This window comes from Ursus maritimus, unplaced genomic scaffold (assembly GCF_017311325.1).
Source record: "Ursus maritimus isolate PB19 unplaced genomic scaffold, ASM1731132v1 scaffold_11, whole genome shotgun sequence".
Taxonomy (NCBI): Eukaryota; Metazoa; Chordata; class Mammalia; order Carnivora; family Ursidae; genus Ursus; species Ursus maritimus.
Window position 1 is genome coordinate 18,383,618 of NW_024423453.1, and position 288,358 is coordinate 18,671,975.

Genomic DNA, 288,358 nt, shown 5'->3' on the forward strand with positions numbered 1-288,358 from the left:
GTACAAATAATGAGTCGGCAGGCACCTCGGCAAAGGTAAAAACAAAAACAAAACAAAACAAAAAAAATGCAGAGGAGCTCTGGATGTTGCCTGCGCGCGACCACCGGCTCCAAGCCCGCAGCAGGGGCGGCGGCGGCGGCGGCGGCTGGAGGAGAAGGGACGGAGCTGAGCGCTCCTGGGTACCGGAGCCCTAGCTCCAACGCGAGCGCTTGGAACGCAATCGCTAGCTGCCAGCGCGCAGACGCCGGAGCCCCGGCCTCAGCGGCCACTTCTGCAGCCCTGTTGGAGGGGCCTTGCAGCCTTGTTATTGAGGCGTGAGGACTCGAGGAAATCCCTCGCCTCCAGCTTTTGGGAAAGGAATATGATAATCTCCCAGTACCCCCATCGCCCCCTCCCCCGTGAGCAATTGTTCTCTCCACACATCTCTACCGACGTTTGCTCTTCCCTCTTCAGTTTCTTCGCCGCGGGTAAGTTCTAAAGTTTCTGAAGACAATTGTTTGCAATGATTCCTCATATACCTTAAATACAGGCAGCCTCTCCCAATCCACATCCACCCGGGCGAAAACGCTCAGACTCTCTGGATTCAAAAAAACAAAGTGAAGGGGGAAAACGTAGGAGGTTTGAGAAACTTTCCTGGGAATTCATCAACGCACAGGAGTGTCCCGCGGAATGCCTTGCCGCTTTTCGTCAGGGCATCTCTCTCATACTACAAGTCCAAATGGCTACCTGGAGCCTTTCTCTGACGCGATTTGCTTCTGCTGGGCTGGAGGTTCTTTGAAATAGCAGAGCTCTCAGAGCCACAGGCTGCACTTTTTGCTGGGGCTACTTAATCCCTGCTATTATTCTTTTTGCTTCACTTTTCCTTCTCTTTATCACACCATTCCAGGGAGCCAGGACCATGGACTTGGCAGCACACAGGGCGCCTGGACGCCCTTGGCTCCAGCTACCCTCTCTATCAGTATTTCAGCTCCTCCGAGTCTTTTGGCTGCTATCACAGCTCCCCGGGCCGGCCCGGGTCAGCGGGGCCGAGCAGCGCCAGGTGTTCCAAGTGCTGGAAGAGCAACCACCCGGCACGCTGGTGGGCATCATCCAGACGCGCCCAGGCTTCACCTACCGGCTCAGCGAAAGCCACGCCCTGTTTGCCATAAACAGCAGCACCGGGGCCCTCTACACCACCGCCACCATCGACCGCGAGAGCTTGCCCAGCGACGTGATCAACCTGGTGGTCCTTTCCAGCTCTCCCACCTACCCCACCGAAGTGCGAGTGCTGGTGCGGGACCTCAATGACAACGCCCCCGTCTTCCCCGATCCCTCCATCGTAGTCACTTTCAAGGAGGACAGTAGCAGCGGGCGCCAAGTCATCTTGGATACAGCCACCGACTCGGATATCGGCTCCAATGGTGTAGACCATCGCTCTTACCGCATCATCCAGGGCAACGAGGCAGGTCGCTTCCGCCTGGACATCACCTTGAACCCGAGCGGCGAAGGTGCGTTTCTGCATCTGGTGTCCAAGGGCGGGCTGGACCGCGAGGTCACACCACAGTACCAGCTATTGGTGGAAGTGGAGGACAAGGGTGAGCCGAAGCGGCGGGGCTACCTTCAGGTAAACGTGACTGTGCAAGACATAAATGACAACCCTCCGGTTTTTGGCAGTTCCCACTACCAGGCGGGGGTGCCTGAGGACGCGGCGGTGGGCTCTAGCGTCCTCCAGGTGGCGGCGGCTATCGGCTGCAGGACGAGGGAACTCCCTTCCAAATGGACCCCGAAACGGGGCTTATCACGGTGCGGGAGCCCCTGGACTTCGAGGCCAGGCGCCAGTACTCGCTTACCGTGCAGGCTATGGACCGAGGCGTGCCTTCCCTCACTGGGCGTGCCGAGGCGCTCATTCAGCTGCTAGATGTCAACGACAATGACCCCGTGGTGAAATTCCGCTACTTCCCTGCCACCTCGCGCTACGCCTCTGTAGATGAGAACGCTCAAGTGGGCACTGTGGTGGCTCTGCTCACCGTGACGGACGCAGACTCGCCCGCGGCCAACGGGAATATTTCTGTGCAGATTCTAGGGGGCAATGAGCAGCGCCACTTTGAGGTGCAGAGCAGCAAAGTGCCGAACCTGAGCCTCATCAAAGTGGCCAGCGCCCTAGACCGCGAGCGCATCCCTTCTTACAACCTCACAGTTTCGGTCTCTGATAACTACGGGGCGCCCCCTGGCGCAGCAGTCCAGGCGCGTTCTTCTGTGGCGAGCCTGGTGATTTTCGTAAATGACATCAATGACCACCCTCCTGTCTTTGCACAGCAAGTGTACAGAGTGAACCTGAGCGAGGAGGCACCCCCGGGAAGCTATGTGAGTGGAGTGTCTGCCACTGATGGCGACTCTGGTCTCAACGCTAATCTGCGTTACAGCATCGTCTCTGGCAACGGACTAGGTTGGTTCCATATCAGTGAACATAGCGGCCTGGTGACCACTGGGGTTGCTGGGGGCTTGGACCGTGAACTGGCTTCCCAGATTGTACTGAATATCAGTGCTCGGGACCAGGGGGTTCACCCCAAGTTTTCCTATGCCCAGCTTGTAGTAACTCTCCTGGATGTGAATGATGAGAAGCCAGTATTTAACCAGCCAGAAGGGTATGATGTGTCTGTGGTTGAGAATGCCCCAACAGGGACGGAACTCCTGGTGCTCAGGGCAACTGACAGAGACCTGGGTGACAATGGGACGGTGCGCTTCTCCCTGCAAGAGGCTGAGACTGACCAGAGATCCTTCCGGCTGGATCCTGTGTCTGGGAAGTTGAGTACTATTGCCTCCTTGGACAGAGAGGAGCAAGCTTTCTATTCCCTATTGGTTCTGGCCACAGATCTGGGCTCCCCTCCCCAGTCATCAATGGTTCGAATAAATGTGAGTCTCCTGGATGTGAATGACAACAGTCCTGTGTTTTACCCAATCCAATACTTTGCTCATATTCAGGAGAATGAGCCTGGAGGAAGTTACATTACTACAGTATCTGCCACTGACCCAGACTTGGGTCTCAATGGAACTATCAAATATAGTATATCAGCTGGGGACAGGTCTCGGTTTCAAGTCAATGCTCAAAGTGGGGTTATTTCTACCAGAATGGCCCTAGACAGAGAAGAAAAAACAGCTTACCAGTTGCAAATAGTGGCTACTGATGGTGGCAATTTACAGTCTCCCAACCAGGCAATAGTAACCATCACTGTATTGGACACTCAAGACAACCCACCTGTATTCAGCCAGGCTGCCTACAGCTTCGTGGTCTTTGAGAATGTGGCTCTGGGATATCATGTGGGTAGTGTGTCTGCATCCACCATGGATCTCAATTCCAACATCAGTTATCTCATTACTACTGGGGATCAGAAAGGTATGTTTGCTATCAACCAGGTCACTGGGCACCTTACCACAGCGAGTGTGATTGACAGAGAAGAGCAATCCTTTTATCAGCTGAAAGTAGTGGCCAGTGGGGGCACAGTGACTGGAGACACTATGGTTAACATAACGGTTAAGGATTTGAATGACAACTCTCCCCATTTCCTTCAGGCAGTAGAGAGCGTAAACGTGGTGGAAAATTGGCAGGCAGGTCACAGCATTTTCCAAGCCAAAGCTGTGGACCCTGATGAAGGTGTCAATGGCATGGTACTCTATAGCCTGAAGCAAAACCCCAAGAACCTGTTTACTATCAATGAAAAGAATGGTAATATTAGTCTGCTAGGGCCCCTGGATGTTCATGCTGGTTCCTACCAAATAGAGATCTTGGCATCTGATATGGGTGTTCCACAGCTCTCCTCTAGCTTCATCTTGACTGTGTATGTTCATGATGTAAATGACAACCCACCAGTGTTTGATCAACTTTCTTATGAGGTCACCCTTTCTGAGTCAGAACCTGTGAATTCTCGATTCTTTAAAGTACAAGCTTTTGATAAGGATTCAGGAGCAAATGGTGAAATTGCATACAGCATTGCTGAAGGAAATACAGGGGATGCTTTTGGCATTTTCCCAGATGGTCAATTGTATATAAAAAGTGAACTGGACCGTGAACTTCAAGACAGATATGTTTTACTGGTCATTGCTTCTGACAGAGCAGTGGAACCCCTTAGTGCTACTGTGAATGTTACTGTAATTTTAGAAGATGTAAATGATAACAGACCTCTTTTTAATAGTACCAATTACACATTTTATTTTGAAGAGGAGCAGAGAGCTGGGTCATTTGTGGGCAAAGTAAATGCTATAGATAAAGACTTTGGGCCAAATGGAGAAGTAAGGTATTCTTTTGAAATGGCGCAGTCAGATTTTGAGTTGCATGCTATTAGTGGGGAAATTACAAACACTCGTCAGTTTGACAGGGAGTCTCTTATGAGGCAGAGGGGGACTGCAGTGTTTAGCTTTACAGTCATTGCAACAGATCAGGGGCTCCCTCAGCCTCTCAAGGATCAGGCCACAGTACATGTTTACATGAAGGATATAAATGATAATGCTCCCAAATTTTTAAAAGACTTTTACCAAGCCACAATATCAGAGTCAGCAGCCAACCTGACACAAGTTTTAAGAGTATCTGCCTCAGATGTCGATGAAGGTAATAATGGACTCATTCATTATTCTGTAATGAAAGGAAATGAAGAAAGACAGTTTGCTATAGACAGTACCTCTGGTCAGGTGACACTAATTGGCAAATTAGACTATGAAGCAACACCTGCCTATTCCCTTGTAATTCAAGCAGTGGATTCAGGTGCAGTCTCCCTCAACTCAACCTGTACCTTAAATATTGATATTTTAGATGAAAATGACAATACCCCTTCTTTCCCTAAATCAACACTATTTGTTGATGTTTTGGAAAACATGAGAATTGGTGAACTCGTGTCCTCTGTTACTGCAACTGATTCAGATTCAGGTGACAATGCTGATTTACATTATAGTATTACTGGAACTAACAACCATGGAACTTTTAGCATTAGCCCAAACACTGGGAGTATTTTTCTTGCCAAAAAATTGGACTTTGAGACGCAGTCTTTGTACAAACTAAATATAACAGCAAAAGACCAAGGAAGGCCTCCTCGTTCATCTACAATGTCGGTGGTTATACATGTGAGGGACTTTAATGACAATCCTCCTAGCTTTCCTCCTGGGGATATTTTCAAGTCTATTGTTGAGAACATTCCCATTGGAACGTCTGTCATTTCAGTGACTGCACATGACCCTGATGCAGACATTAACGGGCAACTATCCTATACAATCATTCAACAGATGCCCAGGGGCAACCACTTTGGCATAGATGAAGTCAAAGGCACTATATTTACGAGTGCTGAAATAGATCGGGAATTCGCCAATCTCTTTGAGTTAACGGTAAAAGCCAATGATCAAGCGGTGCCTATAGAAACGAGACGCTATGCTTTGAAAAACGTGACCATTTTGGTCACAGACCTCAATGACAACGTTCCAATGTTTATATCACAAAATGCCCTTGCTGCAGACCCCTCAGCTGTGATTGGTTCTGTTCTGACAACGATAATGGCTGCAGACCCAGATGAAGGGGCTAACGGAGAAGTGGAGTATGAGATCATCAATGGGGACACAGACACCTTCATTGTGGATCGTTACAGTGGAGACTTGAGAGTGGCTTCCGCACTGGTGCCTTCACAGCTGATCTATAACCTCATAGTTTCAGCAACAGACCTTGGCCCTGAAAGGAGGAAATCAACCACTGAATTGACCATCATTCTTCAGGGCCTTGATGGACCTGTTTTTACTCAACCCAAATATATAACTATTTTGAAGGAGGGTGAACCCATTGGTACCAACGTAATATCCATAGAAGCAGCTAGCCCTAGAGGATCTGAAGCCCCTGTGGAGTATTACATTGTTTCAGTTCGTTGTGAAGAAAAAACAGTTGGACGCCTCTTTACTATTGGACGACAAACTGGCATAATTCAGACTGCAGCCATTCTGGACCGGGAGCAAGGAGCATGTCTTTACCTGGTGGATGTTTATGCCATAGAAAAATCAACTGCTTTTCCCAGAACACAGAGAGCAGAGGTAATGATTTTGTAGTCATTTATGAATTATTTGTTGATGTGCTTTTTAGAAACATTGTTCTCTCATATTTACTTTCTATAATTATTTACCTTCATTGCTTATTGTTAATATTACTGACAGGAGCATATAAACTGTTCTGTCACAAAAAGAACAAGAATCACATAAAATTTAGCTTTAACCCTGGTCAAAACCAAGCAATGAACAGTCTATATGCTTCACCTCATAGCAATCATATGTATAAAGCCAGGGAGAAATCAAACCATTTCAGAAGTGAAAAAAAAAAATCCGTTTATCTAAGCTGAATCAGTGTACTAACTAGACACTTCTCAGTAAGGAAGTCTGCTAGAGAATGGGCAATTTCAGACGTGAATTTCTATGCCAAAATGAAGAACTTTGGTAGAAATCAGCATTAGAGCATAGCTTTCTGGGAGGAGTGGCAAGACAGTACAGACTGGCAGTTTACATCAGGACAGTATTAACTTTCACATCCTCAGCAGTCTTGGCAGTTTCTTTATAGACAGTGACTAATTTTAATGTGCTGAGCCAAGTTTGGAGAGATTCCTGATTTCATCTGCTTTCACATTTGAGGCACTATCTTCTGATTTAGGGTAATCCTTTCTCTTCCCTCTTGAATGAAAGCATGCAATGTGCTGTGAATTATCAGAGATTAGAGGGTGCTCTTTGATACAAATCTGTGTTCAGGGCTATGGTATAGACCCTATGTTATTCTGTCTGCTGATGGGTAAGAAATTAGGGTTTCTAGCTTATGCCTAAAGAATTCCAAGCTTGGCCTTCCCTGGGGTGTATTTTAGGCTACTACCTCTGTGTATTATTGATTTGTATTTTCATTAAACTACTTCCAATGTTGTTTTGATACTCAACTAGAAATCACATAGCTGTACTCTGGAAAGTTCTTGTTCTCTGTTTTCTAAGTTCCTTCTCTCCCTCCCCCACCCCTCAAAGACATTTTAGTGTCACTCAGCCAAAAATACAAAATATCAAATGTGGTTTGTGATACTTGGCAGTATCCCAGACACAATATACTAGTGAAATTGAGGCTTACGTATTTGTTTTCTTGCTTTCCTTTTTTTGGGGGGGGAGGGGGCGTGGAGGGTGAGGAGGTTTTCTTCATTTAAAATGTTCATTTATTATTATTATCTTTTTTAATCCCTTGTGACTTTTTTTTTCATAATAGCTAGCTGTAGCTATTCTGCAGGTAAAGCAGCGTATTCTTGGCCTAGAGGATATTAGAGATATAATTAGAGATATAATTCTTAATAGAGATATAATTCTTAGAGATATAATTCTAACTGGAATTCCATTTTATCTATATACATAGCCCTGAAGGGACTTCTAACCCAAATGTCCTCTTTTACCTAATTAGCTTTTTAAAGATCTTAACATGGGTCTTATATGTTGAGCTATTTGGTTTAACTTAGGCCACGATTTACATGTAATTTTATATTGATTTCCGGTTATTCCTCATGTTAACTGACCCCCTATTTCTACCTTCCTTCTCTGGGATTATTTATTAGATAAAGAGATTTAATTAGATAGAAAACTGAAATATTTATTAAAGATAGACGATTAAGTCTTTCTAGATAGATGAATTTGTCAAACAGTAAACCAAATAATGTTATTGGTTGTTGTTGCTGTTTGGTTCAGTGCATTACATTTTATTAGAACAACATGGAGAATGAGAATAAATACCCATTGGTATCATTAGATTTATTTTGTCTTGCTACTTATTCATTAAATATGGAAAGATCAGCTTGGCTTAAATTTATTAAATAGTGCTGTCTCTGCAATAGGCATGAAGGTTAAAAAGTAATAATTGTAAGTAGTTTTGCTGGTAATAGGGGATAGTATGTCCGTTACTTTAAAAATATCAAATAACACCAATAATAAAAGTTGTTCATATTTACTGTACCCTATTTATCTAAAAATCTGGGGAAATTCATTATGATGATTTTTTATAAGCAAAAAAAAAAAAAAAAAAAGAAAGAAAAAAAACTGTCAGTGTATTTTCTGTGAACTGAAGTGCTGAAATTGTAAACCAAGTTTGAGTTTCCAAGCTCCAACCACTCCTATAATTAAAAGCAAATGTGTTTCTCCAAAGAATATTGAAAGCAGTAGTTGGGAGCTAGAATTTCATGTTATTATTGGTTGTATCTTTCAAGTATATACAATGAAGTTCTTTTTTCCTTCTGCTCAAACAATTAATTTACTGTGATTGTGCAAAAATAGGTTATGTTACCTCTGGTTGTCAGAGGTGATTTTTCAGTTGTTTGTTTTCAAGTGCAAAATTTGCTCCAATACATTTTTTTTTTTTTTTAATTATTCATGTGCACCGATAGAGCTCTGGGTTGCTTACTCAGGTTTCTGGCTAGAGTCATAGCTGATCACATTCCATGGTCAAGGAGAGGGTCAGTGGGTAAAAGAGAAATGATTTAATCTGCATTCTTTTTCAAACTCTGACACTTATGGAGAGGGCTGTGGCTCTGATATTGCTCATTCCAGAGATCTGGCCAGTTGTGCACCTTCACCTACCCTACTTATCATACCTAAACCTTCAGCATGAATAGGAGTTTTTCAAGGATGACTTTTGAGTTGCAGACACAAGGTCTATTACAGTTTTGTGTCTTAATATTCTTGGATAAATCTTGATTATGTTAGAACAGCTCATAAAAAGTTTGTACTATTTTTCTAGGTTCAAGAAAAAAATAGGGATGTAGTACTTCAGTGGACATTTCTTTTTTAATATGCGTTGTATAGAAACATGCAGCTTAGGGACTTGGTTGTACCTCAACAAAACCAGAGGTTTTGTTTCACTGATCTGAATTCTCTCAGAGTCTGGTATATACCCGAGGTATAGTAGGTGCTCAGTACGTGTTTGGTAAATGAGATGGTAGAAGAGTTAAGACAAGAATATGCTTTCTCTTGCCTCAGGAATAACTCAACAGAGAGAAGCTGGGGGAATGGAGGAAATTAGTAAACTTGATCTTGATTATGAATTGAACTAAGGACATAAAGACATGCCAATTATCTCTGTTGCACAAGTGAATTGAGAATTGCCAGAAAACTCAAAGAGGAAAGAGAAACTTAGGTGGGTGGTCTCACATGGAACTTAGGGTTTAAATGGAAGGGCGTACTGTACATGTGTCCAGCTCACAGTTCTCAAATTGTGGCTCTTAGTACCCCTGTGGGCTCTTAGAAATTGTTAAGGGCTTCAAAGAGCTTTGGTTTGGGTGTGTCTTATCTATCAAAATTTATCATTTTGAACATTAAAAATGGAGAAAAATTTATATATTTATTAATTTGTTTAAAAATCATATTAAACACGTTTTTACTTTATTAAAAAACTTTATTTCCCAAACTTAAAAAATAATGAAAAGAGAGATAGTATTTTATATTTTCATAAATCCTTTTAATATTTGGCTTAAGAGTACACAGCTGAATTCTCAAACCTTCTCATTCATTCCATTGCAGTAAATTATTTCAGTTAAAGTATATGAAAAGAATCCATCCTCACTCAGATCTATGAAACTGGATAAGGAAGGCATATTTTGGTATTCTTTTCAGATAATTGTTGATTTTCTTTTGCTACTACACCAGAACTCCACAGTGGGACTTTCTTAAAATTTACTTGCAATGTGGAATTTGAAATCCAATCAGTGAACTTTTTATACTTTGTTACGTAAAAATACAAATACATTGATCTATTTTGCATTTTGAATGGATTTTTTTTTTTTTTTACCTATTCATGACTTAGAAATATCAGGAATTGATCATTTGGAAAATATTGTAATAATTGCTAAGCATCTTACCAAAAAGCTCTTTAAATATATATGGACTCTCAACTTCATGGCAATGGTTAGAAGTTTTCAAAATTTGAATTTTTACTTGAAATCTCAAATTTTATTATCAGTAACATATATTATTCTTTTCCTTCAAGTGTCAGGTCCCCTCTATTCATTTACTAACAAACAAGTATCTGCCATATACTCAAGTCTAAAAAAATATAGTTTCCCTGTCAGTTGTGCTTTCAAAAAAAATGTATTCCATAAGTAAAGCAGCTAGTTTAGCTTGTAGTTCATTCATATGCATGCTTTTCTTTGAGACAGCTATAGTCTTTTGGCACAGATTAGTGGTTTATGTACATTCTACTGTTTGCCACACAAAATATTGAAAAAATGTTGAGATTTAAAGGCCTAGATTTAATAAATTTAATAATTTTGCTATTTCTTCAAAAGATCTTCTTCAGTTTTTAAGCGCAGCTGGCATTTTATATTTACTGTGAGTGCCTAGTGGTGAAGAATACAATTACTGCTAGAATGCTTTAGAGCAACTGCTGTAGTTTCTGCGAAGGTGCCAACAGTCTTACCCATCGTTGCTTTTGCACCTCTAGTGTGCATGTCAATACAGAGAAAAAGGCAAGCAATGTTATGCATTATAATGAAGACAGTTTTGACTTCCTAGGCCTCTTTAATGGGTCTCTGGTATGCTTCGAGCCCCATGTTGCCCTGAGGAGAACCATTGGTTTAGGTAATGAGATTTTTACATTTCAGTTTAAAAAAGCCACTAGAAATAGTCTATTAGAAGTGTATTTGGGATATTAGGTGCACAGACTCTGACATTAACAGAAAGGAATTTTAGTAATTGGGTAATAAATTGATTTGTTTTCACAGTGAACACCATCAAGATTTCTAAGGGAAGGGATGGGACATTTGTAAGATTAGTGCTGAGTACCAGTTTAGAAATGATAGTCTTCTAGAAGGTTTAGAATCAGAGTTAGTGAACCTTAGATTAAATGTCTGTATATCCTGTGTATCATCCCTCACAGGCAAAAAATAAGCAACAGAACTGGGTAAATAATAATAGTAATAATAATTACAATAACATTTATCGACTATTGCTATATTCAGTCATTAAGTGCTAAGTGCTTTGAGATTTTACCATTTGAGTCTCATAACACTGTTAATATCATTTCCACTTCATAGCTGTAGAAACAGTCTCAGAAAAGTTAAATGATTTCCTTAAATTCAGATAGATAGAAAGGAAAATCACATCCAGACTTGCATAAATCCATTATTTATACTCAATCCTACTATTCTAGAAAGCTTGGCCAATCTGTGGTTTCAGTTAAGAGAAGGGCCCTTTACTCTGTAGATATGGGTATAAAGGCATGTTTTTAATAATCTTGTTTTGGGGCCCTTATTTATTGTTAAAAAAAATCTTTGAAAGGTAGTATTATATATTGTCTGAACTAAGGGAAATATGGTTTTTACTTGCCTCAATCATGGCCATCAGCAGATGCTGTACATTTTTATGGGTCAGTTAATGGTGGTAGCAGTCCCAAATTGGGACATGTGGAAGTGTTTCTGGAGCAGGGAGGAAGGGTCAGAATACAAGAGAGGGGAACTGGAGACAAATGAATAGCACAGATATTGGTAATGCCTCTTCTAATCCATAGTACCATACAATTTAGAAGTAGTTGCTGTAATTTATGAGGGTGGAGAATCCATTTAGATTAACAGATGATAAATCTTACTCTCCTAGGGAATATAATGAAGTTGGAGTGGATGGCATATGAAGATTATATTAAAGGAGGGAAACATTTTATTGCTTTTTCTTCTTTTGATCTCCAGAGTGTTCTTTTTAAAAAGCAACTTGTGATTATTTTCTGATTTTATTTTTTTTCTTATTGCTATGCTTCTAAATTTATTAACAAAATATTGTGAATAAATTTTCAAGACATATACAAATGTGTATTACAAACAGCAATATTGTTGGCCAATTAAGCTCATGCTCCATATTTATATATGGCTTCAGGGTGCTTGATTTGGTCTTTCCGTTTTGGTAATAGATTTCCATGGACATAATTATTCTTCTGATTAATTTTTTCTTTCTTTTTTTCCCTTGCCTTTATTAAAACACTAATCATTTTAATTCCTTATTGTTGCAATAGACTTTGAGGCAACTGCTCTAGGATTATTTTGGAAAAGTATATATGTTCTTAGCATTTTGTGGAATCAATTCTTCATTGTATTGTTTACAGCTTGCACTTTGTCATCATTACAATGAAAAACTGCCTAGGAACCTCATTAGTTGTGAGGGACTGTTGAATCCTGTGAAGGATTCCACAGGCCTGAAGGTGGGTCTTCTATTCTAAAGCTCAGCTCTTTATAATACCCATGAAAGTAGGTAGTATTCAGAATTAGTAGCATGTGACTAGAGATAGGAAAAGAATAACTGGCAAATAATTTGGGCCAAGATGAATTTAAAAGTAATTTTTAAAGTATCTTAGATATAAAATGTGGTAAATATTTTCTAATTTTTTCAGGCTTTAAGCAGTCTGTGACAACAGTGGCCAATTTTAGTAGATTAAATAAGGAGGAGAGCATATAAGGAATGGAGAGAAGTAAAAACAATTCTATTAGACTAGTATTTTTTATAAAATACACATGTAATATATTATGTATTAGCATATATAATATCATATATTAGCATGTATGCAACCATTATACAAAGGATGTTGGTTTTTTCCTGGTGTTAAGATCTGAGACAAAATGGGACAATAAAGTCAGGGAGAAGAAACATAATCTAATTGGCAAATAATTTATGTGTGGTAATCAAGAATTGACTATAGGTCTACAGTCTTTTTCAGTTTCCAAACATATATCCATATTTAAGAAACAATCAGTGAGTAAAAACCAAATTTTAAGGAACATTAAGAAACATTGAGGAAATGTTGACAGACATTGACAAACCCTGTTGGACAAGTGACAGTTGGGAACCATGGGGTTGTTACTGATTATTTGTTTCAGATTATTTGGTATTTTTCTGAAATATTTTGTACTTGCAGATTCACAATACTCTTAGAAGTATATATGCAACATCTCATTATTCAATAAATGACAATACTGAGGCTAGTGGAGATTAAGTTTATGGAGCTGGTTTGTAGTGAAATCAGGATTTGAATCCAGCAATCTGACTCCACAGTATGTACTTTTAATCCCCACACAGCACTGACTAACACTATGTATTGTAAGAATGGTCGATACTTTCTATAGTCTCATAGGCATACAATTTTTACTGTGTAAAAAGTTGTTTTCATATTTTGATATTTCTTCATACTGGTGACTGAAGAAGTACAGAGTAAATTTAAATTTAGGTAATGACCTAGTAGTAGGATTACTTCAGCTCTCTATTAATCTTTATTTAGGTTAGGCTTGAATGGATGGACCTACCTACAATTTGTAAATTCTTCATTTTGATTTCTTAAATTTGAGGTGGGAATATTTTTCCATTCTTCTAGCTACTGCCTCATTTATTTTCTTCCAAAGTTGCATATACCTGCTTTCTTTCTTCTCATTATCTCTTAAATTCATCTCATCAGGCTTAACTTCTGCCTCTCCAATGAAAATTGCTCTTACCAAGGCCATGATAGCCACATTTCTACATCCAATGATCAGTTCTCAGTGCTCATTGTATACATACTTCTAAGTCATCATACTGTGGATTTTTTATCCTATTTCTCAGACCAGTTCCTTCACAGCCTCCTTTACCAGTTTCTCTCCATTTCCTTAAATTCTAAATGTTGTAATGTCTATGGAATCAATTCTTGAAAACTCTTCTCTTTTTAATGCACACTTATTTTCTTGAGGATCTCAATCAATCTTATGATTTTAAACATATATACATTGATGCCTTCAAAATTTTGTTTCCACCCTATGTATTTCTCCTAAATCCCATGTTTATATAACCAACCACTTACTCATTATGTTTAATTTGTTTCTTAATAGATATTTTAAATTAACATTTCCAAATCTGAGCTTCTGTTATCTTCCCCAATAAAAATCGGATTCACCCCTAGCCATCTTCTCAATTGATGGATATTCCAATCTTTAATTGTTCAAGTCAAAAAACTTGGGACTCATCTTTGACTCCTCACCACCCTACATACAAGCTGTTTAGCTAATCTTGGATATCTTAAAAATATATCCAGAAACTAGATCATTTCTCATCACTTCTACCATTACTATCTTGATCTAACACACTGTCATCCTTTCTTTAGATTATTGAAGACATTTTCTTATTGATTTCCAACATCCTTTCCTACTATTCTCTTCCCTTGCTTGTCTGCTTTACCCACACTTGTGTCTTGCTAGTCTTGCTATTCCCAGAACTTGCTAGGAACACACCTGCCTTGGAGCCTTTCCTCCTGGCCCTTCCTTCTGCATAGAACACTCTTTCCTCTAGATATCCAGTTGGATAATTTTCTCCCACTTGGATAATTTCCTTCCTTCAAGTACTTGCTCATATCTCACATACTAATTGAGAATTAATCTTCCTTAACTAACATCACTGTAGCCACCTTCTCATCCTGCCTGATCTCTATTTCGCTGCTGTAATTTTTCATATTCCTCTCCCATAGGATTTATCACTCTCCTGAACCAGCGTCTTCTTATCTCCCAAATGTTAAATGTTGGAATACTCCTGGAATCAGTTCTTGAAATTCTTCCCTTTCTAATCTACACTATTCTGTTGAGAAGCTCAATCAATCTCATTAATTTCAAGTATCTATCTATCATCTATCTATATCTATCTAATCATCTATCATCTACTATTACATGTATAAGTGTGTGTGTGTGATATAATTTTACTGATCTATAATTTTGATTATGTTTTACCTGTCTTTCTCCCACTAGATCACCGTATGTGACCAGCTCTTGTCAGTTACTTTTCTGACTTTTTTTCCTCCTAGTTCTTAATGAGTTTGCTTAGCAACCACAGGGGGGGTCCAGGCCCCAGCCTCAGGTGCTCCTGCCTCTGAGTCTTTGTGCTAGCTGCGCCCTCTGCCTGGACTGCTTGCTTCATGCTTCTCTAACATCTTTTCTCAAAGTCACCTTGCCAAGCTCTCCTTCCCTCAGCCTTCCTTTTTCCCTTTCCTTCTTTTGTTTCTCCTTAGACTCTATCATCACCCTACATAACACATATGTTACTTCTTTATTTTGTTTATGATATGTCTTCTCTCTAAAATATATATCCCATGAGGGGAAAGATTTTCATCTGTTTATTACTGCTGTATTCCCAGTACCTACAATAGGGCTGGCTCAATTCAGATACTCGGTAAATCTTTGATAAACTAAGGAATTACTGTTGAACACATTGCAAATATACTGCTTAAATGCTAGGAACTCAGTCAGAGATGAATGCTGAAGTAAAGGAGTCATTTTTCATATCTCAAGCCAAGCTATAGAACTTTTTCTGAAATTAGTGAAGCTAGCTAATTGGCAAGGACTGATTTTCTTGGATAAAATGACAGTGGCTGCATGACTTGACTGGCTGAGAGCCTTGTAACCCAATATTCAGAAATTGTTAGGGTCTGAAGTACAGTGAGATCACTAAAGCTTATTGTAGATAGTTTTGTGAAGTGGAACATTTTTGAAGATATATCACAATGTAGTTACACTATTACCATGTCTTCTCATTTTCTTGGAATTCATCTAATTTTGCTTCAGAGGGCAAATCTTAACTTACAAGGGAGAAAAAAAAAAGTACTCAGTGAAGTTCGTAAGTTTCCTACTCTTTTCTCCAAAGTACAGAAATGCACAGAACTATTAATATTAAAAAAACACTTTCCATTACTAAAGTGTTTTGGAGTGCTATCCTTCTTTTCCCCTGATTTCCCTAACAAGTCTGTAAGGAGGTAAGCCAGGTGTTCTTCTCTTCATTTTAAGAAAAAGGCACAGAGAATTTCATGATTTGTGTGTGGTCATAAATCTAGACTACGTCTGGGTTTTTCTGACTTTGGTCAACATGCTTGACATTAAACCACATTGTCCAGTCTGTGGTTAAATTAATGCTATTTACCCATCCACCATTTTATTGTTATTGACAGAATTCAATAATTGTTATAGTCCCGTAAGTGAAGTAATTTATTAATCCAGAATCTTTGTTGAGAAGCCGAGTTGCTTATGAAACATTAAAATATCAAAATAAACATTTCATTCTGAAGCCTTGTCTTTGATTTAGATGGGGAATGTTCATCTCTCCATTTTTCAGGGATGGTAGTGAAATATCAGCTACCATGAAATTGTATGTTTATTTGTGAACTTCTTTTGAATTTTTTTTTTAATCAACTACCTAATGGAGTTTTCTTAACTGAAGTCAAATTGTCTTCATCAAATGAAGGTTAAACTATTTTTTCTTCAAAACAACTTTAATTTTTATGAGACATATAAATCCCGGTAACTCCTTAAGTGAGAGTTTTCAAATTAATAGTTAAAACATTTCCCTGAAAAGAAAAAAATGTCTTGTTACTTACTGAAAATTTCAAAACAAGCATATACCCAGAGACAATGGGCTTCCCTCTTGCTTGGTGCAGTGTTCTATAGTATATAACTCTTTGTTCTTTGGTCAAAATAATTTTATATTTTGCTTAAATTCATGTATACATCCACTTCATTCTACAATGGATTTGAAGCAGGTTGCAATAAAAGAAAAAAATAATTTAATGAATCTCTAGGAAGTAAAAATAAGTGGTCGCTAAAATATAATTTTGGAATATAGAAGATTAGTATATAGATGTATAACTTAGGTAGTCAGCCGAGTTTATGTTTAGCTTTCTACAGGCCAAATCAAACAGAGAAGTGAGATCAGGTATATAAGTCATAGTGTTTTAAGACTAAACAAACACATGTGTAAGAGTGTTAACAAAAAATATATAGATTTTTCTAAAACTAGGGGCCGAAGAGGAATTTGTCTCACAGATGCTCAAAAAGAGATCTTTCTTTTTAAGAGATGATTTTTTAAATGGTACCCTCACTAGTACAATGACAGATTTTCGACATCTTTTTATTGGGATCTCTTTTACTGTGGGTTTATGGCCAATTGTAAAAGTGTGATTCTGACAAATTATTTACTTATGGATCAGAAGAGATTCCCCATTGGTAAAGTGCTTATGTTTGGCTTTATTTCATGTGGTGAGTTAATATTTTATAGCTGCACAAAGAACATTCCTGTTGGGATTTTCACATTAACATATCTGCAGCACATCACGGGGGAAAACCTGACTTATGAGGGTTTTCAGTACAATTTTAGCTTAATTTATGAGAAGACTGGTATTTTTAAAGGCAAAATTGGTTAATTTAAGGCAATGGTTTAAAACACTTGGCACAAATCTAGCAATCTGTTTCTTAGATTGTGTCTGTTTCTCAGAAACAGATTCACAGTTACTAAATGTTACTTGAATTGATCGTATTGCTTTATTGTAGCATTTTTCCTCAGCAATAACCACATGTTCTTTAATTGCTACAAAAAGTTAATTCATCCTCTATGTTTTAAGATCATACATTAAATTCTCCACTAAGAAGATTAAAATACTAATTCATGTGTATGGCTAAGTGGGACAGAACTGCTCATATTGCAACGCTAACTGAATATTTTATTACTTTGCATAATAAAATAGGGAAAGTTTGTTTATCCATTGAGGTTGTAATTGGTTACAAGTAAGTAATGAATCCTTAGTATTTGAAGTCCAGTGCCTGGCAGATTTAGACCACCACTTGACCTCTGACTTTCTGGAAAATGAAGGAAGTGGGAGTAAAAATTTTCTTTATAGGACACGATGGTTTGGGATGGGAGGGACAACACAAGCCTGCCAAAAATTTGGGTCAAACTGAACACAGATGGCTGTAGCTGATAGAGGTGTCTATTATTGTGTTTTCTTCTCAGCACTTTTCTTTGTGTCAGTGTGTTTATACTGAGATGAAGAATATTTTGTTGCTCAGCAACCAAGAGAAAATACATTCAGAGAATCCATTTTTGTTAAAAAAAAAAAAAAAGGTTGTTGTAGATATTAGATAGTGGAGGATGGGGCAGCATTTCCAAGAGATTCTCCAGGAGGAAAGTGTTTGTTTCACATGTCTAAAATTAAATAAATCACATTGTAGATTTTACTTCTTAGCTTGTCTCTACCTTCTACGTCAAAGACTATTTGAAAACAATGGCCTAAGTAAATGCATTATATTAGTCAATAGTATAAGTTAAAATGCACAGGGTAAATATTTGAAGTAAAACTACAATTTAAATTTCATTTTCATAACTTTATTTTTTTTCTATTTTTCTTTTCAAGCTTTGATTAAGGGATTTAATGTTCACTTTCTGAAGGAATTTTATGTTATTCTTAATAATTGAGTGCTGTTGTGCATGCATAGTTAAACATTAAAATAAACATAAATTTGGGAGTCAAAATAATTTTGTTCAGGTCTTGGCTTTACCCTTTCCTGCTGTGTGACCTTGAAGCAGAGGCTAAACTTCTCTGAGCCAGAGGCTTCATCTGTTAAAGGCAGGGAATTCTAACCACTTATTAAGTGTTGTGACAAAAATGTCCGGTATACATAGCAGTGCAGATTTTCCTAAAAGACTGTTTGGTTTGCTTTTATTGATGCTACATTCAGTTACTCCTTGTGTGGTCCAGAAGGCAATGATTAAAAAAAAAAAAAAAAAAGTAAACAGCTACTGGTATGTAAATAGCTACTGTTTATGCAGGAATTGGGATGACATTTCTAATGATACCGTGCAGAAAGGAAAGAAAACCAAGCTTATAGGTTCTATTTCCTACTTTCAGGAAAATTATTAAAGAAGCACATTAAAAATTACCTCTGTGGTAATTTTCTTCATGATAATAGATTAAAAATAATTTTTAAGTGATGGTGATTACTGAAGTGAAAGACATAACTAAGGAAAGAAAGCTTATTAACTAAGACAGGGGAGTGATACAGTTTTCAAAATAGCAAGTTTGCACATGATTTAACTAAATTGCAGGATTCTTTTAAAAATTTAAATATAATACAAAGCCAGATAAGCATTATCCAACCTATACACTATGTTCTGATAAAAGCATCAAATATTAAAGTCATTTTCTCAATTTTGGAGCAACTCAAAGCTCTGTGAAATAGATTTCACAAAAGAAGGCACTGATGCCTTGTTACCTGTTTCACAAATCTGCTTTGAGAAATAAAATAAATAAACGTACACAGGATAGTCCCCCCAGATAAGTATTAGGTCACTTTTTTTCATTTACGTAGATGGTAATTTTGTCTTTGAGTAGCCAAGATATCAAGGATATAACATTGGGAACTGCATAAATGACACCTCATCTTTTCATTCCGGCCTTTAAATGAGAACAAATTTGAGAGCTTTCTTGTAGGTTTTCTCAGTAGAGAATTCAACCTACTTAGGATTTCCAGTTTTCTTCTGAGATGGAAGGTGGACATAGAAACAGAAGCGATATTAATCTTTTTCCTGGTCATTTGTCCAGACGTATATGTCCACCTTGCTAAATCTTGTTTCTGCACATTGTCGCTTAGGCACTAACCAGGGACTTCTAAATTAGGACCTTGTTTTTATTTTTTTAAAGTTTTTATTTAAATTCCAGTTAGTTAACATACAGTATAATCTCAGTTTCAGGTGTAGAATGTAGTGACTCAACACTTTTATATATCACCTGGTGCTCATCACAAATGCACTGCTCAATCCCCATTCCCTGTTTCACCCATCCCCCTGCCCACCTCCCCAGAGGTAACCATCAGTCTGTTCTCTGTATTTAAGAGTCTGTTTCTTGGTTAGGACCTTGTTCTTATTTTTTATTGTAAACAATTTATTTTCCTTTGTATTGCCTTCCCATTCTTAACTTTCATTCCAGTGTTCAAAATGCCAGACATCCTGTTCATTACCAGAGATTCAAATTTGTGCTTTCCAGATATATGCTTTCAAGAGACAACACTATAATAGGAAGACAAATATCACATAAACCATTATCAGAAAATGTAGACAACTGCTATGATGAAAAAAATAGTACAGTTAATTGCAGTAACTAGTTCCATGCAATCAAGATTATTTATCCTACTTAACCTTTCAGTTCTTGTACTTCGTAAGGGGTTATCTGCCTATTTTAAGCTATTTGAAGTAAAATTATTTTCATGCTCCATATGCCGAGAAAACATCTGTGAAACAATACCCACCTTTATTATTTTCCCATTAAAAAATATTTGATATATCACTAGGTAACTAAATGGAGTTTGAGTTAAAATATGCCCATCATTGGGCTCATCCCAGAGTTCCTGTAGTGTACCTGATCTCAGGCTGCTTCTCAGTCCTAATGTGTGTTCCCTTCCTCATAGTTTGGACAGAGGTCCATGCTGTTACCATCTCTGCCCTTAAGAGCTACTTTTGCCCTAAGATGCCTCTGCACATGTTTACATTTGATGACCTACTTGCTCAGGAATTATATTCAATCATCTGTCTTCAACATTATTACCATCTCTGGTAATGGTTATTAACAATAACAGCATGGTTATTAACTAATAATTATTGAACAATAATAGCAACTACCCCAAAACAATGTGAATTATTTATTAAGAACAGATGGTTATTCTTGCTTTTTAATTCAAATCTCAAAATAATTCTGTGAAATAGATGTTGTTATTATCATTTTGCAGATGAAAAAAGTCAGGTTTAGGAAGGACAAATTTGCTCACATTGGGCCATACAATTAGAAAGCAGAGAGCAGGGATTGGAACTGAGACATTAACTCCAAAACTCATCCCTGCCAATAGCACAATTAAGTTGTTGACAAAGATATCAGGTTGGGAACTTAAAAAAAAAAGTCATTAATATTTTCACTGTACATGGAATATTATTTGCAAATTACATATATATATATATTAGCATGGATGCTTTTTAAGATATCACTTTAAGTCCCTTTGGAATGAGTCATAAGTCTAAAAAATGTAGATACAGGATTTTAAGCAAATAAATCTGGAAAATATTTTTAAAAATATCACTGGTATCACTGACTCATACAAAATACGGGAATATATAAAAATATTATTTCCTTCAACATAGTTTTTCAAGAGCTTTTATTGTTTCTATTTGGAAATATGCAACTGAAGCAAAATTTAAACTTCTAAAAATCTTTAATTTTCAGATGGTGATGTCTTTTAGTTTGATTAGTTCTCAGAAGTTAATGCATATCAGAATCCCTTATGTGGATAATTATTTGAAATGCAGATTATTTTTCAGAAGATTCAAGAAAGATCCTTGGAACCTGTCTTTTTTTTTTTTCTTTTAAGTCTTGCAAGTGATTCTGATGCAAATGGTCACAGACCTCATTGTAAGACACCATTATTCTTTACTAGGTTAGGTTTTATAGAAGCAATTAATCACACTTTTGCAAATTTAGAAAACTCTTCTCTGAAGCCATAGCAGTGATAGTATAGTAGTAGGATCAACACACGGAGCATTAAAGTATAAATACATTTTCTAATTTGGTACCTACTGAAACATAGTGTGGCAAGATATGGCAAGTAAGTATAACAGCTAGTGAAATAATGTAAGTTGAAATAAAAATGTACACTGCCCTATTTATTAATTAATTAAGCTCATGTAAATTTGTTACGGTTACATGACTTTCAGTATTCCCTGTCTTCTCAGAATTACTTTTAACAAGATAGCTTTTATCTATCATCTATCTATCTATCTATCTATCTATCTATCTATCATCTTTCTCTATCATCTATATATTTTTCTATTTGTTGTACATTTAGAAAGAAGATGAGAACAATAGACTTTTTGTTAGAATATGTCAAATTTTAAGTGATTAAAACTACTTAAGAAAAACAATATTGCAGAGAGATACATAGGGAAAAGAACAATATGGAAGAACTATGTAGTATTTAAGTGTTCATAGAGCCATTCCTAGGGGAGTATATTTAAAAGGGACTAAAATAAAGATCCTTTGCTGAGAACAGAATGTATAAGGTGTATTGAAAAGTACACCAGGTGGCCTAAGATAGTATATATATAGGAATTTATGCTAATATTAGAAATTTAGATTTAACAATAAATGATATATTATGAACTTTACTGATTTATTTGAGGAAGACCTATTAGTTTTCATATTATCATTCAATAATTGTTCAATTACTATTAGTGTGGAGTCTCAAAGTGTTTCTTATTTCTGAAGTTTTCTGAAAAGTGAAATCATGGGAGCCATAAAAAAGTCCACTTATGAGAAAATTGATTAATCATTAAGAGAACTGTTAAAGAAATTTAGGATCCATCATGTACTCAATTAAATCCATCATGCCCTCATTATCTTTTAAAAATTCTGACATATATTGTAATGAGTTTTAATTTTATGTATAGTCTCCCTTATCTAAAAGCATTTATATTTACAAATAAGAGTATTTTCACCTACAGCAATCAAGATACAATCAGTAGCTATACATGTAACATTCTATATGTAACAGAGTAAGAGAACATTTGAAAAAAAAATTGTAATTTCACTTAATTGAAGCATGTGCCCAGCCATCTGGAACACTTCTGCATAATATAGAGACATTTGGCATTTTAAAGAAAGGATTTTGAATTAAACCAGAAATCTTTTGTGTCTTCCAAAGACATTGATTTATTGAGACTATGTGTGGCTTTCCCTCATACACAAAAGATTAATGATTTCCTAAATGTCCTTTCATTCTTTCATTTTATAAAATGAATATGTACAGTTAAGCAAAATGACATCTTTGAGGTTCTATGAGCAAAGATGACAGGAAATATTCCAAAGTATTTTGTTTGAAAAATTCATCATACGATAACAAAATATAATTTTTCCCAAAATAAAAAATAATCTTGGCATTATTGAATGATGGTTGAATGAATGAATGAGTAAACAGATGACTATCTTAATATTACACATGAGTGATTTAAATGAAGCACCACCAAGGAAACCCTGAAAACTCACTTGAACATGAATAAATTTAATCAATTAGCTCTTGATTGACTGATCAGAACTGTGTTTCACTGAATGACATTTATATATTCTGAATAAAAAAAAAAGTATAAAAAGAAATGCCTAATTATGTGTGCATAAAGCGTGTCTTATGGTGTCTAAAATTGTTAATAAGTAAGTCTGTCCTATGAAAGGGATTCATTAAGTTTACCAATAATTATAATTGTAGTGATTTGAGAGTTTGTAGTTACTTGATTTACCATTTTAAAACAAAGCTATGTGAGAATTGCTGAGTTATCTCTTTCATTATATGTTTGCATGGGGAGCACATTGACTTAGTAGAAAAATTAATGACTAAATTATTTTTAAAGTAAATAATTAAAATATACTTTTATATTTTACTGGTTCTTACCTAAAGTAAATGCATTCTAAGGGTAGACTTCTAATCAAAATAATATTAAGACAATTTATTAGATTGTTATATGATATATTTTATTTAGTTTTATAGTGTGCTTTGGATTCTAATGTAAATATATCTAAATTTAAAAAGTAAACTAAAATAGCATTTTTAATATTGAGAGCATGAGGTATGTTATATACATTTAAAAGAGTATTTTGGTTACCATATGACTTTTTATTTAATGTGCAAACGGTTTCTTCTAGTTTTTTTTTTATTAAAAAATTTGGATTTTTGTGCCCTTCCTTTTTAAGGCTCCTTTGTATTTCAGACTGCTAAGTCTGTGTCCATTAGATCATTATTACTGAGTGATGGCCATATTATCTTCTTCGGATTTTTACTTTGTATATTAGGCAATACATTTCAATTTGTATTATAATAATCTCATTACACTTGCAAAAATATTTATTTTCTTAAGAAATTTAATTAGGCTGCTACTACAGAGAGCAAGGTCAGTGGCCAAGACTTGTTAGTCAAACTTTTTCATAATTGTTTCATATATATATAGTTTAATAACTATACTGTTATGTTTCATAACATATATGTACACATATACATATACATCCACTAATCTGAAAGATATTGGTGAATTCTTTGTGCATAGTTCATATTCTAAACCAAATAATCATGTGTTTGCCATTGTATTTTATTTTAATTTAGGCTTCTGAATTAGATGTTTTTTTAAAACTTTTTTCTCTTATTTTCTTATTTACTATGAATATACTCTTAAATATTAAAAAAATCCTAAAACAGTGTATTTGTTACAATTTAACATGATCATGGTTAGCACAAATATTTTGTAGCTGTCATCAATCACATATAATTTTATTCTTTATAATAAAAACAATTGGGTGAAGAGAGAAACAAAATGTTATATTACTCCATAGCTAAGAATACTAAAATGAAATCTAAAATGCCACAGTGCAAAACTTTGTTCATTCATTTCACAGCTCTTTTTATTCCTTGGTTATTGTATTAAATCAGAGTTTTTAAACAGAGAATGTTTCACCTATGTACAATTCTTCTGAGTAAATATCTAAAGCAAATGAATCAACGTTGTGTAATCTTGAAACTGTACATTGGGTTATAATGAACTATACTAACATTAATTTTATGAGTGTTAGTTACTAGATAGTAAATGTTCTGTTGCATTTTTACATAATTTCCTGTAGAAGCTACATAAGCTTTTTAAGGAATCAATCATTTTGCAGATGAGCACTTTGAAAAACACCTCTGGTTCTTATATAAGGGCTCTTTATTTTCCCGTAAAAGGTAAGGTATGTTTTAAAGAATCTGAAATGACTCTTCTGCGTACTGATAGCTTACTCTCCTTCAGTCAGGGCAAACATTTTCAGAAACAAATCAGTATTTTATTCTAGGTATGTTGCACTGTATCTTCACTGGTTTAAAAACAATGATGAATGAAGCAACTTCAGTTCACGGGGTTGGTTGGTTGCTTTTCAGCTTCCTGGGCTGGAATCTGCAGCCTCAGGACCAGACTCTGCCCACTGTTCCACTGTGTAACCATCCGCTGACTCTTCTAATGGACCCCCCCCCCCAAGTCAATCAAGAACTTTTATCTAATTTAGAATTCCATTTGGTTAGAAAATGATGAAACTTTAATTTTGTTTCTTAAACTAGTTAATAGCAGTTCTTAATGATTTTATTTATCTCAGACTTTTGAACATAGTTTTAAAAATCTGTGTTTGCATACAGACTAGTATGTGAAGAACTTCACTGCTTAGAAAATTAAATTAAAAAAATAAATATTGGCCCTGCTCTGACAAAAAATTTGAGAAGCCACGGTATAGAAAAAAAGGAATGCAGCAACAACTTTGTGAAAGCAGACAGAGTAAATTAGTTAGCCACATTATTAGGTATGTTAATCTGAAAGGCCTTCCAGAAGAGAAGTTTGATCTTGGACTTACATGAATTGCTGCAAGCAAGTGGGGAGGGAGAAAACACCAGACATTTTCCAAAGGCAAACTCAGCCCAGGATTGTGTAAAATGAGGATCAAGAACAGTTATTGAGGGGGCACCTGGGTAGCGCAGTCGTTAAGCATCTGCCTTCGGCTCAGGGCGTGATCCCAGCATTTTGGGATCGATCCCCGCATAGGGCTCCTCCGCTGGGAGCCTGCTTCTTTCTCTCCCACTCCCCCTGCTTGTGTTCCCTCTCTCACTGGCTGTCTCTCTGTCGAATAAGTAAATAAAATCTTAAAAAACAAAACAAAACAAAACAAAACCACAGTTATTGAGCTGGTCACAGGACGTTCTGTTGTAATAAATGAACTGATATAGATTTGGGTTCTGTTGGGAGTAGTAGGAGTGAGCAGGAGAAGTACATTAGGACAGAGAGATTCTCTTGACATTTAAGCAATTTATATTTTTAAAGTTGCCAGAGACCTCTTACCACTCAATTACTGCAATGAAAAAAGTTCCTCATGTCTCACATTTGGGTCTTTAATTCTTTTTGAACTTATTTTTGTGTGTGGTGTAAGAAAGTGATTATTTTTTTTTTGCATGTAGCTGTTCAGTTTTCCTAACACCATGTATTGAAAAGACTGTCTTATCCCCATTAAATATCCTTGCTTCTTCTGTCACAGATTAAGGGACCATATATGAGTGCATTTATTTCTGGGTTCTCATTCTTGTTCCATGGATCTGTGTTTGTTTTTATGCCAGTACCATACTATTTTGATTAGTATAGCTTTGTAGTTCATTTTGAAATCTGGGTTTGTGATGCCTTTAGCTTTGTTCTTCTTTTTCAAGATTGCTTTGGCTATTTGAGGTCTTTTGTAGTTCCATACAAATTTTAGGATTATTTGCTCTAGTTCTGTGAGAAATACTATGGGCATTTTGATAGGGATTGCATTAAATCTGTAGATTGCTTTGGGTAATATGGTCATTTTAACAATATTAACTCTTCAAATACGTGAGTATATCTTTCCATTTGAATTAACTTATATGTGGAATCTAAAAAAAAAAAAACAAAACAAGCAAAAACAGAGTCTCAAATACAGAAAATAAACTGATGGTTGCTGGAGTGGGGATGTGGGTGAAATAGGTGAAGGGGATTAAGAGGTATGAACTTCCAGTTACAAAATAGTCAAAAAGATGAAAAGAACAGCATTAGGAATATAAGTAATAATACTGTAATAATGTATGGTGACAGATTGTGACTATGCTTTTAGTGGTGAGCACTGAGTAACGTATAGAATTGTTGAATCAATATGTTCTACACCTGAAACTAATATAACATTGTATGTCAATTATAATCCAGTAAAAAAAAAAAAGTTCCTGATGAATATTGAACAGCGCTGTAAATTTTACCAGAACACATCCAAGAGACATTGAGTATGGATTTTGAATAAAACACCTTTAGTGTTTATAGTGGTGCCTGGCACAGGGCAATGATCAATAAAAGTTGAAGAAATGAATTCATTAAAGTGAATTTTATGAATAACACGGTTTAGCTTTTTTGGTGCTATTGTAGCTATTGCCTTCAGATTATTTTCTCTTTTACATTTAGGAGGTACATTTGTAATTTGGTCATATTTAAATTGCTAATAGAAACAAAGATCATCCTCTAATCAAAGTCCTGGAGTTGCTGAGACTTTCTCGTACGCATTACAGGTGATCAAAAAGCTTGTGAACTTGGTGAACTAAGTGAATGTCCAGATGTCTCCTGGAGGAAATAGTGAATGGAGCAGGTCATTGTCCTGCTTACACAATGTATTCTTTACATTGGCGTAAGCAGTGAAAAAAAAAAAAAAAACAAACCCAACTCTGTAAAAGAAGAATATTGGGCAGTGAGGGTGCTAACTTTGCCTTTTCTGTGTTTTGGACTTGGAGATTCTAAGTTTGAAGTGATATCCATACAAGTCGGGTTTCTTCTGCTATTAACCTTCTGCTTAAGGCCAAAGAGGAATATCCAAGGACTCCTTAAGAGCCATTGAGAAACAAAGGGAAAAGGGATAATAATAATATATGTTATTTTCCCTTTAGTAAGTTATATTCCTTGAATTTTTTTCTGGGATTTATGTTCATGTTGTTATTATAACTATTTAAATATAGCAAATCTTAGAGGTTGCCTTTGATACCACAAAAAATGATACGTAAATTATGTGTTGTTTTTCCTTCACTTTTTTATTAGTAGAAGAAAGTATAATACAAAAGAAAATCTTATCTTTCAAGCCTGTAGCTAGTGTGTAGATTTTTTAGTAGCACTTAATGATTTTTCCTTCTCCTAAGTATTGTCTGGCATGCATTATTAATGAACTTTGATTTGCATTTGCATATTGGAATTTCTTGTTGGCTTATAATTAGAGTACACTCAGAGTTTCCAAAGGTTGTAGTTTACATATATATATATATATATATATATATATTATATTTATATTTTATAGTTTATAGTGTATGCATAAAAATATAACATATAGTCCTTTAAATGTTAATAGGCAGATTTTCCCAGCTGCCCAGCCAGAGAGCACAATATTCATTATCACAGTTAAGCTGAGCTGCCTTATCTGTATGAGATCAATCTTTTGGAGAAAGCAATGAAAGTTTTCTTATTTAATTTGCTTTCAACTCGGCTTTTTAAAAAAATTTTAAGTAATGCTCTTAGTAGGTCATTAGACTGAGAGTTATTCACTTTGTTAGCCCAAACACTAAAACTTTGTGTCTTTTAACTCTGATTAGTGACACTTTAATAAAGTCATTTGAAGTTCAGTGGAGTGAATTTTCCAACTTTTCTGATGTTTCTATGGTCACGGAAAAGCAACCTGTATTGAAGCTTGTGTACAATCTTTTAAATGCAAATCTTGGAAAACTGTGTGTAATTTTGTGTATCTGACTTCAACGCCGACTGCAAAATGTGAGGGATTAGAGTAAAAGCAGTAGCAGTGTTCCTTCTTTTTTTGTTTTTTAAGTTGGGGTACAGTAAGTGGTGGGAAATAGAAAAGTTGTCACTTGGCTTAACTTAAGTCTCTGAGGAGAAAAAATTTGTGGGTATAACTTTTATGGCTGTACTTTTTTTTTTTTGATAAATTGATAGCACAAAACCTCATTTTCTTCCATATGATTAGATAAGGGCAATGCAAAGCTATTGAATAAAAATTTTCTTAGAGATAGATCCTTCAGTTATTTTTTTCAAAAAAGTAAAGGAAAAGTATGTCCAATTGGCTATAATTAAATCATGCACGGTGAACTCACTTTGGAGGAATTAATGCATTTTGCATTGGATTGAGGACTTGAGTGAACATTTACAACACGTGAGAATGGAAAGGATGAAAAATTATGGTTGTCTTTTAGTTCACAAGAAGCCAAGGAGGCAGGTCATTGACTTGATTTTCATGGGAAGACCGACTCTAGCCTGCTCGCATATTCAGGGGCCGAACAACCTGGTATTGACAGCCGCAGTTTGGGAGGGGAACATGCAGGAGCATTGTGCCATGGTTTGTTGAGAAAAAACAAGGGAAGATTTAAAACAAAGCTGTGAATGGAAACAGTAGTCCTTGTGTCTTGAAGCTGACTGACTTTTCTCTGTAGTGCTTCATGAAAGTGTTACCCTTTCTCTAAATAAGGTCTATACTGTGCTAAGAGAAATGTTTAAGTTATAATTCAGTGACTCTCAAGAGTGAAAGCATTTACATACACTCTTGAAGGAAATAAGGTGGGAGCAATTAATTGCAAATGTCCTAAGAAAGCATAAGCCTGAGATGTAGGCTCAGTGCTAGTCAAAAAAATATACAAATGTACTAAGAGATTCATTTTTCTAAACCAAACAAATTAGTAGCCTTGCATATTTTTTTTTGATATTTCTAAATCTTGATGATAAAATTGGGATATTTGTGTTATATATTCAATTGTATAGGAAATATAGCTTAGCATTTAATTATTGCCTTAGTGAATTTTTTTCTTTTATGTAAAATTAATTAATCCATGGATATTTTCTATGAATTAATTTTATTGAAACAACAGAAATATTATGTAGGCAGAATCTAATACCAGCAATTTCCACTTATTCACTAAGGATTAATAAATGCTTGTGTTTAACAAGTGAGAACATCTATGAATTATGACAAGGTAATGGAGAAACTGGTGGCTAACAGTGAATATAGAGCTTTTTTGCATTTTTAATGAGTAATAAAGCATATTGTGCAATGTTGAAAATGAATATTGATTTGTAATGAAGTGGTCTTCTGAAAAGTAATAAAAGAACAAAGGCTTTCTTTGAATTGGTATTTTGGGAGAATAACTGATAAAATTGCTTTATTTTGGTTTCTATAGCTTTAATTAACAAACATCAATCATAAATATATATTACCAATTATATATGCAATACATAGCTTATACTATATACATACATAATACACATTTTTTGTAATATATCTTTCTCGCTCTATATTTCAATCATATGACTTACTTTTTATGTAGAGATAAAGACACATAGGTAGAAAGACCAGCCCATTAATGGTACTAATTAAAAATTATGAAATAAAAATAAAAGAAGAAAGATAAGCAAATACAGTACAATAACATTTACAAATATTTTTAGAAGTAAAAGTAACTGTCAGTTATACTTCCAGTGGAAAAATAGTCAGTTTTCTATAACTACCTCTCTTTTACCAGTAACTCTTCAGTTTGTTGATTTAAAGAGATGACTGCTAACATTTAACCAAAAACATTCATTTTGGAAAAGAAAAGTTAACGTGTAAGTTTGGATATAGTTGATATATAATTTGAACATTATGTATAAAATCTATAACATTATTAGATCATAAATAACTACTAATAAATTACAGTTTGTAAGAATTCTCACTTTGTTATATTGTGGTTTGATCCATTGTTCACCAGATTAAAATAATAATCAAATTTTTAAAAAAAATTAACATATCTTACTTAAAATGTTCAGACTATTTTAATACATAGTTCCTAACGTTTTGAAAAGAGCCAGGACTTTATTTATATTCATTGGACCTGAGGGATACATGGCAGAAAATGAATTGACTTTTGCATTTGGATATATAACCAATTCACTTAGTCATTTTAAATTGGGTATACCAGTTGCTAAGAGTTAGCAATTTTATCATAATAACCATAGTGATGCATAATAACCTTTGCATCTTCTACTTGGGAGTTCTAGAGTTGAGAAGAGTAAACACAACAATATTAAAAGAGCTGAAAGATAATAAATTTTGGAGTCAGGGAGCTTGGGGTTCAAATTTCATATCACTTAGCCCCTGAACTAACTCTATGACATTGAGAAAGTTCTTAAAAATTTCTGACCCTCAGTTTTTTGATCCTAAAATAATTATGTTAATACATACCTTAATTAGTTACTGTGCATCCTAATTAGTGAATACAGCAGCACAGCTAATATAGTAGTTTCTATATTGTAAGCAATATGCTTAAGGAAATAATTGTTTATCACATAAATTGGACATATCCTTTGATATTATAAGATGGTCCAATAAAAAAAACTTCAAAGGTCAGAGAACATCGCAACAAAATATCAAAGTGCTCACACCTGTAATAGAATGGAGCCCTATTTCTGGATGTACACTTTGGAAAGGGGAGGGATCCTTTCTGCCCTCATCTGTGGTGCTCATCATTATATCCCCCGCATTGAGTCAAATGTCTGACAGCTAAAGTGTAATCAATAATCATTTATTGAAGAAGTGAATAAAACACCACAGGATTAGAGTGGGAAAAAATTAATTAATGTAAAAACTATATTCTTAACCTAGATTGCACACTGGAGGGGCTATTTTCTTTACCTGCATGAATACATAAAGTAATAATCCTGAAGAACATATATAAGTAATCCAAGCAAATATAAGAACTTGGAACCATATAGTGTTGGCTGTATGGATAATCTCAGCAAAAATGATTTGATAATGTTACATTTTACTCGTGATTAAAACAAGGCACTTCTTTCCCTAAGATAGTGTGCTAAGTTTATTATAAAATTGAGGATAGCTTATATTAAGATTATCACATCTGAGAGATGATGCTAAAGAATATGAAGAATCCGGGAATTCTATATAGATAATTCTTGGAAAATTATAGTTGTTTTCCAAAACTCCAACCAAATTCAGGAAGAAAATTAAAAACTAAAGTGAATTATCATATAGGAAATTATCTATGTGCTAAGAATATGATATATAGTTTTGGTTGCTACAGTTGAGAGTGATACTGAAAAGAGGACATAAATTATCCAGAGAGGTTTAGAAGAGTATAATGAATATAGAAAAATTAGGGCTCCCAAGTCCAGGGAAGAAAATAAAAAAGGCATTTTTGTTGAAATTTATAAAATGATATAAAGTATTGCTGAAGCTGGCATTTGTTCGGAATTTCCCAGTACATAAAAGATAATGGCTAACATTTGTAGCTTGAAAGAGATGTATTTAGGAGAAGTAACATAGTATCCAGCATTCTATTATATATACTATATTAACACATATGTTATGGATTGAATTACACCAATATCACAAGAGATGAAGTGGGTTGAAAGTTTAAGAGAGGTTTAAATTAGCTTGTGAATGGTTTTCACACCCTTCCACAAATGGCCCTTTGCTTCCATAGTCTGAGATGGAATATTGGGACTAATGCACTGATGTCTTTGCATTCCAGGTTAAAGGTCTTACCTCGAGAGATTTACCGGGACTTAAACAGGCGTATCACACATATAGATTTAATATAATAACTACTTTTAAACTTCTGAATAAACCAGTAATTCATTTTGAGAATATAATAGTGAATTCATTTATAATATTGTCATTTTGCTTGACATTCATATGTCACAAACTAGTTTCAAATTATATAAAGATGCACGAAATCTCACTTGAAATAAAAAACAGATAACTGTGATGAACTTATAAAGGTGAAAGACAATAAAAACTGATTAAAATCTGGTTTAATACAATTCAGAGAGCTTTCATAGGCCCCTAACCTCAGTGAGAAATTTCAAACATGCATATTGAATTTACAATTACTGACTGTATTAATTTTATTTTGTAACTATCATCAGGTTTTCATGTGTGAATCCATTACTTCCAATTAAATTTGGATTCAGTAAATTTCTATCCACTAAAGCTTGGTTATTTGGTACTTCATAAAAATGCACATTTCACATAAAGAGTGAATAATTTATATTATGATTTCTCTTGGGTAGGACAGCTTCTTGAAGGAAGACAAAGGAACAGTAAATTTTGATTCCAGCAATTCATGCACTTTAGAGGCGGTTGAATGTGGAAGTAACTTGGTTGTGTTTATCTTTGGTCACAGTCACCGTTTTCTTTCTTTCTCCCCAACAAGAAGAGAGACTTGCAGCTTTTTCTCTACTTGGGCCATGTAAATGCAAAGAAATTGAGAAAACCATAGATTTGGGGACTGGCCCTATATTTGCTGTAATTTTATCATTATTTTTTTACAAGTACAAAAGTCAAACCTTATCCTACTTTATTTAGATGATCTTCCAAAGTCCTGTTCCTTAATGCTGATTATTTTTTTAATCAGTTTCAATGACTTAGTCTCTTGTATGCAACAGAAAGCATCCAGTTTGGTCTTTGTAAGGAGTGAAAGACTAGGAAGGAAGTATGTGTTGTATAGCCAGAGTTTCGAGTTAGTAGTTTTTGCTTTTGTTTACTGTGTTTCTCATTCAGCCCAAATGTCCCTATCTATAACAGCTTTGGAGAAGCACCTTTGTCCCCAGGGCTGGCCTCCAGGAAGGCTTGGATCCTTGCGAGTTTGGAGAAATGGGTACTGGCTGTCATCCATAGGAAAACAGAACAAGTTTACAGAGCTCCTGCTGATTTCCTTGAAAGTTCTCGCCCCTCCTGCACTGCAGTAAGCCATTGAATGTTACTAGGGACAGACACTAGGCAGAAAGATTTCGGAGGTATTTATTCATCTTTTCCAGTCAAGCAGTCCATTACATTTGAAGAAGAGTGCCTGATACTTTAAGGCAGGATGGTTCATCATATTCCCTGTTCTGGCAATTTGTCCTGAAAAGACTCTTAAATTATTATTTTTACTATCAGATTGGAGGTACAGGGATGGTGACTGAGGTTTCTCAGTAGAAGAATGCTGTCTTCAGGCATCACTCAGCAGCCAAGCAGAGCCAACACATATGCAGACTTGCATAGTGTCATATGATGTCCTTGACTGGTCAGATTGGAGTAAGGCTTGTTTTTTGATTTTTTTTAGTTCTGTTTTATTTCATCTTTGTGTAATGAGCTTACATTCAAAGGCAATGAATCATATGAATTTCTAATTTTAGGATTAAAATATTTATGAACATAAGCTTGGTGCCACCAATTTGGAATTAAAATGTAAGGACAAAACACAAGAGACACTTCCTTCAAAGTGTTTCACAAATTTCATTTTCATGTTGATCTTGGTCAATGCACTTTTTTTTTTTTTACATTTAGTTTTACAATTTTAGTTCCAGCAGTATTAGTCACAAATAAATGAGCAAAAGAGAATTTCACATTTTTGAGAAACTGTGAATAACATGATACATTTTCTTTTGTTTTCCTCTGCTGTGTTGTTAAGAAACTAGTTTTATGTGGTCATATTATTTGTATCAGCTTGTCTGAAATACTGTGAATCTTTACATTTCTCATTCTGTTTTCTAAAATCAGAGTAACTTCAATTTTGTGGTATATGCAAGAAATCTTGTTTATACCACAGCTTTTTGTCTTCTTGTCCTGATGTATAGAACTGAACTACATACAAAATTAGGAAGTAAGTGCAGCATGAGTTAAGGGACAGAATTTTGTTACAATTTTTCAAAATTTGTCAGTGAACGTTAGAAATATTTGTACAAACAGAGCAATTGAAAAAAAAAAAAAAGAAATATTTGTACAAGTCTCCTCCTGGTCATGACCTGTGACCAAGTTTTTGTATGCGCAATTCTTCCGACTGTGAGATATTCTTCTTTCTGAGAAAGATGAATTCTTTAGAATTTATTCAGAATTCCCCTACTTCGTACAGAATTCTGAAGTCTTCCTAAAATTCAGGATGAACTAGTGTTTAAGGGATCCCCCACTGTAGGCATAGGTCTTGGTGCAGCAATTCAAATCACTTCAGAAAGATAGATACTCCCTACTGAAGCATTTTATACTGGAATTTCAATAGACAGTAGATACACTAAGCTTTTAGCTTTATTATAATGTAACTCTTATTTTCTCTAACAAACACTTTTTTATAAAGGAATTTAGGTTGTTGCAAAACATTGTTACTTGAATTTTTATGATTTGAATAACATAAAATAGATATTGTGAGGATTCATACATTGAAGTGCTGTGCTTAAATACAGTATAATTCTAAGTGATTATATGCAGGGCGATTAAAATATTCTGGAAGCTTTTTGATCACCTAATGCAGTGATTTCCAAACTAGAGTTGAAGAGCCGAAGGGCCAGGAGAAACTTTTACCAGTACTTCTCTCCCTTTTCAATTATTTCAAGCAGAGCAGTTCCAAGTTTAACTATTTTAAATGTTTTGTTCCACCTAATATTTACTTTTAATATAACAATTAATTTTTCAAGACTAAAAAAATATTGAGCAGAATAGGTAATTACTAAGTGTTTTATTTGAAAATTTACGAGCATGCAGGTCGCCAACAGATTTGGGAAATGTATCTCTTATGCTTGGCTGTTCCTCTTAGATAAAGGGTTATTTTTCAATTGTTATCTTTTGAAGCCTATTTGTCAGTATTTCCAAGTATACTGTACATTTTAGAGTAAGGATATTTTTTATAGTGGGACTTGGGGTCCGTGATATCAAAGAGTGGTTCTTCAGGTCGCCTTCCCATCTGGGTAACTGATGATAGGGACATTTCCCTCGGTGAGTGCTGCCAGTCTTGTCCTTTGCAATTTCAACACGTATAGGTTGTCCTTTAATGAAATGAAATGGAGGCTTTCCTATGATTCTCTAACACATGGCAATCTTGTCATTAGAGGGCAAAAAAGCAGCCTCAACTGTATAGGCCACATGACTATTTTGGATGCAGTGGTAATATTAGAAAAATGTTGCATTTCCATATTGCTCTGTCTCCAGCAGAGTACTTTGGACACAATAGGCCCTTGATGAATGTGTTTCTAATTCATAATTATCCCTCTTCTGTATGGTAATGTTAAAATACGATTCCACCCTAACTTGAAGATGTTTTCAAACCCTTCTGAAATTCTAGAAAGATACAAAAGGTGCATTCTTAACAACTAATAAAGATTTTAAATGACCCAAACCAGATTTTATTTTTTCAAGAAATGTTCAGTTCCATAGGAAGTTTGGCATTCAGTTAGCATGACTTCTTTATTCAAGCAGTTTTACAATAATTTGAAAATGAAAACCAGCCAGCATTTAGTGATGATAGTCTACACAAGTTTCACCAAAACATTACTTCATCACAAACAAAGAAACTATTCATTGCCTGTTAGGCATCATCTCAACATCTGTCCTCTATTGACTTGTTGATTTTATATTGTTTAAGAATATGATGTAAATTAAAATTTTCATCGTTTTCTTTTTACTTTAAAATTGTATTTTGCTCCCCTGGAATTGGCCCAAAAGTGAGATAAATATGTTTTAAAGTAAACACTTTTCATAATATGTTTACTATTCTTTTTCAATCTATTAGTTGGACTAAGACTTGACATTATCTTTATTTTATTTTTTTTTTTTAAAGATTTTATTTATTTATGTGACAGAGAGACAGCCAGCGAGAGAGGGAACACAGCAGGGGTAGTGGGAGAGGAAGAAGCAGGCTCATAGCGGAAGAGCCTGATGTGGGACTCGATCCCAGATCGCCAGGATCACGCCCTAAGCCGAAGGCAGACGCTTTAACGACTGCGCTACCCAGGCGCCCCTTGACATTATCTTTAAAAACATAAATGACTATTTGTCTTTAGAATAAAATAGTGCTGTAACAAAGCTTATGGTCACAAAGATTTGGAAGGATCATGGGTCTAGGCCAAGTCTCAGTGATGGTATTCTGTCATAAAACAAGTCTGCTATTTTCGTAGTATGGATTACATACAGACAACTTTATTTTTAAATGAACATTTGGTACAATTTACTCTTTAAAGTAAATTATTTAATGGCTGAAAAATTCCAAATGAACACTAAGTAGGAATCGCTTTGGTTGACTGCTGTGGCATTTGAGAATTTGCAAAGTCATCATTATAGAATCGACCCAAAGTTCTCAGAAATGTTCTATAATCAACCATCCTTTCTCCAGACTAGATTTTAATCATCAGAGGAAGATAGATATCTATGCTGTTACTAAACAAATATTTCCAAAGTGAGTGTAATTCATAAGGTAAAAAGTAAATATTGGAAATATGCTACATTAAAAAAAATAGAAGTTTATGTCTATGCTTTAAAACAAAGATCAGAAATTACATTGCATTTTACAGTATTTTTTAAAAATCCTATGAACCACTAAAGTGGTTTTGAAAGATTTTGCCCCATTTTTTCATAGATTACATATGGAAAAAATAAATTAACATTTTCTCAAATCATTTGTTGCTAAAATTAATTATTTTATTTATAAGGGAGTTTTTATTTAATAAACAGGTCTATTTGTAACCTTCAACATATATTTTATTTGCTTTGGATATAGTTTCTGATCCAAATGCAGAAAGCAAAGCAAAGATACTTTGGGGTTACGCGTAGATAGAGTCAACTTTCAAAATTCTACACATAGACTCTTTTTATTATGGTTACCTATAAGTGAATTTTTGATTATGTCTTTGCTGGTGAAATGGTGAACAAATTATCTCTCCCTTTTCTTATCCATGGTATATTGTCTCCTAAGTAAGAAAAGAGAGTCTTGGGCCAATTTAAACAGGGGTGAAATTCACCATTCTTAGTCCCAAGAAGCCAATTCAGGAAGAGAAATTAAACTACAGTTGAGAGGGTCGTAGGCTGTAGCTGGGAAATGAATATCAAGCCTCAATTCTAACAGAGAAATAGAAATCAAAGAATGAAGGATAGATTGGGAGATGGGAGAGTACTGAACTAACCATGCAGAGTTTCATGAAAGGAACTGATTGGTACAATTGGGTAGGAGGAAAAATATACCTAAACGTTAGTTAAGTTGATCAGAGTCTTGGATCAAACATGGTATCCTAAAAGAACTATTCAAAGCAATATTCTCAGAATTTTTTCTGAGACTTTCTGAATTTTTTGGATTCAGAAATGTTGGAGAAAATCATAATAGCTTAGCTTCAACTGTACGTTTATATCATGGCAGCCTTTCCCATGATCCACATGTTTTTTCATTCAGATATGCATATAAAAAACTTTAGTATAGTCTCTACTTGTTAATAATTTTGATACTTCACTTTTCTCAAAAATTTCTTGCATGTCATCAAATATTTATATTTTTAGCCCATTTAGTTTTAGAGGACTTTCATATGTTATATTGATACTGATAAGAAAGTTAAAGACCTTTTTAAAAATCTTTATTTTCAAGCAAATGATGATAAATACATTTATTAATTTTCTCTAATCCTAAAACATACTTCTCTACAGTAAAATTAAATAGCCTCTAAGATATCTATTAGAATTAGTTAGTTATAACAGACTATTTAAAGGGTACTCTTAGTAAATCAATAACCTCCACATATATTAATATAACAGATATAACAAAAATAAATTCTTTTATCCATCTCATTACAGAATGTATTCCAGATCTGGTTCTAAATGCATTTAGGTAAATGGAAAGGAAAAATGACCCTATAGTGACATAATGGAAAAAATATCAGAGATGTGCTTTGAATCTCAGCACTTTTTACAGCTTTATGCTCTTGGTCAAGTTCCTTTACTTTTGTGAGGTTCAATTTTCTTATCTGTGAAATGGGAAAAACACCTGTATTTAGGGTTTTATAAATATCAAAGAATGTAATTTATGTATTGCACACACAACAATGCCTTTTATGTTGTTACAGGTAAAATATTTTACATCTTTATCTCATTTGTTTCTGGTGATGTGAAGATGGTGGTTCAGTCTTTTTGTTCTGTTCTCCATTAATCCATAGACTCAACTGAACTGGGATGGGTGGCACTTTGTGGGAGAGAGAAAAATATGTGATAATAGTGGTAATGATGATGAAAGTGATTTCCAGGATATTATGTTTTTTTCTTTTTCTTTTCTATTCTTTTCTTTTCTTTTCTTTTCTTTTCTTTTTTTCCCTGTGCTTTTCCTTTTCTTTTTCCTTTTCTCTTCTCTTCTCTTCTCTTTTTTCTCTTCTTTTCTTTTTCTCCCTTCCCTTCCTATCCCTTCCCTTCTGTTTTCTGTTTTCTTTTCTTTCTTTTCATTTTTAACAGGTCATCTTGCTGCAGGGCCATTGCCAATGTGCCCAACACGGATATATAGAAGCACAAATAGTCCTTCCTCTCCCTCTTCCTAATATATTTGTGTTAGAAGATTTTCTCTATCACAGCTGCATCCCTTGATTGACATAATAATATCCTGTGAGTAGCAGCCCTGCTGTTTGGATCATGTTTTGTTTTCTGTCAGCAGTGTATCACAAGTATTTTCCTCAGTGGGCTAAACAGACCCCGAGTGGGAGGCCGATAAAAGCAGCCTCGTCTTCGTGCATCACTTTGAATGATTTCAAAGAGAAAAGAAGCAGCTGTGACAGTGTTCACACGAGCCACTCAGGGTGGTCTTATCTTTGTAGTCTAACAATAATAGTACACCCTGGCTTGCATTCCTCAGCTTGAACAGAGCAAAGTCGCCTAAGAGTCATACATTTTTATTCCTTGACATGTCTTAAAATTGGATCTGTGATAAAGGGAATGACATCTTTGCCTCCCTGGGTAATTTGTCTTCAAAGTAAATGTGGAGAAGCGCTGTTTATGGATTTATTGCATGTCTGAATCAATATTTATTTTATACAGATACTTGAACTACTATGTAGCAGATTGGTTTATATATGCAATCTGGAGGGTTTTTTTTTTTATTTGATTAAGGGACTATGAAAAGAAGTCTTCTATGTATGCAGGAGATTATTATAGTAATAATATTCTGCCCTAAAATTGTAGATCTAAGTATTTGCTATTTTATAAGTCATGAGCCGTGTTTACATATTTGGAAATTTCCTACGAAAGAATTATTTGCAAAGGTGACTATATAATACAAGTGAAAAGACCGGATAATATAAGTAAGATTTAGTTGAGTTGGAGAATGTTTTTTATACAATGCACATACAAATGAAAGTCTTCACCAATAGATGATGGGGCATTGCATGAAATCTCCAATAGTTTTGTGTTCAACATTCACGAACCTAAAGCAATGGAAATTAAATTCCCTGAGGGTGTCACTATGTCTGTAAATTTCTTCTATTTTATAATCTTACCATCCCCCCATCTCCCATTGCCTGCTATCATACAAAGCACATGGCAGTAATGATGAATGAATAAAATAAAAAATAAACACCCCATATGATGTACTATATAAAATGCAGTATAAAGCAATATTCAAGTAGACAGAATAATTGATCATCATTGTGCTTAAGTGTAAAAGTCTGTGTTTCTGAGCATCTGTAAATAAAAAGAAGCATTAACACTTCTCAGGTGTCACAAGTGATCATAGACTAAAATGCTTAATTTGTTCCTAGTGGATAAATGTCGGCATATGAGATTCTTGATTCCAGTTTCTATGATGAATTTAGGCTGGTATATAATCTCTTGATCTATAATAAACATTGTTACTTGCTCACTTAAATTAGTACAGATTCATACAGAGCAAAAAAGACCTATGAAACAAGATCAAGGATATATTTATATTTTAATCCAGATAATTACAGACATTTAAGTAATAATAACAAAAGAAATCAATCAAATGGAATTTTAATAGAAACGATATTAGTAAATATGCCCACTAGTATTAACTAAACATAATATGTTTAGTATCCCAGCTATATTCACTAATATTAGCTTTTCACACAAAGACACAGGAAATTTCATTTTACTGCTCAGTCTTGTGGTTTTTACTCCTTTCACCAAAGAGAAACAAAATATTTTCTCTCCTCATTGCAGCTAAGATTTAAAGTGTAACAACTAAAGCATAAATTGTTGAACACTGCTGGCATGTGCTCTATGGATATGTTTGAATCAAGGGCTTTTATAAAGGGCTCAGACCTTCTTCCTAGGGGGCTGTCATTTGCCATAGACACTCTTTTTCATTATGGGGGAATAGCCTCTGAGAATCTCTCAACATTGTTTGTCAAATCCTATAGACTAATGAACTGGGCCACATATCCCTTCCCCTTCACTTATGAAAGGAATAGCTAACTAATTCATAGAGCTGGAAGATTATATCCTTTTGCCCTTTGGTATTAGTTTCTTTTGTAGTTATTTAATCTTTAAATACATAAATCCAACTGGAGTTCTTTTAAGTAAGCCAGCAAAAGAGGGGAAAACACTATTATTATGAATGTGTAGTTAGAAAAAATGTAAATGGAATTTCAGTGGACTGATACTGGCCTCTTTTTCTTTGGGAGAATTATGTTTAATTTTAAGCCTCTATTTTTGAAATAATTTGGACTTACGAACAAATTTCCTGTTATGTTGTGAGGTTAAGTGATTTTCTATTACCATTTATGTCCACATTTTCTGTCTATTGTGAGGATTTGGTGTGTGGTAGTGGCTTTAGAAGCCAAAAATTATATCTGTTAGAAGAAAGAATGCAACTTGGAAGTAGAAAACACAGCCCTTTACATTGCAGCTTCTTTAGAACCCACATTCTAGGTATTATAAATTACAAACCTATTTGCTGGGTGAAGCATGACTGAGTATTTTGCCATGGTTTATTTAGAAGGTAGTTAATTGTGCATGAGTCATAATCACCATTGTTGATTTGCCAATATTAAATTTATGATCAGACTTAGTAGCTAAATATTCAATAAATAATAGAAGCAGCAGCACAAACATCTGTGTAGTATTTACCAGGTTTTGCCCCAGGACATTGACACATAGTTGCTTATTTAATGCCCCCAAAGTCTTCTGAGGTAGGTACTGCTACTCTCTCCATTTTCCCAATGAGAAAATTGTCATTGAATGATAGAGACAATTCACCCAAGATCATCATGGCCAAATGAAAAAAATCTTCTCACTGTAGCAAATTAGGTTATTTGTTAAATATCCTTGATTTGGGGAATATTACTGTCTTCCTAAAAAGTGAGTTAACTGTATTAGAATGCTAAACTGGCAGTGCATGCTGACCATGACCACACGTCCCTCAAATACGCTGCACTCGTACATCTTCGTTAAAGGGAATATTTTTAGACAATACACTGCTTATATATTCAAATGCAAACCTTTTATTTCAGGGTGGCTTGCAAACTGCTACTCAGTAAATTGACTAATGATTAGTAGTGTAAGATTTATCAGTCTTGAAAATGTAATTATTTATTAGATCATTATTTGTAATTCTATTATTGCCTAATTTTCCTTTTAAACCAAAAACATGTACCTTCTTGTTGGTATGAGTATAGTAACCCAAAAGAAAATAGAAGCTTCAAAGTGGAGAAAAATAGTGGAGAGCAGCCATGAGAAGAAAATCATACTTGCATATAAGTTGATACTGAAGCAATAGTTCAATACCGGCATTTAAGGTATGAATGCCCTTATGTTTTGCCTGCTGTGTGTGTGTGTGTGTGTGTGTGTGTGTGTGTGTGTGTGTTTTGCTTTTATTTTTTATTTTATTTTTATTTATTTAGGTTTTGTTTTGTTTTGTTTTTTGCCTGTTTCTCTTTCTTTAATTATAGGCTCTGGCCTGAATCTCTGGGTAGAAATAATTCCAAAGTTTACACTCCCTAACCTTACTCTAAAAACACTACTTACTGACTTTCCACTGGTGTCCGTCACCCTCATTTCCTAGATGGGTGGTCCTCGGGATGCAGTTACCTAAGTTCAAGTCCTAAACTCCTCTCTTTTCTCCCTCCAGTCATTGCCTTTTCCTCAGTTTCTCCACTCCAACTCAGCTCATCTTTTACTCTTCTCTGCTAACCCTTTGATATTCGGAAGCACTCGTGTTCCTTCACAATGCTTCTCCCTCACACATTAACGGCACTAACACTTTCGTCACCCTGGGAATTATTCCCTCCCTCCGCTTTCCAAAATGGGTGAGAGTCTGGAGTCATCATGTCTGGATTCACATCCTGCGTTCAGAGTTTACTGGCTTTGTGACCTTAGCAAGTCAGTTTAACTTCATTAAGCTTCCATTTCTTCTTCATGGATAACAACATTCCCCCCTCAGGCTTGTAGGAAGGATAAAATTATATAACGAATACAAAGTTCTTAGCAGTGAGCCTGGTGCTAGATTGCATATTAGCTATTATTGTTGTTGTTCCCACAGTACAACCCCACTGTTAAGTCATTATTTCTTACATAATTAACTAATTCAGGAACTATTAAATCAAGCCTGTTATGTCCAAGGACCTGAGTAAACAGGTATTGTCCTCAAGAAGCTCATAGTCTGAGAGGGGAGGCTTGACCAGATGAGGGATAATTGTAATGTGCCCGATACTATTTGCATTGAACTGCAGTATATACGCACTTAAGTGTAGGTGTCCACCCGAATATTCTTATAAAAGTTAACATACCTTCAGGGAGGAGGATGGATTACAGACACAATACGGGAGGCATAACCATCTTTACTTCATTAAATTTTTAATTTACTAAAGTAAAAATTATAAGCATGTAAAATATGGTTTTGCTTCATTCTGGAATAAATATTTATGGATATGAGTACACTAGTGTGTATTGTTTCAAGTACTCTTCATTAAATTCAGTGTCAAATTGCTAGTTATTTTATGGCTAAATATTGCTCTTTTTCCCTATAGGGCAAAGTTCAATTTAATTAGCTGCAATGAATATGTATTAGATTTTAATTCTCTCAGAAATGTACTGTGATATGTGCTAGAGGGAATTCAAATAGAATAAAAAAGTGTCTGTTCTTTGGGATTTTTGGTCAATTATTAGGTAAGCATATCAAGCAGTTACATATATGAAGCAGTTTAGTATAACATGTACAAGAAAAAAAATAACAAGGTGCAGTGGGAATAAAGGGAATGTGATCCGTCAGATTGCAGCAATCTGAAAGGAATCGTGAGGAGATGACATTTGACAGAGAAAACAAAAGATGATGCATTTTCGATACTGATGGAGTGGGGGTCCACATGCCCATGAGAGGTTTGGGAAATTCAGTCATTCTATTTGTTTTAAATCTGGGTTGGTGTGCAGGCAATAATGCTGAGAGATGAGCTAATAAATATTTGTTTAAAACTTGCTACCTTGAACAGAGACCGTGTTTGATAATAAGCAGATATGAATTTGCCCCACTAGGGAGGACTGGCAAATAAACAATTTATTTTAAAGTTGTGATATTTGCAAACTTTGGGATATTATAAGCCACAAAAGCCACATAGGGAAGGAGTCACTCGCTTGTCAGAACACGGTCTGACAAGGATGGCGTGTCTGACCTGAGTTTTCCGATATAGAAGAGGGAACTATAAAGTAGGGTAGATGTTATAGGAAGCAAGCAAAGTGATCATTTTCTCCCCTGTAATCGTTGCTGATGCCACCCCCCTTGTCTGTCCTACATCAGTCATGAGCTGCATTCATTTATCCTCATGTGCAAGTCCCAGACGCTTGGTTATGGGCTTCAGTTTCCCATGAAACACAGTGGGAGAAAAGGACTAGTGGTTCAAATCAGACTTCAACTGCCTGGGTGGAATGTTGCCTTGGTCATTTGGGGTTTTGTATTCTTTTTATTTTTTAAGGATTTTATTTATTTAGTATTTGTTTTAGGGTTAGAGAGAGAGAGAGAAAGAGAAAGAGAGAAAGAGCAAGTTGGGGGGTTGGGAGCAGAGGGAGAGGGACAAGCAGACTCCGTGCTGAGCACAGAACCCGAAGCAGGGCTCGATCCCAGGACCCTGAGATCATGACCTGAACTGAAATCAAGAGTGGGACAATTAACCGACTGAGCCACCCAGGTGCCCCTGGAGTTTTATATTCAATTTTATTCCCAAATAATCGTGGGTAAACTTTGGATCAGATCTTCTCACTGAAAGACCTTTGCAGTTTTCTGATATCCAGTTGCTACTAATTCCTCTCTCTCACCGGATGCTCTTGGCTGTTGTACCACTCTGGATTCATGACCTGCTGATAATACCATACAGTTTTATTTCCCTTTTTATTCCATGACATTGTCCCCTCTATTATCAGGGGGTACTGATTAATAATAGTGTGCATGTGTGTGTGCATGTGTGTGTACCCACACATACACAATTTTTCCCTTTCTCAACTTCCTGGGGAAATGTAGACTGTATATTTCCTTTCAAGAAACCACGAGTCTGTAAACACCCTGAGGGCGAGCATTATGCTCTTTTCAGCATAGTATTCTGAGAATTTAGGCAGGCATCTGGTATACATTGAAAAATATTAGTTGAAAGAATAAATAGAAATACCATTATGACAAGAAAAAGGGCTATATTGTGAAGTTTGGTAGTATGGTTTTTAGAGGCGAAATGATTTCTCTTTTTTGATAAGAAGTTAAAGAGGATAAAATTGCTCAAAATTTGGAAATGAAGAGTCTGTTAAAGGAAACAAGGAAAACTTTAGTTAAGGAGCTTCCAAGGAGATAAACAGATTTACGTTTTGACTTTTATTACATGGTTGAATACAATATGAATTTATTAGTAAAATATTCAGAATTACTAGTAATAGAAGATAATTTACCAAACTGTATATTCTTTGAGCAGAGAACTTTGTCGAGTGAAAGAAGAATAAATAGAGGAAAACTTCTATTAAATATATAACATTCAGAGGCTATGTGAGTGGCCCCAGGTATTATGATCAAGTCAAAGGGGAAGATAATATTTTTTCTAGCTTGGCATTAATTGGAAGGTTTATATAAAGTTTGTGAACTTCTTAGAGCTCATTAGAAAAAAAAAATTTTCCAGTTACGCAAAAAGAAATTTCTTCTTTGTTTAAAAGTAAATACATAAGACAAATTATCAAGTAAAATTTCATGGCACTTTAAGTGCTCTATAAAACAAACTGTGTATGTACATATATAGGCCTTTAGATATATCGGAATAAATGTATGCTTTCCAAGAAGTGTAGGTTACATGTAATAGTGATGTTCTCAGCTGCAGTAAAGCAGGATATTCATGAAATTTGGTGCTTATATATATATATGATTTCCTAGTTCAATAAAATAAAAAAGAAGCACATATGTAAGTGCTTTTGTAATATTCATATTCAACTGTAATTTCTTCTGTTTGTACTTGGTTTAGAGTGATGTGCCAGGAGTGGGACCCTAAAATTATACTTCAGCTTTAGGGTCATCATATTCCTTTATGTAGTTAAATTGAAACTCGCTTCTTCTTTGGTTACTTCCCTGAAGGTTTTCATTTATATTCTTTTTCTCCTTTTCCCTCTCTCCTCTTCTTTCTTAACCTTCTACTTGCTGCAGATTAAATGGAGGTTTTCTCAAAGACCTTTCCTTGGACTTCCTGTCTTCTCTCTCTCTCCAGTGTCTCCTTAGCAATCTCGTTATGTCAACTGTCACATTTATGGTGACCGCTTTTTACCTCTTTCTCTTTACTTTAAGAGCATCATATTCTGACTATTTGCTGGAAATTTCTACCTGGAAATTTAGCCCCCAACCCTTATCAATTTCACCGTGTCCACTGAGAAAAACAGTTATTAAAAAGGTATTTCAATAAATTACAACGAGTATGTGACAGAAAAACTGGGCACTTTAAAAATTTTTTTATTTTATTTTATTTAAATTCAATTAATTAACATACAGTGTTATTACATTACATACAGTATTATTAATTTCGGAGGTAGAGTTCAGCGATTCATCGGTTGTATATAACACCAACTGCTCATTCCATCACGTGCCCTCCTTAATGCCCACCACCAGTTACCCCATCCCCTCACCTTTCCCTCCAGCAACCCTCAGTTTGTTTCCCAGAGTTAAGAGTCTCTTATGGTTTGTCTCCCTCTCCGATTTCAAAAACTTGAGCACTATAAGAATGTATTGGAAGGGACCCGAAACTAGACTGGATCACTCAAGGAGTCCCATAGAAGTGATATTTAAACTGCAGCTTGAAGGATCACGTGAAATTAATTAGGCAAAGTTCAGCGGTCAGGAGGCAGTGTTCCAAGCAGAAAGAATAGCATGCCTAAATGCCCTGAGGTGGGAAAGGGTACGACTCTGAGAAACTGAAAAATGAGAAGTCTACTAAGCTGGCAGAGTGAGTGCTGAAAAGAAAGAAGTGAGAGGTGAGCAGGAAGAGTGAGGCTGGGTAGGAGGGTGAAGAGCTCCAGAAGCGAGGTTAAAAGTTTAATATTCCTCAGACCAAAAGGAGAAGCCACTGAAGGGTTTTCATTAAAGTATTGATTTGCTCATATTTGTGTTTCATAAAATGTCTTCTAGCTGAATGGAACCAGACTAGTTAGAGGCTGGGGACATTACATCTTAGTAGTTCAGTGTAGAGCACACGGAGCGCTAGATTGGGAGGTGACAGTGAGGTGGGAGGTACAGGCACTGATTGAGATGTGTCGATGAGGTGGTAGTGAGTGGTTCTTGGGACGAACTGGATGTACCTGTGGAGGATGATGAAAGTGGCAGCATGGTAGCTTTCTGCCTTGAACAGCTACGTGGCTGGTGAGTTGAGGAGGGACCATAACAGGAAGGTGATGCATGTAGTTCCTTATATGAGGTCATTCTGTGACACCCAGTGGAAATATCAGGCAGGTAGATATTTGCATCTGGAGCTGGCTAGGTTAAAATTTAGATCTGGAGTTTAGTATTCATGAAAGTAACATGAGAGCAGATGTGTTATCCAAAGGAGACTAGGCTCTCTTTTGATAGTAAACATTATCACTACAAGCTCAAAACTTCACCTTTATGCTTTGACTCCTTGTTCCTCTTTCTTGCTCCGATGTGTAAGGCAATTGTTCAGTCTTATCAGTTTGGGTCCCTATTTTCTTTCTCATTCATACTGCCATTTCTATTTCCAATAGTCCAGTTAGTTTCCTGTTATTTTTCATCAGAACTATTACATATTTGAGTGTAGCAAGAGTGGTTGGCAGAAGATTAACAGACTATTACAGCAAACTAGGAGAGTTATGGCTATCATTTGAACAAGGATATTAGCTGTGGGAAAGATGAAAATGGATGGATTTAAGAAATATAGGATATGGAAAGAAGGGATGGAAAATAATTATTTGACTAAAACTAGTAGTTATGGGACATTAGAAACGCCTCAGCATATGTGTATACTAGAACTTTTTTCCCCTTCATTTTTAACTTAACAAATATGCATCAAGCGATATCAGTGTATTTTATCATACTGCTCTACAAAGCCTTATTGAGCAATAACAATTCTTCCAGGTAAAATTGATTTGAAGTAAATTTTAGTAGAGCTAGGACTAAGTATTTGCCAGACAATTTTTCTAAATACTTCTTATATATAAAACCATTTAATATCTATAAAAATTATATGAAACACATCTAACAAATAAGGAAATTGAAGAACAGAAATGTTACAGTGTATCTATCCTGAGATCATACAATTTGTAACTATCAAAAATAGATTTGAGCCTAGATGTCTATTTCCAGAGAAGGTACAGTTATCTGCAAAAATAGAGCATTGCATATGTTTTAAGCACTTATTAATGTGTGAAGAACAATGGGGCTTATGAGAAATGCATGACTTAATATTTAAATGCACATAGATATTTAAAATATCTATTAAATATCCATTAAAATACATATAATATTTAAAAACTCATAGGAACAGAAAGCAGAAAAGTGGTTGCCAGGGGAACCACTGATAATGGGGGAAATAAGAAGAGGTCGGTAAAGCAGTACAAACTCTCAGCTGTTAAGATGAATAAGGTCTAAGGATCTAATGTAAAACATGGTGACTATAGTTGATAGCACTGTATTGTGTAACTGAAATTTGCTAAGAGAGTAGAACTTAAATGTTCTCACAAAAAAAAGGAAGAAAGGAAGGAAGGAAGGAAGGAAAGAAAGAAAGAGAGAAAGAAAGAAAGAAAGAAAGAAAGAAAGAAAGAAAGAAAGAAAGAAAGAAAGAAAGAAAGAAAGAGAAAGAAAGAAAAATAAATATGTGAGGTGATCGATCTGTTAATTAACTAGATGGGGAGACTCCTTTCACAATGTATACATATATCAAATCACCATGATGTACACTTTAAGCATATCTTACAATTTTATGTTAATTATACCTCAAAAAAGCTGAAATAAACATACATACATACATAAATCAATACATACTTATAGCTTAATTATCAGGTTAGGGGATAAAAGAACACACTCTAATTAGTTTTAAAACCACATATCATAGAAAGTTAAGAAGTTATTTAGTTGTTCAAAGTGAGTTGAGTTCAGTGAGAGATGGTTGAAATGAAAAAGGTTTTCTGTAAGGGAAATTCAAGGGTGACCCTTATCATTTATACTCAGACATCTACAAACATTCATCTTTCCTTAAGTAGTACGTAAGGAAATTACTGCAAACTAGAATGTACAAAAATCGGGTTTGGTGATTTGCCAACAAATCTACCATAGTTTTAAATCAGAGAAAAGGGTTCATGTCTGTGTGTGTGTGTGTGTGTGTGTGTGTGTGTGTGTGTGTAAATTTCACCCTGTCTCAAGTAAGTAGATACTATGAACAAAAGAAAAAAAGGCAATTTCCTACCTGATGGTGTGGGACTCTCTAAATCTGCCAGTCCAGTTTTTTTTTTCTCTTCTGTTTTAGGTTTTATAGGACTTTCTAAATAGTCAATTTAGTATTTGTTACCAGTTTGGAAATTATTTTTCTGAAGCCAGGATGAAGTGTTAAGTATTTATAGACAGAAACTTTGGCAAAGAATATAGAGAATCTTGAAATGGCCTTTCACTGTGGCAGAAGAGCTCGTACAGATTCAAGTGCAAATCCAGATTTGTAGAGAGTAAGTGCGGGTTTGTGGAAATAAAGTGTATGATTGAGAAAGCCGGTTTTTCCAGTATGACTTAGTGATTATTAAATAGCTGTGTGTTTTATATGAATTGCTTGGAGGGAAGCTCCATAGCATTTAGTAGTAAACAATTTATGCAGTTAAAATATGAAAAAGACAAAGAAAAGCAAACTAAAAAGACGTCTTAGAGTAGAATGGGAATTGAGCCAATAAGCCTGACTGGTAGAGTCTTTGGAGGGAAGCCAGGAAGTCTGTGATATTTCTCTAGTTAGGATATATATATGTGGTATTGGATAAAAAATGTTAACTCTTTCCATTGAATTTGAGACTTTCCTGATTCTGAAACTCAAAACTGAATGCAAATTAAGTTTTTTTTAAGAATATGATTAAAAAAATACCACTGCATCCATGACATTTGGCAATGCCTTAGACCTCTCTAAAATGTCAAGATAGGAAAATATCCAAAAACTTTTTTTTTTTTTGAGAAAAAGAGAAAGCTGGATTCCAGCCAAATGCCTGCTGAGGAATTCTTATGAGAATTTCTGGAAACTGTACTTTTTAAGGTAATCATGTTCTCCATGCTTGCATAGCCCCAAATGTTACTTGAGTGAATTTAAAGTCTCATCAATTTGTGCCTTGTTGTTGTACATCCTTTAGACTTCAGTGGTCAGGTTTCACTTTGGCGAGGTGACAAAAAAAATATATTGTGTTTGGCACTACACAACCTAAGAAACTTTAAGAATAAATATGCCAAGAAGGAGTTATGTTTAGTAGTTTGAATTATATTTTTTATGTATGATATGTATGTCCCCTTCTGTTAGGCAAATCTATATCAGCCTTTTGCTTTCTTATTAAAATAAATAGACATCAGATACCTGAAATACATATGAAATGGTTGGACAGCAGAAGTGAGATGTGATTTCAGGTAAATAATGTAAAATCATTAGAGCTCTCATCTGAACTTGAAAGTTTTAAATCTTATCAACATACCTTTCAAGACAGGGAACAACCATCTATAATCAGAAATGGCCAAGAAGAAAAATGCCTAACTTTTCTGTAACAATTTGGGAGATTACTATCACTTGTATTAATTAATTAATTCTGTTACTTAATATAGATGGTACAGATGTGCGCATAGCATTGAGTTTTTTCAAATTCCGGTAAATTATATATAACATAAAATTTACCACTTTAACCACTTTTAAATGCGCAGGTCTTTCGCCACCATTCATTTCCAGAACTTATTCATCTTCCCAAACTGAAACTCTGTGTCCATAAAATACAAACACTCCTTTCCCCCAACCTCTAGCTCCTGACAGCTACCATTCTGATTCTGTCTCTATGAATTTGATTACTCTAGAAGACTCGTACAAATAGAATCATACAATATTTGTCTTTAGTGACTGGATTATCTCACTTCATATAATGTCTTTAAGGTTCATGTGTATTGTAGCATGTGTCAGAATTTCCTTTCTTTTTAAGGCTGAATAATACTTCATTTGTGTGTACATACTACATTTTGTTTATCTATTCGTTTGTCCAATGGGTATTTGAGCTGCTTCCATCTTGTACTACTGTGTGCATTGCTTTATATTATATGATCCTATAAAAGGGGGGATGGGAAGGAAGGAGTGAAGAAGGTGAACAATGTATCTCTTTTGGGAGGATCAACTGTGGGGAAAGATGGATAGTTGGACAAATATATAAATTGGATAATTTTGCAGAGCAAAAGGTTTTATGAGTAAAACTAAACATAGCAATGTGATGGAGAATGATGGAGGTATATGGAGAATACCCTCTACATAGGGTCATTTAGGGAACGCCTTTCTGAGAATGAGGCATCTTAAATGACGGCTGTTCAACTAGTCCACTCCATCAGGGTGAGGACCATGTTTTCCTCGTTGGCTGGTATATCTTCAGTGCCTAGTCCAGAGCTTGGCACTTGACAGCATTCACTATTTACCGAATGTAAGAAGAGTGAAGTGGAATGATGGTAAACGGGTCTTCACCACGTAAAGGAGCTGCCTCCACCTCCCATTGTTCTTTCTCCCATATCTCATCTGCCTTGGATGGTCCTTTTCTACACCTCTCTAAGCAGCCCAGGGAGAGTGATTGGTCAGGATTTGACAGAAGACAAATAAATTATTAAGAAAAAAAAAAGAATGATGACTTAATGAAAGTGATATCAATAGTAATGAAACTGATATCAAAATAGAGTATGATGATGCTTTATAAGCGTAAGTCACTTTAAAAATATTTTAATAGGCATCATTTTATTTCATCTTTATTTTTATTTTTTTTAAAGATTTACTTATTTAATCTAGGGAGAGAGAGAGAGATACATGAGCTGGGGGGAGGGGCAGAGAGAGAGAGAGAGGGGAAGCAGACTCTCCGCTGATCAGGGAGCCCCACCTGGGTCTCCCTCTCAGGGCACTGAGATCATGATCTGAGCCAAAACCAAGAGTCAGACGCTCAACAGACTGAGCCACCCAGGTGCCCCTTATTTCATCTTTAGAACTACCAGAAACAGTGTGACAGGTATTATGTGACAGGTGACCTTTTATGAGTTGAAATACTTAGATTATGCAAACTAGTGAATGGAGGGCTGGCTTTAAAAAAGGGGGAGAGAACTTCTCAAACAGTCATTATCTTACATATATGACACAATGATTCATGATTAATCGTGTTATTGAGGTTGAGTTTGGAATTTTTACAAGAATGCAAATCACACTCATTTACATAATACTAGTAGACCGATTTCAAAGTGTTTTGATATATGCTTGTATCCTTACAGTGGTCCAATGAGAAAGACAACATTATATTAATGTCTATAGACATAGAAAGAGACGTTGAGACAAGTTGTCTTGATCCATTTCGTATATATCAAGTGGAAAATCCGTGCTTTCATTCTAGGAATCTATGTTCTTATGGATTTCTTTAGCTAGTCAGAATGTTTCTTAAAAAATTCTAAACCTAATACCTTTCTTTTTAAAAATAATATATATTGCTTTTTCCTTTCTACAAAATATTAGCTTTTTATTGGAACAAATTTAGAAAATACACAAAAGAACAAAACAAGAATGATCACCACTAATAATCTGGTATAAATAATTGAACTTCTTTCTTCCTAAAAATATTATATTTGAAATGTGTTACTCAATTTGTGTAGAAGCTTAAGGATGATTGGATTTAAATCTATTATTTAAATTTATTTTAGTGAGGGGCACCTGGGTGGCTCAGTAGGTTAAGCCTCTGCTTTAGGCTCAGGTTCCCGGAATTAGCCCCCTGTTGGGTTCCTGCTCAGCGGGGTGTCTGCTTCTCCCTGGTCCTCTGCCCCGCCCACCCCTCTGCTCAAGTTCTCTCTCTTTCTCTCTCACTTGCTTTTTCTCTCTCTCAAATAAATAAATAAAATCTTAAAACATAAATTTATTTTAGTGAAATAATAATGAATCGTGTAAATCAGAATTGCCATGAAGGTAGTTTCACATATATGAAGCAAATCAACATAAGAATATTTCCCTATACTTTCCTTTTTATCTTGATTTTATCTTAATTGCTCTAACAAAGACATGTTTTTGTTTTGCTTTTTTTTTTTCTAAAAAAGAGGTGTAGAGATGAGAGTAAGTGTTACAGGTACAAAAAAGTTTGACATATATCATGGCGTGCCTAAAAAAAGTTCCTTCTACTAAATGAAGCTTTATTTCTGTAACTAGAATCTGTAAGTATATGTGTTGAATATTTGTGTTCTGTTGCTTCCAAAGGCACTTCAGCAGCATACAATTCAATAATACCAGTATTAGTGTCAGCTCTCTGTTAATGAGCACTGTGTGCCATGTGCTGTGTGCCATCCAGCATTCCATGTGCTTTACGCGCTTTATCTCATTTAATCATCACAACTACTGTAGGAGCAAGGTACTTTTATTGTGTCAAGGTTGCTAATGAAGAAACAGGGATACATGCAGGTTAAATAATTTTCTAATGTCATACAGGTGAAAATGACAATTTTCAGGATTTAAATCCACCAGTAGGACTATAGTACCCATGCCTTCCTTTAGAAATTAATTGAGGGCAAGAAACAGCCCTTGTTTAATATCTAACTTGAAACAGCATCTAGATGAAGATAATAAATCTATTGGAAAATAATGGAGACTGTATCCATTCAGTTTTAAATTATTTCTACTTTAAATAAATTAGGTTAAATGGCATGATTGTTAAAGGGTGAAATGTTAGGAAAAACTTCGGTTCTAGTTGTAGACCTCTACAAACCCTGAACTTGGGGTTACCATTTTAACTCTCTGGCTTCAGATTCTTTATTCACAGAAACCAGATGAGATGATCTCTAAATTCCTTGCCAGCTCTGAAATTCTGATGTCCCTTCTGTCTTATCGCTTGATGGTTTTTGAGCCATATAGAGGAGTGATGGCTTCAGTTTTCTCCACGTTTCTCTTTCATCCTTACTTGTAAAAGTGAAACTGAGTGTAATGGAAAAAATGTAAACCCTTAGTCGCATTTGGTTATCATTGAAGTTCTTGCGGCGTTCCAGAAGTTTGGTGACAAACTCCTGTTTTAAAACGATGAAACATCAGTGTAAATCTGTGGCTTGACAATATTCCATAACAGATTACTGAAAATAGTCTTTGGAAAAGCTCACAAAAGGAGGTGCTATTTATAAGGAGCTATCTTGGCTTCAGTACAAATAAGTTATATGAAATAAGCATCGCTTTCTTATTCTTTAGATTTACTGATTTCAAAAGGCCTCTTCACTTATTTTTAAGAGCTCTCAAGATATAATTCATGTACCATAAAGGGTACAATTCATTGGTTTTTAATATATTTACAGAACTGTCCAGATTGATCTTTATTTTCTCTTTGCTTGTCCAGAGCATCTATCCTAAGAAAGCGTGCAGTGCTGGCATTCTATCAACATTTGCTGAATGAACCGCTTAATGACTATAAGGGTATATATAGTAGAAAGAGGCAGATAATCCTAGCTAAACCCAGATGAAATCACTTGTAGACACACAAGGAATGATTATGTATTCAGATATAGATTCCCAGAAGCATGCAAATAAGTGATTAAAAGAACAGACTTATTTGTAATATTAGTACCTAGAAAAACAACGCAGGCTTGTTAGCATGAGATTAGTTGTCAAGTCTGACATTTGTCCCTTATATATCTCGAGTAATTTTATGTAGGACCTAAATTCACAGACACATCTTGGCAGCTTCAGAGCAAAATGAATTAACACTTTGGAGTTGTTCTTGTTGTTTTAATAGATTATCACTTGAAAAAGGCAGTATCATGACATTCAGTGGCAACATTAGGAATTTTCCTGTGGGCCTTAGAGATTTAGCAACTCATAAAACCAATGAAAAGAAAGTTTGATCATTATTTTATGTTCCTTCTTGGTGATTCTAAATTGAAGGTACAGCAAAAATGTTTTCCGTGGCAACCTCTTTTGTCTAAGATTCAGTGGCCTAACACATTTAGCAAAGCAGCTGAATTATTGTTCACATATATGCTCTGTTGAGGTAATCATTACTACAGAGAAAACCAAAAACTCGAAGATTTTATTGAGTTTCCTGTCTCACCTGTAGTTGCAGTGGACCTTGCCTGCATGTTCAGGTCACTGAATGACCATTCTACGTACCTGCTCAGGTCTTGGCAACCTACGTGGCTGCCCTAATGAGTTGGCTTCCCGGATGTTTGGGCCTGGAAATGTGTAGTTAAAAACCCCTGCACTCAGAGGAAGTAAGCTTTTTTAGATCTCTGGTCTGGGTTCAATAGTTTTCATTATCCAGTAGCTATCTTTTGTAACTTGGCTCAAAAGGTTTGCTTGACTTTAATGCCGTCCATAAAAGCATTATAAGGAACTACTAAATTACTACTTTTAACGGATTAAAAAATTTTATAAAAAAAGTTTTAATGTGTGATAATTGTCTAAGCTTTTCATTTTAATGAGTAATTACTTATAGTCACTTGCACTACAATTATACAAAACCTATTTTTATGATTGTATTATATTTGCCCAACATCATGCAAAACTTTATTCATTTTGCATTTTGGAGCCCTATTATATATTTTGCATATATGAAGAAGCTGAGGCTTGGAAAAGGTGACAAGTGTTTGGGTAAACGGCATCAAGACTAGATAGAATCCAGATAATGTACAAGCACCCGTGCCTAATCTCACACTGCTGTGGAGAACTGATTTTCAGCAAAACAATGTCTTTCCTATCCAATTATTGTATTAGTTTGAATTCTATGGGGTATGCATTTAATTTTCAAATTTTATTGGTTTCCCATTTGTATAAGAACTATTCATTTATGACATTTTTACTAAGCTTATATTTTTACATATTTAAGTATGTATTGTTTCCACTCCAGATTATGCTTCTCTTCCCTACCCTGATGTTTTAAATTTTGGGTTTTTAGAGGTCACTTGCTTTTCCAGAGCACTGGACATGAAAAAATAAAAAATTACTCAAATCATGAATAAATTGAGTAAAAAATACTGGTGAGTCCTCACAAACCAGAGCAAACTTAGGACATATTAGTTGATTTTAATATTACCTTAGCAAAAAAAAAAAAGGTGTTTTAAAAAAATGCTTATGAAAAGTAGAGAAAACCTTGTTCACTTATTTACACAATTATTCTCTCTAGGAGGCAAGGGGGTGTAAATTATATGTTGTTGGTTCTTTTAATAAACAGTTTCCTCAAGCAGAAAACCTAAAAGAGTATTGCAAGAATACACTGGGTTAGAACTGCTTCTTGGTACCTGCAGAACATGATAACTCCTATATCAAACACAATTTTCTTTCTTCTCTTCTCTTCTCTTCTCTTCTCTTCTCTTCTCTTCTCTTCTCTTCTCTTTTCTTCTCTCCTCTTTTTCTTTCCTTCTTTCTTCCAAGACTTATTTATTTATTTGAGAAAGAGAGAGGGAGAGAAGGAAAGTGAGATCAGGGAGAGGGCCAGAGGGAGAGGGAGAGAGAATCCTCAAGCAGACTCCACCCTGAGTATGGAGCCCAAAGCTGAGCTCCATCCCAGGACCCTGAAATCATGACCTGAGCCAAAATCAAGAGTCAGGTGCTTAACTAACTGAGCCACCCAGACACCCCAAACATGATTTTAAAAAATTCATAGAAATGAGAATGACTGTTATCAGATAAAAAGTATGCCAGCTCTATCCCACACTAATAGACCACTACTGGTTGCATATATTTTATCAAACTGAACATATAGAGGAATGAATTTAGGAATATAGTCTTTTAAAACCTAAATTGCCTGTAGTAAACTATAATTGTAAGATCCCAATATAAAGGATAACTTCAAGAATGTCATTAAAAGTAAGGTGTTTGAGGTAAAAAAATGTGGTTGGTTTTGTTTATTATTATATATCTACCACTTAGAACAGTACATAGTAGGCCCTAAAGAAATATTTATTGTCATTCTTGCTCACCAAAATGCACAATGGAATTTCTCAAATAGATAGATCATGTTGTCTAAATTTAACAACATTCAAAATACTACCCAATAAATTAAGAGAAAAATTCCATGCTCAAATCGCCATTATAATGTAACTTAAATTACTGTTTCAATTGCTATTATGAAAAATTTAAATGTAGGAAGTGAACTGAACTGAAAGATTAAGTTTTTCGAAAGGAAACTTACATCCTCTGTTGTAACACGCTTATGAAAACTGCTTGATTTGCAACTTCATTGCTTGTATTGAGAGTTCATTCTGTACAAAAAAAAGCATCTTCTTGTGAAAAGAAATGTATCTACATAATGGTCAACAAAAAAACTTGATTAAATGACGTATAAAAAAATGGTTGTAGGCTCATTCCAGTTTCTTTGAGTTTGCAGTTATTTGGAAGCTTAATGCTTGTGTCTTAGTTCTGACAAAGAATACACTTCTTGAAAATTGAGAACAAATCTTCTTTTATTTACATGATTAAAAACATGCTAAAAAGAATAAAAAATATTAAAATGCTAAACTAACTTTTGAAAAGTGAAAGTAATAGATTGTAGAACTCGTAAAGGAATGTCCATATTTTCTAGTAAAGAAGTTATATGTATTTAATCTTTCTTTTCAAATTTTGAACTTATTTCATGTATTTTAAAGAACTAAATTTCTAACTTGTACTTCCCATGTTTTTATGGAATTTAATTCTTAGGGAAATTAAGTGAGTGAAACTAATTATTAAAAAGACATAAATTAAAAGAGATAAACTTTGGCTGTTTTGAACACTATTAAGACAATCATGTGACAATGTTAACCTGCAAAAGCCAGTCATTTTTGTCACAATAGTCCATATTGAGTTTTTTTTTTTTTTTCAGAAAATACTTCTGAAAAGGCAGCCTGTACAATGTAATGTACAAATGTTTGTGGTAGTTTAAGGGAAATTTTATGTGAAAATTTGTCTAATCCTTTTTCAAATATAATGCATAGAGTATTTAAAAATATTGTCAGTAAAAACATGTTGACAATGCTTAATCACTCTTTAATGTTTGTAAAAAGTTAATAATGACTATTAAAACTGAGGCCTATTCTCTTATTAGAAACTATTCTCTGATTAACTGAACAAATAATCACAGGCTCTAATATATAAATACAATCACTAGAGGAAAGGGATAGATTTCCTGTAACTTTTATTAACATACGCAGACTGTGAGAATTCTATTAGTCTAGACAAAAGAACTGCAGTATTTCTTTTGCCTTCCTTATTTTGGCAGATCTGAAGTGCTTGCAATTCTGTACTACCAGGATTTCATGAATCCCCTACTCAGTTTAATTTTTGCATACTTACCAGGTGTTTTAAAAATGCGACTGGTTTCTTTTTTCTTTCTTTCTTTCTTTTTTTTTAAATGATTTATTTATTTATTTATTTGGGTGGGGGAGAGATTGCAGGAGTGGGAAGGGCAGAGAGGGAGGGAGAGAGAATCTCAAGCAGACTCCATGCTGAGCGCAGGGCCTGGTGCAGGCTCCATCCCAGGACCCTGACCCAAAGGGAAATCAAGAGTCTGAAGTGCAGCCAACTGTGCCACCCAGGTGCCCCTCTTTTTTCTTTCTTTCTTTTTTTAATGTTTCAAGTTTTTATTTAAATTCAAAGCTGTAGTCATCAAGATAGTATGGTGCTGGTACAAAACCAGACACATAGATCAATGGAACAGAATAGACAACCCAGAAATGGACTCACAACTATATGGTCAACTAATTTTTGACATATATATATTTTATATATATATATATATATAGGTTCCAGTGAAGAGAATATACTTTGGTTCGAAAAATAAAATCAAAACATCTCTTGATACCATACTACTCCAAGTTGTATTGTCATGAATTGAGGAGTGAGACTGGAGTATCAAAATAATCAAACCATATTTCATGGAGATGGTTAGTTGTAGTTAGTACATATTCATAATTGACTTGTTTTTTTATGACTATTCAGTCTTATCTATATCTTGCATAAGTATACAGACATTTCCTTGTATTTTGCATGATTTTGTTTTCTATTGGGAGAATACATTTCTGTAGCAATTTAAAGATTTCTTGAAGGTGAATATTTTTTAAAGTTTACTGAGTTTCTTTTGATATTGCTATTTTGCTAAAAATCTTTGGTAACTTGGCTTTGACAATGAAAAATAGAAGACAGCCTTCTGTACTAAAACATTTTTTAAATTTAATGTGTCATTTATTTCTTTATTCTTGAAATTTAATAAATTTTCCTTCTGTTAATTAGTTATTATTTTCTTGGTCATCAGGAGATCATTCTTAGATTTTCATTATTATTTTTTATTATGATATGTTAGTCACCACATCATTAGTTTTTGATGTAGTGTTCCATGATTCATTGTTTGCATATTATTGTAATAGTTGATGGCTCATCCCTCCTCTTAATTTTGCATTGTAAAACACCATTTTCTGGGTTAACTGTCTGCCTTCAGCTCAGGTCATGATCTGACATTGGGCTCTTTGCTCAGCGGGGAGCCTGCTTCTCCCTCTCCCTCTGCCACACTCCCTGCTTGTGTTCTCTTTCTCTGTCAAATAAATAAATAAAATCTTAAAAAAAAAAACCACCTTTCTCTTCATTTGTGTGTATGTAACAACAAAATATGCTTCTGCAATGAGCATATTGGCTTATTTTTTTTACATTTCACATTTTTTAAAGTTTTTATTTAAATTCCTATTAGTTAACATACAGTGTTATATTGGTTTCAGGTGTACAATGTAGTGATTCAACACTTACATAACATTACCCAGTGCTCATCATGACAAGTGCATTCCTGAATCCCCATCACCTATTTAATCCATCCTCCCAGACCCTCCCCTCTTGTAACTACCAGTTTGTTCTCTATAATTAAGAGTCTTTTTCTTGATTTCTCTCTCTCTCTCTTCTGTATGATTTTTTGTTTTGTTTCTTAAATTCCACATTTGAGTGAAATCATGCCTTGCTCTGACTGACTTATTTTGCTTAGGATTATACTCTCTAGCTCCATCCATGTCATTGCAAATGATAAGATTTCATTCTTTTTATAGCTGAGTAATATTTCATTGAATGTGTGTGTGTGTGTGTATTTATATGGAGAGAGAGAGAGAAGATATATAGAGAGAAGATACATATAGATAGAGAAGATCTGATATATGCCTCTCTCTCTATATATATATGATAGAGAAGATGTGAGATATACATATCTATCCATTGATCAATCAATGAACACTTGGGCTGCTTCCATATCTTGGCTATTGTAAATAATGCTGCTGTAAACGCAGAGGTGCTTGTATCCCTTTGAATAGTGTTTTTGTATTCTTTGGGTAAATACCCAGTACCATAATTGCCAGATCATAGGGTACTTCTATTTTTAACTTTTTGAGGGATCTCATACTCTTTTCCACAGTGACTACACCAGTTTGCTTTCCCACCAACAGTGCACAAAGGGTTCCTTTTTCTCCACATCTTGCCAACACTTGTTGTTTCTTGTGTTGCTGATTTCGGCCATTCTGATAGATGCAAGGTGATATCTCACTGTAGTTTTGATTTGCATTTCCCTGATGGTGAGTAATGCTGAAATTATTTTCAAGTGTTTGTTGGTCATATGTATGTCTTCTTTGGAGAAATGTCTGTTCGTGTCTTCTGTACATTTTTTAATTGTGTTGATTTTTGGGTGTTGAATATGTAAGTTCTTTATATATTTTAGATACTAACCCCTTATTGGATATGTCATTTGTAAAAATCTTCTCCCATTCAGTAGGTTGCCTTTTAGTTTTGTTGATTGTTTCCTTCATTGTGCAGAGGTGTTTTTTTTTTTTTTTTTTTTGATGTGCCAGTAGTTTATTTTTGCTTTTGTTTCCCTTGCCTCAGGGAATCTATCTAGAAAAAAGTTGCTACTGCTGATGTCAAAGAAGTTACTGCTTATGTTCTCTTCTAAGATTTTTATGGTTTCAGGAGTCTTTAATCTATTTTGAATTTATTTTTGTGCATGGTGTGAGAAAGTGGTTCAGTTTCTTTCTTTTGCCTGTTGCTGTCCGGTTTTCCCAACACCATTTGTTGAAAAGACTGTCTTTTTCCCATTGGATATTCTTAATAGCTTTGTCGAAAATAATTGACTATATAGTTGTGTATTTATTTCTTAGTTTTCTATTCTGTTCTATTGATCTATGTGTCTATTTTTGTGCCAGTACCATACTGTTTTGATTACTATAGCATTGTAATATAACTTGAAGTTCAGAATTGTGATGCCTCCAGCTTTGCTTTTCTTTTTCAAGATTGCTTGTCTGTTTAGGTCTTTTGTGGTTCATACAAATTTTAGGATTGTTTGTCCTAGTTCTGTCAAAAATGCTGTTGGCATTTTGGTAAGGATTGTATTAAATATATAGATTGCTTTGGGTAGTATAGACATTTTAACAATATTTGTTCTTGCAATCCATGAGTATGGAATGCCTTTCCATTTCTTTGTGTCATCTTGAATTTCTTTCATCAGTGTTTTACAGTTTTCAGAGTACAGATCTTTCACCTCTTTGATTATGTTTATTGATAAGTATCTTATTATTTTGGGTGCAATTGTAAATTGTATTGTTTTCTTAATTTCTCTTTTTGCTGCTTCATTATGGGTATATAGAAATGCAACAGATTTCTGTATCTTGATTTTGTTCCTGCGACTTGAATGAATTCATTTATCAGTTCTAGCAGTTTTCTTGTGGAGTCTTTCGGGTTTTCTATATATAGCATCATATCATCTGCAAATTGTGGAAGTTTTACTTCTTGGATCCTTTTTATTTCTTTTTGATGTCTGATAGTTGTGGCTAGGACTTCCAGTACTATGTTGAATTAAAATGAAGAGAGTGCACATCCTTGCCTTATTTCTGTTTTAAGGGAAAAGCTCTCAGTTTTTCCCCATTAAGGATGATGTCAGCTGTGGGTTTTTCATATATAGCCTGTATTATGTTGAAGTATGTGCTCTCTAAACCTGTTCTGTTGAGTGTGTTTCTGCGTCTATTGAAATGATCATATGGTTCTTATCCTTTTTCTTATTGATGTGATCTATAACGTTGACTGATTTGCAAATATTGAATCACCATTGCAGCCCAGGAGTAAATCCCACTTGATCATGGTGAGTGATTTTTTTAATGTATTGTTGGATTTGGTTGAGGATTTTTGCATCTACATTCTGAGGGATACTGGCCTGTAGTTCTCTTTATTTTGTGGAGTCTTTATCTGGTTTTTGTATTGATGAGCTAATGCTAATTCAAATAAACTCAAATTTTTATAGTTTTGAGGTAAAAAAAATAACCCATACAACTCTAAAATGTGTGTGTTTTTTTTTTTTTTAGATTTTATTTATTCATTTGAGAGAGAGAGAGAGAGTATGAGCAGGGGGAGAGGCAAAGGGAGACGGGGAAGCAGGCTCCTTGGTGAGCAGGGAGCCAGATGTGGGGCTCAATCCAAGGACCTGAAGATCCCAGGACCTGAAGATCATGACCTGAGCCAAAACCAGACGCCCAACCGTCTGAGCCACCCAGGCATCCCTCTAAAATGGGATTTTAATATATAGTTAAAGAAATTTGTTTAAAATCTGTAAGGAAGTATAACAAATATACTAAGATACTAAAATAAAATAGATTGGCTGTAAGTCAAAACTTTATGTCATTTATGTCAAATATTAGAAATTTCTTCCACAGTGAAGACTAATGTGCAAAGGTGAAATTGAGCAAAGGTATTATTTTGACATTGCAGTATCTGTTTAAAAAAAGAGTGTTTTTTAAAATTTAAATTCAATTAGCCGACATACAGTACATCATTAGTTTTTGATGTAGTGTTTAATGATTCACTAGTTGTGTATAACACCCAATGCTTTTCACATCGCATGACCGCTTTAATGTCCATTAAAAAAAAGAGTGTAGCCAAGTCTAATGCGTGTATACTAGAAACCCATTAAAGATGGAGTGAGTATATTCATGGTGGCTGCATTCTCTTATTGTAGTTCTGCCATTATTCTCTTATAAGGTTCCCATTTTTTCATAATTTCCTACTCTTAAGAAAGGCACTCTGACTGACTCAACCCAGTCATAATTTGCTCCTCTTGGATCAAGTAGTCCTGCTTTCCTCCCCCAATCTCTGGTTTGGGTGGGGGGAGACTTGAAGGTCACATCTTGTTTTGAATTGTCCTTTTAAAAGATAGGGGTATGGCTTGTGAAGTGAGAATGAGAAGTTATACAGGTTAAGAAATTTTATTAATACATTCATAGCAATAAAACTTATCACACATTATAAGGTGTATCACAGATATTGGTATATATAATCTTTTATCTTTTTTGCCTTTTAAATAAAATAGTAATCAGTTATTTACAAGTGAAGATTAAGTAAAATATTCAATTAATGAATCCATTATTTTGACTTGTGTATTTGTTAACTGTTGACACAATAATGTTGCATAATAACGAGCCACAAAATCTTGAAGGCCTACAGGAATACACACCTTTCTTGTGCACCTGCGGGTCGGCTACAGTTGAGCTGATCTAGGCTGGGCTCAACTGGAAGGCTCTGCTTCAGACTCTACAAGTCTCTCAGCTAAGACTTGTCAACTCAATGCCTGTTGTTTTCCTTCTGATACTAGTGGACTAGCAGGGACATATTGTTCTAGAGACCATGACAGGTACAAGAGAGCAAGAGAGTTGGTCATTGTGGATGAGTCCAAAGTCAAGAGGTAGGGAGAGAAAGCCCACCTTTAGTGGGAGGAACTGTGAAGTTGCTTATAGATAGGGGTGAAGAATCAGAGTCAATGACTCAGGCTGCCACAACTTGTAACTTTAATATAAATCAAACTACTTCTCTGTTTTTCAGCAGTGTGAATAGAAGTCTTATGTATTTTATAAAATCCCATATCTATTGGGCAAAAACAAAAGTGAAAAGTGAAGAAATAAAAGGGTGGAATACTTTTATTTGTTTTATACTATGCTTTCCTTTTGATATATGTCTACCACATTCAGATTAACATCTATTGAAAAGCATACTACAGGATGTTTTTGCAGGGTGTTTGTTTTGAAGACTAGTATAAAAATTTCCACAAGTTTCATCTCCAACCACACATATTTTAACTTGATCTTTTATTCTGCATTTACTTTTGGGCGTCCTTAAGAATCTGTTAAAATTCTGAAATTATGCAGTATTGATTTCAGGAAAAGTTGAAGTGGTTACACATGATTGCCTCTGCCTTAAAAGAAATCCTTATTTGGTTCTAATTTGAACAATATTGAAAGCACAACAAAACTAGCTTTCTATTATGTCACCACACATTTAGCGAGTTATGGAAAGCATTTTGTTTCAAGAATGGAGTTAACTATGTCTTGTCCGCACTTCTAGCCATTCTTGTCATTTCTGGCTACTCTCCAAGCCTGACTGTTATACAGATTTCTTTCCTAGTTAGAAATGCATTGAAATCCCGGGAACATATGCTGCTGACTGCTAGACGAGTTTTAGTGATGAGAGATTAATGTAATTGCTTTTGTTTGAGAAATATAATTGGTCACAGTTACATATATGTAGCTTATATGAGAAATATGTTTTGTTTTAAAACTCATTATGTTTATTTTTACTTTGCTTTTAAAATTAAACTAAAAAGAATCTGAAATTGCATACTTCTTTCTTTCCTCATTTTCCAGAACATTTGGAATAGAAACAGTACAAATTTGTGTGAAATAAATGCACAGGTATCTAAATATACACGTAATTTAAAGTTAAGGTATAAAGTTTAAAATGACAAAATATTTGCTAGCCTAAAATTCCAAAAAGAGGAGTAGCATAATTCCCAAATTAAGTGTCATTTCCTCAAATATTATCATTATATCATGTTTGTTTTATTAAATTGTTTTCTGTAAACAATATAGTAAACTAGTATTTAGTATATATTAGCATGTTAGTTCTCATCTTCTAGTAAAATGCAATAATTTTCCAGTTTTTTTGTTATTCTAAAAAAAAAAAAAAAACACTGTACCTAAATACACGGATTTACTTTCTGATCATCTCTGAAACTTCAGTAGAGTTTGAGCCTGCAACAGACCTGTGTCCTCTAGAGTTTCTGGTTCACTTACATGTACGGTGGTGGTGGCTTTGTTGGTTTTCCTTAATAGGTCCCACCCAGCCCCTGCCCGTCTTTCATAGCATGGGATCATAGGTCTTTTCTCCAAAGTCTGATTTCTCCCTTTTCTTTGAAGAGTTCAGTTTCAGAAGTTCAGAAATACCATCAGGATGAGAGAGTATACTATTTATACAGCTACCACATACTCTTTTGAATTAGGTCGGTTATACATTATAAATAAGAAACTACCTAAAAACATTGTTCACAGAATATGATTAGACCTTGCATACCTACATAGCCCAAACATTACATTCCTGACATTTAGGACTTTTAAATGTAAACTGTTCTGTGCTAGGGCCTTCTCATAACTAAAATATGAGTCAGTTGCAAACCATAATAGAGTTTGGCTCTGCAACATGATGAAGTGTTCTGGATGTAGTGAAACGCTTCGCCCAGACTCATGGCAGCAGAATTCCCAGCGGTCACCCAAAATAGGGAAAGAAATGAAGAACAAAATTAAAGGAACTATGCAAACCCTGGCACCAACCTTTCATGGCAATACAGCTTTTTATTGTTGTTAAGAAATGAAAGTACTTAAAAGTTTAAACCCATAAATGATTGTACAAGTGCATGTTGAATTTTCTCTTTCCTAATGACTAAATTTAGCTCTCAACTTGAAATTTTGAAAACGAGTATATGTATGTCCTATCAAATGCAATTATGTGGTTAGTTTGATAAGAAAACGAACATAGAATGTCAAACTTCCTGCTGAAATTTAATTAGAACTTCTGCTATATAATCTTAGTATATATAGGCTTTGACATAAATTTACTAAATAAAACCTTGTTATTGGGAGCCTGTATAGCATGCAAAATGTGTCAATCTCATTGAATTAAATAAATCCTGTAGTAGTTGGCTTCAATTGGAGAGTGAACATGTGAAACTATTGCCAAACATTTAAAATATAAATTTGATTATTTACTTGAGCCAAGGTTTGATGTTTTATCCTGATGTTTTTCTTTAATGAATATTGTGTTTGAGTCTCAAATTTCATATCAAGTCCCAGAATGTTCCTTTTTACACACCACCCTGATGCGGTGATAGCAAGCTGTCCCCCAGCACCGAGCCTCTGACTGCACTGAGGGCAGACTGCTACTCCGCACACGGTCTCCTCTCAGGCAGGAAAGGTGGAGTTTTCCTTTTCAGGGTCAAAGGAAGTGACAGGCCAGGGGGGTTGGTTGTACTGATCATAGTGGGGATTTCAGCTTGGTTAATTTGCTTTCAACTTCAAGTCCTCACTTGAGCCTGCATACAGAAAATTAAGCGGTAGGTCTCAGCATCTTGTTTCACTCTGATGAATAAAAGTTGTTTTCAGTATAAGATTAGACTTTCTCCCCCGGTGAATTTCAGTAGCACCTACACAGTTTAAACCAGGGCATCATTTAGTAGAGTGCTATTTGAGTGACATCATAACGACCTATTAAGGATAATGCACATTTGAATGAGCTTAGTTATTCCTTCAGGTTGACTCACGATATGTGTGGTGTTTAGCGTAGCTGTTTCTGAAGTAGCGATGGGCGTTGATTAAATCTTACATTCCAGTCTCCCAAGTGGGAGATTTTCTGAACAAAACATACATGTTTGTCTGAAGCTCTTTTAAGTTATCATTCTGAGTATGAAGTTCCTGAATTATCATCCAATAAGATTTCATATCATAAAATTTACACATGGTGGGGCGCCTGGGTGGCAGCGGTTAAGCGTCTGCCTTCGGCTCAGGGCGGGATCCCAGCGTTACCGGATCGAGCCCCACATCAGGCTCCTCTGCTATGAGCCTGCTTCTTCCTCTCCCACTCCCCCTGCTTGTGTTCCCTCTCTCTCTGGCTGTCTCTATCTCTGTCGAATAAATAAATAAAATATTTAAGAAAATAAAAAATAAAAAATAAAATTTACGCATGGTGTCATGAGAGGCAAACAAGAGCTAGGAAATCAAAAGGATTTGGATTGGTTCTAAATATCATTGTGATATAAGGCAACTTTGATCAATGCACTCTTATATACTAGTAACATACTTACTGTATTAAATTTGCTGATATTATGATTCTAATAAAAAAATGTAAAAATAACCTGGGTTTGCTTTTTAAAACAGAAATATCTCTAGGGTAAAAGTTATATGCTAGGCATGGATAAGTTTTAAGAATGGAAAAATGAGCAAGACAATTCTTGCTCTCAAAATCTCAGCATTTACAAGGCACTAATCTGAGCAATATAATGATCTTTGGTAACATGAAGAGATTCTCAAAGACCAATTTCTGTAATAGACACATTTATTAAAGAAATCAGAGTAACACAGTACTGTTATTGAAATAAATATTTTTTTGGCAGAACTGTTAGTTAAAAGGTGTGCTGAAATGCAATCTTTATGGCAATGTCTTTGGAAGCCATATGTGTGAACGCTAAGCATGATTTTTGGGGTAATACTCTGTCATAGTTTATGTGGTCTGGGTAATAATTATACTTGAGTAAGTTAATTTTGGGATGTCAGTTCCACAAAAATAAAAAGACAATAATATAAGTATTTTTGCCACTAAAAAACAACTAATCAAGTACTATGGGCCTTGATGCATCTTTTACTGTTTTAGAGTTTTGTGTACTTTGTGTCTATCTCATCAACTATTTAGATTTTAGTCATTTCTGGAAATGAATATTTATGACTGGATCTTTTAAGAAAAGGACTCAAATTCTTTGTAGACATTTAAAAAATAGTAACCTTTATTGATATTTACAGAGAATTTATCTAGTTTCCTTACTTGTAATATATACCCACCACCTTCCTGCTCAATGATTAATAATTTTCAGTTGGCATTGATAAAACAAAGCTTCCCTTATTGTAGATTATTTTCCCTTATTGTAAATATGAAGAAACCTAAAAATGAAGAAAATGTAGATAAACAGTATTTGTAAACAATGAAGTCTTAATTTCTTCAAAGTAATTTTCTTATTGATATCAAATGCATATTTTGTTTGAAGGCTCATTGTCGTCATGCACAAGTTAGAGGCTTTGATCTAAGATCTTCAGCTTGCACTCTGGCTCCGGCTCTTTCTACACATAGGTCTCTGGAAAAATCACTATGCTTGAGTTAGGAGGCTGACCATTGTTTTTCTTAGGTAAATCACTTGACATTTCAATGACTTAATTTTGATTCTCTGCAAAATAGAGAAGATGGACTTGATGATATTTAATACTCCTCCTAAAATTTTAATACATCTACTTGCAAATAAATGGATGGATTTCTGGACTGTTAGTGTACTATAAACTCTACAGTTTCCCAAAAGGAAAAAAAATAGATTTTTTCCTTCTTATTTATTAAGAACCATTTTATGTAGTTCGTAGAAAGGTTTTGAATTAAAAAATATGTTTTAGACATGTGTTCATCCTTATTCACTAAGAACCACTTTATTTAGCTTGCAGAGAGGTTATGAATTTAAGAATAGGTTTTTAAGTGTGGTTGATCTACTGACCACAGTGAAATTACTGATTTATTAATTGGGGAATCAGTTCATAATGGACCTTGATATTTTAGTCAATTCCTTAACCTTGACTGTAACATATTATCTTTGTAATATCAATTTAAATCAGTGAAATGCCATGTTTTATAGATATAGCTACGTGTATGTAACGATTTGATAATTGATATTGCTAATTAATGATTACTTATTGATTATGCAGTTGTATGCTGATTTATTCACTTAAAAATTAAATATAAAGCCCCAAGATATAATATTATTCTTGATTCACTGCAAATTCACTGTAAATTCACTATTTACACAGTTTGTTAATATTAATTTTTTTGTTGTTTTTAAATATCTATTTAACTGTTCAGCAGGCTGAATATCAAGGACTCTTCCTTCAGCAAAAAAAAGTTTGGTGACAATACTTAAAGCCATATTTTTTATTTAACTTTTACCTTTATCAAACTACCAAAAGACAGCCTGTTTTTAAATTCATTGGTCATTAACCCCCTTAATCTCAGTCATGTTTTTGTTTCTAAATATAATCATTCATTTACCAGGGTTTCACTGTCTAGGGATCAGGTGTCTCAGCCAAGAAAGTCATTATTCTGAAGGTCTTTAAATGGTGACAGAGGTGGTGGCAGTGGACAATACCTATATCTCAACCATTAGCTGCAGCTGATGTTTTGTTATGAATAAGTCAACCACGAAGTTACCACCTGCCCTTGTAATTGTAGCAGGTGAAACCACATATGTTACTGAAGCCCCAACTATCTTAGCACAAAGGTCAACATTTGTTAGGCAGGCATAAAATATGCAAGTGCCTTATCTTCATGGTGTAATGTTTCTTTAATCTTTAAGGGTAAATTTTCAAACTTTCAGAATAGATACCTTGAAAATGCCCCCTGTACTTAAATTATGGAATTCTGTTTTGTTTTTATTTTAAATATAGTCACTTGTAGAGGAAATTCAAAATGTGATTTTATTTATTTTATTTTAATTTTGCAAAATGATTATTTTATTTTATTTTGGCAAGATGAATATTTAAATGCAATTATTTTATTTCAGGTCTAAATAACTGTAAAGATAAACATACGACACCAAAGTGGTAATGTTAGCACTAAAAGTTTAGCTGTGCAATAGTTTTCGGTTTGTCTTTTTAGAGAATGGAATGTATTTTCAACATAAACTTTTTTTTAGCTTAGGAACACTATTGTAGACTCTTTTAAAATCTTGGAATTTTAAAATAAACTACTAATAGCCATTGTCTGTATTATGAAAGTGGTCTTGTTTGTACGGAAAGAAGTCTTTAAAAATTATAAAGTCTTAATTCTTGTTTCCAGATATCTTTTCTAAACTTTTAATGGTTGATTCCTGTGTTTTATATGATAACATTTCAAAACAATTCTTATCAAATCTTAGTCCAAAGAAGGCATTGTAATGGAGTAAGACTTTTAGGTTAGTGGCAGATCCAAGAATGAGCCACACATGTTAGGGTCTGGAGTCATCAGGAGGGTGGTAATTGGCACGGGCAAGATGTAAGGCAGTCCAAAGAATTATCCATGGTGTGGAAGATAAACTTTTTGGAAACAAGATGTCGACAAAATTTCTATTATCAAACTCCTCTCTTTCCTGTAAGGGATGTGATCTGTCTTATTTTCCTCTGTACTTTTAGTGACTAACATATGCCTGTTTTTTGATAGATTCTAAAATATTGAATGAATAAATACTGGAATTAGTGACAACCTCATCACAAACAGGGTCCATAGTTCTGAAATTCTTGGTAGGTAGAAACATGGCACAGGGTATCAGGAGAAGTGAAGGGATTGCAGGAGACACCTACCTGTGCTAAGGAGTTCATATCTCCTTTTCTACGTAATTCATTACTCCAGGCTATTGGGAGAACTGAGAAAACCCATGCTAAAAACGTTTTAGGGATATCTGAGGAACCGTGGAATAGAAAAGAGATACTGGACAATTAAGAGAAATATACAGATTTCTGCCCCCTAGGAAAGGAATAGGAAGTTCTTAACTTTTTAATTGGTAAGCCGACACTGATTTTAGGAAAAAGGATAGCTGACTTATTGAATGAATAACATGGGGTATCCAAAAAAATAACCTTTGCTGATATCAGATGCAATGATGAAATGTTCTAAATCTGTTTTTATAATTGGTTGACTATAAATACATTCAGAAATGTTTAGTTTTGAACTCATTAATATTAAACTAAATTTATTCCTTCTAATAAAATAGGAAAGCTCAGGGGCACCTGGGTGGCTCAGTTGGGTAAGCGTCTGCCTTCAGCTCAGGTCATGATCCCAGGGTCCTGGGATGGGGCCCTGCCCTGGGCTTCTTGCTCAGTGGGAAGTCAGTTCCTCCTCTCCTTCTGCCTCTCCCCTAGCTCATGCTCTCTTTCGGTCTCTCTCTCAAATAAATAAATAACATCTTAAAATAAAATAAAATAAAATAAAATAAAATAAAATAAAATAAAATAAAATAAAATAGGAAAACTCTTTCTCTTTCTAAAATGATGGAGTTGGCCAAGATCTCATAGAGCATACATGATCAAAGACTTCTAGAGCTGTATCTAGGGATCAATAGAACAGTCTATTTTTTCTTAAATTCTGACAGAGAGAGATTTATTGGCTGACCCAAGATTATATGGCTAGTTAGTTCATATGTAAGTGATTCAGATTCCAGATAGAAATAATATGCACATTTGGTTGTGACATATTTTTCAAATATGATTCATTGTGTTTGTTGAGCATACATTCTTACACATGAGAGAGACAGATTTGCATGGCAGTAGAGGAAACTTACTTTCTAGCTCTGTGTCATTGGCAAATTACCTAACCTCCTTTTTTTATAATAATTTTTTATTATATTATGTTAGTAACCATACAGTACATCCCTAGTTTTTGATGTAAAGTTCCATGATTCATTATTTGAGTATAACACCCAGTGCACCATGCAATATGTGCCCTCCATAATTACCTAACCTCTTTACCTTTGTTAACTAGTTCTCTAATGGGAACATAGTAGTATTTTCCTCTTAGGGCTCTTTTGAGGACTTTTTAAAGTGTGTGTGTATGTATGTGTATGTATGTACACACACACATATAACCTAAAACTATGTCTAGCACATATATTAGCTATTTTGTTATAACTATTAAAATATAGAAGGGGCTTGTTCAATTCATGCACTTAACCACTTATAATGAGGTACCTTTCTGGAATACCCAGCATATTTCTAGTGCATGGTACTGTTTCCTGATGCACCTTTGATGTCATATTTAATTGGTGCCAATATGGATTACCCTTATTCTCAGTGTTCTTTCTTAAACACACACACATGCACACACACTCATATACACTTTGACAAACACACACACTCATATATGCACATTCTCTCACAAATACACTTATAAGGTATCTTTCTCTCTCTCACACACAGACAAGCATACACAAGGTTGGCATATTGGTTTCTAATTAGACCAAATCATAAAATTACAGATGAAAGACAATTTAGAATTGAAAAAAAATCTATTAAGCTAAAATGTCAAAGTTGAGTTATGAGGTATTTCCATCAGTTATCTTTTATTCTTCATTTATTTTTTTACTGCATTTTAAAGACTGTGAACACCTATATGAAAACTCAGACATATACAATATGAAGATAATTATTAATTTCTAAAGAACATTAGTGATTATATTTTTAGATGACCATTGGGTCATTGATTCTTAAAACCATATTTTTCAGGCTTTTGAAATACATATATGTGTATGTATGTCAAAGGTCTTCCTACATGAAAACTTCATATATATTCAGTATGTTTCAGAGATGAACAGTAAATTATAATTTTGACTTTTGGTTGTAGGACCTGGAATTCTGATTTATTAAATCATTTTCTCAAAGTCTCTCCCTAGCTCTAAGGAACTCCTAGGTCTGTGCTCACAACTTTAAAACCAAGATTAACTTTTTATCAAACACTTCCCTCTGGGCTAATCATTTTGATGGCATCATCTAGTCTTCATAAAATGCTCTAAGACACATAGTATTATCTCAATTTTAAGATGGGGAGACTAAGGCCAAGATAAATGAAATGCTCAAGTTTACCCAGCTAATAAGTCGGGGATCCAGAACCTGAATTTCAGTTTTTCTACTTTGAAATAACCCACGTTATTTGCAACCGTATAAGGAGGCAGTTGGACATTGGCTGCAGTCGTAGATACTGTGGACCTTTCCTTAAGACAAGTAGCATAGAGAATGATGTGAGCCCAAACTAGAGCTGGCACATTACCAACTGCTTGAGACTGTCTGTATAGACTAAGTTGAGCCATTTGCTGTGATCAAACCTCTCCTATTAAAAGATGGCATTAGAGGTATCATAATTCTTTAGTACTTAAGTTTATATGTAGTTTTCTGGGCTTTTCTTTCTATCATTTGCTCATCCATTTATTAGTCTAGCTCTGCTATCTTTCCCACTCATTCCCTGTCAGAGAATAAGGACAGTCCTACCTGTTGCTTCCCCCTCTACCCCATCTCCTCCTTCTCTCGGAAAAGAAGAAATCTGAATCCTTTTGCTCTCTTCTCCTCTCTTTCCTCATATTCGTTTGCATTGCTCTTAGATCTGATGGAGTTTTTTACAGTTTAACTATAAAATATGACATTTCATCCCATGAGAAAAATGTCTTGGTTATATCCTAGCTAAATGGCTGGATGGATTTTTCTCCATGACTTAATTTTGTGACCCAACTGGGGAAACTTGCAGTTTTATTAGCAGCTGTCTTCCTTTTTCTTATCAGATATACAGCTTTTAGCACCTAGCTCAAAAGAGAAAACACATGGTTTAAAGTTCTTATTTAGACTTCACAAACCCTTCCTTCTAAACAATTTTTCTTAGGCAGGGAAACAAACAAATAACTCTGACTAGGATCTTTCAAACAAAGCTGTTAATATTTGCAATCTATTTAAACGGTACTTTTGAAAGGAAGGATTGTTTAGCTCTAGTCACATTAAGAAGTGCTGATAGGAAGGGAAATAGAAAGAAAAGAAGATGCATGTATTTTCCCCCATGGGTTGGGAGTTGATTTTAAAGGGGAAAATGATGAGAGTTTCTTAAAATGAAATGTGAACTTCTTTATTTCTCCCAGACATTGCTAATATGTAAACATTTCAGGAAGAAATTCTACACCAAATCATTTGTGTATTGGGTGACATTTAATGGTTGAATGGTAGACAGTCCTAAGTCTGGGCAGTTCTTCAGTGGTGCACAAATCTGAGGATTAAATCAACAGTTGATCAGTGGGCCTTTTCTTGTATAAACTCTAAGCTGACACTTTAAAATGTTACTATCAACAAGTCAAATGATTTTACTAGTTTTTTATTTTTTATAAAGATTTCATGGCTTTCTTTAGGATATTTTCTGTTATTTGGATGTTATATAAAGGTTCTGATTCTTTTTGGAAGGCCTAGCTAGCCCGTGGGCTCCTGGTACACATTTTAACTGGTCCCTTGCAGGCATGTTGGGCATTCATGTGTTGTTTCTTTCTCTCTTTGTAGGTTGAAATAACACTTCAGGATATCAATGACAATCCACCAGTATTTCCAACAGACATGCTGGATCTTACTGTGGAGGAGAATATTGGAGATGGCTCTAAGATTATGCAACTGACAGCGATGGATGCTGATGAGGTAACTCAAAGCCTGAATTTGTTTTGAAACCTAATATTCCAGTGATGAATCAAATTTCTACTATAAGTTGACCACTTTTAGTATCCAATAATTAAGGTTAAGCATTGTATGCTCTTTTCCAAAGAATGCTAGTTGTTGAAATGTGGTATAGGCTAAGATGGAGACTAACAAGAGGTAATTTTCCTTTGATCAGCAATTCACTATTCTAGTCAATTTGACTTGGAGGTTTCTAGCGTTTGTACAAGAATGTATGTCAAGTGGAGTTTTCTATAACTGTGAGATGTTTATCCACAAGTACCTGGAATTTGGCTGCTTTCTGAGTCGTGAGAAGGACCTGGTACACTCCTTTCTAAGGAGATTGAAGTGAAGTCTTTGTTCTTAGCAATTCCAAATCAGAAGGATGAGAGAAAATTGGAAGTGTTACTTTGGTGAGTTGTAACCAGATATTTGAGGAAGCTAGAATTCAGGATCTAGTCCAATTTATACTTATGTAACAAAACCTTAAGGACAATTAACAGGTTTAGAATCTATTATCTAGAAAGATGCAAACATAATTTTTCTTTCTACAAGTACTCCCATTTTAAAGAGATAATTATAGTAAAACTAATTTGTTTGCATTATTTATGATTATTTACATAAGTGCACAAAAATAGTGACTGAATATATAAGGTTTTTTAAGAACTTTGCTGAATCCTTAGAAGCAAGGTCCCAAGCGAATTTTTCTAAGGGGTTCACCCTTAGTTCCTTAAAACTGTTTGATCACATGTCAATCTACACATATCTCTCTCAAATATGACATTCCAGTCAAGCCTTGGTAATATAACCAATATTTCCAATTGTTTCCTGTTAAAGGAGAATGGATTCTCATTGAATTTGTGCAAACAAATAACTACATTGCCAGAAAAAATAATTTCTGAATTCTGGAGGGATTAGGTAGAGAGAAAAAGCAAATGCTTTATCTTTGTTTACAGAGGTATACTTTATCAATCTTCTATAGGTCATAGCAAAAAAAAAAAAAAAAAAGAAAAAAGTAGAAAAAAGGCTTCTTACATCTGTTAAAACAAAACATTAAAAGCCAGCAATGTTTTAAACAAAAGTCATACAGAATTATAATCATCCCCCTTAGTTCATTTAGTCCTATGTAATTAATACTTGTTCTACTTGAATCCAGTTTTTTCATTAGCTCTGGAAATTCTTACTCCATTCAGTTTCGTTCTGTTTTTATTTTAAAGTTATCAGAAACCTGCCTTTTGGAGTACTTTCCATGAGTCTTCTTGAAGATGAAGCACTTTTGCCAAAGTATAAGAATGACACAACTGTCTATAAATGACAAAAGACTCAAAAATATCCATTATTAAAACTCTGATGAGAGTTCACTACAATTCACAAGGAAATGTGTAAAATGTTACATATCATTTTAAGATAATAACTGGGATTATGATTGAAATCATTGTGCCAAGACATTAGATTTCCAGGAATTTTACATTATTTCTTGGACACTTATAATTTATACCTATGCAACATAAAAATGCCTTGGTATTATTTCTTATTTGACAATGTTTCCCACATAATTTAACATATCAAATAAACTTAATTACTCTTAATGACTTAATATCTTCTTATAAGGAGAGAGACAAAATCTTTTAAGATAGTTCAGGGACCCTCTCAAAAATCCCAAAGTTAATTGAAGTCAAAAAAATCTTCATAGAATTTGATTTTTAGGAAGGTTGTCAGAAAATATAAAAAAGCTTTAAGATCATAGGTCACCATGGGTGTTTAAGACCATAGGTCACTATGGAACAGTTCAGTTACCTATTTAACCAAAGTGACAATTAAAGACTTCATAGGCAAGTATATAAGTCCTCATGGTTCTGAGCAAAACTTAATTCTTTTAATATTGAGAGTCCTAGGCATCAGTAATCAAAGACTTAATAAAAACAACACAGGAAATTATTTTGATGAAACACAGAATTCTTTTTTTTAAGTATATTACTTTGAAAGGTAAGGAAATCCTTTTATAATTTCCAACAAGAGAAGATCAATGGACCAAGAAAATTTTGTCCTTTTAACAAACAGAAAATCGAATTCCGATTTTGCACCAGGTTACTTTTGATATTAGAACTCATTTGCTTAATTAAATTCATTCTGATCTTAGCCAGGGTTGATCACACATAAATTCCTTTCCCTCATTATTTTTGGTGGGTTTAATTACATACATTAGAATTTTTCACCCTTAAAAGCCTTTGATTTCTAACAAAAACTAAGAAGTAAGCAATTATGAACTGTCTTTTATGTTAGCATTCTGTGGATTGGCAGACTTATAAAAACTTTTTTATAATTTCTAGAAACATGTACTTTCCTTTAGAAAATTTCTCAGCATTAAACTGTTTACTAATGGACCTATCTTTAGTTTCTCCGTAAAAGGAAGCTAAAAGTGGATAAACTTATGTTCAATAACATGTTTCAGTATTTTATTTTATTTGGAAATGATCTGGATATTCAATAGATATAACTAGACTCATCACTTAATTTAACCTAGCAAAACTTTAAGGTTTCAGGTTACCAAAAAGATTTGGGGAAACTAAAAAGTTTACCTAAAACTTTTTATACTACTTATATCTATTTTATTTACTTGTTGTTAACAATTATATTTAGATTACTTATGAAAATTTCATCATGACAAGTTATTTTTATTGCTGACAAATTTTATAACAGAGATAACGTAAGCTTATTTGATTAATAAATCCAGGTAAAATAAAAGTTGTATGACTGCATTATACTCAATGTTGAAAACTCTAAGGACATGTGTATTTTAATTAAAACAACAAACTTGAATTAGCTTTAATATTGAAAATTTTCCCAGATTACATGAACCCAAAAGCATTTGGGTTAGTTTGCATTATATATTTGAGAATTTTTATGAATATTAAATTTATATAAGCTCATATTTGTTTAAGCCAATTAAATATAGCTCTTTCACAGATTAATTTTAGTAATACCATCTGGAGGTAGAGGTATAGAATTATCTACCTCCAGATGGTATTATTAAAATTAATTTTAATATATGTTATATACTATACACACACACACACACACACACTCACATAAACATAGAGAAAGAGAGACATTGGGACACCTGGGTGGCTCAGTTGGTTTAGCGACTGACTCTTGGTTTTGGCTCAGGTCATGACCTCACGGTTGTGAGATCAAGCCCTGTGTCAGGCTCCATGCTCAGTGTGGAGTCTGCTTGAAATTCTTTCCCCCTTGCTCTCCCCTGTACCCCCTGTCTCCCCCGCCTTGCTCTCTAAAATACATATACATAAAAATCTTAAAAAGAAGAGAGACATTATAGCTTCTATATACTTAAGATTTCCCATTAGCTCAAATTCTTAATGACCTTCTTCCCCTGCCTTTTTTTTTTTCTGATAAGGATTACCTCCCCAAAGTTTATACATTAACACTTACATCTCAAAAGCACAGTGAAGAGTGCAAATTATAAGCTTTTTAAGATAAATAGGAGATTTATCAATCTTTGGGGTTGGTAAAAAAGAGTAAGTGAATTTTCAACTGCCTCTAGAGCTGGATTTTTAGTTTTGCAAAGATTTGTAAGATAAGGACAGTTGCTCTCAATTCCTCAAAGAATTGGGTTGCAACTTAAATGACATCATAGGTTGATTCACCCATAAATCCTTTTACAAGGGCTTTAGAAGGTTTTTCTTTCCTTCTGGATTCATAGTTTTATTTTAGCTTAAGGGAGAAAACCTTAAAAAAATTATTTTTGGCTCTGCAATTTAGCCAATTTCTGACCACAGAGCTACTTTATAGTTTTAGCTGGGACAAATAGTAAATATTTCTGGCAGTATTGAATAACACTTTGGACTGAAGAGGTGTCCCCAAAGAGGATGCATAAGATATTTTGTTTTCCTCCTTCTACTGGGCACAACAGACAGAGATCTGGGAGAGCTGACTCTGGCAAGAATTCTCACTCTTAGTTGGCTTCCACCAATTTTTCAGGATCCCATCTGTAGCTCTGGTATTTACCAGAATTTGGCTAGGTTTTTCATTATTTTTAACTTTAGTTTTCCCTTGGCTGTTCAAGAGAATAACAGCAGTTTACCAGAAAATCCCTCAGAGTCCCATCAACTTTGGGAGATCCCCATTAGCAATGGGCCCTCCTTCAAGAGTAGATGTGTGGTGTCTGTAAGGTCATTAACTTGGCAGACTTTTTGCTTGGCCATATAAAGGGAATTCAGACAGAGGATTACTAGAATGAGTACTCAAATAGAGGATAGAGGGAAGCAGTAAGAATTGCATCAGCCTTATGTTTTTTTGTTTGTTTGTTTTTAAGTACCCTTTATACCTTGAATTTTTCATTAGCCTTTTGCAACAAATCTTTTAATGAAGTTATTTTGGAATTTTGAAGACTTTCAGAGGTTTTTGAATGCCAATTAAAATAGGTATTCCATTCTGTTTCTTTGATTTGGCAGTCCTTGCTTTTAAATGCACTTCTTAAATGATCTTACCTAATTGGAACGTTCCTCATAATGGCCACTGTAATTCTAGGTTATAATTATGTTGAGGGCTGGCAGCAGTTTGGTAGGACCCTAGCCACAAATGGGGTTTAACCCACATTTTCTGTCCAGCCATATCTAGCTGCTAATTGGGTGTGACTCACTTATCTGCCTAGCCATATTTTGGGGCTCCCAACCTGACACATACCAAACCAAGTTCTCAGGACACAAAACAAGCTTAGGAAGATTTTACTATTTTTGTAAATATTTATTTCTTCCAGGACCATAATTCTTAGTCATAAAATAACCAGGTGTGTAGGAAGGTAGCAGAAATTCTTTAGATTTTAAACATCCCATTTTTATTATAATTACTTTTCTCAGCTAAGCCTTTGGGTCTCTCAGAACCAAACTAATGCCTAAAAGGGATGTGCCTCTGGGTTGGTGATTGTACAGTGTTTCACAGCGTACCTCAGTCCATGGAAATTTGCTTGAGATTGGCAGGTGACCTAGTGTCAATTTCACTCATTCCATGACCAACTTTTTCTATTACAAGGGTCTTTGATTTAGGTGGTAAGCATCACAATAGCTTTTAAGTGCTTGACCAATGCCCATCAATTTTTGCAGCTTTTTGGCCTCTGAGATCCCTGTTAGCAATAGTCTTTATCTACATAAAACAAGACAAACATGTGCCTCTTAACATGCCAGCAGCAACCAGAAGATGTTATTGCAGACTGGCCAAGAGAAGGCTGTGTGTACCACCAGCATTTCTCAGTGTAGATTTAAAACAACAGATTCTAGCAAATGGGGACTGTGGACTGGAACTGGGGAAAGGACTAAACCAGCAAATTCCAGTAAGTGGGCACTACAGATTGTAGGTGGGGAAAGGGATTCCAGTCTACTGGGGGATTGCAGACTAAACCAAGAGCTAAGGACTGAGGCTTTGGATGGAAGCATCTGCCTAGCTTAAGCTGACTCACTAAGTCTTGGAATGGAAAGCCAATTAGGTTGGGAGCTCAACACAAAGAAAGCAGTGCTCAAAACCAAGAGTAATTTCCCCACCTTCCTCAGAAATAGCTAGAAAGACAGTGAACTCAAAGGAGTTCCCAGGGTCTTGCACCTGTATTTCTTGTCCCTGAAGCTATTTGAAGTCTTGCCACTGCCATCAAATCTGTAAACAACACAAATTCAACAGAGTAAATTTACAAATTGGCTTTATTCAACAATTAATGAATCAGGCAGCACCCCATCTAGCAATAGAAAGGAGCTCTGCCAATCTGTAGAAAAGAAAAGGTTTTTAAAGGCTAAAAGGGGGCAGGAAAATGAAATTATTATTTAGGTATTTTTAAGCTATTATTTAGGTATTATTAGGTATTATTTAGGTATTTTTAAGGTAAGGTCACCTTCCTCAGGGGAACAGAAAGGGTCTATTGAGTGATTATCTCACTAGTACTGACCAAGTAATTCCATTATATATATAATGGAATATTACTCAGCCATAAAAAATGAAGTCTTGCCATTTGTAATGACATGCATAGAGCTAGAGAGTATTATGCTAAGCAAAATAACTCAGTCAGAGAAAGACAAGTACTATATGACTTCACTCATATGTGGAATTTAAGAAATAAAACAAATAATCATAGGGGAAAGAAAGAGAAAGGAAAACCAAGAAATAACTCTTAACTATAGAGAACAAACTGATGGTTACCAGAGGGGAGGGGGTAAACGGGATGGGTGAAATAGGTGATGAAGATTAAGGAGGGCACTTGTGATGAGCACTGAGTGTTGTATAGAACTGTTGAATCACTAAATTCATTTTTTAAATTTAAAAGCGTAAGTAACCATGCAGGTGTTATCACTTAGACATCCTAGTATAGAAAACTACTGAAATGTAAGGTCATGATATCTAGGATATGCAAGAAGTGCATTTGGGGTGAGACAAGGTGTGGAGTTAAAGGGACAGGGAAGTGTTAGGTCCTACAGAGGAAATAGACTGGGGAAATGGAGGGAGGGTTGTTTGAAATTCAGGGGGAGGTAGGGATACTGACAATTTGTGCAAGTGTGACTGCCTGAAGGTATAAAAAGCACCAAATACCTTGTGATCAGATCTGTTGGTGGGGGGAGGGAAAGGCAGGAGAAGATGGGAAGGAGAAAGTAGGTTTACCTACAACTTTAAAAGAAAGGAAGACATTTTTGTAAAACTGCTTTTGAACTATTATTTTTTAAAGATTAAGCCCATGAGGTTACTGTCCTTCTGACATTTTCTCTTGAAAATGAATACATTTTTTTCTTAAAAATTTTAGTAGCTTTTAAATGATCACTATTTCAACTCATGACATGAAGAATCAACATTTCTTTGGCCCTATGCCCAGTGGAATGGATACCTTAGCTTTCTATGGCATTCAGAATCATTAGCTCTTTCCTTTTTTGAGTAGCTTGCAATGAAGTAATATCAATCCTTTTAGATAAACCGTCATCCTATTTACTACTCTATCCTCAGCTTTTTACCTCTTAGTTGATTTTTTTTTTTTAAGAGAGAGAAGTGGGAGAGGGGCAGAAGGAGAGGGAGAGAATCTCAAGCAAGCTCTATGCCCAGGCCAGAACAAATGTGGGGCTTGATCTCACAACCCTGAGACCATGACCTGAGCTGAAATCAAGAGGCAAATTCTTAATGGACTGAACCACCAAATGTTTTCTCTCTTACCAAGTCATGGCTGTTTTCTTTCCTCATCTAGTTTGAATAAGACTCAATATTGAATGCAAGGGTTTTCTTTTACTTTGTAGTCAGCATTATATTTTTCCACAACTATCCAGTGGACTGGTTTTAAAAGATTAATATAATTATTAAAACACTAATAAATATGTAGGTCATTAGCAAATTATTCATCAATACATTCTTTAGTATTTATACATTTCTCCTTAATTACTAAATCAAACATAAAAATATTAGCATGTTAGAGAAATTCTAGTAAGGCACTGGAGAATAATGCCTGGGTAAAGGAATCAGTTTTAGGAAGCAACATGTACATGTTGAACTTAATTTAAATATCATTTGAAACATATGTTGGATCAAGATACGCATCTTTCAGAAGCACATGACTTTGTCAGTCTCTTGTTTCCTTTTATAAACAGAATTATTATGCTTGTAATGGGCCAGGATACTCAAGCTTTGTTTCATGGTACCATACTTGTTTTTGAAAATACTACTTAAGGTTATAAAATGCATTTGCAATTTATAGTTATTTACTTTTAGAATTCCTTCCACGTGCTTTTGTCTCTGTGGTTCCTCAGGAGAGTGGAATATTTTTAACCAGCATTATTTCCACTGCAGCTGAAATACGATATTTGTTTCTCCTGGTATTGCTGATACTGCATATTTTGGATATTAAATAAATAGACTTTTCAAAAGACCTAATTAAATCATTACTCTTGGCCAGACATTTTCAGACATTCACTAGAACTATTAATTCACTGCATCAGCTGATTTTAAATATGAAAAGAATGTTTTATCAACATAATTTGATGCCTTTGCTTCTGTTCAGAAGAATTATCATAACTTTAGGAGAATTAATCATGACAGTTATTTTGTAGACAGGACATCTCTAAATTTCAAACCATTTGTGTAATAGCTTTAAATATGTTTTTGTTTTTTTGCCTTCCCCTAATTTCCAAATACTTGCCATTTTAATAGGTCAAAATTGAATGTAGCTGTTTTCATATCTGGACTGTTTTACTAGAATAATGGTACTCTTAGTTAAACAGAATAAATAGTACAGAATGTGGTCAGATTAGAAGTCTAAAATTCTTATTGAATGTTTTTGTTAAACTATACCATTACAATAAATATGTTAGCTACCCCATGTACACCTGAATATACAAGATACATGTGGTATTGTGTTAAACTCAGCTATTCCATTACTAAATTAAAAGGTGCTTTGAGGCATTCACTTTACTAAATTTTAAGGTTGGCTTAGAGAATGCAGTACAAAAATATAGCAAATGCCACTACACATATATTTTGAAAGAGTATTTCTGCCTTTGACTGTTAGAAATCATACCCTTATGTGTTTGACCATGAAGGATAAAACATATCTAATCTATGAAGGAAAAGTATGGAAACTGTGGGTGCCAAATGTCTTGGCATGCCAGCCGTATAGTCCTATACATCCTAAATTTATGTTCTTCCCAGTATCTTTCTTGACAGTTCTTAGCCTGGTTATTTTGATAAATAAATTTCTAGAGGTTAATAATTGTAAAAATTATACTTATTTTGTGTAAGTATATTTAAGTCAAAAGGTAATTTTTTGAAGTCAACAATTCCAACACTAATTATACCTCAGTGTCAAAACGCAACAATTACATACGATAGGAAATCAGAAAACATATTTTTCCTGGGATATATAGCAACTCAGCTGTATTTTGATTTCAAGTATTCATATACAGGCATCTCTCATCAAATGCACTTAACCCATTACATAAAAACAGGAGTAAAAATAACAGCTAACATTGTCATATACTTTCTGAAGGATCATTCTAGGTTTTTTACATGTATGAACTCATTTAATCTCTACAACAGCCCTATGTGGTAGATAATGTTATAGTCCTGATTGCCTGATAAAGAAACATCAGCTCATAGAGGCTAAATGTAAGGCCCAAGGACACACAATTAACAAGTGGTGGAGCAGAGATTCAACCCCAAAAGCACCAGATATCAACGAGTGCAGTGTATAACATTTAACTCAAAATTTTAATTATAATATACATAATTAAGAAATATCCAAATCAAACTGCTTGTAATTTTAACATTGGACTGTCAGGTTTATAATATATTTAATGTATAATATATTTTAAAATACTACATTATCAAATATATTTTAAAATAAAAAATATGTAATGTATTTTAAAATACTATGAGGTTAGCATTCCTCATGATCAAATCCAGATGGGTTCTTTACTTTTAATTCTTCTAAATTTCTTTTTTTTTTTTGACTTTGCTAAGATCTACTCTTTCTTGAAACTTTAACCTCAATTAGTGCCCATGAAGTGATATGCTTAGACAGCATTGGGCACTTAGTAAACGCTTAAAGAATGTTCTGTTTTTCTCAACCTTTCTGTGTCCTCTGCCAACTTTCTAGTTTAGACTTCAAAATTTTGAGGGCCACAGCTCAAAGATCTAAGAAAACAAGAAATCACCGCTGCTTTCATTTAACAGAACATGGACTTGGAACGTACAAAGAATACAGATTGTAGAAAGTTTCACCTTGAGGAACCGAAGCCCTAGCCTCCTGGGGCCAAACTCTACTCACTCTACCTTCTCTGGCCTCTCCCTACTCCAGTTCCTCTCCTACGTTATCAAGATCCTTGAGAGACTGCTTCTAATTAAAACAAGATTAGTATTTTCTCGGCCATAAAATTCAAGGCAGTCTGTGTTGCATTTGAGATTCTCAAAATATACCCATAACCTAACATTTTAGATTGACCTTTTTCTTCTAGTCTTCATTTAAACTGTCCACTCTAACAAACTGTTTAACAGTGAGTAAGCCAGACATACCATTCTCTTTCCCTCTGCATTTTGCTTAATCTCAAATGTTTCCTTAGTCTTTGCTTTAAAAAAAAAAAAAAATTCTACAAACCCCAATTCGGCTCCATATACACTCTCCTTTATTATCTTCCCTAAAGAAATCAACTCAAAACAATCCATTTCTCTCCTTAGTTCTTACAGTGCTTGTTGCAAGCCTCCTCCATTTAGCACTTGCCTCATTTAATGACCTTGTCCTGCTGAATCAGAAGGACCATGAGCTCAGAGTCAGGCAGACTTGGGTTTGAAATCATACTTGCAGTGTGACTATGTGTAAGTTAACCAGCATCTCGGAACCCAGTGTCTTCATTTGTGAGATGGCACTCATGAAGTTGCGAAGTGAAGTGAGAGGAGGCATACATAGTGCTGTCACAGTGCCTGGCACAGAGCCACCCGTTAGCTGGTTATGTGGTTGATAGTAGTAGTGTCATTTGTATTTTCTGTAGCAACAGCTTGACTCCTTTCTATGTGTATATTTTATGAGTTAAAAAAATATATAGCTAATACTGACAGCTGAGATTTTCCATGTTATTTAATGGATGAGTGGTGAAAGACGATGTAATATACTACTTTGGTTTGTTATCTTTTGAAATCTTTTAATATCTTACAAAGTAAAGCCCAAAGCCTCATTTTGTCAAATACATACTCAACATAAGGAATGGTGCCCTTAACTCTTCTACTTCTAACAATTCAGATACGGGTCTTTTTCTCAGGGTGCAAATGCTCTGGTCACGTACACTATCATTAGTGGAGCTGATGACAGTTTCCGCATTGACCCTGAATCTGGAGATCTGATAGCGACCAAGCGGTTGGACAGGGAACGCCGTTCCAAATATTCTTTGCTGGTTCGGGCAGATGATGGTCTTCAGTCCTCAGATATGAGAATTAATATCACTGTCAGTGATGTGAATGACCACACACCCAAGTTCTCCAGACCTGTGTACTCTTTTGACATTCCAGAAGACACAACCCCAGGTAGGTGGCACACTCTTAAGTATGTTTTGCAAAGATCACTTTTGACTACAATTATGGACCATGTTTTGTCTGCTCTTAATTAGTGACTAGAGTTTACCATATGCTACTAGGTATAAAAATATATGTGCTAGGTATTTTAGTCTGTTAATTAACCATCGTTGATACGGTTCCCAAACGAATTGCTAGACTTTTGAGAGCAAATGAGGTTAGCAATTCATCTGATTACCAATTACAAATATTTCTGTTTCTGAAAGTATTTGTGATGAGTTGTTAATTTTTCTGGCAACAACAGTTTTGATACTGTTTTTCCACTTTTTACTCTGTGATATTTTACAGCCCATTTAAAATTGTATGTGTTAATATCATTGCTAAATGCTGACTTCTAAAAAACTGGTCATATAACATGCTGTACTTTGCTACCTCTGCATCCATTCTCAATCAATGTACTTCAGAAATGCATTTGCAAGACAGGACTGCATCTTTATTTTTAACATATTTTAATTGGTTACGAAAATTAAAATAAATGGATATTTTTAAATGTCTAATATGATTATAGTGCTATGTAGACAAAGCAGAAAGAAAAGCTCATGAAAATCTGTAAATACTAGCTCTAACACTTAGAACCTGTGTGGCCTGGGACAAGTTAATTCATTACTCTTAGCTTCAATTTTACCTTCTGTAAAATGGAAACAATAATTCCTGTTAGAATTAGGATAAAGGTTAATTTAGAGAATATATCATTATTTAGAGACTACATCATATATACCGTAGCTAACATGGGGCTTAGGAATTAGCATGCACTCAATAAGTGTTAGTAGAATCTCAATCCTGAATTGTCAGCTTGCCTCTTCGAGCATATTATGTTGTGATTGTTGAGTGTGAGTACTAACGATCCATATTTCTGGTGTGTGTATGCTTCATTTCCATTATTGGAAATTCTTATCTAAAATTGAAATTTTATTCCGAATTACATTTGGAATGATTTTGCGTAATAAGGCATATGTTACGGAAACTCATTTGACAAAGAAATTAAATATTTATAGACTACTTCTCACTGCAGCTTTCCCCTTCACTCCGCACCATGAGTTGTGCAAGTCCTTCATGAAATTATCATCACATTTATTTCTGCCTTAATTTTAACAATGACCACATGAGCTATCGAGTGATATCCCCTGAGCATAAGTCTGTGTTATTGCTGGGGACCCCTAGTTCCTGATACTAGCAATGGGCCCCAATATATTTTCACTGCAATCACCAATATGTTCGTGAATTAGTAGTGCCAGGCAGAAAAATAGTGTCAGAAGTATTATTTCTCCACAAAATTTACACTGCAACATAAAATTTACTGAGTATTTAATATGTTATATGTTTTGCTAATATTTGGGAAGGTTGGTATCAGTGTTAATATAGAAATCTGCAGAATGTCATGTTCACTATATTTTCATAGTGATTCTCTAGTTAAAATATTTTACCGTACAAATAAAATTTTTTGGTGTCTGTATATATTCTCTTAGTAATATCCTTATCCCATTAATTTTAGACTATTAATTTATTTTTTGATAGGTTCTTTGGTAGCAGCTATTTTAGCCACAGATGATGACTCTGGTGTGAATGGAGAAATAACATATATTGTGAATGAAGATGATGAAGATGGCATATTTTTCCTGAATCCAGTTACTGGAGTCTTTAATTTGACTCGAGTATTAGATTATGAAGCACAGCAATATTATATCCTCACTGTTCGAGCTGAAGATGGTGGGGGACAATTTACCACCATTAGGGTTTACTTTAATGTACTAGATGTAAATGATAACCCACCTATTTTTAGCTTAAGTTCATATAGCACATCTCTAATGGAGAATCTACCTCTAGGATCTACTGTTCTTGTGTTTAATGTTACCGACGCAGACGATGGTATGTACTTTATTTTATACACTTAAAAATTTATTAAAAATGTCCTCAGATTTATATTATATTTATTTACTGTGTTCAGTTGTCACATAGAGGGACAGATTTATGATTTAACTATAGACGATTGAAATTAAGTGCTTTATCAGTTAAATTCTTATTTATAATAGTTACATAGCATGCACTGTTATCATTTTATAAACTTTATCTTCCTTTTTTACAGTACCACAGCTTAATAATGTAGAGGTCATAAAACAGCTTTTTTCCTAGTCTTTTGTCAGATTAATAAAAATATTTGTTTGCATATATTATTTTAACATAAAAAGGTTAAAATTTGGAAGCAAAAGGAAAACCAACATCTTAAAAAATACTTAAGAATGCATAATTAATTTTATATTGCTGACTGAAAAGTTTTAATAATATCCTAGCAAGCTTTCATGCTTTGATTCAAAGGACAGTCTCAGATCTCTTTAATTTATGCTATATAATCAAGTTGAGATTTTTCCTTAAATCTACCCTTCACGTGTGTTTGATTTCATTTATTGCAAAAGCGTTTGACAAACTTTCTTTTAAAATATATCTCTCAAAAAATGAAATGAAATAAAATATAACTCTCCTGGCCTTTCTTCTAAGATGTGTTTGTAAATACACATAACGGATAATACAGCGCTAGAGATAACATTGTGCAGATTATCAGTCTTTAACTGAGCTGTTTGGAAAGTTAATACCTTGTTTCCCCTTTTATTGGATGAGTTGAATGTCCTATCGCTTGAGAAAACAAGGGACAGAACTTCAAAGAGGAAATAGGTTTCTAGCCTGAGGATATGCCTAGTGACATAAGCATATCAACCTTAATTTAGAATTTCCTGATTCTTACTGACTTGGATGAATGATTGAAGTAATTTTGGAATACCATCCTATCGCAACATTCTCTTCTATACTTAGTTTCCTTTCAGGATTGTCTACAAGTGTCCCTGAGAAAGATAGGAGAGGCAAAAAGCACAGCATTTTATGTATGTTTCAATTCAGAAAATTGGAAATACTTTCTTTAGAACTCATTAAGTGCATTTTGAAGTTTTCCCCTTTTAGTTGATACTGGTCACAGGAATATATCAAAAATAGCAGTATCTGTAATACTAGTACTACTATTGTTGCTAATAATATTAATAAGAATAATCAAAATTAGTGGCATATTTAGTATATAACCAGTCTTGGCCTAAGAACATTGCTCACCGTTTCATGTACGTCAGCCCAGCTCAGCTCAATTAGACTCTGTATACAATAGAGCTTAATCTCTATTTTGGGAACTGATTTCTCTATTATAACCTTAATTAGTTTATCTGCTCCCTGGATATGAATATCTTATTTGTCCTTGTGACTGGTCCTGAGTTATGTGTAGTGAAGAATTTTCTGCCATGTTTCTTTGTGATTTATTTATTATGCATTAGAGAGAGACCATTGTTTCATAGGATTGCGTGCTCCTCTGGACTAAATTTTATTTATCCTCATACCTTCAATTATTGGGAACTGAAATATAGCAAATAAGAAACTTTCTTTGTGAAAACCTGCTGGAATATTCCACACACAGATACGCACAGACACACATTAACCATTGACTTCTACTTACTTTTCATGCATTTTTTTTCTTTAATTGTGTTTGTGTTGGGTAAAAAGTGTCAAGCTACATTTTCCCATTGTTTTAGTTTTGAATACTTTTATCAGTGTAATTTCCTGTACCTTGACGTAAAATATAGAACATGGTTCCTATTCTTTCTGAATTTCAAGGGTAATGATAAGACTGTACAAGGGTAACCTTGTTTGTTTAAAATTGCCAACTCGGTCACACTGAATATTTCTCAAAGTATTTCACAAACAGTATTATTTAGACATCTATAAAAAATAACAAATTCATCTTAATCTCTGATCAAAAGGTTCCTGCTGAGGGAATATTATCATCTGAAAAAATTTTATATAAAAATAAAGTTACTATTTTCTATTCCCTATATCTGGATTCTTTCAGAGTTCAACATAAAATTTGAGGTTCAGAATCTTTTAATAAGAATAGGTCAAATATCTTAACTATTTTCACAAGACAAATAGTGTATGTATTAATCTCAAGGCTTCCCTGTATACAGTGTAAAAAGTATTATACTGAGGCAGACTATTATAAACTGAACTTCATGGAAATATACTGGCTTTGATAATTATTATTATGTTATTATTCTAGAAACAAATTTGTATGCTCTTCAAAATATTGGGAGTCATAGAGTGTTCTGAGAATAATGCAATGGTAATGATGCTGAATAATAAGTTCACCTGTCCATGCTTAGTACAATTGCAGGTCATTCAAATGAAAGGAGTTTCATATTCCAATGACTTGATGACCTTGTTGGAACTGCTTCATAAAGATGAATGCTGTCTGAAGCAGTTCCTTGTGTTACAGCTGTGTGATAAGTTGACAAATGCTAGCTCATCATAGTATAATTTGACAACGTTTACAGACTATGAATAAATACACACATTTCATAACAGAACTGTACACCTATAGTTATGTGCTATATTTCCTGGAACCAAATTATTCCTGAGACTGAAATTAAAAAAAACCAAAAAACCCAACACAACCACACACACACAATAAAACTGCCAGAAGGAACCATGTGACTAAACCACTTTCAGAACATTGAATACAATGGTTAGAAATATGAACAGTTTTAAATTTAAAGACCTGGTGGGCTATAAAACACCACTCAACTGAAATCCCAATGCTTATGGGTAGATTACAGAATTTTAAAATGATGTATGTACTGTTTCTTGCTTTTGAGTTTCTATCTATCCACATCTCTTTCCCAAGTGTAGAGCACATGCCCAAAGTTACTTAGATTTGTCAGAAATGAGAAGTCCTTTTCTTTACAGTAAAGTAAATACAGGCGGCTTTTGTGGCGGGTAATTGCAACAGTAAGGATTCACGAAGTTCCTGAGATGAGAGTTGTTTCTTCGATGGTGTGGCAGTATTTTGTGCAATAGTTGTTATATTCATATGTATATTTTCTCGAAGATGATTGTTATCATGAGTTCATTGTAATGGTATCTAATATCTATATCTGTCATTTTGAATTTCAATATAAAATCAAATTTTCCTTTTTTCATAAGTCTTGTTAAGGTTTAATACTTATTGCTTATCCCACCCACCTACCCCACCAAACTTTTCCCTTAAAAAAGAGGCTGCTCTGCTGTTTACAAGGAGACTATAAAGTCTTGGTATCATGTTCTCTTTTTGCCTCTGAAATTTAGTTGTTTACTCAGGAAGTAGCAAACACTGTGGACAGAGGGTGTTCAGATCCTTGCTTTAATTGCTTGCATTCCAATTGATTTATGTAGAAATGCTAGGTCATCACTTCGTAAGCATGTGTAATTTTGTCAGTTTTTCTAATTTCTTTTGATCTTGGGCATGAAAGATTTTATATGCTTTCACAGAACTAAATTTTATATCTCTGCTTGCTGGTATTATTTTATCCAGATGTTTTCATAACTTTTTCTCAGTAATAATTGGATCTGAGTTTATGCCTCAAAGAATAGGAATCTAATATTTACTGATGGATTTAGCCATAAAAAAATGCAGAAAATTTCCTTAGTAATGTGACTTAAAAACATATAAAAATATAGATTTAAATTAAGTTTCTTTCTAGGAATATATATATATATATGTAATATATATATATTTGTAATATATAAACAAATATAATATATATATGTAATATATATATCCCTATATGTCATCTATATAAAATTTCCATTAGTTGCACCAATTGATGAAACTTTTCCTTTCATCAGTTGATGGAACTTTTTCTTCCCTCATTCCTGTGGAATTTTAAGTCAAAGGTTGAAGTAGGCTGTTGACCTTGTTCAATCCAGATCTTAAAATCCTCTTTATCTCCTGCTGGTAAATTGGCCCGTGGCCTCCATTAGCTTTATGTATTCATATTTTTCCTGATCTTCAGAGTCCTAATTATTCTGAACTTTACCCTGCTTTGTTCACTTGTGAATAATTTTAAATAAACTATAAAGGTGAAAAGCCACAACTCATCATGAGGGGGAAAATCCGACCTTTTCAAAGATCTACTCAATCCTCGTTTATCTTAGAAATTTTTGTGAATAAACCAGTGTCTGAAACTTATTTTCATGAATATCCCTTCTCTGTATCAACATATAGACAAAAGATATTAGATAGGAACCATAAAATCACAGGAAAATAGTAATTTTAGCTTTTTTTTAAAAAAGAGCCGGCAAGCCTTACCTAGTAGAAAAGAAAATCCCATTACTCTACTCAAACTTGCCTTTGTAAGGAACCTGACAAGTTTCAAGAAAAGGTAAAAGCTAACTCAAGTAGTTATATAATCCTGAGAAAGAGTATTTTGCAAGGAAAAAAGAGAAAAAGAGTGATTAAATTGTTGTAGAAGACTCTTGGCACAGAGTGGACATCATTTCTGATTTAGTAAACCTAAGTAATTTACTTAAAAAGATTTTTTTTAAAGATTTTATTTCTAAGTAATCTTTATACCCAGTGTTGGGCTCAAACTCACAACCTCGAGATCAAGAGTCACATGCTCTACTGAGTCAGCCAGGCATCCCTGGTGCCTGAATAGTTTAAATTAACTTCAGAAATACAGGAGCTATTTGTAAGCAATTAATGTAACTCAACAGATTTTCCCTAGCATAAAATCTCAGAGTATAAAATCTTTATTAAGAATGAATTATCTAGAGGCACAATATATTTCTTAGCAACACTTATAATATTCTACAGTGTCCCAACATCTTTATTGTAAGACATAAAAATGTACATGGCATTATGCACAAGTGAAGAAAACACCATTTTGGGGCAAGAAATCACTTTTCTTTCTGTTTTCACCAGTTATGTGGTATTGACTTTTAATTATTTACTAAAATCGATTGGCCAATCTACTCTCCACTCATTTTTTTTAGAATATTCTCTGCAATCATTTTTTGAAATGAGAGATTATGTATTATTTTTTTACAATTAAAAAGTGACACATGTTCCTAGGAAAAATAGATAAAATAGTATCTAAATATAGCCAAATAAAAGTGTGAGTATTTATATTTGCAGCCTTTTATGTATAATTTTACTGCTAACGTTTTCTTCAAAGAATACTTTTAAAACACATTAAATGTACATAATAAAATTTGAGAGAGAATTATTTTCACAAAGGCCATTAGCCAGATGCTTAATAAGAATTAAAAAGTATTTATTGGTTCTGACAAGGAATGTAAAAGTAGACTTAAAACACCCATGACTAATGCCATACATCAGAAAATTTTATTACCCTTCTCTGAAAATTGGTGTCAGCCTCAATAAATTACTGAAGTTCTAAATGTTTGGCTAACAGTATAGAGTGTGGCACTGTTAATGTTGAACTCTCAGGAGCTGTGTGACAGAAATAAGGAAATGTACAGAAAAATATCTGCTCCCTGGAATATTTTTCTCCTCTTTATGTTTGTAATTTCACATTTCAACATCGTAGTAAATAGCAAGCAGTATATAGATCATTTGTTCGCCAATTGTAAACATCTTTTCACATCCAAAGTTAACAGGCAAGGAATTATGTGTATGTAAAAAATTAACTGCAGCTAAATCATCCGTAAGGCGTGTTTGGGGCATCATATATCAAATATGCAAAGTTTTATGTCAGATATTTTGGTGCAACTTAGTCTGTAGTCAGCATACATTCAAGAAAATATAACTTTCTTCCCTTCCATTTCAGGCATCAACTCCCAGTTGGCTTATAGCATTGCTTCAGGTGATAGCCTCGGTCAGTTTACAGTGGACAAGAATGGTGTACTGAAAGTCCTTAAAAGTTTGGATCGGGAAAGTCAGTCCTTCTACAACCTGGTTGTTCAGGTGCATGACCTGCCAATGCTTCCGGCCTCCAGGTTCACAAGCACTGCCCACGTCTCCATTATTTTGTTGGATGTAAATGATAACCCACCAACATTTCTTTCCCCTAAGTTGACATACATTCCAGAAAACACACCTATTGATACTATTGTTTTCAAAGCTCAAGCAACGGACCCAGACAGTGGCCCAAACAGCTATATTGAGTACACCTTGCTGAACCCTTTGGGAAACAAGTTCAGTATTGGGACCATTGATGGTGAAGTGAGGCTCACCGGAGAACTGGATAGAGAAGAGGTTTCTAATTACACTCTGACAGTGGTGGCTACAGACAAAGGTCAACCAGCTCTCTCTTCATCTACAGAGGTCGTAGTTATGGTACTTGACATCAATGACAACAACCCTGTTTTTGTGCAGGCCTTGTATAAAGTGGAGATTAACGAGAACACACTTACTGGAACAGATATAATACAAGTATATGCAGCAGATGGAGACGAAGGTACAAATGGACAGGTTCGCTATGGCATTGTTGATGGTAATGCCAATCAGGAATTTCGGATCGACTCTGTCACAGGTGCCATCACTGTGGCTAAGCCTTTGGATAGAGAAAAAACTCCTACTTACTCTTTAACTGTTCAGGCCGCAGATCGGGGCAGTACCCCAAGAACTGACACCTCCACTGTCAGCATTGTTCTACTGGATATTAATGATTTTGTTCCCATGTTTGAGCTGTCTCCATATTCTGTAAATGTCCCTGAGAATTTAGGGACACTGCCCAGGACAATTCTTCAGGTCAGTATATTTAAATTAAACAGATATTGTGTTCACTGTAAGACATCTAATTTAAAAGTCCACCCTCTCCTACACCCACCTCTTCATCATTCTCTACATAAATGCTTAACTGCAGATATAGCAAACCCTGAAAAAGAAAGGTTTATGGAAATTATACCTAAGTACCTATTGATCTCTTCAGAGATTGAAATGTTGTATTTCAGTTATGTTCTTCTGTGTGTACTCATGTTGCACACATTTACATATTTGTGTATTTTGAATTTCGTTTCAGTAAAACAGTAATATTTAAACATAGTGAGAAAATAAAATGATATAAAAGTTTGAAAACTTTGTTACATTGTTCTCATTTCCCTTTTTACAAATCCAACTACCTAGATGAAACTGCTGTCAAAAATTTTTGCGAAACCTTCCAAAAATACTATCCTTTGATTTATACATATTTTTACACAAATAGTACATGCTTACCATGTACCATTTTTATTTTTTACTTGAAACCTAGAAATATGTCTCTGGAACCTTTTAATATTGGTACATGAGTCTACCTCATTATTTTTAATGGTACATTTTACTTTGCGGTAGACATTGTATTAGTTTTACTCACATTCCTGGCATGTCTTGTTTTCTCCTATAGGTGGTGGCAAGAGATGATGATCAAGGTTCTAACAGCAAACTCTCATACGTTCTCCTTGGTGGTAATGAAGACAATGCTTTTACTCTCTCAGCTAGTGGAGAACTTCGAGTAATACAGAGTTTGGACCGCGAGACAAAGGAGCATTTTGTCTTGATGATCACAGCTACAGATTCAGGTAAATCTTGTCTGGTTGTGAAGAATCTCTTCACAATATAAATAAATGAAAGTATATCTGTCTACCATGAAATTAAATATTTGTTGAAATGTGCTAATCCTTAGAACTCTGATTATATCTACATGATTTATAGCACATATATCACTTTATGAAATTTGTGTATAAATATGTAAGTGCTAAGGGCTTGAGTACAGAGCTCTATTCCTATAAGACAAAATGCGTCCTTGCCCAGCAAGCCACGTGAGTACCTTTGAGCATGACCTGATAACTCTACCACTTGAACTACGAGGTGTTTCGAGTATTTTAGGCTTTGAAAACATTCAGATGAGAAGTTCTAACTGGTCGTGGAGATAATAGAGTGGGTCCAGAGTTTTACTTCATTAGTACTCTAGGTTTTATAAGCAGCTGTAATAGACATTTGATGAAGCCCCACAGAGCTCCAAAAAAGAGTAACAGTGAGAGCCCAGCATTCTCATTGAGTTAGCAGTGTAATGGACTATGATAGAAATAATGAAAAACAATATACGTTAGCTAGCTTTTCGTGTCTGGAAGTAGTAATTATGTAAAATTGTATAGCAGGTAGTATAAAATATAATCTATTAAAAAAAGATATACCATTATTTTGTTTTGCATATATTGACTCTATAAATACTGAAACTTCTAATTCAAAATTGAAATAATTAAAAATTTCTCAAAGAAACTTTAGGACATGAAGAAAGTATGGATTGCTTAATTATTTGTTGAATAAATGATTGAATAAATTAATTTATTCATTGATTGATTTAATTGATTTCTAGGAGTATTAATGAATTATGAAACATCGTCCTATATTCATTTATAATAATAGTCACAACTTGGGGCACTTGAGTGGCACAATCGGTTAAACGTCCAACTCTTGGTTTCCATGAGATCAAGCCTGATGTCAGGCTCCACGCTCAGTGTGGAGTCTGTTTGGGTTTCTCTCTCCCTCTCTCTTTGCCCTCCCCCTCAAATAAATACATAAATCTTTAAAAAACATAGTCACAACTTACTATTTAAGTATTAAAGAATTTGATAATGTTGACATAGTTTTTAAAAATTTGTTGAAACTGTTTTAAGCCAAGGCACATTTGTTGGAACCTTAAATGCTTAAAGTTATGTATGTGTATGTGTGTGTTTATATATATATATATATTCATGAATATGATATATATTTATATCGATATGTAGATGTGTGGATACTGATACAAAAGAACAATTGTGAGTTTACAAATGAGCTGTTTTTACTGTTGTTGAAATGTTTTTGATGAACATAATTTATTAATATTTTTGTTATATATGACCAGTTCTGGAGTATACAATATATTGTCTCCGCTTATGAAAGAGCAGGACATTTTGATGTAATGATCGATTTATGTTCAGTATTCAAATGATAGTGCTGCTGATTATTGAGGAGTCTCTTGTATATTATTTGCTATTTACTTTTTGGAGTGTAATTATCTGAGACCTACAGAGAAAACAATATTCTCTGTATTTTTTTTAATATGTGTGAATGACCATGTTAGGTTTAATGCAAACTATAAAATTCCGAGGAATGATAAACAGACTGTGGTGTGGTAACCACATAAAGCTTAAGCCAAGTTGATCTGAAACATGTTTTCTTATGTGTGTAGTCAGTATTGTGCTCATGGTTAGTAGGCACAAAATGTAAGCATCCCCATGTAAAAAAATGCAGCCACTACCACATTGCTCACATCAATCCAGTATTTCAAGAGCTGCCTGGAAAGAAGAGAGGATAAAACTGAGTAGAAGCTGGTAGTCAGATATTTAGAACTAAGGTTTTGTTACTAAAACATTCCAGTCTTAGCTTCCCTCTCCAGTTAGTACTGAAAACGTGTGGTCAGTTCTAGGCATGCATGAAAACCTATCTTTTGTGGAGGTGAAGTGGGGGAGGAGAAACCAGGACAGGAAATCTAGTTGGCTAAGGCATCAGTCACTATAAAACTTGCTGCTCAGAAGGTGTCACATGGAGGTCATCCCCGGGTGGGAAGCAGGATGTGATTGTAAGAGTTAGGGGTGCAGTGCAGGGTGACTTGGGATGGGCAGGCACAGCCTACAAGTTCTCCATCAGAGGATTTGTGCTTTGGAACATTCTAAGTCAAAAGGCATGGCAGAGAAGGAATGTGACCATGTAGACAAGAATGCCTGTTTTCAACCACATAATTCTGAGAATTTAAATTATTTTTGTGTGTCTATGCGGTCAAGGGGTGAAAGATATTGTGAAGAGAAAGGGAATGTTGTGTTTTTTGTTTGTTTGTTTTTGATATTTGGCCATATGTGTTGTGCAGTATACCAGGTTTTACAGACATTAACCCATTTCTACACATCACTTTTCTTTATCATCTCAGAGACTTAATGTTATTTTTACTTTACTTAGAGTAAATCCAAACTCAGAGGGGTTAAATACTTGTTCAAGTGATGCCTGGGTGGCTCAGTCAGTTAAGCATCTGCCTTCGGCTCAGGTCATGATCCCAGAGTCCTGGGATGGAGCCCTGCATTGGGCTTCTTGCTCAGCAGGGAGCCTGCCTCTCCCTCGGCCTGCCATTTCCCCAGCTTGTGCTCACTCTTCACTAAAATGACAATATGGAGGAGACATTCCATGAGGAAAAGATAAAAAGAAAACTTGAAATGATAAAGCAAAAAGTGTTTTCTTCTAATAGACATGAGCGAATGAGCCTGTTAGGAGGAAATTTCATGAGGAGGAGATAAAATAGAACATTGTTCTAAATGTTGCAGACTGTGCAGGAACCAAGTCCTGGTTCCAGGGAACCAGACCGTGTGAGTTTCTGGAGCCACGAGCCTTGAGCCCGAGGAAAATTAGGGACCTAGGATTCTTAATGCAAGGACAAATAATAGAAGTATAACTCTAATTTCTATGACTGATTATTGCCATTAAATGAGAAATGTGAAGACCAGGTGTGTGTTGATTCTGCCCAATACTGAGATAAGAGAGTTATGAGTTATGGAAATTCAGATTATCAGTAAAATTAAGGTATTTGGAAGCTTGTCATTCAGACCCTTAAATACGGTGTTAGGGAGCATGGTGGGAGGCACAAATGAGATTCAGCGTTTTGGCAGCCTTGGAAATTAGAGAATGGATTGAACTTTGTCCCAAAGCACAGCTTTTTATGGGAATGTTTTTTTATTTTTATTTTTTGAGTTGCCCTGAAATGGCCTGATGTGTCCGAGGCTAATGGAGAAGTATTCAGTTAGGTGTCTGAAGATCAATATAGATCATGTAGAAGGGGCTTAATTATTTTAAAGTCATTGAAACTAGACTTTATGTTCAATTCCTTTGCCTACCCCGGGTATCACAATAAACCACTTTTACGGGAGAATGTGAGTTGGAGATACCAGGCTGCAGTATCCGCCATTTAATCCAGCATTCCAACAATGAAGTTTCTGACATAGGATTTAAAATACAGATTCACTGCTTTGATTTAAAAGTGAAATTGGTAGGTGACGTGAGAAAATTCGGAAAAACAGGGCAGCTCTTAGATCCCAGATGCCATGGTATTCTCAAATTTGCAGCTTTCTAAGGACCAGGAACATATCAAAGTATTCTAAATAAGAAAAAAAGTTTGACGGTTTTATTCTAGGTCACAAATCACTTTTCCTTTGCTTTTTAAAAATTCTTACCTGATGGCAGACCAAAGGTGGGTCAACTCCAGCAATACGGCGATAATTGAAGAAGCAGGGTTTATTTATTCATTTTTATTTTATCTTATTTTTTTATCAGCAAACTGTTAGGTCTTTGAGTATTTTTTTGGAGAAAATATTAGCCACTCTTATTATATTTTTACTTACTGACAGCACAGCTATCAAGTAGCACATCTGGAAATTCTCTAACTGGTCCTGTCTGCTACTTAAAATGAGCTACAGCCACACCATCACATGTATGCGGGGCTGAAGGTTACGTTGTTAAATAACAAAACCAGAACAGAGTATAATAATTCTACCTCATTTTTTCCCTAGAGGATCAAATTATTAAATGGTAGTTTAATGGGTAGAGTTGAGACTATAACTCAGTTAAAAATAATACTTTATTTAACTATAATTAAACATGCAAATATACCCCTTCATTCTGTATTCCTTACTGTTATTTTTTTCCAGAAATATGTACTGTACCAAGTACAAACTTTTTTTTTTAAAGATTCTATTTGTTTGAGAGAGAGAGAGTATGAGTAGAGGGGAGAGGCTGAGGCAGAGAGAGACGCAGACTCCCCGCTGAGCAGGGAGCCTGGTGTGTGGGGCTCAATCCCAGGACCCCAAAATCATGACCTGAACTGAAGGCAGACGCCTAACCGACTGAGCCACCCAGATGCCCCGCAAGTACAAACTCTTTGAAGCTGAAGCGTCAACTTGGCGCAGTAATGGAAGTCCTGCACAGAGCCCATCGCTATGTGGTTCCTTGTAAGAGGGCAACTGACTCTAGAGCAGTTCGTTACCTTCACATAGTTTGGCATTCTAGTCCCAAGTAGCCTTCCTTACAAGAGTTTTCCTTATCATTGTCTCATATGTGCAATAAATAAAATGATTTTAATATAGCAAGTTGCACAGAATTGTCAGGGAACCCAGAGCAATACACTTAAAACATTAATTCAGAGAATTAATTTGCAAAATGAAAGTATATCCTGAGGTAAATACCTAGCTGTGTAGTTAAGCTGAGGTTCAAATCTCACCTCTGCCATTTCCTAGCTACATAAACTTGGGTAAGTTACCCTCATGTTCATATTGATAAAATGAGTATACTGATTTCTACACAAAAAGCTTTCTGGCAGAAATAAATAAGAGATCGACTTACTTTAGCTTTTAATATTAGTCATCATGTTTGCTGGACAGCTTAAGCAGTAAGGCCAAATAAAGCTTTTTGCCTCTAACCACCTCGCTTCCCTCCATAAATTGCTCTATGTCCACAATTTCCCAATTGTTGTTATCATTCTTTGTTCCTCTTTCTCTGTACCCCACATTGAACAAGTCCATTCACAAGCAGACTCTGCCTTAAAAAAATGTCCTAAATTTATCCACTTTCTTCATTTCTACTACCACCACTTTGGTCTAAACCAGGGAGAGAGTAACTCCCTAACGGCCTAACTTTCCTCCCCAAAGTACATTCTTCAGCAAGCAGCTCATGAACTTTGGAACTATAAATTAAATCATCATGCCCCATCGCTTGCTTAAAAACCCTTCAGTGGTTTCTAAGAATGAAGCCTGAATTTCTCACCGTTGACACATGGCATTAAATGACCCGGCCTCTGTCCACCTATCTGACCTCATCCCTTCCCACCCACTGCCTCCTTCACCAGGCGCCTGCCCTCGTGCAGTGGGCAGGCTCAGCCGTGGTCACCTCCCAGCTCTGCATTCAGTGTCATCGTGTCGATGGGTTGAAATCATCCAGTGTGGAAGTATTTGCCACACAGAAATCAGCAAATGCCACCAATCCAGTGACTTGCTTCTGGAAAGTAGTTGTCAAACTTTTATTGCAAATTGCTAATGCTGGTTAATCTGGCCTCTTTTAATTTAAAAACACCAACCTTGTACTGCCTTTCCCCTGTGCACATGTACTTCTCTTTATCTGGAGTGTTTTACTGTAGAGCTGACTTTTTTTTTTTTTAAGGACAAACACATTCATGTCTTGGTCATTTTGTTGTTATATCTAGGTGAGTTGTCAACCTCTCGGAAACGATTTATCTGACCACCAGTCTAATGTAATCCCCTCTCTCCAGTGTCACTCTCTATCACTTTACCTTGTTGTGATTTTGTCTTAGCACTAATTATTGTCTGAAACTATATACTTATAAATAATACATGAGTGTGTGCATTTTGTTTACCCCATCAGTAACTATCATTTTTCCAGTAGAATGGAAATTTCCTAAGTCTTGTTAAGAAATGAATTACGGAACAGAACCCGTGATATAACAGGTGCTTAATAAAATTTGTTGAATGAAAAACTGATTTAATGAGTGAAAAATGATCATTAGTAACCAATTAACCACCATTCTGTTATTTTAATATGCAACTGTTATTTCGTATTTATTTACCATACTTTTAGTTTATTGTTGTATATTTATCACTTGCAGATTTTTCAAAGGACCTATCATAAGGAAAAGTGCCAATCTTTTGAAATTCATGGCTGAAATTCCAGAAGTTTTTGCTACATTGGTTGTGGTCATTCAAATTGACCTCTTCTTTGAAAAACAGCACAAGTGTTTAAGGCTCTGGAGTGTTTAGTGTGCTGTGATGAATTGCGGTCATATGTAAGGACCCACTGAAGCATTTTATGGCTTTAATTCAGTTTCAAATACTTAAAATACTGTTTCAGCTATGTTCTCATGACTTTCCCCTGAACCTTCTGGATCTTATTCAATTCTGTTATCTGTTAGATGTTTCTAGGTAGGACTTGTCCTACTCTGTGCTGTGCCACCTACCTTTTCTTAATTTGATTCACTACTTAAAAATCTGCCGAAGATGGAACCAGGTACCTTTGCAGTGTTACCATTTGGCAGTTTTTCTGTATGTGGCCTTCCCCAAACAAAAAAGGGTGAGCCTTCCTTATCTCTCAAATACCCAAAGCACCTTTTTAGCTATAAAAACTATATCATACGTATGGTATTTAGCTTCACATGGCTTAATAATAACAGCCTATGACTCTTCACATAAATGTAATATGAAAAGAGTCACTTGTTTTGAGTTTTGTTATGGAAATTTTGGTGTTTAGATAAACCATCCCAATAGATATACATCTATACAAGTAATTTTTCAGGTCTCTTTGATATATATATTTTTTAAATTAGATGATCTTCTGCCCTCACCAGTATATTTAGAATCTGTGAATCATTAATATCTGCGAATGCTTTTTCAGGGAACTGCATTAGTATGTGAGAAAGCAGCAAAACATGGTGATATGACAATAGGGGGATGTTAGTTATAATTCAGTGTGTAATATGGAAGGATTTTGAAAAAGAACTGTATATGAAAAACTTCCAAATTAGAGAAACCTGACTTAAACTGATAATTTTATAGCCAGAAGACTTCTTGGAAATGAGCCAGTCCATTTTCTTTATATTTGAGATAAGAAAATTGAGGCCTGGAAAAATAGGCAGTTTGCCAGAGCTTGAAGACCAAGAGTGACAGAGTCAAGAAAAATATCTAGGATTTCTGCCTTTCAACTGAGTTCTTGCTCACATATACTGTATTTTTGAAGCAGGATCTGCTGACTCTCTGAATAACATAGATTTCCAAAAATGCAATTTTTGGAAAGCTTCTCTTCTTATATGCTGTTCATTGTAACCTTCTAATGAGCAAAACGTTTAACTGTTATTTTTTCCAAATAAATTAATGTTTCAAAATATGTTTAAGTGAAGTCAAATTAATTAGAATCAGTAATTTCAATATTGATCTTTTCAAAATAGGCTTAAATTTAGCCATTGTTCAAGTTAAATTGCTAAGTGGGAGAAGATATAAAAAAATTCATTAGGCTTTCCAGGTAGAAGATGGTAATATTACCAATTATCCCTGCCGTTGTCATTTTGCATTTATTAAAATCAAACCATGAAGTTGATTTAATAGACCTTATAAGTGAATTCTGAGTATAGTCAATGAGACACTTCTGCTTTTATGGACTACATTAATGTGTAACAAATACCTCAGTGTTGTTTTGTCAGAAAATATTTGTGCAGCAGTCTCTTCCAGCTCTTCTAGGTACTGGAGATACAATGGTGAAAAGTGAAAATTTCTGTTCTCAAAGATAAACAAAAAACAAAATATAATACACAGACCAGGAGTGATATGAGATGTTATGAAGTTAAATAGAGCAGGTTAAGTGGTAAGAGAGGGAGGAACTGGAGGTACTATTTTTGATCGTATAGTCAGGAAAGTGAAATGGAAGATCTAGGTTGCTTGCAGTTGCTTGCAGATGAAACAGCCTTAAGGCAGAGATCGAGCTGACCATACCCAAAGAACAGCAGAAGGTCCTGGATGGCTGGACTAGAGTGAAAAAGAGAAAGTCTTGGAGGATGAGGAAAGTAGAAGCTAGATCACATAAATGTTTTAGGGCGGGGTAAAGAACTTTAATTTTATTCAAAGAGCGAAGTGAAGCCTTGTTAAGATTTTGGATAGGGAGTGACTGGGGGCTTTGGAAAGATCTGGTGCTGTGGAGAAGAGATCTGGCTTTGTGATAGTGGTGAAGAACAAGAGCAGAAGTAGAGATGGTGTTTAAAAGACCATGACAGCAATCCCTGAAAGAGATAACAGTGTTTGAAATTAGGTGACAGTGTGGAGGTGGGCTGAAGGAATGAACTATCCTATCCATTTTAAAGATTGAGCCAGTGGGACTTGATAATGAGATTGGAGGTGCAGGAAGTTTGGAAAAGAGATGAGTCAAACAGGAGTCCTAGAATATTTGCCTTGGAAATTTGGAGATGGGGAGAGAGAAGAATTTTAAGATAAATTATCAAGAATTATTTTTTGGATATGTTATATTTTCAATATGAGATAAACAGTGGAGATGTCGGGTAGATAGATTTAGAAGTTTAGTTCTCAGGGAAGACATTGGTGTAGAGACACCGTGGAAAGTCACAAACTTTAGGTGCTATCCATTCTGTGCTTTCTGAGTGCTTGTATGGGCCAGAATTTGTACTATATTGTCTCATTTAATCTCATTACAACCCTGTAAAATAGATACTTTTATTCCAGTTTTATGAATTAAAAGAAAAACAAAAACCCTGAGTATCAAAGAAGGTAAGCAACTTGGCTTAAGCATGCAGCTGTTTTTCAGTGAAAACAGGATTCAAAACTGGTAAACCTGGGCAGGGAGAACGTTTCTTGACCATTACTCACTGCTTGCTACATATTAGCTTGTCTACTTGTGATATGTTTTGTATAGACCATGTTCATAAAAATTTCTTCTCTTTGGATTAAATGTTATTTTTACACTTAAAAAAATTGGTTTATAAAAAAAACAACTTGTGGTTTTCAGCCATTAAAACAGCTTGCAAAATAAGAATATTCGTAAATTTGAAATCAAAGTATTGATATTCTCATCAAATCAAGAAATGTGTATCTATAGGTTTTATAAAGTGCAAAACAAGTGTAATATATTTTACTAAGAATATACAATATGTATGATATAAACGGACATATACATACAATGAGTCAGTTGGGCTGTGTGCGCGCATGTTTGCATTTAATTTGGGGGTGGGAAATTAATCAGTACACAAATTAAATACATTATTCTTTATCTGTTCTTAGTCTAATATATAAAAGGGATATAGAGATACTCTGGATGTAGATTTGGCCAAAAAGCTTAGTTATGAAGCGTCTATGTGTCAGCATAACTAATAGGTCTGAGGGGAAAAGTTCAGTTATTAGCATTTCTAATTAAGGGCATTTATCATCTGACTGAAAGAAGGACTAAACTTCATTCTTATGCAGGGATAGAAAATTACTTTTTAATGGAGGGGAAACATGATGCTTTTGCAAAAGTTGATTCTAAAAGCTAAAAGGGCTAGTCACCATGCTTTATTTTCTTGGTGAAGATATGATGACATTTGAATTCATGCTATCTGTCACGTTGTTTAGTTGAGACAGTCATTGCATTGCAAATGGCTCTATAATCAAAAGAGAGGTCAGAAATGTGGAATATGACATATTACATCTGAAGATAGTTGTTTTTTAAATGTTCCAGAAAGATGGCATTTTGTCAACATTATTTGTGGGAAAATGTTGGAGAAGAGGTTGTCTTGTCTGTTATGATGAACATTTTTAATAATGAAAATTGCTGTAAAACTTTCCATAAGGCACCAGTGATTCCATAAATCAGATAGAGCCAGAATTATCTTCAATTACTAAAAATTAATTGCATTTAACTTGCTTCTATATTTAGTCTAAGGCAGTTTTGGTTATTTCCATTTGAGTTGTTGAACGAAAATCTTTCCAGAAACATTTTACTGATCTAGTAAGCTTTTATTCAATAATTCATGAATCAAGCAGTATCCAATCTAATAGAAAGAACCTTCACAGATCTGTATAAGACATGAGATTCATATAGACCAGGTGAGCAGGAGCAAGGACATTATACTGGCATTTGCTGACTGATTAAAGCAAGGTCACTTTCCCTATACAGAGCATAAGGAAGACTTGGAGTCAGCTGAGGTAATTTGTTCTGAAGAGGCAAGTGCTGGTTGGTTGACCTAGGCCTCTGTTTCTGGGAGAACCCCCAAACACAGAAACTTAGTTAAGTTCTGGGTTGCTGATGGGAGGCTTAGCATGAATGACTCCATTTTGGGCCAAATAAGGTTACTGTAACAAAATACTTGTCCTAGATGAGAATTTATTTCCAAAGTTGATAACTGATGATTATTTTACTTCCTCTTATTTCTAGTAAGATTTTGTACCATATCTGTTAGTGACATAAGTATTATTATAAATTATTTATTTACATACTTTTCTTTAAATCAGCTACTCTTTAATAGGAAAAAATCTTCCTATGTAGAATTTCATTTATATATTCATGAGATACAATACAAAAACAGATGATTTAACCTCTGAAATTCTGTTAAATAAGAGCTAGAATTGTCATTCTGTTGCATAGAATTAAAATTTAATAAAATAATTTCAGTCTACACTTCATTTACTCAAATAAGCTATAAATATAAGTAGACAAAGGAACCAATGTTGAAATGGAAATAAACTGTTTTGTAAAGGAAAATGTTTATGTTACTTAAAAGATAAATGCTAAATATCATAAAAATTAACTTGATCTTATTGTTAGGTTTTTTTTCTCTTCAAAAGTCCTTTAATTTTATCTTGTTAAAACATAACCGTTTTGTAGCCTATTTTGATAGTTATTTCATAAATATGTAATTCAATATTTTCACTAAGTAGGAAGGAGGAAGGTTGTGTTTAGCATTTGAAGACAGCCTTTGGTGTTTCAGAATTTCAACAGGTGTTGAGGATTGGTTTTTTTTTTTGAGAATTTTTAAAAATATCCTTTAAAGAGTAATTCCTCAAGACAGATGTTTTGTGCAGAATAAAATATTTTATTAACATTATATATTACTTTAAAAATTTTTTAAATTGTGGCTATATATATATATATAACATAATTACCATCTTAATTGTTTTTAAGTGTACAGTTCGACAGCATTAAGTACATTCACATGGTTGTACAACTTTTCCATATCATTTTCATAATATTATTAAATGGTCGCTTTAGTTTTACTTATCATCTCTATTTAGTATAAGAATTTATCAAGGAACTACAGTGTTTTTGATAAAGATTCCTGCAGAGATAATTTAAAAATCAGGTGTTATCTATGCATACATATACCTACATGATAATGTATTTGTAGAACTAATTAGCAGTAATAAATTATACTATAAAATGTAATTTCTACAATATTAAACTTCCAGTCATATTTACATGCTCCATACTTATTTGCTTTATACATTTGCTGAATTCAAATTTAAATCTAACCATAGAAGTTCCAATGTTAATATAGAATGGCTGAGATTCAGTACGTTTTCAGTGGATGGCTTACGAACTGTGAGAAAACCATGTTTACTTCATGGGAAAGAAAAAAAGAAGCTAATACTTTACTACACCAAATACACACCCAGTCAGAGGACCCATTCACCAAATGTTTGATGTCAAGAATGAAATCGGCTTTGTTGCAAAGCACCAGATTTCAGTTAGGCAAAAATTTTATTTCTGTGGAATAGTTTTTCATGTTTCACAAAAGTATGTTTAATTTATAAGGGCTAACATAAAAAATGTAATCTGCCTGCAGTTTGAACTTTAATTACTCATTTAGATTCATTTGTTACACTTACTAAAGATGTATTTTCTGATAGAGCAGTTGCCTGAAACTTTTTTCTTTTTAAAAATCTTATTATAAATTATCTTGAACTTTATCTTAATATATATGAGCTTATTAAGCCACCAGTGTTAAAGGCTTACTACTTACTTAACTTACTTAATAATTTCCCAAATTAAAAAATATGGAATATGACTCAGACAAAGCATTGGAACAACCCACAGTAGCATGGATTATCAGAAGATTAAGCTGTGAACATTCTTTCTCCGTGTTTGTGATTTATTTTCACACAGTTTTAAAAATGCTTTTCAGGATCATGTGCATTGTTTGCCATTTGCTCTAAAAATTCCAGGTTTCTATCAATTTATCCATGTTTATTTTACATTTGTATGTAAATATACATACATATATACATATTGATACAGATGAATATGTATATACACAATATATAAAATTTTACAAAATGAAATTTGAAGTTCCCTATATCTTCTGACTTAAAATTATATTTCAAATGTCCACTGCACCTCCTAGCCTCTACAGTTGTAAATTTCTGAGACCTAATTTTTTATTTCATTTGTAACTTCAAACCTTTTCCTTGGCCCCCCATCAGCTACCAGGAGTCTGTGTCATTACATCCTGCCTCTTCTTTTTGATTGCATCCGTTTTTCATAAATCAATCCCAGATGAAATTGAAAAATCTTGCCCTATTACGCCACTGCCTATATAATTCATCATTATCAGATCTTTTCAAACTAAACATTGGCCCCTGGTATTCTGAGTCTTCTCCTGGGACTCAGGATTAATTGGGACCCTCTGTTTATAAGTAGTAGACTATCTCCAAAACTTTGACCTTTGTCTGCAGTCTTGTTCTCTGACCCCAGCCTTAGGCTAAGGCCTATATTCCCACATGTATATTTCTAGAAATATTCAGCTCTTTGAACTTTCAGCCAGTCACTAGACCAGATTTTCATATAAAGAATCAAAGGAAATGACTACAGAATGAGGACAAGTCCTAATGGTATGCATTATGGGTTTATATAAAGATGAATTAAATAAAATTATTCCTGCTCTCAATTATCTTATAACTTAATAGGGGATAAGGCAGAAGTATATTGATAGTAATGATAATACAGAGTAAAACATCTGTAATAAGAATGGCATAGTTTTATCTGGACCAATAAACTAAAAAAAAGATTTTTTTAAGAGTTCAAGATTGGCTTTCTCTTTCTACTATGACTGAACGCAAATAAATTGCTTAAATTCTTTGAGTCTCAAATTTTTCATAAAAAAATTAAACAATACCTACTTCATGGAATCTGTACATTAAATGCGTAATAGAAGATCTATACACACACACACACACCATGTATACCATATATATCTGATTTCAAATAAGAGTTCAACAATATGTATATACAAATATATGTATGTATACATTTATATTTCCATTTACAGATAAAAGTATGGGCTAAGTTTACACAGAATAATTGATATATCAGTTTTTGACATACTAATGTTGAGGCTTTTTTGGCAACTTGCAAGAGGAGACAACAGGTAGTCAGTTGCATGTATCAGCCTGGAGTCAACATAAAGTTCTGGACTAAAGATAAAGTAATAGTAAACATTGTGCAGCACTTCACAAGGGATATAACAAAAAGATGTTAGGAAACAGGAACATAAGGGCCCTAGACCACATCCTCACACAATTAAGAAGTAGAGTGTAAAAACTAGCAAATGCAGAAAAGCAACAATGAAAACATGACTTCATCATTCAATTAGCAGATAAGAGGATGTGCTAAGATTTGTGTGGGCCAATGACTAGGAAACTTGCGTCTTTCATCTGAGATGAGTGATGTAGAAATGAGATTTATTTGCAGTCAGAGGGGATTCCATGTTTCTCTCCTGATTTCATCTTCCTNNNTGAAGTTGAGAGGCAATGACTTCCAGAGCTCACACTATCAGTAGACAAGGATGAGGTGGGATCTAGGTGTATGGTGGTAGGCCCCATTCCCAAGAACAAAAATAAAATATATTGGAGGCAGAATTCAAGTTTAGAGTTAGTTAAATCTCAGTAAAAGACTTAGAAATTTAGCACAATTTGTTTGTAAGGTTTCCTTGTAAAATTGAAAAAAGTAGATAAGACTGCATTCACATCCTTTGGGGCAACAAGAAAGGGAGACCATGAGAAATTGTGGTTCACACTATCAATTCATGAAGAAAATAGGAAGAGAAACCTAAGTACTTATAAAGTGGGTTGTGGCAGCGACTAAGGGGAGAAAAGGAGAATCTGGGGATCATTCTTTGCTTGAGAAGAGTCCCCATGTTGATATGATCTCTATTGTTTCTATTTAGAGAAATTTAAATTTGAAAAATGATGTTGTAAATGCATTTAAAGGCAGATGATTTGACTTTTAGTTGTGGGATAACCCACAGAATCTAACCAAATGTAACCACCTATGTGCCTACTTTCAAGCCAGGACCATCTGTTGTTACTGGTGTGCTTTTAAAATCTTTTGGAAAATTAGACCTTCTCTGGTATGAAGACAGTGAGATTGAACTTGCTGAATATTTTCCTGCATAAACAATGTTTTTCTCTTTTTGCTTACTAATTCAGAAAACACATCAGCAACAATATTTATGTAGTTTATAGACAAAGGAAGAAATCACATGTTCCTAACCAAATGAGTTAGTCATCATTTTATGTGGTTTTCCATATGTGTGTCATCAGACACTTTAGAATACCAAAGATAAAACCTTTGGTTGGCAGTTACTGGGTTATTTCTTAACAAGTTTAAGTACTTATTGTTGATTAGAGAGCAATGTGCCTACCAGAAATATGTAGGTCTTCTTTAAACTCTCACTGTAAATTATCAAATTTTTTATTTTTAAATTTCTAATCAACATGTTCTCCACAAAACTATGAAAGTTTTGAGAGCTAAGTGTCTCATATTGTTATACTACAAAGGAATCATCAAAAGGAAAGGATGACTCAAATGTTTTCCTAAATAATATTATTATAGAACTGACTCAGAAGTTTTGTTGGGGAACTGAAATCCTGAGAATTATGATATTGAAATCTGTAAGATTTAAAAATGAAGCTTCTATAAGTCAGTTTTCCATTTTCCTTGTTTCTAAAGCAAGTACAAGAACAAGGAGTAATGGAGAATGCATTTTAACCATGTGCCAGTCACTATGCTAAGCATGTTACATTTCCCTCAATACTTCTTTGGGGTAGATTCTATGCTTATTATTCCCATTTTACAGATAAGGAGACTGAAATTTGGTGAGTGGAGTTCCATGTCAGTAAAAGATGTGAAAGAGCTCTCCATCTCCTCCTATCCTTTGCTTCTAGGACCTTGATTTAATTATTCCCTCTCTCAGTTCATCATAGTATACACACTTGCCTTCCCATGACAACCTCTTTTGCCCACATAAAAGCACAGATATCCTCCGGTTATGTTTTTTCAATGTAAGCAGTGGAAGAGATCTTAACATGATGCAGATATTCAACTTCCATTTCACCAAATTATATATAATTAAACACACATGAGATTTAGGACAAACATTGGTCATCATTAATACCCCTGAAGATATTTAGTTAGCTTTAACATGACCCTTGTGAGAAATTCAAAATCTCTGACAAGATTGTTGTCTCCAAATGCCCCACAAACATCAACTGGCAAATAACTAAGGTCCCTCACAGATGGGCGTTTTCCTCCAACTCATGTCTTGTGTTGTTGTCTGGACCCAGATTGTCCAAAGTCCCAGCACATCTCACTGAGTGGCACCAGTCCAGCTACTAGCAACATCTTCCAGCTTTTTGCCAGTGGCAAACATCATCACATCCAAGTCACATGGTTTAAATCCCAGCTTCCTCACTATATCTATGGCCTTGAAAAAGTCACTTAACTTAATCATCAGCTTATTTAAACATAAAATGGAGATAGCAGAAGTACTAACTGATGAAGTTTAGACAAGATAATTTATGGAAACTTCTTCAACCAGCACTTGCACACCTAAGGACTCAATAAACATTTGGTATAATCATTATTAATGTGTTGAGTGAGATTTTTAAGGTCTTATTTTGATGTGCTTCTCCAGTGTTTATAATACCTCCAAATCTATTTTGTGTGTGAAATATTTGTGACATCATTTTACCATTATCTACACTAAGTGATTGGTGAAAAGGCAATTATGCTATTTTAGTAAGTTTGTAGTTAATTATACATATAAGGAATAGTGAGGACTTATTTTCTTTCCTTTAATATAAAACCAAACACCTAAATGGTAAGACTTACAATGCCTGGCTGAATTAGTTGGCTAAGTGTCTGACTCTTGAGTTTTGGCTCGGGTCATGATCTTGGGGTCCTGAGATCAAGCCCCACTGTTGGGCTCTGTGCTCCGCAGGAAGCCTGCTTAAGATTCTCTCTCTTCCTCTCCCTCTGCTCCTCCCTCACCACATGTGCACTCTCTATCCCACTCTGTCTTAAAAAAATATAATAAAATGAAATAAAAGATAAGACTTTGGCAGTCATGAATTTAAAAATATGTTAATGTAAATGGAATGCTTAATATAAAATAACTTACTGAGAAAGACATACAGCCTAAATTTAATTGCATAGGATTCTGGGAGTGATTGTGCTTCATTACAGTGCCCAGCTCAACTGGTCATGCACATCTAACACAGAGTCTGAGCTTCCTTGTACAGAGCACAAAAATAACAGATCACCAAACCCACTGGGTTCCATAATTTTTTAGTCTGCTGATTTTGGTTCCTGTACATTTGAGCATAAAAGCTGCTTGGTATCAGGCCATCAGTAATTACAATCTAAGAACATAGAAAAAGTTTAAATAGTAGTAAAGGAAATATCAGCAAATCACAAGATGGCCAGAAAAAATAATACAGAAGGTTGTGAATCACAACACTATTCTGTAAGAGTAAAATTTCACACCATAGACATTTTACAGAGAAATGAATGAGTGAATGAATGGATGGCTTTTTAAAAAAAAAAAAAGTGTTGAGTGCTAGGAATTAGTAGAATTTTAACTTCATATAAGGAGAAATAATTTTATGGAGAAAATGTTTTAATATCTTAAACAGAAAAGGGGAGTATTCAGGGCTTTATTTTTTTTTTAGATAAACACAGTTAAACGGATCTCTATTGCTTCTATTTAGAGAAATTAAAATTTGAAAAATGATTTTGCAAATGCCTCCAAAGGCAGTTGATTTGACTTTTAGTTGTGGGACAACCCACAGAATCTAACCAAATTCTGCATTTGATCTTCACCACAAAGAGTCTGTTAACTTTGCGTAGTACAGACGATGTACGCCAAGGTTTTACTAAATGTTGGCTTTTCATTATATGCTGATAACAGAACTGGAACAAGAAATAAAAAGGAATTGTTTCACATTTATATGAAATAGTAGATAAATATAATGAAAGTAATTCTAAATCAGCTTATTGTCATAATGTTATTTCTAGCAAATGGAAGGTTGCAGTTTTGAGACATAACTTGAAGCTTTATCTTTTTTCTTTACAGTCAAATATTAGTACAGAAGAGGGGATTTAAAGAGTTAGAAACCCAAATTTTTGATATTAACATTGATAGTCATGACTAGGAATTTAGTTTTCTTGCCTTGTCAGTTGGCCATCTATTCAATGCCCATGGGTATTCTCCAAATCTACTGAGTTATTTTAATGGAATTTCAGAGAAACCAGCAGTGCCTCTTTTGCGGTGTTTAAATGATATTGTTGTGTTCCACATTGCCGAATCAGGACCTTTAAAATAGAATGAGAGGTTGACATACTGTTTTTGTGCAGGATCCCCAGAAAAGATTTGAAATACTAGTTCATAAATGAAAATACTTTTCTTCCTTTTTTAAATCATCTTAATCATTTTTTATTCCAACATATAGTTCATCATTAGTTTTTGATACTTTCCTTGTAACAAAATTAAAAATCACTCCACTTGTAACATTTAGAAATTTCACTTTGAGATGTTTTCTAAAGTCTTATCAGTAGTGTTATCTACAACCAATTATTGTTAAATTTGCTATTATCTTCGTTATTTATAAACATTAAAAATTTGATTTTCTTTTCCTTCTAGGATCCCCTGCCCTGACTGGAACTGGAACAATCAATGTCATAGTAGATGACATCAATGACAATGTCCCCACTTTTGCCAGTAAAATGTATTTCACCACAATTCCTGAAGATGCACCAACTGGAACAGACGTTTTATTGGTAAATGCCTCAGATGCCGATGCTTCAACAAATGCGGTCATCAGGTCAGTACATTTCCCTTTGTAAAATTTGTTGTCTTTCTCATCAAACATTAGTCTTTGGACTAAATGAATATAATGCTTAATTTTGCTAGAAAGTCTGTGATATTAACACATAGCCCTATTGTGGCTACCTACTGTTAAATAACCAACTATGCCTAAAATAAGGATTTAAGTAATAATAATTTTATTTATTATTATAAAATTTTAGTTAATTTTATTTATATTTTTATCATATCTCATGTTTCTGTAGTTCATTTAATTTGTTCGTAGGACATTGTTCACAGGGAGAGTCTGCTTCATGATGGACTGGTATCACTTAGTGGTATTTACCTGGCTCCTGGATGGTCTGGAGGGTTCAAGATGTCTTCACTCAATGTCTGGTGCCTTGGACAGGTTGGCTCAGCTAGGCCCCTGTCTCTGATCTTGTGGTCTCAGGGCTTCTCAGTCTGATTCTTTAGCAGGTAGCTAAGATGGGCTACATGGTAGCTCTGGGCTCCAAGAACTTCCGATGTCAGCTGCCAGTGCTCTTAAGGAAAAGGCCTGGAAGTGGCATAGTCTCACTCCCATAATGCTTTATTTGTTGAAGCAGCCATGAACTGCCCAGATTCACTGGGAGGAGAGAGGCACGTCACCTCTTGATGGGAGAAGTATCAAAGAACTTTGGCCATTTTTAACCCAACCACTAGTCCTGATAAGAATATTTATATTTTCAAAGTTTAAAAAGTTGATTTTACTCTACTTACATCTATTCAAAATGGAGAAAACAATATGGTACCTTGTTCAGAGAGCACATGAAAGCAGTTGGGTTGTAACAGTTGGTGGATCTAGCTGGGTCACATTCTTCCAGGCCCATTCTAAACTTTAAGAAATGAACATTTCCAAATTTTCCAGAGAAAAGTCTTGAAGACATAAATATTTCTTACCCACACATTACCCCCACCTTCTGTAGGCTGATAGTAGGTAAATGAGAGTGGGTCAGATGACTATGACAATAATGGTCAGAAGAGAGAATTTGAGCGTTCAGAGGAGTTATCAGTCAAGGGTGGCCCATGCGTGTTGCTATTGTGATGATTTGGTTAGAGATTTATTTTGTTTGTTATTAATTTTCTATTTTCAAAATCACTTTGGGAAATTGGCATTAGTTTCTTCCTGCTGGTAGGGATGACCGAGTTATGTAGAAGGCCTCAAGGTATTTTTCATTTAATAAACATGCACTGAGTTGTTTGTATGAGTAACAAGGGAGCATTTCCCCTTTCTTCGAGCCTGCAATCTTTTTGAGGTAGATAAACCATTTAATATGACATTAATAAGATTACTTCATATGGTGAATACAGCCTTGAAAAGAAAACAGGCTTATATAACAGAGAGTGACAAGGGACTTTTAGGTATGGTTATTGTGGGTGACCTCTCTAAGGAGGTGGCATTTAGGCTGGAGGAACTGGACTGTGGGATGGAAGTAAGCATGGTGTGTTTAGGAGGGTTTGTGAGAGTGGACCAAAGTGAGAAAGGGGCCAGAGAGGTAGACAGGGGCAAGATCCTGTAGGCCATCTGAGGGCTCCTAGGTCATGGTAAGAAATTGAGATTTTTATTTTATTTATTTATTTATTTATTTTTATTTAGAAATTGAGATTTAAAATTTTATTTTTATGTGAGAAACTATTGGAGTATTTCAAACAGCGACCAATATAAACTGATCTGTTTGGATTGGATTGGAAGAGGCGGGTCTGTAGAAAGAAGCCATTGGGAGAAAAACTAGTGAGACCATTTAGGTACTAATTAATATGGTGACTCAAACAAAAGATGGAGTGTCCATGTACTAAGGTGGAGAAATGAAAACTAAGTGAATAGATTTGGAAAAATATTTGAGATTGTAAGTAGGAATAAGACAAAGAGAAATCAGAGTCATCTACTTTTTGGCTTGAACACGTGGGCAAACGGTACCATTGTAGGTAGTGTTGGAGGAAAAACAGGCATGAGAGAAACCAGGAGTTCTTATCTGAATACAACTTGAGATGAGTACTACTCATTCCCATAGAGATGTCAGTTGGGACACTGAAGATACAAGTGTGAAGCTTAGGTTAGGGCCAGAGCTGAAGACACAGATTTGGGAGTCATCAATACTTAGAGCATATTTAAAACCAAGAAAATGAATATGAATGCTTAAGGAGAGAGTATAGAGCAACAAAAGAAGGGCAGGAACTGGTTATTTGGAATTCTCTCAATGCTTGAAAGGCAGGTTTAGAAGGAAGAGTCACCTAGTAGCTTAGCAGGTCTGGCCAGAGTTACAGGAGGGAATCCGGAAGAAGATGGACACTGACACGCACTGTAGGAGGGAAGGCTATGCACGAACTTCTTTCAGAAGCCTGGGACCTACTTCCAGGAAAAGAGGTGAATTTCAAAACGTCTATACAGTCAAATCATTAAGGATGGGGAAAACTTCTGCCCAAGGTCATACCTATATGCCTCTTGGGCCCCTGTGCTTAGCACCACCTGGAAAGAGGCAGGTACAACTTACCTTCTCTGTGGCCTGAGGCTCAAAATACCACCTCCTTTGCTTGTCCTATGCCAAAGCATAGAAATCATGGAATCCATACCCTAAGCACGAAGTCTTAGCTTAGTGTTAAGAGCACAGCCTTGGGAATGAAGCTGACTCTACTATTAATTGTGGGGCAGCTTATTTAACATTCCTGGGGGTCAATTTTCTTATCAATAAAATAGGTATACTAAATAATAAAACTGACTTGGTAGAATTATTGTGAAGACAAATAAAACACTCAAGTGAACTGCTTAGAATAGTGCCTAGAACAAAAAATACTCAATGTCCATCAACACATACTGTCCTCACCCTTGCAAAGCACTTTTCCCTTTGCTTGTCATCTGTTAGTGCTCAGTAAGTTTCTGACAATCTTGGAAGAGATGTCCTATCCGTTGTAGTGTTGTAGTCTAATAAATCTTTATCTGCCATGCCAAGGAGTCTTACTCTAAATATAATACGTAGACTATCACCATTCAGTGGCAGAACAGTATCCTTGTCCGAGATGTTTCAGTTGCTGGAACAATCAATTGTGAAGCCCCATGCTTACAAAATCAATACAAATACTAGAATAAAATGCTATGAAGATATACTGTCTTCTTTTAGAGTATGTCAGAGTTGCACTGCTAAATGTGACCTGTGTTTGTGAGCAATGGTGATCAATGTAAAGTTGGTCTAGAAAATCCTGTCCGTATTTCCAGAACGTTTTACACATTTGTGCTAATAGCTTTGAAATGATTGTTTTGATTTGATAGTATGCATTTTGGTTGTTTAGTTGACTGGTTGAATTTTCTTCTTCCTTTAGTATCAGAGAATTAACGTTCTACATCTACATTCACTGAGATCTATAAAATACGTCTGCAAAAGCCTTTAAATGACTGCAGTTGAGTGTCATATAGTGAGATAATATAGAAATTGAAGCTATTTTTATCTTGCAAAAATAATTAAATTCACCTATCTTAGGACAATTATTACAGCTTAGATTTAAAATACTTTCATAGATAAAGTAAGTAGTTATGCCAGCCTAAACCTTATTTACTCTGGCCTGATATCTTTTTAATGGAATATTATACACTTTTATATTAGGTGTTAATCATGCCTTCCTAATCATGGAGTTGAGAGAAACCCATTCTCCTGGTCAACTAGCTATTTTATATTAATTTTATATTGCTTATTTAAATATTATGTATGTAAGTCATTTACCCAGCTACTGATGGGCTTTCTAATAGCACAACCGTTATTTGTCATATAATTTGTTAATTTTCCCTTATGGTCTACCATAATCTTGTACACAACAGTCACCCCAAAAATATTTATTTATATTTTTCTTTCTCCTCATTTGATCAAGCTACACATTTTTATGGATGGTGCGCTTACTTTGAGTTATATACTTTATTTCACTCCCAGTATTTTCCCCTCTGGTAAACTAGTCTGCATTAATTCCTACTCTTTATCTACTTTATATATTATTTATCTACTTTATATATGTCCCAGACAGACACCCATTCCAGCAGTTAGCTTTTAAGGATATGTATCCCTTTTTCTCTCAACTAGACCAAATCTCCATTTAAACCTCACTTCTAAGTTCCGTGTCACGGCACTGGAGAAACACAAAACTGTACTGGCAGGGTCAACATTCAAAGGCAGATCCCTTACTCTGTGTTCTTAATCCCATCCCGTTTAGTTTCCTCCAAATCTTTAATTTAACCGTTTTGCATTTGTCTCTTGGATCTTCAAATCACCCCTGTCCCCTGGATCATGTATTGATCCCTATGGAAATGCTCGGACTATCTGATATCGGATGCTGGTTCCTTTATTTACCTACCATGACTTAGAAAAGTCATGTTTGTGTCTATAAGGCTCTGTATATCCATCAGTAAAAGTGGAGATAGGAATTGTTACTTTACAATTTGTGAAAGTTAAATATATATTGATCACCTACTATGTGCCAAGTAATACATATGTAATCAGTTAAGACATGTAAATGTCTCTAAAACAATTATCAGGACACAAAAGTCATTAAATTAATGTTAGTTTTTTTCTTTTTCTTTTTCTTATATCTGTTTTATTCCTACTATATTCTTCCTTACATGATGTCTGCAACATAGTAGTGACTGACAAATGTATTGAATGAATGAGTCCAATTCTTACAGCTGTTGTTTTTACTCACTTTTTTTTTACACCACATTTTTGAGAAAGTGGGACTTCCTTACAGTTTTCTCCAGCTATTTATTCCTGAAAATCTTTCAATCGGATTTTCTCCTCTATTGTTTTATTTAAAAAGTAATCTATCCAAAGATTCTCCTGAAATTTATCAAGTCCAGTGATTTTTCTGAGTTTTTATTTTCCTTTACCTTTTGCACTATTTGCACTACAGGTCATTCTTTTTTTTTGGCATTTTTTTCCTCCTCAATGTCTACGTAAATGTTATCTTTTATTTCTCACTCTGCATCTCTGACCACACTTTCTAATTTACCTTCTGATTTCCTCTATCCAAAATAATTGGGATATTCCCCAAATATTTTTCTCAGTCTTTTTTCCCCTTTCTTTGTGTGTGAGAGCAAGAGAGCAAGAGTGAGGGAATGACAGAGAAAGAGAGAGAGAGAGAGAAAATAATTCATTTTTATAGCTGCAACCACCCAGAAAACTGTGCAGAAAACTCTAAATCTGTGCTATCCATTCTGACTCTATCCCTGAGTCCCCTGCCTACATTTATAACTCCGTAGTGGACATCCCTACCTGGAGGTTCTGTTGGCATCAGAAGCACAGCATATCAGAAACTCCTAACTTTTCCTGTTTCTCCTCTTTGCATTCTGCATTCTTTTAATGGTGTTACCTTGTTTTCTTCATCACCATTTGCTAGCCAAGGGTCATCCTCTCCCTCTATACTCAGTCAATGGACAAGTTCTCATGTTTCTTCTTACTAATGCGTCTGGCACCCATTCTTTTCTGTGCAATCTTCCTGCCAAGATTCTAGTTCAGTCCACAATTACATCATGCCTGGACTATTATAATAAAAATTAACTTTCTTCCCTGACTCTGTTTTCTAATCCCTCCAAACGATATACCACACCGTACTGTATAATTTTGGAACCCTCACTATGTCCCAGGCCCTTTAAGTCCTGAAGACTTGAGCCCTCTAGCTACCACAGGGAGAACAGTTCAGTATAGGAGATAATTTTGTAATCTTGTAATTATAGTACTCTGTGACAAGTATAGTTTAAGCACAGAATGGGTGGAAAGAACAGCATACTCAATGCTATCTGAAGAAATCAGTAGAAGCTTCAAGTAATTAATGATTTTTGGAAAGACTAGGAAGTAGCTTATCAACAAATAAGGCATGAAAGACCTTCTAGGCAAAGACGGTAATAGGCTCAAGGGCAAGGAGCTCTGCAGAAGCATAGTGTCAGGGAAGTAAAGCTGTTCCGTACGGTTGGTGTGGGTGAGGAACAGGCCTTGTATACCGGGTGAAAAATTCACACTCTTGTCTGTAGCTAACGGGAGAAACAACTGAAGTGTTTAAACTGGGCAATAACACGACTAGTTTACATTTTATGATGATTTATGTCTCAGTGTTGTAGGAAGTGATCTGGGTGAAGCAAAGCCTGGGTCAGTGAATGAAAGAGCAATGGCAGTAATATGAACCAGCTTGGGCATTCAGTGGCTCAGTTCTAACAATACTCCCTTCCTCAAAATCTTTCAACTTCCAGTTTGCCCATGGCATAATGCCCAGTCTCCATATTCCAGTCACTCCATAAACGGCCCCAGCTTATTCTGCCCAAATCTTCAACGTATAGCCCAACCTACAGGCTCACTGGATCGCTTTCTGCTCCTGGGAAAAGGATCTGTGTTTCCCAAGCCTTATGGCCTTGTTCAAGTTCTTCTGCATCCTAGATCAAGGTTCTGCAAACTGCAGTCTGCAGGCTAGATTCGGCCCAGTGCCTGAATTTGTAAATAAAGTCGTATTGGAATAGAGCCGTGCCCATTCGTGTACTTTTGTCCACGGCTGTTTTTATGCTGCAATGGCAAGTTGAGTATTGTAGCAGAGCTCTTCTGGCCTCCAAAGCCATATGTACTAACACTGGCCTTTTACAGAAAAAAATCTGCTGACTCCTGACCTGGAACACCTTTCTCCCTTTTCACCACTATTGTAAGATGGGTAGCCTCTTTAAAATCCAGCTTCAATTTAGCCTTCCTCCAGGAAGGCTTTCTTTTGATCATTCCACTCAAAAGTGGTCTCTTTGGCTTTTGAATACCTAGAGCAGTGCTTCTGGACAGTTTCATAACACTCAAATATACTGCCTGGTTTTGTACTTACTTTCCTCTCTTTCTTCCATTTAGGATGTAAGCTTAAGGGCAGGATTTTTACTTTCTAATCAATGTGACTGTTAGTCCACCTATCCGTTTAACTAAATATGTAGGTGGATTATAATAGATTATAAATGATAGATTATTAAATTGTAACTACATACGTATATATGCTGTTATGTGTGTAATCCTAGACTTTTAATTCTCATCATGTACCAATTACAATTCCAAATGCATTTCATATGAAATTACATTTAATACTCAAGACTATCAAGTGAAAGGAATGCATATGTGATCCACACTTTACAGATAGAAAGAAAAGGCTTAGAAGGGTTAAATAATTTGATGAATTGAAGTGTTATGAGTGAGGTAAATATTCACGCCCAAGTGAACTGTGTTTCAAAGTACAGTCTGTTAACTATTACTAAATTATCATATTCTAGTAACATACAGCACAGTGTTTTATGATCCTAGTAGAGCTCAGGAAGAGGCAAAAAAAGGTTAAAAAAATCAAATTGGGGTATTTTAGCTTTACAAGTGCAAAAACGATTGATTTAGATTTTTAGATAGCAGTGATGTCAGTTCACGCCAATAATTTGAAACAGTCATTTCTTATTCTTGAATCAGCAAATAAGTAACACATTTGTTGATTTGCATTGAACCAAATCAATGTAAACCAATGCTACATTGACATCCCTTAAACAAAAAAAGGTCCCCTTTGGCTTTAGCAAGCAGTACAGCATTTCTTGTCTCCACTAGATCCCCTCAGGCTGAGTTTTACCTTCTCTATGTCGAGGTCTAATGGAGCAAGTCTGGGTTGAAGTCATAAAGACAGAAGTTCCAACTCTAGATTTACCATTCTTAGATGTTATGCTTTGTTAGTGCAACTACATGAGTCTCTCTTAGATTCAGATTCCTCATCTATAAAAAATCCAAAACAAAACCAAAGTGTCAGGATTGTTTTGAAGTAAAATGAGAGCAAATATGAAATGCCTTGTAGGGTGCTCAGTGCACAGTAAGAGCACAGGAAGGAGCTGCAAATCCCCAAAGACCAGTGTAGGTGTTTAGATGCTACAAAGGTAACACAAAACCCAATCTAATAGACTTTATACCCTTAGAAGAAATTAATGTGGACCAGATAAGCAGGAAAGATCTCCATGAAGGGGTGAGAACCAAACCAAGACCTGGGCATATTGTCTTGGCTGTCTGTCCATTGTGTCCCTTCTCTCTCTCTCTCTCTCTCTCTCTCTCTCTCTGTGTTTTAACTTACAAGTATAAATTGCACTAAACTGGTATTATAGATATTATGTGAATTACAGAACACTTCATATTTAAAATCGACTTTTCGCATACTTCAGAATCAGGTGAAGTCTAGAAAAAATCACATATTAACAGGATGATTTATTCTTTAATGTTCAAAAATAGTAAAGATGTTAATTACTTTTAAACAGTCATATGCTCCATAGCATGTATAATAGCATAAAATAAAGAATAAGAATTTACAGTACAAGATTTCTTTATGGATTATTTCATTAAACCTGGACCAGAACTCACATCATTTGCCTTTCAGCACATTGCTCTTCCTTTATACACCACTGTCTTGTCATATACAAAACTCCAAATCTAAATTTTCATACATTTTTCATCACTTTAATTTTATTTTAATTTGTGAATTATTGAGGGAATATTTAATTGACCCCTGATCTTTGCTGTCAAAAAGCTGTAAAAAAGTTTACAGTGCTGTGAATTACTCTTTTTTCCCTGTTAAGTTATTTGGTCATTTCTATATCCACTGATGTAGGGAAACAGGGTTTCCTGGAATAACATCACAGAATTCTCATAATTCAGGTTCTTACAGAATTTATTGAAGAGGTGAAACAATTTGATTATCTCATGAGTCCTGAATTGCTAACTTTAAGAATTCAGTTATAAACCTTGTATATTTTTATTTTGATAAAGGTACTAGCTATCTAGTGTGTAAGGACAGTAATTATATTGTTTAAAGAGTTACTTCTGGTCCAGGAAATGCTATTCTCATTTACTCCTGATCCTGGCATGTGGGTGTGCCAAAAAGTGTTAAAAATCTGAGTGATATCAAGTACTTTCCAAATACTGAAGTCATTTCTCAGCCAAAACTCCCTCTCTACTCTTTTTTTCTATTTTGCTATCATTTTATTGGACTTCTATTTTGTAAAAACATCAGCTCCCCAACAGTTCATTATTTCTCTAAAAAAGGATGAAAATGCTGAAATGTTTGTTTTAAACTGTGAGCTTAATGGGAGGAATGTATACTCTATTTGCTGCAATGTAGGCCTTTTTCTCCTGTCTCTATTAGATTCTTGCTGTTGCTATGTTTTCATGGGCTCCAACCAAACTCTAGAAACATGCCATTTATTCCAACAAGGGCATTTCTTTGTTGGTACAAAGCAGAAAATTTTAAAGACATCCATTTCCTTGCCACTCTCCAACCTTAAAAACAGTGGACCCCAGCCAGTTTCTGAACCTTCAAGCTTAGCTACTTCTTCACTAGCTGATCTCCAAGGAATACACAGATAGCTTCCTCTTCATGAAGAAGAGAAAAGCTATTCTCAGTGGAAACTCCTGCCCATTAACCAATCTGGTTAGCATCAGAATATCCATGAAAATGTCATACCTCTCCTGACAACAAGAAAGAAAAGCATAGCCATATGAGGAATGACAAATGAGAGAATTAGTAAGTAGGAATGTCTTTGTATAAATAATCCGTTCTTTAGTTGTTCTGGGTAGTCAATGGATGTCAAATGCAGTGTTTTGTCTCTAAAAATAAGATCTTCAACTGATCTCGGGTTTATTATGTTACACAGCAGAAAAATAAGTTTTAAATTCATTTAACAGATGTTCATGTGTGATCCTGGCCACTAACCACAATATTAGAGCAAGGCCCTGATTTATGCTTTCAGGTTCACTTATTTATAATACAGTCGACTTTTGGGTTTATTTTGGGGCCTTGCATGATCCAAGAAATCCACAGCACTTGTAAGGATCTGCTTGAGCTCACTGGACATTTCACAGTAAAGATTGTCAATATGATGCTCGCATAAAATTTGAAATATTTATTTTCTAGCCACATTCTTTAATTGTTGTGTGATCATACTTCTAGTGATTTTTCTTACCTTTCTGTCTCAGTTTTTAAATTTTAGTGAATAGATGCTACAACATGATAACCAGAAAAAATATGCCTCTCTGTTCAGTTATAGGATCATTGGTGGAAACTCTCAGTTCACCATCAACCCATCCACAGGACAAATCATCACAAGTGCATTGCTAGACAGGGAAACAAAAGAGAATTATACTTTAGTTGTGGTCTCCAGTGATGCGGGGTCCCCAGAGCCTCTTTCCAGTTCTACCAGCGTGCTCGTCACTGTGACTGATGTCAATGACAATCCACCAAGATTTCAACATCATCCATATGTCACACACATCCCGTCTCCTACTCCTCCAGGTAATGAAGCCAACTCTGAGGTCTCATGGATAAATGCAAACTATACAGTAGGCATTTTCTATAAATATATTTCTGTTACTTTTATTTGAATACTTCTGATATAGCTTAGGTTTGCAAATCCTCTAAAATTCAACTTGTTTTGACTAATAAGATTGAAGGAACGTTGAATCTCACAAATTAATTATTTTTTCCTAAACCAATTGTGCTTAAGATCTTATGATTGCTACATCTTTCCTGGTACTATTTCTCAATATTGCTTGAATATTTTCAAATGATTAAATAGTCATCTTGTAGTCAAGAAGAGTTCCGCCCTGAGATATATTTTGCTTATAAATTCTCTGAAAGGAGGGACGTTGTTTCTTTCTTTCTTTCTTTCTTTCTTTCTTTCTTTCTTTCTTTCTTTCTTTTTCTTTCTTTGGCCATATGCTAACACCTGAAACATCTGGGAGGTAATAAGCATTCAACTATATTTGTTGGTAGAAAAAAATATTTTACTTCAATCCTTCATAGATAGGTTTTCAAAATTTTTGATGAATGAATATTTCTAATGAATTTTTGTTATTAATATTTTATTCCAGTTTTGATGGATGAAGGTTTTCTGTTAGTAAGTTTATGAAGATGTTAATGACCACTTTCATATGATAATATGCATTTCTCTTTCTTCATTTAAGTTTAGTTCGGTTTTGTTTGCTTGTTTGTAAAGAACGGCAAGCTCTCTTAAGAACTGCACAAATAATCTGCCATTTGTAATCTTTGAGATGCATTTCCAAACAGGAAAATATACAAATATAGGCCAAAATTAATTTGATCTGCCTTGCTTTAAAATATTTTTAATTAGAAGAAAAAGTAAATGGATCCAGAATTTCTCCTCTCAGTGATCTTTGATCTTATATTCACTTGAGAATGTCAAACTGATACCAATTCAAAGTATGAAATGAATAAACTTTTGTGCCAATTTTTTATCAAAAGGAAATGTCAATATCAAAGTCATAAATCCCTGATGAAGGCCTTTAGCTGAAATGATGCCGGCAGGCATGATTCTAATTACATCCAATGTGTGGTGATGCAATATAGCATCCCCTATAAAGAGTGGGTATGTAATGCTTAAGCATCTTTTCCTCATTAGACGTATTATAATTAATCAGAATTACTGGCCTTAATAAAAGACTTTTCACTTTTGTCAAAAACTTTACTCTAGGGCTATGAGTGCAGGTTTGGAAAGGTTTCTGAATGAGTATATCAAAAACATGTCCTTATGGCAGTTTTTCTGCATATTTCTGCTACAATCTGTTCCACTGGCATTTGTCCCAAGCACTAACTTTTGGAATCCAAATTGAGTCCATTCTTCCTCAGTTCTTATTACGTACTACTTTATAATTGTTCTAATTGATTTATGGATATATATTTTTTATCTCTGTGTGATAATAGCTCACAGATAAAAGAATGCTGCTAAGAAACAGTGGGTATAAAGAATCAAAATAATTTTTTAAAACAAATTAAAAATTCTGTTGACATGATTACCTAGATGGCAATTCAAAGATGTTTTCAGACATAACAGAGCAATTATCTTTTTTCATTGGGTAGAAACAGAGCTCTTAGCAGAGCTCCTGTAGTATCATGTTTGTTGGAAGTTGTGTTATGCACAGATTTTCCTCCTAGGAACTATTATTCTGAATGATTAGTCATTGCTCTTCCCTGTGCTTCTCTCAAAGGCATACTGAAAAATATTAAATCCAGTAGACCATATGGGTTTTAGTTAGAAAATGGCAGGTCAGTCCCTGAAGACTACCATTAAGTAGATTTGACTTGGGAACTTCAGAGATAATATAGGAGTTACTGTTTTCCTCCAGTAATCATGAGAAAGTAAAGTGATATTAGGGAGCAATATAATATTTTGTATACATTAATCTACTAGCAAATGTTTTATTTGGGTTTCGTGTGATGGTAACTGCACACTCCCTCTTTCATAGGTTCCTTCGTCTTCGCGGTTACAGTCACAGATGCTGATATTGGACCCAATTCTGAACTGCATTATTCTCTTTCGGGTAGAAATTCTGAAAAATTTCACATTGATCCACTGAGAGGAGCCATTATGGCAGCTGGACCACTAAATGGGGCTTCGGAAGTGACATTTTCTGTGCATGTAAAAGACGGTGGCTCATTTCCAAAGACAGATTCTACGACAGTGACTGTTAGATTTGTGAACAAGGCAGATTTCCCTAAAGTCAGAGCCAAAGAACAGACTTTCATGTTTCCTGAAAACCAGCCAGTCGGCACTCTTGTCACCACCATTACGGGGTCCTCCTTGAGAGGAGAACCTTTGTCCTATTATATTGCAAGTGGGAACCTTGGCAGTACATTTCAAATTGATCAATTAACAGGACAGGTGTCCATTAGTCAACCTCTGGATTTTGAAAAGATACAAAAATATGTCATATGGATAGAGGCCAGGGATGGAGGCTTCCCTCCTTTATCTTCTTATGAGAAACTTGACTTAACAGTCTTAGATGTCAATGATAATTCCCCGGTTTTTAAGGAAGATCCATTTGTATCTGAAATATTGGAAAATCTCTCTCCTCGCAAAATACTTACTGTTTCAGCAATGGATAAGGACAGTGGACCCAATGGACAGTTAGATTATGAAATTGTTAATGGCAACAAAGAACATAGTTTCGCTATTAATCATGCCACTGGTGAAATTAGAAGCATTCGGCCGTTAGACAGGGAAAAAATATCGCAGTATGTGCTTACCATAAAGTCCTCAGACAAAGGCTCCCCTTCTCAGAGTACCTCAGTAAAAGTCATCATTAACATCTTGGATGAAAATGATAATGCCCCTAGGTTTTCTCAGATATTCAGTGCCTATGTTCCTGAAAATTCCCCTTTAGGATATACAGTTACACGTGTCACAACTTCCGATGAAGACATTGGTATAAATGCAGTTAGTAGGTATTCTATAACAGACACAAGTCTTCCATTTACAATTAATCCCAGCACAGGGGATATTGTAATTAGTAGACCTTTAAATAGAGAAGATACAGACCGTTACAGAATCCGAGTTTCTGCACATGATTCTGGGTGGACCGTAAGTACAGATGTCACAATATTTGTGACGGACATCAACGACAACGCTCCAAGATTTAGCAGACCATCCTATTACTTAGATTGCCCTGAACTTCCTGAAATTGGCTCCAAAGTGACTCAGGTATCCGCAACAGATCCTGATGAGGGATCAAATGGACAAGTGTTCTATTTTATAAAATCTCAGTCAGAGTATTTCAGGATTAATGCCACCACAGGAGAGATTTTCAATAAACAGGTCTTAAAATACCAGAACGTCAGCGGCTTCAGTAATGTGAACATCAACAGACATAGTTTTATAGTGACATCTTCAGATCGAGGTAATCCTTCATTACTTAGTGAGACAACAGTTACCATCAACACAGTGGATAGTAATGACAATGCACCACAATTTCTTAAAACTAAATATTTTACTCCGGTCACCAAAAATGTTAAAGTTGGTACGAAGTTAATCAAAGTTACTGCAGTAGATGATAGAGATTTTGGACTGAATTCTGAAGTGGAATATTTGATTTCTAATGAAAATCATTTTGGAAAATTTAAGTTGGACAATAGTACGGGGTGGATCTCAGTGGCCTCTTCGCTGGTATCTGACTTGAATCAGAACTTTTTGATCACTGTCACTGCAAGAGATAAAGGAAACCCTCCACTTTCATCCCAAGCCACTGTTCAAATAATTGTCACTGAGGAAAACTACCATACACCTGAATTCTCCCAAAATCACATGAGTGCAACCATCCCGGAAAGCCATAGTATCGGGGCCATTGTCAGAACTGTTTCTGCAAGAGACAGAGATGCAGCTATGAATGGCTTGATTAGCTACAGTATTTCTTCAGGAAATGAAGAAGGCATTTTTGCAATCAATTCCTCCACAGGTGTATTAACACTAGCCAAAGCTCTTGATTATGAGTTATGCCAGAAACATGAAATGACTATTAGCGCGACAGATGGAGGATGGGTTGCAAGAACTGGTTACTGCAGTGTGACTGTAAGTGTGATTGATGTGAACGACAATTCTCCAGTATTCTTCCCTGATGAATATTTTCCTACTGTTTTGGAAAACGCCCCAAGTGGAACAACAGTCATCCACCTCAATGCAACAGATGCTGACTCTGGAACCAATGCTGTGATTGCATACACCGTACAGTCCTCTGACAGTGACCTCTTTGTCATTGACCCTAACACAGGAGTCATCACCACTCAAGGCTTCTTGGATTTTGAAACCAAGCAGAGCTACCATCTTACCGTGAAAGCCTTCAATGTCCCTGATGAAGAAAGGTGCAGTTTTGCCACTGTTAACATACAATTAAAAGGGACGAATGAATATGTGCCTCGCTTTGTTTCCAAACTTTACTATTTTGAAATCTCAGAAGCAGCTCCTAAAGGTACTATTGTTGGAGAAGTGTTTGCCAGTGACCGTGATTTGGGAATGGATGGGGAGGTCCATTATTTGATTTTTGGTGACAGTCGAAAGAAGGGTTTCCAGATCAATAAGAAGACTGGACAAATTTATGTTTCCGGACTTCTTGATAGGGAAAAAGAAGAAAAGGTATCTTTGAAGGTATTGGCCAAGAATTTTGGCAGCATCAGGGGTGCGGATATCGATGAGGTCACTGTAAATGTCACTGTGCTTGATGCCAATGACCCACCCATTTTTAGTTTAAATATCTACAGCGTTCAGATCAGTGAGGGGGTCCCTACTGGAACTCATGTGACATTTGTCAGTGCCTTTGACTCAGACTCTGTCCCCAGCTGGAGCAGGTTTTCTTACTTCATTGGATCAGGGAATGAAAATGGTGCCTTTTCCATTAATCCACAGACAGGGCAGATCACTGTCACTGCAGAATTAGATAGAGAAACCCTACCCATCTATAATCTCACGGTTTTGGCTGTTGATTCAGGGACCCCCTCAGCTACAGGAAGTGCCTCCCTGTTAGTCACCCTTGAAGATATAAACGATAATGGACCTATGTTGACCATCAGTGAAGGTGAAGTTACGGAAAACAAACGCCCAGGAACTCTGGTGATGACCCTTCAGTCCACTGATCCCGATCTCCCTCCAAATCAAGGCCCCTTTACCTATTACTTGCTGAGCACAGGTCCTGCCACCAATTATTTTAGTCTGAACACTGCTGGAGTTCTGAGCACGACCAGAGAGATTGACAGAGAACAGATCGCAGACTTCTACCTGTCTGTGATTACTAGAGATTCTGGTGTTCCTCAAATGTCTTCCACAGGAACCGTTCATATCACAGTGATAGACCAAAATGATAATCCTTCCCAGTCTCGGACCGTGGAGATATTTGTTAATTATTATGGCAATTTGTTTCCTGGTGGGATTTTAGGTTCTGTGAAGCCACAGGATCCGGATGTGTTAGACACCTTCCACTGCTCCCTTACTTCGGGAGTTACAAGCCTGTTCAGTATTCCAAGGGGTACTTGTGATCTAAATTCACAGCCGAGGTCAACGGATGGCACATTTGATCTCACTGTCCTTAGCAATGATGGAGTTCACAGCACAGTCACGAGCAATATCCGAGTTTTCTTTGCTGCATTTTCTAATGCTACAGTGGATAACAGCATCCTACTGCGTCTCGGTGTTCCAACGGTAAAGGACTTCTTGACTAACCACTATCTTCATTTTCTACGCATCGCCAGCTCCCAACTGACAGGCCTGGGGACTGCTGTGCAACTTTATGGTGCATATGAGGAGAACAATAAAACGTTTCTTTTAGCAGCTGTGAAGCGGAACAATAATCAGTATGTGAATCCCAGTGGTGTAGCCACCTTCTTTGAAAGCATCAAAGAGATCCTTCTCCGGCAGAGTGGAGTGAAGGTAGAATCCGTGGATCATGACTCATGCATTCATGGCCCATGTCAGAATGGAGGGAGCTGTATTAGAAGGCTGGCCGTGAGCTCTGTGTTAAGGAGCCACGAGAGTCTTCCAGTCATCATTGTGGCAAATGAACCTCTGCAGCCTTTCTTATGCAAGTGTCTGCCAGGTTATGCTGGTAGCTGGTGCGAAATAGATATAGACGAATGCCTTCCATCACCTTGCCACAATGGTGGGACCTGTCACAATTTAGTAGGAGGATTTTCCTGCAGCTGCCCAGATGGCTTCACTGGCAGGGCCTGTGAGAGAGACGTCAATGAGTGCCTGCTGGGTCCGTGCAAGAATGGCGCTGTCTGCCAAAATGTTCCAGGAAGCTTCAACTGTGTTTGCAAAACTGGATACACAGGTATGATGATGTTTGGCTCTTTCTCTAAGACTTTAGCCATGTCGAGTATAATGGAAAACAATGATTTTGTCATTTTTAAATGATTTTCCAGAAAATGGGCATAATCACAGCAAATGCTTTAAGCACTTACTATTGGCAGAAACTGTTATAAGCACTTTGTCTATATTTATTTTATTTACTCCTCATAGAAACCTACGAAGTTGGGATAATTATTTTCCAGTTTGTACAGAAAGGAAGCTGAAGCAGAGAGAAGGTGTCAGCTTTCTGAGGTGACCCAGATTTGTCAGAGTCAGGTGGTAAGCCTACACAGTTATTTCCAGAGTTTGAGCTCTTAGTCAATCTGCTAAGTGTCTTGTACAAGGGCAAAAAGTGTATAATATCTTCAAATGAGAATGTTCTAAAATTTAAAGGACATAACTTTATTTCAAGCATAAGACCCAGACCATTTTACGTCCTAAATAACTGTTAACAATTATTGCTGTTTGATTCTTCTATCCTCAACGTTTTTATGATCTTTTAAAATCATCGTCATCATTATTATTAAAATTTGATCAGCATTGTCACAATAGAGCAAAAGCAGTGTTTTAAGATTGAAATTAAAATGCCTTGCTATTTCTACTACCAGGTAGAAAGCATAATAGCTGACTTCTCTGGTAAGCCACAACAAAACTGAAGCATAATTTACCTTGGCATTTTAGAAGCATAATAAAATATAGAGCAGCAAATATGCTTCACTAGTCTTTGGCATCTTAGGAAGATGTGATGTACAAATTGCATACATCTCTATCGGTTTCTATATCTATCTAGCTATCTATCTACCCTTCTATCTAACATCTATCTATTAGCCAATCAGTTGTTGGTACACCTTCAAATGTGTGTAAATATTATGCTGTCAATAAGTTTGAGGAGAGAGGAAGTCTGCTGTCATTTGCACACTTTACAGTGTTAGGCCATATATATCACATTGGATTGCTCTGCGGTGTTTACAACCACAATTTAAAGTACCAGTAAGAGAGGTAAAACCAGGATGCTTTTTTTAATTTGGTAAATATTTCACAGAATAATACTTCAAAAGAAGTTTTTATAAGAAAATACATTTAGCAGGATGCCTGGGTGGCCCAATCAGTTAAGCGCCTGCCTTTGGCTCAGGTCATGATCCCAGGGTCCTGAGATCAAGTCCTGCATAGGGCTCCTTGCTCAGCAGGGAGTCTGCTTCTCCCTCTGCCTGCTGCTCTCCCTGCTTGTACTCTCTCTCTCACTCTCTCTGACAAATATATAAATGAAATCTTTAAAAAAAAAAGAAAATATATTTAGCTAATATATTTTTTAAAAGATCTATTTATGTATTTAATAGAGAGCACACGTGCACAGTGGGAGGAGGGGCACAAGGAGAACATCTTCAAGCAGACTCCTCACTGAGCATGGAGCCGGACTGGGGACTGGGGCTTGATCAGATGACCCATGCGACCCATGACATCATGACCCAAGCTGAAACCAAGAGTTGGGCACTTAATCGACTGAGCCACCCAGGCGCCCCTAGCTATTATATTTTTTAAAATATGCCCATCATGTCTACTTATGGTTTCATATTTGAAGAATCAAATTGTTTGATGGTGATATAAAGCAAGTTTGAATAAGTCAAACAGAACATACAAGCTTTGCCTACTAATAAAATAATATCCTTGAAATATAAATGAAGAAAAGGGGCAACAATAAGAGTAATGAAAAGAATCAAAGGATTTTATAGTATTTGATTTAGCTATAGCTTTTGGGAAGTCATTTAACCTTGCTGACCTTCAACTTCCCCATCTGCAAAATGAAAATAATCATACTTATTTATCTTTTAGGTTTGTTGTAATGAATAAGGATAATGCTTGTAAAACACCTATGAGAGTGTCCAGCAGTCAATAGGTAGCAATGCAAATTAGTAGTGTTAGTAGTAGTGGTATGTAGTGATAATAATAGAGGTGTAGCACAGAATTTCTACAAAAACAAGAAGCCCTAGTGGCACAAGGTGTGAATCTTACCCCAGTTGTCTTCTTAGCATCATGAATAATAGGGCTGTATCCATGTTATCAGTTCAGAATTTTTAGAAAATTTTCCTTAGTCTTTCCCACTCCAACCCCGAAAATTATTTTCTTTCCTGAGAACTCAACAATAAAGATTATTTCTTTGTCATTTTAGTATAATTCACTCATTCACACTTAGATTTTAAATGAGTTTATACTTAGTCCTAGAATGAAAAATGTGTGAAGGCATTTGGTAGTAGATAGGGAACAGGGGAAGTACCATGGGTATGACCGAAGGCTGCATATGCTGATTTCAGCATAAATGTTTCATGATCGGGCATAGAACTATTTTTTTAACACAACCTCTCTCTAATTTGTTTCTTTCTTTGATTCATTACATGTAAATGTACATTGCATACTTTTCTAAATGTAGTAGTTGAAACTTTCAGGAATTCCCCTCTTTTCATCATGAAATATGCGTAACATTAATCAAGTTGCTATTTAAAGCACCGCTTAAAGTTCCTTACATTATCAACATTATTATTCATTTAGTCATTCATTTAGCTCTTGGCAAAACTCAATGAAACTGTATTATTATTATTATTATTATTATTATTATTATTATTATTATTATTATTTTAAAGGCAAAATACTGGGTCTCAGATGGGTTAAAAGAGATTAAATAACTTGCCTCCAGCATGGCACACACGGTGGTCTAAATGAGTTTTCACTATAAGCTTGACTCCAGAGCCTCTTTTTATATGCATGGGATTCTTCATCGCACGTTGGTTTGTATTTGCTGTGGAGTATTATGGCAAGTCCATGATCTCTTTCAAGAACTTTTGTCCATTATTCTACTGGATCTGCACAAAAAGTATGTGAGATAGTGTATTGGTATGAGATTGGTCAAGAACTGAAATTACTTCCGGACTTCCAGGTAGAAAGGTACTTAATACTAAGAAAAAGCTGGCAAAATCTTTAAACTGATGAAGAATGAAGGTCAGGAAAATTCACCAATATCCTCAGCAATAAGAACTCTGTAGGTATTGGAAGAAACCACTGCCAATCCTCTTGTCTACCTGCAGTGCTGCAATGAGTGAGCCCCAGAACAGTTCCTGCTTTGCTTTCACTCTTCAGATATCATTCAACTCTCACCCACTGGCAGAATCTAAGCCTGAGCCCTGCTGGAAAGGAGTCTAGAAAAGGCAGTTTTGTGACCTCCAGCCCCTGCAATACAGAAGGGTAGGAATGATGCTGAGCGTCAAGAGATAATAACTGGCACAGCAAGAATGTAGAAAATTCAGCTTACATTCTGGTGACTCTAGAGGGAGAGCTGCCAAAGACTAGATAGTAACCTCTTTCTGTTAGGAAAGTTACTTGAAGTTACAAAAGTAATTTGAAATTACTATGGTAATTCTACATACTGCCCCTCTTCCGAGCTCATTGGGAGTCTTCATTTACATAGCTGAAGATAATCCAGCTGATCAAGAATGATGTAAACAAATATAAAGCTGAATGATTAATACGAATCTTCTATTTTTTGAATTCATGTAATTCATAGTTTTAAATTCTATGTACATAGTCCATCCAGTAAAACTAGCAGATAATTCAAGCTTGATAGTGTTATTTCTTCATTTTGTTTTACAGGAAACAGTATAACAAAAAGCATAGTGACAGATTCTTAATCCATACGGAATGTATTGTTTTAATGTCTGTATCTGTTTAATGTTCTTTGCAAAGGTAATCCCTGAAGAATCATTTGAGTTAGTCCTTCCAGGTAGTCTTTACCACATACCTGCTAACCTGACTGAGGAAGATGGTACTGTAAACTTATCAAAACATCTTAAAGGAGCTAATCAGAGCTAATAAGCCATAAAACAAAATTCTTACTTAAGCATATGTGTACCTCATAGAATGAATTTTTAAAAATATTCAGTCTAGTTAGCTTTACTTTTATTAATGCTAATTAAGTACTAATGTTTTGGTAAAGTTTTACCCAAAGCCTGTGTATATTCAAATGTTTTTTGGACATCAGAACTATTTTTTTTTAGAGTTTATTTATTTATTTGACAGTGAGAGAGAGACAGCCAGCAAGAGAGGGAACACAAGCAGGGGGAGTGGGAGAGGAAGAAGCAGGCACCCAGCGGAGCAGGGAGCCCAATGCGGGGCTCCATCCCAGGACTCTGGGATCACGCCCTGAGCCGAAGGCAGATGCTTAACGACTGAGCCACCCAGGCGCCCTGTCAGAACTATTTCTGATCACCTACACTCTATTTACTTTTTTGAACTTTTACCTGCATCTTTTCAATGATTTTTAAAGTCTGTGGTACTACAAATTGGAACTGTGAGATTTTCTTAACTTTATGTTTAAAATAATCCTTAGATATTACCCCATCACACACATACACCACCACCACCACCATTGTATAGTTCACATAAAGTTAGAAATTGCTCTAAAGATTGGATGAATGAGTGGCTTATGCACAGATAAAAACCAAGAGACTTTATCCTAAGAATCCCACAGGGAGTGATTGTTAGCTGAACAGAGATTTTAGTGTGAACATCCTTTAAGGGTATAAATACAAAAATGAATATTATGGAACAACTATAATAAAAATATATGAAGGGATATAGTTATTACCACATTGCCACCAGTATATTCCTGATATATGAATTTATCATATATATATTTTTAAATTTTATTTTCAGGTTGGTAACCATAGGATCACATAATACATATGAAATAAGGATATTTTTAAATGAATGAGTGATTTAGAAAGAATGAATTTGTTTGTATAACTTGTGTTTCTGATCTCTTCTTATTATTACTGGAAAAATAACCAAAAGGAAATTTAAAAAAAAAATAGCGAGAATATCACATTCAGTAATAATCCCTTTATGTTTTATTGTCAAAAACTGTTCTACAATTTAATTTTTATATCACTAAGTGGAGCTTTGATTCACTATAATACAGCCTATTAGAAAGAATGAATCAATTTAATATAGTATAGGGCATGTGAAAAATTATTTTCTAGATTTTCACAAGGTATAATAATACAAAAATTACATCATTGCCAATATACCTCAGTAAATCAAAAGAAAATATCTTCCATATTATTCATGCCTCAGAAGTTCAGGGGATCATGGAGGAAATTCGCAGCTTAATAACTACAAATCCAGTATTTCTTTTCCTATACAAATGACATTTCTTGCACTTAATAGAACACTAATTAGAAAGCACAATTACAGTCAGTAACCACTTAGCATTTGTCTCCCTGCTGCAGGTATCCAGTGTTCGGAGCACAATCCTGCATTAAGTCTCTCAGGGGAACGGATGGTGTTGTAAGATGCAGCATGTAGCCAGAGCTTATTTTCCAATCTGGGTCTCTCCTAACAGAATTAGTTCATAGCCCCTTTAACCTTTCCCATCCACTTTCACACATCTGGATGCATTTTAGGTGTGGTATTTGGAGTCATGCCAGGGTTTATTACCATATGGAGAAGTTTTCCTATGGTCTCAAGTAAGTCCTGATATTTCAGGGGAGGATGAGATTCGTCCATTCATCACTTTTATGACACTTGACAGTATAAATAGGAATTTTTTTTCAGACATATAAAGTTATATACAGGTTGTGCATAGTAATTTTACTGAGAAACTTGGCAGACATTTGCTTTCGTGAAGATGGGAGTCATAACTGAGTCATTCTTTTAAAATCACAAGTTCTATGTGATGTCAATGATCACGTGATCAGAACACCATAGAATATAAACAAAATGTAGTGAATAGATCAGAAATGAAATTTTCTGTGAGATACAAAAGAGTGGCTCATTTCTTGTTTTGATTACTTTACTTTAAAATCTGATTTGCAACTTATAAGAGTATTAGTAAGAGGCTTCCAGAAGCTTAAATGCTTCTTATTTCTGCAGAAAACAAACATATCTGTGAGCTTATCTTGGATATTATCATTATACATCATCGTCTGTAGTATCATTGAAATTGTACTTATACATGTTTTAAAATACAAAAGGAAAACAGTTCTTTTTCCTTTTATTTTTCTTACTAGCATCTCTTAAAAATGATATTTTTGCTTTCTTTTGATGTAAAAAAAACATAAGACTATTCAATCAGGATGTTTAAATGAGCCATCTTCATTGTTCTTTGCACAATAATAGGAAATATTTACATAGTGTGAAAAAAGCGACTTTCTGCTAAAATATTAAAAAAAGCTTATAAGCATAAATATTCAGAATAAATAACATATATTATTAAATCATATTTATTAATAATATAATCAATTTAGATATAAAATGGACTTCGAAAGTTTCACATACTCTATGTTAAATGCTAGAGATACAAAAATAGCAATTGTTGTAATCTAATATATTACATATAATCTAAGAAATCATCATATTCTCATAGGTGTCTGAATTTAACAGGTGAGAATAAATTTAGCTCTGCTCCACATGATCGACATTAAAATGTTCTATTGGAATAAATGAAATTTGAATATACAGCCTTGTTGAAAAGACCACAGGTGATCACAACAGATTCAGTTTATGAGATCCGCACACCTTCTGCCCCAAACATGAAGATATATGCTAAATTTCTTTTGTAAGTTTAAAACTATACTCTTGGAAAGTCTGTAGATACGCTGGCCTCCCACGATGCACACATTTTCTTCTTCAGTAATTCCCATTCTCCAAGTTCTAAGAGCTTATACTTCTCAAAGCATACTTCCTTCTATCTATGATAAATAACTTATATCAACACAATTAATTGATGAATGTCAAAGCAATGAGACCAGTTTATTCTTGTAAACATATCTTAAAAGAACAAGGCTTTTTGTGATAAGAGATATGGTTACATTTCTTTGTGCAAGCCCTATCGTATACTTACAAGCTTCAAGGCTCTGACAAATATTGTTAATTGACTTGCAGTATTAATTAAGTTAATGATCCAAAATTTGGCTTCACGGTGCTCCAACACAGCAGATTTTTTTGTACTAGAAGCACGTTAGAGTAATTCAAGCTGCTTCATTCTCCAATAAGCATTAAGCCATTAACATGAGATTTAAGTAGATAGATGTGTAGGGAAAAATACAAAATTTGCTGCTGACTTCTAACTGGATAATAGAGCATGAACTTTCCAAACCTGAGAAATTTGCATTTCAAGGCTTTCCTTTAATTCTATGTAAAATTATGACATCTTTCCTTCACATAAAATAGTCTTTTTAATAATATTTAAATTGCAACACCGAGTTTTCAAACCATGTCTTCAAATCTAGTATGGCAACCTCTTTGAAATTCACTAATTGTAAAAGAAAAAAACTCATCAAATGGAGTACTCAAACTAAATTTTTGAGTGGTAAATAATTTATATACTCTAACACCAACATATTAATAAGACTATTTTTTTCAAACTCAACAATAAATTGATTTATTTAACTCCTAGCAGAGTCATTTTTTATATTTTTAATATTCATCTACTAGAGAAAAGTAAGAAAATAAAGCTCTGGTTTAAATTAAAATGCAAAATGAAAGCTTGATTTTTTTCTCATACTAATGTCTATATTGTTGTATACTCAAAAAATCAGATTCCATTGAGAATTTATTTTAACTTTCAAAAGAAATTTATTCTCAAACTAATATTTTCTTAGTTTGTAGCTTCTTCCGCCATTTCCATAGTTGTATGTAATAATACGTAAGTGAGTCTTACTTAATTTGGGGTTTCTTTCCGTCCTTAATTTTGGACTAACTGAAATAGCCTATAGTTTATATTTACATTAAACTCAGATGTCTATGTTAAATTCTAATTTTGCAAGGGTAAGATAACAAATTTATCTAAATTACAAAAACCCCACCTAATTTTCTTCTGTTGTTATTGTTTAAACCAAAATTTTAAAAGGCAGTCTTTTCTTACAGGATTCAAAAGAAGGTATAATTGAGGTTTATGGTATCAAAGACTTGTGTTTTATACATTTATATATTTTTTCTTGGAGAGGACATATGTCCAAATATTTGAGTAATTGTTCATGGCTCCCTAAATTGGTTACCCTCTGTTCCCCTTTTCCAATCTTCCAGAAGTAAAGTTGTAATTTTGTAACCCACTAACTTGTTTTCATAGTATTAGACTAACCACACTTACAAAATGTATTCATCTATGTACAGCTGACTCTTGAACAACATCGGTTTGACAGTACTACAGATGTATTTTCTCTTCCTTATGACTTTCTTAATAGCATTTTATTGTCTCTAGCTTACTTTATTGTAAGAAGACAGTATTTAATACATATAGCATACAAAATATGTGTCAATCAACTATTTATGCTATTGGCAAGGCTTCCGGTCAAAGCATGCTATTAGTAGTTAACTCTTGGGGGAGTCAAAAGTTATATGTGGATTTTCAACTACAGGAGTTGGTTTCTTTAAAAGCCCTCTGTTGTTCAAGGACAACTGTACTCAAAACAGGCTACTTTTAATGTAATTCTAGAAGAAATTTTCAAAAAAAGAAAAATGAAAACTTACCTAATCCAATAGCACATGTGAAATTTCTTATAGTGGAAAAATGCAAGGAGTGGTTGTGACTTTTGTGGTAGCAAATAAGTAATTAAAAGTACAGCCAATAGGTCTTATTTATTCTCTATTGGGCAATAATAATACTAAGGAAAAAAATCCATTTCTCTAGAATGATGTGTCAGAAATCGAATTGGAGGGGCGCCTGGGTGGCTCAGTGGTTAAGGGTCTGCCTTCGGCTCAGGGCGTGATCCCGGCGTTATGGGATTGAGCCCCACATCAGGCTCCTCTGCTATGAGCCTGCTTCTTCCTCTCCCACTCCCCCTGCTTGTGTTCTCTCTCTCGCTGGCTGTCTCTATCTCTGTCAAATAAATAAATAAACAAAATCTTAAAAAAAAAAAAAAAAAAGAAATCCAATCGGAAAGCACCATAGGCGAGTGTTCTATGACATTTCACCTCTCTGGTGTGATACTGTACGGGCTTATAATAAGGTTGCTCTGCCTGTTTCTCCAATATAACTCAGTGCTACAATACTAAAAACCTAATTTCTGTGCCTCTAGATTGGTTACTTGTTTATTTTCATTATTTTCCCGTAGAATGGAAAGGTATTCTAAAAATGTTACCATTTTGCCTTGTAAGGAGGTTCCCAATTTTATTTATAAAGAAAAAAATGTTGTTTATGACCTTGTGATGTAGAGAATCGTGTTTAGTTAGCTGTGTCATGAGGTCTGACTCACGCTTATAATTTTAAACTAGAACAATTGTGGCTGCATAATCAAACCACAAAAACAGAACTAAATTAAACAAAACTTTGTGTTTTAAGCATAGTAATCATGATGAAATGGATTATCTATGCTCGACATTAAGTCTAGTTGTGCATATAAAACTTGCATGTGTTCGTAAGATATTTAATAAAAACATTAGTGTAATCATGCTATGAAGTAGAAAATAGCTTTACAGAAACAAACTCTATTTAATTAAACAATGAAACCCCCATATCAATGAATGGAAATTAAGACAGAACTCTATGTCTCATTGTTTCTGGGAATTAGAAAACTAGAAACTATTCTAACAAATAAATTATTGCAATAATTTAAAAGTATGGAAAAGTGACATTAGAGCACATTTGTATTTACATAAAAAAATTACTACCATCACCACAACAAAAACAAATAAGACTGGCCATATACTCTACATTGGCTTACCTAGAGGTTAACTATTCAATCACAGCTTTGCAAACCTTGGATATGGGAGCAGACCTACATTGGTCTGTGCCATAGTTTTATAATTTCTTAGGCAAAATATTAGCCTTCAAGAGACTCTTCTCATTCATCTATGGAATGTAAATGTTTCCTATTGCTTGGATTCATCTCCCGCACTAAAATGGAAAGGCCATGTTCTGACATTTACCTGGTTTTTTTTGAGTGCCATATCCCCCCCCTTCCAGCCTTCCTGGCCAGTAATAGGCACTCGGTCGATATTAGTTGATTCAACTTAATAAGATGATCTATGAGAAGTCCTTATAAACTAAAAAATATGCTGGTTGGGTATTAATGCTTTAGAAAAAAGACAAGGTATACATAACCTGTAGTCAAGAACAAATCTTAAGTATTTGAAATATATGATGTGTTTCCTGATTTCTTATTCTGTTTCACAACAGATATGTGTCAGTAAAGGGGTATTTCTTGAGAGTGAAAGTATTTTAGTTTGACAGGCTAAATGAGACTGATTCTTACCTTTAAAAAATCTGAGTCAAGGAAATCTCTACAGTGAGAATTTTACTGTAAAATTTCAAATTTCATTATAAAATTGGAAAAGGAAGCAACCGGAGAAAAGAAAGAGAAAATAAATTCAGTGAAAACATTTAAATATGTTCACCATTTGTGATTTTCCTGAAAACAGTGGTTCCTTCCAAGATGATTATGTAAATTATTTCCTATTTTAATACACATCTTTAATTGAATAACTAAGTAAGATTTTGAACTGAGAGGTATTCCAGTTTTCTCATGTCAAATAAAATATTCTTATATTTCTTTTCTCCAAGATATGATCTCTCAGAATAGATTTTTACATATGGTTATGAAGTAATGGTATTAATATATTTATGCATAAGATTTTTTTTTAACCAGTTTGATACTTTTCAGGGAAAACGTGTGAATCTTCAGTCAATTACTGTGAATGTAACCCCTGCTTTAACGGTGGTTCCTGCCAAAGTGGTGTGGAGTCATACTATTGTCATTGTCCATTTGGTGAGTATAGCTTAGTTGTCGATATAAAATGTCAATCTGTTTTGGCACACAGTTTGGCAATGTTATTTTATTGTGGTCATGAGTGATTAAGAAAATATTAGTTGTTGTACACAGAAGGTTTTAGCAAAATAAAAATGCAAAGATTTAATAATTTTTTAAAAAGTTAATTATGGAAATGCCAGTGAATATATTTCTTCAGTTATTACTAGAAAAGTAATCAACTCAGGGGCGCCTGGGTGGCTCAGTCGTTAAGCGTCTGCCTTCGGCTCAGGGCGTGATCCCAGCGTTCTGGGATCGAGCCCCACATCAGGCTCCTCCGCTATGAGCCTGCTTCTTCCTCTCCCACTCCCCCTGCTTGTGTTCCCTCTCTCGCTGGCTGTCTCTCTCTGTCAAATAAATAAATAAAATCTTAAAAAAAAAAAAAGGAAAAAAAAAAGAAAAGTAATCAACTCAAGATAATTGAATTTGATGTTGTCTCCTCAGGACATCTCCCCTCAAATATTTACGGATGACTTCTTTTTAGCTTGGAACCTATCAAAGAAAAAAATCTTTTAAGCACTATCTGACATCACTTTCTATTTAAAATCTTTAAGGATAATTAGCCAAAGTGTTTTCTGTTTTGTTTCGCTGCTTTTCTTTTTTACATTAGTTCAACCACTTCTAATAGAAGGATTTAGTAACTAGATATGCAGTTTTCACGATAGGCTTTTTGTAGTTACTACCAAATAACTAATCACAATTCAGACTAACATGTTCTTCTGAGAAAGAAAGTCATTAGAATTTTTCTGTACACATTTGTATTTATTCACCATAATGGAATGGACTAAAAGATTCCTTTCAGATCTCACTCAAATGTTACCCAGCACTGGGACAGCCAAGGACTATGAGAACAGCTCTGGAGAGAGTTTTATTTTAACTTGGATTGTTTCATCAGTTTGTGATTACTACACTTATTTGAAGGATACTTTACCCCACGATATAGTATTTATCTCCAGATGTCCTACAGTAATTAGAGACCCTATCTCTCTCCATAAACAAGAGAGGAGAAAGATATTTTTCTAGTCTTTCCTTAAGCAATCACTGAGCTCCATGGACTCTGAAAAGAGACATCAATGTGTAGTTGTGAATAGAACTTAAGAAGAATCTGAGGTTTCTAGTAATAGTAAAATGTAGTGTTAAGTCATTTTCAAATAACTCCACAGCTCTATCCCGTTTTATTTTCATAAAGCACAACGTCGGTAGAATGATGAAGAAAAACAGAATATAACTATCTAATTGTGAGCAATGCATTTTAGCAATGGCACTGAGGCCCAGAAATTGAGGGCTTTGTCTAAAGTCAAAAAATGAAAACAAAACAAAACTACCCCAAGATGATACAGTGACTAGAACACAATTTTATTTTCAGTCCAGTATGACATTTACAATATCCCTGCTTTTTAAAATTTCTCTGAGATTCTTACCAACAAGGCCTCCGAAGCAGTGAAAAGCAGATTAAGGTCAAAAGAAGCACAACTTCAGATCTCCCAAAATTTCTTTCAGTAATCTCTTATAATCCTAAAGGGTGCTGCTTTCGACAGATAACCGCAAGCAGGTTTCATGGTTTAACTTGTGTTTGGAATGAAAGATAAGGGGATTGGAATGGAAAGTGGAAAAAATGATTTTCAAGTGATTGAAGAAAGGTTTTTACATTTTTAGAGATGCCTTTACGTTGCAGTTGCAAATATGAGGATTTAAGATAATTGATACAAATAGAAACAGATCGTGGCTGCAGTGCAGCTGATACAACAATCATTGCCTATTGGGCAAAAGTGTTTCGGGGGTCCAAATGGACGTTGCCCTCACCCTACCAGAGAATCCCAGGGGACTAGCTCAGCAATATAAATTAGAGACAGATCGCATGCAGCTGGCGGTGCAAATTTCTCCCTTCATTTCCCTTAGTGGCAAAAAACAAAAAGCAAAAAGCCCATGATTTAAACTTTGACATTGTCAGTTGGCAACAGAAGATTTATAAAAGAAAAGAAAACAGAAAACCTTGAAACAATAATACATGACTTGAGACCAGAGAGATAGAATTAAAAGGACAAAGTATTTTCCTTTTCAAATTGAATGTGGGTGAAACATGCAAATACAAATGACAGACGGAATGCCTCAAACAAATAGCTGGAGGTAGTTACACATGCATCCTATAAAACAACATCTTAACTATAATTTTGAAGTTGGAAAAAAAATTTGCACTGTTTACTTTCTCATCAGTGAAAGATTTGTTGTTTGGATTTTTAAAATTTTTTTAGATTTTTATTGTTTTAGATTGTATTTTAAAAAAACATAAAGTGCTTAAGATTTTATAAAGGGAGCCTGTATAATGATAATTTCATATGTATGGATATATAGGTGTAACTACCCACACACAGAATATTCCTTATTTTAATAATTTCTCTTGATCTTTATGTAGTTTTATTTCATAGCATTTCATCTGAAGGGCCGTTTTAAAATTTTCCTTAAATTTTATTTTATTTCAAAACAAAAATCTACCTTTCTTTAGAAATAATAACAGGGGCGCCTGGGTGGCACAGCGGTTAAGCGTCTGCCTTCGGCTCAGGGCGTGATCCTGGCGTTCTGGGATCGAGCCCCACATCAGGCTCTTCTGCTATGAGCCTGCTTCTTCCTCTCCAACTCCCCATGGTTGTGTTCCCTCTCTCGCTGGCTGTCTCTATCTCTGTCAAATAAATAAATAAAATCTTTAAAAAAAAAAAAAAAGAAATAATAACAAACTCTTTAAGAAGAAAAATATTCTATAAACAAATATTTTCATGCTTGAAAGTATCTGAATTGATTTGTATAAAAATATAGGACATCTTTCCAGCATGTGTATGCTTTCTAGATATATTTATATTCAATTTTTTTCAAAAGATTTCATTTATTTATTTGAGAGAGAGAGAGAGCAGGGGCAGGGGCAGGGGCAGAGGGAGAAGCAGACTCCCCTCTGAGCAGGGAGCCCAATGTAGGGCTCCATCCCAGGACCCTGATATCATGACCTGAGCGGAAGGCAGATGCTTAACTGACTGAGGCACCCTACATTCAATTTTTTAAAAAGATTTATTTATTTATGAAAGAAAGAGAGAGAGAGAGAGAGAGAGAATGAGGCAGGGAGGGGAGAAGGAAAGGGAGAGAGAAACTTCAGCACATTCCACACTCAGCACAGAGCCCGATGCGGAGCTCTGTCTCGCGACCCTGAGATCTACCAGAGCTGGAACCAAGAATGGAATGCTAACCTACTGGGCCTCCCAGATGGCCCTATAGTTAAGTTTTAAGCCCATATTCATATTTTTATTAAAACTTAGTAAGGAGAACACATAGTACAAATTGTTTTCCTCAATAATCTATTTCATTTGTGTAGTTTATCTTTGCTTTTTCTTTAATTTTGGTTACTCTTTCTGTATATAAAAGTAAGGTATATATAATATAGTAAATGTATATTTAATATAAATAAACTTTTAAAATTTGTTGTATATATGTTACATATATAATATAAATTAGAAATATAATACTATATGATATATATCATATAGTTATGATACGTATAAATAAATGTATGACCTATGATATACACAATATATATAATTTCTATAATCTCTTTGCTTTTTAACTTCAGTTAATGTTTAAAAATAAATAATATGCATATTTCCTACACATATGATCTCATCCTTGACAGAGCAGGAAAAGATAAACAACACAAGCTTTTATAGCAGCTTCTAGGCCATTTTAATTTAAAGAACATTTGGATATAAGATGTGGTGCAGTCAAAACAACTAGACAATCAGTAGATCTGGCCTCAAATTTTGGCTCTGTCTCCCAGGGTTCTGTGACCTCGGGCAAGTTTTAAATATCTGTAAAATGATGGCATTAGTTTCTTCTAGCTGAACAATTCCCTGACTCTAAATTTAACGCATTTACGGGAGATGTACAGCCAAAATTAAGGAATGGAACTTTTGCAAGTTAATAAGAATCATGATGTATTGGCATGGGTTAATTTTCCAATCATTTGCTACAGTCGACTAATATTTGTGGGAAAAGAATTTTGGCGTAGCATTGTAACATCAATAAAACTCATTTTTCAAGTTGAAAAAGAACCAGCACAAACAAGTGGGAATGCTGGATTTCAGAAAAAAGCAGAAAGCTATTTTAAAGTAGCCTGTTATAAATCATACCCAAAGAAGGTATAAAACAAGAAAGAGATAAAAACTTAAGGCAGTTATTCCTTCCCTAACAGCAGTGATTCCCTTCCCTGATCTTGTGGCTCTTGAAAATACCACGAGGACAGGGACTAATATTTTTGAAGGTCAAAACAAAATTTACCATCCTCAACTGAATTGAAATTGTTTTTGACAATTATATATTATAAAGGAAATAGCTCTGTTGAAAATTACAGCATATTGAAACTTTTAAAAGGTTGACAAACTAATTTTGAAAGGTTTCCAGGAAAGAAATCTCTTCAGACATACTCCATTCCACTAATTCTAATTTTTACAAATGGGACCTACTTAGATATGTTTCCTAGTTGGCTAAAGAAAAACAAATACAGCAGTTTTTACCTCTTGTATGCTTTAAAGATCATTAATTTGTTCTATTTCAATTTAATTTAGACAGTTTTCTTTGGAGAATAATGCAAAAAAGGTTGTTAAAAGCACAATTCATAATTGTAATTTTAAAATATCTTAAAGTCATTTTCTAACACTTCACTGGAATTTCACATGTCAATTTGTTAATTCTCCCATCTACAGGTGTCTTTGGAAAACACTGTGAGTTGAATAGCTACGGATTTGAGGAGTTATCATACATGGAATTTCCCAGCTTGGACCCCAATAACAACTACATCTATGTCAAATTTGCAACTATTAAAAGTCATGCTTTACTGCTTTACAACTATGACAACCAGACAGGGGACCGGGCTGAGTTTTTGGCCCTTGAAATTGCTGAAGAAAGACTAAGATTCTCTTATAACCTGGGCAGTGGTACATATAAACTCACCACCATGAAGAAGGTGTCAGATGGACATTTCCACACCGTGATCGCCCGGAGAGCAGGAATGGTAAGACATTTCATTCTACGGTAAAACTTGTTTATTGCTGTAATCCAGTCAATCAGGCCTTCAAGTGAAAGCATGAATTGAGGTGCAAATTTGACCAGTTTTGTCATGAACTACAGCAGCCAAGAGGTAATGTCTATTCTTTTGCTCATGACAACTATTTCTCACAAAAAAAAACTTCTCTCAAAAACAAGAGGTAGCAAAATAAAGAAAACATCCTAGTACATAAACATTTCGTTTTATACATTTCCTATATATGTTTAAGGCCACGTCAGAACTGTATTTAAAATGGCTACTTTTCTAAGTATCCTGCCTCTCACTGAAGAAACAATTTAAAAACAGATGAAAAAACTTTTCTACAAATAAATTGTTGACAAAAGATGATACGAACACATATCCCAATACAGTAGTTAGTAACACTTATTGTACCAGAACTTCAACATACTGTCATCTGTGAGCTCCATGACATGGTATGACAATGAAATTTTGTTTGTTGACTATCTAAGATACTCTCAGAATTATACACTCAATAATATTAAAGATTTCTATATTATATTCCATTTAATTATATGGCTCTCATATTACAATAAGATGGTGCATATTTACTTAGTATTTATGCTCATTAAACAAGTATTAAACAAGTTTTTCTTTATAAAGGAAAATGCATGATGTATTTTCCCTATTAGTGCTTGAAAACATTTGATATAGAGCAATAGAACGGAAAGGCTTATTTATTTATGTATTCATTTATTTACCTTCCCAACTGTCTCTTCATGGATTCCCCCCGTTTTCAACAACAATCAAACGTTTTTGAAAAAGTAAATGCTAACAAAAACCATTTAAAAATATTTTTGGATTTAACATCAAACTTTTAAAATTATAACTCTTTAAAATTTACATAACAGCTTACAAAAGAAATAGAATTAAAAAGCATGAAGTCATGTAATAACATAAAAATTAGCCAAAAGAACAAAATAAATGCTCTGACATCATTTTTAAAGAAGAACTTGAGATCTAAATGATTACAGTTTTATCTCTTAGCTCTGTGGCAATCCTGGAAAATATAAAAAATATAATGAGTTATATAGTTTTGAAACTGATCAAATGAATCATATATTTGTCTGATGATACAAATAATTTTAACGCTAAAGTTTGGGAACACTATATTGTTGGACCACATATAAGCCACTTGCAGAAAGAACCTAGAAAATGTTTTTTACCATGATTTTGTTATTTTTTCTGTGATCCATAGTTTTTAAAAGAAGTTTTTGTGCCCTTTATAATTACAAATTTCATAAAAGCATAAGACAGAGCAATCTTATTATATTAATTTTTTTCTGACAAATATAGATAACAAGTGGTCTTTATCAAAGGACTAAATTCTCCATTTGTTTTTAGGAATACTTTGAATCCATGTGTTTTAGGGCTTTTTTAATGACATCAGATACAATGGCTTTTCTGTCCTTGACTCTAATATAAAATAGGAAAGAAGATTTAAACAATTTTTTAAATACAGAAATATTTTCATATACGGGAAAAATAATAGTGATGGGTCTAAAGATGCCCAGATGATTTTATCATCATCATGAAGGTTAGATGCTTGGATATGCATCCACGGATACCCCCACATCCACTGTGTTGCATTCAAGGTTCTAACAGGTTATTAGATGTAGTCTATTGAAATATACGTGAAGAAACAATATAAGTATTAGTGAAAATTTATGAATCATTTTCATTATATGTTGTCTTCCATTTTCTTATGAATTTGATGTTAATATTCTGGAACCATAACTTTTTTCTGAGATATTTAATTTATAAAATAATTACTTAACAAAATTACCCATAACAATCTGAAAATGAAATACAAACAAGAATAAAATTTAGTAATAACAATTGCAATTTAGAGCTTTGATATATGAAAAATAATTTATTTAAAAAATCTACTTGAAAAGTACTCATTTGAAGCCTTGATTTGATAGTAATTCCAGGTGCCTTCGTTTATCGAAGAGGGGCTGAGCAGAAAATAAAAATTTGGTTTATAAATGGGAATAATATCCCCACATTTTGATATTAATGCAAAGATTAATATAAATCATATCTAAAATTTTATATATTTGATATTAAATAGGTGCTTGATAAATGTTAGTCATCCTGAGTTTCCAAAAACACTGCCCCATACAGCCTTTTGAGGTTAAAAAAAAATCTTTTACTTAATCTCAATAAAGTTTTAATTATGAGTAGTGCCTAAAAAAGTCACACTGACTTCTTTGAATCCTAATAGGGGTATAACACACAAAACTTGGAAATAATAAGTTTTTAGGTTAGTAATAAGTTAGTATGCTCATTTCTGCCTGAGATTTTTAAAACCAGCCTAATACCAAACTAATATGCTCAGAGAAAGACCTCTAGGAGAATACAGATTTTGCAAATTCCAACATTCCTGGTTAGCAGTTTACCCCAGCATTATCGAACCTGACAGAATTAGAACAAACACGTGGAGTCCGCTATCTATATTGTATATCGGGGCTCCATGAGCGATAATGATTTCTTAACCATGACAGGACCCTAATGCCGCTAGCAGGTAGCACCTCACCCCAATTCTCCAAGCATATGTGAGATAACCATATTGCTAAGATGTTGTCAACAGACTTTAACGTAGAATAAATGATTTTATCTGATGACCTCCCAGGTCCCGTTAAATTTCATGAAGATTTAATTCTATCGCACTAGCATTTGGGAGCAAGAGGGAGGGCAACGAAAGAGGTATGGCGTGTATGCCAAAGAGGATAGAGAAAAAACGCTTTCAGTTCATTTGTAGTATGTGGCTATAGTCCTCAAGTTTTAAAGAATCCCAAATGTGGAAAAAAATACCTTGGTCATTAGTTCTTCAGTCAGAGGAAAAAAATGTCTTCTTCTTTTAAAGAACATCCAAAATAAGGCCCCTACTGGATTTTGAAACTGCCATTTTCTGCAGTTCAAAGGGATTTTGTTAGAAACTGGCAAAATCATTAACTTCTCAGCTTTGAATCATTGAATAGACAGGATAGAAACATCTCAATTTACAGCAGTACTGGTAGAAAAATTCAACGCTAAGAGAAAGCGCATTTAACTCTGAAGATTAAGTTGCACAAGCTGCTATTCAAATAAAACTTCCCCTCTGGCGTTCTTTCTTTGTGCTCTATCACGAAGCTTTTAGAAAATAAGAAAAATATATTAACTATTAAGATTGACTGAAATACGATGCCATTATGTAAGGTGGGTTTTCTCCCCCTAGTTGAGACATTCGTAAGTATCTATGTGATATTCTGTAGTTTGCGATAACTTTGAGGGTCTCCAGAATGGAGGGACACTTTGTATAGTATACGGAGCGAGAGGGGTTAACATTTTGTTTAGAAATAAATTAAAGGGATTGTGCTTAAGTCAAGTCATCAGCATAAGCGACACAAATTACATCACAAAAACCTAATATTGCTTTTGAGATCAAATGTCACTCAATTATTATAGAACACTGGAAAAAATTGACTTTTGAAAGAGTTAACTAAGTGGGGCATGCAATTTTTGACATAGAATTGGGAGTGTAAATGTTTCCTAAAAGTGTTAGTATTTGTTATAATTTCCTTGAAAAGGTGGCCAGAAAAAGATTTACATGGCTCATGAGAATTTTTTGGATGGGGTTTATAATTAGTTCTAATAATTAACTGATAGAAATATTTTTGAATATTTTAGCCAGTGGTATTTGATGCACAACAATTATAAATTGACCTCATTCTTTGTTTTTGAAATGTGAGATATTTAAGACATACTTTTACAAATCTCCATCCAAATATAAATTTTTACGGACAATCTCTGAAAATAATATCCACTGTTGGTAAACACTGGATGTTAAGGAAATGAATCATTTCCCCATGTAATAATTCAGGAAGGCAAAAAACCTGATGCTTTTGCATATAAGACAGGTGTAATGTTAGTCAACTTGCTTACCTCCCTGTGCTGTTTCTCAAAAACATTCTTATAAATTAATATTTGCAAAGTATTTATATTTTTATTATATAATGAACAAATTAGTCCCATTCTGTGGCATTCAAGTAAATTTAAGTAGAACTCTTTACTTCTGGATCTGGGGTCAGGCATTCGCCCATGATTTACTGGTCATGTTCTGAAATACCACATTGTGAATACCTTATAATTTCACCAACTAAAATTTGTGAAGTTTTGTCGGTTGCAGGATTTTACTGCAGTTTGGGGAATGCAGGAGGGACAACACAGTAGAATCGCAGAGCACAGAATAACAAGAATACACAACCTTGGTCTTAAACTGGACCACAGACATCTCTAGTGGCCAATGCTCAATAGAAAGAACCCTGATTTCTGTCATATTCCTGAACCTTGTGACCATGATTTGATGACTCCATTTATTGATCAAATAGAGTATTCAACATTCATACGTTCTAGTAAACAGAAGAGTTTTGTCTCAGGTGGTATGCATCCCTTGGAATGCAAAAATGGTTACTGTTAGTAGTAATTTAATTACTATTGGGGAGTTTCTACTGTATTGCAATAGATAACAATGCATTCTGATAATATATAAATATACTGTAATACACTATTTATAAATAAAGATTCTTATCATAAGTGGAGGAGCATCTAACTGACTTGTTTACTGTCTCAAACTTTAGTACAAGTATAACAATTTTCATAGATTGCTGTAATAGTATTTATGCTGTACTTTGAAAATATTTTTGTAAATATGATGAAAATATTACTGGAATAAGACTTCTGAAAATCAGAAATCTATGTCTTTTCATTTGTTAGAATAGCTGGGTAATACCTTAAACATGTCCTAAGATTGTAACCCCAGGAAGCTGTCCCATATGTCCCATAAGCTTCCTGTATGATATTGTAAGAGACATTAATGCATTTATAGTTTCTCATTTATAAAACAAAGGGGCTGGAGAAGATTTTTCAGAGTACCCTCCCACCTCTTATATGTAATGATTTCACAATTTTAGACATGTGAAGGAAGTATGTACCCAAAATTTGATACTGTAATTGTAACTAATTGTTATCACAATTGCAAAATCATGTCCATGTAGAAACAAATGCTGGGTAGTGTTGGCTGAAAAGGACAATGGGGATGGCAGAATCCAAGTTGAATGTTTCCTTCTGCTTTATAGGCAGCTTCCTTAACTGTGGACTCTTGTACTGAGAACCAAGAACCAGGGTATTGCACTGTCAGTAATGTGGCAGTTTCAGATGACTGGTGAGTAAAACTATTAGTTTGATCTTTATTATTAACTGACATGAAAAAGGAAATTATACAGGGGTGCCTGGATGACTCAGTCAGTTGAGCATCTACTCTTGATCTCAGCTCTGGTCTTGATCTTGGGGTCATGAGTTCAAGCCCTGCGTTAGGCTCCACACTGGGCGTGGAGTCTACTTAAAAAAAAAAAAAAAGAAAAAAGAAAATTGTATGTTTAAAGATAATTGTATTATGCTAAGTGTTATAAAATTTTACAATAGTTTGTCCTCTCCAAAGGAATTTTCATGCTGTAAAATAAAAATTTAATAATTTGTATACAGAATATGTAAAAATGGCGTGAAATGAAGTGGTAGAGACGAGGATAAAGCTAGAGGAAGGAAAGACTAACGTAACTATACTCTTTGAGATGATTCATGAAATCACGGCATGTGACCTGGGTCCTGCAAGGTTAGTCTAAGGACCCCACTTGTTTTAAATACCTTCCCTGAAAGTTGTACGTGACAATTATCCACAGATATTTTTCAACGGTACCTCAAGCTGAAACACAGCATTATGCAGTCTAAAACATAAGTGATTTTAAAAGAAATAACAGAGAGGGGAGCCTGGGTGGCTCAGTCGTTAAGCGTCTGCCTTCGGCTCAGGGCGTGATCCCAGCGTTCTGGGATCAAGCCCCACATCAGGCTCCTCCGCTGGGAGCGTGCTTCTTCCTCTCCCACTCTCCCTGCCTGTGCTCCCTCTCTCGCTGGCTGTCTCTCTCTGTCAAATAAATAAATAAAATTAAAAAAAAATAACAGAGAAAAATAAATATCGACACATCATCCATGGCATTAATTAAATTATTGGCATCATTATCATCTTGTAGTGAAGAAAAGCTATAAACTAACATTAATATTAGAATTTTCACTATTTCTCCTGCGCTGTATCTTCTTTCTAATAACATGCTTCCTCTTGCTAATTCAACATTGTTTTATACATCCCATTTGACTAACTGAAAATGTCATTTCCATAAGTTTTATTATTTTTCATACCTTGAAAAACCTAATAATCCTGGAGAAATCTGTTAGAGGATATGCACCAATAGGTAATATTTTCCATTCAAATTTACCACGCTATAACACATGCCAGAAAAAGTTATGTTCATTCCTTTTAAAACTAAACATTCTACTGAAATCTATCATGTTGGAACTAATATACTTATCTTTGCTCTCTTATGTAGGACTCTTGACGTTCAGCCAAATCGAGTCACAGTTGGAGGTATCAGATCTCTAGAACCGATCCTTCAGAGGAGAGGACATGTGGAAAGCCATGATTTTGTCGGGTGTATAATGGAATTTGCAATCAACGGAAGGCCTCTGGAACCCAGCCAGGCTTTGGCAGCACAAGGCATCCTAGATCAGTATGGCAATTTTATTTCATACTATTTTAAAGAAAAAATGCACAAAATTTACATAATTGAGCATCCAAAGATGAGATTATTATGCCAAAGCCCTAAAAGCATCAAATGTTTTACATTGTTTTCAATTTTAAATATTTATTTATAGTTGCTAAATTTTGTTTGGCATAAAATGTGATATTTAGTTAGAAAGTTAACTCTTGTTTTCTGGAGTCTAAGAAAAAATATATGTGTGCACGTATGCTTGTATATGCTTCATGTTACCTTAAGTAGGTTGTTGGGAAGATTATAATGACTTAAGTAGAGTAAATCTCACAGAAAAGAACCTGGCACATAATAATATATAAATGTTAGAGACAATGTAGGCCAAAAATGATTTGATATTAAAAAGTTTTAGATTCAAACATGTATATTTTCAAAAACTGGATACATCTTTAACAGGCAATAATTTGATTAATTGTAAAACATTTTATTTATTGGGACCCTCAGTGTTCCTCAAACATACTAGGTACACTTTCACTTCAAGACTTTCTTACTTGCTGTTTCTTCTGCTTGGAATGATCTTCTACCAAATATGCTTTGCTCTTTCAGTTGGTTTAGGTCTTTACGCGGGTGGGTCCTTCTTTCACTGATGAATCTGGAGGATCCAGCAACACCGCCCCCCCTCCAAAAAACCTCCCAATACTCTTTGTCTATCTTAATTTTCCCATAGAACTTTCTTCATTCTAACATACTACACATTTACCTAATTTTTGTTTTGTTTTTTGACTGTCTCCTCCACAAGGAAAAATAAATACTCCATGACATATGGATTTTTTCATCCTCTTCCATGCTTAGAATAGGATGCTTATAATTGACATACAGTAAGCATTCAATTAGCATCAGGTGAATGAGTTGTCTGGGAAGGAGATGTGTAAGCAAATAAATATGTGGCCTTAGTAACATTAACTTAAGATGTCCTACTCAGGCAAGAACTCATTCAAAGAAGAAATTATCACCTCTTTTTATGTATTGTGTAAGATGTCAGTTTACTTAATTTCGTCCTTTAGCAAGGAGGCAGAACATGTGCTACAGGACAGCTCCTAGCTTGATTAGAGGCTCGAAATGTAGTTGTAACTTGAGTGTCGAAGAAGTGAGTGCATGAAACTAAGCAAGTTAATAAAAGTTTATATCTAATTTTAACAAATCCCCTCACACACGTCATTATGTGCCTTATGAGTCTTTATTATTATTTCCTTTCAGATGTCCTAGACTAGAAGGTGCTTGTACTCACAGCCCCTGCCAACATGGCGGCACGTGTACGGACTACTGGTCATGGCAGCAGTGTCATTGCAAAGAAGGACTAACTGGGAAATACTGTGAAAAATGTACGCAAGCTGTTTTATCTTCCACTGGAAATTATAATAATCATGAAAAGTATAAATATATGCACTTAAATATGTAACTGTATTCAACGAATTGTTTTCATTCTAAATGCTGAAAATATTAAATGGCGGGAATTGGTAAAAATATAGTTACATTTTCTACTTATTTGGTGTTTTAACTTGAAAAAGAGTGAGATTCTTTTAGAATTATTTACTGAATTTTTAATTTCCATTTTATGAATTTATTAATTTAGTCAATCTAATTTATAGGAATGTTAGACAATTTACAAGGTCAAGGGCTATGCCAGGTTTTGGCTTAATATTATCTGCCCTTAGGGGATATTTCTCCAGTAAATATTTTGCATGTGGTAGAAAAGTATAAATACTAAATGACTGAACATTGAGTTCAAACACCATACCATGTCAGTATAATCTATTATAATTAAGGGTAATACTTGCATTTTATTTTATTGTTTTTTTTTTTTTTAAGATTGTATTCGTTTATTTTGAAACAGACAGAATGGAGAGGTAGAAGGAGAGAGAGACTTTCAAGCAGACTCCCCACTGAGCACAGAGCTCATCTCAGGGCTCTATTTCATGACACTGAGGTCATGACTTGAGCCAAAATCAAGGGGCAGATACTTCGGTGCCTGGGTGGTTCAGTTGGTTAAGCATCTGCCTTCAGCTCAGGTTATGATCCTAGAGTCCCAGGATCACGTCCCAAGATCCTTCTCTCATTCTCTCAAATAAAAAAAAAATTAAAAAAGAGTCAGATGCTTAACTGCCTGAACCACCAGAAGGTCCACTACTTGCATTTTAAATTACAATTATTGGATTTGGTTTTGAGTCTTTTTAAATCTTTTTATTAGTTATTTGCTTTTAAATACTAATACTATTTTTAATAAGACATTAGTGGTGTTCAATCCATCTTTAGAACATGGCATTCTCTAATTTTAAGCTGTGTATCCCACTAACTAACTCTAACAGGGTTTCTTTCATAAAATTTGCTTCATTTCTAAATATACAGTTACTATACTTTATTTAAATATGCGACTACTACTTAAGTCATCGCAGTTATCTGACCACTTCTTAAGAAGTCTTGATTCTATTAAAGTATGAGAATGAATGGAAATTCATGATCACATTAAGGATATAGTGTAGTCGAAAAGATCTTACTAGCAGGAAGTATAATTACATTTAATTTTTAGGATAAAATCAAAACATTAAAAAGTATGCTGTCACCTAGTGTTTTTTATAGTAGTGAGTATTTATTAAGTAGGAACCCAACTATATCTGGAATATGAAATGAGTTGTTGGCTTGAGAAATACCTGAGGTCCTCTTTTTAAATTGAGATATAATTCACATACTATAAAATTTACCTTTATAAAGTATACTATTCAATGCTATAACCCTTTTGAGTTCATTTGCTTTATGTCCTTTCTTTCGCTATACTCACTGTTACTCTAACAAACTTCTAAAGTTCAACAGTGTGAACATTTTATCACATTATGATAAATTATAATTATACATGACAATTACATATAAAGATAAATTCTATGTGATCACATGATTATTACTACTAATAAAGTTGCTGCAAATATAAATATTTGATTGTGCACTTCTTTGTCCAAATTTGTAATGTGCTAGAGGCTTAAGATTATAAATCATTTAACTATGAAAATGTATACTCATTTATGAATTTTGGAAACACAGTAAAACTTATTATAAACACATTTTTCAACTCCATATTTTTAACAGGTGGTATCTCTATAGGTATTCATGATTTATAGCATATATCGAATATGTTAATGAATATTTCCCAACTGATTAATGCTTCTGAATTGGATTTAAGCATTTGAGATTAATTTACACAATAATTCACAGGTGGAAATAATTTTTTTCAAGAGGACAATTGGTGACCATTGATTCTAAAATTTTTTATAATTTTTGTCACCTCTAAAAACTATTTAGCCAAATGGACGCATTCATTTTTCTCTTTCGTCATTGGCTTTCAGCTCTTACTCCTGACACGGCCTTATCATTGGAAGGCAAAGGGCGCTTGGATTACCACATGAGTCAGAACGAGAAGCGGGAATATTTGTTAAGACAGAGCATACGAGGTGCCATGTTGGAGCCTTTTGGTGTGAACAGTCTGGAAATAAAATTCAGAACAAGAAGCGAGAATGGCATTTTAATCCATATCCAAGAAAGCAGCAATTACACTACTGTGAAGGTAAGATAAAAGCTAATGGTGACTTCATTTGATTAGACCGCCTGCTGTGTCATGGTTTAAATCACTTCGCCCATAATTTCTGTCCTTTTCTTTACAACCCATTAGAGTTCCGACTAATGCTGGGCACTATTCCAATATCATCTATCTTAACTATTCCCCAGGCATTGGCCAGAGTAACAAAGATCTGAATGGTTTGGTTTCTAAACACTTTTGTCTTGGTTTCGAGTAAAGACCACTGCTAGGTAGGCCAGCATAGAAAGAATTTGTTGCAATCTATTTTGTCAAATAAAAATTTATATTGCTTTCATTTCTCTACTTTTAAACAAAGTAAAACAAAAAGATAACATGTCTTTGAAATTTAGAAAATTTTTAAAAAGTCTCCAAAAATTATTCCAGATACTAATATGTTTATATTAATTAGTGGGACTAGAATAAGGAAAACATTTTTAAATTATCCGGCTTTATTGTGGAGCATAGAGCCAGTTCACTAATTTCACAAGGTAAAGGTGAACCCTGTGAAATTAAGTATCTTTGGAATTATTGTAAGTTAAATCACAGCTGAGTTCTCCAAATAATTTCTAAATAAATTGTTTTTAAAGTTATTTTTAAACATTCCATTTCATGAGAACAATGTATTGATTTATCGTTAGGCTTTTACGTAAGATTTTCACTATAAATGAGATGCTAAACTGGTGAATAATTTCCTTAGATACGCATTTTCCTTCAGCTCAGCTTTCTTAATTTCTAAGACTATCAATCTGCTTTCTTTCCCACAAATAAGACTTCATCTTTTAAATCATCAGTTTCTTTAGTTTAGTTATCTTGACTGATTTCTAGATATCATTTTGATATTATAATTCTATTCACAATTTTTATATGAATTTTGGTAAATTCTGAAGAACATAAACCCAAATTTTTCACCTATAAATTAATTTAGCATTTTAATAAAACATTTAGCCTATAAATTAATATTTTGAAAATCACTAAAAGCTTTTTTTTTTTTTTTTTAAAGATTTTATTTATTTATGTGACAGAGAGACAGCCAGCGAGAGAGGGAACACAGCAGGGGGAGTGGGAGAGGAAGAAGCAGGCTCCCAGCAGAGGAGCCCGATGTGGGACTCGATCCCGGCACGCCGGGATCACGCCCTGAGCCGAAGGCAGACGCTTTAACGACTGCGCTACCCAGGCGCCCCTGAAAATCACTAAAAGCTTAGTTCGTGAAGACAAAAGACAATATACATAGCAAATTACTAGGTTTAATTCACCTGAAATACTAATAATAACAGATGTTCACCTCTAAACTTCAGCCTCTTTATTCTTAAAGTTTCTCTTCATCTAAGTCAGCTCTGATTGTTACAGTGCGTGCACGTATCTTTACTAAGTAGTACAAAAATCTTTCTAAAATTCTCACAATCCTCATAGTTCGTCGTTGTCAGCTGTGGTTGATGTTTACTCCTCTCCCGCCCAGGGGACATTTGACAATGTCCGGAAGCAATTTTTTTTCTTGATGAAATGTTTTATTAAAATGCTAAAAACCTTTTTTTCTCCTTTTCCCATCTGGAGGCATTTTTCATTGTCGCCGTGGGGAGCGGGTGCCACCATCATCTAGAGGGTAGAGGTCAGGCGTGTCACTAAACAGCCTCCGTGGCACAACACAGCACCCACAACCAAGAATGGTCTAGTCCAAATGTCAAGAGTAATGAGGTTGAGAAGCTGCTCTAATCCAATACAAAGAACATCTTCAGGTTATAACTTTACCTCCATTATTGAAACAAAGAGCCCAGTTCAGAATCAATAAGGCTACTGCAAAACAAAGCACATACGTCATTGTATTATGTTATTATCTGGTGTTTATAATTTGCACTGGCAGCGTATCAGAACCAAAGAAAGAAGTGAAGTACAGAAAGAAGTAAACCTTCAGTCTACGAGAAACACTTTTTTGTGTGCGTCGAGAGGCTTTGACACTGAGGTCTGTGCCTTATCTGTTAAGCTGCTTCCAAGTCCTCGTGCCATTTAAATGACATATGAAATATTTCTGTACATTATCTCTTTAAGCCAAGAGACAAAATACAATGTGGTTGATGAAATCAGAGACAGAACTTTTTTTTTTCCTTAAGGAAGAAGCTGAATGTCAGGATCCATTTTTGTCACCATAAAATCTTGCATTTCCAACAGGACAGCAGCATGCAACTTCTCCAGATTTTCTTACATTGGTAGCAAGCGCTTAGAGATTTTTTTTTCCTGAAGGAGAAGTAAATACTAATGAATAAAAATAATGACTAATGCAGACCAAAATGCACATTTCTTTTGTATGAATATTTTGAAAAGCTGCTTTTCAGAGATTAAGGGGCTTGGCAGGTAAAATAAGTAGATTAAAAAACAGTGAATAAGGAGAACAAAAGAGACAAGAAGAGAATGGCTGTTGTAAGTAAGCAGGCAAGTTATTTGGATGATGGGAATACGATCTACTTACACAGGCTAGGAAGCTAGTCAGGAGGGACTGTTACTTTCCATTTAGCTTATCGGTGACTAAGGCCCCTGGTTTTCTTCTTTCTTTCTTTTGGCTCACTTTCTGACAGTTTCTTTCTCACTTTTTTTTCTTTCTCTTTCTCTTTCTTTCTCTTTCTCTTCCTCCTTCTCTTTCTCTTTTTCTCTTTTCCTTCCTTCCTTCCTTCCTTCCTTCCTTCCTTCCTTCCTTCCTTCCTTCTTTCCTTCCTTCCTTCCTTCCCTCCTTCTTTGCATCAATCTGTCTCTCCCTTCTCCCTCCCTCTCTCTCACTCACAAAGGCACCTAGATGATATTTTTGAGAATAAAACAGAGAGTTGGGTAAATGGGATTTCAAATGGTTTGAGGAGAGAGGATCAAGAGTGGGTAGCAATAGCAATGTGAGAAGAGAGGAGAATACATAGAACAAATAGAATCCATTCAGATAAAAAAGAAGTTAGGCAGAGAGAATTTTAAATAGAAAACCAGAAGGAAGCATACTTGTGTATAATTGTGTTGATGGTATATTTAAAGTGTTTCACAAATCTCCCTTCTTTTACTGCAGACTGTGCATCTCCATATTTGGAGTTTTGTGATCATGTCAGATGATGTACTTTATTTTTGTTCCAAATCAATTCTATTGTTTTGGCATATAGTTTTTATTTTTGTTTTTGAGCGAGGCCCAGTGTAGTGTACAGAGTTGGGATGAGGGACTCAGAGCTCTAGATTAAAAAGTAAGTAAATAAGTAAGTAAGTAAATAAATTAATCAATAAATCTGTGGGTAAATAAAACCAAGCAAAAATTAGCATAAAAATGAGCACGATATTTTCAGAGTTAGGAAGGATATAAGAGCCGGGTAGAGTATCATTGGGGAGAAGCAAAACATTACAAATGTTACAATGCGAACTTGTGTTCTCATTCACCGGACTCCATGATGTATTCTAAAGACTGTCTTATCAGAGTTGACGAATAAAAGGATGCCATGGTTTGGTCTGGTAGGAGGGAAGCGCAGAGCTGAGAGAAGGCTCTTCTTAAGGCTTCTTTCCAAAAGGACTCTGGCTCTCACCAAAGAGGGGTTGCTGTTTTTACTGTGTGTTTCATGAGACATTGCCCATTTGATGAAGTGTTATTGTCATTTAACCACAATTTTCTTTTCTTTTCCCATCTGAGTTTGGTACTGAAATATATTATTATCTAGGGAGACCGCTTTAATAAAATATTACAATATGAATAACGTATGTAAATGTGCTAGGCATACTTTCCACAAAGCAAAAATGAACTGATTTTTAGTTCTACCAGATGTGTTTGCTGCATGTAGAAATAGCATTTGATCCGAGTGACAAAATAACTGATCCTTCCTTTCATCCCTGTCATTTGATACACGGTGCCACTTCATCCCCCAGCCCAGGCACCAGCTATGTCTGGCAGCATGATGGGACTATGTTCTCTGAACCAAATGTTCATCTTGCCTCATAAATTATTTCATTTTCTAAAGTACTTGGAACACTGGAAACTTGGTAGCTGGAAACGAGTAGGAGCATCCCGTTACCCAATGTTCTACTGGGCAAAGTCAAAGAAACCAAATATCCCTTAGATAAATTATAAAAGGCAGCCAAAGTGAAGACTTGCCCAGACACCTCATTATTAAGAACTCACTCGTTATTCATCATAGTTTTCATCTCAATAAATGATATAAACAATAGGCATGCTTTCTTCTAAAATTCCAGTGCGTTAGAGATGACAGATCAAAGAATTTCTTTCTGTCTCTTTTCCCAACTATGCTTCATTTTTACCTAAGCATTGATGTTTCTTTTTGCAAGTAGTTTTAACCTTTTTTGATCACTCTGGACCATTTGCTAAACCGACAGATTTTTTTTACACTTGCCATTGTGATTAAATTATGAGTAAATACATAAAGGTGTACTTTACTTAAAATGGGCTTTTACTCCATTATTATCTCAATTGTGTTCTGGAAAATAATTTTATGCATCTTGAAAAATTAGGTATGAATATAATAGCACCTTGAAACAATCGAACGTGAAGGTATATGTTACCTAACTTTGTAGAAGCACTGTGGGTAAGTATACTCTGATACAGCCAGACTGTTCAGCTCGTTTCCTGGCTTTAAATTAATCAATATTTTAAGGTGTCATTTCATTTTTATACTATTTTTATTCAAGCACATCATAGTTTAAGTGTACATTATGTTTAATACATTTTACAGATTAAAAATGGCAAAGTCCATTTTACATCAGATGCAGGAATCGCTGGGAAAGTGGAGAGAAATATTCCTGAAGTGTATGTTGCAGATGGCCACTGGCATACTTTTCTAATTGGAAAAAATGGAACAGCCACAGTACTGTCCATCGACAGAATATATAACAGAGATATCATCCACCCTACCCAGGATTTTGGTGGCCTCGATGTGCTCACTATATCTCTTGGAGGAATTCCGCCTAATCAAGCTCACCGAGATTCTCAAACAGGTAAATCCTAGTGTTGAGCAAAGGAAAGGTAAAATTGTTCCTATAACAGTAGTTGGACTTCTGATAATATCCATTATGCATATTCTAAGACTATCATAACTATCTTTAGAAAGCCTTTAATCAATTATTGGCCATCATTTACTTTAGCCATATGCACTTGTTCTACTAAGTTCATAATCCAGCCAATGGCACTTCCCTTGTCCACCGAACATTTGTTTATTCATTAATTTACTTACTCATTCATTTGCTCACTCACATGACAGATATTTACTGAGCCCCGTACTTGGCACTAGGAGTACAATGGTGAACTAAATAAATAGCTACTCTCCTCATATGACACATGGCCAAGTAAGGAAGACAAACATCAATGAAATCAGTATACAAGTAAATATATTATTTTAGAATATGGTAAATGATGTGAAGAAGGAATATGGAATTCTACAAGATTTCCAAAAAAGGAGAAAGGAAACTTCCCTGGGAAATTGACATTGGTACTTTAATCTCAACTATAAAAATGAAGATGGGAGAGTATGAAAGCTTAATTTATATTGATAGAAGCCTTAACAAAAAGTAGATTAAGTCAAGATCACAGAACCTGGCCTATTGGCATATTGGAGACTGATATCACAGGTAAAGGAGGAAGTTGGAGAAAGAAGCAGGGCCTTCTAGACCGTGTTGCATTTTTGGTCTTACTCTCAGGACAATGGGAAGTCACTAAAAAATTTCTCTTAGGAGTGTCAAGATTAGATAGGCAGTGATATTAAATATCCTTCAGGTTACGACATGGCAAATGCATTGGAGGAGGATAGCAGTGCACGTGCATAAATTAGCTGAGGTGATATTGCTGTGATCTAGGCTAGGTATTGTGTGAGTTTGAGCTATGTGGTGGCAGAGGAGTTAGTAAGAAGTGGATGGGCAAGAAATACTTTAGGAATTAAAATAAACCAAACTGTTGATGGTTTTGGTGAAATTCAGGAAGGTTTCTGACTTATCAACTAGAAGAAGGGCAATGCCACCGGAAGAGGAAACTGTAGAGCAGTGCCGAAAGAAGCGTGTCTATGGGAAATATCAAGATGGTGGTTTGGGACTTTGGGGCTTGGAACACGTTTGCAAAAGACTTTTGGATAGGTGGACTATAATCAGGAGTGGACACCAGCTGGAAATACATGCTAGGAGTTAGCCGAGTCAAGCAGGTAGCTGAAGTACTGAGCATGGATGTGATAACCTAATGGGAGGGTGTGGAGTAGAAAGAAAGCCTAGAGCCTTAGCTTAAGCAACTCCAGGAGTCAGTGGTTGTTTAGAGGAAAATGAAACCTAAAAGAGACAAAGTCATAGAAAGAAGGTCTGGAGAGTAGGAACAAAAGCAGATGTTACAGAAGCTCATGGAAAAAGAGCGTATCAGGGATGGAAATATCACTACAGTGGAAGGATACCAGGAAAATTGAAAAATGCAGGGGAGAGTAATAGACTGAAGGTGCAAAAGTAAAAGTCCAGGTCATAACTTGTTCTTGTATACTTAGTTTATTTTAGAATATGGATGATAATTCATTTGGATGTTGTAAGAAACAAACCAATGTAAATCATACTCTTTTGTTAGTGTCAAAATAGATTCTTGGGCTCTATTTTGGACAGGAGCATTAGCAATATTAGCACATTGAAGTCCCACAAAGAGCTTCTCAACTTTTAAGAAAATCATTATTAGCCTCTAAGGAGCCACTTTAGATGTTTTTTTCTAACTTCTGCCATTCCCATCTCATGAAGTGTTCATGCCATAGTTACACTCGATATCTGCCCTCTAGAGGACTGCAAAGCTATTGTAATAGCTTTTTCTTTTGCTCTCCAGGAGCCTATGCTCAGCTCCTTGGGAGCAGTATTGCCTCCATGGAGAATGAGTGATCTAATGAATAAAGCTATTAGCCAATTTGTTGTTGTTGTTCTTTTTGTTGTTGTTATTCTTTATAAGTATTTTTTAATACGCTTTATTTCTATATATGCAATTCTTGGTATGTAGACTATGAAAATAAGACAAATAGATAATTAATAAATAAAAAGATGGAGAAAAAGAAAATCCAGGCTGAGTCATTCATAAATCTTCAGAAAGAGCAATATCTGAGCAATTCTCTCCATACTTTTGTCATGGAAATCTTACACATCTTAAGTTATGTTGTAAGACGCACAGAGTTACGGTCCTCGAACTGGGTGATGGCTGAGACTGGGGTTTCTAAGCTCTCATGACGGGATGGGGAGGCTTCTTTTTATCAGAGTCCCCCAGTGCAGGGTTTTAAGCCTTGGTTTCCTCTAAAATGCCTCGCTGCTCCTTCCGCCCCTGCAGGTTTTGACGGCTGCATTGCTTCTATGCTGTACGGTGGCGAAAGTCTTCCTTTCAGCGGGAAGCATAGCTTGGCCTCCATCTCTAAGACAGATCCCTCCGTGAAGATCGGCTGTCGTGGCCCGAACATTTGTGCCAGCAACCCCTGCTGGGGCGACTTACTGTGCATCAATCAGTGGTACGCCTACAAGTGCGTTCCTCCCGGAGACTGTGCCTCCCACCCGTGCCAGCATGGGGGCAGCTGCGAGCCAGGCCTGCACTCCGGCTTCACCTGTAGCTGCCCGGAGTCCCACACGGGGAGGACCTGTGAGACGGTGGTGGCCTGCCTCGGGGTGCTGTGTCCTCAGGGGAGAGTGTGCAAAGCCGGAAGTCCTGGAGGGCACGTCTGTGTTCTGAGTCAGGGTCCCGAGGAGATCTCCCTGCCCCTGTGGGCCGTGCCCGCTATCGTGGGCAGCTGCGCAACGGTCCTGGCTCTCCTGGTGCTCAGCCTGATTCTGTGTAACCAGTGCAGGGGGAAGAAGACCAAAAACCCCAAAGAGGAGAAGAAACCGAAGGAGAAGAAGAAGAAGGGAAGTGAGAACGTTGCTTTTGATGACCCAGACAATATCCCCCCCTACGGGGATGATATGACTGTGAGGAAGCAGCCTGAGGGGAACCCGAAGCCAGACATCATTGAGCGGGAAAACCCCTACCTCATCTACGATGAGACGGACATTCCCCACAGCTCAGAAACCATCCCCAGCGCCCCCTTGGCTTCTCCAGAGCAAGAGATAGAGCATTACGACATCGACAACGCCAGCAGCATCGCCCCTTCGGACGCAGACATCATCCAACACTACAAGCAGTTCCGCAGCCACACGCCTAAATTTTCCATCCAGAGGCACAGTCCCCTGGGCTTTGCCAGGCAATCGCCCATGCCCTTGGGAGCGAGCAGCTTGACGTACCAGCCTTCGTACAGTCAGGGTCTGAGAACCAGCTCCCTGAGCCACTCCGCTTGCCCAACGCCCAACCCCCTGTCTCGCCACAGCCCAGCCCCGTTCTCCAAGTCCTCTACTTTCTACAGGAACAGCCCGGCCAGGGAATTGCATCTGCCCGTAAGAGATGGAAATACTTTGGAAATGCACGGCGATGCCTGCCAACCTGGTATGTTCAACTATGCCACGAGGCTGGGAAGGAGAAGTAAGAGTCCTCAGGCCATGGCCTCTCATGGTTCTAGACCAGGAAGTCGCTTAAAGCAGCCAATTGGGCAGATTGCTCTGGAAACTTCTCCTCCGGTAGGACTGTCAATTGAAGAGGTGGAGAGGCTCAACACCCCTCGCCCCAGAAACCCAAGTATCTGCAGTGCAGATCATGGAAGGTCTTCTTCAGAAGAGGACTGCAGAAGGCCATTGTCCAGAACGAGGAACCCAGCGGATGGCATCCCAGCTCCAGAATCTTCTTCTGATAGTGACTCACATGAGTCTTTCACTTGCTCAGAGATGGAATATGACAGGGAAAAGCCAATGGTGTATACTTCCAGGATGCCCAAATTATCTCAAGTCAATGAATCTGATGCAGATGACGAAGATAATTACGGAGCCAGACTGAAGCCTAGAAGATACCATGGCCGCAGGGCTGAGGGAGGACCTGTGGGCACACAGGCGACAGCACCAGGGGTTGCTGACAACACACTGCCCTTGAAGCTCGGGCAGCAAGCAGGGAATTTCAACTGGGACAACCTTTTGAACTGGGGCCCTGGCTTTGGCCATTATGTAGATGTTTTTAAAGATTTGGCATCTCTCCCAGAAAAAGCAGCAGCAAACGAAGAAAGCAAGAATGGGACAACGAAGCCGGTCCCCAAAGATGGGGAAGCAGAGCAGTATGTGTGAACTTTACGTACTGGCATCATAAAAATCAAAAAGCAAGGGACACTCGAACCGTTGTAAGATTGCCGACTTAGGTGGGTTCCGTTTGCAAAACAGGCCAGTGTGGACTGGTGTTGGAGGGAAACTAAAAAATAATAACCACGATGCTGCTGAAACAGACTCAACGCAAGTCTTTAATTTAAATATGCTTGGTTGAATTTATTTTCCTGCATGCATCGTATTTTGTAACTAGTTATGTGGGCATGCAGCGTTTGGAAGATTTTTTCTTATTTACCAATGTTTGATTTGTGATTTTTTAAAATTAATACCGTTGCCATTGCAGAAATGAATTTGTGCTTTCACAGTGGGGTATGTGTATCGTTTCCATTGTATTATCATTGTTATGTTTTGCATCGCAAGATCCTTGAGGTTTAAGCAATCCTTGTAAAGTGTAGAAAGAACCCTCCTATCCTTGAACGAAAGACTAAGTATTAACACTTTTCAGAATTATAGATTCCATATTTGATGTTGCTCAGAAATGTCTGATATTTGAGTTAAGTTTTACATGACAGTGGGTACTAAAGTCATTTTGTTCAGCACTTTAGAACTTTCTTACAAAATTGTGTTAAAACTTCTGAATCGTTTTTCTCTTTTTTCTTTCTTTCTTTTTTTTTTTTTTTGTAAACGTTCCGGTCTTCTGACCTTCATCAGGCTTCCACTAGGACCAAAATGACTGCGTATTATCCTAGCACACTGCTCCTTTCCTACTGTGGAATGACGCTCTCAGCAGCACTTCTCAGAGACACTTTTAGAAGTTATTTATTGAAAAATGTTCTATGCTTTTAAAATTTTAAAGAATTGACCTAAAGAAAGCCTATGATTGGACTTACTTTTCAATCATTTAAGATCTATCCCAAGTACCCAGTTTTTATAATTTATATAAAGTCAAATTTCAACTCTTCTTTCTTTCTGCCATTTGATAGATCATTTTTTAATACAGTGTAAAAACTTTTTTTTACACCTAAGCTGTGTTTTTGATACTGATATTTTCCTATGCTGAAAGTTTTCTTACTTTCAGGGAAGGTAAGAAAATACTTTTTTTACATTTGTTACTTATGTAACGTTCATATTTTTCACATTTTGATATTTGTAACATACTGTATGCTTTCTACTTGTAAATGCCAACAATAGAATTAAAATATTTATTTAAAATACTTTGCATTCATCATGTGGTGTGAAATTTTCTTCTTTCTATACTCTCTTATGCCCAACTTGAATAATCTCTACTTGTCAATAGGCAAGGTGAACTGTGAATGGGCGACATCATTTTCATCTAAAAAACCTAAGTGTGGATAATTGCCAGAACAGATATTTTAAGGTCACTTTCATACATTCCTACCTGTCAGAGTTCTTGAAATTCCCTGGGGTGTAATGAGTCTAGACGAGATTGCATCTTGTGGATTAACTTTGTTACGAACCTGGTTTAAGCCTTCAGGCAATAAATGTTTGGAAGTTCCCAGCAGAGTATGTTCAGTGAAGGCCAGCTTTAGACCAGGCTTATAGTTATAGGAACAGCAATGAATTAAACCTAATTATGGAAAAATGTCTGGGTCTCATTTTCTCCAAGGACCCAGCCCAAAATGTTCTAAGTCGATGGTGGGTAAGAAGAATGACAATGAAGTCTCTGCTACACATACCTGCCTTTAATTTATTGATCACTCTGCTGCATAAATTCTAAACACATTTTGCATGCTATCCTAGCCAAGACAAACCTCTATTTTCAAGTAGTCACCCAAGAGTGAAACAATTCAGAAGAGACTAGTCCAGAACAAGATTCATTTGTGTATGAAAAATCACATCTGAAATAATACAATTTCTGCAAATCACTTCGCAATCTCAGAACTTTTTGTAATTAAATATCTGCCCCGTAACTAATATTTATTCAGAATATTATCCTCTAACATTGGCTGTGCCATATTGAATAGGGAGTTTAACAATATGGAGAAGTTTGAGTACATAAAATATGTAAATGTTTTTAGTAAATATAGTATTTTTAAATTAATACCAACAGATTGAGATTCATGCCAGAATTATTTTGTCATTTAATAATGATGAGATTTTTGTTTGTTTGTTTCAGAATAGGAAATAAAATGTGGGTTTAATCTAAATTGTAACTTTCCTACAGTGCTGTTTGGAGACTGAGTGTAAGACACTAATCTAATTTTCTTTTTTTTTTTTTTTTTTTGTCACCTGTGATGAGCCAACATGTTTTAGTATTTCCCTATGAATTTTTGTGTTATGAATTTATGTGCCAAATATGGGAACATGCTGATTGCTTTGCATAACTCAAAACAGGATACTTTTTTTTCCCTCAAAATCTCTGAAACAGCTCAAGATGTCTTCAAGGATATAAATTCTGTAATTGAGAACAGAGCTAAAAGTAAAAATGATAACCATGATTATAGCTAAGGGTTAAGAGGGCCGAACCTGATGCCAAGATTCTGTATTCTAATTCTCTAAGAATTCTTTGTGAGATAGAGAATTACTATCCCCTTGATTAATCAATCCCAGTTTAGGAATACGATAGGAGTTTTATAAGGAAATTTCTAGTCTTTGGTTCTTCTTGGAAATCTTTTCCATTGAAATAAGAACAATACTTGTAGCAAAACAAATTGGAAATGTGTGGAATGCAAGTCTCACTTCAAATGAAGGTTAACATTTAATTTACTGAAACAGAGAAGTGACAGAGTATGCACTATGGTGGAAGTGGGGGAGGGATTATAGGCAAATTGACAAGGTAATACTCTCCAAAATTAATGGTGAGTAGTGACCTGCATGTTCACATTTAAAATCATGACCTCGGAATTGTAATTCAGCCCCTGCTAGGGTTTATTGGATTGCCTGGAATACAGTCACTCTGGGGCTTTCTTTCAGGTGCACAGTGAAGATGCCTCAGTGAGCACGTTGTCAGGAGCAGCATGTGACCACGCCCACACGAGATGCGTCCCTTTAGAGTAGCAGCATGGCCCAGGTTTCTGATCACTTAGTTCTTGCTGTTGCTGTTGTCTTCAAGGTTGTTTCTGGAAATTTCTAAATTGGCTGATATGGTCAATAGTTTATTCAGACACACTAAAATCATCATAAGGAAATGAAGATCAAAATGAGAAATGGAGACAACTTCTCTCTTCCCTGCTACTATCACAATGTTTACCAACACTGAGGTCGAGGCGAAATATAACTGGCCTAGACTATTAAGAGTTATGCCCCTTATAAATATTTTATTTACAGTGGAAGACAAAATATATCACCATGTGACTTTATTACTTCCAAACATTCCATCTAAGAACAAAGCACTATTTTAATGAAAATCCATTTTTATTTACTTGGATTCAGCATTATGGTAAAATTAATCTATAAAAGGTGAAAATGGCTTTAAAATTTTGAATCGATAACCAACAATGCACTTTTTTCCTAGTTTATTTTATGTCATATATTTAATTTTAAAAGGACTGGCATTTCAAGAGGACTAAATTTGCCTTTCCCTAGGAAAAATAAGACAAGAGATGAAATATATTTTAGCATACATTTATTAGAGCTTTCAGTGTGAAATAAAATATTAAAGTCTATAATTAATCTAGTAAATATTCCTTAAAGACTCTTTGAGTGAAATGTCACAATGTTAATAATGTATATCGCTACTATTACTGAGCCAAGCCAGTAGTTTTAACAGTTTATCAGCCCAAAAGTTATAAGCCAAAGATATAATGACTTCAACATTTCCATTTATTGTTAATGAGGGAAAAGGCATTAAGTTCTAATAAATGTTGGTGTGAACAATGAATACCAATAATCCAATCCTAACATCATTTATGTATCTCTGACAATCGTTGCAAATAAATATATTCTGGACTAAAGACCATGAAGTACAATATTCTCCTTCAACAGAGAAATAAACTGAGATATAAAGGTCAGTGTCCTGGGTAAATCCATGTAATCACAAACAATAATTAGTGACTTTACATGCCAGGCCCTCTTCTAAATCATGGGATAAAATAGTGAAGAAAACAGACAAAGCCCCTCCCTTGATGGAACTTACATAGTAGTAAAGAAAAGAGACAATCAATACAGAAATGCAGTAGTAATTATCCAGTGTGATATCTAGTGGAAGCAAGTGCTAGAAAGCGAACTAAAGCAGGGGAAGGACTAGATATTGATTTGGGAATGTGTAGCTTATTTTATTTTATTTTATTTTATTTTATTTTATTTTATTTTATTTTTTTAATTTACTCAGTTGATTTTTTTATTATGTTCAGTTAGCCAGCATATAGTACATCATTAGTTTTTGATGTAGTGTTCAATGATTCATTCATTGAGTATAATACCCAGTGCTCATCACAGCATGTGCCCTCCTTAATACCATCAGCCTGTTACCCCACCCCCTACCCCCCTCCCTTCTGTATGTGTATGCTATTTTAGGTGGGTTGGTCAAGGAATACCTTTCTGGAAAGGTGACATTTGAGCAGGAAGCTGAATGAGGCAGAAGAGCAAGCCATGGACTCTCATGGATAATGCTGCTGTAGGCTGGGCAGTGGCATGAGGAAGCCCAGAGTAGAGGAACATTCTATGTTAGAGGAACAACCAGGGAGTGAAAGGCCAAATCTTTGTCTACACATCAGCAAAGACTGCACCACAAGAATCTTAGGGATGAATGGTAAAAAGTAAGAATAATAATTCAGAACAGGCCCAGAAAGAATTATTGTGGAAGCAAATCTTCATGTATGTGTATTACCTGGTGAAATAAAAGCATCTTTAAATGCAAGGGAAATCCTGAGAATGAGGCTATGCACTCACTCTGAACTGGTGTCTAAGATCCAGAAGACAAAAGGAGAGATGTGGATAATGGAGATAAATGTCTATGCTAACACTGATTGATTCATGCTATCCTGGATGACCGATCCAAACCCTAGGCACATTCACAGGAAGCATGTTAGGATGTATGGGAATAGGACAGCCTGTTTCCTCATTGCTGAGATAGTAACATGGCCAAAGTATCAGATATCTACTGATTAGAAAGTTGCAGAAATTTTTATTTTAAAATTCAACTTCTATTTTTCTGAAGTGGATCATTTGCAAGAAAAATTTTTCAAACAGAATGAGATTTATATTGGCGGAATGAGTGATGGTGAACAAAATATCTCTAAGACACAATGATAAATCTATGTCTGAATTCAAGGTAACTAAGGCTTGTCCAAATGTCTCTTACTGAGTCTATATTAAGTGCAGTTAAGCTCCATCTTTGCAATGCTAATAAACCTTTTTTAAATCCAAGTGAAGTGTGGTGAAGTAGGATTAAGATTTAAAGACATACTTTTGGCATTTACCATAAAAACTCTGGGAGGAAGTCTTTTTATGTACTCTACAGTGTGCATATGTCAGACTCATAATTATGTTAGGATTCATGTAGGCAGTTCTGACAAATGTGACATCAAGTAAGTAACCTAAGGACTCTTGGCGCTTACTAATGCAATACGCTGAGTGAATGACAGACTCTTCAAATCCTCATGTAATGTGTGATATATTCAAGGTAGATAGACTGAAAACATTTGTGAAAGAGTCTCCAAAACTAAGATAAATAATTAAAAAAAAAAAAAGACCCACGGAATGCTTAAAAATGCACTGCATAAAGGCAGATAATTTCCAGGTGACCCATCTCAATGCTTCCAATGTTATTAGTTTATGAATCGATTTACCAAACTCCCAAATCAGGTTGCAAACTATAAAGCATAGTCACCATGGTATTCTGGCAGAAAGTTAGGATCTTAATCTGTGTACCATTTTAGCCCAAATAAAATAACCAGTGATGTACTAAGTTCTTTGGCAATGTCACCGAGTTCCCTATTTCAAATTGAAACCATATTGTGTATGGTACAGACGTTGATCAAAATAAGATTCCATTTTGCTAGAGCAGTCTGCTCACTCAGATCATCCTTTTCTTACTCTACTCACACAGTCTAAAGCCAGAGAGCTGCCAGAAACAGAGTTACTGATACTGGACTTTGAAGTCTAAAGTAATACATGTAGGGAACTAGCTCTTCAGAAAAGCAATATGAGTAAGACAATGAGGGCAGCATAACTTACCCCAGAAATGGGTTAATTCCTTTACAGCCGTGAGTTTAAAGGAAAGAAAGTTATCGTGTATTAAATCCGGGGTAATTCTAGTCAGAAAGTCAGATGATGAGAGGGACTCTTCATGGGAAACCGATAAATTTGGGAAATGGCTTTGGATAGAAAAGGAAATGGAAAAAAAGAGGCTGCCCTCTTTTGCTTTGGCAGAACTGTCATCAAGAAACCTGAGCCCCGAATCCTGGGTGGCTGCGTCGGTGGCTTGAGCGTCCGACTCTTGGTTTCGGCTCAGGTCGTGATCTCAGGGGTGTGAGATGGAGCCCCGCTTCCGGCTCTGTGCTGGGCGTGGGGTCCGCTTGAGATTCCCTCTCTCTCCCTCTCCCTGTGCCCCTCGCCCCGTGCACATGCTCTCTCTCTCTGTCTCACTCTCTCCCCCTCCCTAAAATAAATAAATAAATAAATAAATAAATAAATAAATAAATAAATAGACAAATAAATCTTTAAAAAAAAGAAACTTGACTTGCCAATCATCTNACAATAGAAAACCGTTAATGTCTTAAAAGTATTTCTGCTAATCCGCACAAAAAGCTGATGACAGCAGATGCTGCACACAGTAATACACGGATCTGGAGAGTGAATCCAAATCAGGTTTTTTTCTTTTAAGTTTTTAGACAGTGAGTGTATAGTAGTGTTCTCTGATAGAGGACGGTTTGGGCTGTCAGTATTAAAAGATAGAAAATAAGTACATTTGCATTTGAAATCTTCTTAATTTATACAACTTCAGATCAAGAACAGAATGAGTCCAACAGATTTTCAAGTAGCAAAGTCAATTATCTACAATTTATAGGCAGCTTTCTGTCCAAATTAAGGCACAATCCCTGGCCACTCTGCATTTAATGCACTTATAAACAGATATTTACAAACTAAAAGCGTGACTATTCCCTATAAATTAGCCTGTAAGTGAGTCTTGGTAATGTATAGTTTTTAATTTGTCCAGCACTGTGTGTCAGGCACTGGGAAATAAGATGATTTTGTCTTCAAGAAACTTGTGAACGTTGGTTACTAAACTCTCCCTTTTCCAAAATTTGCATAGCTCTCTTTTCAGAGAATAAATTCAGTATTTCCAAAAAATTTCTTTTGAAAAAAAGATTGTATTTATTTATTTAAGAGAGACAGAGAGAGAGCATGAGCTGAGAGAGGGAGAAGCAGGCTCCCCGCTGAACAGGGATGCTGATGCCAGGCTCAGTCCTAGGACCCTGAGATCATGACCTGAGCCAAGGGCAGATGCTTAACTGACTGAGCGACCCAGGTGCCCTAAAATTTCTGTTTGTATTAGTGTGTGTTCCACGTGCAGTCTTCTGGACATTCACTAAACTCAATAACTTCCTGAACCTTGAAAGGGGACTGCATTTTCAAGAGTAACAAACCAATAGGTTTAGTGACTTTTAAAGAAAATTTTAGGCAAGTTACTAATATTTTTTAGTAGTTCTTACACTATTTAGGTTAGACTTAGTTAATATCCCTGGTTTTGAAAGTGATTGCCCTGAGTTATCATCAACTTTGTTCTATTATACGCCACTTGTTTTGAAACTAGTTCATTTGTTTTCAGGATTATACTTTTTCACAAAATTTGGTGTCATCCCCAGTAAAAAGTATGTAAGGTGATCCAGAACCAGCATGTTTTGCTGAGTTTGTGGTAAATGGGACTGAATATTAAAAATTAAAATCATTATAAAAAATCAGTACACAAACAAGATCAGTTTAAAAAGGAAATAAAAGCAGTAGTCCTAACAACTTAGGTATGGTGTCTTACGAGTACCACGCTTTGCTATCACATACAGAAACATATTTATACATACCTAGAGGATTGTGACCTTTTTCAAAATTGAGACTTCTTGAGTATTTTTGACAATTCAATACTGTTGAGATTTGAGGAAATATTCTACTCTTCTCGAAGTAAGGGTTTAAAAGGAATGACTTTGGGGTGCCTGGGTGGCTCAGTCGTTAAGCATCTGCCTTTGGCACAGGGTGTGATCTCGGGGTTCTGGGATCGAGCCCCACATCCGGCTTCTCCACTGGGAGCCTGCTTCTTCCTCTCCCACTCCCCCTGCTTGTGTTCCCTCTCTCGCTGGCTGTCTCTCTTTCTGTCAAATAAATAAATAAAATCTTTTAAAAAATAATAAATAAATAAAAGGCATGACTTTGCGTCAGTGTGCTGAGTGTTTTCTTAGTTCTAAGAGGATGTGATGAGACTGTGAAGTCCCCGATCGGATGGTTGACCATTGCAACAGCGACTGAGAGAGTGAACAGCTAGGGGCAGTCTCACACAGAGGGAGGCAAAGGAACAAAGTCCTCACTACCCACAGAATCCTGTGTCAGAGCCAAAAAGGGCCAGGGTGTGTGCACTGTTGTGAGGGAACGGATGGGGGGCTTGAAAGGGGGAAAGAGAAGTTATACTCAATGTTGACAAGACCATTTAATCTCATCTATAGCTTTGATCTCTCAAAGTAACATTTTTTTTTTAATCTTAGAAGATACATAGAAGGATCTGAGGACACAGATTTATGGCATTAGGCTTACAAAAAACATGACAAGCAGAGAGTTCATGAATCAGTTATTTCTGTGTATGTTTTTTGAAGAATGAGCAGTGGGAACCGTCACTGCAAGCATCTCTCTTCCACACTCACTGCGTGTTCACTGAGCGTTGGACTTACGTAAGTTACAGCACCACCAAACCTTACCATCTTAATAAAGACATATTATCTGACACTTGATTCCTATTGCAAAATTTCTAAGATGCATGAAATTAAAATATCCCTATGAAATTATATTTAATGGTTAATTTGCTTTGTAATTTAGTTTGCTCAATAGTTGAGATAAATCTCTTCCCAGTAATTGCAATAGATGCACGAATGTGAACATAGTTAGATAAGTTAACATTGTCCCACAGTTTACCTTATGATGTTTCTCTGCTCTCCAATCGTAAGCCGTTACTCTTCAATCTGTCAAATTACTGTCATTATCATCATCATTCGTGACCCTGTCTTTTACAGTCAGCATCATTTCAGATGCTTTGGTTTAAAATGGTGAACTAATGTCTTCCTGCTTCAAACCAGGCTGGCTTGTCAGCTCTTCTTATTTCTCTGAAGTCCACGGCCAAGCCAGTGTTTGATGCTTGCCCTCGCTGCTGGCAGCCCACGCGTTTCATCCCAGCTTATGACAGCTGCCTAGGCCTTGCTGTCATCCATTCTCTACACAATTGTAATGCAGTGAAATCGTGTCATGCTAAACAAATTTTCATTTTTCATAATTGTGCTACATAATTGAATCGTCATGGACTACCAAAGTATCTCCCCTCCACTTTGATTTTAAGACTCCAATGAATCTCCTTCCTTTAGCATCAGGACCCTATTAGAATCAGGGTAGATAGTGACAAAATTTTGGTGAATAGTGATCACTACTCTACCTGCTTTTATTTTGTTTTCTTTGTTTCTGTTTTTGTTCTTCGTGTATTATATGTTGGTTCGTGCTGGTCATACTGGTAAGAGGGCGCCACAAGACGACATCCAAGTCCTAGGGACAACTTGATTTATAGGTGGGATAGACTTCTGTCAAAATTAAAAAATATATATTTGGCAGTAAGATTTAGTCCTTTGAAATTAGCTATTATTCTCCCCAAATTTAGCTATAAATGCTGAGGATCAAAGGGATAAATGACTCCTAATTGCCACAGGCTGATAAGGGCCAGAGCTAGGATTTGAGCTAGGTATGAACTGGATTTCAAATTTTACTCTTTTTCTCCTCCTATCTTATATGTGTATACTCCCTTTCAGATTTCAAAGAATCTTCCAATGAGTTTTCTAATTTGAACATTATATCACACCTGTGGCGTTGATCAAGAATGATTGTCACATTTTACTAAGAGGAAAATGGAGAGAAAGAGACTTGCTCAAAGTCCCAGTTAATAACTGGTGGAGTTAATGCTTCTCTAAATAGACTTATTAACCCCATTTGGAGTGTTTTCTTCCAGTTTATGATGATAAAATGTGGAAAGGGTGAAATACCAGAGTGCCATTTTTGGCATTAAATTTTAGTCATTTTAGAAACGTTGAGCCAGGAATTGTTGTGCTAAAACTAATGATGTAAGGGGGCGCCTGGGGGGCGCAGTCCTTAAGCATCTGCCTTCGGCTCAGGGCATGATCCCAGCGTTATGGGATCAAGCCCCACATCAGGCTCTTCCGCTGGGAGCCTGTTTCTTCCTCTCCCACTCCCTCTGCTTGTGTTCCCTCTCTCGCTGGCTGTCTCTGTCAAATAAATAAATAAAATCTTTAAAAAACAAAAGAAAACTAATGATGTTAGAATTTGAATCTGACAATGGTGAATGTTACTGGAAATCAGGAACCCATATTAAAGAAGTTGTAAAGAAAATATGACATCAAAAAGCTAAAAATAAAGAACAATGTATGGAGAAGCCCATCAAAAAAATTGGGGTGTCTGGGTGGCTCAGTCTGTTGAACATCTGACTCTTGGTTTCCACTCAGGTCATGATCTCAGAGTTGTGAAATCGAGTCCCCGCTTGGGCTCTGTGCTCAGCTGGGAGCCTACTGGAGCTTCTCGCCCTCTCTCTCTGCCCCTCCCCCCATTCACACTCTCTCTTTCTTAAATAAATAAATCTTAAAAAAAAAAAAGCCTTGCTAAGCAACTTATGTACATTATTTAATTAGTTGATTTCATTTGTCTCACAACTACCATAATTTTATTCTCTGATTTGCATATGAGTAAATGGAGGGTTAAGGCTTTGTTCAAAGTCATGTAACTGATGAAGAGTAAAACTGAAATTTATACCCAGGTTCCTCTGAGTTAAAAGTCAACTTTACTACTAAGTATGCCAACACCTCTCACATTAGTCGAGGTTTTCTCCTGGTTAGCACGCTTTCACTTTTGCCCACCGTTCTTAACATGGTGTGCCTTTGCCACGCTTTCCCACGGCATGGCTTACATAGCTGGCTCTTTCCCCTTATGTCTTTTTGCCTGAGATGCCGATCCTGAACCACCGAGCTTCCGCCATTACTTCTTTGCTGTTCCTCCACGAGTATGAGGATGGTAGTTACACCTACTTAGAAGGTGATGTGAAGATTAAATGGATTAGTGCATGTAAAGCGCTTACAACATAAAGTGCTCACACGGAACTGTCGATGGTGAGGATGAAGCAGATCATTCTTCTCCGGAATTTTGGGGCAGCGTCCGTAAGGATTCTAATCCCGAGGCTGGTTGTTTCTATCGTCAGACGGGTGGAATCTGATCCAACCTCTAGTCAAATGAGTAGAAAAGACAACTAACTAATCTTTTAATATTCTTAGTATAAAAGTAGAAGCTTTTTAATCCACGAAACGGGCAAACAAATTTGAGAGACCTTTCTGATATCATTATGAGCCTCCAAAGACAAGGTTCTAGGTGGACAATCTAAAGGGTCTGTAACCTAGGATACTGAATGGGCAACTGTGCTATATCGCGGTCAGTACTCGTAATTAGACTTGAGGTAATGAGTGCAAATTTTTAAATATCTCTCGTCAAAAGTATAGTCTCTTCAGAAAGCCCTTGCGGACGCCTTGTTTCACCTTCCTAAATCTACGGCTTCTCTTATATTGAAATGAATTGGTTTTTCCTTGCAGGTGGCAGCCCGAGAAGCTGCAGTAGAGGCCTAAACGAGAAGCCAGTTCAGTTATCACAATGCTTTCTAGAGCAGCCAGTCTCAAGTACCAGAGCTATAAATCAGCACATGGTCTCCGGGTGGGTCACTGCTCTTGTAAAGAATGGCACGTATGAGATTACTGCTCATCAATTATTATTGCGAAATAATAGAACTCTGAAAAAGCTTCCGGTGAAATAAGTCAGACAGAACGACAAATACTGCATGATCTCATTTACATGTGGAACTGAGAAAAAAAAAAAAGAAAGAAATGGAAACAGAGAATAGTGGTGTTTGCCAGAGGCAAGGGCAGGGGGTGGGGGAAATGAGGGAAGGGGGTCAAAACTTACAGACTTCCCGTTATAAGGTAAAGGAGTCTGGGGGATGGAAGGTGCAGCCTGGTGGCTATAGTTATAGGTACTGTGTAGATTTCAAAGTTGCTAAGAAAGTAGCTCTTAAAAGTTCTGGACACAAGAAAAAAAATGTGTAAATATGTGAAGTGATGGATATTAACTAAACTCACTGTGGTGATCATTTCACAATATGCACATGTACCAAACAGTTGTACCACTTAAACAAGGCGATGTTACATGTCAGTTAGAGCTGGATAAAATTGGGACAAAAAGAAATACCATAATGACTACTAAAACAAAAGCCAGGGTGCCTGGGTGGCCCAACTGGTTGCGTCTGGCTCATGCTTTTGGTTCAGGTCACGCTCCTGTGGGTCCTGACATCAAGCCCTGCATCAGGCTCTGCGCTCGGCGAGGAGTCTGCTTGAGATTCTCCCTGTTCCTCTGCTCCCCTCACCAACTTGTATGCCTCTCTCTCTCTCAAATAAATAATTAACTTTTAAAAATAAACTCTACAGATGAATCTTCTCTGAAATATCAAGTCTCAAATGGTTTATAAGACATTTTCTAAACAGTAAAAAATACATACAATAATGAATTACTCATACATTTATAATGCCTTGTCTTTTCCTTGAGGTATTTTATGAAAACATGGTCATCACTAAAAAATTTAGCCTTTAACTTAACCTTTAAAACTTAAGAACGCTGATTTTTTAATAAGCATTGCTGTAGGAATACATTATAAAAACAAGGTAGTGGCACTCTGAAGACCGAAAAGGCTTCCTGAAGTTCTTTACACTAATTAGGTAAATAACAACGCCTTAGAAAAGTTCGTTTTAATTTTCTAAAATGGTTTTCCTCTTACAATATTCCAGATTTTACAAATAAGTTCTAAGGAATAGAAACGTGCTGAAGAAAGACAAGGAACAGTTTCAAGCAAGTCACAAAAAAGAAAAATTAGTAAGAGTTACACATTTTTCATACTTAAAAGTACCTATTTTGATTTAGTTGCCACTTACGCAATGCTGGATGATACTGTGAAGCCCACGTTAGAAACTCCTCTTCAGAAGCCACACCATCCAGGGTTACCGGGATCGAACTCTACAATAGCGTTAGCTGACTTCCGTTTTTACATTTTTTTTCCTGTTTCTGTGAGTTCTATGAATTACATTGTGCAGTCTCCTTCCTTTTAAGGAAGAAAGGATATTCCAGTGAAAATACTGTGGCCTAGAAACAAAGAAACAAACAAAACTTTATTTATTAGAGAGCATACTCATTGAGGGAACTGTGTCATTATAAAATCCTGGGTGTCCTTAGGACCAATGTCTACAAATTTAAAATGTCACCGTATATTAACATCAGTGGCAGTTGGGTTTCTAACTACAAAGCAGCACTTATCGTCTATGACTTTTAGAATGCTACCACAGTGTTGAACTGGAATGCTCGTCTCTCTCTCCCCTACTTGATTACAGGCATACTCGTGTGTTACTTTGTTCTCATGTCCTCCTGGCTACAGGTTAGTCCACTGATGTTTCTCAGCAGTTTCAACGACACCTAAAAAGCCCACCGATGGTGAAGAAAGAAGGAAAACACTTGGCTCAAATGATATTTGAAACACAATATACAAAACATATCAACAAAAAATGCCAGAATTCTCCCACTGAAGCTTCTGTCTTGGGTGTGTGTAACGGCACAGGAGGATTGAGGAGGCTGGGGGTGTGTGAGGTGTGTTCCCTGCACACTGCCCACTGAACCCCTGTTGCACCCAACACAGCCTCTTGAGGTCTGGGGGCAAACTCTCAACTTGAACTTTGGTCTCATCTCATATCTTTTAAAAATTATATTGACACCATATCAAATTGTTCAAGTTTTCTGAATGACAGTGTCTTCAATTCTCGTAATGATTGAGAGATTTCATTAAATAGAATGTGGGAAACTACATATGCAGACTGTAAAGCCAAACGCAAATATGTTCAGGATTGTCGCACAGGTGCGTTATTTCAGCCCTCCGTCCTTTCATGGGTGCGTTCTTTCTTCTCAATATTTCTGAAGCCTAGATAAATCACTTCTTAATGGAAAAGAGAAAAATGTAAGAAATTGCATTAGAATTTGCTTTAAAATAATGAACCATATTATTTGTTTTCAGTTTTTGGTGTTAAGAATAGAGGCTAATACAAAAATGTACAATATGATTTTAGTGAATTCTACCTTTCAAGTTATATAATACATGGTCCTGAAATGCCGGGAGAAGATATTCTGAGATGTAGTTACTGTATTTTTTTTTCTTTCTGTTTTTGACTAGAGAATATAATTAAGGCCTAGTATCCTCAGGCAAGAAATAAAGCTGGTGGAGATAGGATATAACATGGAGAACAAGTAGTAAAATGATTTTGTTGTATATGATGCAACATCAGTGAAAACATGAATAAATTTTACTCTTCTTGTGAGTTTAAAGAGTCAGAAAACATCTCTCAGGCATTGGGAGTTAGCTTCTGCGGTCATGTTCTGACTTAAGCAACAACCAGTTGCCAACTCCACTTCTTTGGCTTGCAGCTAGTCTTGATTGCTTTGGGTGATGAATAGGTGAGCTCTATGGATGACTTCATAGTTGGAGCAATATCTTTCTGCTCTAACATTGCTGTGGTATTTAGTAAACTGTGAGCTGCTCTTAAACTATTGCCAATGATTCTAAAGGAGCCCGCTCCTAGGATGAAAATATGGGTTTAATATAAAGATTTCTTATCACTATCTCTTTGTGTGCAATGATGGGCAGCCATATTATTAAACTTATTTCCAAAACTTTTCATCTCATTGATACATGATATATAGATTTATTTATATATTTATCAATGCATTTCTCCATGTTACTGATGAAACATTCAGAATAGAATGTGAACTAATTCTCTCTACAATTTTTTGATATGGCCATATAAGTCTTAGATCAGACCTAAAAGCAGAACAATCTACTAAAAATACCCATCCTTTCATGAAAGATATTTAAGTGATAATATCAGATTGTTCTTCCCTTTAGCCAGATTAAGAAATATGTAAATATGTGGCAGCATATTTTATAATCAGTTGTAATAGTTCCTCATTTTTCTGTCGTGTCTTCTCAAAGTCTTTCTGCAAGTCTTAAGAACTTGGTTTCAGGACTGTTTCATACATTTATATATCAGTCTTATAAATTGATTTTAGAAAAATAATTCTGGAATTGATTAGATTATCAACAAAGTTTTTGCTGCATCTTCTTGCAGGGATTACTCCTGTAGGAAAATTTTGTTTCTCATCTTACTGACATCAGGCTTGGCCATGTAAATTCCGTTTGCCAATGAAAGGTGAATGTGTAATATATGACATTTCTGAGCACATGTACAAGCAGCTTATGTGAGATAGAGGATGCCCTTTCCACCTGGATATCGGGATGGTGAGCATAAGGAGAAGAGCTGCAATGAACATTGACATGAGTGAGAAATAAACCTTTTTGGTTGTGAGCCATTGAAATACTGGGCAATTTGTTACTGTAGCGTAACCTATTGAAAGCTGACGAAGACAGAGAAGCTCATGAAACAAAGGCTTGAATAATTATGAACTTCAAGTTTAATAGCGTGAAATATTCTTGGAAGTAAATTGCCGTGAAGATATTAATCGTTGTAGAAATCGCAGAAAATCCTTTAAACTCTTATTACTTGTATCGGATTATTTCATTAAAATATTTTGGCACATAGTAATGTAAATATTTTAAGATAGAAAGTCATAATTCTGCTTCTATCTCCCAGTAGATGAGAGCAAGTTAGAACGAATTTGTCTGTGTTTTTCAGAGGTACACTTAGCCATCTGTTGATTGAATTATTAATACTCCCTCTGAATTCATGCGTTGTTGTTACTTTTCCTTTGGTAACAATTAAGAGGCACCAGTTTGTAGATTCTCCTTCTCCTTGTAATACAAGTTTAATTTATTCTCTATCATTAAAAACTGTATTACAGAGGAACATATTAAAATATTCAACAGAGGGTAATTAGCTGCCTATGTTGTATATGCAGTAATAATGCTTGAAACTCCTAAATTTAGTAAGTAAACTCAAGCTGAAGCAAGACAAACTGCTTGTCTGAGGTTAACAGTTAATTCAGACAAACCAAGCGACTTAAGGTTCCCTGTAGACGTTTCTGCTTTCTCCTGATTCTCATATTGCTCAGTTTTTTAATCAATAACAGAATCAAAATTACAGAATTTTCTTTCGCTGAGATATAAATTTCCCCAGTGACTCTCACCAAAGGGCGGAACAATCAGCAATGATCCAGAAAATCTGAGAGCAGATATTCTGGTTTCAATAAAATAAAATTTAAATTTGCTAATTAATTTTGTTATTTAAAAGGTCAGGGATGCCAGCTTTTTCTGCCCACAGGTCCTGTCCCTGTGCTTTAATAAAACCACTTTTTTTTTGCACCAAATAAAATAAAATAAAAGGCCAGGGACATCAAGGCATCAAAAAAGGCTTGGAACAAAACTTCTCCAAAAGAGTGACTTCAGAATATTTTGATTAACTCGTCTCTGCCTACTTTTTAAAAAAATTGGGGGGCTGGGACACCTGAGTAGCACAATCGGTTAAGCCTCTGACTCTTGGTTTTGGCTCAGGTCATGAGATCGAGCACCAGGTGGGCTCCATGCTCAGCGCAGAGTCTCCATAAGACTCTCTCTTTCTCTCCCTCTGCCCCTCCCGCTTGAGTCCTTTCTCACTCTCTCTCAAATAAATAAATCTAAAAACTTGGGGGAAAAGATAAAATTCAATGCTGATGTCAGTTAATCTTTCTTTCCCCCTCGTTTAGTGGCAAATGAATCTCCTATTTTATTTCCAAGGCATGGATATAATTTGAGTTAGCCAGAGTCGTATAGCTTAACTAGATAACTTTAAAATGAATGGTTATGCATTTTCTACAATCTTTGCAGGTTTTGGATTCAAGTATCTTCAACTAAACTAGACTTCTGGTAGAGAGATGTAGTATTTTCTTCTTCTGAACAATTTAGAAAGTTCCAAGGGTTTCTAAGGAAAAAGAAAATAAAGGTGAAGGAAACCTGACATTCTGCACAACACTGATGGAGCATAGAAAAAAATTCAAAACAGAACTGAAAATCCATTAAATGTTTTGTAGTCCAGGGATAACCACGGCTAATCTTGAATGCTCAGCAAAAGTTTATTCATTATAACTTTTGTGGGGATGAGTATTTTTTCTTTAATAATAAGAGTTCTCTATGGTCCTGTGACTCTCATGAAGCTACTCAAAGAAAACGCTAGTTCACTGTCCTTTATCATTTCCCTCCTTAGGTAGAAAAGCCTAGATTTGAGTTGTTTGTTATTTTATTTTGTGTTGTGGTTTTATAGTCATTTTCCCTTATCAAAAAAATCAATATGAAATATCCACGATCTCTTTAATAGAAAATAATCTAAAAAGATTACAGTATCTTATTTTTAAATGGGGACTTTCTGTAAAAATATTATTTTTGTAAGACTAAACCAAGCAAAGAGAGGTTCTGGAGTTTTATAATAATTTTATGATGGTGTCCATAAATAATCGTGAAGAAAATGAGTCCTAACTTTTAGTTCGTTAATTAGAAATAGTACAGTGTAACTTAAATAAATATAAAATATTTTCAAACTAGATAAAAACAAACAACATTTTTTCATAAAATTTTAAGTTGATATAAAAGCATTCTTTTCAAAAGAAGAAATATGATGTGATTGTGAAAGAAAAAAAAATTCTACACTTTTAAATCTGGTATAATACTTATCAAGTAAAATGATACGGCTTGACCAGTCAAACATCATTCAAAAATGTATTTAAATGTTAAAATTGTTTCTTTGCACCAAATATAATTCACCTTTTAAAAATAATCAAGTGAAACTTTAACATCACTGTTCAAAAAACAAGGGCAAATGAAAGTTACATGTCAAGAGATTTAATAATAAATATTCAAGATCTAAAAGCTTGGCTCCCCCTAATGTACTGCATAGAAAGGAATGGCATATGCATTTCCATATGGGCGTTCGTACTTGGATATATTAAAATACGGTTTGTAAATGAGACAAGTTCAAATTCATCACCTTCCGGTAGTGATAGCATGTGCTAGCAAATTTTCCACAAAGAATGTTGGATGGAAAATGAATAAAGAAGGCCAATATGTTGTCTGATGGAACTAATTGAGCAACAGGAAGTTATTTATCAGATATTATAAGATTATAGGAGTAGGTGTAAGAGAAGGCCCATGGCACAAGTTGGTCAGTTGGTCTTAAAACCAATTGGGATCAGTTTGGAGCACATCTGAAAAACATGAAGTAATTCCTTCGTGTACTATTTTCCCTTGTCAGAGCTGTATCTGATAGAATAATGACCTCTCCAATCCTCTGAGAGCTCAGCAGTTGCTGATATCATGGTTAGTAGTATGGGTGGGTGGCTTGTGTTTGCAGTAATCAGGATCTAAATTAGCACTTTTGGAGAAAGATGGATGACTCATCTCCCATTGCTTTCATTTTCCTTTCTATAGAGAACATTCTGTATGGAAACAAAGTGAGGAGAGTGAAAGCTGAGAAAGCTTCCAGCGAATCCTATACCCCGGGTACATACATAGTAGTAGTTCCTTGCTTATACTTTTCTAATCAATCCTGTGTGAAACAAGAAAAACCACACTGTTGAACCAGTTCCAAGTCAGTATATTTACCTTCTAACATTCTCATCCAATCATGCATTTATTTAACAAATATTTATTCAGTGCCTTGTTTATTCAGGAGACAAAGATGAAGAAGAGATGGAAACTCTCCTTGATACAGCTTGGAGTGTAGAGAAACTGCAAATCTCTGAGTCAGGGAGGTTTTGTGTTTGTTAGAAGATGAAAGAAGGCAACATGCCTATATTCATTTCCTATTACTGCCATTACAAATGACCACACAGGTAGGGGCTCAATACACCATAAGCTTATTAGCATACATCTTTGGAGGTCAGTTTCGCTGGGCTAAGATCAAGGTGTCAGCTGGCCTGAATTACTTCTAGACTGTCTAGGGGAGAACTCATTTCCTTGCCTTTGCCAGCATTGGAGGCCTCTTGTCGTCCTTGGCTTGTGGCCCCTTCTTCCACCCTCAAAGCCAGCATCATAGCATCTTCTCCACTCACTGAGATCTGCTTCTGTCCTTACATCTCTCTCCAACTCTGATCCTTGTGCCTCCCTCTTCTAGAAGTATATGTGATTATATTGGGCCCAATGGGATAATCCAGGGTAACCACCCATCTCAAGATCCTTAATTTTATCACATTTTCAAAGTTCCATTTACATGTCTGCTGATAGATTCACAAGTTCCTGGGATCAGGCTGGATGTTTGGTGACCATTTTTCAGCTGATGATCTGAGATTGAGGAGTGAACGGTGGCACAAGCAGAGGTTGACAGTGAGGCAGAGATCAGTTCTTCTCAGTTGTTTAGGGTTCTTTATAAAGTGTGGATTTATTATTAACACCATGAAAAATTCTTGAATTTTTCTTTTCTTTTTATTTTTTTATTAGTTTCAGAGATAGAGTTTACTAACTCATCAGTTGTATATAACATCCAGTGCTTATATAACATCATGTGCCTTCCTTAATGCCCGTCACCCAGTTACCCCTTCCCACCACCCTCTCCTTTCCAGCAACTCTCAGTTTGTTTCCTAGGGTTAAGAGTCTCTTACGGTTTGTCTCCCTCTGTGATTTTGTCTTATTTTATTTTTCTTTCTCTTCTCCTATGTTCATCTGTTTTGTTTCTTAAATTCCACACACGAGTGAAATCATATGACATTTGTCTTTCTCTGACTGCTTATTTCATTTAGCATAATATCCTCTAGTTCTATCCAGGTCATTGCAAAAGGCAAGATTTCATTCTTTCTTTCTTGATAAAAACTCTTACAGTGTAGGTATAGCGGGGACATAACTTACTAGCATAAAAGCTATTTACAAAAAACCCACAGAGAATATCATCCTCAATGGGGAAAAACTGAGAGCTTTTCCCCTAAGGTCAGGAACAAGACAGGGATGTCCAGTCTCACCACTGCTGTTCAACATAGTACTAGAAGTCCCAGCCTCAGCAATCAGACAGCAACAAGAAATAAAAGGCATCCAAATCAGCAAAGAAGAAGTCAAACGCTCACTCTTCACAGATGACATGACACTCTATGTTGAAAACCCAAAAGACGCCACCCCCAAAATTGCCAGAACTCATACAGGAATTCAGCAAAGTGGCAGGATATAAAATCAATGCACAGAAGTCAGTTGCATTTCTATACACTAACAATGAGACAGAAGAAAGTGAAATGAAGGAGTCGATCCCATTTACAAATTGCACCAAAACCCATAAGATACCTAGGAATAAACCAAAGCAAAGAAGTAAAAGATCTGTACTATGAAAACTATAGAACACTTATGAAAGAGATTGAAGAAGACACAAAGAAATTGAGAAACATTCCATGCTCATATTGTTAAAATGTCCATGCTACCCAAAGCAATCTCCACATTCAAAGAATGCCTATCAAAATACCATCCCCAATTTTCACACAGCTGGAACAAACAATTCTAACATTTGTATGGACCCAGGAAAGACCCTGATTAGCTAAAGGACTGTTGAAATAGAAAATCAGAGCTGTTAGAATCACAATCCTGGACTTCAAGCTGTATTACAAAGCTGTAGTCATCAAGACAATATGCTACTGGCACAAAAACAGACACATAGATCAATGGAACAGAATAGAGAGCCCAGAAAAGGACCCTCAACTCTATGGTCAACTGTTTTTTTTTTTTTTTTAGATTTATTTATTTATTTGAGAGAGAGATTGAGAAAAGGCAGGGGGGAGTGGCAGAGGGAGAGGGAGAGAGAGAAACTTCAAGCAGACCTGGGGCTGAGCTGGGACCCCAAAATCGGACTCTCACAATCCATGAGATCATGACCTGCATGGAAACAAAGAGTCTGAGGCTTAACTGACTGAGCCTCCCACATGGCCCCAATTTTTCTTTTTTTGTAAGCAAGAAATTTGCATGACCTAATTTATGTCACTTCTGGGAACAATAGATTGGAGTGGAGCAATTGTAAGAAGAATAAAGGCTTACTTGGTTTCTATATTATCATATATTCATTTGGAAAATAAAATCAGTTAACAATTAGGCTGGTGTTTGTGAGATAAAATGCTTTATTTTACTAACTTAGTTCACCATAAAAAGGAGCATAGACTTTTAGCCTCTGAACTGGAAAAGTTATTAACTGTGAAATTTGGGAAATGAGGGCCCTTCCACACATTAGATTTTGCTTGAGTCAAGAGTTCAACGATAAACTCTCAGAAAATGCGTGGGTTGCTGCACACGGTTAATTGAAAAAATGCGTTCGGGCTTTAGGACGCTAAAACGATGACTCTCAGAGCCATCGTCCCAGGGGTCCGCCCTACTTGAAATTACCTCTTTAACTGGAACATGATTGTTCTGACTCCGTTACTCAGTTGATGCTTAGAAAATTTTGAAATGCCCTCTTAACTCTTCTTCGCTTAGTTTTGTGATGAAATATACTCATATCACAGGCTGACACCCCCAAATACCTAGGTAATGCGGTTTCTTTGTGTGATGTATTTGGGAAACACTTCGCTTAAAATTCATGCATCCTAGGAATCCTCGACACGGCTCTCGAGGATTTTTCCAACCAGATGCTTAGCCACAGCACTGCCAGGCGGTAGAACGATCTGGAGCTGCGGGCCATGTTCTGCACAGCTGTAACAATGCTGTCACCTCGTGGTTCCGCCACCAGGTGATTTCTCCCAGGAAAGGTTACGTTGACTTCCAGGGCATGGGGTCAGCTCTGATCCATGTCAGCTAGTCTGAACCATGTGAAGGCTGATTGTTGACCTCTTCTTAGAAGAAAATCAAACTCAGTAGTTTGGAAAGTTTTACACACTGAAGCTGAGAAAGCTAAAGACGAGACAAGGCAGGTGGGGCCGTAAAACTTGACCGTGGCCTTCACGCTTCTGGAGTGCCACACATCGCCCTCTCCATAGCCTTACCAAGTCCAGTTAACACTCTGAGGAGCATGGCAGTGACGTGTCTTTGCCCTTCTTGATGGACCCGAAGCAGCGTAAACTTAGTTACTTAATGTGTGTGACCTGGTTCCTGTGCCCATTCAGTCCCCAGTAAATGTGCACCCTCTTATTACATCTCCGTCAGTAACTGCATGCGTCGGAAATGCCACCTAGAAATAATTAAAATTATAAAAGAAAGGCATGAACAGAAGCAATTGCAGTTGTGTTGGGATAATTTTGCTTTATTCACCTTTTTAAAAAATCAGGACAATTAATAAAGAGGTCAGCTGGGAGACGTTTTTTGATACTTGTACAATTTCACAAATGTTAAGCCCATTAATACAATTTCTTTTTACCTCTCAACAAACTTTAAGGGGCTTTTGCAGAAAGACGGAGCTTAAGAATAATACAGCTTCTCTTAGTAACCGGCCTTGGCCTAGTGATTAAATAGTCTGGCTCCAAACCACCCAGCTCATTGTTTTTTTTACCCACAGTGTGAAAGAAAAATCATCTTTGTGCCAACCCCACATCATATAAAACCCTAACAATGTGTTGAGTGTGACTTAAGAGCCCATAATGCATTTTTCATGAAGGTAAGGAAAATCCATTAAGGAGATTAATTTGTGTTTGGAGAGCCTACCTCTCTATAGCCAAAAATATTTGTTCTGTTAACTGTGGTTTGCTGATATACTATGATAGTATTGAGGCCCACCGATGGCATTGTTATTTGTACCATTATATCTTCTGCAGATGGATCGCTTATGAATTATTAAAAAGTTATTTCTCAAAGGGAACTATTTATTGATTTGGTGCTAAACTTTCTTCTTTCTTTTTGGTAATTATTATAGTTAGAGGTTTAAAAAAAAAAGGCTGTTTTAAGCCTAATAATTTCTTCAGGAATGTTCATGTTGTGAAAAGCTGTACTTTTTACCCAGGTGATATTCATTTGCTGCTCCTCTGCTAGAACTTTCTAGGAAAAAAAAATGATATAGCTAAAATACATTGTTTAATTGATAGCAATATCCTAGATTTAACCATTTTGATAATCTTGTGGAAGAAAGATAATTAACTGACTTGAGTTGAATTCTATAGCTAAGTTTTTTGAAATAATAAAGCGAACCTTTTACGTTTTAAATAATGGAAGTCATACGAACTCATTACAGTGAGGTATGGCTTGAAGGAAGGGAGCAGATATCCTTGCACTACCTCACAGCTCAATTATTTATTCGTATCAGCAGTGACTCTCAACTTTGCTCCTTGGAATCACCTGGAACACTTAAAACACTCCATTCCTGGTCCTACCCTCCGGGCTTCTGATCTGACCACTCTGGCCTTGAGCCTGAAGATCAGTTGTTGTCCAAGTTCTCCAGGTGATTCTGATAGGCAGCCAAAGTTGAGAACCATTAAGCTAGAGGAAGAATAAAACATCTAAAAATGGAATGCCCTTGCTAGACATGGGCAGGAGGACTAGCAGGAAGCAAATTCTATTTTTTTCCTCCAAATATTTCCATCAACCAGCCCGGTTTCATATTTTCCACTTACGGCTCTTCTAACTATGAGGTATTGCTGCTGAATATCGTTGTTAACCAGAAATATAAAGCATCTAAGACTCGAGGTTCTCATCTTTGTGGCTGCTTTCGTCTGCGTGGGTAGCTGTGGCATATGTTCGTGTAAGGTGATTACTGCACAAGGACAGACCCCTGGTGACGGAATCTGACCTGTGCTCCCCACTTCTGGTATACCAGCATGCAGGACTTTGCTTGCCAGTGGAAGGATGACCTTTTCCTAATTTGTACAAAGTGCTGCACAGGATGGCGGTAGACCTGGAAGGAATGGAAGACTCATGTTTTTCATGAGATTATTGGGTTTGCGGATAGAAGGTGCCCTGTTCCACACTATAGGCTGTGATCTCAGAAGGAAAGGTGGAGCCTTGAAGCAGATAGCAATCCAGCCTGGCCTGGGCTACCCATGTAGACATCAGACCCATGCAGCAGCCATACTCGAGTGGACTCCAGAGGCCAGGAGGATGGACAAGAACTGTACAACAATGGCAAGAAAAGAAAGGAGCTCAAAAAACCGAGTTTTCTGAGACAGCACTAGCTGGGACCTGAGCTTAGTATATAGGTACTCTGTAATAATTTTCCTTTTCTATATGAGTAATACACTTCATGTTTAAGAGATAGGTGTTTGAGATGGCTACTTTTGCTTTGGATAAACTCATACAGAAGAAAAGTGATCCTACAGGGTCTTGACAGGAAGGATTGATTTAGGTAGGTAGAAAACTGTAGGATTTATGGAAACACACACACACACACACACACTCCACCCAAATACACACCACATGTGCACAAACTCCCAGAACAAGCACACATTTGTTTTATTAGAATTCCTGGATGCTCCAACCCAGCTATGTTTGGAACATAGAAAAATGAGAGAGAATGATGGCCAAATAATAAAAAACATAGGGTCTACAGTTAGATGAAATAAAATTTTAATTCTGTATGACCTCAAGGAATTCACCTAACTTCTTCCTCTCTAGTTTCCTCAATTAAGCAAAGAGGATGATAATGGTAAGGGGACACCCTGTGCATTGCTGTTGTGGGTTTAACGAGACAATCCATATAGAGAGCAGAGCTTAGAGCTTGATACATTTTAAGTACTTAGTAAGAATTAGTTTTTGTACTTTTTATTAATCAGTTATCAATTTAAGCTTAATGAAGAATAAACACTTTAATTCTTTGACAACATATTGCAAAATGCTTCACAATTGTCCTCATAACAAAGTAGTCTTCTCCACCGATGAAGTTCTTCCTTTTAAAATTTGCGGTTAAATAAAATCCTAAGCTTGGAGAGGGACAGGTTTTTAAAATATTGGCAGGGGGCCTGGAATTTTTAAAAATAATAATTCTTATCACCCCTTCAATCATCTGAACCATTCCAATCACTGCCAAAACATTTCTTTGTTACCATAGAGACCCATAGAGATATTCGTATGTTAAATAACAAACATTGCTCAACAAGAATAGAACTGAAGATGAGACACTCCTGCTTAAATTTCTGAATTAGATTAGTTTTGCCAGAAAATGGGCACACAGAAGATTTGAACATACGGAAGATTCTTCACGTTTTACTATAAAGCGAATTTTGGTCCTTGAAATACAGTATAATCTGTACATTGAATAAGTAAGGCTCACCAGGTATAATTAGAAGTTCTGTTTTCTTCTCTAATGATTGCCCCTGCATAGCCATTCTCTTTGGGTTAATTCTTGCCCACCTTTTTGAATACGACTGAGAGATTTTTCTGGATGTTCTCGGATAATAAAATACGTTTTGTGACCTAAATCTCCCTATCAGTCTCAAGGCATAGTATACTTCTTTCTCTGTTAGTATGTTCACACTACAAAATTGTCAAAATTCTGCTCTCCTTTCAAAGGAAAATCTCCTGGGGTCTACTAGCTTTGGGTATGCGTTTGTGGTATGTATGTTTGAGGGAGGGGGTATCTAAGATGCACAATAATTTTTTTCTGAGATTTTTATTTATTTGAGAGAGAGAGTGAAAGAGCACAAGCAGGGGGAAGGGCTGAGGGAGAGGGAGAAACAGGCTCCCCACTGAGCAGGGAGGACACAGGGCTCGAAACCAGGACCCCAGGATCATTCCTGAGCCAAAGGCAAATGCTTAACTGACTGAGCCACCCAGGTGCCCCTAAGATGAACAATAATCTTACTCTAAAGAAATCATCCGTATTCTCATTGCTCCTGCCCTCTCTATTTTATCCTCTGTTATAGTCTTAAAAAGTGAAGGCGTTAAGAGCCAAGAGCCCTACAGGAGTTTGCTCCCTTCCTATGCGTGTCCTGCACAGGTGTTCTTGAACCTCCTATTAGATTTTGGGAGCAAGTTGGTGTTTAATGCTGAAGGGACTTAGTTGAAATACTTTTTTCTCTTTAATACTCCTCTGTATAAGCTGCTCTGTTCTGCGGCATGTTCTTAGCCAGGACAGGGGCCAGGTATTTTACGGCAGTTTTTTCTAGGTTTTGAACTCCTGGAGTATTTAGGAAAGCCATACTAACTTTTGCGTGTGTGTTTTCTAATTAACCAAGTGTCATTTAATACAATGGAGCCATTCTTCACTCTGTGATGTTACCGACAATGTGAGATGTTACCAGGAACGTTAATACAGCTTCCCCAAGTCCCTGAGCGCTGCAGGTATTTTAAATCTTCCACTGTCTCCTCCCTCCCCCACCTCTTTCTCCTTCATTAACAAAAGTAACAGAAACAGCAACTAGCAACTTAAGACTTTCTGTGTGTCAGACAAAGTTTCAAGTACACATAGTTTCCCTTGAAATCTGGCTAAGCATAATAGTCAGCAACACTAAGTATCCCATTATAATGAATTTCCAGAAAGTAAAACCCCGAAGCAAGCATTGTAAATTTCAGCCTGTATTTCAGCAAACTGATTCCTCTAAAACCATCCTATCAACACTAGTATTTATCAACTCCTATTTTTCTGCAGAAATTCTGGGCCAGTCTTGCAAAGTGGCCATGAATAATTCTTACTGTTTCGCGAAAAGTGGAAAGGCATTATGTTCTTGTAAGAATCTGGGAAATGTTTTTGTTCAACTGAAAATATTCTATCCTTTCTTCACAAACTGCCGCAGCAACACCTCCCACCTGTCAGAGTTATATATACACCAACAAGAGGGTTTAATCATTTTCCCAAGCTTGTGTGGCGGCCTCAGGCCCCTCCCCATCCCGTGTACAATGTGGAAGGAAGTACATATGCATGAGGAAGAGACTCATTAACTCTATGGCAAGTCTGTAGTTCAAAGTATCTATTTTGTGGAGGGTCAAAAAAGGTTATGTAACTCTCATTTTAATCAACATTTCCAAGATGTTAAAGCAGCCTTGTTTTCTTTTTAGAAGGACAGGGGGAAAAAAGTAGAGATAATTCCTCTAATAGTATCCAATACACTTACAGACAGACATTTGGGAATAAAAAATGTTATGTGCAGATTTTCAAGGGCTTAAAGCTTTTCAAATAAATGTATGCACCATTAGCATTCACTCAGCTATAAAGGCTATAAAGGCTTTGATCTTCCTTTAAAAGAAGCAAGAGAAAAAAAGAAGGGAGTAAAAGAAAGAAGTGAGAAAGCGAAGCTGTCAGCAATTTGAATGCTGCCAATTATTACACCACTTATAAAGAGCTAATTAAACACGATTGCTTCCAAGAAGAATCATTTTTACTCTTTTTGTGTTCTCTTTTTATTTGTACTGTAAAGAAACTTGATTATTGATAAGACCCACGTTGCAAGCTGAATTGGAATGTCTTTCTACAATAATGGTACCATTCCTTTAGTTTCTTCGAGTCCAGTCTATATGGCATTTCTGGTTTAGGAATTCTATTCTCATGACTTCAGCCTGAAGTTCAGTTTCAACAGTTTGCAAATAACATGTAAGATTACTGAATTTGTATGTCTAGTTCTCTCCCTGTATTCATACCAGGACATAACTGTATTCTATTTATTAATATTTCCAGCAATTAGTAATTACTGTCCAAACGTACATTCAAAACCTAGGAACCATTCTTAATACATCTCTTCCTCTGCCTCACCTCCTCATCTTCAATCAGTTCTCAAGGCTTGATTTGAACTACCTCCTAAATTCTCTACGATGGTTTCTTTCTTTCCTGTGTCTGTCAACTTCCATCTCATTCCTTTTCTGGGGCATTGTTGAAATTTGCTCTCAATTGCTGTTTGTCTCCTCGTTTTTGAAAGCACTCCTCAATAAATCTTTTCTCACTGGGACCTAAATACTCTTACATTTAAAACACTTTAAATGAATATATAAAATAAAATAATAAATAACTTACCCTAATAACATGAAGACATTTTTTGTATAGTACATTTGGGAACTAAACTATTTTTTAAGATCACGATTAGATCTATAATTTACCTCAAATTGATTTTTGTATATGGTGTGAGGTAATGGTCACGATTCTTCTGCACAGATTTCCAATAGCTCCAGTGCCATTTATTGAAAAGACCAACTTTTCCCAAATGTTATGTTGTGTCAAATTTATTTCACATCCTGTCCTTGTACCTATGCGTATGTGGCGGGGCTCTCTCTTTATATGTTGTTGAATTATTTGTCTATTCTTATAGTACAATGTCATAGTTACCATAACTTTATCATATATTTTAAGATCAATTAGAATGGGCCCTTTCAATTTTCTAAAAATTGTTTTCTTCATTATTCTTAATGCTTTACTATATACCATTTTAAATCAAATTACCAAGTATGATGCTAGTAAAATACTGTGACACCCTTTATCATAATAAGGAAGTTCCCGTGCATAATTTGTTTTATAATTTTTTTATCATGAACAGTTATGAATTTATCAAATGCTTTTACTGTATCTTCTGTTGATCACATGATTTTCTCTTCTGTTATGTAAATGTCATGAATTTCCCAATTGGTGTTTTTTTTTCAAATATTAAACTAAACTTGCATTTCTAAAATAAACCCAGAATAGGGGTGCCTGAGTGGCTCAGTGGGTTGTGTCTGACGTTCAGCTCAGGTCCTGATCTCAGGATGGTGGTATCCAGCCCCATGTCAGGCTCCCTGCTCAGTGGGGAATCTGCTTGTCCCTCTCCCTCTGCCCTACCCCCTGTTCATGCTTTCTTTCTTTCATATAAGTAAATATTTTAAAAAATAAATAAAAATAAAATAAAATCAATCCAGAAGAGTAAAACAACAGTATCCTTTAAAATTATTTACTAGATTTGATTTAATATATTAGTCTAAAATGTTTGCATCTAATTAATGAATAAGTTGCTGTGTAAATGTTATTTTAAAAAATAATATATTTCAGATTTTGGTATCAAAGCCTGGCTTCATAAAAATGGTGAGTGTTCTCTCCTTTGTTATCTTCTGGAAGAATTTGTGAAAAAATGGCATTATTTATTTTTTAAGATTTTAGTAGGAATTGCTGGGAAAGTAATCAAAGTGCAGGGTCTCTTTTGTAAAAAGAGGATTTTTTTAAATCATTTTTTGTTAATTATTTACATTTAAATAAAATAATAAAAAAGATGTTAGTTGAAAAAAGTTTTTAATGACACCTACAAATACTTTTATTTCAATGGAAGTGCTCATATTCTCATTTTATACTTTGTCAATATTGGTTACTTTCGTTTTTGGAATTATACAGTTTCATCTAAATTTGCAAATTAACTTGCATAAGATTAGCCACAATATTGCTATGCACTGTATAATGCATATATACAAAATATAATAATTACTATGATAAAATATTATTTTATCGTCTCGGTGATTTGTAATGTTCCCTCCCATTCATTACTGAGAGCATTATTTGTGCCTTTCTCTTTTATTCTTTTAGTAGTTTCTTAAGAGTTTAACACTTGTAAAGCATTTTCATAAAAACAATTTTGCCTTTGTTGATTATTTATTATGTGTTGTTTTCTCTTTACTAACTTCTGTTCTTATTTTCTTTATCTTTTTTTCTTTTACTTTTTTGGATTTAAGTTGTTGTTTGTTTCTAACTTCTAATTGATTTTGTGGTTTCTTCTTTCCTAATATTTGCATTGAAGGCAGTAATTCTCTTTTAACATGCAAGAGTGTTGATATGTAGCATTATGTGCTATTATTATTTGTTCTTGAATAATTTCCACTCTTAATTATAATTTCTTCTCTGACTTCTAAGTTATTCAGAAATTTATTGTTTTATTTAAGAAAATACAGTATTTTGTAGTTACTTTTGGCTAATGGTTTCTTGCTTTATTTTATTGTTGTCAGATTAAATCTTCTGTATAATTTCAACTTTGAAATGTACTTAAACAAGCTTTACACCTGGCATATGGTCATTGGTTTGTTTATATTTTATGTGTTCTTGAAAGTAATGTGCATATTGCAATTTAGGAGATTAAGTTTCTTTATATATCCATTAGTTCAAATTTGCAATCATGTTGTTCAAATATAGTGTGCTCTTCATACTTATATTTTCCTACTTGTTCCACTTAATACTGCTGGAAATATCTCAAAATTTCCTGCTACTGTGAAAATTTGTTTTTCTTTTAGTTTTGTCAGATTTTACTCTACATGGTTTGAAGTCATGATTTTAGGTGCATACAAATTTAGATCTTTTATGTTTCTATTGAATCATTTTTCAATATGAAGCATCTCTCTTATTTCTTGCAATGAATTTTACCTATAAGTCTGTTGTATGATTTATATTAATGTATCTATCCTTGTTGCCTTAAGTGTTTTCAAGGTATGTATTTTTCCATTCTTTAATTTTCAGCCTTGATAGTATGTTATTTTATGTATGCAGTATAAAAACATTTAACATAGTTGGATTTTGTATTTTATCCAACCCAACCATCTTCTTCCTTTAATGGCAACATTTCTTTTATTTATATGTAATAATTGACTAAACTGAGTTCAAGTTGCCCAGTTTATAACACTGTAAAAGTATGTTAAATAAAAATTTTTAATTTGTTATTAAATGCTTTAAAATAAGCAAAATTAAAGAAATTAGATATTAGGGTAATTAAGGATGGAGGAACTTGGTATTTTAAGAAACAACAACAACGAACTATCAGGGAAGGTGTCTCTGTTAAGGTTCCATGTGAGCAAAGACCTGACAAAAAATTAAAAAAGTAAGCCTTGCGGTACTTGGTGAACAACATTCCAAGCAATGGAAATAACAAACACAAAGGTCTTGGACATGTGGTTGAAGGGTTAGAACAACAGGCAGGGTTTAGAAAGTCTGGGTCATGGGGTGAGGGGAGAGGGTGGTGGGATATCAGCTTGTTGTTGGCCAAAGGAAAGAGACCATGGTCAAATCTGCGTTCATGGTGAATGAGTTTAGAGGACATGGGAGGACTTGGGGGCAGTAGGAGTGACATGATCCTACTTACTCCATACAATTTTCACGCTAATTGCCACTGAGAGCTGGGAAAATTCATCGTAAGAGGCAAGAATGGAAGAAAAACTTTAATCAGGAATTATTGCAATAATCCATGGAGAGGTGATGCTAGCCTGAACTAACGTATTACTGGAGGAGGGCATGGGAAGTGACTGTTTTCCAGTAGATTTTCTGCTTTAAATTTAAATGCCCAAACCTAACTCCTCATGTGGCTCCCAGTGTCTCCTCCTTAAATACACCTTCAGTGGTCTTTCCCATCTCAGGAAATGACAACTCCATTCTTCCAATTATTTAGTTCAAATATCTTGAAATCATCCTTGACTGCTCACTTTCTCCAACACCTCGTGACCCACATCTCAGGGACTCCTATTATTTACCTTGAAAACACTCTCTTCCATCTAACTCTTCCACTGCCTTCTGCATCTAATCTGCCATCATGTTGTTGCCTACATTATTATAAAGTAAAATCTTAATTAGTCTCCCTTCTACCATTCTTCTCCCTTAAATATTCTCTCGGTAGAATGGGCCAATAAAGGGAGAACCTGTGTAGATACATCAGATTTTATAGTCTTTTCCTCAAAACCCTACATCAGCTTCCCACCTCACTGGAAAGGGAAGCCAAAGTCCTGCTGATGGGCTCCAAGGCTCACATGAGCTGCTCATTTCATGTACTGGGTTTCCCCTTTCTCTCACTTTCAATGCTCAGGGCTCTTTCTGTATCTTGAATGTTCTAGATACACACCACCTTAGTCCTTGGTACCTCTTTTCCTCTACTTGAAATATTCTGTCCAAAGAATTCCACATGACTGGAGCAGCTGGGTGGCTCAGTCGCTTGTCAGCTCAAGTCATGATCTCAGGGTCCAGGGATTGAGCCCTGCATCAGGCTCTGCACTCAGTGAGGAGTCTGCTGAAGATTCTCTCTCTCCTCTCTCCCTCTGCCTCTCCCCCTGATCTCTCTCTCTCTCTAAAATAATAAATTAAATAAAACTTTATTTAAAAAAGAAAATAGAAAAGAAAAAAAGAAATCCACATGACTGGGTCTCTCACATCCTACAGGTCCTTACTCAGAGTAATCTCCATGCAGTCTTCCCTGACAACCCAAACTAAAATTCCAAAGCCCTACACACACACACACACACACACACACACACTGCTTTTATTTTTAGCATTTAACACTATCATTACTATATATAGTATGCATTTTGCTTATTCATGTCAGTTATTGTCTGACTTGTGTTAGAATCTAGATTCCATCAGGCCAAGAGGTTTTTTTTGTTGTTGTTGTTGTTTTGTTTTGTTTTTGTAACTGCTGTCCCTCCAGCATCTAGAACAACATCTGGCATATAATAGATGTTCAACAAATATCTATTAAATAACAAGTTAATGATAATGGGTCCAACTTCATAGAATAGATCCTGACAATTGTTGATATAATTCAACCTCTTATTAAAATAAATGTCCTGGGGCGCCTGGGTGGCTCAGTCAGTTAAGCATCTGCCTTTGGCTCCGGTCGTGATCTCAGGGTCCTGGGATCAAGCCCCGCATTGGGCTCCCTGCTCAGTGGAGAGCCTGCTTCTCCCTCTCCATCTGCCCATTTCCTCTCTCCCTGTGTTCTCTCTCTCGCACTCTGTCTCTCTCAAAATAAATAAATAAAATCTTTAAAAAGTAAAAAATAAAAAAATAAATAAATGTCCTATTTTTCAGTTCAGGAAAGAGAAGTAAGAAATTTATATATATATATATATACACACACACAGACACACACATATATATGTAACTATACAACAGAAAATAATTCAAGTAAGCCAATATTTTTTGAATACTTACATGCCCCAAGTTTTTTTGCTGGGAGGTGGCAGATATGAAAATTAATTAGTTATGCTTCTACACACAAGTGGTTCAGAGTTTGTATTTATAAGATACTATTTTGTGAACATTTCATGCAGACTATGAATAAGGCTATTTCAGTACTTAACATGATACCGTTTTATATTCTCAACAGTGTCATATGCTATGGTAAGCATAAGGTTGAGGTGCTCCTACATCATCCTCTAATTTGGTGAATTTGAGCATATTATTTACATCCTTAGACCTCATTTATCTCATCTGAGTAATAAAACAGAATGATTGAGCATATTCAATGCATTGCTACCTAGAAACTACTTAGTACAGGGGTTGTGCAATATAAACTTGTACCTTAAGTTACATAAATTTTAGCTTACATCTATTTTTAATTATTTAGTTTTATTATTAATGGTCTGGCAAACTAAGCAGTTTCTGAGGACAACTATAATGCAAAAGTCTAACGAGAAGATGGTATTACTGACAACACACAAATGTTACAGTTTTGGCAATGATGTATGGAAACATGTCCACTGCTGGTGGGAATGTTACTTGCTACAATACTTCAGGAAAAGATAGGCCTCGGACATCAAGAGGCTTAAAACTGGGAGATGTACATATAGGTGTCTGAGGAAGTCGAATGGAGAATTTGTTCAGAAAAAAATTCAAAATAAAGTTAGTAACATAAACTGAGACTCACCTGAGGAAGACATGAGTCTAAAAGCCATGGTCCTGATCTGCTAGGTAATAGTTATCCAATTTTTTTAAAGGTTTGTTCTCTTAAGCCTTCATGATTTGTATTGGAAAAGAGGGACATGAAGAAATGGAGAACCTACTAAGAAACCATGGCAACCGCCCAAGTGTTTAGTGGGATGGCATTGAACTAGTGGTAATGAAAATGTTTACAAGTGAAAAATTTGAGAAATATTACAAAAGAAGAGCTAACAATAATTCAAGATTTCACACATATTTTTAGTTTTTAAATTTCAGTTACTGAGCTTAAACCATGAAGCATCTTTAACATTTTCTTCTTTCCTGCTATTTGAGTCCTTTTAAACTAAAACTGATTAGAGAGATCAATGTCTTTTTATTTATTTTTATTTTTTTAAATTTTTTTTATTATATTATGTTAGTCACCATACAGTACATCCCCGGTTTCTGATGTAAAGTTCGATGATTCATTAGTTGCATATAACACCCAGTGCACCATGCAATACGTGCCCTCCTCACTACCCAACACCAGTCTATCCCATTCCCCCACACCCCTCCCCTCTGAAGCCCTCAGTTTGTTTCTCAGAGTCCATAGTCTCTCATGCTTCATTCCCCCTTCTGATTACCCCCCCTTTCTTTATCCCTTTCTTCCCCTACGGATCTTCCTAGTTCTTATGTTCCATAGATGAGAGAAATCATATGATAATTGTCTTTCTCTGCTTGACTTATTTCACTTAGCATTATCTCCTCCAGTGCCATCCATGTTGCAGCAAATGTTGAGAACTCGTTCTTTCTGATAGCTGAGTAATATTCCATTGTGTATATGGACCACAACTTCTTAATCCAGTCAACTGTAGAAGGGCATCTCGGTTCCTTCCATGATTTAGCTATTGTGGACAATGCTGCTATGAACATTGGGGTGCATATGGCCTTTCTCTTCACTACGAGAGAGATCAATGTCTTTTTAATTAAAAGCGTATCATCAAAAGCCTAATGACAACAAAAACCCTGTAGACCATTTTGAAAATTTCACTAATTTTAATGTAAACATTAAAAATAAAAAGTAAAATAAAATCATAAAAATAAAATAGTGTTATATGGAGTAGTCAGCTGAATTAAAGCCATTAATTTGATTTTGAGAAACTAAATTGAATTATTGAGTTCACTAATTTAATCCAGAAATGGCTTTTCCTGTCACAAAGAAATTATTCTCCTTTTTGAATAGCATAAATATTTCCTATAAATTTGCATCCCTTAATATTATGTGCGTGTAAAAATGTTTATAATGTTCAAAATATTTTAAAATTTTACATTTAATTGATGTTTACTGCCAGTATCAAGTAATTAAATATAAAATGAACTTTTGTTTGGGATACTGGTGATTACTTATTACAAATGGAAAAATTTAACAGAAGCTTATTCTTATAAGTCTTTTCACTCCAATTTTTCAGTTTAATCAAACACAGATGGTTTGCACAAGAGTAAAATGTTTATCTTTTTTTCTTCGGTGTTTATTAGAATCTAAACCAATTGCTTATCGTTGAGAGTCTTCCTTTGAAGTATGCATTTGAATAATAAACTATTATAACATAATGGGGACAGATGGATGTTTACACCTAAACTGAATGATATATAATTTTCATGGTCATCATTTTTCCTTTTCAAAAGTCTATTTTGGCTTTTTTCCAATTTCTATCCACTTCATTAGTCCTCCATGAATTGTCCAACATGACAGTTACTTGATTTAACCAATTCAAAGGCATCCTACTGAGTAAGTAATCAAGGCCTGCTGATTCAACATTATACTGTGGGAAATAACTGTTTCAAACTGTATTATCTCTCAGTATATGATAAAGAACACTTGCATTTTTAAAGTTGAATAAAACCTGACACTTCTTCAACTGAAGCTTCCAACTAGGTAAAATTGTATCAACTTATGATGAAAAATAGTAAACCCTAACAATTTGCTTAGGAGACAAATACACACCCTGTGTTTATTTTATCTTTTAAAATTTTATGCACCTTGAATTTTTTTTTTTCAGGAAAAAGCATTCTAGATAATTTATCAAACTACTGTTGAACCCTGAACTAATATCAGTATCTAACAATTATCTTCAAAATGAAATTAGGGGTTTTTTTTTATTATTATTTTTTGTGTTTTGTTTTTGTCTTCTTTTGTTTGCTCTAGGTTCTGGGCGTTGTTTCACAGTTCTACACAGTTCTAGCAAGATGTTAAAATTGAGATATTTCCAAAGCAACAACTGTATGTGTCTTATCCTTTTTCTTTGAAACCAGATGATGGAAATGATCTACATATGAATGTACTATCTTTCTACTCAAACCACATTAAAAAAAAAAAACAATTATAGAATGTCATGACAATATCCTTTTCTTTTGTATCCATTGGTATCCAGTACATGATCTATAATTCCAACCTCGAGTTCATTGCATGGTCCTCTTGCCTCCTAAACTGTCATTCAAGTCATTGTCCACAGCCTTCATTACCTTCATCAGCAGAAAAGAAATTTACAAGTGTCACTGAAGGAGCAATGATCCTTCCTTTTAGGATCTACTTCAATCAGGACACTGCCCTTCCAGTAAGAAGTGATATTATACTAAGCATGATTTTTTTTAAAGATTTTATTTATTTATTTACTTGACAGAGAGAGAGACAGCCAGCAAGAGAGGGAACACAAGCAGGGGGAGTGAGAGAGGAAGAAGCAGGCTCTCAGCAGAGGACCGATCCCAGAATGCCAGGTTCACGCCCTGAGCCGAAGGCAGATGCGTAATGACTAAGCCACCCAGGCGCCCCTGTACTAAGCATTATTTTAAGCCTATTTCCGCACTCTCATAGGCTCAGAAAATAGAGAAAGACCAAAGAGACAGCACCACCAAGAACAATCAGGAATAATATTTCTAGATAGTAACCAAAATATGCCTGGCGTGTTTTGAGTACAGAGGTGTAATGGAATGCAATTAGCATTAAAATATTAACACAATAAATAACTATTTCTGGACTATATAAGACTAACTTTGTCTTGTCTCATATAATTTCAACAGAATATGACAAAGAAAATAAGAGAATTAGGAATAAATGTGGACAGGAAAAAATGTTTATACCCATAAATATCTTGGGAATTAACCAGTTCCTTTAGAATGGATGTACAGCAAATGTATTTAAATATTTGTAGAAAATAGATTTATCATTCTAGAAAGTATTTTGTCACTCTCATTATATCGTGCCCTTATAAAAGCATAATTTTAAATATTTTTTTCATTATTGCTAATATAGATACATGAATGGAGCATGAAACAGCAATGGTAATCAAACTCCTGCAGTCAGAAAAGAGCCATAATAGGACTTACTGGAGGATTTTCACCTGAAGTTTGGTATTATTCGATCTGGCTTAGGTTTGGATTCTCTGAGGATTGTTTCCTCTTATCTATCTGCAATTGAATGGAAATATTCTTAGCATTAGTCAAAATTTTAGGAGGAAATGCACCTTTCCCATCATAGATTATATTGAAGCTACTGCATAACTGGTGTGTACCAGATTTCCCTCATTTTATTTTTTCTCTGGCTATAGCATACATAAATAGAGCATGTTAGGCATATGGTCATCTTATCAGTACATATCAGTAAAGGGAATGTGCATATTTGTGAAATTATTACTTGAAAACATGAATTTAAATACTTGTCTGGAAATCTGCAACCTTGAAGGGGAGGGAGTTGAAACAAACAACCCTCTTTTAATACTACATGAAAATTACGTTAAAATATCATACTGTGAGATATAAAAAAACCTTGAAACATAAAAAGAGGAAATGGTAATTGACAGAATAATCTACAGAATGTTGAACTCAAAGACCTTGGATCTGGGAATGACTCAATCTGTTATCAAAAGAAAATTAGTTGACTACTAAGTTCTAAAAATAAGCGAGACACCAACGGATCAACAACTTATAATTTTATCTTAAAATTATCGAACATTTTATCCTTCTTTTTATGATCATTTTCAACCATTAATTCATTCTTTCATTTGTTAGGGGATAACATTAAAATCAGTTTTTCATCCATAGTAAATTTCTTGAAGGGACATTTTCAAATATAGACATAAAAAAACAATAATGTAAAGAGTCTTTACATTTGTATAATGTAGAAATTCTACTTCTGGCACTTATGGACTAAGTTTTCCACCAAATACTACTAGAAAATCTATCATATCATCCAAAGGTCAGTTTATTCTAAGAATGCAGAACTGATTTAAATTACAGAAGTCTAGGTAAAACATTGCATTAATAAAATAAAGATGAAAAATCATGGGACTTTCCCAGTAGATGAAAGGAATGTATTTGATCCAATTCAACATTCCTTTATTATTATATAAATAGAGAAATAAAGCTTTTGGTAAACTAGAAACCAAAGAGAACTTTACTAATATTATAAAGAAAAATTACATCAAAAATCATACTCAGTGGCAAAATACTGAAATTTGTCTTAATGAAAAATGGAAATGAGGTAAGAATGCACTCTCATCTTTCTTATTCAACAGTATGCAGGAATTCCTAGCTGGTGCTAAAATACAAAACTAAGAAGTGGAGGTTTAGGGACTGGTTAAAAAAGAAATCAAATTGCCATTATTTATAGATATGGTTAGGGACATTAGAATCTAAACAGCCTACAAATAGAATAATATAAATCAATGTGGTTAATACTATTTTTGGATAAAATGCCAATATACAGAGAATGTTTTCATATCCCAACAAACAGTATTTGAAAATAAAATTTTAAAGATGGTACTATATATTGAAACATTGTAAGCATAGTAACTAGGAATAAATATAATGAAATGTGTGCAATATATCTACATAAAAACTAATTAAATATTATTGAGAGAAATTTAAAACAACAAAAATTAAGGGAAAAGCATACCACATTCATGGGACAGGAAGACTCACTATTTTAAAAACCTCAGCATTTCAGAAAATTTTGTGTGGAATCTATGCAATCCCCTTAAAATCTCTACAAGTTCTTATATGAGTTCACAAATTAATTCTAAATTGCATATAAAAATTCAAAGAGTTAAAATTAGAAAAAACTATTTTTAAGATCTGCAAAATGCTGGGGTGCCTGGGTGGCACAGCGGTTAAGCTTCTGCCTTCGGCTCAGGGCGTAATCCCAGGGTTATGGGATCGAGTCCCACATCAGGCTCCTCCGCTAGGAGCCTGCTTCTTCCTCTCCCACTCCCCCTGTTTGTGTTCCCTCTCAAAAAAAAAAAAAAATCTGCAAAATGCAAAACATTATGGAGTATCATAACTTCTTAAAAAGCCATATGAATTATGATAGTGCAACATTGGTATGATGAGAGATTAATAGACCAATGGATCAGAATAGAGTTAAGAAATTGACCCATTCATATTTAGATCCTTGATTTTTGACAGAAGTAGTACTGAAAACCCATGGGAAGGATTCTTTTCATTAATTCCCAGAATAATGGATATAGACAAGAAAAATAAATAAAATTTGGTCACATACTTCATACTATACTCAAAATCATTTGCATTGTGTTATAGAAATAAATGCAGATGGCATAATGCTTACCCCCTAAAAATTAATAAAGGAGAATATTTTTATGAGCTCTGAGTAAGGAAAGATTTCTTAAACTGAATACAAAATGCACTAATGTTAAAGGAAAGATTGATAAAATGGATTACATTAAAGATAAAAAATTCTGCATATCAAAAGCATCAGAAAAATAAAAATTTAAAATTGCAGCACATACAACAACAATCTCATATAATCTACAAAGAAATGAAAAAAGAAGTGAAAAAATCCACTGCAAAATAGAGATGGGATCTGAATAGACTTTCACCAAATTTATCCACCTGAACAATTAATAGAGAAAAAAGATGTTTGACTTCGTTAATAATTAGAGAAATGCCACTTAGAACCAAAATGAGGTAGTATTACATACCTAGAATAATAGATAAAACTAGGAAGACAGCTGTAATCAAATTTTGTCATCATTACTGGTGGCGTGTAAATTGGTAGAACCACTTGGGAAGGTATTTGGCTGCATCTATTCCATTTGGAGATGACACATATATTATATATAATTATATATTATAGCAGGGAGTATTTCTCCTATGCATTATTATATATATGTGTGTGTATATATATATATTACATAATTACATATTATATGTATATGTAGTTACAAGTATATGTCCATATATGTATGTGTATGTATATGTAATTACACATATAATATGTAATATATATACATTATAACCCATAGGAGAAATATTACTTCTTTACTCCCAAAGAAATGAATGTATATGTGTATATAAGATGCATAAAAATATGAAGAGTAAAATTATACATTGAGAACATATTAAGACCTTATGAGGAAAAAGAAAAGAAAGGAAAATATGCTCCATGGGAAATGAGTTTAGGGACGTGAGTTTAGATTTTTCAGCTCTGTACACAAGTAAAGTCCCAACCCAAACTTTCATAAGAAGAGCACAATTTCAAAGTAGAATTAGTTATATCTACCGGAAGTGTCGGAAGTATAAAATTGTAAACTCTACCTCTCAGCACATTCCTATTTAATCACTTCATGTGCCTAAGCATTTTATATGTAACAGTGAGAAAATAATTAGGTATATGTTCAAATACACTTCATCTTTGAGCATGCCACATACTTTTTTTTATTAGTATCTGTTAAAAAAAATCAAACAAAGGAACAGACAAAAAACATATTGCTTTGTGGGTGGTCAAAAGAGGAATATTTTATCCTTTACGGGTCAGCATGTAACATTGTTTTCCTTAAATATAAATATGTTAAAATGTAAAGAAACTTTCAAAACGTTGGAAAGGGAAAATTGAGAAAAAGTTTTTTTGAGACTTTTTTCGTCGTCAACTTCAAGTTCACAGTGCTGACAAGATCCTTCCTCCTGTTGGTCCCAAGTGTTGATTTGAAATGATACAGGGTTACCATTCAAATGGAAAGGTCTGAGACTCTAGCAATTGGCTTCCTTGCAAAATGAAGATAATATGTGCCCACATTTAAATGAACAGTGAAATAGTAGAGCATCGTAAGGTACCAAAGAAACAAAACAAATTTTGTCTCTCATTTAAAGTTACCCTAACAACACTGAGTTTCCCCCCCACATTTGTGCATGGCTATTTATGCATGGCTTTAAGAAAGAAACAACACTTTTTTTTTTTTTAAGATTTATTTATTTATTTGAGAGAGAGAGAGAGAGAGAGAGCAGGTAGGGGGAGGGGCAGAGGGAAAGAATCTTCAAGATTCCCCACAGAGTGCAGAGCCTGATGCGGGGCTCAACCGCACCACCCATGAGATCATGACCTGAGCTGAAAGCAAGAGCCAGATGGTTAACCACACTGAGCCACCCAGATGCCCTGAATGAAACAACATTTTGAATTAGCGTGTTTTTTCTTTTATGAAAACTCTAAGTATACGTGCTATTACAAACTGAATGGATGAGTATTACTCTACAATAAATATAAAATAAATAATATACTTCAAGCTTGAGGTTTTCTTTCTCTGTTTTTTATCTAAAATTGTACTAACATTCTCCAAGTATATAAAAGAGATCTAATTAGCTCTGAATAAGTGAAGTTTATTCAGCTAGAAGTTGTGATTATCAGATGGAAATAGTCTTTGCTAGTGTTAAAATCTCAATTTTTAAAAAATCCTAAAACTGACAGCAGTACAACTGGAATAAGAATATGACCTCAAATATAATAATTTATTAACATGCTTGGTACAATTTTTAATGTTTGGCAACTTTGGTGAAGTTCTCTTCAGAGGGAGACAATTGAAATGAATTTATTTTCATAAATTTCTCAATTGATTTCTTCATCTTTTTTGCTTGTTTCTACCGAAAGCAATAATGTACAAATTTATTTCAGAACTCATTTCATAGTAGAAAACATTAACATATTCCTTAAAAGGTTTTTACTTATCTTGGGGGAAAAAAAGATATAATATCTAAAACTTGGTTTTTAAAATTTAACTTACTAGATTCTAAGGAATTTAAATAAAGACTATAGCTAATTAATATATTCATCTTCTCTTCAACAAGTTTAAAATATTTTCTATGCATCTGGCATTGGGTTGAGTATTAAAAATTTAGTTCCCTGATGTCAAGATGTTAGCATATTTGCTATGGTCTGAATATTTGTGTTTCCCCAAAATTCATGTTGAAATCCTAACCCCCACAGGCAATGATATTGGGGGGGGGGACTTTGGGAAGCTTTACCTTCATGAATGGGATCAGTGCTCTCATGAAAAAGACCCCGCAAAGTTCCCTAGCCTCTTTTGCAACGTGAGGATACAAGTTGGGGCCCTTACCTGACAACACTAAGACCCTGATCATGGATTTCCAGAACTGTGAGAAATAAATTTCTGTTGTTCATAGGCCATCCAGTCTGTGGTATTTTGTTACAACAGCTCAAGTGGGCTAGAACAATGATGAATGGAGAGGTTTATTCACCTGCCTAACATAAGGTAAGCAAAAATAATGTACTAATTCAATGTGGCAGAAAAGGTGATAAGAATTTGCATGTGTGGGAGAACGGGTCTTCTAGAAGGAGGTGAGATTTCGACCGATCCTTAAAAAAGAATGTATTTCTGAGCAAAAAATAAATAAGATAAAATGATAATGAGCTATTCCAAGCAGAAATTAAATTTGGAGTGGAGACATCATGAATTAGGAAGGGTAATCCATTTCTGCTCACATTTAATTGGTTAAAATTATTTCACCGACACTTCTGGAATCCAAGGTCTGCAAAATACACCCCATGCTGTGCAACTCTTTGTAACAAAATGATACACAGTTTTGAAAAGATTATGGAAATTGTTGGACAGAAACAAAATAAAATAGTTCATTTTTCCATTTGTCTATTGCTGTGTAACGTACCTCCCCAAAACATAGTGGCTTAAACTAGAATTTATAATAATTTCTCATGGCACTGAGTTTTGACTAGGAACAGATGGTTGATTCTTACTTGGGGTCTGTCACAGTTATAGTCAATTAGTGACGGGGGACAAAATTATCTGAAGGCTCAACTGGGCTGAATATCCAAGATGTATCACTCAGAACTGGCAGCTAATTCTGACTGCTATTTGGGAACTCAGACCTATGTACTATGGTGCCTGCATGTGGCATTTCCATGTGGCTTTGGCTTCTCACAGCATGGCAACTAGAATCTAAAAGCAAGTCTTTCAAAGGATAAGAAGTATATACTGACAGTGTCTTAAGGACCGAGACAAAAATTTAGCACAGTCCTCACTTCTGCCTTATTCTGTTGGTTAAAGCCGTGATCAAGACCTCCCATAGTTAAGGAAAAGAGAAGCAGACCCCACTTATTGGTGGGAGACGTTTCAAAGAATGCTTGGCCATCTCTAACCGACCACAGTTCTCCCTTTAGTCATATATTATTTATATTCTGGCCCCCTTCCCCTAAAAATGCATTCTCTCCTTTTCTAGGCCATTACATTTCATCCCAGTACAGCATAGCTCAGTTTGGGATCTTATCACTGAGGTGGATCCAGGTGTTACGATGCTCCTAAGATATGTCTCGAATGGGAGTCCTCTCACACTAAAATTATGTGAACTGAATTGATAAGTTTCCACACCCCTTCTCCTCTCCTTTCAAAAAACCCCATGACATAATAGTAAGACAGAGACAGGATAACCATAATAGACATTCCTATTCAAAAGGGAGGACATTCTTAGGCAGATAGCAGTCACTATTTCATAGAAACTCTGAATCAGCCCAGAAGGTGTCACAGTTCCTTGATTAGGGCCGAGTCCAGCTTTTGGCGAAAATTTTTTCTGGCTCTTAGCTCCATTCCATGAGCTCTTAGTTCTGTCCTCTGAATTACCATTCTTGGCTCATGTTCACAGCCACATAGCCCTCTCTGTCTGCTTGGAAGAGTAGGAGGCCATTAAGGTCCTTTTTCATTTTGTACCATCTCTGTCCTCATCAGTCCAAGCTATTGTTTCTCCTGATGGTATGATCCTCTTTAAAATGTCCCAGGTTTTCAATGACTATCATTAGGCCACTTGATAAGATAGATCCTTCTCTATCTTGCAAAAGAGCCTGTGTGAGGGTTCTATGAGACAATGTTTTTCAGATCCAGAAGCACTCTGTCTTAGAAGAGAAGATCAATGAGGGAATCCTTTTAGCTTTGGCCTGGCTGAAATGCTACGTGTTGCACCACCATGAATTTTTCTGAGTTCTTAGCGAAACATCTTTCTTCTTCATGCTGGATTTGATATTTATCCTGAAGTCAGTTCTTACTTTGAGATTTTTTTTTTTTGGAAGGGAATATAAGTGAGAAACAGACTGACTTTTCAACTCAGTAAGTTCTTACTTCTGTATATTTACTGTATATTATGTTCTAAAGCTGAGTAGTTCCTTCTTTAGTTTATGTCTGTCTTCCATATTTTCTCATAGCCATCTAAAAGAAATAAGTTGTCACCTTCTACCTTCTGCTTGGAAATCTCCAGAGCCAGATCCATAAGTTAGTTAGGTACCCTTTCTATTTTCCACATTATTGCCAATTTTTCTGCCACTAAATAATAAGTATATCATTTTCTCTAACCACCAACTACAAAGTCCTCTCTGTTCCCCCAGAACTCACCAATAATCTCACTGAGACCCTTCTATATTTTATTAAGTCTCCTCTAGGCCCATTCTGGTTTGCTTGCCACCTGATCAAAAGTCAGTGATATTGCCCAAAAACAAAAGTCCAGGACCAGATGGCTCACAGGTGAATTCTACCAAACACTTAAAGAAGACTTAATACCTATTCTCAAACTATTCCAAAAAATATAAGAGGTCAGGATCACTCTGATACAAAAACCAGATAAAGACACAACAAGAAAAGAGAACTACAGGCCAATCTCTCTCATGAATATAGATGCAAAAATCCTCAACAAAATATTAGCAAAGCGAATCCAACAATACATTAAAAAAATCATATACCACAATCAAGTGGAATTCATTCCTGGGATGCAAGAGTGCTTTAATATTTGGAAAACAATCAATGTGATACATCACATCAACAAGAGAAAGTATACAAACCATATGATCATTTTAATAGATGCAGAAAAAGCATTTGACAAAGTACAACATCCATTCGTGATTAAAACCCCCTGCAAAGTAGGTCTAAAGGGAACATATCTCAACATAATAAAGACCTTAGATGAAAAACCCACAGCCAACATCATACTCAATGGGGAGAAAATGAGAGCTCTTCCCCCAAGATCAAGAACAAGACAAGGATGTCCACTCTCACCACTTTCATTCAACATGCTACTGGAAGTCCTAGCCACAGCAGTCAGACAACAGAAATAAATAAAAGGCATCTGAATTGGTAAGGAAGAAGTAAAACTCTATTTGCAGTTAACATGATATGATACTATATGTAGAAAACTCCACCAAAAAACTACTAGAAATGATAAATGAATTCAATTAAGTTGTAGGATACAAAATCAATGTACAGAAATCTATTGTGTTTATATACACTAATAATGAAGCAGCAGAAAGAGAAATTAAGAAAACAATACAACTTATAATTGCACCAAAAACAATAAAATATCCAGGAATAAACTTAACCAAAGAGGTAAGAGGCCTGTACTCTGAAAACTATGAAACACTGATGAAAGAACTTCAAGATGACACAAAGAAATGGAAAGATATTCCATGCTCATAGATGGAAAGAACAAATATTGTTAAAATGTCTATATTACCCAAAGCAATCTACCCATTTAATGGAATCCCTATCAAAATACCAGCAGCATTTTTCACAGAACTAGAACAAACAACCCTAAAATTTGTATGGAACCATAAAAGACCTCAAATAGCAGAAGTAATCTTGAAAAAGAAAAATGAAACTGGGGATATCACAATTCTAGGTTTCAAGTTATTTACAAAGTGTAGTAATTAAAACACTATGGTAGTGGCATAAAAATACACACATAGATCAATAGAATAGAAAGAAAACCTAGTAATAAACCCACAATTATATGGTCAATTAATCTTTGACAAGGAATGACTATCCAGTGGGAAAAAGACAGTCTCTTCAGCAAATGGTGTTGAGAAAACCGGACAGCAACATGCAAAAGAATGAAACTTTCTTTCACCATACACAAAAATAAATTCAAAACAGATTAAAGACCTAAATGTGAGACCTGAAACTATAAAAATCCTTGAAGAAAGCACAGGAAGTAATCTCTTTGATATTAGTAGTAGCAACATTTTCCTAGATATTTCTCCTGAGACAAGGGAAATAAAATAAAAAATAAACTATTGAGACTACATAAAAATGAAAAACTTCTGCACAGTGAAGGAAACAATCAACAAAACTAAAAGGCAACCTATGGAATGGGAAAAGATATTTACAAATGACATATCTGATAAAGGGCTAGTACACAAAATATACAAAGAACTGATAAGCTTAATACCCCCCAAACAAATAATCTAATTAAAAATGGGGCAGAAGACATGAACAGACATTTCTCCAAAGAAGAAATACAAATGGCCAAGAGACACATGAAAAGATGCTCAGCATCACTGATCATCAGGGAAATATAAATCAAAACCACAGTGAGATATCACATCACACCTATCAAAATGGCTCAAATAAAAAATACAAGAAACAATAAATGTTGGTGAGGATGTGGAGGAAAAGGAACCCTCTTGCACTGTTAGTGGAAATGCAAATTGGTGCAGCCATTGTGGAAACCAGTATGGAAGTTTCTCAAAAAACTAGAAATAGAATTGCCCTACAATCCAGGAATCACACTACTGAGTATTTACTCCTAAAATACAAAAACACTCATTCAGAGGGATATATATACCCCTATATTTATTATAGTTATTGCAGCATTATTTACAATAATCAAATTATGGACTCAGACTGTGTCCATCAATAGATGAATGAATAAAGAAGATGTGACATATAGATAGATAGATGATGATAGATAGATAGATAGATAGATAGATAGATAGATAGATAGAGATAGATAGATATATCTGGAATATATATCTGGAATGGAATATTATTCAGCCATAAAAAGAATGAAATCTTGCCATTTGCAACAACATGGATGGAGCTAGAGAGTATAATCCTGAGCGAAATAAATCAGTAAGAGAAATACAAATACCATTTGATCTCACTCCTATGTGGAATTTCAGAAACAAAACCAATGTGCAAAGGAAAAAAAGAGCGGGAGACAAACCAAGGAATAGACTTTCAACTATAAAGAACAAACTGATTATTACCAGAGAGAAAGTGGGGGGTGAGCAACAGGGGAAGTAGGGGATGGGGATAAAAGAGTACACTTATAACAGAAAAAAAAAAATCAGTGCTAGTTTTAGATTTCAAATTCTGTCTTTTGTTGCATAACAAATTATCTGAAAAGTTAGAGGCTAAAAACAATAACAATTTAATTTAATCTCATGATTTTGTATGTCAGAAATTTCAGCAGGGATCATCTGACCAAATCTTCTGCTCCATGTGGTAGTGATTGAAGCCACTCAATAGTATCCAGCTGGTGGGTGGGCTAGTCTAGAAGGACCAGAGCCACTTCACTCATATTTCTGATGCCTTATCAAAGATGGCGGGGAAGGTAGGCCCAGTTTGAACTGTGAGCCATAATATGCATGGCTTCCAAGTGTGGTCTCAGGATAGTAATACTTATATGGTGGATATAGTATGGTGGATGAAGAAGACTCCTGGAGAGAAAATTCTCAGAGGAAGACATGGAAGCTGCCCGTCTGTGAAGGCACAAGCCCGAACACTGGCACTGTGTTACGTCATCATTTTGCATTGGTGAAAGTAGTCACAGAGACTATCCATATTAAAGGTAGGTGTATTGGTGGGAGGATTTGTAAAGGAGTTAGCACCCCTATTTAATCAATCATATGCATATTGCATTTAGGAGTATATAATGAGGAGCAGATGAGACTAGAACAATCGTGGAAATCAGGATTAAAGCAATTTTGAATGTCATGAAAAAGAGCTTGAATTTTAATTGTAAGAGCAAAGGGGAAGTATCAGAGATAGCTTATTGTCAGAGAATTATAAATGGTGATATAATTAAGAAATGTGTTGATGAAGGGGTGCCTGGGTGGCACAGTCCATTAAGCATCCCACTCTTGGTTTTGGTTCAGGTTGTTATCTCAGGGTCATGAGATGGAGCCCACAGTAGGGTTCTGCACTCAGTATAGAGTCTGCTTACAACTCTCTCTCCCTCTCCCTCTGCCCCTCCTCACTGCTCTCTCTAATTAATTAATTAAAGTTTTTAAAAAAGAAATCTGTTAATGGAAGAAAAGAGAAATGGGGCAGAGTCTTGATGGAAAGGTAAATTTGAATGAAGTTTGGAAGGCTTTGTTTCTGTTTTTAATGGCACTGGAGAGTCCCACGTGATTTTAGGCTTTAGGGACGGAGCCAAAATGGGAGGAGAGATTGACATATGAAGGGATAATGATGCGTTAAAGTCCTATGATGAAACCACAGGAAATGGAATCAGGAGTACAGGGTGTGGGATTAGTTTTGCAAAGAAGTTAGCTTGCTCTTTTCCTGGAGTCTAAAATAAGATGGTAATCCTATGAATGCTGCTTTATATGGCAAAAAATGATCTCAGCAGATGAGATTAAATTAGAATTTTGAGATGAAGAGACTACCCTGGATTATCCAGATGGGCTCTAAACGCACTCACAGGCATCTTTGTAAGAGGGAGACTCCACACAGAGAAGCAGGCGATGTGAAGATAGAACAGAGAGATGCTTGAAGATGGTGGCCTTGGAGACTGGAATGATGAAGCCACAAGTCAAGGAATTCTGGAAGCCACCAGAAGCAGAAAAGACAAGGAAGGGATTCTTTCCTAGAGCTTCCGGAGGGAGTGGAGCTTTGCCAACACCTTCATTTGGCCTTCTGGCCAACAGAATTGTGAGAGGTTAAAAGTTTGTCATTTTAAGACACATGTACGGTAATTTGTTACATCAGTCACAAGAAACTGATTCAGAATGGGTTAGAATTATACAACTATACTTTGGCATTTCAGTCTATGAAATCCCTTAGATAGAGTCCTGCACAGATATTCCTTTAAAAATATCAGAGGAGAGCCTTAGAGTTTGGTTAGGAATGAGACAATAGCACTCAGTAAAAAGCCAAGCTCTGGAGTCAGAAAGTCCTGGGTTCAGATCCTGACTTTGCCATTTATTCACTTACTGATTCTAAACAAATTAACCTCTCTAAATCTTAGTTTTCTCAGTTATAAAATGGGAATGAAAATAATACCTATTTTACAGTGTTACTGGCAAGATAAAAAAATACAATGTATATATAGCAGCAAGCATAGTGGCAAACATGTTATTAAAAATAACTGAGTGTGTATGTGTGTGAGGGGGGGAGTAGCACATATAGCCTGGAAATCGTGCGCAGAACATCATGGTTGATTTTGGGCTTCAGAGTCAAATTCTCTGTGTTCAATTCCTGTTTTTTTTTGGTTTGTTTTTCTGGTTTTACTACTTTCTGGATTGGTAACCTTGGACGTGTTATTTAACTTCTCTGTGCCTCAGTTTTATTCTTTGAGAAATGGTGATAATTATAGAATCTCTTTAACGGAATTGTTTTGTTGATAAGGCAATGTATAATTGTAATCCATTTATAAAGCACCTGGAGCTTTGTAACAACTCTATCTGCACTTGATAATTTACTGCAGTTTAAAGAAGATGTGAAGGTTGCTTAATTTTTACAAAGATTCTCTTTCTTCATTCCAGAATTTTCCATTTTAATTCGAACAAACCACCATCTATATGTTAATTTTATTTGTTCTGTCTCATATGCCACTTTATAGATACAGTCCAAGCCTGGGAATAGAAGGAGTCTTACCATGTGTAAAAGCCAAGTAAAGCAATTGATAAAGTCAGTGTGGAATGTTAATTCATTATTTGACCATTTTGTACACTGTGAAATGGTCTTCATCAAAATTTAAGTTGCTTTTACAGTTTCTGTGAGCTGAGAGGTAAGGAGCCTATGTGAGGGTTAGGAATTTGTGGTTAATTCTTCTGAAACCCATAGGATTAAATATAAAATTACTCTCATCACTGAGAAAAAAATGTTCCCATTTTAACTTCACTCAAATTCATTATGATTGAATGACCAGGAAATCTTTAAAAAATATGTGGCTTTTCTTTTATTTTTTTAAATACCAATCCATAAAGATATTGTATTTGAAATGAAATCAATAAATGAATATACTGTGATAATTTTATCACAACTATTATCACATAATTAAAAATATGTATGTTTCATCTGATACATATATATTTCTTCTTAATGAAAACAATGAAACTTCAGATATTGAAAGAGAGCTATGAATTTATGAAAAACACTACATCTGCAAAATTTCAACCTTCAGTTTTCATATTTCCCTGCTCACTCTTTTAGAGCACCTTGTTACTCCATTCCTCTGGAGGAAGGAAATGTAAGTAGTAAAAAACTCAGAAAAAATGATCTACATCAAACAGTAAATGTAAACTCATTTCAGGAAGAGAACAGGGAGTGGGGAAAAATAATATTAAAAATAGGGAAGAAAGAAGAGCAAGAGTTAGGTTTAAAATATTAATATTAGCATAGATACAAATACATGAATAAAACAAAGAGGGCAAAATAATCCATAAAGACTGTTCATTATAAACAGTGCTGTTTATTAATAGCTTATTAATAGAGGTGGTTGAGGGAAAGCACAGCTCAGTCTCCTAAGCTCCTGGAGACGTTGTCTGTGAAGCAAAGTGGCTGCCAGAGCCATACAGGAAGCTGGACTAGTATGGGTGGGTTGGGCACTAACACAAAGGAGTTGTTTTGGCTAACATCACTGCCTTTTCAAATATCTCGGTAAGAGGAAGGACTAAATAAAAGACTTGTGAGCTTCAAGGATCTGGTGACGAAAGGTAAGGAGTAAAAGGGTCAGAAATACATGCTCTTTATTCCTCAGTCTTTAAGTTATATTAAACTATGATTTGTTAAATAAATGTGAAAATGCATAAAGCAAAATAAGCTTTGGTGTTCATTGTGAAGGGTAGCAAATTACTTAGGCTTGGTTCTTCAAAGGGGAGGAGACAAATGGAACAGTGCATAGTACACACCAAAAGCTAAATCTTCAATTTGTCCACTTCTTTGTTTAGAAGACCAAAAAAGCCCAGAGGGGAGCTTAGTTCCAACACTCCACTCTGCGAAATGCAAAACGCTACAAGCATTTTTAAGGACAAGATTGTGTGAAAATCCCCGCCTCTCATTGAAAACAGAAATAGGTTAATATCACCAGCTTTGAAAACTATGACTTTTCCCCCTGATTTCCCATCTACTTCCAAAGCAGTGTTTTAATGCATCATCTTTTCCAAGCAAAGGAAAGCCTCAGAAGTATGTATGTGTGTGATGAGAAGAGATTAACATGTGTGGCGGCTTATCAAAAGGATAAATACCGCTTAGTGCTTTTCTCTTTTTTGCCTTATTAATCTTCCTCGATGAGATGGTTATTTTGCTTTTATAGTTAAAAATTAATGCCAAATTTAGTACTTTGGGGATAAAAGAAACAGAAATTCAATTTTGAGGAATTTACATTTCATCGATATAAGGGTTTTACATTGTGAGTAGCAATCGATAATTTTTCAGAGCATAAATTTTCTTTATACACTCAGACTGATACTCTCCATTCATTCAATGAAATTCATAAGCTATAGTAAGACAATTCACAAGGACCTTCTAGGTGCATGCACTCAGCTATGCTTGAGAGTTATAATAGGGCATGTTAAGTGTCTTGGTCTCGCGGATCCTATATTCTCATGGGGTAGAGAAACAATAAACGAGTAAATATGTCAATTAAATTAACAGAAATTGCAATTATTGTTATGAAGGAAACAAAGAATGTTGTGATAGAAAGATTGAAGTGGGGTTGCTGCTTAAGTTATGTAATTAAGGAGGGCCCCTCTGAGGAAGTGTGTTTCTACTGGGACTTGAAGGAAAGCCAGATGGAAAAGAGCTCAGGTGAGAGCTCCCAGGAGATGTGACAGATAGACACAAGATCCCCAAGAGAAGGTTTTGTTTGACAAGCTCATGATAAGCAGAATTCTAAGAAGACCTTTGTGAGATTCTCATCCTCTATTTATCCAATGGGGCACTCATCTGGGCTGGGAAGAGATTTTTCAGACATAATGGAAGTTCAAAATCCTTTAATCTTCAAATACAGAAATAATCTGGGTGGGCTTGAAGCAATCGGGTGAGCCCATGAAAAGCAGAGTTTTCCCTGGCTGGTGGCAGAAGTCAGAGGGATGAGCTCTTGCTGGCTTTGAGCAAGAAAGCACAAAGGGAAATTCTGCAGTCCTGGTGAAGAGGGAGGACTCTAGAAGCTGAGAGTGGCCTGCGGTCTAGAGCAAGTAAGAAAACAGAAACCTGGTCCACCAGCACGAGGGAATGAATTCTGCCAACCGCCAGGGAGCTAGAAGCGGCAGCATTCACCTCAGATGAGGATCGCAGCCCTGGTGGCCGCTCGGTTTCCTGCGAGGGGCATCCAGCTCCATTGTACGGGACTCCCGATCAACGGAAACTATGAGATGATAAATATGTGCTGCTTAGTGCCACTAAGTTGGTGGTAATTTGTTACCTCGGCAACAGAGGAATTATTATGACGCTCTAGATCCCAACAGGAGGCTGCTGTGACTGGAGCTTCCTGGGAGAGGCGGTATTGCCTCAAGTGATATTGGCAGGGTGGGTGGTGACTAGCAAACAAATCACATAAGCAGATTTAATGTAATGGGTATGCACCTGGCAGACTGCTTAATAATGTTGAACGCGATACGGATTATAATCCATTTTTGTCATCCCAAACAATCAGGCCCTGTGATGGTAATTTCCAGTATCAAATATGGAAGATACAAAGGTGGTGAGTGCATGGTCACTGGTCACTAAGATGGAAGATTTATAATCAAGGACAGCAGAATGCGAACACAGGAAATTGTTTTAATTGGTAGAAAAAGCTATTGATGTGTGTTTAGAGCTGTGGGGAGAGACTTCAGGAAAGTGCCCTGGAAGACCAATATGAAGGCTGGGCCTTGAAAAGTGAGTTGCAGTGGCTCAGGCAGACATTATATTCTTCCTGATGGAAATGCTATAGGAAGTATACCACGCTATCTTTGGAATAGCCTTGACAGGAAAGAGAAAAGGGAAGGGGAGGGGAGGGGTTGCGAGGGCAGGGGAGGGAAAGAAAAAGAAAAGAAAGGAAAAGAAAAGAGACTTAAATATGGTCAAGACTCTAGAGGTAACTAGCCATGTGCAGGAAATACAGGGGATGGAAAAACATTAAATAATACCAGGGGGACACATTCAGCCCAATGCAGAATGTAGAAAATATCCAGAGCAAATGCTGCAGATTACAAATAAAAATAAAATTACTGTGAAAATAGATTTTAGAGATATACCAAGCAAATGCAAAATAGACTTTACTGAGACACTGATGCAAAAATATTACCATATGAAGGTATTTTTTAGATAATTGTGGAAAAATAAAAACAGAAGAGCTGTAAGATGATATTGAGGGACCATTTTGATTTTGGTGGATAAGTTAATCTTAAAAATATCATATCTATTAAAGATACTTATTGATATATTTCTGATTAAAATGATATGACACCACATCTATTCATTTATTTACTGTATAATTAGAAAGTAAAAGGGAAACAGTGACGAGACAGATTTTTGGGACTTTTTAATGAGCTTTCTAAAGACATGACAAGATGTTGAAAAAAGGTCTTTCACAGATAGGTTATTGATAGAGAGTTTTAGGAAATTTAAAGTGCCTATAACATGGGACTTTTTGGGAAAAGTATATCACTTCTATTTCCCTGTAATGACTTTCTCCTCTGGTGAATGAATTTGCTCTTATAAAAATCAAAAACAATCTTAGCTCAATTGTAAACACTCATCTGCTCTCCATAGCACCTGGCTTCTGTTTCTCTCTTAGACCCTGAAGCTGGGCTTTGGTAAAATTTTTACCCTCCTTCATTTCCCGATCTAACTTATCCTCCTCATAGAGCTAGCTGCTGCTATGACTTTCAGCATTACCGGGGTTTTAGTTTACAAGAGTGAATCTAAAAGAATTCTATTCCCTCCAAAATCTGCCCTGCTCTGCCTCCTTCTTTTCTACCTGCCTGGCAAGAAAACTCAGAGTACCTAAATAATTCTGTTTTGCTTTTTTAGTGCCACATTTACTGTCAGAATTTGCCGATGTTAATTCCCGTGCTTCTCACATACCTTAAATCTGTTGTATCGTGACTGTCAACAATTTCTTTGAGATATCTGATTATTTATTGCAAGAAATGCCAAACTCGTCCCTCTCCTACTTTCCCCAATTTTAATTTATGTTACTCAAATCTTACAGATCAATCTTTTTTAAAAGTGAACCTCGTGGTTATCCGTTCACAATGCCATAACAGCTACCCAATTTTATTGATTTAAGCACAAACCCACTAACCTTGACCTTCAAGAAGCTCCTAATTATTTTCCTGTTACCTTCTTTCCTAATTATGTTCGTGTAAAGACTACGCAAGCGTTTACTTACACTTGGGGTAATAGTAATAGCAACGGTGGCCGTACACTCACTACATTCCCCTCTATTTACGTTCTCGGGTTCAAACAGCCCAACTATAGTATTTCAAATATACCTGTCACTTTTGAATCAACTTTCAATCCATCAGTTTTCATTTACTTGTTTGATTATTTGGGTTGACGTTCGGGTAAGTTCCTGATTGTATCCTCTCCTTTCTTTACACCTTCCAACTTCTCCCAACAGCCCCCGAGGCATCTTCTCTAAAGTCTTAAAGGTCTGGATCACTGTTTTAAAACTACTCATTTTAACGTTATGGCCCTCCCTTTACTACTGGTTTTCACTAGTAAAACCATATGCTCCTTCAGGTTAAAGATCATCTCTCAATTTTTTGTATTATCTTAACATAACGGAGAATAGTATGTTGCACATCATAGGGAGTTAATAAATACTACTCAGTAATATTTCATAAATATTAAAATATGTATCATTTGTCATATTTCATCCCATTTTATAGCAATTTTGTAGCTAGAAATTGATATGTAAAAAGGCAAAGCACAACTGCAGAAATTACTCCTTTGATCAAAATCTATAATTCCTTTGCATTGGGATGCATTTTACTATCTGGGAAAGCACCTTCTACAGATGGGAAGATTTTATGGAGGGCTTTTTCTTCTGGATTACTTACAACAATCTTAAATAAACCCAGGTCCAGGATCTAGTATAGAAGATATTTGAGGGAAATATATCAAGACAAGTTCTTGTTTATTTTTATTTTTTCTTTCATACATGTTAGATAATTTTCTGTCCATGAAAAAGATCTCCTTATTCATAGCTTCATGGTAACTTGGTTATATACACTAGGTCTGCAAAAAATTCTCGATATTGCCTTGGGTGGTTGCCAAAGGCTTTCAAGAATAGAAATGTTGATTTATAGTTTACACTTTTCTTTACATGGCATGCAGCTACCAGAAAAAAAATTACCATTTTATATTATATTATTTTTATAATGAAAAATAGAGTTGAATAACAAAGAGTAATTAAATATCAGAAATACATGAAGGAAATGTGGGGAAAACTGAGTTACATTTTAGAGAAGATTTTCTTCTCTTTTTTTTTTTTTTTTAAATTTTATTTATTTATTCGACAGAAAGAGAGACAGCCAGCGAGAGAGGGAACACAAGCAGGGGGAGTGGGAGAGGAAGAAGCAGGCTCATAGCAGAGGAGCCTGATGTGGGGCTCGATCCCAGAACGCCGGGATCACGCCCTGAGCCGAAGGCAGACGCTTAACCGCTGTGCCACCCAGGCGCCCCTAGAGAAGATTTTCTTATTTAATATTTTCTAGCAGTTAATGTCTCATAAAAAATTTTTCTCAGAATTTATTATTCTCAAACTTAAATCTGCCAGCATATGTCTGAAGATTGGTTATCATATGCTATTAGCCATAGTACAAAAAAATTAAAATATGTAAAAAGTATTTTTTAGTTCTTACGGAATACAAATTTAAATGTTTAAATGTAAAAAGCGTAATTTCTGTTTTTCATTAAAAAATTATATTTTATATACTTTAGTGACCATTCTAAGGGAAAACATTTAACCCTTTGTTAAAAAGATTTTTGTGTGTGTGTGTGAATTTTTGTAGTCAAAAAGCCTCCAATAGTTAATGAATATTAGAGTTATTATTCTTTTTGTAACTTTATGGCTTTGATATCTGCAGATTAATTCTTATTTCTATGTATTATATGTAAATTAACACCAGGTAATTTTTATGACCCAAAGCATTTTATAGTTAATCTTTGTTCCTCAGTTTTCTCCTCTATAACATATGAGTAATATTACCTACCCATTATCAGTGTGAGGAATAAACAAATTAATACATGTAAAATCCTCAATATGATTCTTGGGACATAAACTTTCAATAAATTTTAACTGTTATATATTCTAATATGAATGATAGAAAAAATGTATCTTTAAACATGTGCAGTGACATTTTGATTGTCTGTCTTTCCTGCTGGACAAAAAATACTGAGAGAGAAGTGCCATGTCTGTTTAATTCATCTCCGAATCTCCTGGCCTAGCAAAGGTCCTGGCACAGAGAACTCCTAATGGCCATTCACTGAGTCATTAGTGATTTAAAGACCAAATTGGTTAGAGTGTGACAAGATTGAACCACTTAGTAAGGAGCTGCCTCTTACTTGCTGTGAATCCAAGCCAGTATTATATATTGTTTGATATGCAATTGGTCTTATATTTTATTTAAATTATTTTAAATTGGGGGTTAATAATTTAAGAATAGTTTTCTATGCTTTGATTTAGACATATTAAGACCATAAAGAACCCAAAATGCCAAACCTGCACTTCACTGCAATTTTTTCTGATGCAATTTGATGAAAACCTAGAAAACATTTAAATAGTTACATTCAATGAGTATTTTATATTTTTGGTGAATATTTGTATTTTCATTATAATATATATATGAAACAACAATAAAATATTATTTATGCTGTTATTTCAAATATGCATTAGGATATATAAAGGAGAAGAATCTGAATAAGCTTATGTCTAAAACTTTATAGTCATTTTTCATTCCCCACATTTAAAATCTTTTTCTTAGGCTTATGGTATTTCCAAGTATCTAACTTTTTATAAGATTATAACTTAAGACAATTTTTTAATCTTTTATTTCCCAAATGTATGCTTCATTTATCCTTTGTGATTAATAATTGATCTTTCAATGTTTGTTCTTTTTGTTAACATTAGAAATACATTGTTAAACAAAATACTGTCTTTTAAAGGGCAATCCTTCATATTGTTATGCCTCCAAAATTAATGCACGTCTCATAAGCAAAATATTTACGTATGCTATATAAAACCAAGAACTTTCATTTTCAGTATCATCTGCATTATAGAAGCCTTGTATACAGCATGACGCAGTATATGTATGTTTGCAAAGTGAAGGTCTGCCAACTATTTAGGTCACAGTGTCCAGGGTTATCTGATGGTGTAATGGAAAAACCCCGTCACAGCACATAACATCAGTGCTAGTTTCAAGTTGCTGTGAGAACTCAACTTTTGAATCTCTTGATTTATGTAGGCTTCAGCATCTCAGCTTAACACAGATAGAACTTTGTTACATTTAGACTTACATGCATGCGATCTGTTAATGGGAGTATGTGTGTGTGAATACATACGTGTGTGCTCACATATATAGGAGGCCTAAAATACACATGCACAGCCATGAAAATCCATGTGTGGATTATCACCAGCAATTGCAATTGCGGGGAAGATAGTTTTATAAGAGAACTTGGATCCTAAGGTAGGTATTCAAGCTAAAATAACATGAGTCAAAGAGAAGAATAGCCTCATATGCTGTTTTTACATATGGAATAGATTAATTTTAGTAAGTTGGCAACAAATGCATTCTTGCAATCAACTGTCAATCTACTAAATTTTTATCAGCTTCATTAGAATTTGGCTTCAATTAGGATCCTCTGAGGGGAAGAGAGCCATAGGCCCCCAAAACTCAATTTTCTATCAAATATTTCAATATGCTCTAAAATTTAAACTAAAAACTGCATTTCATTGATTGAATATGCCCTTGAATTAGAAACGTAATTTGTGAATCAGAGCCACATGCTTCATTCTCCATCCAGTTACCAGCAAAGTAGCAATAAAGCATTATAGAATTATATTAAAGCAATTTTTCCTCAGGCAAATTTGTCATCATTTAAGTTCCTGTTTCTAAATTCCAATATGAACATGGCCTAGAAGGGGAAAGAATTGTGCTAGTATTTGGATTTTTATTTTAAATGATTTGCTTATAGAACTGAAAAGCAAAATCTGTGTCGTTATTCTGAAAAAGTAATAACCTCAGGCTAATTTCTAAAGGAAATGAAATTTGACTTAGCACAAAGCAGACTAAAGACCAGATTTTTCATAAAGGTTCTGTTTACACAGTTTATTTCAACAAATATTTCCTGAGAGCCCATGGTGGCGGGGGGGTGGGTGGTTTAAGACTGCCCAAGTAGAGTCAGATTCCAGAGAGCCCTCTATAGAAGTGAAGAAGGTAGAGACAGTTCTGAGAGGGTGGAATGGTCAAAAAAGCATATACTTCTGGAGACTAAGAAGTTGTGATTTTAAAAATCACTAGAGCAATGGTTCTCAAACTTGGATGTGTCTTAGAACCAGTTGCAGGCTAACTGAACATAATTTAAAAAGAATTACACACACACACACACACACACACACACACACACACACAGAAGACCAGCTGCAGTGCGGGACTCACACAAATGCAGAGACCCTAGCCCTATCCTCTTAGAGGAGCTTGTGACTTAGTGTTCTTTCTTATGTCTCCACGTAACTTTGTTTCCCAGTGTTGAAGAGCCAGTACATCTGATTGCCTGAGCCCAGTGAAGGGCTGGAGCAGAAACACCAGCATGAGTCTAAACAGGGATCAAATGTTTGAGCTGTCAGCAATGCAGAGAGCTCGTTTGACATGAAAGTCAGTGAAAATTCAGAGAGAAGGAATAACATCATTAAAAAGTCCAGTCAGATGGAAAATTATGGGAATGATGCTCTGACAAAATTGTCCAGTCAAAGATGGGGGTACAATGTCAGGAAAGAGACAGTAAAGAGAGAAAAAGAAAAAGAGGATACAGTGCTCGAAAAGATGAGAGGGAATTGGATCCAAACTCCACTACAATGATTAATCTGAGAAAAAAGATTCTTCCCTTGAGGAAAAAAGGAGATGAGTAAAGAAAGACAGCAAGTTTGAGAAGGTAGGGGGAAATGTTAAGAGAATTGTGTAAATGGTTCTTCATCTACTTAAGGTGAAGAGAGTATGAGCATGCCAGTTGTGAAGGGAGAGTAGAAACAAAGATGGTTGGATTAATAAGAAGTTGCTCAGTGATACAGCAAGAAGAATTAAAACAATATGAAAGTCCGGAGGATCCTATTCTTGCACGCTGGTGAGAACATTAGGCATTTTATACCTTGCCTAAAATTTGCCGAAATGAAAGATACACTAAATACTAGTTTATTTCCCAGTTTGCAAAGGATTGAAATCTGGACTGATTATGTTTTTGTAGTTCTCATCTGAGACTGTTCTTCAGATCAGTAACTCTTATGGATGTTAGATGCATAAATTTCATAAAATAAGCAAGAAAAGGGAGTGGTAGTTAGAATTTTTACATTATATTTAAATAGATATAATGAGGATAATATTTTAGAAAATAAAATATATTTAATTTTCTTCCTTGATTTGTATCCCTTTATGATCTCTTATTATCAAGGCTGATATAAGCATTTTATTTGCTCAGAGAAATAGAAAGTGGTCTCCCTTGGGGCAAAAAAGTCAATGATTAGCTTGGAATCTCAATACGACTTTCTAGAGTCCATAAAATGAAAATGCTTTCCAGATTTCATTGAGAAGATAATTGTTTTTCAATATTGCTTGCCTTTTATTTAACATATCAAAAGCTGGGATAGAATCCTACTATATGAGAGAGAACTCAGTGTCTGATACTCAGTTTTGGTCTTCATCAACATGAAAAATGCAAACTTGCAGTTCAAGGGAATTATGGGAAGACAAAGGAGGCAGAAAACAGAACCAGGGGCAGCACAAGGATAAGGAAGTGAACCACACAGCTGGACTCCTATGTGCCTCCTCAGTGTCATTCTGAAAAGGTTGAGGGGGAATCCAAAACCAGAGGTTCCCATTTGGGCTTCTAGGAGGAGTCTACCTTGTAGGATTTCTTACTTATTAACTGGTATAAGAAAATTTGAATAAAAGCAATAGTTGACCTGCTTGGAGAAGTGGAAAGCATATGATTATGATTATTTCCTAAATTTCACCCACTCGACCCCCACATTTACCTACAGAAATTTTTGAGTGGCATGAAAAAGTCAAAAGTCCACACATGTCTTGTGACTTGGTACCAGCTTGGTAGTAGCTGACAGTGCCGGGCTGGTGAGTTTACTAGGGAAGTTAGTGCCTCTGAAGTGAAATGATTCCATAAAAAAGGTCCAAAACAGCAAAACAGAAGCTGAAGAGAATTACATAAAATCTCAGGAAGAGAAGGACCTCACCAAGGTGGCAAAACAGGTCATTCCTGACTTGGTTCCCCTTCACAAGAACAACTAACAACTATGCAAGAATAAGACATCGCTGAGAGAAGCCTAGAACATGGGGATGAGGCTAAGGCAGCCCACTGATAGTGTAAAGCACCACAGAGACCAGACAGACTGCATTAGAAGCTGAAGAGAAGCAGTTACACTTAACTGCATCGCTCCTCCCCCAGGCCAGTGCAGCGCCACACCGAGAGACCTTCCCCGAGCCTCTCTGTTCTTCCAGCGGAAAAAGAGGACTCGGGAGGTGGAGCAACCAGGGCCCCAGGCATTGGGGTCACTTTGTAGGAGCCCCTACTCTGATCTCACACCACGGGGATTGCAGGAGATTCTATAGAGCTCAACCATTGGGAATCAGACTGCGACAGAGAAGGGGGGAGGGGCTGGCAACAACCAACACACAGATGTTGGCAGACTGAGTTCATACTTGCAGCGCCCAAGTAGTAATCTCAACCAGAGGTTTTGCTCCTCTGCAGAATCATGTTGGGGGCACATTCTAAGCAGGGAGCTTGGGAAGTGCAGATCTGCCTGATTCAGATCTTCAAATGAGGAGCTTTGCCAGCCGTAGAGCTCAGTTTGCCCATGCCCACACAAGTGGAGTCACAAACCCATCCATTGTAGTGAGCATCTGTGAACCTCATTTGGTCAAAAAAGACATATACAGGGTATTACATCCAACAATAGCAGAAAACAAATTCTTCTCAAGTGCACATGGAACATTTTCTAAGATGGACTATGTGTTAGGCTACAAAACAAGTCTTAGCAATTCAAGAAGTTTGAAATAATACCAAGTATCTTCTCTGACCACAATGGCATGAAACTAGAAATCAACAACAACAAGGAAACTGAAAAATTCACTAACACATGGAAATTAAACAATATGCTCCTTGATGACCAATAGATCAAAGAAGAAATTAAGAGACATCAAGTTTCTTGGACTCTCTGAGCAACATTCAGAGAGGAAAGAGCCGAAATCACCCTTTAATGGGAAGCCCTGCATTGTTTCTCAACAGAGAGCTGTTTTTTGATGATGTGGAGTAATCTGGCAGTCTTTTCTTTTTTTTTTTTTTAGATTTTATTTATTTATTTGAGAGGACAACACAAGCAGAGGGAGCGGCAGGCAGAGGGAGAGGGAGAGACGGGCTCCCAGCTGAGCAGGAAGCCCAGCACTGAGCTCAGGGCTCGATCCCAGACCCTGGAATCATGACCTGGGCCAAGGGCAGATGCTTGGCCGACTGAGCCACCCAGGCGCACCTCATACCATCTTTTTTTTTAAATAGCAGCTTCATTGAGACAAATTTTATACATTAAAAATCACCCTTTTATAGCATAAAAAAAAAGAGAGAGAGAGACAGGGTTTCTTGAAAGGAACAAAAATGGAAAAACAAGAACTTACAGAATGCAGCAAGAGCAAGTCTAAGAAGGAAATTCATAGCAATAAACACTTACATTAAGAAGCAAGAAAGATTCCAAATAAACAACCTAATTCTATGCCTTGAGGAACTAGAAAAAGAACAATAAAGATCAAGGTTAGTAGAAGAGAGGGAATAAAAGAGATTACAGCAGAAATAGATGAAATAGAGAACAAAAAAAAAAGAAAGATTAATCAAACTAATATTTGGTTCTTTGTAAAGATAAACAAAATTGACAAACTCTTGGCTAGACTAGCCAAAGACAAAAGAGAAAGGGCCAAAATTAGCAAAATTATAAATGAAAAAAGAGACATTACAACTGATACTACAGGAATACAAAGGACTATAAGAGGTTACTATGAACAACTATATGCCAGCAAACTGGACAATCTAGAAGAAATGGGGAAAAAATTTAGAGACATAAGCTTACCAAGACTGTATCAGAAAGAAATAGGAAACCTGAATGGAAAAATTACTGCTTGGGAGATTGACAGTAATCAAATATCTCTCAATGAAGAAAAGCCCAGGACCAGATGGCTTCACTGATGAATTTAATGAAACAGTTAAAGAATTAATACCAATTCTCCAAATGCTTCCCAAAAAATCAAAGATGAAGAGACACTTCCAAACTTATTTTATGAGACCAGTGTTATCCTGATACCCAAACCGGAAAAAGACACTACTAGAAAAGAAAATGACAGGCCAATATCCTTGATGAATATAGATGTGAACATTCTCAATAAAATACTAACAAACCAAAATCAGCAGCACGTTAAAAGGATCATTCACTATGATCAAGTGAGACTTATCCTGGAGATGCTTAGCATCACTACTCACTAGGAGAACACTAATACAAATGCAACGGGAGATCATCTCATGCCTAGTAAAATAGCCATCATCAAAAAGACAGTAGATAACAAGTGCTGGCATGGATATAGAGAAAAGAAAGCCCTTGCGCATTGCTGGTGGGATTGTAAATTGGTACGGCCACTATGGAAAGCAGTATATGATCCTGTCATATGATCCAGCATTTCTATCCCTGGGAATATATCCGAAGGAAACAAAAGTACTAACTCTAAAAGATACCTGCACCCCCATATTCATAGCAGCATTATTTATAATAGCCAAGGCATGGAAACAACCTGTGACTATTGATAGGTAAATGGATAAAGAAGTTGTGGTATTCAACCACAAAATAAATGAGTCACAACATGGATGGACCTTGAAGGCATTTTGTTATACGTGAAATAAGTTAAATACCGTATGATCTCACTTATATGTGGAACCAAACAAACAAATAACCAAACAAAAAATTCACAGAAAAGAGATGAGATTTGTGGTTGCCAGAGCTAGAGGGTGGGGGAGGAAGAACTGGAGGAAAGTGGTCAAAAGGTGCAAACTTTCAGCTATAAGATAGATAAACACTAGGGAGGTAACGTGCAATGTGATGACTATAGATAACACTGCTGCGGGATATATAGGGAAGTTATTAAGAGAGTAAATCCTAAGAGTTCTTACCACAAGGAGAATTTTTTTTTCCTTTTTCCTTTTTTTCTTCCTATTCTGTCTCAATTTGATAAAGACTATCTACAAAAAAACCCCTACAGATAACATCGTACTTCGTGGTGAGGACCTTGAAGCTCTTTCCCGCGGAGATCAGGTCCAACGCGAGAATGTATACTCTCGCCGCTCGTTTTCAACATCATACTGATGGATACATATCATTATACATTTGTCCAAACCTATACAGTGTAGAACACCAGGAGTGAACCCTGAGGTAACCCATGTATTTGAATGATTCTGATGTATCAGTGGTGGTTTATCCTTGGTCACAAATGTACCATCCTGGTGAGTGACGGCTCTACAACGAGGGAGGCCCTGCACATGGGAGGCAGGGGATATATGGGAAATCTGTGTACCTTCCTCTCAATTTTGTTGTCATCCTAAAGTGGTGCAAAATAATAATAATAATAATAATAATAATAATAATAATAAACCAGGCTTTTTTTTTTCCCTTCAAAAAAGCAAAATAAAAGTCCTTAATGGTCATAACAGGAATAAAATCCTTTTATTAGTGATTTTTTTGAAGTGTGTTTCTTTCATCGAGAGAAAGATTTTCTAAAACTTGTTTGCAAATAAGACAAAGTCAATTGTTTGAATTCCAAGCAACGAGATGTTATCAAATAATATAAGTTTTTTAAATTTAAAATAACTTTAGTTTGTTACCCATTAATTTAGTTTAAAACACTACAAATTATTGAATTCATAAAAGCTAGATTTTGTTAACTACCTTTTAGTTGTTCTGGCCATGTGTGGGAAATACAATGATAATAATTTCTGTAAGTAAAATTATAAAATTTGTCATAACTGTGATTCTGTTGATATTCAAACAAGGTGCTAATATCACATTGAGACAACAGGGAATAATCAGGGTGGTCATGCAATTCAGAGTGCAACCAATCTAGTTATAAGAGCATAAAAGTATTTAGGGCTCCTAGGTGGCTCAGCCAGTTGAGCATCTGCCTTCAGCTCAGGTCATGATCCTGGGGTCCTGGGATCGAGTTCCACATCGGGCTCCCTGAGCTTCGGACTCCCTGCATCGGGCTCCCTGCTCGGCGGGGAGTCTGCTTCTCCAACTCCCTCTCCCCACGCTCATGATCTCTCTGTCTCTCTCTCTGGCAAATAAATAAATAAAAATCTTAAAAAAAAGAGTATAAAAGTATTTAGACTGAATAGATTATAGAAAAAGATCCGTAAGTGGGATAGCATGCACATTCTGTGTTCCTGTGTTAAGCTACTATAATGTAAATCTTCCTCGTTCTGAAAAAATTTTAAATTTATAAATTCTTTATAAAATATAAATTATTGTGAATACATATATAAAATAAGAGTCATATGCCCTCATAAAATGACGTCTTTGTTTATAATACCTTAAAGGCATAAATGATTTATTTGATAGTATTGTGGCTGTTGATTATTCATAATTTCTATGTTTAATTGACCAGGTATGTTTCAGAATTATCACTGACTTCCAAACAGCACACTCTAAATCTCCAAAATTGTAATATATCACGTAGAGATCTTTTTCCTGGAAGAGGCATCTTCAGTTTCAGCCTTTTTCACATCTTCCGAATGGCAAGATGGAGACTCAATAGACAAGCTAGAACATAGCTTTAGTGGCGTCAGCAGCAATCATTTTGTTGCTGGCTTATTAGAAAATAAGCCTGTACAGATGGAGGAACAACATTTCTTAATCAAACCAGATTGGGGAAAATGAAATTTGGCTTATGATCAGAACTAGTGGAAGGAGAGCTTTTATTAATTAGTCCAGATGGAGACCAATAATAGCAATATTGTGGAAAAGAGTTAAATTAAATTGATGGCTCTTAATTAGCATTAACCTTAGTTTCTAAAAAGTTCACTTTGCAAAATTAAGTTCTTCTTTGATTTTGTTCTTAGATTTTTTTTTTCTCTAGTGTGATGGTACTAAACCATTAAATTTTACACAAAGGTGGCAGCCATGATGGAGTGATTCACTTATTTCTTAAATATTTTGTTAAAAATATGCATTACGTTTGTACTGGGTGCCAGGTACCTAGAGACTATGTTAACATAAATATCTTGCAGGAGGTCAGGATCTTAGGTCACAGCAAATTTCGGGAAGCAGAGAGTTCAGAATATTTTTAAAAATCATTATTTACATAAGTTATTATTATACATAATGAAACTATCCATATAATATGCATATTATATATTAATTTACCCAAGATGGCTTGGTGTCTATAGCAAAATTCTTGTATGATCTAATTTGTTGTTCAGCAAGTTTTAAATATCTTTTTTTTCCTTCCTTCCTTCTTTCTACCTTCTTTCCTTCCTTCCCCCTTTCTTTCTATTTATTTAATTTTCTGAAGGAAACTAAATGACTGCAAGATGAAGGAAAGATTTCTTGAAGCCACATTTACAGCCAGAGTTCTTTGAGATTCATAGGATAGCAAGACTGGCGCGGAGGGTCTTATTTGCTTGAAATTGAAAGATGTCAATTTCACCCATTGACTAAAAAAATTTCAGTTTAAAATAATGATATAGGAGAATGACGTCCAGTAAGACAGCATGGGATTTCCACTGACATACCAGTGAAACTGGTGAAAATTATTTAAAAAAAACTGAAAGCCTGTGGAAATGGTGCTTAGAGTAAACAGCAAATGAAGAAAGATCTATTCAAGAAAATCTATGAAAATTCAATAAGAAAGACAAGAGACTATGATATGTGACCCAAGACCACTTTCTGCCTCCCATTCCCAGCTCAGCAAGGCACAGACCCTATTCCAGATGACTGCAGCTAAGAACACTGAGCTCTCCCCCCTCTAAGCTCCCAAAGGGCTTTCTTCCTGGGAAGAGCATGACTTCAACATTTCTCATCCTTTCCTGGCTACCTGTTGCTGAGGCTAATCCCTGGGCAAGTGGTTGCGAGAGGCTAGCACCCTCCTTTTATTCAGATCCTACTCATGAAATGGAGACTCCGCCTTGGGCATAGCGCGCCAAGAATACTGGCGTCTCATTTGCTGTTGCCCTAGCCCATGTTTACTTTTCCCTGAAACCTATCAGAGTGTCACACGTAGTTGGTGCTCAATAAATGTTTAGTAGAAAGAAAGGGCTTAGAGAAAGAAGGAAAAAATGGAGACATAAAGAAAGGAGGCATACAGTGAACGTTTGAGTAGCAACCAAAAGCTTGTATGCCAAATGTCAACATCAGTAGGGTATTACATAGAGATGATGTTTGAATCCAATTTAAGATTTGTTCTGGAAGAAAGGGCCAATTGGATAGTAAACTACAGTTTATTTTTTCAACATTGTGACAGAATTGATGGTCTAGTGAGCCTTTAAAACACCATTTTCACAATGAAACTAGTTCTTGGCTTTTCTTTTATTGTATAAGGTTTGATTTACTAAGCTGAATTCTGCAGTTCTAAGTAGAAAACTTTATGAACAGAACTATTCCCTTTGGCATCTATATTCTCTTCTGGTAACAGGTGTTTTATTCCATTTCAAAAGAACAGACTTTTCCCTATAAATCAGTATAGCGTTTCTTCTTTCTTCATTACATGTTAACTTCTGGTTTTACTACACTTTATTGGATTACGCTTCGTATGGTGCCAAACATACTTATAGGATTGGTGGATCAGCTCATAACGTTTGTTTATTTTTTCCCCTAAATGAGACAAGTGCAGTGCATATTCTTTTTTAAAACTGACAGTAAAAGTAATTTCATGTGATTTATCAAAGACCTCACATCTTTAACAAGTTCTCCATTTTATCTAAGAGAACCAGATGATTTTAATATGCAACCTCTGCATTAACTTACTGCATATCTTTGTGAAACTAATTTGCCATCCTTACAAAAAATGAGAGAGACACACTGAGTATGTTGTGGCTGATTTGATTGCTTTGGAGACCGTCTATGCTACATTAATTAAATCACGCTTAACATGTTCCATTGGTAACAGAAGTTCTTGAAAAATGCCCTTACTCTTAGAAACATTAATACTGTGAGCTTTAATCAGAAGAAATCTTAATACTGAGTTATGGAACTTAGAAACATCCTCATAAGTTAGAAAGTTGTGCTCTTCTATTTTATAATACTGAAAATCTGAGATTTATAGATGGTTATATGATATATGCCCCGGGCTTTGAAGGGTACAAAAATGTTACATATGACTTACTATGGAGTATCATTTTAATTCATCATTTCCAAACAATTCAGTTACTAAAAAAGAGAATCCATATTTGACCAAGCCATGTTGTCGTAATATTTACAATGAAGTAAGCTAAAGAAGACTATTGCAATGTAACATATGCTATCACCATCAGTGAGTGACTCTCCCTAGTACTTCCTGCTCTTTTTCTTTGTCTCTTCATGGCCTACCTAGAAAATGAAAGTAATAGTTGCAGGGAACATACGGTAAACTGACAAAGCTAGGGTTTGAAAGGAAAAAGCTACTGGTTGCTAACAGTGGGCAGGTGCTCTGCTCTCTGAAATATATGCTCAAGTGGAGCATAACTGTGATTTTTAGGCAACCCTCTCAAAAAGTTTATAGGCCAAGAGTATTTGTCATATATATACGTAAGCAATGTACAAGTATATATAATTTTCACAAGTCATTTGACTTCATTTGGACATTTTTCCATTATGGTTTCTTGTTCTTGTTCTCTTAGAAGTCTCAATCACTACCAAGTTCATCTCATATTCATTACTTTCCTTGCTTTTTATTATCTTCAGTAGCCACATAGTCTTTGAATTCAGGTGCGGCATTTTTGTTCCTATTTATGTAAACCTTTGCAAAATGTACTATATTTCTCTTATTAGTCTTTTAACACAGCTCCTTGAATTTGGCTGATATGAATTTAGGACAGTGAACAGTGGGGAAGGGTTATTGTTTTCTTCTTCATGGTGTCATGATCACAGGCCAGGTAGCATTAAGAAGATCCAGGTAGATGACCTGCACTCTACAGTCAAGGAAGACTTAAGAAAGTTCATTTAAAGCCCTCTAAATAGGGGAGCATCGATTATATCAATCTAGGCAAAAGAACATAGGAACAATGTTAGAGGAGCAGGGTTCTCTGTTCTTTCAACTGGAATTCAAGATCTTATTATGAAAATGAAAAATGAATGGTAAAGATTTAAGGCCGCCAAAGTCCAAGTCAGTTCAAGAAGAAAGTAGGCTTCAAAGGCAGGAATCCCATCACTAAACTTAAATAGTATGAACTTAAGCCTCAAAAAGGAAACTTAGACAGTGGATGATTGGTGTCCCCAAATCAAAGTGGCACCAGCAGCAAGGATGACCTGATTCTGATGTGGAGGGCTAATGAATGATGTGTGTCCTATTCTAGTCCACGTTAGGTTGTGATGGGTGCATAGTTTGGTGACAGCACTGAGTGAATTAGTGGGTGAGTAAAAGCTTATTTGAAAAGGTCAGACAGATAGAGGCAAGAGATTCATGTCCGGAATCACACAGTTACCTGGTTGGTGATTTAGAGCAGTATAAGGAGTGTTGATCTGAGCTGACCTTCAAGATTCCGTGGAGGAAAAAGGATTGGTAGATTGTTCCTTCCTTTGTTTTCTCCCTGCAATCACTAGATGTTAAAAAAAACACCTTCCTGTTTATTGAATGTGGAGTACTTTGTATATTTGTGCATAAGAAATCAATATTATTCCAAATTTTAACTTAAACTACTTAGGAAAAGAAAACTACCTTTGTTCCTTCCATTTATAAAATATAAATAATGTATTAAATATCAGCAGATAAAGATGTACATGGAAAGAGAACGATACTTTTTAAGTTCATGACCCATGACATGTAAATGTGTCTGTTTCTATTCCTAGTTGATCCTCTATGTACCTACAGAGCAGCATTTATATTTTCCAAGCCATTTGCAATCAATAGAATCTCTTCACCTACCACTGAAATTTACATTATTTAGACAGATTAAATGAAAGAACAGAGGACGTGAAAAAAGAAACCAAGATATTACGACATTTTTAAAATTCTTTTTAAATAAAAGACTAATGACAGTCTTAGACAATCATTCTTCATGAATATAAAATATACTAAAAAAGTTACTTTTTTACTTAATAAATAACTCAAAATTAATTAATTGCCTAAAGCTTAGTTTGTAGGAAATTCAATCTCAAGAGAAGTCACCCAACAATTTTCAAATGTAAAAAATTACCTTCCATATTTAGCCCTAATGATTAGATTCTGTCTTAATAAGTTTTCATATACTTCTCTCCCTCTCCTCTCTCTTCCTCTCTGTTTGCCTCTGTGTCTGTCTGTGCACACTATGTACATGCATATGTGTGCATGTTTATGTGTCTATATGTGTGTCTGTCTATCTATCTATGTACAAATATATTTCTATTTCCCCACATTTTCAGTTGTTTGTTTTCTGGAGCTATCCATTAAATAAAAATGTAATTACTCTGTTACTCCACTCAGTGTATTTACAATATTACATATTTCTAAGAATATATAATTTTTAAGATAGATAATTTATGTATGTATGTATGTATGTATTTATGATAAACAATTTAAAAGATATATTCTTTGAGTAAAATTAATGGAAATTGAGCAGATATAAAATTGCTTTTTCATTGTTTCAATTATTATCCGCATCTGAAAACAAACCTACATTATTTTAGTTTTATTCAAATACTTAGATTAATAACGAAATAGCCACCACAGTGTGAATATTTTTGTGAATAAGCATTTTGAGAAAAACAATCAGTTCACTTACATACAAGTGGGTTTTTTTTTGTGCATTTTAAAAAGGCTAGAGACTGCAGGTAATTTATCCCAAAGTTTTATTTTTCCCTCAAAGCACCTTTTGCTTATAAAGCAGTCTCTACTTACTTGCAGTTTTGCTTTTCCTGGTTTCAGTTACCCATGGGCAATCAGTGTCCTGAAGCAGATGACCTTCATTCTGACATATAGCCAGAAGGTCAACAGTAATGTTGCATCATTCCCCTCTCTTCATCTCCTTCTGCTTTTCCCCTGTATACGTACATATCCTGGAAGAGGTATATGGACAACAACTTTTGAATAAACAATCTTGTTTCTATATCCATCGGGTTCGGAACAAGTAGAGCTTGGTGCATTCTGGAAATTCAGGATGGACTGAGAAAAGTGAAAAAAAAAAAAAGGATGGCAGTAAGAGTGGGAGAGGAACCAAAATGTTCTGTAGATGTTGGCTCCTAGAAGGGAGAAGGTTGTGCTGCCTAGACCATGTGTGCATTGCGCTCAAGATGGGCAGATGGTATCCTGCAATCAAACAACTAATACATAGGGACCCAGACACTACCAAGGAAAGGGGGATAAAAGGCCAGGTACTTAAGAAGTTGGACATCCCTATTGAAAATGCAAGCCAAAATTGGGCTGGGCCAAATACCAAGTCCAGGCTACTAATAATAGTAAAAAGATTTTTTCCTCTCACACATTTCCTACCTACTTTTCCTAGCCAGCTTTAGAAATCCTATAGAATCCCAAATAGACTAGAAAACCAGGCTGACCTGGCAGCTTCCATTCCTCTCCAACTGTCCTAAACTCCTATCTTTTAAGAAACCTGATACTTTCTGCTGTAGCTGAGTTCTGATTTCCGAGATTTAGTATGATAGCAAAATGTTATTTAGGATGATAGCAAAATGTTATTGATGATGATGAGGATAAGAAGAGAATAAACAAAAATCTTAGTATTAAAAGACTACTTGAAGCTGGAATTATTTGTACAACATCTCACTCTACGTTTTACATCCTTAGTGACAGGACTTGGCAGCACAAGGTTTAGAGAAAGTGTTAGCTAAGTAATATACTACGGGACTAAGCTTAGTTTCTTAAGGTTTCGACCAGGGTGGCTTCTATTTCAGTAGAATTTATTACTTTAGATTTCACTCTAGAGCACCCTTAAAGGATCATGTGGTTTTTGATGTAAAGCAGAGATCACATATATAACAATCCTAAAGAGGTTATCAAGAGTCTGCCAAAATTTAACTCATTTTAATTTACCACAGATGAAATTTTTCTTTTTATTGAGACCAAATCTGTCTATTTATAGTTTCTATCCACCAGTTCTAGGTTTTTCTTCTGAAATTAGACAGAATAAGTCCCAAATAGTGTCTTTTCAAATATTTTAAACTTTCTTCTTCTCACACCTGCTATAGGATACCTTAACCCCGATCTAACACCCCCCACACAGCACTACACACACACACACACACACACACATGCTGCCTCTTCAAGCTAAGCAAGGCACAGTCTTCCAAACTGTTCTTCATCCTGTTTGATTGCTTTTAAATATTCTCAAAATCCTCAGTGTTTAACTAAACATATTTTTATAGGTGACCCAGAGTGGAACATAATATGTCAGGGGAGTATTACTTCTTTGAGCTTTACATAGCCATGTTCTACTGTTTCATATCAAGCTTACAGTCAACTAATCCTTTGCCTCTGTCCTCCATCCTGTTCTTTACATGAAAACTTTTCCCAACCATTTCCAACATCTCTTTAGGGGCTTGACTGAACAACCTACTATGAACCTTACAATATTTCTCTTTATGACATTCTTTTAACCATATACCTGTGGTTCAATCCCCTTTTACAACACTGAATTATAATTAAATATATGTGAGTTAGAGTATTTGGTGTTTTTCTCCAAGCTCAACTTTGTGTCTCTTTCCTAGCAAAATTGATTTGCTAGGCTAAAAAACCAAACCTGAAGATGAGCGGGGTCCCTGGACTTGTTGAAGCTTGAATGTTGTGTTCTCAAATCATAGTAGAAGGTTTCTACAGATAAGAACAGAATCCAAATAGCTAAATACTGCTTTTAAGAAAACATTCCTATGCTCTACTGGCACATTCAATGCTATGATGTGCCTCTAGATAAAAGAATGACATCATCCTGAAATAGTGTAATAAGAAAAAAAGTAAATCTAATTCTAATCAAACCAGTAGACCCAAATACCAATAGTAGAGGTAATATAAGGAGAAGAACAGTATATTTTTAGAGCAAAATCCAGATAGTGAGGAACTCTAGAAGACAAACAAATATATTGCAAGATAAAAAATATGGGTAGGAGACCTAAATGTGAGACCTGAAACCATAAAATCCCAGAAGAGAGCACAAGCAGTAATTTCTCTGACATCAGCCATAGCAACATTTTTCTATATATTTTTCTAAGGCAAGGGAAACAAAAGCAAAAATAACTATTGGGACTACATCAAAATAAAAAGCTTCTGCACAGTGAAGGAAACAATCAACAAAACTAAAAGGCAATCTACTGAATGGGAGAAGATACTCGCAAATGACATATCTGATAAAGGGTTAGTATCCAAAATATATAAAGAACTTACACAACTCAACACCAAAAAAACCACACAAAGAATACAATTAAAAACATGAACAGACATTTCTCCAAGGAAGACATACAAATGGCCAACAGACATGAAAAGATACACAACATCACTAATCATCAGGGAAATGCAAATCAAAACCACAATGAGATATCACCTACACCTGTCAGAATGGCTAAAATCAAAAGCACAAGAAACAAGTGTTGACAAGGATGTGGAGTAAAAGAAATCCTCTTGTACTGTTGGTGGGAATGTCAACTGGTGTAGCCATTGTGGCAAACAGTATGGAATTTCCTCAAAACATTGATAATAGAACTACCCCATGATCCAGGAATCACACTACTGGGTATTTACACAAAGAATACAGAAACAGTAATTCAAAAGATACATGCACCCCTATGGCTATTGCAACATTATTTACAAGAACCTAATTATGGAAGCAACCCAAGGGTCCATTGAAGATGAATGGATAAAGATGTGGTGTACACACACATACACACACACAGTGGAATATTAATCAGCTATAAAAAATAAAATCTTGCCATTTGCAACAACATGGCTGGATCTACAGGGTATAATATTGAGTGAAATAAATCAGTCAGAGAAGGATAAATACCATTTGATCTCACTCATATGTGGAATTTAAGAAACAGAACAAATGAACAAAGAAATAAAAGAGACAACCCAAATAACAGACTCCTAACTACAGAGAATAGACTGATGGTTCTAAGAGGGAAGGTAAGAGGGGGGATGTGTAAAACAGCTGAAGGGGATTAAGAGTTCACTTATTTAATGAGCTTTGAGTAATGTATACAATTGTTGAATCACTATATTGTACACCTGAAACTAACATAAAACAAGATACGGTCAGGAAATCTATACATTAAAATTTGAAAACATTTACTTCATTCATTCTTAAATTGGAAATCTGAACACTACTGAATGTTTGATGACATGAAGAAATTATTGTTTTTATTTGTGGTGATGGCATGGTAAGCAAGTAAGCAACATGATTATGTGCTAATACATGCAAACCAATTGTGTTATGCAAACAGAAGGAAAATCATGACTAATTCTACCTGCTTGGATAAAGTGTGAGTTACTTGGAGGAAAGGATAAATCAAGAGGACAAAAAGTGGATTGCCACTTGATTTTGAAAATTTCTGAATAATGTGCCAAAAAATGTGAAGTTAATCATGCAGAGAAGACTTGGCGTTTTGTATTATAGCAAAATATCTTGAAAAATAATGATAAAAGTTAAAATAGTCTGGTGATTTTGTTTGACATGAAGAGGAAGAGGGAGACTTTGTTGGAAGTCTATTCTGAATACACACACATAATTTGTATGTAATACTGGATTTTTTTTTTTTTAGCCTTGGTATAATGCTGTGTATAATAACAGCTGCATAATGCATGTTTACCAGAGACTGTAAAGATAACATAAAACCCCACTCTGTTAAGTTTCTATGTGGAGTAGTGAATTTGAAATTAAGAACCTTTCTACTTATGTGTTAGTATAATTATAACTACTCAAATTTGACTAATATATGTCTTGAGTACCATTTAAGTGTGCTAAAAAATAATATATAGAGAAATACTTCCTATTTTCTGTAATTATGTCAAACAAATCTCTATATTCTATTTTAAAACTAGTAACTAGTTTATTTTGCTAAGAAAAAATTTCTTTAAAAGTTATTTGTAATCCATATTGATTATAGGATAAGCCCCAACAATGAAGATATTCCAAATTTCAGTGGGTTATGCAAGATGGAAATTTATTTCTCTCTCTTTTGACAAATCAGCGGTAGGCAGGCATCTAGGGCTGATACGTGGCTCTGCCTATTTCTATGGCTAAGATGGGGCCCAACATGATAGCTTCAGTTCTGCCATCTTCAAGTTAGTTAAAATAAGGTAAGAAACCTGAGGAATGATTCCTGTTTGTTTCACAGCAAGACCAGGAAATAGTGTGTGTGTGTGTGTGTGTGTGTGTGTGTGTTTTAATTCGTCCTCTTACCCTTCCTAAAATGTAAATAGTGCTTGTCATGTACCACATATTGTTTTAAGCCTTTAAAAGATGAGAACATGAAGCACAGGACGTTCCAACGACCATAACCAGTCGCAAAGGAAGCTGGGAAATGTAGCTTTAGTTTGGTGACTATGTCCAACTGAAACTCTATTACTATGGAAGCAGGGATGAACAAACACTGAGGAACCACTAGAAGTTTTTCATATAGACTAAAAAGATTACCTAAAAAAGAAAAAAGAAAAATAAAGAGTGAGGTTGAAGAAATGCCTTAAAGAAAGAAAATAGAGCACCGGGGGTATTTAGCAGTAGTTTACAAAGGTTCCTCCTGTTCTTTTAAAATTTAATCCTGGAGTATTTTATTTTATAAATAAAAGTTACAATAAAAAATAAAATAAAGTAAAACTAAAAAAATAAAGTACTAAATATGGATGTTGAGTGTTGTTTAGTTGATCCACAAATTGGAGAAAAAGAAATGGGAGACAAATTATATTTTTTCTATAATGCACATTTTTTTTCTCCTTAAAGGTAGAAGACAAAATTCAAAATAATTTAATCATATTTCCTTAAAAGTAGTCATGCATGTTAACTGTTCAATTTCTTTTTAAAAATATTCTGATAGGATTGGAGTACAACAGAGTAAGTATTTTTCTTATTCTAGAATCCAGTCAAATTCAGCGCGGGGTGGGGGATAAACCTAAATAGAAAATTGCTCATGATGTTGTCAAATTTTATAGTATAAAAGAAAATTCCCTTGACTAGAAAGAACATTAATGTATATAAACTTTAAAATTAAAAAAAAAAATCCTATAGGGTTTGCCTACGGTATACAGCTTTTAGGACAAACTGTAGAACTCATTTGATTGTGCTTGTGGCTAGAAGCCGATAGACTGAGAGGAGGAAAAGAAAGCTATCAAATTACAAATAACTGCCAACTTCAGGGCAGTGTCTAGTGAGGGATTCTTTTCTAATCACTACCCCCTGTCCTGACACTGAGTGTACGAATTACTCAAAATATTCAATGACTTCTGCCTTTCAGTTAAATAGATATGAAACACATAGAAATGGAAACAAAGACGGACTTTGAACTTTTGATACTTCATGTGAACCTCTAATTTAAATATACATTTCTCAGCTGTTCGTTCTCACTTCAGTTTCCAAACAATATTTTTGACCTAACCTCCCTACCAAATTCTGTTATATGAAGCGAGTAAGTGTATTCCCCCCTGGGATCCTTGAAAAATGACTTAATTTGACAAAGAAATAATTTCTTTTCTCTACTTCTCTCTCCCTCTCCTTCTCTCTCTCTGTTTTTGACTACGAGCCAATGTTAAACCGGGAAAATGATACTCTACCCTCATATCAGCAGAGTTCCCAAAGCTAAATAACTAGAAAAGGCTTGCTAAATAAACTACTTAGAGACACTCTAAGATTCCTTTATGGTACTTTCAGCCGTCTAATTAGGCAGGTACGGTAAATCCTGGCGTGCTACAACGAGCAGCCAGAATAATTCAGATGCCTGGGTTTTGGGCTCATATAACATAAGCCTTACATTGTCTTTCATGCATCAGAAGTTGAATTTAGAACTTTATATATATCTCAAATCAGTCTGATATGTTATGGCACAGAGTAAAATGCCAGTTTCAACTGTAATAATTTGCTTGCCTATAAAAGAAGATAAAAGCCAGGATAACAGATATGTTTGGTATCATATCTGATTATTCTTTTCCTTTACTTTCATCTGATAGTAATAATTTAAAGTCAGATGATTATTTATTCTCACATTAAAGGGGAAATAACAGATGCTTGGAAAAACTTCATTGACATGAGTCTACAAATTCAGAGGCCTCCAGAAGAGTTTATCAGAGAACAGCCTCTCCATCCTCGAAATAAAACACCCAACCTGTTTTAGTTGGTCTTTCTTCTTCCCAGATTTGCAGCCAATGAGAACATTATTGTCCAATTGCAGGAAATAAGTCTGCAAACAATAAATACTAGTAAAATTTCTGAATATTTTGGTTAGGCTTTTTTTTACTTTTTTGCATTTTTTTTTTTTTACTTTTTATATTTAATCATTTTTTTGGCTTGTTTCTCATGGTAAAGAATATGTCAAACCATTGTTTTATTCTTAATTAACAATATTTGTCTTTTTCTGGAAGATGTAAATGGTAGAAGAAATGTGGTAGAAGAAAAAAGATGTCTTGCAGTTCATCTGTTTTCTGTTCATGTACTATGACACCTGATTTAATCTCCTTATACATTATTTATACACATCTCATCTTTGGTCATTTTCAATGGAGATTTAAAAAAGATCAGTACAGAATCAGGGCAAGTCCTAAGATCTTTAAGCTCCAAACCAATATATATATATATTTTAAAACTAAATGCCATACATTTTTAGAAGTAATAAACTCAATTTAATGGCTTGCGATGATATATTTTTCATATAAAATTGAATTGACTAGTACAAAAAAAGTGCATCACAAGGGGTAAAAGTAAGTAGAGTTTTAGGAAAATTTTGTTTTAGTTTGTGCGTGTGTGTGAGTACGGGGTAAAATGTATTTCTTTCTTTAGGTTTGCTAAATTTAAACTAGGTAATAAAGTTCAGAGGCCCTTCAGCACACTCAAGTTGCTCTCTGATCCCAGCTAGTCCCTTTCCAGTCCACCAGAAAGAAGTGAAAGTCTCATACTGAAAATTGCTGCTCTGGTAACCTGGTAAAAATAAAGGCTACAATTTCCTCCCGGGAGAATGACAGACCCAGCCTCTAGGCAGCCCAGGATAATTGTTGCAGGATTCCATACCTGAATGAAGAAATCATAACAAATAATCCACAGACTTGGTTTGTTTTATGATTTGAAACAGGAGCTTCTACTAACTTTCCCTCAAAATATGTATGAATAAAATGCAAAAGTCAAAAATAACCACAATATTAGAAATCGAGCCTGTTAAACAAAGCAAAGCCAGAATCTGGGAGAGTTCTCCATTAGTTATAAAGCAGAGAAAGTTACTGAGAACATATTGTCTTAAGTTTCAGAAAAAACTGTCTTAGAGGAAGGTCATTCTGAACCAGAAAATTTCACATCCATTTTGATACTCTTTTTTGATTGACATCTGACATTTTTAGAAAGCCAGAGTAATTAATTATTAATAACTAACATTTAATAAACAATTAGTGGCATATGCCTTATATGAATTAATATCATCTCCATCTTGTCAATGAGGAAGCTGAGCATAGGGTATTAACTTGGCCAAAGTTCCTGGGCTGTAAGGGATGGAAGCCACATTTAATTCTAATGACTCAATGATTCTAATGATTCTCTGCCCCCTAGTCTGCTTATCAAACCATTATGGTACACTGCTGCTGAATATTATTCTGAAAATCATCTATTTTAGTACCCAAAGTAAATTTCTGGAAAAGGTTTAATATTTCCAATGGACCCCCAAGAACTCTATAAAATATAATCAATTGACTATAAGCAGTCCTGGAGTCTTCAGAAGAACAAGGGTTCTGTATAAAGTATCTTTAATAAGCCAGCAATTATGGAATTTTAAAAATTGTATGGGAAAAATATCTGAGAGAAAAAGTCAATAGGATGAGATGAAAAGGAAAATAAATAAGTAAAAGAGGTATTTTTTAAAATCTAAAACAAATAAAATAGAATAAAAACATAATACTGTCTGGTGTAAAAACAAGATTAATTGAGAAATCTAAAATACAGAGCAAATGTTAAGTAGATTAAATAATTAAATAGGATTTGATAGCTTTGATAGATTTGTTCTTGAAGAACAGAAAACAGGGAAACAAGGGAGCTTAAAACAATTGAAGAAAACCTTTTCTTCACTGACAAAAAATAATTATCCAAAGAGATATGCCATATTTCAAGGAACGCTAAGGTGTAAAGACCTTTAACAACATAAATGCTGGCAAAATATTTTTACTGAGAAGGAATAAGGAGAATATTATTCAGACATATGAGCAGAAAAGAGTTTTACTGCAAAGGAATAAGCATGTATCACATGCATCCTGCGTAACTTTAAATGACTGAATGTGATATAAAAGCAACTAGATAATGTTGTGAAAATTTCATATCAATTATTTAATGTATATATGAATGCAAACACATGGATCCTTAGTAATGAGAAACTAGGAAAAATATGTAGGTATCTTTAAAAATTACTTTCTAAAAGTTTGGCTATTTCTCAAGAAAAATTTGGATTTCTGGACTGTTAAAGATTTTGTATTACTTCTCTAATCAGAAAAAAATATGCCGGGACACTTGGGTGGCTCAGTTGTTAAGCGTCTGCCTTCGGCTCAGGTCATGATTCCCTGGGTCCTGGGATCGAGCCCCACATTGGGCTCCCAGGTCAGTGGGAAGCCTGCTTCTTCCTCTCCCACTCCCCCTGCTTGTGTTCCCCCTCTTGCTGTCTCTCTGTCAAATAAATAAATAAAATCTAAAAAAAAAATACAGATAAAATACATATATATATAGATAGATGTAGATATAAACTATACCAATAAAAGTTAAATCTGAAACTATATGAAATGTATTTATTTTTTTAAATCAGTACCTAATATAGATATAAGCATATTACATTTGTAAGAAATTTTAAATCAGTATGTCATTTTGATAGTATTATATTAACACAACTATACTTTAAAAGAACACAGGAAAAAAATGTCCCAAAATACCAAGAGTATTTTTCTATGTAGTAAGTCTATGGTTATCTTTTTTCTTCCCCCCTTTGAATACTGCAAGTATTTTGTCAGGAATCATTTATTATTTCCTATAATAGAGAATTAAAATATATTGATAAATAATTAGAAAGAAAGCCTTCCTGGCCCCACCTTCCTCCCAAAAGGAGCAACAGAAGAGGACTGACAAAGACTCTCCGGCATCTATTAAAAGTCCAAGAAGGTGGAAGACCCGAAACCTCCCTCCCTCCCTTTCAGTCTCAGTCAATAATTATTCCTGAATTTCCCTGCAAGACTCCCTGGAAGAGAACATAGAGAACATCAAGAAGATGTAGTGATACTTTCTTCGCATCTTGGGTTTTGTTTCTGCTTTGTTGTGTTGTGTTCACTTTACCTCGCTTCATGTTCCTCCATGACTAGAAACTTTTAAACTAAACTATTCAGCCCAGGTGAATTATCCAGTCCTGAGGTATTAGAAAACAGGGAACCTCAAAATCATATAACCTCAAGTTCCTATAAGTAGAATGATTGCACTTTCTTTGACCCTTAAGTATTTTGTGAAACATACTCATGGTGCCTAAAAAATCCTCCTCTGGCATGTGGCAGAAAGAGATTAAAAAGGGCTTTTTTAGCTAACCCTTCTCCTGGGTTCTATATATTAGAATCCTAGTACATAGAAAACAAATTACCTCATGTCCAAGGCTTTCAGCCCTTTTTTTTTTTTTTGATCCAGCCACATGGCATATAACTTTAGTAGATAAAAGGTGAACAATCACAGAGCTATCCAGAGAAATGAGAAAATTTGTGAGACACCAAACTCAACCAAACTCACTCATTTGTGAGACACCAAACTCAAACACACAAACATGTGTGTGTTTATACATAAAAATTTGATCTGAAGAAAATCCAATTCCTGATAAGACAACCATTCTTGTAAAGTGCTTTTAGTACCTCAGATTGGAGGGCTTACCTTAATAGCTTTTTAATGTTGTGTAATCACTCTCTGTCAATAACGTTTATAAACATCTGAATGATTGACAGGTTTTTGACAAAAGTTATACCTGAATAAAATTAGATTTAATTTGGTTACACCAATTTATATTCTAAACTTTATATTGTTAAGCTTCAGTTTCAGGGAAAAATCAAGATGTAATGATGACTTTTTAACAATCGAGGAGCAAACATTATTGAATTTTTTAAAGTTATAATCTTATTATTTAAATTTTAAGGTATGTGTCTTAAATTTTACTAAAGGTAATTTGCTTCTCTTTCTACTTACCCTGTCCTGCCAAAGCTCTCCAGGAAAGTGGATGTGAAGAGGTTAATAGACATTTTAAATGCATACTTAACTACAAGGGATCCCTGGTCTCCATTTACAAACATAGAATATACTTTTATGTTACACACACATTTAGTGAGATTATATCTTAAAACATTCACCTTTGTGCTTTTCTTTCTTTCCACATCCCATCGGTCTTCCACACTGAATCAAGGGAAAGTAAAATTTGTACAGCAGAAAAGGGATAAGAAAGAAAGAATCAAGGTTCATTGCTTTGAGTACCAACAAAAGTCTTGGAAACACGTGTGTGTGTGTGTGTGTGTGTGTGTGTGTGTGTGTGTGTGTGTTAGTATTACTTAGTAACAAATTGCATTTATTTGGTGTTGGCTATTTAGTAAAAAATTATAAAGAGACTAGATGGAAAGCCAGATTACTACACTGTGCCCTTCGGCTGAAAGGAGGTAACAGAAAAAACCATGGATAAGTCTATGCCACGAAATGGGAGAAATATACATGGAGGACCATGCTGAGAGGAGGCAAATCAAGATGAAGCAACTTCCAAGACGTTTCTATAACCAGTATCATGGCCAGAAAATGTCATGGAAAGTATTTTAGGTATCCATTGTTTTGTAACCAATCATCTCACAATTTAATGGATTAAAATAAGAAAATGATTTGTTATCTCTCACTGTTTTTGTGAGTCATCAATTTGGAGAGGGCATTTCTGTCTCACGACAAATAGAATTTCAATTATAAGACTTGAAGGCAGGGGGGCTATGATTCTTCTGAGGACTTTTTACTCACATATCTTGTGGTCGATGCTGGCTATCAGCTGAGACCATATTTGGGGCTGCTAGCAGTAAAATATGCACATTGTCTCTCCATGTCACCTGGTATTTCTTATAACAAGGTAGCTGGGTTCCACAGATGAGCACCCTGAGAGAGAAAGAGTGCCAGGCAGAAGCTTCTTTATTTATCCAAAATAACTGAAATAAGGATCTTGAAGAAATATCAGTGCTCCTGTACTCATTGTAGCACTATTCACAATAGCCAATATGTAGATACAAACTAAATGTCCATTGACAGATGAATGGATAAAAAAAAAAAAAAAATGTGGTATATACATAGAATGGAATATTATCTAGCCTTAAAAAGTAAGGAAATTGTGCAATTTATAACAATATGGATGAACCTTAAGGACATTATGCCAAATGAAATAAACCAGATATAGGGCACCTGGGTGGCTCAGCCGTTTAAGTGTCAGCCTTTGGCCCAGGTCATGAGGATCCTTACTGAGATCAAGACCCTCATTGGACTCCCTGCTCAGTGGGGAGTCTGCTTTTCCCTCTCCCTCTGCCCCTCCCCCCACTTGTGCCCTTTCTCTCTCTTTCTCTCTCAAATAAATAAAACCTTAAAAAAAAAAAAAAAAAAAAGAAAGAAAGAAGCCAGACATAGAAAGGCAAATTCTACTTATGCCAAGTATCTAAAATAGTCAAATTCATAGACTCAAAGAATGGAATGGTGGTCGCCAGGGGTTAGGGGAAAAGGGAAATGTGTTGTTGCTAATTAATACGCATAAAGATTCAATTAAGCAGGAGGAATACGTTCTAGAGATCTGCTATACAACAATGTAGCTGGAGTTAACAATACTGTATTGTACACTTAAAAATTCAAGAAAACAGACCTCACGTTAAGTGTTCTAACCACAATAAAATCAAATTTTTAAAAGAAAGGAGAAAAAAGTCACATAACATCACTTCCATAGTACACCAGTGGTAGAAGACTGACATCAAAGGGGATAGAAGAACATTTTAGGGTGATGGGAGTGTTCCCTATCACATTGTGGTGATGGCAACAGAACTGAACGTATTAGACAAAATTAATCAGATTTTAAACTTAAAATTGCTAAATATTACTATACATATATTAAAAGTGATTTACATGGTTAAAAAAAAATCTATGGATTATTCTGGTTAAAGCTGAAGGTGATGGGTCCATGGGAATTCATCGACTATTCTCTCTATAAGTTCCTATATTAAAAAGTTAAAAATTATATGTTAGTAAGTGCTCTGTAGGAAAGATACAAGTTGTCTCTGAATATATGACAAAATGAATCAAATCTAAACTGAAGGGGACGGTGATGCTTAGGGAAAACTGGTGCGACGGATGAATTGGAGTTAACTAGGTGAGAACGCGTGCTGGGTTTTAGGAGGAGAAATTCTCTCCGCACAAGGAACAGCTTTGTACCAGGATCGAGAACAGCCTAATTGAGGGACAAAAAGGAGACCAGGACGGCTAAAGCTCTGAAAGTAGATTTTGTTATAATGTTCCAAATGCAACAAATTTGATCATTGAAATAGTCAAGGCATAAAATTGAGTCAGGACATCAGTCTTATCTTGTTAAAATTGGATAATTTGTTTTTAAAAATTAAACTTTAAAATTTTAGATAAATTTTGAGGCTATAAGGATAATTCAAGAGCTGACAATATTCCAGGTCTAAAATACAAATGGGTGACGCTTTCAAGGATTAATGCCTTGTTCTTCATCTATGGGCAAAGTTGAAACTAATTTTCAAGGTGATGGCAGAGGTAGAATTCTCAAATGGAACTTTATTAAAGAGAGTGGAAAAAACTTCTCAACCTTTTCATAGTAGAGTTTTGGTAAAACTTCTTTTTAGGCCAGTATCAAACCATTAGCTGGTATCATAGGTTTGGGGGGAGAGGAAAGACATACTTTCACACTTAGGGCTTTTTAAAAAAAGGTTTTGCTCTGTACATCGAAAAAGAAATGGAAACAGACCTTTCTTAGCTGGTGGTAGCCACATCCCCCACCAGAAAATCAGCAAGGACAGAGAGGAGGGTCGAACCAGTTTTCTCGCATTCCCCGCCTGTTAAAATACCACTGTGCCTAGTGCGATCAGGGATCACTACTTTCTTTTAGGCCTTAGTGTCTCCCTACTTAGTCAGACACTAAGGAAAATGATCCAATATTATCTTTTTCTAAAATTTTATTATTATTTTTTTGGTCTATTTGTCCCTCTTGTATTGGCAGTACCTAAAAGAGTAACTGACACATATTAGGCTCCTATGAATAATTGCTGAATAAGTGAATAAAATCCTTAAATTGAAATAATCATTGCATTTAATTGAGTGCAAGGCAGAGACTTGACCACCTGAGACTTTATTTTCTCATTCTCTTGTTGCCTTAGAATCCCTCATCCTCTGCTCAATAGCATTTGTTCTTAATTTGAATCACTAGTAATAGGAATCCTTACTTAATATAGTTCCATTTGAATTATTTGATATGTTCTTAAAGGAAAGTGGCTCAATTCTCAACTTTCCATGCACTATGATTTACTATTGTACTACAATTTGCTCAAGTGCATGCTTCTACGATATTGCATTCTGTATTTTTCTAAAAAAAAAAAAATTAATGTATTTCCACTAAAATATTTCCATTAGTATATATTTATTTCAGTCTAGCAAAGGCAGTTTCTCAAATCATGTAGATTACTCAGTTAATAGGTTATAAAATACATGAAAGTGATAAAGCTTTATTTTGAATATTCTCATCTATTTTGGTATGGTTTTTGTATGATTGGATTGATGAAAAATGTTGGAGGATAAAATAGCTTTAAGCACTGAATGAAAGTATCAGTCTGAATGGAACATATTATAAGATAGACCCTTTGCGAAGGAAAATAGATTGTGACTTAGAGAAATATCCAGTTTTTATAATTTTTTGGCATCAGTGGCTAAGGTAATAACTGCTAGAAACTAGAGGAGTGGAGACAACTGGCTCGGTGTCTGAGCCAGCAGTCATTACTCTCTATCATGTCTAAATCTTTAGGACTGTGATATCCTGAGGCTTTTTCCCTATTGCTGAAGGAAGTCTGTGTGGGGTCTGGAAATTGCCCACTTTTCTGTAAACCTTACCCCTCCTCCCATTTTCTTCCCTCCAGGCAACCCTCAGGCTATTTTTTTTTCTTAACTTTGTTTTCCTGTGTGTAGCCTCACTCCGGGCCACTGCCTTGCCCCTTGTCACACAGGGCATTAGGCAGAGCATTCGCAAACTGTTATTTTCTGTAAAAGATAAAACACAGGAGATCTGGGTAATAAACAAAGTCAGTTCTGAGTGATCTTTTAATTCACTTATACTCATTTCACTTGATAAAAGAAACTCCCACCCTTTGCTTCTGGAACAAGTCTTTCATCTGTTATCTCTGAATTTGCGAAGGCTAGATAAATGATACATAACCCTTGCGGAACATTCCATTTCCTTCCTTTAATTTCCTCATCACTAATTTCTTTAAATGTTTGACATTGGTCAGTACTCTAAAAAAAGAATAAAAACAATGTTACAATTGTCTATCTGCCCAAAGAACATCTACATGACATGATTTCTTACGACTCTGTTTTCCATGAAAGAGCTCATGTAAAATCTCGCCTCAGGCTCATTGATCAGCTGCTGGTGGAGCCCCTCTTGCTTCCAGGGCTCTGCTGTAGCAAGACCTCTGCATTTGCTTTGTGGGGTGGGGTGGGGGAGCCCGTGCAACTGGATCCCAGCCCCACAGAAGTCCTTCCGTAGGTCATTGAAGTTTTTACAAAAAAATATTACTCTTAACCAAATTAGAAACCTGGAAGTCCTCAGATGCATAAAAGGATGTCATATATGACTGGGTATTCTCTTGCTCAAAAACTAAAAAACAAACTAAGAAAAAAAAAATCAGTTGTAGCAGAAACATGAGAAGTTTAAAAATGGCTGTCCAGAGCTAAAGGTAATCAGTGGTGTATTGTGGATTGGTAAACATTTGACCACAGCCTTCGGGAGAAGCCCCAAGGTATTATTTTGCTGCTTTCTATGTCTACATACTCCTACTATGGCCACTTTTGAGCTACCTGGGAGACGTCGGGAAACGTGGAGTTGGAATGTGTACAGTTGGTTCTTGGGAGCGAGCCTGAGCAGTTTCCAACATCCCACTGTGAGATGAACAAAAGAATGTACGCATTTGAATCTGGCCTTGGATATTAGTTTGAAATCAGTGCTTTGGAAAACATACATACTGAGTATTACATGTTTTTGCTACTAAAAGAAAACACTGAGTGTTTTAGGGTGAAATGTTTCAAATTAAATAAATAAACAAACTTGAAAGGGACATTTGGATTGAGGAAGGCATTGTTTCTCATGCAGGTTTAAATTCAGTTCATGTGAATAACACAACCTGTTTGTAGTTTCCATAGCTCAACTTAATTCTTTTCCTGTCCTCCATTCCTTTGTGGTGCTGGAAATGAATATCAAAAAGTCGGGATCAACTCTTTCTTAAGAGACGTAATAGTTGGGAGGCTTATGAAATAATAAGGCAATTAGTAGTGATCATTGTTGGTGCCGTTTGTCCTCTTCAGTATCTGCTAAGATAGCTATAGAAGATTCTGGATCTCAGTCCTTGCTCCATGTTGTAGAAATGTCCCTTTTTCTAGTTGTATGGCTTCTAGGTCTGCCCAGTTGTACCCACTATTTTCTTGACTTTGTGGAAACAAAGAAGCGGATCTGTTTCTCCCACATCTCTTGGTTGTAATGTCAACTAAGGCTGTATCTGGCCAGATACAACACGTAAACACCCCATCTGAGAATGATTCATTATCTTCCTCTACTCTCAGTACCTACCAACCTATCTGTGCCTTTTGCTCTTTCTCAAAGGCTTCACCCAAGCACTCAGGTGTAGGGGCTTTCCTTCCTTGAGACCCACATAATCAAAATTTCTTATCCACATAATCAAAATTTCTCTTCCAACTATCCTTCATCTTCTACCATCCCTACTTAGGACACCTAATCCCCTGTCCTGTGTTGAATGGTGGGACAAGGAAGCCTTGGTCTAATTTATGATGCTTTCTTTCAAATGTTTTTCCGGGTCATGAACACTCTCTCTTCCCTAAAGGACCTTACCTTTTGGAACTCTGGAGTTAGAGAGAGAGTTCCCCTTTTCTGTCTGTTGGTATCACTTTTCTCTTTAAGTAAATGAGTGCTAAATGGTCTAGCATTTGCATTTGTCAGAGAGAGAGGAGCAAGGAAAGGAAATGTCAGAAGGAAAAAAAGAACCCTTTCTTAATACAATAGAAAGATCATACCACATCGCATTATTGGAGCAGTAATTCTTACATTTTTACTAGATGTTCCTGCTCCAAGTACAGAAGACCTAGTAGCTTTCCCACAAAGAAGTTTTCTCTTCAATATTAGATTCTGGGAAATACTGAAATCATAAAGAAAAACTAAAATTTGAAAGAACCCATGGGAAGAAGACTTAAATGAGGAAATTCAGGGAAGTTTAGTATCACAGCAGCCAACAGCATAATGGATTGAGCTAATATAAACTTTGGGCCCAAGAGTAAACACCTAGAAAGTTTGCATTTTTAACAAACACACTATCTCAGAGGTCCCAAGAAGCCGAGGATGAAAAAGAAACTTGAAATTAAAGCAATAAACTTGCAGTGAGCTTGCAATATGCTCTTAAAGTGATAGAGTGGCGGCTGTAAGGTTTCCAGAGCAGAGACAGGACCTAACAGCTAGAGGGTGAGATGGTAATGCCCATTCTGGAACTGCAGACGTGGACTCAGGAGTGAGGAAGAAAGCCAGAATGGAGATCAATGCAGGAAACCGGGATTGGCCATCATCCCAAGGGAATGAAAGAAGAGGAAGGAAGGAGGAGAAGGTGGTGGAGGAGGAGGAGGAAAAGTGAGTCAATTCTTGGAAGAAAACAAACAAACATATATACCTGTGTGTGTATAAAATCTCTCTCTCTATGTATATATATAATCCCTGTATATATGTATTATCTATATACATATGTAAAACATACATCTATGAATACATATACGTATATATATTTTTATATGAATATCTTCCATGAAAACTCTGAGACCCCCCATGCTACTGTGCTACATGTAGTATGAAATCAGAATTTGCGTTATCTGTTTGTCTGTATGTGATGGAATTCTCTGAGCCAAGGAGTTAACATAATTTTGAGACTGGTTAAAAGAGAACATAATATGCTTTTAGGTAACACTTTGCTTCCCTTGTCTTGCACTATTTAACCTTCATAGCAAGTATTGCCAAATGACACTCTGTTTGGTTTTAGGTTGGTTTGTATACATTCTGTTTCCCGGAAGTCAGGGGTTTGTTTTATCCTCACCTCCTAGAGAAAGGGCCTGGTGCACGGCACAAAATCTGATCAGAAAGGGTTTGGCAGCCTGATGTAGTAGCTGCTGTTGAGAAAACAACTAAAAGGACAGTCGGTGAACTGCACAGGATTATTATTCCAAAAAATTGCAATAAAGGGATTTTAAATTAGATTTTTTCAAAAGTCTCTTCAACAATTAATAGATAAAAGCAGATATGAAAAATAAGGTTCTAAAAATTACACACAGGCACACGCTTGTTTAAATTAAAAGCATTATAAAAAAAGAAGCATCATGTAACATGAAGGAAAAGAACCTATGCTCTATCTCTTTGAAGTCATAGAGGGAAAGAAATGGAAATCATGAGGTAGTTATATATTAGGGGCTAAGAATGTAGGCTCTGGGATCATACTTCAGAGGTTAATTGAGCAAGTGTTTTATTTAATGGTTTTTAACACATGCTACCAGGGGTGGCAGGGGGGAGGAAGAGAGGGAAGAGGAGAGTAGGAGGGAGTACAGAGGAAAGAAGGGAAGGAGGCAGGCAATGACAGAATGAAGGAAGGGATGAGTCTCAACATTAAGGCCAGTGGTTTCCAAAGTTCCCAATGGCACATAAGAGGATTTAACCAGCACACTTTGTTTTCAGACTTTTTTGACATTCTCTGTTCCACCTTGTTCTATGTTTTCCAATGACTTCTAGTATACTATCCTTTAAGACAACTTTACAGGCTTTCAGTTGTGACGTTCCTGTGTAACTGTCCTTCATTTTAAAGGTGTTTGCGGTTGTGTACTTGTGTGTGTGTGAGTGAGTCTACTGGTTCCCCGAATACAAGGAAATAGAAGAAAATTGAATGATAGAAATCTTCTTCCTTTTCTTAATGTTTGAACTCTTGGGTGCATAACTTTGTATAATCTCCCAGCCATTTATTTTGGAGAGTGATAGGAGTATATTTGTGTGCATATATCCCAAAATATATATATATATATTTGTGTGCATATATCCCAAAATATATATATATATATTTGTGTGCATATATCCCAAAATATATATATATATATTTGTGTGCATATATATATATTTGTGTGCATATATATATATATTTGTGTGCATATATATATATTTGTGTGCATATATATATATATTTGTGTGCATATATCCCAAAATACATTTTAGATTATTGCCTGATTTACCTACCAAAGAGATTGTGATTGCTTATGCAATGTTACGATGTCTTTATCAAGATGGGGATGAAGAGTGTGGTTTGGGTTTGCAGCAGGAAATATATTTATTAAATTCATTAATCCCACTGTTCTTCTATACTTAGTCTCATGATAATTTCTTTGATTAAGTATATCAACTCCACAGATCTGAATTTTCAAAATGGAAAAGGTTTTGTGGGCTTTAACCCTGGCACAAGATGTAAGGTGTATAAAGTCTGAACAAAATTGTAGAGTCAATTTCCATTGAACAGAGCCTCTTAACAAGAAATTAAATAATATTTAAGGAAACATTTAAAATGTGGCAAAGAAATGGAAATAATAAAACTATTTGTGAAATTATACAGGGTTTAGTTTGAAACAGTTAAAAATATATATGTATATTTGATAGTACCATTTGTTAAACTTATACATTAATATATTTATATAAATATTTAAAACCAGAAGGAACAAATGAATGTGAATGATGAATAAGAATAAATAATGTTTTCACATTCTTCAAAATGCTAGTTTTTGGTTATCAAGCAATGAATAAATAATTTAAAGCAAAAACATGTATTTGAAAATTAATAGTTAGGAACTCTCCTGAAATATATTTTCACAATAATTTGAAAACTTTAGCTGATACTACCTCCCTAATGTGCTAAGCTTTCAATCTAGCCTTTAGAAATGGTTGTTTATATCTCTATAATCTGAATTATAGTTATTCTTTGGTATTATCTGTGTGTTATGTTCCTTTATTTAAATATGTCTTCTTATATATGCTGGTAACTAGTAACAAGGTAAGTAGCCAAAGAAATAGTGAAAGAATTTTTCTAAATCAATTTTTAAAAGAGGATTATGACCATGGTCTAGATGGTCCACATATATTGAAAAGTTTTCCATAAATGACCCATGAACTTATAATTAACGTGGGATATAACCTACAGAGGGATAAGGTGCAAAATGCCCGTCTTGAGTATCCATCCGTTCATTAGAAGGGTCGAAGGGCACAGTGCTGTGAGACACCACTAGTTCACTTCGTAGGCTTTCCAAAAACTGAATATTTTGACGTAAACTTTGAAGGTAGAGTAGTGTGGTAGGTAGAGTTAGAAGGAAGAAACTTCAAAGCTGTTATAAAATAAATGCACTTGTTTAATATTTGTAAAGAGTTTACCCCCAAACTTCAGAAAGGTTATTTTCTTCTCATTTTTTGTTTTCCAAAATTGAGTACCTTAGTTAATTATTATTAAATGTTAGCTAGTTTTCTGGCTTATTAAATTAAGCTAAATGGAGGTTAATTGATTTTTCAGTGATTCTTTTCCTATAAAGTTGGAACTTACTTCAGGACACTTCATTCACTCATTCATTCATTCATTCATTCATTCAATTACTTAATGAGAGTTGTTTATCACACACAATGTCATTTGCCAGGCCAAGGGCTAATATTTGAGAATACAGTGATGGCCAGGAGAGAGTTTTCTAACTTTGAACAGGTCTTAATCCAGTAATAGGTAAATGTGTTATCAGCTAATTTTGTTCCTGTGTGTTTTGATGGTGGATCATCGCACACTTACTCAACTACGTGGATTTACAATAAACCACAATCAAGGATTACAATCACTAATGTCAACATATTTTGAAAGAGATTTCACGAAAACAAGGAGAATAAATTCAAAAGAAAGAATAAATTAAAATATGACCCAGAGTACACATGAAGAAAGAAGACAGCTTCAGAAATGCTCAGTTACTGACAGCCATTTCCCCAATAAAAGCTAAGTAACACAAGAAATCGGAGGCAGAACACAAAGGAACAAAGTAAGCAATCAGAATGTCTTACTTACTGAAGCAAATAAAACCTGAAATTGCCCACACAGCTCTTAGCTAGGAAGGAAAATTTGGACTATATACTGCATTGAAACTTTTATTTTTCTTTTCTGATGGAAAGTACAGACAAGAAACCCAAAAGTTTCAGCAGTTCTTGAAAAATGTCAGGCTCGGGGAAAGAATTAATTTACGTAAATCTTCAGAGTTTGCTCCACTAGATTCAAATACTTAAACCAAATTAAAGGGTTGGTGAGGAAGTACTTTATAGTCAGATCTTGAGAGTAGATCCCTTCCATTGTCTGTCTTCCTTTCTTCCTTTCTTCCCTTCTTTCTTTCTTTCTTTCTTTCTTTCTTTCTTTCTTTCTTTCTTTCTTTCTTTCTTTCTTTCTTTCTTTCTTTTTCTTTCTTTCTTTCTTTCATCTGACAGAGAGAGAGCACAAGCAGGGGGAGCAGCAGGAGAGGGAGAGAGAGGAAGTAGGTTCCCCGCAGAACAGGGAGCCCCATGTGGGACTCTCAGGACGCTGGGCAGAGGCTTAACTGACTGAACCACCCAGCCGCCCTCCCTTCCATTTTCTTAGCAGAAAAGATTCCTGGAGAATTTCGGGGGAGAGTGGGGAAGACGCTGGTCTTGAACTTCACTGCGACGATCTCATGGCTCTGTGGCTGTCCTTTGGAGCTCACAAATGCTGGTGTTCCACCGTATTCTCACCTGAAACTGCAGCTCATAGAGCTATGCTACCATCTGCCCCACTCCCCCGTCCAGGGCACTGTGTGTAGGAGGTTCCTTTTCCTCCCATGCAATTCCTCACAGATACTTGTCTCTGCCCTCTCTCTGGGAAGCTGCCTTCTGAAACAGGCCTAACAGTGGCTTCTCATGAGGGTCCAGGCAACCACCTCTCCCAACCATCCTGTCCTTTGTCAAGAGCCTAGGTCTTGGAAAACATAATCTTCAACTCTCCCCCACAGGAAGAATGTCCTCAGGCCTCCTGGATCTAAGCCTTGCTGGCCTTCTCTAAAGGGGAAGGAGGCAAAATATCTCATTCTTTCTTATTTGGAAAGCACAGTTAAGTTCTTCTCCCAGAGGGTTATATGACAGACATTCTTGGTAAACCTAATTGCTCCCCCTCAGATAACACAATTTTTTTTTGCACTAAAAGCTAGAAACAAATATTAAATTCTAAGTACTGGGGGGGGGAGTTGAAAATCACATTATAACTTTTGGATATAGACGTTAAAAACAATGAACAAAAACAAGTATGTAGTAGCAAAACCAAGTAGTAAAAATGACTTTGGAACTTTTTCTTTCAGATAAATATAATTATGGAATTCAGTTTCCAAGGATGTTTTCTGGATAGAAGTTTTACAGATTATAATCCTTAAGGGCTCATTTTTACTGTTTCATTCCGGTGTCATATGACTGTACAGAGAAAAGTATGCTTGAAGTCAGTAGGTGAGTAACCAGGGGCTCATGTGCTCACCATTCCTCAATAGATTTGGAATTTTTACTCTTCATTTTAAAAGGAAAAATCTGTTGAAATCCAGAGAGATAGCAATCAAAGAACCAGATTATCCATTATTTTTGTTCCCTTAGGAAATTGTAAGGAGTAGTTCTGCTGACCATATTGTTTTGTTCAATTGAGGTGTTTTGGTTTTTTGAACAGAAAAGTGTCAAGTTGAAATGTTCTTTTTCTTCACTTTATCATTTTTAAAGAAGCACTCAAGCAAATCCAGTAATTGAAAAAATGGCACTCTTTTTATGTGAACCAAAACTTCTTCACATACCCAGAAACAAATGCTAAATTCCATTTTAATCAGGCCAGATCAGTTTACATGGAATGGATTACTATCAAAATCATCCCTAAGAGTAATAATAATTTGTTTCTGTTATACAATTTGTAAAGTTGTTGCCCTGTATTGTATTGCTAAGTTTCACATACATTTGTGCAATGATCTTATAAATCTCAGTACAATCACATTAAAAAGAGGAAACCAATTAAAACTGCAAGAATAAGTTCTATTTTGTCCATATAACTTTTTTTTTTCCTTTTTTGTACTCAAACCAAAAGAGTTCGGGAAAGAATGGCTCTCAGAGGATACTAGTTGGCCAACATGTTTTGAATTTGGAGGTGCAGATCTTTTCTAGGTAAGTGTAGACTTGGCTTTAAGGATACAGTATCTATTTTTGTCTTTGCCTCTACTGGTTTTTGCAACACTTCATCCATAGTCCATTACATTTAATGATTCCCACATCTACGTGTGGAATTCACGATTGAAGGTAAAGGTAAACTAAATATTTTCCTTATCCACATTTTGTCTTCTCATATAAAAATTTATTTCCAGGCAATATGCTTATATATTGAGAAATATCTTAATAAATAGTTTCCACGTATTTGTACTAAAAGTTGAGAATATGTTTTAAGATATAACTTTTTCCTGAATGATCTGCATCTATTTACAGTTTGGAATTTAATCATCCATTAATAAAAGTATTTGAAAACTATTCATTTTAAGTAGATACCTTTTAAAGTCTGCAATATTAGGAATTGTAAAGGGAATGTGCTGTATGTGACTCTAGGGTTCAAATTCCTAATCACGGTGACACGTCTCATTGAAATCACTAAGAGCCAATAGCTGGTCAAGGGAACGGTTCTGGGAGATGTCTGGGAACTCTCTACAGGAAGGAGAGTGTTACCCAGTGCAGCTGTGGCATGAAATTAAATAGAAATCTATCACCTCTACCACCCAACTCCAAATGTCTATATGGAGCTCCTATCTCCTCTAGAACTTTGATGAGTTTGTCAATAATGGCTTTGGGCATCTGAAGATGACAATTTATGCAGATGCTGATGTTCTCTTAAGAGACATTGTTAGCAGTATCATTATGGAAATTTGTTTGTCTTGTGGGCAGTAGTTGTGAAATTGGTATGAGAGGAAAAACATAACGGATGCTTTATGGCGACTATGGCAAAGTTGCCTTTAAAGGACTCCCTTGATGGATATTCTTGATATGGAGACTTTGTAGATGAGGAGTCCATGAATACTCTATCTAAATCTAGTGGATCCAGTAATATAAAAGGTTACAATATTGTAAATTTATTTGTTTCCACATATCGAGAAGATACAGTAGACACATATAACCTACTTCTATGTAAGTATGAGACAATCTCCCATGTATAACTTTAATTTTTTAAATGAACAATTTTATCGTTTTTCCAACTACATAGACACCATCTATATAATATGGATCTCTTCTTAGTCAATTTATCTAGAGCCTGGCAAGAGCGATCAGTATTGAATTGAATAAATACTTGTTTCTATCCCACGTGTGTCTTATTCAATTTTCAGAAACCCCTTAGGTCAACCTTTCTTCTAGACCAATTTTCCACTAGGATGTCACTGGCATGACAGCATATCTGGTCTGTATTTTCACTTCTGCCATGTCCTTAGTACGTAGAATCAAACTAGGCATGAAGTAAGCACTAATTATTTTTTGAATAAATGAGTTTTCTTTGAACTTAAATGGTTCATAGTCTATTTCAGTACAAAAAAAAAATATGTCTTGTCTCTGGAATTGTTACCCCTCACTCACAAGATCTTGTCCTCCTTCCTAACATAGCCATTTATTCCTATCATCATACTCTTAAACTACATTTCCAAAACTTCGATCTCCAACACCTGCTGTCCATATACTACCTCTTAACCTTCAAATTTATTTCTTACTACAATTGGTAGACTTGATAAAGGACTTCTCAGTCCACTTTCCCCCTGTTTTCCCTGTCCATCAGGCCCCTTGGGTCTTTATCCTCCACCTCTCTTTGGTCCACCTTTTCTGCCATTTTATACCATCTGTTCTCTGCTCCCTCACCCTTTTGCAAAACTCCAACCCTCCTTAAATTCACAACTTGATTCAAGATTTTGAATGTGCTAGGAATTAAAAGACATCAAACATGTTGGTTGGGTATCCTTAAATTATTAGTCTTGGAAGCTCTATGTTCTCCCTGTATGTTTCTTTCCAAATAAGTGTAACTCATTTAACCTAATTTCAGATCTTGCTGATTGCCTTATAGGAATTAATGGAAAAAAATGACATTATTTCAAATTAGATTCTAAGGAAAGAAATAACAGGGGAGGAAAAAGATATTACTGGCTAATTTCAGTATTTCTCATAGGTAGAAAATTTTTTTTAAAAAGATCAGCACACCTCCAAAAACGGGGGGGGCCAAAGATATTATGTAAAGGTGTTAGAATAGTTGTAACTGTGTTAGATTGCAAAAAGAAAGAGCCCCAATTCTTCATCTTTCCCATCTGTCTTCCCACTATGTTTCTGGGCTTAGCCATATTATTCTCTTTGGTCCATGGGGAAGTTAATAAATATAATTAGAACAGAGGTTTGAAAAAAGTACAAGAATATCAAGCATATCTCATTCTAGTTTGTTTCACTTTATTATGCTTCACAGGCACTGCGTTTTTTTTGTTTTTTGTTTTTTTTACAAGTTGAAGGTTTGTGGCAATTCTGAGTCGAACAAGTCTATGGGTGCCATTTTTCCACCAGCATTTGCTCACTTTGTGTCTCTGTGTCACGTTTTAGTAATTCCTGTAATATTTCAAGATTTTTCATTACTGTTGTGTTTGTTATGGTGATCTGCAATTGGTGGTCTTTTTGAGGTACCACAAACCATGCCCATATAATATGGTGAACTTAACCCATAAATGTTGTGTATGTCCTGACTGGTCCATTGACCAGATGTTCTCCAGTTTCTCTCCCTCTCCTCAGGCCTCCCTATTTCCGGAGAGACAACAATATTGAAAGTAGGCCAATATCCCTACAATGGCCTCTAAGTGCTCAAGCGAAAGGAATAGTTGCATGTCTTTCACTTCAAATCAAAAGCTAAAAAATGATTAAGCTTAGTGAGAGAAGCATGTTGAAAGTCAAGATAGGCCCCAAAGTAGGCTTCCTGTGCCAAACAGTTATCCAAATTGTGAATGCAAAGAAAAAGTTCTTTAAGAAAATTGAAAGAGTTACTCCAGTGAACACACAAATGATAAGAAAGCAAAATAGCCGATTGCTGACATGAAGACAGTTTCAGTGGTCTGGATAGAAGATCAAACCAGACATAACATTCCCTTAAGCCACAGCCTAATCCAGAGCAAGGCCCTCACTCTCTTCAATTCTACAGAGGCTGAGAGGTGAGGAAGCTGCAGAAGAAAGATCTGAAGCTAGCAGAGGCTGGTTCATGAGGTTTAAGAAAAGAAACCATCTCTATAACATCAAAGTGCAGGATGAAGTGCCAAGGGCTGATGCAGAAGCTACGGCAAGGTTTACAAAAGATCTAGCTCAGATCATTCATGAAGCCAGGCTACACTGAAAAGCGAAGTTCCAATACAGGTGAAATGGCCTTCTATTGGAAGAAGATGCCATCAAGGATTTTTCTTTTTTTTTTTTCTTTTTTTCATAGCTAGAGAGGAGAAGTCAATGCCTGGCTTCAAAGCTTCAAAGGACAGGCTGATTCTTGTTAGAAGTTTAAGCAGTTGGTGAGTTTAAGATGAATCCAGGGTTCACTTAATATTCTGAAAATCTTAGGGCCCTTAAAAATTACGCTAAATGTATTCTGTGCTCTATCAATGAAACACTTATAAGTATTAACTTTCAAGTTTTGTTATTTAAGAAATACACTTTGTAAGGCTATAGCTGGCAGTGATTCTTCGGATGGATCAGGGCAGAGTAAATGGAAAAACTTATTCTAGGAGCCATGAAGATCACTCATGATTCATGAATAGAGGTCAAAATACCAACATTCACAGGAGTTTAGAAGAAGTTGCTTCCAATCCTCATGGATGACTTTGAAGGGTTCAAGACTTGAGTGAAGGAAGTAACTACATATGTGGTAGAAATAGCAAAAAAAAAAAAAAAAAAAAAAAAAAAAAAAAAATCATAGAATTAAAAATGAAGCCTGAAGATGTGACTGGCTTTTTGCAATATCATAATAAAACTTGAACAGATGAGACATTGCTTCTTGTGGATGAGCAAAGAATTGATTTCTTGAGATGGAATCGACTCCTGGTGCAAATGCTGTGAATATTGTTGAAAAGACAACAAAGGATTGACAGTACTACATAAATTTGTTCGAATAAGCTGTAGTAGAGTTTGAGAGGGTTGAGTCCAATTATGAAAATTCTGTGGATAAAATAATACCAAACAGCATCACACGCTACAAAAAAATCATTTGTGAAAGTCAACAGATATGGCAAACTTCATTCTTGTCTTGTTCTAAGAAACTTGGCTCAGTCCCCCCATGCTTCAGCCACCACCCTGATCCGTCAGCAGCCAGCAACATCAAGACAAGACTTGCCACCAGCAAAAAGATGAAAACTTGCTGAAGGTTCAGATGATGGTTAGCATTTTCTAGTAAGAACGTATTTTCCTTTTTTTTTTGAAAGTATTTTTCAATTAAGGTATATACTTTTTTTTTAGACATAATGCTATTGCATACTTAATAGGCTATGGCATAGTGTAAACATAACTTTCAAATGCACTGGGAAATCAAAATATCCATTTGACTCACTTTATTGTGACATTCACTTTGTCACAGGGGTCTGGAACCTAACCTATGATGTCTCCTCGGTGTGCTTGTATGTATCTATGACTTCTTAGGTTCTTGAAACTCTGCCTTTGCAGTATGATGTCTGGTCTCACCTGTAGGAGGCATGTAAGATACAGAAGGAACAGAACTAAGTTATTCCAGCTAATAGCCAGCATAGTCCCAGATGTGCAAACAGGTCTAGGTTAAATGGGAAGAACCACCCAGCTGAAATCACTGACCCCAACTAATGAAATAAGTTGATGCTCTTTGTTTTAAACATGATTTTCAGGTGATTTTTTTTTAATTCAACACAAAGGTGGAAATATAGCTAATACTATAAACATTAAAGAAATGCAAACCTTTATAAATGCCAAAAGGTACACTGATGCACACTCACAGAAAGACAGAGACTATATAAAACCAGCTACATATTGAAAATATATATGGGTGTGTATAACACAAAATAACATAAAAGAACTGAGACCAACAAAATAACATAAAAGAACTGAGACCAAAGTTTTTATTCATATCAATGGTTGTGCAACAGCTTAAATTGATGGGGGAAGAAAGGAAATGACAACTGCCTAACAAAGTAAAATTCTCCGTGCTACATTCACAAGATAGACTTAAAACAAATATTCTGATGGGGTTAAAAGTAAAGAATGAACAACGTTATACCAGGCAAACGTGAATAAAAAGAAAGCAGACTGATAACAGACAGGTAGAATTTAGACCAAAAAACATTGGGAAGGGAACAAAAAAAGGACACTTTATAAGATCATAGATAAAATTCAAAGTGAAGATATAGCATATATAAATATTTATGCACCCAATAATTCAGCATTACTTTTAGTATAAGCCCAAATAAATGTGTGAGAAAACAGCAATAAAAAAATAAATCTAAATATTGGTTGTTTAGAAACGTTTTTTTAAAAAAGAAGACAATTGAAAAACAGCTAGCTAACTTAGTTAGAAAAGGATAGTAGTGAGGGGAATGGGGTGGAGGTGGGGAAGGAGGCACCATGCACAAAGTTAGAAATAACACGGGTAAAATAATCATCAAAATATAGGAATTAAAAAAAAAACAATAATTAAGAGACTTAGTCCATGCAATTTTATGCAAATTAATTAATTTTAAAAAATCTATTTTTCTCTCTTACGAGAGAGAGAGAGAGAGCACGTGAGCCTGAAAAGATTACCGTTGAAGAAGTAACATATGCCATAAAAAAGATCAGGTGTTAATTCATTTTAGTTGCTGACTGAAGTGTTCTTTGTGGGTCAGTGAGGTGAAATTGGTTGATACTTGTTCAAATATTCTGCAACTTGTTAATACCTTCATAAACAATCTTGGCCTCTCCTATTTCCTCTTTAAATCTGTCATATTTACTATGTATGTTTCTAAGCTCTATTGTATACACACTGATTTTGAATTCTTTTATTTTTCTGTAGAATTGACTCTTCTATCATTTTGAAATGTCTCTTTTTCTCTAGTAGTACCCCTTGTATTTGGTCTTCTTTGCCTAATATTAATAAACATATAATAGCTGTCTTTCGGTTTGTGAATGCATAGTATAAATGTTTTATTCTCTTGACCCTTTGTGTATTCTTGTATTTCAAGTGTATCTCTAGTAAACAACATATCCAGTTAAGCAAATGTTGACTTTTAATTCAATTCTTGTCAATTTATAAACATCACAAGTTTTGGTATATTCGCGTGAAACGGCATATTGCTATTTGTTCCATGTGTTCTTCATTTCTTTTTCTTTTCATGCATTTTTAGATTATTCAAGTTTTGAAAATTTTATATTGGATTTTTAGTTGTATATTCTTCTACAGTTCTCTTAGTGTTTCTCTAAGTTGGCAAAGTACAGCCTTGATTTCTATTATTATTTTTTAAAGTTTTATTCAAGGTTAAGAGGTAACCAATATAGTTCCATGTATGCCAGCTAAACTTCAGGCAAGAAGAAGAGAAAGAGTCACAGCAACCATCAGTCTCTTTTCATTTTTGTGGGAACTTTATTGAAAAATATTTGATGCACAATAAATGTTACTATTTAAAGTATACAACTTGACGTTTTTATTTATTTATGTACACGTGTATCATGAAACTACTACCACAATCGAGATAATGAACATACCCATCTTCCTCCAAATTTCCTCTTGCACCTTTGTAATCTTTTCTTCTTGCTCATCCATCAATACCCAGACAATCATTGATCTTTCTGTCACTGTAGTTAAGTTTACATTTCTAGAATTGTATGTAAACAAAAATACACAGTATGTATTATTTCTTTTTTTGGACTGGCTCCTTCATTCTGCATATTAATTTTGAGAAAAATCTAAGTTGTTCCATAATTCAATAGTTCATTCCTCTTTATTGCTGAATAGTATTTCACTGCATTACATATCACAATTTATTGAGTCATCCATTATTGATAGACATTCGGTTATTACATATCAAGTCTCTAGACACATTCGGGTACAACTCTTTATATGGACATATGCTTTTCTTTATCTTTAGTAAATACTTAGGAATGGAATGGTTAATCATATAGTAGACTGTGTTTAATGTTTTCACATGAAGTTTAAAAACACGCAAGACTAATCTATGACAGAAGTGAGAAGAACAGCTAATTTGGGGGTACCTTAATTGGAAAGGACCAGAAAGAGCCTGCTTGGATATCAGATATGTTTTTATCTTGATCTGGACGGTGTTTAAATAGATTAATACCTGTGTAAAATTCATCAATCTGTACATTTAAAATTTGTGCACCTTACTATAAGTTATATATCAATTTAAAAACAGTAGTAATATTAAAACAAAATCTGCCAAAAATATTTATGAGATGGCTGGGGAAATTTGAACTACACAAAATACTTAGTGGTATTAATGAATAATAAATAATCATTTAGATGTAATAAGAGTATTTGCAATTTTACATATAGTATGCATATTTTTAGATACGCATATTGAAGTACTCATGAAAAGATACAAGGTTTGAGATCCATTTAAAATAAATCAGTGGGCATGGGTATAACTCAAACAAGATTGGACATATTTGATAATCGTTGAAACTAGATGATGAACACATTGGATTAATTATATCATTCTCTCTACTTATGTATATGTACATGTTTAACAATAAACGTGTGTTTTTAAAGAAATTGTTTAGTTCAGATTTCCATACTCATAATATTAACTTCTGGGCTTCTTCCCAAAATGGCTTGGTAGAGTCTCTCCACCCTCCATGCTGTGCCTCTCTCACTAATAGTAGGAACAGCTGTTATTTATTGAATGTTAGCAATCACCAGACTCTGAAATAATTGTTTTATATATATTTAATTGTTTTATATATCTAGTTGTTTTATATATCTAATATATATAAACACGAAACATATACACACACGAAAGCAAAATAGATAAATCCATAAACAAAAATTAAATTTTTTCTTTTTGATCAGCTACAAAGAAGCCAGTCTTTGGTTTTTATTTTTTATTTCCTTTTTTTTGAATCTTGAGAGGGTTGAAACAATGGGACTGAGAAAAAGTATTAAAAGCATTCATGAGCTATTTGACTGATTTCATTGTCAAAGTTAGAGCTTACCCCCAGGAAAGGTTGGAAAAGGTGAGAGAGAAGGGCAGGATAAACTAGAGCCGCAGCAGCCAGTGGGCTCTCAGCAGAGAGTTACAGAGACTGGGAGAGAAGTGGGGATTGGGGCCAAACAGCCTGCTGAGCTACATGAGAGGCCCAGGGGAAGATGTTCCAAAAGAATTTTGTCCTGTACTGTGAATGAAACCTCTTCTTAGCTTTGTTTTACCCTCCAATCAAATTTTAAATTGTCTTTGAAAAGAAAACCAGTAGCGAATGTTGAACCACCCTTGCATCCCAGGAATAAATCCCACCTGGTTGTGATGGATACTCCTTTTAATGTACCGTTGGATCCTATTGGCTAGGATCTTGTTGTTCATCATGGGTATTAAGGAGAGCACGTGTTGTGATGAGCACTGGGTGTTACGTGCAACTAATGAATCAGGGAACACTACAACAAAAACTAATGATGCACCCTAAGGTGATTAAATTAACATAATAATAATAATAACCTGTAGCAGTCAGCTACATATTACACTTATTTCTTTACATTTCCACGCAAGTATGTTAAAGTCTGAGAAGTCCTGATAAAGCAACACTCAACAAATTTTTTTAAGCCAGAAATTCCAGAATTGTTTGGCCACCCCTCTCTGCACACACACACTCACTTTTTAGCCCCTGTAATCATCACCTTCTAAGTCTACTTCTTGGAACACTGCTTGGAAGTGCTTCCCTGGATTTACAATCAAATTAATGTGCACTTTGGTTCAAAACCTCTCTTCCGTTTATTGCCAGATTTCTGCCTGATCTTTGCCTCCCCTGATCCATAGCTCAGCCTGGGACCTTACGAGCTCTGCTTATAGGACAGTCTTTACTCTGACGTCTTTTTTCTTCTTCCTTCAGAACAACTCAGCAAAACAAAATTTCAGGTAATTGTTGGACAGCATTGTTTTACACATATATCAAACAGGCCAATAAATAAATAAATAAATAAATAAATATCAAACAGGCAAATAAATAAATGAATAAATAAAATTAACAGCAACTTCATAGACAAAAAAAAGGGGAAAATCCTTTTATCTTTGACCTTTGGCCTTTTTAACCTTTTCATACAAGCCAACTACTTACAGTACAGCTAAGTACATACACAAAAAAAGTTACTGGAATGCTTGGAATAAGATTGTTTTGTTGTTATTGTTTTGCTTTTGTGTTTTTTTTAATAAGGTTTGGGGTCTTTTTCTTATTTTCTTTTTTTTTCCTTCTTTGAGATTATAATGGACAGAGAATGCTTCAAAGGCTGGTTTTGTCATTGGAGATCATTAAAAATGGCTGACCCCTAACAATATGTACAAAAATATAAAATGTAAATAAAAAATACAAACAAAAGTAGTTTTAAGGGAAAAAAAAGCAGGGCCTTGGAAGTTTTGGTTCTTTTTCCTCCGCTTTGCAAACTCCGCCGTGGTCTGGCTGGTGGAGAGCGCGTGCCATCCACCATGGCGCTGCCCGCATTGGCGCACGGGGACTCTCCGCTTGAAGGTGACCACGTTTAGATTCGGAGACGGAAAGCGGAGGGTGAATAGGTCACGGAGCTCTTTTTGTTGTTAAGTTTAAACATTTCCTTTTTTTGCTGTCTACCCATCCTCGTGGGTCTTCTGCATCTTGGCGGCGACATCATCATCCTTCCTCATCATCTTCAGCTGCCCCTGTGCCCCTCCTGCCTCAGTCTCCTCCTCTTCATCTCCAGCCTCTTCTTCACCATAGCCTTCCCCCTCCTCTTCCTCCCTCCCTTCTTCCTCTTCTTCATCTACCTTATTGTTGGCCTTCTGCTCCCCACTTTCCTCATTAACATTCCCATTAGCAGGGGCATCTCTTCCATTCTCTGCCTCCAGCACAACTTCCTTCTCCTGTGAGTCTTTTTCCTCCCCACCCTGCCCATCTGGCCGCGCACACGAATAGACCTCTAGCCACGGACAGGTGCATCTCGGCCTCGGTCCGCTAGCTGCCCAGGGCACCTGCGGGCCTTTCCTCTGGTGGCGCGCTCCTCTGATATCTTTAGTCATCATATTTTAAATGCAATATTTTATTTTCTTAATTTTATTTTGCAAGTTCCCATTCTGAAATCCTATGTCTTTCTGTTTTGTGAAAAAGTGTTTCTCCATAGAAGAAAAGTGAAGCTGGAGGAGAATGTCCCTGGCAGTAATATTTCTAAAGGAGAATGACAAGACTTCTCCCTTTAATAGAATAAAAAATATGCTACTACAACTCGATTTATAACTCAATAAATTGTGGGTGTGCCATGCCCTAGATCCCTTTGGAAAGTTATTATTTTTTTTTTAATTAGCAGTAAGAAAGTTGGCACTGAGTACTTTATGGCCTCAGCTCAAACAGAAAGATGATTCGATCACAATATTTGGTGACAAAGATCCATAGTCCCAGGAATCATGCTGATCCTTTCATAGTTGAAGGTGATTGCTGTTCTATAGGCTGAACTTGCCTGAATATTTCACTTAGGTCCTTTTTGACAAGATTCCATGAAATGATATAATAATGGCAAGAATGTATAGAGTGAACATATTTTTCTAAATTGGAAAAGGCCAGCAAACTGCCTCTAAAGAAGTCCTTAAGAACAACAGCGACAACAACAAATGGAGAAAATACATGTTGGTACTACAAAATTGACCCATTCATTTGCATTTTATTTGCTACCTTGTGTTAGTATTTATCTCTTTGTACATGGTTTTGCATTTTCTTAACTAAACCACAATGGCCTGAGAACAGGAACAATATTTGATATGATTTTGCATCCACTGAATTACCTAAGTCAGGAAACAATAAATGAAACACAGAGTTAGTGACTGGAAGAATGAAGATGACTTTCAAAAATCGAGATAAATCAACTGAGTTAATATGTACCTAATGGCCAGAGAATCTCAAGACATGTATCAGGCAAAAAGTGTACTAAAAATAATCTGATCAAGAGCGTAAAAGATGGGAAAGTGAAAAAGCATTTAAAAGAGAAGTCCTTAGATTTGAACAAAAAAAAGAACAATAGTGACTTCAGTAGAAGTAGTTTAGTGGAATTGAGAAATATAAAATATATGTTCATGTTTGGGATCAGGATGACATAACAGGGAGAAAATAGATGATTATTCAAGAATTTTTATCAGAGGGGTGCCTGGGTGGCTCAGTCGGTTAAGCATCTGAGTCTTGGTTTTGGCTCAGGTCATGATCTCGGGGTCCTGGAATCAGCCCCACATGGGGCTCCATGCTCAGCGCAGAGTCTGACGCCCTCTCCCTTTTCCTCTACTCCTCCCCCCGCTCCTGCTCTCTCTCTCTCAAATAAATAAAATCTTTAAAAAATTTTTTTTATCAGAAAAAGAGAAAAAAACAATAGGGATAATAAAATGAGATTATTTAAAAGGATATAGAAAGGGGCGCCTGGATGGCTCAGTCTTTAAGTGTGTCCCTTCGACTCAGGTCATGATCCCAGTGTCCTGGGATCAAGTCCGGCATTGGGCTCCCTGCTTAGCCGGAAGCCTGCTTCTCCCTCTTCCCCTCCCCCTGCTTGTGTTCCCTCTCTCATTGCCTCTCTCTCTGTCAAATAAATAAATAAAATCTTAAAAAAATAAAAAATAAAAAAAGAGGATATAGAGAAATTAAGTATGACAACAGAACTTGAATTCTTAGTGCTTAGAATAAGAGAGGAGAAAAATGAGAAGAGTTTGAAGTCATCCTAAGGACAACCTTAATCATTAGAGATATGGATAAAATTTAGAGTTTACTGAAGCTTAAACTTCAGATAGTCTATCTCTGAGATTTGTTAAGGAGAAAGGTATAGTTATCATTTGGCGTAGAAACTTGAGATGCTTGGTCATTTTAATAAACTTTAATCTAAAACCAACATTGACAATCTCATTGTATTTTGAGGTAATTAAAACCAGCCATTCCCACAAAATTCCTTTTCCATTACCCCATTATATAATTGACTTTTCCCTTAAATTAGCTTGAAATTCCTAACATTAGAGTCATTTCTTCAAATTAGACCAAAAAAAAAAAAACACAAAAAACTGGAGAAATAATTTGAAGGCATAATTTACAAAGCACATAATTTAGAAGGGTACAATACTAAGTTTCTGAATTTTCTCCAAATATATTTATGCAAGTTATTGTTTATCTGCCAATATTTATATGTTGATCACACGCTTCTTTTTCCCAAAGATAATTTATTTTGGAAGAAAGTGTTGTTGAAATCCAAATGAAAGTAGAATAAGATAAGACGTGAGTTGAGGTCTTCGAGTTATTGACAAATTTTAAGAATGGTCGAACTAGAGATACCATGAGAATTGAATACAAGATTATGGTGTAAGAAGAAGCATCGGTATTAGATTCAGTGAAAGTCATGTTGACAACTTTGTATCTATAAACAGTTTAAGTTTACGCTGATATGGCACATTCTACATCCTGGGAACGATGCTGGGGAAGCATTCGTCTTGCCGACAAACAGCAGAGCTTGGTGACATCACAGCATTTCTGTACTCAATCTGAACTAAGTGTCTGAAAATCATTCTTCTCTCTTCTAAAATAGTACATTTCAGTACAATAGTACTGAACAAAAGTAGAAATTCCATAATTTTAGGAGTCCATGCAAAAGGGAAATAAAAGGAAAAAAATAAAATAATCAATACTTTTAGAAAATATTTCAGAATTCCATATCCTAGCTTCATTTGTATTTTTAATAGGTATGCTAGAAATTTCTTCTTACACAGTATTTTCTCATTCTAATAATACCACCTTGGTTTACTCACTTTCTAACAGTTGCCTGAGGTATTAAAATACAACTTTGATTAGTTTCTATATTGTAAATTAATGAAACCATTACTACTTCTGACTAAAACACAAAAGTTTGGAGAGATATTTGCTATATAAGTTGATTAGTCTTTGGATAATTTTATAGAATTAGTGTTTGGATATCTTATAGCAGTCAGTATAAAATAGTTTAAATACTTAGAAATTTATTTATCATAATTAAATATAGGCAATCCACAAAAGTTTAATAAATATTAATAATTTTGATTTTTTTATTACCAAGATTTTAAACCTCTATTCTTTTTTTTAATAGTAAGAAAAATATTTATGACATTTATAAAAATCCTACTTGTATAGTCCAATCTTTAGAAATCATTAGCTAATGTTCTTTTTTCCCCCCCAAGTTTTTATTTAAATTCTTATTAGTTAATATATAGTATCACATTCGTTTCAGGAGAAACCTCTGTTCTTAAAACAAGTTATTAGTATTAGATAGTGATGAAATATAACCCTTAAAACATCAGGGAAAATATCATCAATAACCAGTTCATTCTAGGTAATTATTGCAAATAAGGTATTTAGCTTTAAAGAGATATATGTCTAATCTAAAATTATATTATAGACACGCGTTTTTTTAAAAATAGCATTCTAACATGTGCTACTTGCATTTGAAATGCATCACTTGATGCAAAGATTAACATTTCATCCAACTTAAGTGAAAGAGAGACCTGAGAAACAGAGGCATGAATGCATGAGTATGTTGCTTTTGCTCTCCTCTCTCCCCTGTAGTCTTCTCATTGGGCCTTGGTCTCCTCCGCCCAGCCCCTTAACATCAACCTCTGCACCTAGACCCTTTCCTGCAGGCTTCATATGAGAGTTCAGCATCTAGCTTTAATTCTGCCCTTGGTATGCTGCCCTGTGTGTTCGGCTAACCAGCAGAAACCTTTATTTTAAAACTGACCGCAAATGAACTGTCTAAAATTCAACTGATTTTCTCCTTCCTGGCAACACAAATAAGTCTTGCCACTGCTTAAATTTCTTAAAAAAAAAAAAAAAAATTCAATATGTATTTTAAAATCTTGCTCCTTTGTGCAGGCAACTTTGGAAATAGCGATCTCCGTGATCCATGTATATGCTTCATGTACAAAGAAGGGCAAGTAATTATGACCTGGCAAGAGAGGGGAAGGAAATGAAGGCCTGTTCTCAAGGACGCTGACGTTGCATTGGGCAGTCTACCTGGGGAAAGGAAGGAACACCACAGTTTCCAGGTAACTATTACAACTACAGCTTTGTTTTTAAGAGAACGGCAACAGAATTCATAAAAAGTTGCCAAAGGCACTGTTTCCATGGTAAGAAAATATATATATAATTCCTCCATGAAAGGAGATTCTAAATAAGTAACCAAAAATTAACAAAATACTGTATTTCTATTTTCATAGTATTTAGTGTCAGGAAAGTCCCAGACTGTCACTAGTGAGGATTATCTACTTTTTAAATTGTCATTTAATAGCAAAGAAATGCCTTTTGTGGATTCTTGGTTTTAAGAAGATATCTTATAACCAATCCTTCTTCAGAAACACCCTCAGATCCTGAGCCATATAAATGTTCTAACAGAGTACCCTTTCAAAAAAAAAGATACAAATATTTATAGCTCTTTCCAACATAGACACCCAGATGACAAATAGAGCTGCATAGTTTTATCTGATTTGAGGAGGCATTTTTCGTCCAATACGAGGATATAAGAACGTGAACTACTTTGTTTAAGAAAACTCAAAATAGTTTCCCTGAATTAAAAAAAATCCATATTTGATCTTGTAAATAAATACAAACTCTGCTACCTAATTACTTAATATTTTCCTTGTTAATACTGTGTGAAATCATGTAAGGACTTGGAGATCCTCTTCCCCAAAGTATAGAAATGCCAGCAATGTCAGAGACATCTGAGAGCTTATTGTAAATGCAGACTCTCAGGTCCCAAATGGGAGAGCCTGAATTAGAATTTGCATTTTAACAGGATCCTCTGGTTATCTGAATGAACATTAAGTGCGAAAAGCCATAGTGTAGATCAGACTGGTAGCAGCATAAAGAAATCTGGTTGGGGTAATTAAGAAAATTTGAGTAGGTAAGAGGATTTTAAACACAATTGCTGGAAATAAGTCATTTCTTGGAGATGCGTCATTTAATTCTGGCTTAAGTCTTATTACTTAACTGCGTTCTCAATTTTACCATACTATGTAGCTTGTAAAATGTTTCCAATACTATTTGACTTTCAGTTATTTTTTCGTATTTGGGGCTGGAAAAATTATCCAAAAATTACCTTTCAAGAATTTATCCACTATATTGTGCTGAAGTCTTATGATATTAAAACTATAAAGAGCATTCAGAATCTTAGATAAAAGTAGTCTCAAATTTACTATTATCCTTCAGTAATTATGTAAGACAATTGTACCCCTAGATCATTGTGGAAAGGCACTAACTGGGAAAATACAGGTTATCATCTCCTTTATATTTTCCCTATGTTCATTCTGACCCTTGAGCTGCAGCCTCCACTCATGAATATACATAATTTCTCAAAAAGATGGAATATTATTGTTGTCCTTTGTTAACACACTTTTCTAGTCACAGAAGTGGAGTTACATATGGGTGGGAGACGAATAAAGGTTCACCTCACACCCTTTTCCTAGGCTCAATGCACAGTACTGCAATTTCCCACTCTTTGATCAATTCTATGTAATCCCAAGAAAAAATTGCTTTCTCAGCTTTGGATATCCTGACTTAAAAACTCTCCGGTCTCTTGCCAGATCTAAACTGGAGTCGGTTTGAGTGTGAGTGACACGAGTGAGAGGTGACTAATCTCTGCCACCCATCATTTTGAAGGTTGCAAAATGAACACACTTCCTCCTTGTCCGTGGAGATGGAAAGAATGAGAACGTTGCAGAAATATACATTAGTTCACTCTAAAGTTTGTTAATTATGCTCACCTCTATTTTCTGTTTGTGAAGACATTTGATAGCCATTTCTGTTCAAAGCAGTCCCAGTTTTCATTAGTGAGTTTTGCAGCTGCTTGGAGTTTCTGGCAGGCAACACCGTTTAAGCCTGTGTAAGTCTAAAATGTTTTCCCTAACGTTTCAGTTCATATTGAAAACAGACACACACTCTTGAATGTTTAAAGCAGAATTGTTTCTGGTCAAATTTTCAGTGTCAACACAAAATACTGCAGAAGAAATTACATCGTAGTTTTTGGGTTTTTATCTTATTTATTTATTTATTTATTTGAGGATTTCAAAAATCGAGAGAAAAAACAGAGAAAGAAAGACATGGAAAAAAAATAGGGAGAAGAGAAGAAAGAAAAGAAAACCCACTACATATTTTAAGCCGTGTTTGTATGAATTGATTTTAAGGAAATAAAAATCTATTGCACTTTCCCAAGAACACTAAGAGAAATCTAACTTTTAAAAAGCTTTTCTTCTCAGAATATGAAACAAACAGAAACTTTTGTAGAGACAAGTTACTCCTTATGTATCATAATTCACTCTCTAGCATTTAAGTAATTCATCAAAAAATATTTTAATCACTTTCTTTCACAGAAAAATTGGAGTGGATTGACAAAAACAGCAAAAGAAATTGATCTTGAAACTATGTCACTATTGCTTATATCACTGTATATAACTAAATTATGTTGGGAAGTCTTTAATCATTAGAATAATTTTAAGATAGTAAGACAGTAATTTTTTCAGAGGAAGTTATATTCATGTACATCATAATTCTTAATAAAATTACTTTGGCAAAAAGGATTCATTCACTAATTATTTAAAGGTCTGGAACTACATATTCATGAAACAATAGAACAGAGGAATCTTTTACAAACAGGAAAAAAAATGTTATTGAAGACAAATACAATTTCTAAAAAAATTATTTTTGAAATTTTCTTGCACTATTCTCAAAAAGATCTGTGTTGGTGAAGTTTGTTAATAAGATAGTTCATAATAAAATAATTCCTTCTAAAGAATGTTAGTAACATCCCAAAACATATAGTAACACTGTCTCTCATTAGTATCAGAAAATAGAGAATTCTCTTTATGTAGGCACTTGAGCTTTGAAAATCACAGTTAATCTTTCCTTCTGTTTTGAAAATTTTCTCCTTCTAATTCTGTTTTAATAGAATAATGTATTAGGCAATTTGGAAAACATATCTTTCCTATTTTTAATAACTACAGAGCAACCATTATTCTTATGAAAATGAAATGAATATGAAATAGAACTGACATGGTACGGGTGATATCCAGTTAAGCACATGAAAGTGGTCAAACTTACGTCTGATGAGTGTAAGGATCATGAAAGGCTTGATTATCCGTGAAGAGTAATGGTCATACCTATATTGAGATTCCAGGGCTTAACTGTGTGGAAACTGGTGGGGGAAGGAGAAGCTGGTGAGTAACAGACTGTATAAAGCCAGGGTCATTAAAAATGTCATACTAAAAAAAATTTATTTTAATTAAAAAAAGTCATACCTTCAGTAAAAGAAGAGCTAGAAAATATATATTTTTTTTTCCAAAATTAGACCAAAAGAAACTGTCACTTTGTTGTGCTCTGAGTGGAAAACTTGGTCATCATCATTATCTTCTTCATCATCATTATGCACCACGCTCCAAATTTTGTCACCATAGCCCTGCTCCCGGAGGGACCAGGAACTCTAGTTTACATTACCCACCCCACCACCATCCGTTGGGGGAATCCAAACCAAGAAATATTTTTGAGGTTTTTCTAGGTTTGCAGTGTCCCATGATGCTAGGAAGAAACAAATCTAGAACTTTCCCAAGGAAAGTATGCTTAATTGTAGCACTTTGGCACCACCTCAAGTTGAGTTCTCAGTGGTTAGCACTTAGCTCAGTTAACATGTGAACCAAATTATTATATGGAAAACAAATTGTAATAGGCCATCATGACAGAAAGTCAATTAAAAAAAAACAACTAATCTAAACCATCCTTAGAAGAAAATGGAATTATGAGATGCCAAATCTGAAGTAGATCTATATGAAACAGTTTAGAGATAAAAGATGAAGTCAATAAGCACCGTAAAGTGACAACCAAAATAACTAGGCACAGGAGAAAATTAGCCAAAGAGAACTTCTAGGAAAAAAAGAAAACCCAGAAAATAATGGAAGAAAAAACAACCTGAGATAGGGAAACTGAAGGATTCCATGAAAATCTGCTTTTTGCTCCTTTTCTTGCTTCTATTCTTGCTAAGACCTTCATCCCTACCCCATTTTACACATGCCTCAAAATGCAAATAGTGTATGTCCTTCTTATATGTTACGGAACAAGAAGTTAATGATTTCTTTGGAATAAGTAACATCTAAGGGAGAACCAAGTGAGAATGACTGGATAAAGCCATCATATGCATATTCCAGGCCACTGATGCTAGACATCTTGACGCCAAGACCCCCTGGTTCCAAGGAATAACACCTGAGACCTTGTCTTTGTTCTAACAGTTCCTGGATGCCTGAGAGGACTTGTATGTCAGACCACAATCCTCAATAAAAACCCCAGACTCCAAGCAAAGACAAAATTCTCTCTCCTTTCCTTTCTGAGTCTCCCAGACACTGTCTATACCTGTATTCTCTCTCTACATTTAGTAAGCCCTGTTTTCACCTCTTGCTGGCTCACAATTTATTCCTATCCTGCGTACAGCCAGGGACTCTTGGCTGGCCCTGCGGTGCCCTCTCTGGGTCCTCGGACCCCGTGTGCCTACATCAAAATGATCAACAGCTGAATAGAGAGTCAGTAATTGAGAAATGAAAGCTGAAAGAATTCCCCAGAATTCAGCACAGAGAAGTAAGGAGACAGGAAACATGAAAGACGTGTTGAGACATGTAATATAGATGATAAGTTCTACTCTGATACTGTCATGTAATGAGAGCTGAATATTTGGTCTTTGTCCCTGGTACTTGGCACAGAGCTCCTAAAAGTTTTGTAATTCCCTAAGTGATAGGGGTGATAAGAACATTCTTTGTTATAATTTTTGTTCCTAGTACTACCAGTTCGTGACATTAGAGCTTCTTAGACCCTTGAAATCTTTGAGTGCTGAGTGTCTTTTTGTATGCCAATGAGATGACTGGTGGCTGGGGGCTCCTAGGAGCTTCAAGACAGGGGCTGGCCAACAGAAAAACCAACTTTGTGATTAGAAGTTAGAACTTTTAGCTCTACCCCCGCTCTCTAAGAGAGGAAAGAGGGGCTGGAAATTGAGTTAATCATCGATAGCCAGTTATTTAATCAATCGTACCCAAGTGATGAAACCTCCATAAAAATCCCAAATGGTGGGGTTTGGAGAGCCTTCAGGTTGGTGAACACATCCACATGCTAGGAGGGTGTCACACCCCAACTCCAAGGGGACGGAAGCTTCTACACTCAGGATCCTTCCAGATCTCCCCCTATGTACCTCTTCATCTGGTTGTTCTGAGTTCTTTATAATAATCTTTACAATAACCCAGTAAACATAAATAAATGTTTCCCTGCATTTTGTGGGCCATTCTGACAAATTACCAAACTGGAGGGGGGTGGGAAGCCCCAACTTTATAGCCAAGTTGGACAGAAGTCTAAGTCCCCTAGGCACCCATTATTGCAACTGGCATCTGAAGTAGGGGGCAGTTTTGAGGGACACTGCCCCTAACCTGTGGGTTTGTGCTAACTCCAGGTAGTTAGAGTCAGAATGGAATTAAACTGTAGGATATGCAGTTGGTGTCTGCAGAAATTAGGGAATTGGTTGGTGTGGGAAAAATACCACATGTATTTGGTGTCTGAAGAGTTCTGAGTAGAGAAAACAGGTTTCTTTTATCTATATCCCCAGCTGGAGTTACAGAGAGAAGAAAGAGAATCACAGATAGAAAACAGTTTCAAAAATAATGGCAGACAAATTTCCAAAATAAAAATTGACTTGAGGTAATGAAACATAATATATCTGAAGAACAATAATCCAATAGAAATCCACATCTAAGCTCATCCCAGTGAAACTGCCGAATGTCAAAGATAAAGATGTGAAGAGGAGCCTGGAAAAAAGAAGAACATGTCATTCAAAATGAATGAAATTCATAGAAGGCTTTTTCACCAGTAAAAGTGATATCTAGAACTTCAAAATTTTGTGTGAAAATATCCTCCTAAACTTTTGTATCCTAGAAAAGTAATCTTTCAAGAGTAATTGCAAATTAAAAATATTTTGACGTAAACAAAATGAAGAGTTTCCCACCAACCAAAACTCCGTAAAGAAACTTGTAAACGATCTACTTCAGGGGGAAGTAAAATGATTCCACAAGGAATATCTACAGTGAGAAAAAAAAAAAAAAAGATTTCATTTATTTATTTGAGAGAAAGAGCGCTGGCAAGAAAGAGACAGAGAGTGAGAGAGAGCACAAGCAGGAGTGGAGGAGGGGCAGGGGGAGAAGCAGGCTCCCCATGAGCAAGAAGCCCAATGAGGGAGTGCCTGATCCCAGAACCCAGGGATCATGACCTGAGCCAAATGCAGACGCTTAACCAACTGAGCCAACCAGAGCCTACTCAAACAAAGTAGACTGTAGGACAAAAAAGGTTATTAAGAAAAACTAAAGTTATTGCAAAATGATGTATTTTAATAAAGCAAGAGTTAATTACAATTTGAAATTCATGCATGTCAAATTAAAGAGCTTGGAAATATTTGAGAAAACCTCAAGGAAAAATGAAAAAAATCCAGGATCAAAGAGTTATTAATGTTATTAGTTTATTGTATAATTGCATTGTAATATAGAAAGTAGACTATCTCAGTTTCTTATATTTTAATGTTCATAGGAGAACCGACTAGAGATCATGTTAAAATGCAGCTTCTGATGGAGGGGAACTGATGTGGGGACTGAGATTCTAAAGTTCTAACAAACTCCAGACTGGAGTGATGTTGTTTGTTGGTGGATTGTAATTTAATAAGCAAGGACAGAGGAGAGGGGAAATCCTCTTTCTAAGTAGCTTCAAGGAGTCCACTTCATTATCAGTTTTGTATCAATACATATATTCCTGGAGGCTGGCAAAATGCATGGCTGATTATGTCTTAAAAGAGCAAAACTGATGACAAGGAGATCTTGGGGAGCGGTGTGCAGATAGATCTAGGAGAGTGGACATAAAGTGTGTCAAGTGAGTGCCACCAAAAAGCCCTCGCAGCAGAAGAGGCATTTAGCAACCGGGCGGAAAGTGTAATTTATCTGGTGGCTGTCAGCAAGTCTCTGCTCCTGACCACTGGACAGTTTGCACTGTGGGTCTGCGAACAGAATGGCCACGGAGATGGAGACTATGCATGAGCCCAGCCACATGGGTTCTCTCTCAATAAGGCCAATGTAACTATTGCGACTTCAGTCAATAACTAAACTGCCAGTGCATGTCTAGGTAGCTCCATAGCGACAAGTGAAATGTATGGGATCGGCAGTATGAACTCACTGGAATTTTCTCCAGATATACATTTTCTTTCTCTGCCTGCAGTTCTTCTGCCAGCATTACCATCCAACAGTTTAGGAAAAGCCTGATTTATTGACAGGTGATTAATAAGTCATAACGTCACCTCAGTGAAAGGACATATGATAAAATGGATGCAGCAGTGGGTACGTGACCAAAGACCAGTTAGGGTGTTGTGATGGCCTATGAAAAGTCCAGTTACAACAGGGGTTGACAAACATTGTCTCTAAAGGGTCACATAGTAAATATTGTAGACTTCACATGCTGTGGGGTCCGTGTTGCACGTACTGTCATGAGCAGCAATGATTTCTGCTGGATTGAAGAGGACACTGGAGCATATCACATTACCGCCATTGTCACCAAAAGCAGAGAATGTGTAACTTCAGCAGCTATGGTTTGATCAAGGGAAGACAATCAAGGGCTCAGACATCTTTGGAATGAAAGTCTGGGTCACCCACAGGAATGTAACCTAGATTACTGTAAATTTTGGCTAAGGAAAGGGCTATCTAGAATATTGGAGGAGAGAGATTATGAATATCAGTTGTGGTCATGTAAACAATCGCAGTCGCAGGAACTAGAGTTTGTTACACTGATCTTCCTGTATTACATACTTATGGAGATTACAGGCTATTACCATGAATCCTCAGCAATAGCAAAAATGTTATTTAGGTCATGGATTTGATTGATGCAAAAGGTGGACTGCATCAGATGCTTTTCTTTATTCTCAATATCACCTCTGATTTCAGTCCTAGGTATGGTGGATAGTTCTGCCTGTGTGTTGATACTCTCTTTGGGAAAAGTGGCCCACTTAAAGAACATGCTACATCGCCCCATTATCTGCCTGAGCCCCTCCACTGCTGTGGCCATTGGTGGAAACTTATTTGGAATGTGTTTACAAGCAGCTGAGAAATGTGGGGCAGTTACTACTGCAGGTAATCCTTGGTTCAAGGACACAGAAGCCTACAGATATGTGTCCCTACCTTTCAACCTTTGGGCAGTTACTGCCATGGGCTTTCTGTATAGCTCCCAGGACATCTAGCAGAATTGTACCCCTGTAGCCCACAGTGGTGATTTGGATAATTTATAATTATGTTGACATTCCTGCCATCCCTGTATCAGTTTCCCTAATTCTTCATTCCTACTGTTTAGGCTGATCTCCAAAATAAACTACCTGAATAAACATTTTACCTCAGCTCTACTGAGTGGAAAATGAAGTTAAGAAAACTAATAAAATAAAAATGTCTCTAGTTTAATATAAAAGAGTTAAAAAAGATAATGAGAAAATACATGAATAAATTTATAACATCAAATTTGAAAACTTATGAGACATTCATTCTTTAAAAAAAATGAAATAAGAAGAAATTGACCTCCTGACTAGTTATACAGCTGTCAAAGGATTGGCTTAATCATTAATTTAAAATTCTTCCATGGGAGGAAAACAAAAGCAAAACAGAAACAGCCTGTCTGAGTCTGTCAAAATATTAAGAATATTTTTCAAGAGTCTGTCAAAATATTGAGGTAGAAAGAAAACAGAGAGAAATGGCATACTTCTCAAATTTGTTAAACAAGTTGGTAAAACCCTGACACCAAAAATGCTAAGTTCTCTTAACCAACCTCTTTAATCAAGTACTTTGATTACCAATATAACTCTCCATACCAGCATATTAAAGGAGAAAAAAAAGTCATGTGCTTATTTCCACGGATTCAGTAAAAGCATGGGTAAATTTCAACTCCCATTCATCATAGAAAGTTGATATAAAACTACAAATGGAAAGAAAACTTCTTGAACTTATAAACCTAAAGCAAACAACAAAATTACTGAAAACCTAAAGCAAACAATGATGGAATATTTAAAGTATTATCTCTAAGGTCAGAAATATATGTGTCCCATACCTTCAGTTTTAGTCAACATAGATAGTACTTTAGGTCTCAGCTAACATAATAATAGACACAGGAAAAGATATAAAATAAATTCACATCTCCTGCCTGTTACCTGCCAAAAGATATGCTATTTTTCAAAATCAAGGATTTTATTTTTGCAGGTTTTGTGTGTGTGTGTGTGTGTTTGTATAATTGATAGAAAAGGATAGTGAGTAAAAGGAAAAAATAATTAGATGTGGGAAAAGATGTAAATGGGAGATGAAAGCATTCAAGGAAGAGATTGTGCTGTCTGTGAGAAACTGTTTTTTCTCATCTCTACCCTGTGCCTCTTCTAGCAAGCACATCGCCCAGATGCCCTCGGAAGTAAAGTTCTGGATACACATGACATTCACTTGTATAAAGCTTGGCAGAGGAAAGTGAGACAAGGGCCATCTGTGGCAGCCAGGTCCGGGAGAGCCGAGGCTCTGAGGCAGCGAGCCCGGCTGGTGTCGCCAGGGTCATGATGTGAGGGGCAGTTGTGGTCGTGGGAATTGCAGATAGGGTGCCGCAGCCTTTAACTCAATAACCCAGCGGTTATCGCAGTTCCCGATTGTCCAGAACCTTTGGTGCGCTTGTGTGCACTTACTTCCCTTGATGTATCTAGAACGGGTATCCACTTCCTGTGCGATTCCCGGCTGATGTAGGGGGAGGATGGCATCCTGCCGCTTGCTTAATTTCTCTTCCTGTTCCATAGTCGTGGCTTGTCAACTGACCCACTGAAACGGGGGGTCCCTTTTCAACTGAAGACAGCCTTTCTCACAGTGTCACACATCTGTTTAACGCGCCGTTCTATGCCTCTGCAGCTTCCTAAAATCATAACCTCGCTGTTCTGATTTAAATGCCATTAAATACAAAGCCCAATTTAGGTAAAAAGGAAAGCAGTCATATCTCAGGCATCGAGTCATCTCTTGGTTTGGTGCTATGCCAGACTTCAGCACGTGTCTGCCAACTATTCATCTCTCTGTGTGCCACAACGAATGCATTTGCCAAACATTCCAGGTGTCAATGCTTTACTTATGCTTTGTTGGAAAGGATAAAAAGAAATGCACTAGGAAATATTGCCAATTAAGAAAAATAGCTTTTTTAATGGGGACATATTATTTTCTCCTTAAATTCCACTGGGTACTTAGCTTTCAGATTTTCATATGTTTTACAGATTCAAAGATGATTTTCCAGTTTGGCATGCACATGGTTTGGCCACATTTAAATATGCGCATAAGAAAATATATTTACCGGACAGATCAATCTTGGTTTCTGCCCTATCGTCATTTCTCTGTAGGAAACTGTGCCCTCCCTACCAGGGGCTGAGTAAAACCACAGAGTGGCCCTGTTCAGGGCTTCATAATTCACCCCAAAAGCCAAACATGGTAAGTCCACTGTGGGCACCTAACCCCGTGACGGTTAACACAGAAGATGGCCAGGGATCTATACGCTGTCTGATATTTAAAGCGCTACCAAACAAGGACTGTGATGATTAGCTTGGCCAATCAGATATTCATTCTCAGGCATTTGAACTGATCCCGGTCCATCAGCAGTTAGAAAAGTGAGGGCATGTACAAAGCCAAGAAAATTGAAGAATTGTGCCATTTTTTCCCCTCAACTTTGAGTGTATTATTAGGAAATGGCTCCTAAAACAACTTAAATATAGATTACCAACTTATCAGATGCTGAATACAGTAGACATTGTAAAAATATCTTTTCACATGAAACAGGCCTAGGATATTGCTCTTGTATTCAGGATTCCAAAACCCCTTACGATTTGGTTCACAACAGTCATTGTTCAATTTAAATTGCTTCCACTGATTGGCACAGGATGTTAATCTCATATTCTGAATTCAACATACTTTCTCAATTACTTATCTAGATGGGCATCCTAATAGAGCATCGTATGCGTAAAGTTGATTAAGCTATGTGCATGTGCCGAGATTAGACGCTGTTTGCACATATTTAAACATCTGACACAAAAACGTATCTACGTGCACACACACGCACAAGAAATGAAGCCTGTTACTGCATTGCTTCTGATCGTGCCACGTCTTTAAGTCATGTTCATGTTCTTGCAACAGTACAAGACCTATATCCTCTATATCTCACATTCAAATTAATTACAGGTTAGGACACCATCAGCACTCAAATGGAATAAGCTTTACTAAAGTATATACTTCCTTTCTCTGAAAAGTTCACCTATTCATCTAAGCATAACAACAAAGAGCTATGTGGAAGCCACAGGATTCCAGCCTAGGCTGCCAGATCAGCTTAAACAAGCCTGGAAGGAAATGGAGCGACAGTTGTCCAAGCTAGATCACACTTACATTCTCATCGAGTCAGTTAATCCTGCACAACCAACTGTTATGGTGAAGAGCAAAAAGGATCCTACCTTCTGGCAGCTGGCAGTGTGGTTGGGAAAACAAAAACATGTATAAAGAGGGCATAATGCAGTACAGGCGACAATAAGAATTAAAATGGAATACAGACAAATTACAAAGGCAGAACAAGGGAAGGAAAGATTATTTTTGACCTGCGATATATGCCAAAGGCTTGGAAAACATGTGACTTGAGTTTGAATTTAAAGGATACGGAGGACTTCATTGTTTTCAAGTCTGCAAGCAGGTTATGTTTTGAGCTCTGCTGGCACGTACTACTCCGGCTTTCACTTAACTTTCTGCTTGGCCTCTCGCCTCCAATCTTCACGTAGATTATCATAGATAATCCAAAATTGGACAGCATATCAGTTTTGCCCCAAATTTCTCCCATTACACAGATCCCTCTTCGTTTGGTCATTAGTTTGTAAATTCCGTGGAGTTTTAAGATACTTATACCCTGTTTTCTTCCTGTTTTTCATGGTTCACTTCAAGGTTTTGGTAGAAAACATTATTCTAATTTCCCCCAACTTATTGGTAATAAAATGACCCGTAAACTAAGCAATTTATGCATAGCTTTCATCCCCAAAATTGATGGTTTTTTTGATTCACTTTTACTAGATACCCTTTATGTATGTTTTACACATTTTTGTTATTGTTGTTGTTAGTTCAGTATATTGTTATGAGTCAAAAATTCTCTACTAATAACAAGATAGCATTCCCTCTTGTGGTGTAGCCTGGGTTCATCTGTGGCAGAAAGGAAAAAGAGCAGATGCAAAGCAAAATTTTAGATTATTCCAGCCAGTATGCTGTTCTCCATTATTTGATATTTCAGTCGAAGAAGTTACAGACCTGAGTTATTCAGATAATTTCCCAAATGGTGGCATTTTAAAGTGAACCAAAACGTCACGCTTTAGTATGTGCAGAAATAGTCTGTCACCCCTTGTCGAATTTATTAGAAACTGAATAATATCACTCATTCTTCCAAGATATAATGATGCCATTTAGTGCTTTATTGTCGCAGTACACCAGGGACTATCATAGAATTATCTTAAACTGTACTGAATTGAATTTAAATTCAATTATGCTGCAAGTTCTATCATCACAGACAAAGTGCTAATTTTCTTTAACTGTGTTTTGCAATCTTGTTATGGAGAGCCTAAAGCATTGTTTTGTCCTCTGTGGGCATCTTACCTTATTATATTTTTATGGTCTTTCTCACCCATCCTATTTTTTATTATTATTAATACTGTTTAATATATTCTAAATGGTAACCTAGTGGCTTAATAAATTTTATAAACCTCCCTGGGCTCCTCATTACTACCAGCAAGGAAGTGTTTATAGAAAAATAATACTTATTGAAGTGTGCTCCAAGTCTAGGAGGCCCCCAACAATCGGCAAAACTAAAAACTAAGAACTCAAAATACTGCAAACACAAAACAAAAGTTTGAACTTGAAAAAAAAATACCTTCCATATTTTTTTATCAATAATTTTAGTGTTATTCATGCATATTCTCGAAGTGGATTTCAGTAAACAGCCCATGACTAAACTGCACTGGTGGAAAATTAAGGATCTGCTCCTTTGGGGATTATTAGAAATGGCTCCATGTGAACTTTGACTTGTCAGGACTTGAAACGTACCTGTGAAACATACGAGAACATAAGATAAATAGAGTTTTGACCATATTCTGACCAGAAGATAGGACCAATGAAACTCTGACCTACCCTGGCATTTGTCCTCTTAGTCCTGAGTAGAGTTGAAGTGAATCTTATCAGCACCAACAGAATCCTCCCACATTATCCCTGAGTGGAGACACTTGTCACCAGAAGAGAACTGTAAATCAGAAGTAAGTGAAGCACTCAGTTTGTATAAGAAAGGAGAGTATCAGAGAGGAAATAAAGAAATAAGAAAGAAACAAACGGAATACAAAAATGACATGATAAAAAATATATAACTTTATAGCTATAGATATAATTTTTAAATAGCAGCATATTTATGATACTGAGCTATCATTCTATATATTTTTGTCAAAATATAACGGTTGTTGCATCTGCTTTTTGAACAAAAATAATCCTGGAAAGAATCCATAAATTTAATAGAATATAGATTAAAAGTGAGAAAAAAATTAGTAGTTTTCTATAACAGTTATTTCAGAATTTAGAAAAATTCAGAGGGGATATTTATCTTTTACTGGAATTGCATATGAAGTTTTACAATGTGAGAAATGATAGGAACCTTGGAGTTCATCTAGACATTTCTGAGGTTTTGAGCGAGAGAGGAAGGACTAGAATTGCATCTCCCAAATCCCAGCCCAATCTTCTTCCCTCACATCGTAATGTTCTTCTGGGAACAAGTATTAAGATAGGTCAAAGACCAAATTAAATATAGATTTAGAAAGAAAATACATATTATGTATAGGTATCTGTTCACACATGTCTACATTATATGGTTGCATATAATAACGATTCTATGTAATTCGTGGTTACAAATAGATAATACTAAATCGACACCCTGAGTATCCTTTCATTCCCTCAAATGTCATTGAAGCCACTGCGTATGTGTGAGTATGTGTGTACACGTTTAGGGGAGTTTATATTGTTTTATTTTAATCACAAGGCCTATAAGGTGATAATCATCATATATAAAAAGACTCAATTGTCATATAATTCTGATTTTTTAGTAAATAGAAGTGATAAAACATATATGAGGATATAAATTCAAATACTGAGCTATATTTCTAAAATTGCTTATGGTGTTTTGATTTTCTTTATTTATAGTTGACTTCCTCTCAAATCAGTAATCACAGTAAATTTTTAGAACAAAGAACATGAGCTTGACAACAGAAGATAATTCTCCAGGCAGTGGTTTCTACTAGTCATGAAATTTCTTTCAACTGTCAGAACATATTCATATGCACCATTATTGTAAACTTCTAAGGAAGGAAACAACTTTTGACAGTTGTGCTGACACGTCTCATCGGATTTGACTGAATATATCAGAATAACCAAGTCACAACGTAATATTTATATATTTCGTAGATGTGAAAGCTATTTTATACAATGTACAAATGGTTACACTTATTGAGACTATTCCGGTAATATAAGGGCTGATAATATAAGATACACTGTTTTGATCAATAGGTGATGATGTGTAGAAAGAATATCTTTCTTGCTGAATTTCCTGCAAATCTAAGATGTAACATAACAACTTTGTTGTTCTTAAGATGTAACTTCTTTCCAGATCATGGAACCCAAATTAGATTGCATATTTAACCCAGTTTCATTTTCTATATTTATCCTTTTCTTCAGAACAACCCTTGTACTTTGAAAATAAAAAATGATGTAATTGAAATCCATTTGTAAATATATCTTCTCTTCACGCATTAAAAATTTCAATAAAGGTTTTCAGATTTTCATTTTTCTTTCTACTTTGTAATTCTCTAGTGAAAAAAGATGCTTTTTTCTGTATATAATCTATTGTATGTTTTTTAATGTAACTTACAAAACTAAATCATACCTTATTTGTTATTTAATCCATTTTGATCAGTAAATAATGATATTTGGAACAATGGCATCCCTCTTATGGATTCTCTGAAAAGAACCACAATTAAAGTACGTACAAATCAGAGAAAAGGGATCCTCCCATACAGGAAAACTCAGGTAGAGATGGGACTCACCCTTTCTCAGGTAGAGACTCTGTAAGTTTAGACTGTGCCATACTCTGGAAAGAGAGTAGACACCAGGAATTTCCTCAGGAACTCTAAGACCAATGGAGAGGTCAGTCACTACCCAACTCCTCTCCCCCAGACCTGTGATTGCAAAGCCACTGGCACCAAGATATTACTCCTAAGGTAACGTCAAGCTAAGCCCTATTATTAAAAGAGCAACAACCAAAAAACTCCCACCAGTTTACCTGAGGAAAGACAAAGCACATATCCTGTGGGTTTGAAGAAGTCTTTCTTATTTTGACTTGGGAATTGTGATGTGAAGTGCTGAAGGGAAATCTACTTGCTTGCTTCTTCTGATTTATTCTGATATGAAGCTGATCCTATGCACATAATAGAATTTTCTGTCGGTGCTCCCATTCAAGAGAGGGGGATGGGCTGTGGATTTACAAAAATGAAGCAGAGGAAATACGACCCACGTAGTGACCTCTAGGGAGAAGGACTTGTGGGAAGAAGGGAATGGTGGGAGATCATGTGACTCTTTTTATTTGTCATAAGTATGTATTATTTCATAATCAGAATAATAACTCACATTGAAGAAGTACAGAACATAATCATGTTATAAAAAGAAAATGAAAAAAAAACTCACTTTGTATACATTTTATATTCTGAAACTTGACGTTGAAAAATCTTTTGCTCAAAAGCAGCATTTCTGACCTTATAGACCCTGAACATGGGTTGCATTTTATAAGTGAGTATTATTTTACTGCCTGGTTATGGTTCTAATATAGAAAATGCCGATATATATTTAGAGCAAATATTTACAGTACTTTAAAAGTAAGTGCATAATTTTCACTTGCAGAACGTGCATAATTATGTGGTAATAGCCAGCAGAAAGAACATTTCCTGGCAATTAGGGTCTGATAAAAATAACAGTACTATAGTCAAGTTACCTTTGCCAGCAGGCTATTTTTAGTATCCCAGGAAATGTCTCCTCATCAGTAGTGACTGGTATTAGAAATGTTGGCACAACAACTTAAACAAACACACTTATGTTTGTAGTAAGGTTATATTGAACTAGACATTCCCTGAAATGAAGTTCTTAAAGAAGTTGAGGCTGTCCTTCCACAGCAGGGTTCTGGGCCTTGGCAGGACTGACATTGTGGATGAGATAAGTTGTGAGAAGCTGTTCTGTGCAGTGTTTAACAGAATCACTGGTCTCTACCCACTAGATGCCAGTAGTACCCACCAAACTGTGACAACCAAAAATGTCTTCAGACCGAGACAGACGTCCCTGGGGATAAATCACCCCAGTTGAGAGTCTTGGCTCCAGAACCTTAAAGACATCTTTTTATTGT

The 288,358-nt window shown here is 35.5% G+C and overlaps 2 protein-coding genes across 2 annotated transcripts; one reads left to right on the top strand and one right to left on the bottom strand.

Moving 5' to 3' along the window:
• The first annotated feature begins 796 nt into the window (after nt 1–796).
• Nucleotides 797–165,817, top strand: FAT4 (FAT atypical cadherin 4). The gene is given in 18 exon segments (XM_040626292.1): nt 797–1,718; nt 1,721–6,039; nt 73,962–74,093; nt 84,893–85,154; nt 86,718–87,068; nt 92,840–93,762; nt 94,394–94,568; nt 112,532–112,712; nt 122,781–123,031; nt 125,002–129,351; nt 140,018–140,122; nt 144,904–145,211; nt 150,383–150,468; nt 151,685–151,864; nt 153,104–153,228; nt 155,242–155,459; nt 160,169–160,430; nt 162,763–165,817. Coding segments are annotated over 18 exon segments (14,913 nt in total). The 5' UTR covers nt 797–898; the 3' UTR covers nt 164,628–165,817.
• Nucleotides 165,818–267,082: 101,265 nt separating this feature from the next.
• On the bottom strand, nt 267,083–268,230 carry LOC103656995 (prothymosin alpha-like). Its single transcript, XM_008684398.2, has one exon. It carries the CDS (start codon nt 267,841–267,843, stop codon nt 267,412–267,414), a length of 432 nt encoding a protein of 143 aa, XP_008682620.1. The 5' UTR covers nt 267,844–268,230; the 3' UTR covers nt 267,083–267,411.
• Between the last annotated feature and the right edge of the window lie 20,128 nt (nt 268,231–288,358).

Excerpts from the sequence above, each read along its gene's own strand:
- LOC103656995 (XM_008684398.2), bottom strand. The coding sequence starts at position 267,843 with ATGATGACTAAAGATATCAGAGGAGCGCGCCACCAGAGGAAAGGCCCG.